The sequence below is a fragment of the Schistocerca piceifrons genome, chromosome 2 (genome assembly GCF_021461385.2).
Source record: "Schistocerca piceifrons isolate TAMUIC-IGC-003096 chromosome 2, iqSchPice1.1, whole genome shotgun sequence".
Lineage (NCBI taxonomy): Eukaryota > Metazoa > Arthropoda > Insecta > Orthoptera > Acrididae > Schistocerca > Schistocerca piceifrons.
In genome coordinates, this window is record NC_060139.1 from 742,352,673 (window position 1) to 742,598,533 (window position 245,861).

Here is a 245,861-nt window from a genome sequence, read left to right on the forward strand (position 1 = left end):
CAGGAACATAGACTGCACTGTGAAGCAGGGGTTATACATGACGGCTTCAGTAGTATCACATGTGGGCCATCATCGTCAGTTCTAGCTTTTTGTAAAATGCTTACAGCATTATCATTGGTGAGATGCATGTTTTTTCAATCTTACAAGTAAACAAGACTGTTGTGGTACTTATTTTGTAGTCTGGATGTTTGCCATAATTTTAACACAGAAAAAATATTAAAAGACACATGCTTTGTCAAAGATTTATTTATTGACAGATTAAGGATGCATAATGTATTCAGAAACCAATTATCAAGAGATTGTGGAAATATGTTGCCTTCATTGACATTAACATTGTAAGTGCAGATTGTGATCACTGTTTCTTACTGCAACTACCCAATAATTGAAAATGCATTATTCTAAATAACTCGTGTCATTTCCAGACATTCTGTTGAAGAGTCACATGTGATGTATTGACACTCTGATGATTGATATAAATAATAATTCCTCAAAGAATATTCTTTTTTCTCTCCAGTGAGTAATAATACGTCACTGCTAAATCACTCAACTGAAGATAGCCATTTAGTACTGGATAAATGGCAATAGACAATGCAAAGCAGCAGCCATGCAGTTAGTAAGCAGCATTCCAGGAGGTCCCAGTGGTAGCAGCAGTGACTGTTTGGCGCTGTCCTGGTCTGCAGGTGTTGGTATTGTTGGCAGCGCGTTGCTTGCGGTGGACTCGTAGATGCTTGGCCAAGTGGTCGGAGCGTGTAAATGCCTTTGCACAGGCAGGGCAACGGTATGGCTTGACACCTGCATGTGATCGCCGGTGGCGTGCCAGCTCGTCTGAGCGTGAGAAGCGCCACCCACAACCCGGCCATGAGCATGCAAATGGCTTCTCACCTGTGTGCCTGCAACAACCAACACACAGCATTTAGTAGCCTTAAGTCTTACTAGATAGCATACGTGACATACATATTAAGCGAATGTTGATGTCTTTTGTATAATCATAACTGATATTGATACTGCTGGAGATGTATTCAACATTTATGCTTATTACTAGAACTTAATTATCAGTGAAATGATGCACAGCGTCAAACAATGGCAACTACACAGCTACTGCACGCTTTATTCTGTACAACTGAGGTTGGCAGAGACCAATAACAAAAAAGTAGCTGCCTGAAGTCTTTCAACTTTTATCCATTCCGAAACAGGAAGCCCAGTTGCCAAGACAATGTGTGTGCATTGGCTTTTCTTTCACCAGGGGTGGTACCATGGTCTGAAACTGCAAAATGTGACGATAGATTCATAAGTATAGCAACTGACTGTGAAAAGACAACACTTTTTTATTTCACCATGCCAGTACTAGTAGTCACAAATCTTCTAATGCTACTGTTGTAAGTTTCAAGTAGCCACAGCATACAACAGTTAATATACAGCTAACTGAAGTGTTATATTACATATAATGTAGAAGACAAAGAAAAACAAGTTTCATGAATGATGGAATATTTTTGGGTTTCCAGTTAAAATGATTATTCAGTTGTGCAAACAATATTTTGACCTAGTCATCCTCTCACTTGCTTCTGCAAATGTTGAACTTATATGTGTTTACTGTATGGACCCCTATCAGACCAACATATTTTTTTGGTCTCTGTGAAAGCTGTGTGTTTTCATCTACATGTGTTGGTAATGTCCCCTACCCATAGTTAAGTTCCTATTGCTTGATATGCTCTTTCATTTATGTTCCTTTTTCTGTGACCATACAATTATTTTGCAAAATTCAAATCCCTCATTATGTTCAAACTCTGATGCATGAGATGGCTGTTGAGATCCAAGTAAATTCAGTGCTGAATCCTAAATCTCGCTTAAACTGAAATCTCGAGCCTTGGTCCTATTATGATTTCTTGGTTCACATCTGATATAAGTTTCATTTCTGTTGATCTTTCACTATATGTACTGGTTCTAACAGTGAAATATTCTCTGAGACAATTTTGCATATGTGAAGACACTCTGTTGCTCATATAATGATTATTAGTCAATAATGTGGCATAGAACTGAATACCTTTCAAATATCTAGGAATCTGTAAACTATCTTTTCATCAGCACATACAGTTTGCTCTAAGATCTTGCAACAGATAGGTATCAGTAATATTGGTCTGTAATTCTGTGCATCCCAACTTTTACCCTTTTTGTTAATGGGAGTGACCTGTGGTCTTTTCCAGTCATGGAAGACTATTCACTGTAGAAGAGATTCCCTACAAATATGAGGTTAAAATGGGTTATTCTGCATTGTATTCAATGTAAAATATAAATCAAATTCCATCAGTGCCTGGTGCCTTGTTCACTTTGCATAATCATAAACATTTGTCTCTGTGTGGCAGACAAAACTGAATATGGTAATATCCTCATGCATAAATACGTTTTTAATTTGTATTGTATTCACTTACGGACTTAACATATGACAGAGATTTTTTAGGATTTCCTGATAGATCTTTCACCAAGATTGGATTGTGGAAATAACTGTAGGCATCACATGTAGTCTTATTTATTGATGCAAGATTTGCTATTAAGTTTTCTATATCCATTTTCCTGTAGCCTCATTTGTGGTGAGAGAGTAGTTGTCCTTGTCTTTTCAGCATTCTTCAAATGGTACGATTAAATGAAGGTAGGTCTTTGCCAACTTTTATTACTTTACCTGGTTTATATTAATTTAGACCACAGTTTATAATGTCTTTTAACTTCAGCCATAGTTGTTCTGCATTTGTCAGATATGAACTAAATTATTTCATTTTAAAGAACTTAGTTCTTATTATAGGAAACAGCAATCTATAATTATTATAAATAAATTGGAAGCAGTCTTGATCGCATAAATTTTTTAATGTGGTGACCAATTTCGATCTTATTATAAGATCCTCTTCAGACCATAGATGTCTGCTGGAGGCGGTGGTGCATGGCTTGTCACGGAAGCTCAGCATTTGTTATGCACATGCATCTTGGAAGGATATGCGGTTCTCAGCGACAGTTAACTATACACAATTCACCGAATCGGTTTAAATGAGATGACAGTGGCTGCTATGACCAAGTTATTCTCCAGTGGTATGCTTCTCTTACATTCCAGTACAAAATCCATGGGTTGATGCATGGCATGACACTTGACAGTTACCTTCCTAGTGCTGACTGCTGGAATGATCACTTCATCCAGCACACATAGTCTCCACACACTCAGATGCGCATCTTCCTGTCCACAGTATCTCATCTAGTCTAGCATAATTCTCGAGTGACCACAATCTATAATTGCCTGAGAAGCTTTCAATAAGTCCCATCCGAGAATGACATCATGACTACACTCATGTAAGACAATGAATTCTAACGGCTCTGTATGGCCACTTATACTCACACGAATGGTACATCTTCCTGCAGGTTTTACATATTTCTCATTAACCACCTTCATCAGAAATGTTTTGTTGTCGACGAATACGGTTTTCTGCAACTGGCGATGGTACTTCTCCGAAATGACTGAATTTGATGCTCCAGAGTCCACAAGAGCTTGGGCTGGTTGGCCATCCATGAGGATATCGACGTAGTTTTGTATCATTTTTGTGGCAATCGACGGTGGAGGATTTTTCTCTTCAGCGGCCTCACCTCCAAGGAAGGTCGCACCCATTAGTTTTTCAGGTTGTGGTGGCTAGGTGATCGGCTGGAGCTTCTAAACGGCGATGGAGACCTTGATCGCCGTGTTGGGGAGCGTCCTCTCATGTGGCTAGCTTGCGGCCATGGTGATCTACATCATACTGCATCCACATCTTCTTGTTCATCTTCATCGTCTTGGAGTTGCCGTCGGCTAAGATCGGTCTGCTGCCTTCTGGTGTGGGCATCACCAAATATCTGCTGCCTTTCTCGACAATAGTGCACCACATGTCCTGGTCGTCCACAGGGGAAACATACTGGTTGGTTATCCTGGGTCACCCAGACGTCAGTCTTCCTTGGTGCCCAAACAGGTTTCTCATGCGGCATTGTAGGAATGTAACTCTGCCTGAGTCTCGACTTTTTTACCGTTGTAAAGGGAAATGAAGGACGAGAGATTTGGTTCAATGTCTGTTCTACTTCCTCCCTTATGACCTCTTGAAGTGTGTCTGTTTTTTGCTTGCTGTGCAATCCAAGTGCCTTCTGAACTTCCTTTCTCACTATCTGACGAAGAACACTTGTGAAATCAGTTGCTTCCTCCATCACAGACATCGATAAGACGCTTGGAAGCTGTACAAATTTCTTGCGTGTAATTCTTTTTTGATGCATTGTTTCGATATACTGGCACCATTTTATGAAGTCCTCTGCTGTCGAAACCTCCCTCAGCAACACCCTTCATGAGATCTGCAACCTTATCTTCCTCCTTCATTCTAGGATCCACTATTTTACACTGCTCCAACACGTCTTGAATGTAGGATGCTGTAGTTTCTCCTGGACGCTGTGCCCTTCACTTTAATTTATCTTCAGCCTTGCACTTCTGTCATTGCGTGTTGCCAAAATACTTGCGTAGTTCCACCTAGAATACTTCCCGGCTTGTGAACTTCTCCTCGTTGTTCTCAGCCAAACACACGGTGTCATCCCATTTGTTAAATTAGTCTATAGGCTCATATACCTTCAGTCACTTGTTTGGATCTATGCCATCGTCATCAGAGAACACGGAAGGATGTCTCATGTGGTGGCACACAGACGCTGTCATCGTAAAGTCCTCTTCTTCTTCTATCTCTGATAGATTGTGATCTGTGGAATATGGCTCAAACTCGGGTTTCTCGCCACGTAAACGGCGGCTCTGTCGTGGTCTGATGGGAGGCACTGTGTCATCGATAATGTGCGCTATCACAAGTTCCAATACTCCGCGCCTCCACCAAAATAATGTCACGTAGAAGAAGGTGTTATTACATGAATTACGAACACTAACTTCACTTAACGAAGGTTTATTCAGCACTTACACATACAAGAGCATGGAGCGAGCTGCCTCCGGCCAGAACACACACAGTATATACAGGGTAGTCCATTGATAGTGACCGGGCCAAATACCTCACGAAATAAGCATCAAACGAAAAAAACTACAAAGAACGAAACTCGTCTAGCTTGAAAGGGGAAACCAGATGGCGCTATGGTCGGCCCGCTAGATGGCGCTGCCATAGGTCAAACGGATATCAACTGCATTTATTTAAATGGGAACCCCCATTTTTTATTACATGTTCGTGTAGTACGTAAAGAAATATGAATGTTTTAGTTGGACCACTTTTTTTGCTTTGTGATAGATGGCGCTGTAATAGTCACAAACGTATAAGTACATGGTATCACGTAACATTCCGCCAGTACCGACGGTATTTGCTTCATGATACATTACCCGTATTAAAATGGGCTGTTTACCAATTGCGGAAAAGGTCGATATCGTGATGTATGGCTATTGTGACCAAAATGCCCAACGGGCGTGTGCTATGTATGCTGCTCGGTATCCTGGACGACATCATCCAAGTGTCCGGACCGTTCGCTGGATAGTTACGTTATTTAAGGAAACAGGAAGTGTTCAGCCACATGTGAAACGTCAACCACGACCTGTAACAATTGATGATGCCCAAGTAGGTGTTTTAGCTGCTGTCACGGCTAATCCGCACATCAGTAGCAGACAAATTGCGTGAGAATCAGGAATCTCAAAATGGTGTTGAGAATGCTACATGAACATTGATTGCGCCCGTACCATATTTCTATGCACCAGCAATTGCATGGCGACGACTTTGAACGTTGCGTACAGTTCTGCCACTGGGCACAAGAGAAATTACGGGACGATGGCAGATTTTTTGTACGCGTTCTATTTAGCGACGAAGCGTCATTCACCAACAGCGGTAACGTAAACCGGCATAATATGCACTATTGGGCAACGGAAAATCCACGATGGCTGCGACAAGTGGACCTTCAGCGACCTTGGCGGGTTAATGTATGGTGTGGTATTATGAGGGAAAGGATAACTGGCTCTCATTATATCGATGGCAATCTAAATGGTGCAATGTATGCTGATTTCCTACGTAATGTTCTACCGATGTTACTACAAGATGTTTCACTGCATGACAGAATGGCGATGTACTTCCAACATGATGGATGTCGGGGACATAGCTCGCGTGCAGTTGAAGCGGTATTGAACAGCATATTTCATGACAGGTGGATTGGTCGTCGAAGCACCGGATAGTTACGTTATTTAAGGAAACAGGTTAATGTATGGTCCGCACGTTCACGGGATCTGACGTCCCCAGATTTCTTTCTGTGGGGAAAGTTGAAGGATATTTGCTATCGTGATCCACCGAAAGCGCCTGACAACATGTATCAGCGCATTGTGAATGCATGTGCGAACATTACGGAAGGCAAACTACTCGCTGCTGTGAGGAATGTCGTTACACGTATTGCCAAATGCATTGAGGTTGACAGACATCATTTTGAGCATTTATTGCATTAATGTGGTATTTACAGGTATTCATGCTGTAATAGCATCCGTTCTCAGAAATGATACTTTCACAAAGGTACGTGTATCACATTGGAACACCCGAAATAAAATGTTCAAACATACCCACGTACTGTATTTTAATTTAAAAAACCTACCTGTTACCAACTGTTCGTCTAAAATTGTGAGCCATATGTTTATGAACATTACTGCGCCATCTATCACAAGGCAAAAACCGAGCGAGGTGGCGCAGTGGTTAGCACACTGGACTCACATTCGGGAGGACGACGGTTCAATCCCGTCTCCGGCAATCCTGATTTAGGTTTTCCGTGATTTCCGTAAATCGTTTCAGGCATATGCCGGGATGGTTCCTTTGAAAGGGCACGGTCGATTTCCTTCCCTCACCCGAGCTCTAATGACCTCGTTGTCGACGGGACGTTAAACACTGATCTCCTCCTCTTCCTCCTCCACAAAGCAAAAAAAGTGGTCCAACTAAAACATTCATATTTCTTTACATACTACACGAATATGTAATAAAAATGGGGCTTCCTATTTAAAAAAAAACAAAAAAAACGCAGTTGATATCCGTTTGAACTATGGCAACGCCATCTAGCGGGCCAACCATAGCGCCATCTGGTTTCCCCCTTCAAGCTAGACAATTTTCGTTCTTTGTAGTTTTTTCGTTTGACGCTTATTTCGTGAGATATTTGGACTGGTCATGATCAATGGACCACATTGTATACAGCTACAGAACATTCCAGTACAATGATTGTTGACAGTTGAGGATACTTCGAGAATGTACTTGAACCAAAAATAGAAATTATAATTGTACAGTCCAGGTGAGATTTGAACTCACGACCCTCCATGCAACAGTTTAGTATCATAACCACTGCACCATGGTGCTACTCAGCTTCTACCTCTAATATCATTCTGAAAACCAAATAAATAGGAGTGGAGTCCCGATTAGATACAGCAATCCCAACAATACCATTATTTCACACCTTGTAGTTTCCTTAAAGTTCCTTTCTCCGTAATATTGTACACATTCTTTCTTAGCTTAAATGTGTATTTTCGTGTACTTTACAATTTCATCAATCATTTCCAGGCTATGTATTGTCCATAAAGCCTCTGTTTCGGGTGACCCCTATGGCAACACGTGTAGGCCCAGGCAATATTTTCACAATATTCTTTCTTTTTGTTTCCGAAGTCACATTAGGACATATTTTATTCCATTTATATGTTTTGTCCCTCCTAATAAAAATACCAACAATGGAGAGTGGCTCTTCACGGTCATCATTTGAATCATGGACTTGATCAGAATCTGAATCGTGGTCACTTTGTGTGACCACTCTTCTTCCTCAGAGTCGTCATCGTTTTTGTTGTCTGGTAGAGAGTTGAAATCTGGACCCTCGTTGAGTAACCAATCAAGCTCTTTGTCTGCCAGCTTCCTCTCGCCCTGTACAGTGATATACCCGTTTGTTACGTGTTATCTTTTGATTCGTCTAAAAAGGAACTAAATAGAAGTGAAGGAAAAATTACTTACAGACTATGGTGTACTTTGTACACTAAGATGACACACTCGCAGTTTATTTTAAATTACTGTAGCTCACGTGAACCCATGACAACCCAACTTCTCACTGTGCTAGCTGAAACAATAATGCATGAATATGTAGGGGCTCGCTATTGTAAAACAACAATGCAACTTTGCACGACAATGCTATTTGCGGTTGGCGCACTTTATACACAGGCACGCCCGCTCAAGCACAGGAAAACGGATTGCTAAACATCTAAAACACTAGCAATGGTGCAGCTGATTTATTATATTCAAGTAGTAAAGGAAGAACTGGCAGTTATTTATGGTACCAAAAAAATCAATGTTTTCTTATACAGAACAAAATTCCACCTGGTCACATACCACAAGCCACTAATTTTGCTTTTACCTGAATGACCCATCCAGATAAAAAGCACAATAACTTCAGCAATGGTCTTTGTTATTGACAAAATTACCACTATTAGATCTGATGCTGTCAAACTGCTATATAGACCAATGCCCTTGTTCTGACGTGTCATATCTATTGACTAATTCTGCTCATGAGTTCAATAAGCTATGGGCACTTTATTTTTAGCTAGGTGAAAACATTAGGGACGTGCTGGATAAATAACCAGTGATGATCCAGGAGGTGACTACATAACAGAACGGGACCTCATTACTCCATAAAGTAGTATGTTATTAAGTTTGATTGGCTGGAGCATGTGCCAAAAGCTATGGAACTGGCACTGTGGATTTACTTTCATATGCACTATGGACTCAGTTTTCATGAGGAGGTAGTTCTGCTGGCGTCTAGAGTCTGAGCGACAGGCTGTGTTCCCAACTACATTTCAGCCTCATATCCTCAAGCTATTACATGTAGCACACTGAGTGATATACAGGCATTGAGAATGAAAGCATTGGCAATGAGTTAAGCATACTGGCTGAATTACTAATGGTACCATTGAATATATGGCCCCGGCTCAGCAAACTTGTGTGCAAAGCCATTCAGATTTGCCATGACAGTATTGTAACATCTGCTTCCAATCAGTCACAGAAGCATGTCAACATTCACTTTGGAGACTCATTTAACAACAACCTTCACTGTAGAGGGAATGCCACACATCAGCGTATATGCAATGGTCCATAGTTGCCATCAGCCAAATTCCATAGCTTTCACCACAGGAAGGCAATAACACATTGCTTGCCACTCCTTCGCATACTGTGTTATGTTTCAGAGCAGAATGGTTGGCCAGAACTTCCAAGATGATCTCTGAGGAAACCCTGACAAGCTTCCTTTTTTCATATAGATTCACCCAATATGTAGCCATGATGCAAGGGGTCATTGGTGATTATAAGAGACATAAAATGTTCAAAGTAGTGGCCAGACTTGAGTAACTCTTGTGACACTGTAGTTTGTTCCAGCTCTGTCAGCTAAATGATGTTACACCTCCGATATGACCACGTCAGCCGCTCGAGACTTCAGACTCCCACCGTTGCTGGCTGTGCTTTCCAGCCGGCCCAGATCCAGACTTCACACACTACCTGTCGAAGCTCCTCACCTCCACCTACACCATAGGCCTACCTTGCTGACACCATATGCAATGGACTATGGGGAATTTGTGGAGATTAGCCACTGCCCCAATTGTGAAAGTCCCATCTCTATTAGAAGAACAAGTCAAAGTGTTTCTGATTATGGCATCAGACTCCTATTTTCTTCCGTTTTGTTCGAATGAACTAAACTTGTATTCCTGCCGGAAATTTATTTAATAACTCTATTATTATCGCCAATTGCGAGTGCTAATATGACCTTATTATGAATGCTTTATTCTTTCGCTACAGATTTGAGCTAAGATTATTGTAATTTCCAAGTATTTCGCCGAAATACGGCTCAATTCTTTGTTATGTTCAAAACTGTAAGAATTATTCACAAAATGTTGGATTTCTGTACAAATTATTTACTTCGTTAAATAATAATTGCTTAATTTAGCATTTTCGCTTTCCTTTCGTAGCACCAGTCCCAAATTTCCAATTTATAAATGTTATAGATATTTCTTTACTACATTTTTTACAGTGCCAACGCGATACTCACGAGATTAAATCAAATTATTCTGAATTTCTCGCTAGGCGAGAAGACAATTAGAAATTTCCCTGAAATTACAAAAACATAAATTAACCGTTTTTCAGCATGCTGCTTGCCTACTGACCTTCACTTCAAGCAATAACGGTAAAAGAGTAAAATAAATTAAGAAGTGAAGGATAATATTGTGCGTTCAATAGTATTGTGTGCATTTTTTGATAAAAATAATTTTTATTGCAATGTCAAAAAACGTGGCGTGTGTGTGATACCTCTAATTATTCCACGTACTAATAGTTGTGTGTGAATATTTAAGTATTAAAGGTAACTAGTCTCATGCATATATTTAAATAATAGTAGAACAGAAAATCTAATTGGGATACATTAAGTTTGAAGAAATTTTGCTTACCAGTCATTCAATTACTGAACTATTGCCAATATACGTATATACCATACGCTTGTGTTACATCCATCGTAATTTACACTAGCAGAAGCGTAAATTTCCACAACTGTATAATAATATTCACCCATATTTATAAAATGTACTATAATCAAAAAGATTCAGTATACTTGACGCTCAAAACGAGTGGCTGCAACGTAAGAATAAGTGTGTATAAAAAAATTAAATTCCAATTCCTAATATAATATTTGTATTTCTATTTCTTATATCCATCCGATGTACTGTACCACGACGTGGAAGAAGGTCAACCAATCCTGTTTACGACAAACTGTACATCTCTACAGTAAAAACTCATTAAAAGGAATTTTTTTGCTCTGTCAAGATCGTAACTTTCTTCTATAGCATTTTTTCCTTTGATTCTCTACAAAAAGTAAAATCGTCGTTAGTTGTAGTTTAGCTCAGTGATTTTGGAAGGATGTATTAAGAAAAATCCAATTTGGCAAAAATCGACGTAAGATTGTTTTGCGTGTGAAGAGAACATAAAATGGCCGATTTGGGCGCACAATGATAAAAGAGCATCGTCAGGAAAATTATTTATTGTGTTAACATTATTTATTGTAATTTATGTATGTGTATTACTGTTAAATATTAACATTCGTGTGACGAATTTTTCCCAATTTTTCGAAATTTCATATTATGGTCAAAGCCGGTAAAAAAGAGAATTTACCAATTGAAACCATGGATTCACCATCAGATTTCGAAAATGAAGCGGTAAATCTAAATGATTCACTCATAGATATCACTGCAAATGAGTTAGAAAATCAAACCCCGGACTTGAACATGTCCACCGCGTATTCGGGTATTGCGCAAAATAACGAAATGGTCAATTTAATGGGACGACGGAAGACAGTACTGCGCTTGAACCGCTTACTGCTTTCTTGAAAAAGCAGCCGGAAAAAGAGAGGGAAGCTTTACGCGATCGCGAAAAGAAACAGGAACAATTAGACAAAAAATTAAAAAATGAAATAAAAACCGAATTAGCCAACATCAGGTCCGAGCTAATGAATATGAAGCAAGCGTATGCACCAATTTTGAGCCAAGTCAATAAACTGGACAGTGATATTGAAAACCTAAAAACTTCGCATTCCGCAATAAAGTCGGATGTGGAATCTCAAAATAAATAACCAAGAGATTTTGGATGAACTGCTAGAATCTCGCAAAAGGCAAATAAGTATTGGAATATCCAATTGGATAACCACTACAGAGACGGAAGTTGATGCAAAAATTAATGTTGCCGTCGACAACGCTGTGCAGCGCGTGCGGGAAGATGCATATGCGGAGGCGGGAAATGAACGCTCGCGTCCGAAATTTGGAGAAAACCGTATCGATGGACAGCAGAACGGAAATGAATTTTCCTATGCAACCGCCGAACGACGACAATGCACAAAAGACGACATTCGGGAATGAAATAATTTTCCAAACGCCCGACTTGTCGCCAGCAAAATGTAATTACGAAGACAAACGTATAATGAATTCAGCGAAAATTGAGCAAAGTCTACTCAGGCATCGCCATGTTCAAACATTTGCCGAGGACAAGAAGTCCATTCATCCAATTGTACTTATACGCGCATTCAGGAATGTCTTACCCAGATACTGGTCTGAATATCAAAAAATTCAGTGCGTTATGTCACACATCACTGGTGACGCGGCACTATGGGCCAGCGAAACCGCCGAACTATGTAATAAGCTCGCTGAATTCAAGAAATCTTTCCTTGCAAAATATTGGCCGACAGGACTCTAGGAACGTTTGCGCAAAGAAGTTTATACCCTGGAACTGCACAATCCGAAAAAAGGGAGCTTGCGCAAGTATTCTAAACGATACTGGCCTGAGCCTATCTCACATAAAGAAGTACTACGCATATTAAAGACAAAATTACCGATCAACCTTAGGGAGAAGTTAATAAATGTACCAGATGAAGATTTTGAGCATTTCCTTTCGGTGATCGACTCCTTAGATCTAATCCAAGAAGACACAAAGTCCTACCAAGCATTCACGAATAACTGCAACAATTGTCACAGCGTTGATAACCCGAGTAGTAATGAACAGAGTAAACTTAATCAGCACAGAAAAGGTCAGTACAACAAAACAAATGTGCCTGGTTACAATAATAATCCAAACCATGCTTCGAATGACGCGAACACCGGTTACATAGCCAGTAAATGGAATTATGGCGACAGTAACTCGGGAAACCGTACGAATCATAAGCGCAAGTTCAGAGATGGAAATAATTACCATGATAAAAGTCACCGTGGAAATCAATGGAGCAACAACAACAATCCTCCGATTCAGTCAAACACAAATGAACGGAACAAGAACCAATATCCGAATAGTAGTTACGGCAATCAATGGTCAAACCAGCAACCAATTTTGTGGTTCGGTAACCAGACGCCGAATATAATGCAAGCTGTGCCCGTCATTCCAAACACGAACAGTCAAAATCATATTGACAGTAGTCGTTCTACTGCGGCGCGAGTATGCGAAGTCGTAGAACAATCCGGCCAACAGCAACAATCAAACTAGAGCCGACCGTTCTGAACGGCCTACCGAGCACGGTCGGATCCAGAAGTGGAGGCAACCCCACAATCAACCTGAAAGCACTACGTTACAACGACGGTGCCGACATTAGGGACGAATTATTAGAAGCAGCTAGTGTCTGTAAACATGACGACGAATACATGGTGCAAGCTGCAATTATGGTCACTATTAATGGTGTTAGTGTGGAAGCAATCATTGATACTGGTGCCACTTCAAGTGTCATAAATCAGACCTTGTTCGACCAAATTAATCACACAAAGAGATTACCCATATTGCCCGTGCAAAATTGCCGAGTTTCTGGCGTATTAGGCGCTGCCACACAGATAGTTAAGCAACAGGTACAGGCCGATCTCTATGTAAAAGACGAGCAACTTAAGTGCCACTTCTTACTAATTAAAAATTTATCGGTTCCTTGCATCCTGGGATGGGATTTTCTAAGCGGTAGAAATGCAAAGATTGTTCTATCTGCAGGAAAACTGGTTACAAGCAAAGCCAAAAGAATTGCACTACGGTTAATTCGGACTCCAAATGCACATAACAGATACTGTCGTAATGTTATAGTTAAATTGGTAGGCCCAAGAATACTCCACATTTCTAAGGATTTCGAGACGTCCGAATTTCTGCACTCGGAAGATAATAACGCAGCAGTACTTAACAATTCGACATCAATTGCAGCAAAAGTATCAGAGTCGCCCTATCTGAACCAAACACAGAAGGTAGGACTCGCAAAACTCATTGAAAATTATATGCCAATGTTTGGTAATAAACCTGGCATCATAAAGGATTTTGTGTACGAGGGTAATCCCAAAAGTAAGGTCTCCTATTTTTTTATAAGGACATAGACCTGTTTATCTCTACAATGGTTTACATCAGTTTACAACTTGAACATTTAGCTATTTTTCGACATAATTACCATTTCTGTCGATGCATTTTTATAGACGCTGTGGCAGTTTTTGTGTGCCCATGTCGTACCAGCTCGCCGCCATGCTGTTCAGAAAGTTATGAACCTCTTCTTTCACCTCGCCGTCGGAGCTGAATCACTTTCCGGCCAAACGTTCTTCTAACCTTGGGAACAGGTGATAGTCACTGGGCGCCAAGTCAGGACTATAGGGTGGGTGAGTGATTATGTTTCACTGAAACTGTTGTAGGAGAGCAACGGTTTGCCGAGCGATGTGTGGGCGAGCGTTGTCATATACGCCCTTCCTCAACATTCCTCTTCTCCGGTTCTGAATTGCCCGTTTGAGTTTTCTCACGAGTCTCACAGTACCTGTCAGCGTTAATTGTGGTCAGCTCCGATGACGAGGTGAAAGAAGAGGTTCATAACTTTCTGAACAGCATGGCGGCGAGCTGGTATCACATGGGCATACAAAAACTGCCGCAGCGTCTACAAAAAAGCATCGACAGAAATGGTGATTATGTCGAAAAATAGCTAAATGCTCAAGCTGTAAACTGATGTAAACCTTTGTAGAAATAAACATGTCTATGTACTTATAAAAAAATAGGAGACCTTACTTTTGGTATTACCTTCGTATAATATGGAGGTTGCCCCACACGAAACTTTTTGTAGGACAACATATGCTGTGCCGTGGAGTAAAAAGAAAGCTGTAAAGACGGAAATACGTAAGATGTCAGACTGGGGAATAATCGAATCATCGGACTCCCCATATTCTAGTCCCCTTTTTGCAGGGGGGAGGGGGGGAGGGGCAAGATAAGGTTAGTGCTACTTACCCACTTGAAGTAATGACCTTTATTTAAGGAGTACAAGTATTTGTATGTAAACAACCTTACCATGTATGTGACCTGTATATAGATTCCACGATGTATGTAAAACAAGTGTGAATCTTTTTCTTTCAGTATTTATCTGATAAGTTATTCCTTCTGAATTAGTTAAGTAGATAACTTCATTCAATAATCAAGGATAATTTTTCAAACAGAACTTTTTCAAACGTTATTCATTGCTCCGATGGATATGAAGAACTAGTCATGTCATAAATAAAGTTGGAAAAAGCATAAGGACTTTCTTTACGAAGTCAACGAGTCAACTCAAATTTTGAATCGCTTGATGAATAGTAAATTCCATTTTTCCAATTATTTATGAAATAATATCGATTTTTGTGCTAATGTGTTATTTGCAGTGTATTTATATAAAACCCTAAGATAGACAGTCTCTAGAGGACCAAAGGTGTTACCCTGCTTAAACCATTAGATTATACATCCTTCCGATGTGTACATGGTAGCCTCTTGGCTAAATTTCGTTGCAATTTTAAATTCGTAAGTAGGACGCAGAATCGCGATATTTTTTCTACTTGGTCGAGCAACGAGTATCACTTGAATGAGAAACGAAGTTATGCTTTCTTTCCTGTGACTGTGTAAATGGTTACGAGTAACTCAATTTTGGGTCGCTTATACTTCTAATTTCATTGTAATTCTTTATGGACAGAAATGATGATCTTCTGGTCAGTGACCGTTACTGTGAAATTCAGTATATGGACCTCCAACGAGAGTATAAATAAATGTACACAGCAATGAACTTTCACAGAATTATGTTTCAAAGAATGCTTAGATATTGCAACTATAAAACTTGTCCACAGTGAATACGTTGATCGAGACTTTTAAAATAAAGCGTCATCGTATTTTTCACTAAACAGTGTTGTGATTTACTGGAACATATATAAAAAACGAAGGTTGTCACAACGAACTGTGTGTAAAATAATCTTATTTAAAGAACAGTGATCCCATGTCAGGTTTTGTGTGGCGATTTTTCTCCAAGATATGATAACTGGTGACGTTTTCCATACATCACTCCGTGTGAACTGTGTGAAGTGCTTCATTTAGTGACCATAAACTACGACCAGACAGAAAGTGATCTCTGAATTTTGTGCTTTACTGCAACCAAAACCGAAAACAAGTTTGATCAATAGGACAGAATCCGCCCGGGAATTGAAAATCTGATCGACTTGTTAAAGACTGTGTTTCGTATGTGTTGTTAGAACATTGAGTCAACCTTCTAGCATTTGCATGAACGTTTCCTCGCCAGCCGCCGCTAGCGTCGTCTGAACCATTGTTGAAAAAGTTTACGGAGCGCCGTTCGAAGCCAGCTAATGTTTGCCCAACCGCCTGTAGAGAGACTTCACACGCAACGGCTATTTAGCGGGCTCCGCGTTCAGTGAAATATTATGAAAGAACAGCAAGATTCAGTACTCAGCACCAGCCTAATAAATCAACTTACCTTACAGTGCGATAAGCTAGCATCTACAAATACAGCTATTACAACATGTACCTTTTTTTTTTCTTCCGTGACCACTTACACCAAGCTGCCATCCATCCATAACGGGTCGCAATCCAATTCTGCTCCTGCCCGAGAGGAAGGAAGAATGAAAGTCGCAGCCAGCAACCGTCGGTGAATCACAGCAGGTCCATCCGGACCTAATACTTACATACGGGGGGCGAGAAATGTACCTGACAGTCCCCGCCGGCCACCGTTCCATTCCGACGAAACTTTTTTTTTCGTCATCTCAACCAACGCTTCAATCAAGTCACTCGTCATTTCACCACATGAAGATTTAAATAGAAAGCTGTTATGAAAAATAAAATACCCACAATAATACACTACACACACAGTAACTTTTTAAAGTACACCGTTATTGTTGTTGTTGTTGTGGTCTTCAGTCCTGAGACTGGTTTGATGCAGCTCTCCATGCTACTCTATCCTGTGCAAGCTGCTTCATCTCCCAGTACCTACTGCAACCTACATCCTTCTGAATCTGCTTATTGTATTCATCTCTTTGTCTCCCTCTACGATTTTTACCCTCCACGCTGCCCTCCAATACTAAATTGGTGATCCCTTGATGCCTCTGAACATTTCCTACCAACCGATCCCTTCTTCTAGTCAAGCTGTACCACAAACTCCTCTTCTCCCCAATTGTATTCAATACCTCCTCATTAGTCATGTGATCTACCTAGCTAATCTTCAGCATTCTTCTGTAGCACCACATTTCGAAAGCTTCTATTCTCTTCTTGTCTAAACTATTTATCGTCCATGGCTACACTCCATACAAATACTTTCAGAAACGACTTCCTGACACTTAAATCAATACTCGATGTTAACAAATTTCTTTTCTTCAGAAACGCTTTCCTTGCCATTGCCAGTCTACATTTTATATCCTCTCTACTTCACCATCAGCAGTTATTTTGGTCCCCAAATAGCAAAACTCCTTTACTACTTTAAGTGTCTCATTTCCTAATCTAATTCCCTCAGCATCACCCAACTTAATTCGACTACATTCCATTATCCTCGTTTTGCTTTTGTTGATGTTCATCTTATATCCTCGTTTCAAGACACTGTCCATTCCGTTCAACTGCTCTTCCAAGTCCTTTGCTGTCTCTGAGAGAATTACAATGTCATCAGCGAACCTCAAAGTTTTTATTTCTTCTCCATGGATTTAATACCTACTCCGAACTTTTCTTTTGTTTCCTTTACTGCTTGCTCAATATACAGATTGAATAGCATCGGGGAGAGGCTACAACCCTGTCTCACTCCCTTCCCAACCACTGCTTCCCTTTCATGTCCCTCGACTCTTATAAACTGCCTTCTGGTTTCTGTACAAATTGTAAATAGCCTTTCGCTCTCTGTATTTTACCCCTGCCACCTTCAGAATTTGAAAGAGAGTATTCCAGTCAACATTGTCAAAAGCTTTCTCTAAGTCTACAAATGCTAGAAACATATGTTTGCCTTTCCTTAATCTTTCTTCTAAGATGAGTCGTAGGGTCAGTATTGCCTCACGTGTTCCAACATTTCTACAGAATCCAAACTGATCTTCCCCGAGGTCGGCTTCTATCAATATTTCCATTCGTCTGTAAAGAATTCGCGTTAGTATTTTGCATCTGTGACTTATTAAACTGATAGTTCGGTAATTTTCACATCTGTCAACACCTGCTTTCTTTGGGATTGGGATTATTATATTCTTCTTGAAGTCTGAGGGTATGTCGCCTGTCTCATACATCTTGCTCACCAGATGGTAGAGTTCTGTCAGGACTGGCTCTCCCAAGGTTGTCAGTAGTTCTAATGGAATGTTGTCTACTCCGGGGGCCTTGTTTCGACTCAGGTCTATCAGTGCACTGTCAAACTCTTCACGCAATATCATATCTCCCATTTCATCTTCATCTACATCCTCTTCCATTTCCATAATATTGTCCTCAAGTACATCGCCCTTGTATAGACCTTCTATACACTCCTTCCACCTTTCTGCTTTCCCTTCTTTGCTTAGAACTGGGTTTCCATCAAAGCGCTTGATATTCATGCAAGTGGTTCTCCTTTCTCCAAAGGTCTCTCTAATTTTCCTGTAGGCAGTATCTATCTTACCCCTAGTGAGATAAGCCTCTACATCCTTACATTTGTCCTCTAGCCATCCCTGCTTAGCCATTTTGCACTTCCTGTTGATCTCATTTTTGAGACGTTTGTATTTTTTTTGCCTGCTTCGTTTACTGCATTTTTATATTTTCTCCTTTCATCAATTAAATTCATTCTCTCTTCTGTTACCCAAGGATTTCTAGCAGCACTCGTCTTTTTACCGACTTTATCCTCTGCTGCCTTCACTACTTCATTCCTCAAAGCTACCCATTCTTCTTCTACTGTATTTCTTTCCCCCATTCCTGTCAATTGTTCCCTTATGCTCTCCTTGAAACTCTGTACAACCTCTGGTTCTTTCAGTTTATCCAGGTCCCATCTCCTTAAATTCCCACCTTTTTGCAGTTTCTTCAGTTTCAATCTACAGTTCATAACCAATAGATTGTGGTCAGAGTCCACATCTGCCCCTGGAAATGTCTTACAGTTTAAAACCTGGTTCCTAAATCTATGTCTTACCATTATATAATCTATCTGAAACCTGTCAGTATCTCCAGGCTTCTTCCATGTATACAACCTTCTTTTATGATTCTTGAACCAAGTGTTAGCTATGATTAAGTTGTGCTCTGAGCAAAATTCTACCAGGCGGCTTCCTCTTTCATTTCTTCCCCCCAATCCATATTCACCTACTATGTTTCCTTCTCTCCCTTTTCCTACTACCGAATTCCAGTCACCCGTGCCTATTAAATTTTCGTCTCCCTTCACTATCTGAATAATTTCTTTTATTTCATCATCCATTTCTTCAATTTGTTCGTCATCTGCAGAGCTAGTTGGCATATAAACTTGTACTACTGTAGTAGGCATGAGCTTCGTGTCTGTCTTGGCCACAATAATGCGTTCACTATGCTGTTTGTAGTAGCCTACCCGCACTCCTATTTTTTAATTCATTATTAAACCTACTCCTGCATTACCCCTATTTGATTTTGTATTTATAACCCTGTAATCGCTTGACCAAAAGTCTTGTTCCTCCTGCCACCGAACTTCACTAATTCCCACTATATCTAACTTTAACCTATGCATTTCCCTTTTTAAATTTTCTAACCTACCTGCCCGATTAAGGGATCTGACATTCCACGCTCCGATCCGTAGAATGCCAGTTTTCTTTCTCCTGATAACGACGTCCTCCTGAGTAGTCCCCGCCCGGAGATCCGAATGGGGGACTATTTTACATCCGGAATATTTTACCCAAGAGGACGCCATCATCATTTAATCATACAGTAAAGCTGCATGCCCTCGGGAAAAATTACGGCCGTAGTTTCCCCTTGCTTTCAGCCGTTCGCAGTACCAGCACAGCAAGGCCGTTTTGGTTATTGTTACAAGGCCAGATCAGTCAATCATCCAGACTGTTGCCCCTGCAACTACTGAAAAGGCTGCTGCCCCTCTTCAGGAACCACACGTTTGTCTCACCTCTCAACAGATACCCCTCCGTCGTGGTTGCACCTACGGTACGGCTACCTGTATCGCTGAGGCACGCAAGCCTCCCCACCGACGGCAAGTTCCAATGTTCATGGTGGGGTACACCGTTATTAAGACCTGGTTAATTCACAGTAACACAAATTTTTATGCAACCGAATTGTGAAATATTTAACATTTTTGCTTTTTTCAATTTATGATGTATTGTGTAATCATAATTCAGAGGAATATCCTTTTCTGTACTAATATGACGTTAATAACAAAATGTATATTTATTGTTCTATGATAATGTAATTAATTGAAATTTAAGTTGAAATATTTAAGGATTCATAAGGTATCAACATAGTCGAACACTAGTTCAATGAATTGACTTTAAATATTTACTACCTGGTAATATTCTACAAAAGCATAACTTCCAAATAGTGCAAACTAAAAGTTAGTGAATGCCGATGAAAAGGAATTTTATTGAAAACATCAATAATTATGCAATGTCTAACTACTATTTGAAAACATCATAAAGACCTGATTGTAAAATAACTATAATGCGTTCATCATAAGAATAAACCTGATTAAACATTCATTGCACTATGTATTCTTCCACGTTTGCTGGAACCTCATTGGATTCCCGTTTCACGTGGGACTGCCGCCAAGGTGTCTCGAGTACCGCCAAGCACGATAATAAGGGTACGTTTTGTTCAAAATGGTTCAAATGGCTCTGAGCACTATGGGACTTAACACTGAGGTCATCAGTCCCCTAGAACTTAGAACTACTTAAACCTAACTAACCTAAGGACATCACACACACCCATGCCCGAGGCAGGTTTCGAATCTGCGACCGTAGCGGTCACGTGGTTCCAGACTGAAGCGCCTAGCACCGCTCGGTCACAGCGGCCGGCTACGTTTTGTACTGCATGTTACGCGCATATCGACTTAACGATAATACAGGAGAACAGATTTACTGGCGCATTTAACTTGGACAGCACTGGCCGGTCAGCTGGTACAGCTAGCCTGCTGTGAGCTGCTGCTGTTAAGAAGTACCGTAAAAGAGGGGAGCAGAGGAGCAATACAGCTTCGAATGTCATTTAATTTTTAAGCAGAATGAAGTAATACACTGCAAATATACCATAATATGCTCCTTTGACGACTAGACGAAAACCGCAACACGTCATCGTTCTTAGCTAATGTACTGTTGTAATTAAAAACAAGAAGGATGAAAATTCCTGACTTAACCACAGGGTAATTCTTCTGCATAAGCTGCGTGTATCGTAAGAGAGTATTGAAGGATTTCACCGTATAGTTAAATATTGAGCCACTGAAGGTATTACTTATAGTCGGTCGTCTGGCAATCTCTTAGCTGCTTCCTTATCCGAATCGGAGAAATATATTTCAGTTCTGGAAGTCACCTACTACGTTGATAAAGAGCCTATCAACAACAGAATCCACGAAGCCGACCAGGCGCAGCATTTCTTCGTTTATGACGAGCCGTTCTATATCTCTCCAGCGTTCGGCAGTGACATGTGAAAAAGCAGCGTGCGTTAGTTCCAGTACGTCCGGCAGTTTAACAGTGTTGTTATTTCTCGGGCCAAATCCCTCAGCTTGGCTCGAGATCATTTCCGTTGGGTTCATATTGTAATGGTACAGTAGGAAATGTAAAAATGCAGCATTTGTATGATGTGCTCGATGCTGTGAAATGGTTGTTTTTCATGTCTCTACGATACTTAGCTATCTCTGTTGTATAAAACGATGGACATATCCAAATAAAGAGGATTTGGTTTTTAATTTTTGCCTTAAAAATTAAATTGTTATGTTTTCTTAATTTAAACAAGTTTCGTGAACAATCTTTCATAATACATCGATAATCAAGAAACTGTATTTGAAATGGAAACAGGAATTTCACGTCCAATATTTAATTAGAAACAAGAAGACGTGCATTAGTCATAAAAAATGATGACGAGTTTTATAACTACGAGATGTAGGTATTTCAAATTGGACGAGGAAAAAAAATGGTATGGAAAGATTTCAACCAACGCACCAATATGCGCATGAGACTCACGTTCCATTGCCCTACCGGCTACTCTACATGATCAACATAGTTTCGTGGAACAACTGGAAAAACTTCAAAGCCGATTATCTCCGTAAATTTATGAAAACATTAAGAACAGCTATTTCTCGGCACTTCTATACCGTGTTCCAAGCACACGCTTCACTACGGAACAGAAAGCAGCCTCAGCCATTTTCATATTGCGCCCTAACAGCGCGACAATCAGAGAACAACGCCGCAGAGGCTGTAACTGTACACGATTTTTGAAATAAAAACTACGTAGCTAAAGCGAGAAACGTTGATGGCTGTTAATGCATTTGAATATCTTAAAGTTTCATTTAACTTAACTTAGTAATAAGATATTTAATATATAAGTAGGATTTACTTCCAAGAGAGTAACAACACCGTTGTACGTGTGCTACGGCTTCTGACCGACAATCGCGTTTGTGTAAGTTTACACCAGGTTTATTCTTATGAGGAACAGATTATAGTAGACATACGCAATCATAACGGGGCCGATTTCTTTTTAAACGGTTTTGTTTTTCCCGGACCCTACCTACACTGCCGAAATTTAACTAAACAGTAGTCAAAATGTGCATGTCAGTGATAGAAAGCTAATTGTAAAGGGAATGTACACCCTATGATCAATTGGAATAACGGTACCTGTCTATGAATAATCAGAGAATCTATTATTACAAAAATGGACGGTAATTTCAAAAATATTGTAAATAGTTTTTTAATTCCCGTCCGGGGGGCGATATAATATTGTGCCCTGCCGACGACGTAATAACATACTATTTTATTTTTCTATCGGAATATTAAGGTTTAAATATATAATTTAACCAGTGAGTCAATGAACTGCTCTGCAAGTCAGCGAATATGTACGCCCAGAATAATGAGAACGGCGTATCATTATCATCTGTATTTTGTTCTGTATAAGAACGCGCGCCTGTCTTTTCTTTTTCTTCTTTAATCACGCGCCCTTCCGACAGCATCTTACGCTATCAGACACCTATTTTCTTTCGTTTTGTTCGAACGAACTAAACTTGTATTCCTGCTGGGAATTTATTTAATCATTCTATTATTATCGCCAATTGCGAGTACTAACATGACCTTATTATGAATGCTTTATTCTTTCGCTCTAGAGTTAAGCTAAGATTATTGTAATTTCCAAGTATTTCGCCGAAATACGGCACAATTTTTTGTTATGTTCAAAACTGTGAGAATTATTCACAAAATGTTAGCTTTCTGTACAAATTATTTACTTCGTTAAATAATAATTGTTTAATTTAACATTTTTGCTTTCCTTTCGTAATACCAGTCCCAAATTTCCAATTTATAAATGTTATAGATATATCTTTACTACATTTTTTCCTTACAGTGCCAACGCGATACTCACGAGATTAAATCAAATTATTCTGAATTACTCGCGAGGCGAGAAGACAATTAGAAATTTCCCTGAGATTACAAAAAACACAAATTAACCGTTTTTCAGCACGCTGCTTGCCTACTGATCTCCACTTCAAGCAAAAAAGTTAAAAAGAGTAAAATAAAGAAGTGATGTGGCAATATTGTGCGTTCAATAATATTGTGTGCATTTTTTGATAAAAATAATTTTTATTATGAAGCCAAAAAAGGTGGTGTGTGTGAAATATCTAATTCATTTACTTTTAATTAAGGATAAGAAGTGATACCTCTAATTATTCCACGTACTAATAGTTGTGTGTGAATATTTAAGTATTAAAGGTAACTAGTCTCATGCGTATATTTAAATAATAGAAGAGCAGAAAATTTAATTGGGATACATTAATATTCCACAAGATTTCGGGATTGCAGCCGGATCTCATCGACTTCTTTCCACGATATTTCGGCTGACAACCTTGCAGCCATCTTCAGGTGAGTGTTTGACACTGGAGATTGCTGGTGCAAGTCGCCCTATTTATACGTAAAAGTGCCGCAGGCGCGCATGCGCAAGTTACCGTAGCATGCGCGCCACCTGTCGATTCCAAGGCCCTCTACAATATAACTGCATCTATGGAGCGCCTACGAATGCGTGAAAAAAGTAAAATCAGACGTGTCCAAAACAATAAAATGCAAAATTTCAATATTAAAATTAAAATTACTTGTCGCTCGACATGTCAGAAGCCATAAAAAGTTTTCTTTTGGTTGAAATTAAAGAAATCAACGGGTCCCAGGCCTTATTCAATAAAAAGCCGCCATCACGATTAATGAGATTTTCCGCTAAACGTATTTCCACGGATTCCTTCACAACTGAATCCCAGAAGGATCTCGATGGGGCCAAGATTTTCGTGGCCGAATAATCCATAGTATGTCCTGTGGAAATACAATGTTCGGCTATGGCCGACTTACTGGGCTGTAAAAGGCGAGTGTGGCGTTCATGTTCAACGCAGCGGTCGTGTACTGTGCGTGAGGTTTGACCAATGTAGGCCTTCCCACACTCGCAAGGTATTTTATAAATTTCAGCCTTCCGTAACCCCAGATCATCCTTGGCTGAGCCCAGAAGAGCACGAGTCTTTGTAGGTGGCCGGAAGATTGCTTACACACGATTTTTTTTAAAATTCTGCCTACTTTCGATGAAATGTTCCCGACATATGGGAGAAATACTCTGGACTTAAACACCTCCTTATCCTCTTGATCTTGTGGGTGGTCACGTTTTTTCCTCCTTAAAGCAGTACTGACCTGATGTGCAGAATATCCATTATGTTGAAATACCGATTTCAAGTGCTCTAATTCGTCTGCACGGCTGTCTTTATCAGACACGACATGTGCCCTATGCACCAACGTTCGAAGAACACCCATAGTTTGTGACGGGTGATGACAGCTTGACGCCTGCAGGTACAGATCCGTATGTGTGGGTTTTCGATAGACAGAATGCCCCAATGACCCATCCACCCTGCGTTTAACCATGACGTCCAGAAATGGTAGGCAACCATCCTTTTCAACTTCCATCGTAAACTGAATGTTTGTGTGGATCGAATTCAGATGATGTAAAAACCGTGAAAGCTCTTCTTCACCGTGAGGCCACACTACAAAGGTATCGTCCACGTACCGCCAGAAAACTGTTGGTTTCAACATCGCCGAATCGAGAGCCCTCTCCTCAAAGTCTTCCATATAAAAGTTTGCTACCAGAGGGGACAGAGGACTGCCCATACTGTAGAGGGCCTTGGAATCGACAGGTGGCGCGCATGCTACGGTAACTTGCGCATGCGCGCCTGCGGCACTTTCACTTATAAATAGAGCGACTTGCACTAGCAATCTCCCTGGAGCCTATTGGTAGCGACCATCTCCCTGTCCTCCTCACCGTTTCAGACGGTCGTCGCCCTCGCCCCGACCCTCGTACTGATCCTCCCCCTAAGTATGTCCACGACTATTCCCGAGCCGACTGGAATGCCTACCGGGATACCCTTTCCACCCAGGTCGATAGCCACCCTTTCACCTACCACCACCCTGATGATGTCACCTATGCTGCCTCCTTTCTCCAGCAGACCTTGTCTGAGGCCGTGGAGGCCCACGTCCCTACTGTCGCCATCCACCCCCACCGTCCTACCTTACCCCCACAGGCCGTCCTCCTCCTCCGTGAATCCCGCCGTCTCTACCGTGCCTTCCTCCACACGCGTGACCCGGACACACTACGACGCCACCGGCAACTCCAGCGACACATTCGCAATTTGCTCGCGGCTAAGAAACGCCGGGACTGGCGACAGACATGCACCCGTTTAAATGCTACCCTACCAATCAACTCGTCCAAGTTCTGGTCAGCCTTCCGTCGCCTTACCGGAGCTAAACCCTCCCCCTACTATCCTCTCCTCCATGATGATCACCCCTTCCCTGACACCCTTAGTAAGGCCAACCACTTTGCCTCCTACCTCTCCGATGTATTTTCCATCCCCGATGATCCCCAGTTCGATTACTCCCTCTTCCCGGATATCCGCGATCGAACTGACACCTCTGTCCCTCCTCTCGCTCCTGGTTTCCAGTACTTGGACAACATTACGCACACGGAACTCAATGCCCCTATCACTACACAGGATCTCATTGCTACACTCCGCACGAAACGCAACACCGCTCCTGGTCACGATTGTGTCACCTACCGTCACCTTCGTGAAGCACCTGTCTCTTTCCTCTCCACCCTGGCCAGGCTCTACAATGTAGTCCTGTCCACCGGTTACTACCCCGACCTGTGGAAAACCTCCCGTATCCTCATGTTACTTAAACCTGGCAAACCGCCGTCCGCCGTCTCCTCCTACCGTCCCATCAGCCTTACCTCGGTCTTCAGCAAGGTCCTGGAATCTATCCTCACCCGCCACATCCACCAGCATCTCCGCCAGCACCGCCTCCTTCCCGTTACCCAGTGTGGCTTTCGGCCGTCCTTCTCTTCCGACGACCTTCTCCTTCACCTCACTCATCTCCTTTCCGAACAGCTTAATTCCCGTCGCTCTGCAATCTTCCTCTCCCTGGACCTCGAACGTGCCTATGACCGCGTATGGCATTCCGGTCTCCTCTTCAAGCTCCAAACCTTCGCCCTTCCCGTTAACTACGTCCGTCTGATCGGCTCCTTTCTCTCCCGCCGTCCTTCCTATGTCACCGTCCATAACACAGATTCCTACACCTTTTTCCCCTCTGCCGGTGTGCCCCAAGGTTCCGTCCTCTCCCCCCTTCTGCACCTTTTGTATACGGCGGACATGCCGCCGCCGTCAGCCCCCGTCCACCTTCTCCAGTTTGCCGATGACACCGCCTTCCTTGCCCTTGCCCCCACCCTACAGCGCTCCCAACACCTTCTCCAATCCCATCTTGACCGGTTCACCGCTTGGTGCAACCAGTGGTTGCTCAAGGTCAATCCCTCCAAAACCCAGGCGATCATTGTAGGCAAAACCACCCCTTCCTTCCGCCTCCTTGATTTCTACATCACCATCTATGGCCGTCCTATCGCCCTCACTCCCACCCTTAAGTACCTTGGCGTCACCCTCGACCGTCGCCTCTCCTGGACTCCCCACCTCCGGACAATCCAAGCCAAGGCACGCTCCCGACTCAGTCTCCTCAAGCTCCTCTCCGGCCGCACGTGGGGTCTGGACCCCTCCACCATCCTCCACACTTATAAATCCCTCATCCGCCCTATCCTTTGTTATGCCCATCCGGCTTGGATCTCCGCCCCCCCTTCCTTTTATAAATCCCTCCAAATCCTTGAACGCCATGCTCTCCGCCTCGCCTATCGCATCCGTCTCCCCTCCCCTATGCGGATCCTGTACGATCTCATCCCCTTCCCCCACCTCCTCCTTTTCCTTGAAAGGATACGGATCCTGTACACCTCCCGCAAACTCGATCCTCCTCACCCGCTCGTCTCCCCAATCCTCTCCCACCCCCGTCCGCTGCCGCGCCTGTATTCCCACGTCCCACCTGGTCTCCATCTCTCCACCCTCTTTATCCTCTCCCAAGGTGGCTTCCGCCAGCTCCCCCTCCATGATGATGTCCTCCTCCCCTCCATCTACCCCTCATATCAACTTTGACCCTGCCCCACCCCCCACTTCCGGTGTCCTTTCCTTTAGGCACCCTGCCTCCCTCCCTTCTCTTCCCTTCCCGTCCCTTCTCTTTCCTTTTCCCCCGTCCCCTCCCTCCACCCCTCTTCCCCCCGGGCTTCCCCTCCCACTTCCTCCCTCCCCTCTTTCTCCCCTGCCCGTGGCATCTCTGCTCTCCCCTCTCCCTCTCCCACTCCCCTTCCTCCTCCTCCTCTCTTGGCAGGTCCCCGGACTCGCACACGCATAGTGAACATTCGCGCGCCGGAGATAGTCGCCATCAGTGTTTAGTGTGTGTGCTTTGTTTTGTGTTTCGTGCCGTTTCAACTCAACTGTTCACATGTGCCGTCGCCGTTCTCCGTGTTTTGTGCGCCGTGTCACCAAGTGTTAGTGTTTTTATCGTCCAACGTGAACGGCTTCTTGTTTTTTGTTTTTTGTAACTACTTTCTTTGCTCGCCATTTTTTGTATTGTCTATGTCACCTATATCATATTATTGTACCCCATAAGGCTGAAGAACAGCGTATTAAGCTGCTGCCAGCCCGCCTGTATCAGGTGATGAAAATTACAATAAAGGAAAAAAAAAAACTAGCAATCTCCAGGACTCGCAGTCGAGCAGCCGACCCGAGCGGAACGCTGCTCTCTGCACCTGGCGTAGCTGCCCGCTGATAGCTCCTCGGAGTGGTCTCTAACAAGCTGCAACTGGCGTAGCTGCCAGTGACGCTCTACTGAGCGGCACGAACCCGCGCAAGCCGCTTAACGCTTTCGGGCGCTGAGTGGCAAGAGCTTCGGCTCAACTTCCTGCAACTTCGGTTGTAAATCTCCCCAGCGGGACTCTCCCGTTCTTTGGTAGGGTAATCTCAGTGTCAGGGGCCCGTTCACGTCGGATAACCCCGCGCACTGTAGGCCGCTCTCTTCAACCCGCGCTCTCTTGCGCCGCGCATTGCACTCCGCGCAGTTAGGTCGTAGGGACACCCCTCTTCTGTAGGAACACGATACACAGCGCTTTCGCTAAAAAGCAAATATTGTCGCTTCTTGAAAAAGAGCAAAATTGTCGTGCATCCATCCTTCCCTATCCAAATAAATAAATATCCCGAAACAGCAAAGATGTCCGATCTTTCCTGTGCTTCCCCACCACTCACCCGCAGCAAAGCTGCAGCACAAGAGGCGGTGATGCTGGCTACTCCCGCCATCATTTCCGTCCCACTGTCCACCTTCCAAGAGCAGGTCGCCTTGAAGGATAAACAGATCGCGGAACAGCTGGAGCTGATCGCAGAGCTGATGGGCAGCGAAAACACACAAACAGAAACACCCACACCACACACACAGACACCTGCTGAACAACAGAAGGACATGCCCCCTATCTCACCTCTGGCGGCCCAGGCACCGACGGAACCGGATCCAGAGCCGACAGAGGACACAACAAACACAGATGAAGACGGGCCGTGGCAGCAGGTCGGCCCAAGGCGCAAACAGCAGCTAAATACGCAAACAAGTGAGCCCACAAACTCACGAGGCAACGGCCGAGCGCTGCTGCCAACACCATCTACATCACGTACAAACAACAATAACAACACAGGGACCAACACAAACAACCCTGCGACTGCAGCAACCACAAATATACAAGCAGCTACGCAGAACACAAACAACACCGCGACTGGCTTCCCACCGGTCATCATCCACAACTACGGAGACCTAAGTCTCCTAAACAAGGAATTTAACAATCAGCACAGCCCCACAACATACTACTCCAAGCTCACCGGGGAACACGCCGCACTGTACGTGGCGAACAAAGCAGACTACACGAATCTACTGGACTTTCTCAAAAAAAGGAAGGTAGAACACTTCACCTACAGGACAGTCCTGGAAAAAACTCAGCAGTACGTGATAAAGGGGATAGACTCACGAACCCCGACCGACACAGTACACAATGAACTCTCTGCTCTCGGGTAGGAGTGCATTCGGGTAAACCGAATGTCAGAGTTCGGCACAGCGAGACCGTCTCACAACTACATGGCGGAGTTGGCCGACACGGCCAAATCCCGCGACCTGCTGAAGTTGAAGCTATTTCTTCACATGGTCGTTAATGTAGAGGTGTACAAGACGCCGCGCACCCCCCAACAATGCCACAACTGCCAGCGCTATGCGCACGCGGGTATCAGATGCGGTCTCGCACCCCGCTGCCGCATTTGCGCTGGCGGTCACACAACCCAACGCTGCAAACTCCCCCATACAGCACCTCGCAAGTGCGCCAACTGTGGTGCTGCCCATCCGGCAAACTACAGAGGGTGCATTGCTTACAAAGCAGCTCTGAGGCGCAAAATCGCGAAACTTGCGAAACCTACCGCCATCACAGTTCCAAAACCGCCCCCGCGCCCAGTAAGAAGTGGAATATCCTTCGCTGGAGTGGTCGCTGGCAGCCCCAGCAGCGCGGGACGGTCAGAGGAGCCCCAGAGCTCAAAACACGCTCAGCAAGCACCCCCAGCAACAGACACACAACAGACAAGCACAACGCCTGACACCACACCCGCACCGGGCACACCACACGAAACAAGCAACAACAACACCCTACCCCCTGAGATCGCGAACTGCAGCCCACCACAGGCTACAGAAAACGCACCTACACAGGGACAACCACAGCGCCAGAGGAGGAGGAGAAGGAGAAACAGCCGAAGCACGAGGAACACGACCACACCACAACAACCACACAGGCAACAGAACACCAACACCCACGAACACATCCCGGACACCAACTCAACAACTCACATTACACACCCACTCACCACAGAGAATACACAGGCGACCACAACTGCCACACGAACAACCGACTCGCAGGCCAGCCCTCACCAAACGCCAACACTGGAACAAGCGGCCGCTAACACGACCAATAACTCGCAGGCCGACATGACCAACATTACTAAAACATTCCAGAGAATAATGGAAACATTATTCCCCGGACGCACGACCACCGAAATAGTCTCGAAGATTATGGGGTGTGTCTCACAAATCTTCATGCAGTTCATGTCGGGTACGCTCAACTGGACTAGCTTCCAAGCCACTATCACACCGCTTTTCACACTACTACATGGATAATACACCACACCAGCCCCGAAACGCAGACTTAAACACAATCACACAGATCCTGTTTTGGAATGCCAACGGGATCGCAAGCAAAAAAGCCGAGATGGCCGCGTTCATGGAGCGAAAGGATATCCGAATCGCTCTTGTGAACGAAACACTGCTTACGCCTCGCAAACAACTAAACTTCCCAGGTTATTGCGTCTATCGTACCGACCGAGCGGATGGCAGGAGGGGAGGCGGCACGGCAATCATCATACACAGAGACATAGACCACACGAACATCGAGCTCCCAGCACTTGAAAGACTAGAGGCTACGGCCGTCAGGGTCAAGTTCAACGGAGCCAACACCACACTGGTATCGCTATACAATCCTCCTAATCACATAGTAAAACGCGATATCAGCACAGTACTCAACATAGCACCGCGGGTAATAGCCGCTGGAGACCTCAACGTAAAACACCCTGATTGGAACTCACGAATACGAACCTCCAACGGCAAGAAACTGTACGAACACGCGCTAGGCCGAAACTACATTATACTTGGACCGGACGTTCCCACGTTCGTGCCTACACAGGCCCGACATAGGCCAGACGTGTTAGACATAGCCCTCATAAAGGGCATTACATGTACACTCAACCTAACGGTTGAAAACGATCTGGACTCAGACCACATGCCTGTAATACTGCACATGGAAGAGACACTGCAGGACATCGAACCACGCAGGATGCTCAACTACAAGCGTGCGAATTGGACACTGTTCAAGGAAACGCTTGATAGTCGCATTCCTGACACACACGAAATTAACAACACACAGCAAATTGATGAGGCTGTGGAGGCTCTCACAACTGCCGTCCAAGACGCAATGACTGACGCCATTCCATTTACAACACCAAGACAACACTCGACGGCCCTGCCCCAGGAAATCCTGGGCCTTATCTCAATGAGGAACCGCCTCAGGAGATACTGGCAGCGTACCAGACGCCCGTTCTATAAACTGCACGTCAACAGACTCCAGGGCATAATACGGAATAAAGTTCAAACATTCAGAAACGAACAATGGGGACAGAAACTCGCTGGGCTGGATACCACACGTCCTGGCGTGTGGCAGCTGGCCAGACACTTCACCAGGGAGAAACATTACATTCCCACGTTACAAGGACCAGACGGCCCAGCCTACTCCGCGACGGAGAAGGCAGAGCTTATGGCCACAACACTTGCAGCGTCTTTCATGCCGAATCTGGTTCCTTCAGACCCAGCATTCACACTTGAAACGGACCAGGAGGTTACACGACTTGTAGCCCAGCCCTCGCGCAACGAAATAAGACGTGCTAGCACAAATGAAGTCACATGGGCTATCAAGCACACCAACGCTAGAAAAGCCCCTGGGCCTGATGGCATTCAAAACCGTGTCCTCCAGGAGTTCACGGATAAAGCCGTAGAATACCTCACACACCTAACGAATGCCATCCTGACACACCAACACTTCCCTGACTTTTGGAAGGCGGCCAAGGTCCTGATGTTCAGGAAGCCAGGGAAAGACCACTCCCTCCCACAAAATTACAGACCTATCAGTCTGCTGTGCTCGCTCAGCAAGATTGTTGAGAAGGTAATACTAAAACGTATCACTAGGCATTGCATCGCCAACGACACCCTAAGACCGGAGCAATTCGGCTTTAGGAATCACCACTCGACAACACAACAACTCCTCCGCGTAGTCGAACATATAACACACGGCTACAACATGAACAAAGCCACAGGGGCCGTGTTCCTAGACATCGAAAAGGCTTTCGATCGTCTCTGGCACAACGGACTCATACGCAAAATAAGCGAAGCTGGTTTCCCGAACAGATGTTTCAACACTAACGTGCAGGATAAACAATCAACACAACACGGTATCCAAGCTGGAGTACCCCAAGGAAGCATCCTAGGGCCCATCTTGTTTAACCTGAACATTAATGACTTCCCAGCGACACGAAACACGACGTTAGCCGTCTACGCGGATGACACAGCCATCCTCCCGCAAGACTGGAAACCGTCGAACACCAACTCACGAATACAGACAGCACTCAGAACAGCTGAGCCTTGGCTGGAGCGATGGCGTATTAAAGTAAACGTCGACAAGTGCGAAGCAGTTCTGTTCACACGCAGACCGAAACTACTGCGCAAACACCAACACTGTAGACCGATAACACTACATACACGCCCAATACGTTTCCGAGAGAAAGTCAGATACCTTGGTGTCTGGCTGGACCGGAAACTTACATGGGGGGACCACATCGAATACGTTGCCAACCGAGCGCACGCGAGGCTCAAACAGCTCTACCCAATGCTCAACAGGGCAAGCACACTGAATAGGAGGGTGTCGAGGTCCTTATACATGACACTGATTAGACCTCTGATGACGTACGCAGCTCCCGTCTGGGGATATGCAGCTCCCACACGACTGCGCCGCCTGCAGATCATACAGAACAAGGTGCTACGAATCATCAGCAATGCTCCACGCTACACACGCACCGTGGATCTTCACCATGAATACCGCCTTGATACCCTCAAGGAAGTATTCAAGAAACACGCCACACGACTATACAGGAACTCGAGACACTCGAACAATCCTTTCATCCTCACTCTGGGAAACTACGATCACAACCACAGGTGGAAACACAAGCGACCAAAGACACTGCTAGCTAGGGCATAACCACCTATGGTAAACTAACATACGCAAACAGCGACAAACGCCGGTAAGCCCCTGCATATCAGCAACACTGACTGGCAACTACCAGCTGCTATTAGAGCCAACCAACAGGCCACAGCAGGGACACCGACGAGCTCGCCCACAGACGCACGAACAATCTGCCAACACTCCCTCACACTGTGTCTCCGGTATATGACCTATCGGACACAAGACCGAAAACAAACCTAACTGTTGCAGGTTGCAGGACGCTGAACGAGGACTCTGTACCAGCACCCAGCGCCAGCCGCCGAGCAGCACAAACGCACAACGTCAAGGTATCGACATGCATGATACCCACTACTAACAAAGCCTATCCTTACACAACCTATCGCAGGCAGCAAGACAACCGCTACTGCTCTTGCCGCCCGACCTAACTTTCGCAGAGGTTTTTTTCCCTTGGGTCTTGCTTTGGCACTTTTTTTCCTCTGCCCTTCAAACCGCTACCCTTCGTCAGATTTCGACCAATCTATCTCCAGATGAGCGCGTATTAATGGTTAATCCTAACCAGACGTACGCAGACATCGCAGTACCCACATCCTGAGACACCTCACTTTAGTGAATACTAACCCTTATGCAGAGATGGCAATAGACCTTTTGTGTTGGCCATCATGCCGGTGTGGGCGTGGAGGGGCTCCACCTCTTATTAAAAAAAAAAAAAGTAGCAATCTCCAGTGTCAAACACTTACCTGAAGATGGCTGTAAGGTTGTCAGCCGAAATATCGTGGAAAGAAGTCGATGAGATCCGGCTGCAATCCCGAAATCTTGTGGAATATTCGATACGCCGGGAAAATTTCAAGAGTCACATGGGATACATTAAGTTTGAAGAAATTTTGCGTAACAGTCATTCAATTACTGAACTATTGCCAATATATGAATATACTATAAGCTTAGGTTACATCCATCGTAATTTACAATAACCGAAGCATAAATTTCCACAATTCCATAATAATATTCATCCATATTTATAAAATATACCATAATCAAAAAGATTCTGTATAGTTACCTCCTCTGTACGCTTGTGTCACTGTTCCAGATGTCCCTACAGGCATAACTGTCCTTATAGGCTGGTTAAAAAATTATGAAACTAATACAGAAACTAACTCAGAGAATTGTGGTCACAGAATCTTTGTAGCAGATAGTTTTGCTTTCGCTGGCTATAACCCAGGGTATTCAGCAAACATAACATAAGAGAATGGCCATTGGCATGCAACAAGAAAGAAACAAAACACCGCAGCTGTATCGGTAGTTCATATCTTGTTATTGAAGTCTATGTGAAAAAATTCCGAAATACAAGTTACCCCACTATCTGCTCGTGAACTATGATTTGGAATTATGATTGTGTGTGTTATTGCCTATGACAATCCTGGGTTTGATCTTCAGTACCAATTTGGGCTCATGCTTCTTGCAATCACAACAGTCACTCTCTACAGCATTTTTAGCCATTGACTGAGTATTGATTTTTGTTTCCATACAATGTGTCACTCATATCAGTGTTGTGCCTATATACTGTCAGGTTAAGGCAAAATTTCTAGTTTTGATGGCCTTACGATTTTAGTGGTTCATATCAGGGGATAAAGCTATCGAGAAAATGTTGACGGAGTGTCATTGATAAAGTATAGCTTGAGGTGTGCCTCATGGACATATGTTGTTTACATTTTATATTAATGATCTGGCAGACAATATTAATAGTAGCCGCAGACCATATTCAACTAATGCAGTTATCTATAATGAAGTACTGTCTCAAAAAATTACACAAATATTCAAGGGTGCAAAGATAGGTGACGCGCTGCAAATGTTGAGAAAAGTAAAATTTTTCTCTTCATACAATGCTGAAAGACAGTATCGTATGACTACAATATCAGTGAGTCACTACTGGCATCAGTCAACCTGCAAAAATACCTGTGGAGGATGAAAAATGGAATGGTCAAATAGGTGCAGTCACAACTAAAATCAAGAGCAGGCTTCAATTCATTGTTAAGATACTGAGAAAACGCAGTCAGTCTACAAGACACCTGTGGAGGCCAAATAGGCATTGGTAAAATATGTGAGGTCCATGCCAAAAATGAGTAACTATGGATACTGAATGTAGGAAGGGGATAGCCTGAGTATTGACAAATTTGTTTGACTCATGGCAGAGCATCACAGAAATGCTGAACAACATCAACCGACAGACACTTGAGGGTGGATGTTACATTGTTTTAGACCATGTAGTAGATACCAAAATACTGAATTACATAATATGTCGGATACTACAAAACTGTTTTTCACGTATTTTGGTACTACAACAGCAGTCTGCAGTCTCAGATCTCAATAAATAATACCCACGGACAAAGCAATACACGTTGTAATACTATCTTAGACATTTACATTTATATAATTTTATAATGTCCACTCTAGAGTCTCGCAAGTTAATAAAGAAAAGAAAATTTCTGACGAACAGTAATTACAACCATGTTTGCGACATCTACATAGTCAAAGAAGCATTGAATTGTGGCAGAAGCAATTTAATTGTGGCTAATGCTTGATTTACGGCAGCGCAGACTACATCTCATCTAAAAAAACTGAAAACTCAATCAGACTATTAAACAATACAAATCTGATGAAACACTTAGCTCTCAAAGTTACATATCTGAAAAAGTCAATACCTTCTGATAATGTATAACACTTTGGAAAGTTTACAGTGTGCAGTAAATGCAATGCATTTTAAATCACGTCGAAACTATTGATCTGAGATAAAATCCAAGTATTAAATTAGCAAATTGTGAATCAAATCAGGATTGTAAACACACATAAATGTAAAAATTACTGACACTGACATCATATTTAGATTTTTACAACACTGAAACAAAACTGTCACAGCGTAATCACACTCAAGTATGAATACGAAAGCATGGTAGTCAATGAAATGTAACACTTATCACTGAAAATATAAGTTGCTCTATGCTTCAAACTGATGTCTTCTATAAGGAACTTTGCAATCTCTGTAGATTCAGCAGTCAGCATAGCTTTGATGGCAGTATAGTGGATGAGGTAGTCAGTGCAGACTATTATTCTTCAGTTCTCGTTTGTCAACTTTGGGAACCTCCCCAAAATGTTGATTCCAGGTTGGTGGAATGGTGCTGCTGCTGTGGCATCGTACCACATGCCCATGCTTCCATCATTTGCATACTGTAGCGATTCGAGAATTTCTGTGTAAATTCTAGAACCACTCAGCCTTCTACCGTCCCGAACACATGATATTCTGGATATGAGTGTGGGATGGTAGAATCCTACCTACTGCACGTCACATGTTTGTGTGTGCAGGTTTAAAATCAGACGCGAGAAGAAAGTAGACGTGGCAGTCGGACGGCACCGACAAGTACCTGTCGGGCAGTCCATAGATGTTTTAGTGAGTGTATAAGGAAGAACCATGGAGTTTATATGCAGCTCTGTGCTTATTGCGTCAATGGCTATTGTTATTAAAACAAGAACCGTTGAAAAAGTACTCTTGTGGCGCAACCTCGTTAGAAGCAAGACTCATTTTATGATTCATGTTAAGAAAGGTCATGGTACATAAGCCAACCTTCGTTTAACTCTAACATCCGGCCAGGGTGGCCGAGCTGTTCTAGGCGCTACAGTCTGGAACCGCGCGACCGCTACGGTTGCAGGTTCGAATCCTGCCTCGGGCATGGATGTGTGTGATGTCCTTAGATTAGTTAGGTTTAAGTAGTTCTAAGTTCTAGGGGACTGATGACCTTAGAAATTCAGTCCCATAGTGCTCAGAGCCATTTGAGCCATTTTGAACTCTTAACTCAATTTGTTTCTAATGTCCGACTGCACGAGAGACTTACAGGAAGTTACATATCCATGTGGAAAGTGAGATTTTTATTGTGTATGCAGGGTAAATACATCGTTAGTTGACGAAAAGTAAAGTTTGTATGTCTACTTATTTCATAAGTAGAAAGAGTCTAAAAATTCCTGTACCTAGCGTTATTCGACAGGGAAGAAGCCAAGAGGGTTTCCAGCAGCCGGCTATTCAGTAACGAAGAGTGGCTGCAAATTCCAAGTGAGTCACCTCGTAAAGAAGTGGAAGGTGGTTTGGGGGAATAAGCCGATATAACCCACGTCCACACTCACACTTTAAGTCGTCAGAACGTTAGAATACCTTATGGTGGCTCACATAGTGTCCAACAGATCAGTAGAGACCTAGCCAGTGATAATTGGGTCTGATTCTGTCTGGGGTCTTCATGGATCCCAGGTGACCAGATGTTGGAGTATTACGAAAATACTTCTTGATATCTGGCTGTAGATGAGCTGGGATGATGAGCAACCATTTCCATGGTTCCTCTTACACATGTACTGTTTGTTAACCGGAATTCTCATGTGGTCAGTTCCTCCTTCTTCAATGCTTCTATGGTCTTCAGCAGTGCTTGATCTTCCCTCTGTTCAGTAACAGTGTCATTTAATGCAGCAGTGGCAGAGATTTAATCCACTTTGCTGAGATCCACCAAAGCATTCGTTGAACAGAAGTTGCCGTCTTCACTTTTGCGACAGCTTTTGTATACTACTGTGATGTCATACTTCTGAAGCCTGTAATCTTACCCTGCCACAAATCACCATTAAATTTCTCTATCTCTAAAATTTTGAAAGCTTCGAGAGGCGTAAGATATACAAAAGAAGAACTCTTTGACTTATCTTCATTTTCTGTTGTTGTTGGCTGCAGTTCTCACATCTAGGGGTATATTCTTGAGGCAGAAATTTTGACTTGGTAGGTTCCAGACGACGAAATAACTGATGATGGTTTGCCTGTATTGCTCTTGAATTTTATTCTTAGTCACATTTTTCAATATCACGCTATCTTTACAATTTCCACTTCTATCACACCGCAAATTAAATTGTTAGTGTCAATCATAAAAATACGTATGTCTCCATCAGCGGCATACCCATCACTACGTACATTCTGCAGTGCTCACAATAGTCCAAAGCGTTTACACAGCAAAAAGTTTACAAACGTTCTTGACAAAAGAAGAATCTTCACTAAAATATATCATTATTTTGTAAATGAGTCCAGACATAAATTTTATAGATAGTGTCAGATTGTGCAATTAATAATAGGAATTTTAAGTATGCCAGATATATCGTAATTTCAAATATTTCTAAAAGAAGAGTAATTTTAACTGTATGTACGTAGTATTAACAAATTAATTTCTTTTTACGCATTTTAGCCTGAAATGTAATACATAGTATACAAATTTATGTGAAATTCATTTAGTTATGCAGCTGAGATAATTTTCACCTATACAAGTTACTTGGAATCGACTATTTCTATAAAAAGAGGTAATGTTAGAGGAGGACGTCACATTACAAGCCTCAGTGCCCATCTTGCCAGTTGACCCGATGGATCCCCCAGGTTAGTCAGCCAGTATAGACAATGGTGTTCCATCACAATGGTAAATAATTTGTCAAAGAAATACAGCCAGAACTTCTTGATGGCTCAAACAACTGCGAGGCACTCTTCTCAGTTGTAGAGTGGTTCACTTCAGACTTGAAGAGTACTCTGAAGGTGTAAGCTGTCTCGTTTTCAGTACCTATCCTGTATCTGTACTAGAACTGCACCACTCCAATAACTACTAGCATTGGTGTGAAGGCACTTTGCGACTCATCATACATTGCCAGGACTGCAGAAGATGTTAGCGTATCCTTACGGATAAGGATAGATCTTTCTTGCACCTCATTCAGAAAAGCTTTAGTATCTCCCTGAAATACAGGGTGGTTATATTAAACTTCGCTACTTGAGAAGATTTCACTACAAACAAGTGATTTTACGACAATGAAACTTTGTGGAAACATTTGTGAATACTTATGGAAGAAAAATAACGAATAAACCATTGAAAGAGGCACATTTTAATTTCCACATAAGAGGGCAATCTTTGTTCATTGCATAAGATGTTTATGTTCCAGGTAACAAATCTTACTCAATGGGAAGTCCATCTGCACCCACGACAGCTTGGAACTGCACTAGGGAGCATTCACAGTACTTTTCAAATGGTGGATCATGAATGTTCAGCTATCATGTCACAGCTTGTGCACTGCTTAAAGATTACACACTGCACCTAGCATTCTCAGCAGTGGCAACAATAACTTCTTCAACAATCTGTGCTGCAAATGGCCATTGAGCTTTTCCTGAAGAAATCCCCAAATCACCAGTTAATTTGAACTGCTGAATCGTGTTCCTCAACTCTAGTGCAGAAAGAGGACCTCTCCAAATTCCTTCAATTTGCTAATACTCATGAAGAGCAGCATCACTATTGTGGTTGTTTTGATTAAACAGCTTTACAAGTAAAGCCCTTCTCACCTTGTCCATACCCATGTTCACTGTCTGCAACTGTAATGCAAACTGATGCTTGTCTTGCAACCCTACATCGCCGCACCAGTACTGGTGCCTAATGGCAAGTCATGACACTAACACTACTCACAATGCAAAGCCCACAGTGCACAGTCTGAACATCATTCCTAAACAGTTGGGTATCCATACGATAAATAGTTTTCCATCCACACTGGCTCTAGTGGGAAAGGTTTAATTATAATCACTCTGTACTTCCTGCAAGGGACATGTCTTGGTACAGAATTACTTTACGAATCATTGGTAGTGTAAGCACACTCTGAGTAAACTTCTCTTACCATGAATGTGCTGAGGAGTCAGATAAACTGTAACTGCTCTTATTTTCCCTGGATCAGGACAGACTCTATCACCATTCAGTATATGTCCCAACATCTTTATTTCTTAGGTTGCGAAGAGGAACTTTTTGGATTCAGACAGAGGCCAGCTGCCTGAACGCACTTCACTGTGGTTGACACGCGGCTAAGACGTTCCTCTAATGTCTTAAAAAAATCCATCCAAACAGCACAGGTACATCGTCCGCTTAAGGTGTTGAAGCATCGTATATTCGGTGGTGGCTGGAGTGTTAGACAATCAAAACTACATAACATTAAACTCATAGAGGTCATCAGGACTTGTGATGGCAATCTCTTCCTGGCCAGCCTAATCTCAATTTTCCAGCAGTCTGTCTGCATGCTTGTATTTGGGAAATACGTTGCTCCTTTCAAGCAGTCTAGGCTGTCACCAATGTGTCGCAATGGATAGGCATCTTTCTTCATGAGTTTGTTCAGTCATTGATAGGCAGTGCAGAAACGTCATGTGCCATGCTCTTTCTTTGCAAGGACTTTAAGACTTTCTGAAGGTTTAATGGTGTCATTTTGCAGCATCTTTTCCATTTCCTCCAAGATTATCTATCATTCAGCCAGTGACACTCTATAGGTTCATTGCCTAATTGGTGGATTATATCCAGTGTTGATGCAGTGTTTTATCATGGGCTACTTGCTCTGTCCTTTCCCCACTCCAGGTTTGAAAGCATCTGAAAATTAATGCAGAACACCTATCACTCACTAATTTTGTTCCTTGGTCTGGCTAGATCCTATTGGCAGTTCGATAGTAGCTTCCTCCCCTGCACTGTCTGTAGCAGTAATAGAGCTTGATCCTTCATCGATGACTTCACTGCCCTTCTTGGACTGGTTTGGCTGCTCCTATGCACACAGCTTTAGGGATGAATTGTGGCTGCTCATGACAATTAGTGATCCAAAGTTCTCCTTGAGTACCTACAGTGCTTCTGATCTTTGCCATAATGTAGATTTCATTTGTGAGCCTGAGTAACTTTTCATAGCCGTCAAAAGCCTCAAATTGTAACTGAGCATCTCAGTTGATGATTGGAAATTGTCTCGTTGGTAATGGTGGGATAACAGCTCGTTCAGTGGCAAACAACCACCCAGAACAATCTTTGTTATGTGTTGTTGGTATTGATTCGACAATCTGACAGCCTACGACTGATTGTGCTGCCTGCAATAAGTACCATCTAAGAATATCACAGGTACGTTCTCTTAAAATGACAAATTCAGATGTCTGTGTTCTGTCGCTGAGAATTATTCATGAAGCATCTTCCTGTCAGCTGGACGTATTCCCCAACTGAGACTTGCAGCACAAACACTTTTTTTTATATCACAGAACATAATCTTCTTTAGCTGACACTGATTAGCGTCCACATTACAAGAAAGGAAGTCCCTCAGTCAACTAGCGCCCAGATGAGTTGGCCCTTGATGATGACATCAATGATATTTCATGATGTTTTGGTGGCTCCTGTCCACTGATGATAAAGTGATGATGATATTTGGCTTGTGCGCTGCTCAACAGCATGGTTGTCAGTGCTCATACAAAGTCCCTATCTTTTCACTGTCCTGTCTCACCACATTCCCAAATGATGATGAAATGAAGAGCACAACATAAACACCCAATTCTGAGGCGGAGAAAATCTCCGACCTGGCCAGGAATTAAACCAGATACCTCATGATACAGAGGCAGCAATGCTAGCCACTAGACCATGAGCTGCAGACCTTGTCCATTTAGGATTTTCATCTGTGGCAGCCTAACATCCATAGATAGTCGCTTTGCTTAGTTTTCGTGAAGTTGGTGGCTAGGCAGTCATACGGTGAAAGGGAATGTCTATGCAGTTTTAGGGCGAACTCGTCTCGAGTATGGTGACGGACTTTGGCCAACAGATTGACTATGTTCATTTGCAGCTGACTGGCTTGAATAGAACTGTTGTGACTGTGGTGTTGTCAATTATTGAGAGCGGTGCAAGAAATATTGAGTGCCGCAGAGATACTGTACAGCAAAGCAGTATCACGAGGGGTCAATGAGATGCTAGGAAGAAGCCCTGCCTCCCATAGTACCAAGGCGCCACTACCACGTTACTGCCCTTAGATAGCAGTGCCACAGGCCAGTAGGACAGTTCTGTTCGACGTCAGGTCCACCCCACTTCTAGGAAGTTCCTGTTGGAGTGACATTACTGTGATGCGTACTCGCTATGATGTAACCTGTGGCCGTACTCGCTATGATGTAACCTGTGGCAATCATCAGAGAGTGAAGGGACTTCTGTCTCCTGTGAACTCTACCTACACGCCATCGCTATCACAACTATGTACTTGTGTTTTCTATTGACTGCAGTGAAGTAACAGAAGGGCCGTTTCCAGCTTGTATCAATTTGCCACTCAGTAATCACAGCTCATTTAGTGTTTTCTAAACCTCAAATCCAAGTGTGCAGTTTCATAGCTGCAGCAGAGCCAGTCAAGCAAAGATAATTTTTGTTGGAATTAATAAAGTATAACTTATTCAGAGTGCTCTAATCAACTGTTTTATTGCTAGTCACCTCAGTGTCAAAGACGTTGGACACAACAGTGACAGGTGACATCTGGTGGTGTAGTAGTCATCGAATATTAGCCTTCTTTCTCAGCAGTAGTGTAGAATTGTTCCAGGTTGTCCACAGTCAAAACATACCAGTGTGTCGTCATCTGTCCTCCAAATATCTATTCTTCCATAATGCTTTGTACATGGGATATGAGTTGGTTGTACATAGATTGGTTGGGTGCTCGGTTGTTGTTTGATGGCTTTGGTCTAGTAGTAAAGGTTAATGCTTAATATTGATACACCTCTTCTTCAACATACTCTATTGCTTTCTGATATACCGGGTGATGTTCATTGCTTCCATCTCCTGGTTACTCGGTCAGACAGATCTGGCTGCTATAAAATGCTCTACTTCTTGTCTCACTACGTGATGTACAAGAGAGATGAGGTCATGGTGGTCCTCCACATCTGCCACAGGGTCTACATTCGTTAGTTGGTCATACTTATTTCAACTATTTCTTTTCTGTTTCGTGATATGCCAGCACCACTAAATGAACTCGTTGGTTTTTGTGACATCCTTTAACAGAAGAGCCTGCAACTCCTTCACAATGTAACGTAGGGCTAAAACATTCTGTATGTAGGACTGTGTCATTACCTGTGTCATTACCCCATGATGTTGGGCCCTGTTCTTCAATTATTCTTCCACTGCATGTCACCAAGCATTTTCTTCAGTTTCACCTGAAATTTGTTGCAGCTATTGAGCTTCTCTCTGTTGTTCCTGAACCACTGCTCAGCTGTACTGTCCAAGTAAAAGTACACATTTCTCACCCACCTATTACATTTGGTGACTCGGTTGAATCCATTCAGTCTTTCTTCAGGTCTGAATGACACTGGCGTATGCCTGACATGCAGCTGACTTACTGCTGGCTGGGAATTGATTGGTTTCCTGAATATATGAACCAAGGAAAAGATGTACGGCTTATATTCTGGTTCTTGTCTGTATAGGCAATGGCTTTTACATAGCCTAATTGGAGCCACAGTGATGTAGATATTTTCAAATATCCGGCATCTCCATCAAGCAATGTTATGCCATAAACACACTCAAGTCCAAATCCGAATGCAGTGTTGTCAACACTGAAAGTATGGTTATTACGAACAACAAAGTGTAGCCAGAACAGAACTGATCTTCTGGATGAAGAGTGCAGCTATGGATACAATCATAGAATATTTTAGAATGCTTGTATTTATACAAAAATCGAATATTCCAGGCTCTACAAACTTTACAGACATAAGATATTTCAAGACCCTCCCAGAGATGCAAAAAACTAAGCAAGAAATAACTGCTGGTGATCAGGTTTGAACTGGTGACACGCAGCAGGCAAGCCAGTGAGATCAGATTAGATTAGATTCAGTTTTCGTTCCATAGACCCAAAAAATGAGATGATTCTCGTGGGTGTGGAACATGCCAGAAAGTATGACATAAAAAACATAAAACATTTGAATATAATACTTACTACCCTGATCATTTGTGAGGAGATAGTCGAAAATAAGCTAATACAATGCAATAAACTGGGACAGCTAATATTTACAGAATTAACACACTGTCAGAATGAAACACTGTTATCCACTATTAATGAATTTATCATACGCAAAATACCTAATCTTGACTGTTGTGACGAAGTGTTGTAAAAACTGAAATCTAACAGATATTTTTACTTAAGCTGACTTAAGAGTCTGTTAAGATATTCATCCATGGAGTAGAAGGAGTTGCCTATCAAAAAGTCTTTCAAACCCTGTTTAAACCACGCTTTATCTGAAACCAAGTTTTTAATGGTTGCTGGCAATTTATTAAAAATGTGTGTTCCTGAATATTGGACCCCATTTTGGACCAAGGTAAGTGATTTTAGGCCTTTATGTAGATTCTTCTTATACCTAATATTGACACTGTGTACTTAGCTATTGGTTGGAAGTAGAGATGTGTCATTTGCAACAAATTTCATTAAGGAATAAATATACTGAGAAGCAGTGGTTAGAATACAAAGTTCCTTGAAAAGGTTTCTACCAGATGTTCTTGAATTTACACCACAAATGATTCTTACCACACGCTATTGCACCCTAAAAACTTTTGCTCAGTTTGATGAGTTGCCCCAGAATATGATCCTATATGACATAATAGAATGAAAGTAAGCAAAGTATGCAAGTTTTTTTATATTTATATCTCCTACATTTGACATCATTCTCACGGCAAATACAGACTTGTTTAGGCGCTTAAGCAATTCTGTGGTATGCCCTTCACAACTGAATTTATTATCGAGTTGTAATCCTAGAAATTTAACACTGTCAATCTCTTCGAGCTGCATGTCTTCATACGTTATACTCATGATGGAAGGAAATCTCTTACATGTTCTGAACTGCAAATAGGTGGGTCTTCTCAAAGTTTAATGACGAAGAATTAGCTTTAAACCACTTATTAATGTCAGTGAAAATTTGATTAGCACCTATTTCAAATCTGTACTTGACTTGTTACTTATGGCAATGTTTGTATTACCTGCAAACAAAACAAATGCCATGAATGGTACAGGGTGCACCCATCTGCAGGTGGTCGCTCATGTCGGCACCAATGATGTGTGTCGCTATGGATTGGAGGAAATACTCTCTGGCTTCCGGGGGCTATCTGATTTGGTGAAGACTGCCAGTCTCGCCAGCGGGATGAAAGCAGAGCTCACCATCTGCAACATCCTCGACAGGACTGACTGCGGACTTTTGCAGGAGGGTCTGAATCAGAGGCTGAGACGGTTCTGCGACCGTGTGGGCTGCAGATTCCTCGACTTGCGCCATAGGGTGGTGGGGTTTCGGGTTCCGCTGGATAGGTCAGGAGTCCACTACACACAGCAGGCGGCTACACGGGTAGTAGGAGTTATGTGGCGTGGACTGGACGGTTTTTTAGGCTAGATGGCCTCGGGCAAGTACAGAAAGGGCAACAGCCTCAAAGGGTGCGGGGGAAAGTCAGGACATGCGGGGACCAAGCAGCAATCGGCATTGTAATTGCAAACTGTCGAAGCTGCATTGGTAAAGTACCGGAACTTCAAGCGCTGATAGAAAGCACCGAAGCTGAAATCGTTATAGGTACGGAAAGCTGGCTGAAGCCAGAGATAAATTCTGCTGAAATTTTTACAAAGGCACAGACGGTGTTTAGAAAGGATAGATTGCATGCAACCGGTGGTGGGGTGTTTGTCGCTGTTAGTAGTAGTTTATCCTGTAGTGAAGTAGAAGTGGATAGTTCCTGTGAATTATTATGGGTGGAGGTTACACTCAACAACCGAGCTAGGTTAATAATTGGCTCCTTTTACCGACCTCCCGACTCAGCAGCATTAGTGGCAGAACAACAGAGAGAAAATCTGGAATGCATTTCACGTAAATTTTCTCAGCATGTTGTAGTCTTAGGTGGAGATTTCAATTTACCAGATATAGACTGGGACACTCAGATGTTTAGGACGGGTGGTAGGGACAGAGCATCGAGTGACATTATACCGAGTGCACTCTCCGAAAATTACCTCGAGCAATTAAACAGAGAACCGACTTGTGGCGATAAGATCTTGGACCTACTGATAACAAACAGACCTGAACTGACGTCGGTATGTTGTGGAATTTTAGAACAAGGTTTTTGCTCGCATATAATGTAGTTTCTGGAAACCAAGAAACTACTCCGTAGGAATCAACATGGATTCAGGAAACAGCTATCGTTTGAGACCCAACTCGCTTTATTTGTTCATTAGACCCAGAAAATATTAGATACAGGCTCCCAGGCAGATGCCATTTTCCTTGACTTCCGGAAGGCGTTCGATACAGTTCCGCACCGTCGCCTGATAAACAAAGTAAGAGCCTACGGAATATCAAACCAGCTGTGTGGCTGGATTGATGAGTTTTTAGCAAACAGAACACAGCATGTTGTTCTCAATGGAGAGACGTCTACAGACGTTAAAGTAACCTCTGGCGTGCCACAGAGGAGTGTTATGGGACCATTGCTTTTCACAATATATATAAATGACCTAGTAAATAGTGTCGGAAGTTCCATGCGGCTTTTCGCGGATGATGCTGTAGTATACAGAGAAGTTGCAGCATTAGAAAATTGCAGCGAAATGCGGGAAGATCTGTAGCGGATAGGCACTTGGTGCAGGGAGTGGCCACTGACCCTTAACATAGACAAATGTAATGTATTGCGAATACATAGAAAGAAGGATCCTTTATTGTATGATTATATGATAGCGGAACAAACACTGGTAGCAGTTACTTCTGTAAAATATCTGGGAGTACGCGTGCGGAACGATTTGATGTGGAATGATCATATAAAATTAATCGTTGGTAAGGTGGGTGCCAGGTTGAGATTCATTGGGAGAGTCCTTAGAAAATGTAGTGCATCAACAAAGGAGGTGGCTTACAAAACACTCGTTCGACCTATACTTGAGTATTGCTCATCAGTGTGGGATCCGTCCGTACCAGGTCGGGTTGACAGAGGAGATAGAGAAGATCCAAAGAAGAGCGGCGCATTTCGTCACAGGGTTATTTGGTAAGCGTGATAGCGTTACGGAGATGTTTAGCAAACTCAAATGGCAGACTCTACAAGAGAGGTGCTCTGCATCTCGGTGTAGCTTGCTGTCCAGGTTTCGAGAGGGTGCGATTCTGGATGAGGTATCGAATATATTGCTTCCCCCTACTTATACCTCCAGAGGAGATCACGAATGTAAAATTAGAGAGATTCGAGAGCGCACGGAGGCTTTCCGGCAGTCATTCTTCCCCCGAACCATACGCGACTGGAGCAGGAAAGGAAGGTAATGACAGTGGCACGTAAAGTGCCCTCCGCCACACACCGTTGGGTGGCTTGCGGAGTATAAATGTAGATGCAGATGAAACTTAGCATCTGGCAATGTAACAGATGAGAGGTCATTAATATATACAAGAAAAAGCAATGGACTCAAAATGGAACCTTGAGGAACACCAAATGAAATTAATTCCCAGTCAGATGAAGACTGACTGCTTACTGCAGAGGTATTTCGCAACGACACCCTTTGTTTCCTGTTAGATAGATAAGACTCAAACCATTTCGCAGCATTGCTGGTGACACCATAAAACTCTAATTTACTATGAGAATGCTGTAGTTCACACAGTCAAAGGCTTTTGACAGGTCATAGAAAATGCCACTAGCCTTTAATTTATTATCTAATGAATTAAGTGCGTTCTCATTGTAAGTGTAAATAGCTTTCTTTGTATCAGAACCCTTCAGAAATCCAAACTGTGACTTGGACAATATATCATTTGCAGTCAGATGCTTAAGGAAACACTTGAACACAACCTTTTCAAATATTTTTGAGATTTTTGAGCAAGCCAGAAAAACTGAAATTGGTCAGTAGTTTGATGGTATCTCTTTATTCCCCCTCCTGTAAAGAGGCTTAACTTCAGCATATTTTAGCCAGTCTGGAAATGTTCCACTGATAAGAGATTGATTACACAAATAACTTAAGATAGACCTTAACTCGCATGAGAACTCTTTGATTAACTTTGTTGATATGTTATCATACCCAGATTTTAAGGATTTTATGATGGATGCTACTTCTTTGGGAGATGTGAGTGTCATTTCCATTTTACTGAAGTTATTTTTAAAGACTGGTCTCAGATACTCCAATGCACTGTTCACCGAACCTGATAACCCCAAGCTGTCAGTAACAGGAATGAAGTAGTTGTTTAAGAGGTTTGCAACACTAACTGTACTTGTTACCAAAGTTTCATTTATTTTTAGAGTTATTTGTTCCTCCTACTTTTTGGCCCCACCTGTCCCTGTCTTTGCAATATTCATACAGCTTTTGGTTTGTTACCTGATGTAATTATCTTTTTCTCATAACAAAGCTGCTTCGATTTCTGGATTACTTGCTTCATATTTTGCAGAATTCTTTGTAATGCTTCACAATTCTAATCTCAGAGCTGTTCCTAGCTAGTAGGTAGAGTCTCCTTTTTGTCCCACATGATATCTTTATGCCTTGTGTAATCCACAGTTTATTTTTTGACTTGTGTGTGAGTTGAGTTACCTTAGAGGAAAACAGTTCTCAAAAGTGGAGGCAATTTTATTAATGAATGCTTTGTGTTTTCCATTTGAGTCAGATGTATTGTAAACAACTATCCAGTCCATGTCTTTGAGCAATTTCCTGAATTTCTCAATTTTTTACTTATTTATTACCCTCCTGTACTCAGATTTAATAGATTTTTTATCCTGACAAGTTTCAACATTTAACACAAGATGCTGCATGTCATGATCAGATAGCCCATCTACTATTGGTATTGAGATATGACTTTTTTCCCTAGATTTATCTACAAAGATATTATCAATAACAGTCTAAGAGCATTTGCTTATCCTAGTAGCAAAGTTCACAGTAGGAACTAAATTGAATAATAGTGTTACTGACTTCAATAATTGTTCAGTGACAGAGGTTTTCAATAAATCCACATTAAAATCTCCAGCAACCACTGTTTCCTTGTTTTTTGCTATGAGGTGGGACAGCAGAGCTTCCAGATTCTTTTATGAAGAGGTTAAAATTTCCTGAAGGAGATCTGTGCCAGACTTGAGTGTTAATATTCGTAAATTATATCTCTGAACTTTGTTTACATTCTTATTACTTAGAAACTGTTATCATCTCTTATCTTGTTCACATCTACAATGTTTTGAGTGTTAATTAAACTATTAAATACATCAGTTCTTGTCTTTTATGGACGTTCTACCATAAACCATAAACCATATTGGTGACCCCAACATGATTAATAAGAAGTGGAACGCATTTTTGGTTAGTGAAGTGTAAAAATGATCGGCGACAGCAATGACGCAAATCCAGTACCCTCATCAGTACGGAACGAAGTGTATATTGCGCGTCTTTCAGTGAAGATCCCGCCCGTCTGTAAGAAAAACATAAAGGTATGCTTCTTCTAAGTTAAAGCACAATTTACCACGTTGGGTATCACAAATAAAACCACGAAATTCAATTATATTGTTGCGTCACTGGTAGCAGATGATGTAGAATTAATTTCTGACTTTTTAACTCGATCATTATCTACCACTCCATTCACAGAGCTTAAAATAAGACTAATTCAGGAATTTGAAGTCAGAAAATAGAAAAGTAACGAAATTATTAACAGAAGTGGAATTAGGTGATAAGAAGCCAACTCAGCTTTTACGTGAGATGCGAACTTTAGCTGGTATGCAAGTCAAGGACGATTTTTTGAAAACCATATTTATGCAGTGGTTTCCTGTCACCACATTTTCTGTACTAGCTAGAAGTAAAGATGATCTTGGCACCATAGCCACTATGGCTGACAAAATTGTTGGATTTTCATAAATGTGGTCGAATATATGTGCTCAATCCTCGCAGGCATCATCCACTATTGCAGTCAGTAAAGTAAATGATACCAGTAATGATAGAATTTCAAAACTAGAAACGCAAATGGCTGAATTAATGCTGACAATCAATGAATTGAAAACATTGTCACGTTCAAGAAGCAGCTCACGTTCATCTCACTCCTCACCAAGTAGATCACGAGACAGGTCACGAGCAGTCCAGCGTTTTCATCCTAATGGAGCACTATGTTGGTATCACTTTAAATATCGCCACAGGGCAAAGAAATGTCAGAGCCCATGCTCATTTTGACCATCTCCCATCCAAGATTCCAACAAACAGTCAAACTCAAACACTCCGCACTAGCGGCGGCATGTGATTGGAGCCATCTTTCATTTCGTCTATTTCCCACAAACAGAAGTAGCGGAAGTCGTTGCCTGACATTTCTGTGATTCCACCTTCGAATAGTGATTACCGAAAGAAAACGGATTGTAAACCTTATGCTGCAAATGGCACTGGTATTAATATTTATGGAGAGTGTCTATTATTACTCAGTTTGGGTTTACAGCGCAACTTCACATGGAATTTCGTAATTACAGATGTGGAGTCGCTGATTATCAGAGCCGACTTCATTCACCATTATAATCTTACAGTAGACTTCAAGAATATCACGATCTTTATTCACTCACAGCTGATGACAAGCAAGTTCATCTTCGTTCAACATGATACTGTCAGAACACCACTTCAGCCAAAATATGATGGGCCATATCTAGTCCTGTCTCGCGATAACAAGCATTGCAAGGTGGAGATTCCAACAGGAAAACAAACTAGTAGCATTGACTGATTGAAACAGGCCTTCCTTCTGACAGACTACTCATCGGACAACATGGAAGACACAGCAGGAGACATCACTTTGGATATTCCATCACATTCCATTCCAAAGACTGTCAACCTTCAGAAGACAAGAGACAGTAATCAAGCCAGTGCACCTTCACCATGGATTACCAGATCAGGGCGACAGGACACCTTCCCTCGAAAATACATGTACTCTGTCACTACAGAGGGAGTGTAAGGTGGACTCAAGTGTTAATATTTGTAAATTATATCTCTGAACTTTGTTTACATTCTTATTACTTAGAAACTGTTATCATCTCTGATCCTGTTCACAAAAAAATGGTTCAAATGGCTCTGAGCACTATGGGACTTAACATCTATAGTCATCAGTCCCCTAGAACTTAGAACTACTTAAACCTAACTAACCTAAGGACAGCACACAACACCCAGTCATCACGAGGCAGAGAAAATCACTGACCCCGCTGGGAATCGAACCCGGGAACCCGGGCGCGGGAAGCGAGATCGCTACCGCACGACCACGAGCTGTGGACACTCTTGTTCACATCTACAATGTTTTGAGTGTTCATTAAACGTATAAATACATCATTTCTTGCCTTTTATGGACCTTCTACCATAAACCACAATACTAACCATTATGCCACATTAGCTCAGTTTATGGCAATATACAAGACATGAAATGTCATGTTCAGCGAGAAAGTGTAATTTTGGTTTTATGAGTTTCTAGAACAAGTACCGAGATAAAGTTTCTGCAATAGTTGAGATCGGGAGCTACACTAATTTATATTTTTGCAGAATATGATCATTTCAAAGCAGTAGAAATGTTACATTAAAATTTAATATTTAACATAAATCTGAATGATTATTGGTGGCCTGTATTAAGAGGTTAAAATGTAAATATTGTGTTGACTTTGGACCATGAGAGACATTATGATCTTCCAGCATGCTGGAATAGCTGTAATTCAGCAACTTCTGTTAATCGATAGAACGAAAAGTTATTCAAAGTTGCAAATTCCACTTTTTTTAGTCATTCGATGACTAGTTTCAGGCAAGGACCCAGTTTCAAATCTTTGTAACATAATCAGAAACTGTATTTCTGAAAATGTGAAAACCATGTAAACAATATGCAAACTAACAGATACAGTTATCTGTATGCACTGTAACTGTTAGTTTGCACATTGTTACATGGTTTTTGCAAATACCTTTTTTTGACTATGGTATGATGATTTGAAAATGGGTCCTGATGCTGTAACTGTTCATTTGCACATTATTTACATGGTTTTTGCATTTATGGAAATACCAGTTTTGACTATATTATCATGATCTGAAAATCCTGGCCTGAACCTAGTCATTTAGAGACTAAAAAAGTGAAATTTGCAACTTTGACTGGTTTTTCATTGTACCAAGTGTGACACGTTACTTACAGAAACCAGAATGAAGAAGTTGCTACATGGATGTACTTTCGTAAAGTCTACATATATTGCAGAAACAATCCATGTGGGTCCAAGACATCTATCTGCCATTGATTCCTCCTCTCTCACAAAAGAGTCCTGTTGTATTGTATGTATAGGTAGTAGCTTTAAATCTCTGAAGGTACAAATAAATTTTGTATTCAGAATGAATTTTCACTCTGCAGCAGAGTGTTCGCATATGAAACTTCCTGTCAGATTAAAACTGTGTTCCGGACTGAGACTCAAACTTGGGATCCTTGCCTTTCGCAAGCACTCGCTCTACCAACTGAGCTATCCAAGCATGACTCACAACCCGTCCCCACAGCTTTACTTCCACCAGTACCTCGTCTCCTACCTTCCAAACTTCACAGAAGCTCTCCTGCAAACCTTGCAGAACTAGCATTCCTGAAAGAAAGGATATTGCGGAGACATGGCTTTCCCACAGCCTGGGGGATGATTCCAGAACGAAATTTTCACTCTGCAGTGGTGTGTGCGGTGATATGAAACTTCCTGATACATGAAAACTGTGTGCTGGACCGAGACTCGAACTCGGTCCGGCACACAGTTTTAATCTCCCAGGAAGTTTCAAATTTTGTATTTCCACTTCATTATAATCATTGGAATATTGGAATACTTTACGTTATTGCAAATGATGCTGTGTCAGTTTAATACTAATATTAGTGTCCCAACCCAGCTTCACATGGGTAGTGCTAAATTATCTAGTGCTGACAAAATACCTACAGTAGTTCCTAAGACAAGGCTTCACATACAGACAGACAAATGCAGCGGGGGACTTCAATTTTAATATGTGTAGATATTCACCACTGGCCATTAAAATTGCTACACAACGAAGATGACGTGCTACAGATGCGAAATTTAACCGACAGGAGGAAGATGCTGCGATATGCAAACGATTAGATTTCCAGAGCATTCACACAAGTTTGGCGCCGGTGGCGACACCTACAACGTGCTGACATCAGGAAAGTTTCCAACCGATTTCTCATACACAAACAGAAGTTGACCGGCGTTGCCTGGTGAAACGTTGTTGTGATGCCTCGTGTAAGGAGGAGAAATGCGTACCATCACGTTTCCGACTTTGGTAAAGGTCGGATTGTACCCTATCGCGATTGCGGTTTATCGTATCGCGACATTGCTGCTCGCGTTGGTCGAGATCCAATTACTGTTAGCAGAATATGGAATCGGTGGGTCCAGGAGGCTAATACAGTGCTGGATCCCAACGGCCACGTATCACAACCAGTCGAGACGACAGGCATCTCATCCGCATGGCTGTAACGGATAGTGCAGCCACGTCTCGATCCCTGAGTCAACAGATGGGGACGTTTGCAAGACAACCATCTGCACGAACCGTTCGACGACGTTTGCAGCAGCATGGACTATCAGCTCGGAGACCATGGCTGCGGTTACCCTTGACACTGCATCACAGACAGGAGCGCCTGCAATGGTGTACTCAACGACGAACCTGGTTGCACGAATGGCAAAACGTCATTTTTTTTTCGGATGAATCCAGGTTCTGCTTACAGCATCATGATGGTCGCATCCGTATTTGGCGACATCGCGGTGAACGCACATTGGAAGTGTGTATTCGTCATCACCATACTTGCGTATCACCTGGTGTGATGGTATGGGGTGCCATTGGTTACACGTCTCGATCACCTCTTGTTCGCATTGACGGCACTTTGAACAGTGGACATTACATTTCAGATGTGTTACGACCCGTGGCTCTACTCTTCATTCGATCCCTGCGAAACCCTACATTTCAGCAGGATAATGCACGACCGCATGTTGCAGGTCCTGTACGGGCCTTTCTGGATACAGAAAATGCTCGACTGCTGCCCTGGTCAGCACATTCTCCAGATATCTCACCAATTGAAAACGTGCGGGTGAATGGCGGCAGGGCAACTGGCTCGTCACAATACGCCAGTCACTACTCTTGATGAACTGTGGTATCGTGTTGAAGCTGCATGGGCAGCCATCTAAGTTCTGTTTGACTCAATGCCCAGGCGTATCAAGGCCGTTATTACGGCAAAAGGTGGTTGATCTGGGTACTGATTTCTCAGGATCTATGTACCCAAACTGCGTGAAAATGTAATCACATGTTAGTTCTAGTATAATATATTTGTCCAATGAATACCCGTTTATCATCTGCATTTCTTCTTGGTGTAGCAATTTTAATGGCCAGTAGTGTACACATCTCTCCCTCATGAATCAGTCTGCCTGTTGTGGAAATCGTACCAAAATCCCTAAATTAGTGCCTGATATTGGGCCTTCACATACAGACATAAAAATGTGGTGGGGTACTTCAATATGTATACAAGAAGACAGAGGAGGAGAAGAAGAAGAAGATGTAGAAAATGAGAGTAAAATGATCTTCTGAAGGCTAGAATGAGATTCCTATCAAGCGTGCAGATATTTAATAATTAACCAAGAGAGATACATGAGTTCCACCCTTCATGTTCCTACAATCTGCCTTTATGAAAAAGTCTTCCCCTTGGCCCACACCTGTAAACACACACTGTTGTCACGATGTCACTTCTGCAGAATCATTTTGTCCAAGTAGCATCATAAGCAAACAGCTACTACCCACCAGATGCCAACAGTGAATGTAGTTAGTGTGGCGACAGTGCATTCAGTTCACACAGCTGTCACTCACACAGCTCACTATTGTTCAACAGTGGAGTTCTTGTTGTTACTGCACTACCGTTATTGTAGGATTTCAGAATCAGCGAGTGTGTGCTGAAGTCGTTGACCGAAAGCTCCTGATTTTTTATGACTGAGGACTATTAATAATTTATTAGATGCAATTAAAATGTGTTCTTCATTATAGACAATAGTGAAACCAACGTACAGTAGCTACTGTAAACAATAGGATACAGATTTTGTTTTACTTTCAATTTTTTTAGAATGTTTGTTTATAGAATTTGTAATTTATTTACTACGATGATACATTTAATAGTTGCATGCAATATTCTTTATCAGCATAGTCCACTTAAGTAACATTTTTCAGTAACACACCATTTTTGTTATTCCTATTTACAAAATCTACTGGATCTGCACAGAAAAATTAGTTTCACGGGAGATTGTACGGAGGGGGACACAGCTTTGGCAGTTCTGCCAGGCAAACAGGATCACCTTAGTACAGGTCTAATTCCCTTCACTAGGTTTACAAACATTTTGCCACTTTATAAAGCATTTATTTAATTAGTTATAGACAAAGCTAACTATTCATATAATCAAACAAACAACTCAATAACTGTGCTATCGACGTAACAAAAGCAGAATGAGACCAGATCCACCTAGAGAGAGTTGCTGAAGCTCTTGGATGGAAGTAGAAGAAGATGTATGAGACAGTACGCGAAACGGCTTATATCCTTTCCTGATTATCATGGCAACTGGCATTACAGTGAGCTACTAGGGTGTTTTTGCAAACAATCTTGGTGGGCAGGTGCAATGGTGGAGGATCGATGTGCAAGTTTTCATTGCCTACAGAATATGTAGGATAATGGGAAGTATCGTCTGCCATGCCCTTCACAGTTGCTTGTAGAGAACGGATGTAGAATTCAGGCCAACATAGCAGCCTAACGAATCTCTCTCACCCGACTGCACACTTCCCCTTTACCACGCCATGCTATCTGGGCGGAAAGAGGGGGAAGGATGCGAAACTGCAAAAGCGCTGCATGCAGCTTTGTTTTATGTTTCTCAACAATGTAGATGACAAAAAAATTGGTATTATTTCATCATTTTTGGCGCTCTGAAGAAATAAAAAAAATATATCTGGCACAGACTGTCTGTACATGGACAGATACAGACAGAGCCACAGATTTTTGTCGCTCTGGTTGCCATGTAATCGTGATTTAGTTAGCTTCATTATTAAAAAAATCTTCTCATGTATATATCTGAATTGTAACCTTGATATTGATTTTGCAACTCCACTATGGAGATTTGGAAACTCCTGTCTTTTAAAAGAGAATTGCACTGCAGATCGACCAATTCAATCTGAAGATGCACAGGGGTGCTTTCAACTGAAATGGCAAACAGTCTCGAAAACAGCTTAAAATCATATGGAAGATTCGCAGTGTCCTCAAATGTTTTAAAAAACTATTTCTGTAATTCTTTAAATGCCACAATGGATTGTTCGAAATTCGCATTTTCTTTGACGTCGCTTAGATTTAGGAAATGGATGACGTTCCTTGTTAGAAATTGTCACTTCCACAAGGCAATTTTCTTTTTAAATCCATCGACTCATCGCTGTAAAATCATAAATAAGTTGCTTCTCACCCTGCAGTCTTTAGTCCTGTTTAAAATTCGAGATCCGCAATGTATTCCAGATCTAATTTTCGTTCTTGCTTTCCTTTTTCCTTCAGAAATCCAACAATTCTGGGGCTTAATTTGAAACTCTTTCCAGGCATGTCCTCTGATTTAATCAACATGCTTTGCAGTACTAATTATAAGGGTGTTTGGGGAGGAAAGTCAATATTTCACACAGTGATAGTATAAGTAATTCTGAAAAAATTGTTATATGAACATAGGTCCGCAAATGCTTCGTTACGGAGGTATATACGCAATACAACTGGACCGTAATGTGGTTTTCTTGTTGCAGAGAAGTACATTTATGTTACACATTTTTACATAATGTTTATCTACTTTGCATTTAGTACATAATGCATTACAACATGCATGTTACATGTATTCAGTTGAAAAAGACATACCACGACTTTTACAAACGGTTTAACACTTATCGTACATATGTTGTACAGTTCACAGTACAGGTTCGAATATCCCACCATGAACGTCAATGCACTTTTGCGCTCAAGCGATAACATGTTGTGTTGCTTGTTCAATTGCCTGTGGTTGGTTCCTAATCAATTCAGCAGCGTCCATGATGCGACAAAGCAGCTCATCTCATGTGTTTACCTTCGCTTTGTGCACTTCTGATTTCATCCAACCCCATAAACAGAACTCTGAAGTTGTAAGGAGGCCAGTTAATAGAACCGCCATGGCCAATCCAGCGATTAAGGTAGGTGCGGTTGAGATGGTCCCTCACACGTAAGGTAACATGTGGAGGGGCACTGTCATGTTGAAAGTACGTTCTAGTTTGCTTCGCTAAAGGAACGTCTTCCAATAGTCCCACAAATGAATTTTCCAAAGAATGCAGGTACCTCTCTCCGGTCCATCACAAGTTGATAATAAATGGACCCATCAAAAGGTTACCGATCGTGCCGCACCAAACATTTATGGCAAAATGAACTTGGAAATTGCTATCCACTGAAACGTGTGTATTTTTCCGTGACCATCGATGATTATTGCGTGTGTTGTTTATTCTATGTCTTTAAAACCGGGCTTCGTCACTGAACAGTACGTACGGAAGCAAGTGACTATTCTCAGTTACCCAGTGACGGAATTGAAGTCGTTGGGCGTTGTCGCAAACGTGGAGATTTTGGACATGCTGTATGTAAAATGGATACAGGTTCTCCGCATGTAATATTTCCCATACAGCTGTCTGTGGGACAGTCATATGCAGGGACGTTCTTCATATGCTCGTACCGGGACTTCACTCAACACTTGTGATAATTTCTTTCTGTTCTTGCAGAGTTTTTTGACGTGCACTCTCAGACGAAAAATGTCTGCTTGGAAGAGAGCCTGTTGCACGCAAAGTGATAAACACTTTGGTAAACTCCCCGCGATCAGGCACTCGTCGAGTCGGAAAGCGCCTGTGGCATTCTTCTCTTGCACTGGTAGCACTACCGTCGCAGAAGCCATAAACATACACCATATCTGCGTATTCCTCATTACTGTAGACGCGTGTCATTGTTAGCAGCACTTGTTCGAACACAGGTAACACCTTACACTACAAGCTAACCGAACCTTCGTCGGTACACTACACAATGCCGCTTACACGGCACAACTGCGCAAACAACGGGTGATTGTACTACGTACGTCACATGACCATAATACATGGTAGGTTGCATAGCTTAAACATGACATGTGTCATTGTTTGCAAGTCACATTACGGTGCAGTTGTATTGCATATACGTTAACGTTATGCACATCAATTTTGCAGAATTAAAGTTCCTTTCAATACCCATACCTCCCTAATGAAGCACTTGCGGACCAATGTTCATGTAACAATTTTTTGTTCAGAATTACTTATACTATCACTGTTTAAAATATTGATCTTTCCTACCCAAACACCCGGTATAGTGTCTTCATACTCTTTGTTGAATTCTATCAAAAGCTGTTGCAATTGACAATGTAATAATGTGTGCGACTTCAGAAAATTTACTATTCCGACCAACAATTTCATCACATCTTCCATGCCTGCATATTTAACATAAAGTGCTTCTTGATGTACAGAGTAATGAATTCTACAGGGTGGTCCACTGATCGTGACCGGGCCAAATATCTCACGAAATAAGTGTCAAACGAAAAAACTACATAGAACGAAACTTGTCTAGCTTGAAGGGGGAAACTAGATGGCACTATGGTTGGCCCGCTAGATGGCGCTGCCATAGGTCAAACGGATATCAACAGCGTTTTTTTGTTTTTTTTTTTAATAGGAACCCCCATTTTTTATTACATATTCGTGTAGTACGTAAAGAAATATTGATGTTTTAGTTGGAACACTTTTTCGCTTTGCGATAGATGGCGCTATAATAGTCACAAACATATGGCGCACAATTTTAGACGAACAGTTGGTAACAGGTAGGTTTTTAAATTAAAATACAGAACGTAGGTACGTTTGAACATTTTATTCGGTTGTTCCAATGTGATACATGTACCTTTGTGAACTTATCATTTCTGAGAACGCATGCTGTTACAGCGCGATTATCTGTAAGTACCACATTAATGCAATAAATGCTCAAAATGATGTCCGTCAACCTCAATGCATTTGGCAATGCACGTAACGACATTCTTCTCGACAGCGAGTAGTTCGTCTTCCGTAACGTTCGCACATGCATTGACAATGCGCTGACGCATGTTGTCAGGCGCTGTCGGTGGATCACGATAGCAAATATCCTTCAACTTTCCCGGCAGAAAGAAATACGGGGACGTCAGATCCGGTGAACGTGCAGGCCATGGTATGGTGCTTCGACGACCAATCCACCTGTCATGAAATATGCTATTCAATACCGCTTCAACCGCACGCGAGCTATGTCCCGGACATCCATCATGTTGGAAGTACATCGCCATTCTCTCATGCAGTGAAACATCTTGTGGTAACATGCGTAGAACATTACGTAGGAAATCAGCATGCATTGCACCATTTAGACTGCCATCGATAAAATGGGAGTCATTTATCCTTCCTCTCATAATGCCACACCATACATTAACCCGCCAAGGTCGCTGAAGGTCCACTTGTCGCAGCCATCGTGGATTTTCCGTTGGCCAATAGTGCATATAATGCCGCTTTACGTTACCGCTGTTGGTGAATGACGCTTCGTCGCTAAATAGAACGCGTACAAAAAATCTGCCATCGTCCCGTAATTTCTCTTGTGCCCAGTGGCAGAACTGTACGCGACGTTCAAAGTCGTCGCGATGCAATTACTGGTGCACAGAAATATGGTACGGGCGCAATCAATGTTGATGTAGCATTCTCAACACCGACATTTTTGAGATTCCCGATTCTCGCGCAATTTGTCTGCTACTGATGTGCGGATTAGCCGCGACAGCAGCTGAAACACCTACATGGGCATCATCATTTGTTGCAGGTCGTGGTTGACTTTTCACATGTGTTGAACACTTCCTGTTTCCTTAAATAACGTAACTATCTGGCGAACGGTCCGGACATTTGGATGATGTCGTCCAGGATACCGAGCAGCATACATAGCACACGTCGATTGGGCATTTTGATCACAATAGCCATACATCAACACGATATCGACCTTTTCCGCAACTGGTAAACGGTCCATTTTAACACGGGTAATGTATCACGAAGCAAATACCGTCGGCACTGGCGGAATGTTACGTAATTCCACGTACTTACACGTTTGTGACTATTACAGCGCCATCTATCACAAAGCGAAAACAGTGGTCCAACTAAAACATTCATATTTCTTTACGTACTACACGACTATGTAATAAAAAATGGGGGTTCCTATTTTTTAAAAAACACAGTTCCGTTTGACCTATGGCAGCGCCATCTAGCGGGCCAACCATAGCGCCATCTGGTTTCCCCCTTCAAACTAGGCAAGTTTCGTTCTTTGTAGTTTTTTAGTTTGACGCTTATTTCGTGAGATATTTGGCCCGGTCACTATCAATGGACCACCCTGTATACAAATCATCTATCGATCAGTATAATTTTTAGCTCTTCCATCGTCAACTAAATCTGTAAACTGTTTCTGCATGGTGTTGTAATGCCACTTCATAGCAAATTTATGGTACCCATCGATTCTGCGAGTACGTGATAGATATTGAGATTTCTCATCCTTCTCTTCTGTGATTTCCATTCATTTTTAAAGAATTGTGATGACAGATCAGAATATTTGAACCTTTTGCACAAACAGGCAGTGGACTATGAACAAATAGCGAAGGATAAACAGCGCTTACCCACAATGACTCTACCAAACTGAAGAAAGTCGTGTTGACCAAAATAAGCCATGCCAAGTGCTTGAAGAAAGAGTCATGTCGCGCTGCTAAATGAACGCCGAGACGTACCGAGTACTGCCAAAACAGGCTGAGTCTCTGACTCACGTGGGCAGCACATTGAACACGTTTGAAGTTCTGCACGTTGTGGTCATCCCTGATTTAAATAATATGCTTCGTTTCTCCCTACCGCTCTTGTGTTACCTACAGCTTCTGAGTAGCCGGTGTCCAGTGGGGCTAGCTGTGGAGTGTGTGTGAGGGCGTACTTGCCTGCGCATGTGTGCCCGCAGGTGTGACGACTTGGCGTAGGCCTTGCAGCAGCCGGGGTATTGACAGGGGAAGGCCCGCCCTGGGGGCGAGCTGCACGCCGCGATGCTGCGGCTGTAGTCGTGGTCCCGCGACGCCAGCACCGTCGCTTCCTGGCCGTGAGCAAGAGAGAGCGCCTTCAAACACATTACTTCATAATTATACCATTACTTAGTTCTTATTACAAAATGACATGTGAATAATCTTGCCTTAGAGAATCGTTATCCATAAGCCACGAATGGAATATACTGGCAAAAACTATGTACAAAATAACACAATGACTGGTTGAAGATGTCTTTGGGGAAAGTCAGTTTGGGTTCTGGAGGAATAAAGGAGTCCATGAGGCAGTACTGAACCTACGACTTATCTTAGAGCATGGACGAAAGAAAGGTTAATCCACATTAACAGCACTGGCAGATTTTAGCGACACTTGTTCACAATATTGAATGGATGCCACTGATTGAAATTTTAGAGGTAGCAATGATAAAGTACAGAGAGTGCAAAGTTATCAAAACCTGTGGAGACCGTACTGCATTTATAAGAGTCGAAGACATGAAACGGAATGAGTACTGTAGTTGGGAAGGGAGTGGACAGGGTACCAACCTACCCCTGATACTATTAAATCTTTACAATTATCAAACAGCGAAAGAAACCAACTAGAAATTTGGACAAAGGATTCTAGGAAAAGAAAGAGATGACAAACACCTGTAGTCATGTACCGAAAGAAATTGACGGAGATCCGAAACGTGAAATAATTTGGGTGAAGGTCACGGTTTTAGCAGGCTCAGACATGGTAACTGGATGTCTCTATAGGCCCCCTGGCTCAGCAGCTGTTGTGGCTGAGCACCTGAAGGATAATTTGGAAAATATTTCGAGTAGATTTCCCCACCGTGTTATAGTTCTGGGTGGAGATTTTAATTTCCCGGATACAGACTGGGAGACTCAAACGTTCACAACGGGTGGCAGGGACAAAGAATCCAGTGAATTTTTTTAAGTGCTTTATCTGAAAACTACCTTGAGCAGTTAAACAGAGAACCGACTCGTGGCGATAACATATTAGACCTTCTGGTGACAAACAGACCCGAACTATTTGAAACAGTTAACGCAGAACAGGGAATCAGCGATCATAAAGCGGTTACTGCATCGATGATTTCAGCCGTAAATAGAAATATTAAAAAAGGTAGGAAGATTTTTCTGTTTAGCAAAAGTGACAAAAAGCAGATTCCAGAGTACCTGACGGCTCGACACAAAAGTTTTGTCTCAAGTACAGATAGTGTTGAGGATCGGTGGACAAAGTTCAAAACCATCGTACAATATGTGTTAGATGAGTATGTGCCAAGCAAGGTCGTAAGAGATGGAAAAGAGCCACCGTGGTACAACAACCGAGTTAGAAAACTGCTGCGGAAGCAAAGGGAACTTCACAGCAAACATAAACATAGCCAACGCCTTGCAGACAAACAAAAATTACGCGAAGCGAAATGTAATGTGAGGAGGGCCATGCGAGAGGCGTTCAATGAATTCGAAAGTAAAGTCCTATGTACTGATTTGGCAGAAAATCCTAAGAAATTTTGGTCTTATGTCAAAACGGTAGGTGTATCAAAACAAAATGTCCAGACACTCTGTGACCAAAACGGTACTGAAACAGAGGATGACAGACTAAAGGCCGAAATACTAAATGTCTTTTTCCAAAGCTGTTTCACAGAGGAAGACTGCACTGTAGTTCCTTCTCTAGATTGTCGCACAGATAACAAAATGGTAGATATCGAAATAGACGACAGAGGGATAGAGAAACAATTAAAATCGCTCAAAAGAGGAAAGGCCGCTGGACCTGATGGGATACCAGTTCGATTTTACACAGAGTACGCGAAGGAGCTTGCCCCCCCTCCCCCCCCCCCCCCCACCCTTCTTGCAGCGGTGTACCGTAGGTCTCTAGAAGAGCGTAGCGTTCCAAAGGATTGGAAAAGGGCACAGGTCATCCCCGTTTTCAAAAAGGGACGTCGAACAGATGTGCAGAACTATACACCTATATCTCTATCGTCGATCAGTTGTAGAATTTTGGAACACGTATTATGTTCGAGTATAATGACTTTTCTGGAGACTAGAAATCCACTCTGTAGGAATCAGCATGGGTTTTGAAAAAGACGGTCGTGTGAAACCCAGCTGGCGCTATTCGTCCACGAGACTCAGAGGGCCATAGACACGGGTTCACAGGTAGATGCCGTGTTTCTTGACTTCCGCAAGGCGTTCGATACAGTTCCCCACAGTCGTTTAATGAACAAAGTAAGAGCATGTGGACTATCAGACCAATTGTGATTGGATTGAAGAGTTCCTAGATAACAGAACGCAGCATGTGATTCTCAATGGAGAGAAGTCTTCCGAAGTTCAAAATGGTTCAAATGGCTCTGAGCACTATGGGACTTAACAGCTATGGTCATCAGTCCCCTAGAACTTAGAACTACTTAAACCTAACTAACCTAAGGACAGCACACAACACCCAGTCATCACGAGGCAGAGAAAATCCCTGACCCCGCCGGGAATCGAACCCGGAAAACCGGGCGTGGGAAGCGAGAACGCTACCGCACAACCACAGTGTCGTAGGACCGTTGCTATTCACAATATACATAAATGACCTTGTGGATGACATCGGAAGTTCACTGACGCTTTTTACGGATGATGCTATGGTATATCGAGAGGTTGTAACAATGGAAAATTGTACTGAAATGCAGGAGGATCTGCAGCGAATTGACGCATGGTGCAGGAAATGGCAATTGAATCTCAATGTAGACAAGTGTAATGTGCTGCGAATACATAGAAAGAAAGATCCCTTACCATTTAGCTACAATATAGCAGGTCAGCAACTGGAAGCAGTTAATTACATAAATTATCTGGGAGTACACATTAGGAGTGATTTAAAATAGAATTATCATACAAAGTTGATAGTCGGTAAAGCAGATGCCAGACTGAGATTTATTGGAAGAATTCTAAGGAAATGCAATCCGAAAACAAAGGAAGTAGGTTACAGTACGCTTGTTCGCCCACTGCTTGAATACTGCTCAGCGGTGTGGGATCCGTACCACACAGGGTTGGTAGAAGAGATAGAGAAGATCCAACGGAGAGCATCGTGCTTCGTTACAGGATCATTTAGTAATCGCGAAAGCGTTACGGAGATGATAGATAAACTCCAGTGGAAGACTCTGCAGGAGAGACGATCAGTAGCTCGGTACGGGCTTTTGTTGAAGTTTCGAGAACATATCTTCACCGAGGAGTCAAGCAGTATATTGCTCCCTCCTACGTATATCTCGCGAAGAGACCATGAGGATAAAATCAGAGAGATTAGAGCCCACATAGAGGCATACCGACAATCCTTCTTTCCACAAACAATACGAGACTGGAATAGAAGGGAGAACCGATAGAGGTACTTAAGGTACCCTCCGCCACACACCGTCAGGTGGCTTGCGGAGTAGGGATGTAGATGTAAATGTAGGAGAGTAGTTGAACATAATGGATTGTACTTGAGTAATGATAATTGAAACCAACAGCTGTATAGTAATATCGTTTACTCACAACATGCTACCAGTTTCTATGTCAAAACGTATCTTCAGGCCCTAAGTACAACCTGCCATCAACGTACAAACCACACTGACAAAGACCAAAGGAGTCTTCAAATGGAAACAGTACAACTTACTAAGCATGTTAGGGTAGCATGTGCACTCAAGGTAACATGCCTAAATCAAGCGGATCCCTTATCTTTGAAGCAGTAACAAACCCACCAATGGTCAGAAGATAAGGAATCCAGTTGATTTTGGCCCTGCTGACTCGACTGGACATGCTGGCATAACACGCTTAATAAATTGTACTGAATCCTGTAGCTTCATAGCAGTAACAAGCCCACCACAACTCATCGTCGTCTGGTAGCCTTGTTACTTACTGCCTCATAGTGGTTTATTACGCCCACTAATGTCTGCTACCCAGAAGTTATGGCTTGTAGGTACATAGAGGATATGTGAAACAACTGCGCGCCACCTTTTGAGAGACAAATTGGACCCAGACAGCATGTAACCATATCTTAACAGTCAATTTGGTCTCTATATGTGTACTAGGAACAACAGATTATGGGGGTTGTGGCAGTGAATATTGATAAATGATCTCATACTCGAAAATAATAGATTTCAGCTATCAGTCGTCCTTTGGAATTTTTATTGGCAGATCTAGACTTCAGCTAGAAACTAGCCATTCTCAATGCACTATCCTTTTTTGGTCAATGCATGTAAAGCCTGTTGGTCTGGCTTTGTACACAGTTCATTGAATACTCATACATATTATTTTCGAATCAAAATAACGGTCGCTGCGTGCAACAGCCTCTGAATAGAGGGTAACCTGATGATCTCATACTGCCAAATTATTTGTTATGTTTGACTGTATTTTGTAATTACTGAAATAACATCACATATCCTTTCAGCCTGCAAGTTTCATTTTGTTTCCTTCTCCCCTTCACCTTTTTTGTCAGGCAGTGTGTTTTCTGATAGACACCTAGTCAGTGCTCGGTTTCTAACACTTAGTTACATGTTCCATAAATCACCTGAATGATTCTTTTATCAAAATGATGAGGAATGAGTTAGCTTGCGGGATATGTGTCCATGATTAGTCAATGAACACATTACTATCTTTACTCCCACTTTTGCAACTACACTTAATTTTAATTTTTTTAAATATTTATAGTGGCTACCACTTTTTAAGTAGGAATTTGTGAGTGGAGTAGAACGAGTTGCGGAGGAGAAATCAATTTAAATTAGATTTAAAACTTGCTTCGCTTACCTGGCTGACATTTTATGTTATTGAGTAAATGGTCAAAAATTTCTGTTACTACGTATTGAACTCCTTTGTGAGCCACTGACAGCTTTAACACTGAATAATAAAGGTCATATTTCCCTCTGCTGTTGCAGGTATGAACATCACTGTTCTTCTCAAATTATGATGGATTACTGCAGTTAAAATGCCTACTTCCTTGAAGACTACCTACATGACATCCGTGGGTGAACACCACATATTACTCATACTGCTCGCTTTTGTTCAATCACTACTTTCTTTCTAAGTGTTGAGTTACCCCAGGAAATTACTCCATAAGACATTATGTAGTGGAAATATGCAAAGTATGACAAGACACTAATACCTTTGTTTCCAAGATTAGCAATTATACGAAGAGCAAACACAGCTGAGCGTAATTGTTTGAGAAGCTCAGAAATAAGCTTCTTCCAGTTAAGGTATTCACTGATATGTACACCCAAAAATTTGGAGCATTCTACTCTGTTTTCTGACTCCTGCTCATGGGCTACAGCAATTACTGGTATGACTCTATTTATTGTACGGAACTGAATGTAGTGTTTCTTTTTTTTTTGTCAAAATTTAGGGAGAATCCATTTTCAGAGAACTACTTAAGAATTCTTTAGAAAATATCGTTTACCAACTCTTCTGTTGCTTTCCCTTCCATAGGATTTGTTATAACACTAGTATCGTCTGCAGAACTACCAATTTTGCTTGAATTTTAAGTCGAAGGTCATTCACATTTATAAGGAATAGGAGTAGACCCAAAGTTGAACCCTGTAGGATTCCCTTTGTGATATTTTTCCCCCACTTACTAAAATTTTCTACTCTTCCTAAACTGTATGAATAATTCAGCACAACCTATTGCATCCTGTTTGTTAAGTATGATTCAAACCAGCTGTGCATAAAGCCATCAACTTCACAAAACTTGAGTTTTTCTAAGATACTAACATGATCTTGGAAAGACAACAAAAAATACCAATTGGCGATATATTATTGTTTAAGGCCTGTATTGTTTGATGAGTGAATCTATAAATAGCATTCTCAGTCGAGCAGCCATTCTGGAATCCAGACTGTGATACACTAAGTAAATAGTTTCCGCTTAAGCGTGCAACTTCTCTTTTGTACACTACTTTTTCGAATATTTTGGATGAAGATGTCAGAAAGGAAATTAGATGATAATTGTGAATGTGAAAGCTGTACACATGTGCTTACAGTTTCATCACTTCGTCGTCTTTGGCAGATATGAACTGAAAGATAAATGGTGGTGTACGTAACGGTACCTCAGTCAACTTAACGTGGCTCTGCAGACCACGACACGTGCTCCGATGCAAAAGGCATTGTTGTTGTTGTGGTCTTCAGTCCTGAGACTGGTTTGATGCAGCTCTCCATGCATACAGTAAAGCTGCATGCCCTCGGGAAAAATTACGGCTGTAGTTTCCCCTTGCTTTCAGCCGTTCGCAGTACCAGCACAGCAAGGCCGTTTTGATTATTGTTACAAGGCCAGATCAGTCAATCATCCAGACTGTTGCCCTTGCAACTACTGAAAAGGCTGCTGCCCCTCTTCAGGAACCACACGTTTGTCTGGCCTCTCAACAGATACCCCTCCGTTGTGGTTGCACCTACGGTACGGCTATCTGTATCGCTGAGGCACGCAAGCCTCCCCACCAACGGCAAGGTCCATGGTTCATGGGGGGGGGCATAGCCTTTTCAATTTCTGTATGCAACTGCCTCTGTTTCTTTATCGTTGTGCGCTATACCGAAGTCACGGTTTTAGTAGATTGTGGACATGCCTGATGCTCACTGTTATGCTGAAACACTAGTGGCTCCTGCGCATAACATAGGCGTCCGCAAGAGGGAGCAAGTGGGAGCACTTACTGGACAGACTTTTTATCGTAATAGAGTCCTCTCGAATTTGTAGTATTAATTGTCTGCGTCTTCACTAAACTGCTTATTTACCGTTGCAGACTGTGACAAGAAACATTGTAGCTTTGACAGTTACTGTATTTCTTGTGTTTTGTGGTTCTCTTTGCCCTTTGGTCAGTTGGCTCAAGGTCATTCGTTTGCATTCCGCACCCCACTTCCTCCACATTGGTTTTTCCCCTCTCTCCCAGTGCAATATCCATTCCTTTTGCAGTTCTGTAACAAAAGTGTGGGAGTGACTCCATTCATTTACAATTAAATTGTGTATAGTGTCGATTTTTAGGCAGTGTTAATTATCGTCAAGAGTGAATAATGTAGTGTTTCGGGAATGTTTATCAATCTCCTTTGAAGCCTGGAAGAAGAATGTGTGATAGTCATGTACAGTGCAAGTTAACATTCCATGCTTAACGAGAAAATTCCCTACACAAATTCAAAGAAATCTTACATATTATAATGGCTGCAAATCATACCTCATGACCCCACACAACAGCAGAATTGCCTTGCATTATTAGGCAACACAGCAGTTATAGGCGATATGAGCTTGATGATCAGGCTGCAGAAATGGGATATGAAGTAATCCTCCGCATCACTGCCAGTATAATCCCACTGACTTGACATATTCTCAATGCGTTGCTCGTGCGGGGCGACTGCAGGAAAAATACTTCATGAGGATGTACTTCGAGATTCAATCAGAAGATTGTAATAAAGCTGCTTGAGACAGTGCTGAGGCAGATAGTGAAGATAATATCTGCTCGCTATAATTTCTGTCTGGTTGGTTAACTTTAAACTAATCCTTCTCTTTGCCTCTATTTATATAATTATTTTTGTATAATAATCTATAGGGTCATGTATGAACAACTGTAACATGTGAAACAGAGTTCATTAAATTGTACTAAATTAATTCTAAAAACTGACAATGCTCATTGTTGTTGTCACTTTGTTCAAGAGGCAATAACTGTTGACTGTGCAGTGTGCTTGCGAGGAAGTAGTGGGAGCGTGTAGTATAGGAATAAAGCGACATGACCTCAGGCCGCATGGCCAGCAGAGTGAAAAAAGTATAGTAGTTACGCTGACCACAAGAAAATATGCTGATTCCTTGGTAGGCTGCAGTTTCGGCGCCGATGGTAAGTTCCAGTGGATACTAATCGTGCCAAAACAATGTCTTCAGTCTTTCTTTGTCGCTTGCTCGTTCAGCATTTACAGAGATGCAGCTATTCCGACTCATAGACACACGAATTCCGTGGCAATTCCCAACACATTTAACCGTTACCAATTCCCATAAATCCGTCCCTTTATCTAAGAACAAATGATAGATGCTGATTCTGCATTGAGTTTTACACAACAGAGACACTGTACTACACTCAGAAGAACACAGCCACGCTGTGTGGTAGGTGTGTAAATCTCTCTTTACTCGCAAGAACATCAGTAGAAAAAAGAATACACAATTTTTTGCTCTGTAGCAGAGGGAAAAAGTGTGAAATTTCAATGTTGAAAAAATGTGCTCTGCAGAACTGGGACTTTCTCTAAGTCGATGGGTGCAACAGAGTGCCACATGCTGCCACAGAGCTAAGAATTATGTATTCCAGTTGGCATGTTGTACAATAATACAACAAACTGGAGAGAGAAGATTACCTTGGTTCAGCCCTAAACTGCATAAAGTTGATTCTACAGGATAATTCGAGGGTGGGTTTAGGAAGCTACAAACATTCATCTAGTCCTGGGCTACACTTTACCAAACCACCTCAACAAAATGTAGCTTCTAAACCTCATTTCGCTGAACTTCAGTTATGATAGTCAACAATAAAACATAGAAACCATGAAAGAAATGCAATAAATTTGTTAATGGGAACAGAGGCAAAGTTTTATAAACAAAATGCCACAATTGGCATCAAAGGTGAATAAGCATTTTCTAAATTTTGTTCCCTGTTTCTCCACTTCGAGGGGTATTAATGCGTCATGTTTCTTGATATACAGCACTCTGGTCGCGTATTGGGCCTAAGCTCTGTATAGAGAGGTTTAGTTGAGCCAGCATGTATGTAGGGGCAGTTGCCTCGTGACTGACCGACACTGCGGGAAATATCTAATGTTGCGAGGACTATACACGGTGAATGTGCTGATGCTGTCTGTCTTCGCAGTATATGTTCGAGTGTCTGGTGGTCGATAGCTATATGCAGGATGCAGAAGTGATGATTTTGTATGGTGCAGGATACGAACTGTGTACTACATCAATATGACATGTGGCGATATAGCCCAGTTGGAGATTGGTTTCACGCTGAAAAATTCAAGCTTTCCATGATGATAGTAGAGCAGTGTAATTGAAGAAGTGTCTTTCTGTATTTCATGATCTGTAGCCCACTTTTGCAGGGTTTAACAGTCATTGCAATATGGCGATCTGTACAAAATAGTTTTTCCACCGAAAGTCTCGTCTACAGAAAAAAATGGCAGACAAAGCTCACACACTGGCAGCAGCAGCAGTCTGGCAGGTAAATTCACTAAGAGCCATCCTTTGTACACGGCATAGGAGCCTCTACAGACTGGTTCGAACAAGACAGGGACAAGGTATCTACGGAAGATTCTGCGAGTAACGTGATGTCTTGTTTCTTCGAATGTTCAGAAACAAGTTCAAGCAGACCACCCTCCTCTGGTAAGATGGTGTCCCTCATCTGCCATTGTGGCTTTAGAGCAGCTCCAGACCAGCAGCTGTAGGACACCAAAAATTCACCGAAAATTCAAGCCATTTTTCTCGTCTGTAGGACAGTGCTTCGAATTCTGTTTGCATAATTGTTGTGATTTTCAAATCTGTGCTTAGGCACCAGTGTGTGCTTCAAGAAGTGACTCCAACAGCAGCAAATATAAGCAAAGCCTACTCACCATTTCAGAAAAGTGATGAACTCCACAGCAACTGTAGGACTTAGAAATTTTTGTCTCTCTGAAAGCGCCTTCAAACAAGCAGCTAAAACTCGAAAAGTGGTGAACGTCCTATTTTTAGAGTTACATAGATATTTATTTCGACTTCCAAATACCGTCGTTTTGGTGTGTAAAATCAGGCAGTGCAGCTGATATCGGTTTCGGAATATGTTTCCCACAAAAGCGTGTGAAGTGTTTCAAGGAGGTTTTACAAGTATACAGCGATCTGTTTTTAGAGTCCATGTTCGAGTGTGGTGGTATACATCACAAAATTGAATCGAAATACAGTGCATCGATCTTTTTGAAAGAGACATGTTCAATTGGATTTAGTAGCTCCTGAAGCAGCTCGTGTTCAATGACAATGGCTATCTGAACGCCGGGGATGGGACAGGAGGGAGGCCGTGGGTATTTCCAATGTGAGGAAGTGTCCAGTGGCTACCGTGTGACCGTGACGTAAGCTGGCTCACTTCCTGGCCGTCGCGTGACCCAGCGCAGAGACTTGAGGCTGTGAGCCCGGTCTGGGCCCATTGAAAGAGGCTGAGAGAGGGTGAACATCTTGCCTCGTGCACATCGGCTGGACTTTTACCAAATGATCTACATTTACAGCACACACATTTATCAGAATGAGTTGCATATACATCTCCACCATATATGATTTGCTATCGACACAGTCATCAGATGCTAATATATTCCCCCTTCTCCACGAGAGACATCTCGCCCATTGAACACAGTAAACAATTACGTCTTTCCTCCAATCCAGCAAATAGACACAGACTGTCCTTTTCCCGCCATTTTTCCCAGGACCGCCATCTTGGATAATGTCATGGGTGGGGAGAGGGGGAGGGAAGACAGCGCCCTCTGGTGGTGGTGCTGTGAACTAGGCCAGTTGGACTCCAGACCTCATAGTGAGCACATTGGACTGAGCTCACTGCCTGCGATAACTCAAATTGTTTAAATAAACAGTGCGAGTCCTCTTCCCACCAAACAGATGGGGAAGGGGAGCAATGCATACAAAGTAAAGACTTACGTCCATTCTATTCGGCAGCTCAGCACAGAATCAGTCCTTTTCCCACCAATTTCCAGATGGGTGAGTGTAGGGAGGAAGGGAGGAGGTTAGGATATTGGAGGTAGCCCAACTGATCTATTTTCCTGCAAAAATTTGAACTTCCCGTCATGACGTCACCGCGACGTTGCCACGTCTATGGCCGCCATCTTGGATCCACCATCCTGAATAAATGTGGCTGCAATGAAACATAGGGCAAAACGAACTTTGAACTACTAGCAATTAGCAGTTTTATTTTGCGCTCTGTGACGACTGTTCCAGGTAAGTACTGGATGTGGTGTGATCGTTACAAAATAAACAATTCTGTCGCTCATTACACCTTCAAACCACAGTTAACGCGATAGGATGTGAGTTCCTCCACAAACTGCAACAAGTGCCCGCACGCATTGGTGTTCATCGTCCAGAAGACTTTCTCTAAGCGCATGATGCGTACAGGGTTTTATAATTAAAACATAGTTACTTTCTGGGATACATTTCGCCAATAATGAAACTTGTACTTGCTCGTAGCGCAGTGGCTGTGGTCATCGTTCTGTTTGTTCACGATAAGTTGCGGTGGCTGTCGGAAAGGCTGTGCCGCCGCACTACGGCTCTCGAGGGGAGAGGAGCGGTAAGGGGGAGGCAGTGTCAGCCGCTTTCAGCAGTGCTGGCACCACTGCCCGCATTTTGTTCTTACCACGAAATCGGAGAAGGCACACGCGGAAAGTTTGCCCACTGAAATGACACGTCCGTCGAATCCGAAATCACCTAATTTGTTAACATATTCATGCTAGAGAGTTTTGCCTACAACTTATGTATTATTTATGTATCGAAAACAATGAAAAATGAAAGTAAAAAACTGATTCTTGGATTCTGTTTGAACCTTGTATTTATTAAACGCAGCACAGATGTAATGTTTACAAAGTGTAATTAATTGTGCCCGAAAGAACTGTCAAAATGATGTTCTGAAAAGATCACTGTCATTTGTGTTTGATTTAAGATCATCAACATCACTTGAGGGAGTGGTATTGATGATAACTTCATCAATCGTCATTTCCATTACTCCGTCTCCAATGCTGTTGCTCCAACTGCTGCATATTCCTGCGGTAAGGTCCTGTGCAGTAACCGAAAGCAAAGCAACAGTAACAAAATTCTGCAATCTTTCCTTCGATATGTCACCAGTGACACTGTTCTCCCTGAAAATGTGTTTTATTTTGGCCTGTGCCAATTGTATCAAATTTAGATCGCGATTGTAAAGAGGTAACGCACAGCTTTGTGGCCCCTGCTGTCAGCGATTTCATCCACGACATACACTTCCACGGCTGGTTTGTTTTCCTTTATAGGTAACAGTTCAGCTTTCCTCACTGAGTTGTTGCAGTTTATTTGTCCGCCTTGCAGCCACTCTAACATAGCAATCCTGAAATCATATTTATCAGGTATTCTGCCGAATTTCCTGCTGTGGTGTGGCGCATTAGCCATACAATCACAGAATTGGGTGGAATATTACGAACCATAATATCTGCAACACTCACCCCTCCCTCCACCCCAACCCGTTGATGTCCGCTAGTTTCGTCAATTTCAACAAGTTCGCAAGTTAGTGGAAACAGTGGCTTGCAACAGACTTCGTGACAAATTAAAACTGTCTGTTCATGCTGTTCATGTGCACAATCTTTGTAAACATATAGCGTCGTAAGAGTGGAACTGTCAAACTAGTGTCACATCGTAATTAACATTTTATTTTCGACATATTGACATCATTTACTATCTTATTAAAACAATGACAGTTATAAAACTTTCCACTTACGACCTAATACGGACGTCACATCAATCTAGACGTACTTGAAAATGGCTACAAAGCGGAAACAGTCTGTCGTAAATAAAGATTAGCTATTATAAGCAGCTGTTTACTGTATCTACTCTAATAATCATGTCGTTATCAGACATATATTACGTTGCTGGTACTAAAGAAGAAATAATAATAATAATAATAACACGCATTACTTGTCTGACTAAAGAAAGAATTGTTTCTGTGGAATTTTGTTGTTTTGTGCATAATTAAAAACAGCTTAACGCAAGAACGAAACAATGTGTAACCTTTTCGTTTTTGTGTGAATGGAAATTTTTGTGCTTTTTTATTTTTTCAGACAAATGTACAAAATCCATAAGACCTGTATTAGTCCACAAATTAACTACCAAGCTAAAAATCTGACATTCTTCGTTACACCCACACAACAGTTACGCTTATTGCACCCTTCATCGTTAAACGTTCGCTTGTAGTCACGCTTATTTGATTTCAGCACTTTCTCAATCAACGGATCTGATCTCGGAGGTCTTAGTTCCTTTGCGGTTAACTTTTCTTCATAATTTACTTTTCTGTTAGCACTTAAAATAGATTCAACGGAGTTCATGTTGACACTACACACGAAAGTCGATTCCCGCACAGTAAACAACCAACTTCAAAAACAAACTGCCATTTGTGACAAAGATTAAATTCAAGTAATAACGTCTACCAACTTGGTCGCTTGACTAGAATGCAAATGAGGCTTCTGAAAACCACTAGGATCCAAATTTAATCGTGTCGTTCCTGCGTTTAAGTGAATATCAAAGAAACTGAGACAAGTTTTCGTGAATAATCATGCTCATACATACGAGAGTAGTTCCGAAAGTAGTGCCTCCTTTTTTTTATTCATGGAAACTATAGGAGATCCAAAAAAACACAAAGCACAGCTAAAGAGAGCAATATTTGAGCTACAGACTGTCATTTTTCCACATAGTCACCACCATTCGTTATGCACTTTTGCCAACGATGAACCAGAGCCTGCGTGCAGCGGTTGTAAGAATCGGAACCAGGTGAGGCTAACCACTTCCTTACAGCTTTGACAACAGCATCCGAGTCTTGAAAATGTTCGTCACGTAGTCCATATTTCAGAGGCCCAAAGAGATGGAAGTCTGAAGGCGCTAAATCGGGACTGTGCGGTGGATGTGGCAAGACGCTCCAGCCGAATTTTTCAATGAGTTGCCTGGTTGCAAAACTGGTGTGAGGTATGGCATTATCGCGTTGCAGCTGAAAGTTGGGCTTCTTCTCTGGCCTTATCCTGGAAATTCAGGCTTTCCCCTTAGTCAGTGTCGTCTTTTAGCGCACTGAATTAACAGTTTCTCCAGGTTCCCGGGCATCCAAGGGAACCACACCCTGGCTATCCCAGTAGACTGTGTACATCACTTTGCCTGCAGACGGCTGTATCTTGAATTTCTCTTTGACGGAGAATTCACACGTCCCCATTCCATGTACTGTCTTTTGGATTCTGGCTCGTAGTAGTGACACCACACCTCATCTCCGGTGGCAGTGCTGCTCAGAAAATTGTCACCTTCAGCTTCAATTGGTCCAGCAGATCGCGATAAATTTCCATTTGATGAGTTTTTTGTTCTTCCCAGGACCAATCTCGCACAGACTTTGCAATAACCAAGATTTTCCAACATTGTTTCCAAGCCATTACATCCTAAATTCAGTTTTGGACACAATTCTCCAGTCATTATCTGCCGATCAGCGTGGATGAATTAATCAAGACGCTCTTCATAGCGATGGATGACAGCTGTGCAGGGTCGACTGGGCCATGGCTTGTCATACACACCCTTTTCAATACCTTGAAAATGCTATACTCATCACGCCACTTTGATCACGTCTATGGTGTCGTCTTCATATGACTTTAGCAAGCGTCGATGGATTTCAATCGGCGCAATTTCTTCGGCAGTGTGGAATCTAATCACACATCGATGTTTATACACGCATCCATATCAGACTCCATTTTGGAACACTCCTCTGCTGGCGTCAACTACCGCAGAACAACGGAGCCCCTGCAAATGAAAGAGGAAGGGTCAACCATTAGCACTACGTCAACGGCATCTGGCGCGGACATCTCAAGTCACTACAAAAAAATAGGAGGCCTTAGTTTTAAAACGACCCTCTTACTTTGTGAGCCTACAGCGCAAATAAACCTGACTCAGCATGAGAGCAGCACATGTCAGAGGCATTAATAAATTCTATAACTTACAATTGACGGTGTTGTTTTAGACCGTACTGGTTCTCAGCGCCTCAAATGGATTACTGTATGATAAAATCCAAAACTCAATATGCAATAAGGCATTCACAAACCCACAAAGTAGGCTTTGCTACCATTATAACTATAACATAAATAGTAAGGTACTGGGGCTCCCAGGACACTTTGGATATCAAAATGATATGCAAATTAATTAAATTGATCAAGTAATTACCACCATCCCCCGGATGACGTCATGTGTTTTCCTCAACCGGCACGTGAGTCCCCTCACCCCCTTCCCCCCTCCTACATACCCTATTGGAGATTGGAGGAAATTTCGAATTTGGGTGGGAATTTCTTTTTTCCAGGGCTGTGATGATATCCAATCCCAACCCCACCCGGGAACTGGTGGGAAATTAAAAATGTCGGTGCTCTTTCTGGGACTCGAACCCAGGTCGTTCTAGGTGGAAAGCCAAAGTGCACCCCCAACACATGGAAACTGCCCAGATACAGGAGAGGAAGCTTAGGTTAGTGTACTTTATTTATTTTGATTGGGAAACTGAACTAAAGAGCAGTCCTAATTACGTAATTAATCATAAAGATTGGTCCAAATTACACAACTATACTCATAACGCTACACGAGGAGCGCCTAAAATCGCAATATAGCTGAAAAATTGACAATGCCGTACAACTGGTGTTATTCTGATGGGAAAAAAATTCATAGCACCCCGAAACTAATGGTAGATGTACTCAAACCCTACCCTCACCTACAGGCTGGCAGGAAAAAGGATGGAGTGGAAGGTACTATATTTATTTTTTTGGCGGGAATTGTGTTCAATTGACGAGATGGTGGTGTCGGTCAGAAAGGAGTGTAATAAGTATGTTACCTGTAAGTATACAGCTGAGGACTGCATCCATTGCTGTTTGACGTCAGAGTTCGCTACAGACGTCCCCCCTGCATTGCTCAACAATCATCCTGTGGCCCAGATAGTCGAAGCCAATACACTCCACCACAACTGGTGGAAAATGCTTCACTGTTCTAACTACACATGAAATTGTCACGAAAGAAAAACCATCACTCATAATCAATAGGTCATAAAGAAAGACATGTACTAGGGCAAATTGTCGTCCCAAAAGACTGCGAATGCCATCTATGTGCTTACATTTGACATTTTTGCTTCGCAACTCCCCTCTACCGACCTGCCTGTAAAATTTCTGTCATCCAACAGGCAATCATTCACAATAGCAGCAGATCTCTGCCTTCTAGTTTTGTAAGTAATTTGAGTATCAGAGCCTGTTTCACGCAGTCTACTCACATGTTGGGAAAAACACAATCAGTTCTATGTTTGACAACGAGCTATAATCCAAGTGAGGTCTACTTTATAATTAGAGGTTATGGAGTATGAAATAACATAGCTTTGTTGTAACACCTATTTTTAAACACTCAGTCGTGACGAGAATAATAAAAACAGTCATGTTTGCATAAGAATAGATACAGCTGATTTCTATTAGTTTTATGGGCAAAATCGGTGTAGTTTTGAGAGGACTATCTGCATCCAAACTTTAACCTGTCATACCATTCCTTGTAATAGAACTGCCAATAACATTTTACCACATCTCTCTCTTCCGATATATCGAAAAACAAATACCATCTGCACGTTGACATCGAGCATATTACATGTACACATATTGCTCCACTGGACCAGGTGGCCAGTGGTCAAAGTTGCTTGAACAGACCTGTGTAAAGTTTTGTTGACTGTACTGGAGGAAGACCACATCATTTTGTGGTAAGGTACTATGGGACCAAACTGCTGAGGTCATCAGTCTTTAGGCCTACACACTATTTAACCTAACATAAACTAACTTATGCTAAGGACAACACACACACTCATGCCCAAGTGAGGACCCGAACCTCATACGGGGGCAGCTGCGCGAACCGTTGCAAGGCGCCTCAGACCGCACGGCTAGATTAGATTAGAGATTAGATTAGATTAGTACTTGTTCCATAGATCATGAATACGACACTTCGTGATGATGTGGAACGTGTCAGGTTAATAAAAGGTGTCTATACAAGATATTACATTAGACAAAATACTACATGACACTCAATATTTTTAAGTTTTTTTGTGGGGTTGGGAAATTACCCACTTACTATATCCAAAAATTCATCTAATGAGTAGAAGGAGTTGCCATTAAGAAATTCTTTTAATTTCCTTTTAAATGCTATGTGGCTATCTGTCAGACTTTTGATGCTATTAGGTAAGTGACCAAAGACTTTTGTGGCAGCATAATTTACCCCCTTCTGAGCCAAAGTTAGATTTAACCTTGAGTAGTGAAGATCATCCTTTCTCCTAGTGTTGTAGCCATGTACACTGCTATTACCTTTGAATTAGTTCGGATTGTTAATAACAAATTTCGTAAGTGAATATATATATTGTGGGGCTACAGTGAAGATTTCTAGCTCTTTAAATAAGTGTCTGTAGGATGATCTTGGATGAGCTCCAGCAATTATTCTGATTACACGCTTTTGTGCAATGAACACTCTTTTACTCAATGATGAGTTACCCCAGAATATGATGCCATACGAAAGCAGAGAATGAAAATAGGCGTGGTAAGCTAATTTCTCAGATGTATATCGCCAAAATTTGCAATGACCCTAATAGCATAAGTAGCTGAACTCAAACGTTTCAGCAGATCCTCAGTGTGTTTTTTCCAGTTCAACCCCTCATCAATGCATACACCTAGAAATTTAGAATATTCTACCTTAGCTACCGATTTCTGATCGAAGTCTATATTTATTAACGGGGTAATTCTATTTACTGTGCGGCCAGATCCTATCTAACAGACAATCAATCACAAGACAGGGATCCAATGTTGTTTTTTCTCAAGCAGTTTAATACATTATTTTTCTGCTATAACATACCTAAGCAGCGTATGACTACAGCTTTGTACACTACCTTTACTTCAAGGTCTGTGTCAGATGCTAAAGCAACATTAACACTTTTTGATCAATTGGATCTCACAGAAAGCTGAAGATCGCATGGTGCCATGCTGTTGCCACAACACACAGGATGGTAGAAATAAAACGTAGAGGCAATGTTTCTTATTGACAAAAACGTAGAAGACATCACAACGTATGAAAACTGGAAGAGTTTGCGGAATTGTAACAGATGTCCCAAGGTGATGACCTATGCAGTGACAAGTAGCAGATATCCAGTGTTTCATCAAGACTCTCTCCATCTAAACCAACTGATGTCAGTCAGTCGCTATGTGGTAATCAACAGTGTACCAGTGGACGGATGGGAAGGGAAAGACATTGTTGATATGGGACGATATGCTGTAATATGCACTGCAGTTGATTGCATGATCAATTTTAGCAATTTTACCGGTTGTTTCGTAATTTCAACACCAGCCAGTGATACAGCAGAATGCTTCCCTATTTCTGTATTTTTATTAAATCACCCCTCCACTACAGAAAATACAGCAAGTGTAATGCATCTGTGGAATATTCGGTTGTGAGTAGTGGGTGCATTCAAATACAGTTCTGTAGTATACTATACTGTCCAATTAATGTGCTGTTCTATCTTGCACATAGCAATCACATTTACTAAGGACTGTCTCCATCCTTCCAATGGACATCTAACACACAAAACAGCGGAACTGTGTCATCATCATGGATCTTTAAGAGTATAAAAGGAGGCATGATAGGTGCAGCAGGCGGCCTAGGTTTGTTGTTATTACTGGAGAATCAAGAGAATAATGTTTTGAAATATCGGTAATATAAGTTGCATTGTAGATGTTATGCTCTCTAAGTGGATGAATTTAAATGTGCTCACATCCCCTGCAGTATCCTTTTGAGAAGACCTTTTCGCTATTTGCGTGTCTGTAGCACTGTAGAAAATAACATACAAGTAGTTGAAATCGAGACTTTGCAATTGTTAATATGCATGCATAGTCTCTATATATATGTGTGTGTAGAGCTGCTAGTGGCGGATGGTTGCGATTCGAATGAATAACTTGCTAACTGTTCCTCTATAAATTACATTGCCGGAGATGTGCACTTTGTAGGTACAGAGAAGGGAAACTCTCACATTCCAGGATGCTAAGTGCAGTCGACACACTGCCAGGTAACGAATAACTTACTACTAGGATAAAAAAATATCCGAAATCTACAGTTCGTGGGTGTCTTGACACGGTTGTGGGGAGGTATTAGATTTGGAAAGAATAAACAAAAGCAATAATGCTCCTCTGGTAAGCAACGAGAGCATATACTTATGGGAAAAAATATCAGAGCAGCAACCCAAATGAACTCTGTACAGCCGGCCGGGGTGGACGAGCGGTTCTAGGCGCTACAGTCTGGAACCGCGCGACTACTACGGTCGCAGGTTCTAATCCTGCCTCGGACATGGATGTGTGTGATGTTCTTAGGTTAGTTAGGTTTAAGTAGTTCTAAGTTCTAGGGGACTGATGACCTCAGAAGTTGACACCCATAGTGCTCAGAGCCACTTTTTTGAATTCTGTACACACGTCAACTCCCTGTTGCAGATTCATAAACTGTAGAGTGGAAGTCAACTGAACATGTGGAACAGTGCCAGACTTTGAGTTTCCATCAAGTGCACCACTACATGAGTCTGCAGACAAGCTCTCTGATCGGTAGTAGCAGTACAGGGATTTGTTTACAGGTTACGAATTTTCAGGCTGCACTACTCGCTGAGCCTCATCTAGTTTATCAGGCCAATTTTCTATGTTTTTCATGATCTTCCTGTCCAAAACGCATGCAAATGTATCATCGAGAAGAGGGGAATTCTTACGATATTTTAGTTTGCTGGCGTATAGGACACTCAAATATCCTCATATAAAATCAAACAAGGCATCGCAGCAAGATGAACATATTCGTACGGAAAACTATCGAAAAAATATGAAAAATGGCATAAAATGGTAGAAATCGAGGAAAACCTGATATAATTACGACAGATTGATGGGAAATACGTAAAATCGAGGGAAATAAGATGAAATACGTAAAACCGCGAAGAAACTTGAACAATTACGTAAATTGACTTAGAATGCATAAAATTATCATGAAATATGTGGAATTGGGCTGTGTTGGCGGTACCCGGAAATTCAAGACCGAGAGAAGCTTAAAAATTATGCTCTGTCTGCGTCTAGTTTTAACCCTCGTCCTCCCCTGTAAATTACGTGGGTTTTCGTAACACATACTCCAACAAAGGCGACATAAGTATTACACAGGGGAGTTACATTAAAGCAGGAGAAACATATTATCCCAAGCCAGAACTGTGTTCTCACACGTGCAGCTGAATATAGATATTACTGAATTACAGTTGGTTCTCACAAGCAATGTTATTCCTTAAGTATTAAGGAGAAAAATCAATGCGTTTATCAGACTTAAGCTATTCTCTAAAGCGTTCTGTAGGAGAGTGGACTGTTGCCACTTATACCACCTATAATGGTGTGAGGAGGGTGTACTCGAGAGACATCGTGTTAGGACGAAATTACTATATTGTCCTACACATGAGCAAACTACCTAACAATAGACCAAGAGTTCTTTGTGCAAGAGGAATGCTACCAGAACCTTGGTGATGGTGCTGTAAACGGCAATAAGACTGCTACGTCTCCCTTGGCTACTGATCGTGGTACTTACTCCCTCGAAAGAAGTTGTTACTACTTCGTGTGTATTTTCGTGCAGCAAGGCGTAGGTGGTAACTCAGTGTATCAGCTATCGAAAATATTCGTGTCGTTTTTTCTTCGCTCTATTTCCTAGTGAGGCATAGCTGCATCTGTCCAAACCACTACTACTGCCAATAATAAGCACGACCGATGCGGGGAGTTTAATTGAGGGTACGTAGGCTTCCGAATTAAAAACACGTACAAAATCCATTAACTTCCTAAGAGACAGAACAGCAGACTTCAATCTAGTTGGTTCATAAGCAGCTCGAGTGGCGGATAGACACTGACGATGCCTACCTAGGAGACCAGAGTAGTGCAGAAGGAAGTAGTCTTATAAAAGTTTATCACCACAGTGATTGGGGTACGGAACTTGCATGGTGGTTGTATATCTGATGTTGGACAAATATATCCTGCATTAGAGTATTAAGAGCGTTGCATTCCACACGACTAATATGTCAGAAACCATATTGTAGCATTTTTAGGTGCAGAACCGTGTAGCCATCGGAGTATGTGTCTATGCTCTACGATCATTTATCTCATGCCGGTACCTTCCTGGTACTGACTCCAGACAATGGAGTAATACCTCAGAATTGACAGCACAGTTGATTTAGGTGAAATGTTTCAAACTCCATCCATCTGGATTTCCATCGTGTATAAACCACACGTTTTTTCTTAACCATCTGTTATATCACTGCAACACTGTCAAGTCTACTATACATCGATAAGGGGTGATACCCTCCCCAACATGCACGCATCTGTAGAGATCTTGTGCACGTGGATGTCTGCTGTGCGCAAGATCGGTGCGGAACAGTGTTCACTGAACAGCAGTTACAGACACAGCTCGCTCTGTTCCTTCACGAGACATGGATTGCAGTGGGTATGGGACCCTCATACTTCTGGTCAGCTGCGGGTTAAATTGACGACCATGTGGCAGGGAGGATTGGTCAACGACAATGTGTGGGGGGATCTGTCAATCTCCGACTTATAAATGCAAGAATACCCTGTGACGCCCGTCCACACAGGGAAAGATGGTCGGTCGTAATCGTAAATTCCGTACTATGATCAATGTGCCGGAAATATGAGGCTAACTTAACTCCATCTGGATAGGACGCTACTGGTATACTTTGGTGTAAATGACTGAGTGGACGTACTGCACATTCTTTTGTCTCCATTAACAATCTAGTATATGGTACTTGCAAAGTAGTGGAGGGGTGATTTAGCAATGATACAGAAATAGGAAAGCATTGTGCTGTGCTTTGGTTGGCGCTGAAATTACAGAATAACTGGTATATTTTGGAGTATATTACTGGATAGACGCACAGGACAGTCATATATCTGCATTCGCAATTTAGTATATGGTAGCTCAAAAGTAGTAGAGGGTTGGTTTAGCAATGACACAAAAACAGGGAAGTAGTCTGCCGTGTCAATGGACAGCATTGAAATTATGGAACAATTGCTAAAATTGATCACGCTATCAACTGTGGTGGCTATTACAGTACATGAACCCATATCGACAGTGTCTTCCTTAATTCATCCGTCCACTGGTACACTGGTACACTGTTGATTACCACGTAATGATTGACTAACATGCACGCATCTGTAGAGATCTTGTGCACTTGGATGTCTGCTGTGGGCAAGATTGGTGCGGAACACTCTTCACTGAACAGCAGTTACAGACACAGGTCGCTCTGTTCCTTCACGAGATTGACTAACGTCACTTGGTTGGAATGGAGAGAGCCTTGGCCGAACACTGGACATCTGCTACTTGTCATTGTGGAGCATGGGATTAACTGAACAAGTCAACACCTTCGGACAGCTGTTCGGAGGCACTGTACAATGTCGCAGACTCGTCCCACTTCCATATGCTATGGTGCCCTCTGCATTTTTTCATCAATATGATAACAGTAAACAATACCTATTTTTATTACTACTACACACACGCCTTGTGAACAGAAGCTTCCGGCGATGGTCAACAGTAATCATGTGCATGTCTGCCAAATGAGAAAACAATTCTCTTCGACATGGAGCACCGAGACATCTGCTACCTCATCAATGTAGAGGATGAAGGTTACAGGCAGATCGGTAGAGGAGAGTTATGGAGCGAAAATGTCAAATGTAAGCAGGTGGACCGTATTTCTTTTCAGTGTACCGGAAGAGAGAGATATGGTAAAATCTTATAGTAGGTTCTATTACAAGACAGGCTCTCGTGATTTGTTTCGCAAACGCCAGTGTGATATAGCATCACACTGGTAAAACGAAACCTTCTATAATGTATAAAACAGCAACACCTTATTTAATTATAGATTTTTGTTTCGAATGTAAAAGGATTGTGTTTTTTCCGACTGTTGAGCAATTGGCATGAAACGCTGTACTCTCTAATGTTATTTCATGTGTCTGAAATGTTTGTGATACACACGTGCATGACAGCTTATTTACAGACACTCATTTGAACGTGATTGACCCTGTCAGGTCGTGTAATTTGTCCATCAAGCTGAAAGAAACTGCTTAATATAGATTTTTTTTCAGACTTTAAATTCTCCCTTTTTCTTTACTCTGATGACGGTTTCGAAATAATGAGGACATTCTGCAGTGATCGGTAGTTTTCACAGCAAAATAGTGGAAGCTTTTTTTCGATTTTATGCAGGATGGACATATATAGCAGCTGCGTACCCCGATCTCTGCAGTTTGGTCACCTGTAACCGGTGGTGGTGCTGTGGTCTTTTTCCATTGCATTGGATGTCGCAAACTAACGGGTGACTGGGGGCGGGGAAGGGCGGGGGAGAGGGTGGGGGAGGGAGAGAGAGAGAGAGAGAGAGAGAGAGAGAGAGAGAGAGAGAGATGCGAATTCTATCCTGCATTTGAACTATACCGATTTTGCTCATAAAATTAAAAGAATATGGGCTGCGCCTATTTTCGTGCAAAGGGGACATATACTATCATGCAATTGTGTTTTCTCTTTTTAGATGCTCGTTTATAGAAGTGCATTGACAAGTGCTGTACATGGCACAATGACGGGCTGCAGGAGGCATTGGGGGTGGGCCCACTGTGTATGTGTGGTCGCCAGACGCAGCTGTGCTCTGACTGGGATGCGGCTACATTTTAGCATCATTTATCTCGCAGTGTTTAGTGGGAGTTACAGCCTTTTGTGCTGGCGTTCACCGTTGCAAGGATCTCCATCTAAGGCAAATATTATAAATGGATACAACCCCACTTACCACTTTTGCCTTGGTTCCACAAAATAGTCTGTACACAGAAGAGCGACCTCTACAATTACGAGAATGAGATTCAATCACGGAAGCTTTCCTGCTCACTTATTCCGTCTTCATCTTAGGACTTCGGATGTCTGTGATAAGCCGTGCGGTCTGCGGCGCCTTGCCATGGTTCGCCCCGTCAGAGGTTCGAGTCCTCCCTTGGGCATGGGTGTGTGTCTTGTCCTTAGCGTACGTTAGTTTAAGTAAGATTAAGCAGTGTGTAAGACTAGGGACCGATGGTCTCAGCAGTTTGGTCGTATAGAATTTACCAAAAATTTCCAATTTACGTCTGTGATTCAATTACTAATATATGGGAGACGTTAATCATCTGATCTTTGCTTGTCAGAAGTATAATCAATATACAGAAAAATTCCTCTCTGAGGTGGGACATCTTGAGATTCCATTCCCTTCAAACATTATGAGCCTACTAACAAGCAAAGACCGTGCAGTACTTCGATGTCTCACAGGGTTCATTCTAAGGAATGATATGATAATTTGACCAACGATAAATAAAAATCGTGTAATGACCATTTTTCCTATACAGTCGATTACAAGTGAAGTGCATTTTCTAAAGTGTCTTTGTTTACTAAAATGCTATGCAGAATATAGACTTGTATTACAGTTATTGCAGCTGTCCGCGGCTTAATAGTGTTATACTGCTGAAGGCCAAATAAAAAGATAATAAATAAATAAACGTGCACTTTACAGCTGACGCAGGTAAATGGGTGGAATATTATGCTATGGGCTTCCGTAGGACCCACGCTGGTAATCAAAGGCACCACGGCAGCTGTGAACTATGTAAACATGTGAACACTAGTGCGGATCTCTGGCATCATTTCATGCTTGATGTCGTCCCGACCGCAACGGCACCTTCTAGCAGGACAACTGCCCGTCTCACTGAGGAAGAACCGTGATACAGTGTTTTGATGAACTCACGTTGATGTCTGGACTATCAAATTCGCCTTATCTCAACTCAGTGGAACATTTTGTTATATTAGTAAAGTAGAAATTTACATGTGCAGTACAGCTGTTTTTCAGAGCGGCAGCCGCGAAGGGAACCGCATAGACAAGTAAGCGCTGTGCGTAGACATCCAGTGCGTACAGATTAGGGCCGTGGGCATAGCTGGCAACAGCCCGTTTGTCGCTTTCATGGGAATTTTACAATCGAACAAGAGATGCTGTCTCAATGTTGGATTAAGTAGAGGCAAGTCTATCTTAGGCCCCACGAATTCATACATAGCCCATAAGTGTAGCTGAAAAATCACTTGGGTTGGGTGACGATGCACTCGCACCCAGTAACCAACGCTGAGTCATCTGCCGGAGACGGTTGGCAGCAGTCCAGTCTATCAGCCTGCTTCACTCGCAGCGCATAAAGCGAACCTCACCTCCGATCAGCAGTTGCAACTTGCCAATTATATTGCAGTAAACAAGAGAGTTAACGTAAAGGAAAAACAGATTTCGAACAATATTTACGACCTTTCTGAAGTGTTTAAAGAACCACTAGCAGAAGAAATATTTAATGCAAATTCACAGGAACACAAAATTAAAATAGTCAGTGAAAAAGGCATAATAAATAATTAAAATAGGCAATAAAAGGTAATAAAGAAAATCTTAAATGATGACTATTTATTTGCCAGACTCTGTTATTCGGAGAATCACCCTGTCAGTATATTTATGTTAACATCGTGCTATATTATATTTTTAAAGTAACTCTAAAGATTTAATTGTACTTGAAAGAAAAATGGTTCAAATGGCTCTAAGCACTATGGGACTTAGCATCTGAGGTCATCAGTCCCCTAGACTTAGAACTACTTAAACCTAACTAAGCTAAGGACGTCACACACATCCATGCCCGAGGCAGTATTCGAACCTGCGACCATGGCAGCAGCGCGGTTCCGGACTGAAGCGCCTAGAATCGCTCGGCCACAGCGGCCGGCGAAAGAAAAATGAAAATGTTTGTTGAAAGCCTATGCAATACAATGCCTTATTGACTTTATCGGTTGCACATGACAACTAAATCTTTTTATAAATGTTCCGAAGTCACATCGAGTGCGCTGTGAGATAATAAGTTTTTCATCTGAGAAAATGACCACTCAACATCTACGGAGGTAACTGAAGCAAATGTAAAACACTGAACTATTGTACAGTCCATCTCTGCTGCACTTGGAGAATTTGTGAAATGTTTCTAAGTTTGTAGCCGGCCGATGTGGCCGAGCGGTTCTAGGCGCTTCAGTCTGGAACCACGCGACCGCTACTGTCGCAGGCTCGAATCCTGTCTCGGGCATGGATGTGTGTGATGTCCTTAGGATAGTTAGATTTAAGTAGTTCTAAGCTCTAAGGGACTGATGACCTCAGATGTTAAGTCCCATAGTGCTCAGAGCCATTTGAACAATTTTTTTCCCTAAGTTTGTGAAGATGAGGGTTTTTCCAAAACATTATATACTTTGTCGTATCTAATGAATCCCATTTCCCTGCCTCACTCTCTAATTCTTTGCACTGCATCGTTCACAATTTTCAATGACCGTCAATGGCTGCCTTGTTTCCTGAAGCTGGCAGATCACATGTGGCAGGAAACCGAACTCGCCCACAATGAAAGTTAAGTCATTTTTCACTTCCGAAGATTCGACAAGTTTCTTTGGTGCTAACTGACGACGTTTCATCCTCCAGAGCGAGGACTACCTTAGTTGTGTTGGGAAAATCTGCAGCGTAGTTCCAAATGGGTCAAATGGCTCTGAGCACTATGGGATTTAACATCTGAGGTCATCAGTCCCCTAGAACTTAGAACTACGTAAACCTAACTAACCTAAGGACATCACACACATCCATGCCCGAGGCAGGATTCGAACCTGCGACCGTAGCGGTCGCGCGGTTACAGACTGTAGCGCCTAGAACCGCTCGGCCACACTGGCCGGCTGCAGCGTAGTAAACGGCTTCTGAAATTCATGTCTCCCATCCAGTTGCTATATTTTGAGGGAGCACAAGTACATCAAGTGCAGTGTCCTTAAACGTCTGAATCTTTGATGGGGTTTTCGTAAAGATCTTCTCACCACTGGAAATCAATTTGTTGACGCCTCGAAAGAAGCTTCGTATCTCTTCCAACACCCTGTGAAAACCATGTCCTACACAGGTCATGTGAACCACTTTTAAAGTTTTCCCAGCCAGTTTTTATGTATGTTGCAGCATCTGAGAAGAAAAATAACACATTGTTGTACTGAATTTCTTCAGGCCACAGAAACTCGAATGAACTTGTAAATAACTGTATAACAGGCAGTAGATATTTAAAGGGCATTCTGGCGTGATTTCCTGGCACCTTGATGTCATCGATGACGTAATGGGATCTCCCAACTCCCACCCCTCTTTTGTTGTTCCATCTGCATATAGAGCAATGGAGAAACGAATATGTGTCTCTACAAGTAACTTCAAATATTCGCGTGTTGAACGTGTGCGACGTGTACTCTGCAATATGGATCGCAGTGGAGAGACTCAGTCTGTGGTGGAAGTAACTTTAAATACTCTTCTATTATGTTGTCAAGTATGTCTTGGAATATAAAGCTAGCGTTTCCGACTTCTGGTCGGTGTTAATTACATGGTGTGCCGTGATCTGATGTCTGACACTGGTGACTGTTTTTCGTGCTGAAATGAGCTGTGCCATGGCGTCTGGCACTGGTGACTGTTTTTCGTGTTGAAATGTCACGCATGAAAAGGGAACCCCTTCAAAAACATGCCGTGCCATCAAACAAAAGTTCCATCTCCCGTCAAACGATTATGCTCAGGGAAACCTTTCATAGTTAACCTGCAAAATACTTGAGTTTCTAAGTACAGCTCTTACTGTAAAATAATACAAATTACGGAATGGATTCTATGTTTTCGTGACAAATTCAAAATGTATCAGTACCATCAGCAACATCATCTTCTTGTGTAACACACCATCGGTGCTATAATGAATAATCATATGTAAAATACGACCGGCTGTGGTGAGTGGATGTACACTATGCGATCAAAAGTATCCGGACACCCCCAAAAACATACGTTTTTCATATTAGGTGCATTGTGCTGCCACCTACTGCCAGGTACTCCATATCAGCGATCTCAGTAGTCATTAGACATCGTGGGAGGGCAGAACGGGGCGCTCCACACGACTCACGGACTTCGCGGTCAGGTGCTTGGGTGTCACTTGTGTCATACGTCTGTACACGAGATTTCCACACTCTTAAACATACCTAGGTCCACTATTTCCTATCTCATAGTAAGTGGAAACGCGAAGGGATACGTACAGCACAAAAGCGTACAGGCCGACCTCGTCTGTTGACTGACAAAGACCACCGATAGTTGACGAGGGTCCTAATGTGTAATAGGCAGACATCTATCCAGACCATCACTCAGGAATTCCAAACTGCATCAGGATCCACTGCAAGTACTGTGACAGGCGGGAGGTGAGGAAACTTGGATTTCATGGTCGAGCGGCTGCTCTATAGCCACACATCACGCCGGTAAGTTCCAAACGACGCCTCACTTGGTGTAAGGAGCGTAAACATTGGACAATTGAACAGTGGAAAAACGTTGTGTGGAGCGACGAATCATGGTACACAATGTGGCGATCCGATGGCAGGGTGTGGGTGTGGCGAATGCCCGGTGAACGTCGTCTGCCAGCGTGTGTAGTGTCAACAGCAAAATTCGGAGGCGGTGGTGTTACGGTGTGGTCGTGTTTTTCATGGAGGGGCTTGCACCCGTTGTTGTTTTGCTTGGCACTGTCACAGCACAGGCCTACATTGATGTTTTAAGGACCTTCTTGCTTCCCACTGTTGAAGAGCAATTCGGGGATGGCGACTACATCTTTCAACACGATGGAACACTTGTTCATAATGCACGGCTTGCGGCTGAGTGGTTACACGGCAATAACATCCCTGTAATGGACTGGCCTGCACATAATCCTGACCTGAATCCTACAGAACACCTTTGAGGTGCTTTGGAACGCCGACTTTGTGCCAGGCCTTACCGACCGACATCGATACCTCTCCTCAGTGCAGCATCCGTGAAGAATGGGCTGCCATTCTCCAAGAAACCTTCCAGCACCTGATTGAACGTATGCCTGCGAGAGTGGAAGCTGTCATCAAGGTTAAGGGTGGGCCAACACCATACTGAGCATCCGTGAAGAATGGGCTGCCATTCCCCAAGAAACCTTCCAGCACCTGATTGAACGTATGCCTGCGAGAGTGGAAGCTGTCATCAAGGTTAAGGGTGGGCCAACACCATACTGAATTCCAGCATTACCGATGGAGGGCGCCACGAACTTGTAGGTCATTTTCAGCCAGTTGTCCGGATACTTTTGATCACATAGTGTGCGTGACAGGCTTGCGTAAAGGGATGACTCCAGGCGCTGGTCGCCATTCGCTGTGTGCCGAACCGTGTGTGAATCACTTAACTGTCGTCTATTTACAGAAACCCAACGCGTTTCCACCTCGCACTAAGAGACTGTGCTGGAGGCTACTGACTGCATATTACATTCACTATACGGCCAAAAATCTCACTCTGCTTCCTGGATACGCTTCGCTTAACGCGCGCCTCTCTTCAGGAATTGCTGAGACGATGCATCTAGAGGTTATGCAGGGCCGGACAAATAAAAGTGGTCCGGAGAACAGAGTTCCAGGGTACAAAGAAACACAGCAGAGGAAAGGAAATACAGAACTAGTTTGACTATAACAGATGTCAAAAGTGACAAGCATTCATCTCTTGGCACTTTTGGGCCCTGATGAGCAAGTTGCTGGAGGCAGATCGAAGCTGGACTGCTGGAATTGCTGCAGTCTCACCCGAAATGTTCTGCTGCAGTTCTGGAAGACTATGAGGGTGTTACGACACACCTTAGACTTGAGGGCACCCCACTCAAAGTAATCGGACTCTGACGCATCAGGTGACCTGGGTGGCCAGTTAGGGTCGCGATCAGACCGACCTCTGCTATCAACTCCGTCAGGCGTGACAATTGTGTAAATGTGCTCCAAGGTTCGACCGGCTGTATAGGCAGCTGCTCCATCCTGTTGGAAGTAACTGTAGGTATTTTCCTCCTCCGTTAATGCTGCCATAAGTGGATTCCACTAGTCTGAGCCACTTTTATTTGTCCCTTCCTATAAATATCACCAGAGCCGCATATCCCGATGATGCAAAGTTTCACTTCGATGGAAAGACTCAACGAAACCACATAACCCGGCGTAACGGCATTCTCCAGTAAACTAACAGGCACCGCCGAAATGGATGCAGAGTGTGAGCACGCGGTGAATGCTTGAGAGCACATTAATACCGATGTATTACATCATGTATATGTATGTATATTTATATGATGTATATACATCATGTATACGTCTTCAAGAAGTTCCTGAGCGTATGCCTGAGCACATTCTCTCTGGATCCTTTCCTCTACTTCACCGCGCCTGGACTTTCGAGGGACACAATGTTAAGGAAGACGAATTGTTGAGCGATGTCGACATGCTGCTCTTCTTCGAACGCGGTATTCGCCGGGGACTTTCCCAGTGTGTGCACAGGTACACCACGGTCAATAACCCGTGAACGAGTGGGGAGGATGTGATTGTGCAGAGAGCGAAACGCTGACTCAGGACTTGAATAAAATGGAGAAATCAATGACTAAATTATTCTTATAGATGGCAGCAAATGGATTAAACATATCAGATAGCAAAACTTCGAGTACTTATATTTTCCAGGCAGCGGTTAACAGACTCTTTACTATCATTCGACTTTCAGACTGTGATCATTACTCAGATTCTGAACTGCGATTAGCATGTGCCGTCACTTTTGGCTTGAGTTCAGCACTACGATCAAGGTAACGGACAAGCACAAAATTCTTACCTTCGCTGTTGATGATCTCGTAGGAGTTGAAATTTGTATTTCTTGAGGGTATTTTTGTTCTGTCGTTGCAACTACAAAAATGCGTGATTCACCAGACGCGTTTCTCTTTATTTTGATTTCTTTTAGATCGGAAAACAGTTCGTTAAGAATAAGTTGATTTGTACTTACGGTGATTTTTGGTTGATTTCTCGCTTACATTGGGAAATGCTGTCTGCTAGCACATCGTTGTTTTTCTGCGTTAGACACAGATAATTTTGGTCTAATTTTTAGTTGTTCTGCAGTACTATGCATGTCTTATGTTTTCCACAACACACTTTTATGCACACCACTGTATTCTGTTTGTTTTGTGTTTCTAAGTATGTGTTGTGGTTTGTTTTTTGAAGTGTTGCCAACGTAACCTTTCCACTACTTTGTCTTTGACCTACAACCTTTCTTTTAGTTAGATTATTGTATGTGTTTAATTCTTCAATAATCTTCATGATTTATTTAGCCATCTTGCTTCACACACATCTCAGGATAATTAATGTTTCAATATTAGCGCTAGCACTGCGCAACGCTACAACATATGTATACTTCGCAAAATACATCCGTCTTCTAACACATCTACCCAACGACTCTCCTTTCAGATTTCCAGTGGCAAACAAGTCGGCTTAGTCCAGAGTCAATACAATTTTTGCGTTTTAATTTGTTTACGTAAGTCGCTACGACTGTTTTGATTTATGACAAATATTAAGCAGATCTTGATAATTTTAAAGTAATATTTCTACTTCTTCACAATGAGTAAAACCTATAAAAACATAGTTTAGAGTGCTTGTTTTAAACAGTTCGTGGAACTAGATCTCGGTGGTTGTTGTTGATACAAAACCAAAATTACACTTCAATGTTGTCTTTTCTATGAACAAAGCTTTTCAGGTTCCACATATTGTTCTGTGTTCCAGAGACTTATGAATGTTTTATACTTTCGCTCTGAAATGCAATTTACGTATTTCTTACTTGGATTTTATCCCAGTTCAACAGTTCTGACATAATATAAAATACATTGTGTTCACTCGGTCCTCTAAACTTCCAAGTAAAATAGAAATTTAACAAATACAATAAATCTTTATAAATATCTAATTTTTGAACCTAAGTGTTTCTTCAGATAGCGTTTTAATTTGTATTCTTTCCTAGTTTGGTGAGTTTTCGATTTCTGATACACCACGTGGTCATTGTCTAAGGAAATCAAGTATTAGCCACTACTTCTCAAGGTATTATATTTCGATATGAATACGACATAAACATGGTTGTAATTACCTTTCGTTAGAAACTTTGTTATTATTTACTGAAAGAAGACTGAAAGTTACAAAATTGTACACTATTTAATCAAAAGTATCCAGACACGTGTTGTGGACATTAATATGGTGTGTGTCCACTCATCGCCTTAGTAACAGTCCAAACTCTGCAGGGGACACTTCCAATAAAGTGTCTGAATATTTGCAGAGGAATGGCAGCCCATTCTCCCTCAAGAGTCGAAACCAGAAAAGGTAGAGATGTTGGACGCTAGGGTCAGGAGAGAAGTCAACATTCTAATTCATCTCAAAGGAATTCCATTGGGTTCAGGTTGAAACTCTGGGCAGGTCAGTTCAGGTCGAAACTCTGGAAGGCCAATTCAAGAATGTTATCGTCCACAAACCATTGGCTCACAAATGCTGCTCCATGAGAGGGTGCATTGTCATGCTGATACAAGCAATCCGAACTGTTCCACTACGCTCCACAGTACATAGTGCAGTAAAATGTGTTCAAATCCTTCACATTTAGCGCTTTCTTAAGCCCAATGTGAGTACCACATCCTAGCCACGAAAAATACCCCCATACTGTAACACCGCCTTTTCCGTACTTCAGTGATGGTGCAAAACTTGATGTCTCCAGACATTCGCCATGTCTAAACTCTTCCATCGGCTTGCCACAGAGTATAGCGTAATTCATTAATCCATGTCACTCGCTTCCAAACATCCACTGTCCACTTGCGTCGCTCATTACACCACGTTAACAATGACTGCAGAAATATGTGGCTTAAGAGGAGCTGCTTGATCGCTGTAGCCCGTTCTTTTTAACTCTGCACGCGCAGTCATTGTGCCAGCATTTTTAAACTCACGGGTGATACATCCTCCTGATTTTGTGCGAATGTTTACAACCAACCTTCACAATTCTTGACGGTCCCAGTCTGTCAGTACATAAGGTATTGGTTTAGCTGTGGTATTTTCTTCACGTTTCCGCTTCACAGTCACATCAACGCTGTCAATTTGGGCAGCTTTAGAAAGGTTGAAATGTCCCTGATGGAACTGTTACTCAGGTGACGCCCAATGATTAGTCCACTGAGCTCCCCTGACCGACCCATTCAACTTTTACTGTTTCTCTGCTCACGACACAGCACTCCCCCCTCCTTTTAAACTGGTGGATCTGCATCTTTTGATATTTAGTAGTCAGTTTCGTGTCTGCATATTTTTGGTGTAGCGGTTGGTTGATAGTGTATAAGAATAAATATCGAAGGTAGTGTTCCGATGTGTATTTCTTCGTCTACAGTTATTTTTTGTCGTCATTTAAGCGCACAAACTTCTATGGTAATACCAGACACACGGTATTGTACCATCCGATAAACTATGTATTTCAGTACTGTAGTATCTGATATTCGGTTTAAGTGGTGAAGTATGGTGGTATTTTCACTGACAACTATCTCCGACTGTGGAACGCTGTTATCTCTCAGGAAATTTACGAAGTTTGGTAACTGATTTCAACGCGAGAATAGACCAGATGGATAGACTAACGATATGCTGTGCTTTAGTACAGCACAGTTTCGATTACATGTGCTAGCTTTGGTTTATGGTTCAAATTCAATATTACGCAGCCTTGTTGAACACCAAAAATGCGTTGGTGCCATGATATTCAAGTCAACAATTCCCTGCTTCATGCACGTCACCAGCATCTCGGCATGACATTCTTACTGGAATGAGCCTAGTTTACAGAAGATAATTTGTTAGTAAATTTTCAGGTGCCAACAGGCCTGTTGTGTTTTACTTCAAAATATTTGTTTGGTTTTGTTTTGCTTTAGGGCGCAAAAACAACTGGGGTCATACGCGCCCAAGTCAAAACCTTAGAACACGAAGACAGAGAGGAGTTAAAAAACGACTATACGTCAGTCCCAATTGACAAAATAGAAGACAAGTAAAAACAGGCACGTGGGAAAAGAGCTAAAAAAGACACTATACAGAAACGGAGGTCCAAAACTAAAAATTAAATGGCCTTCACCACATTGCTTTGGAGGATAAAAAGTAAGAAGTGGTCAACAGCCCACACGTCAGTTGCTAAAACGGCCGATAACTCAGACGGCAAACCCAGACGGGAACGTAAAAGGTTAAAAAATGCTCATTCCATCAGGAAGTGGCGGACAGTTAAAACCTGAGTGCAATATGTACAAAGTGGTGGGGTAGCGCCACTTAACAAATGACGATGGCTAAAAAGGCAGTGCCCAATACGCAGCCGAGTTAAAATAACCTCCTCCTGGCGGGAGGGCCGAGAGGAGATCGTCCAAGCCGCTGGGAGAGGCTTAATGAACCGGAGCTTACTCCTGTGAAGGGAGGACCATTGGCGATGCCAAAAGGACACCACCTCCTGACAGACTGCAACGCAGAGATCATCGGAGGGAATACAGATACTTGCGGGCTGAGGTACGTGGACTGCAGCTTTGGCAGCAGTGTCAGCAGACTCGTTTCCTGGCAGACCGACATGACTAGGAACCCACAGAAACATTACACTAGTTCCACCAAGGGATGGGCAGTGAACAGCGCACATAGACTTTGAAGGGCTCTGAGTGAGTCTGAGCAGAGGACACAATTGAAAAGGCTGTGCCGCCGGATGTGCTCCTTGGCCTGATACAAGGCGAAGAGTTCGGCTGTAAATACTGAGGAGTGTGCCGGAAGCCGATAGCAAAAGACACAGGTGCCAATGACGAAGGCACACCCGACCCCGCGGTCAGTCTGAGAGCCATCTTTGTATACAAAGGTATCATCGCGAAGTTCCATGCGAAGGTCGTTAAACTGCAGGCGATAGACCGAGGCTGGAATAGTGTCCTTAGGAAGAGAATGAAGGCCAAGGTTAACACTGGCCGCTTCACGAAGCCAAGGTGGTGAAGGCTTCACACCCACCAAAAAAGGTGCAGGTACTGTGAAGTTAAGCCGCTGTAGCAAGTGTCAAAAGCGGACTCCATGAGGTAACAGAGAAGAAGGACAAGCCCCATACTGACGATCAAAGGAATCATCAAAGAAGGAGACATAGGATGGGTGGCCAAGCACGGCAGACATACAGCATACATACTTGCTGAGGAGACAGTGGTAGCTCAGCAGCTTCAGCGTACAGACTCAACCGGGCTGGAGTAAAATGCGCCCGTGACCAAACGGATGCCACGATGGTGGGTAGTGTTGAGACGGCGTAAGAGGGGTGGGTTTGCAGACGCATAAACAAACCACCCATAGTCGAGTTTCGAACGGACAAGGGACCGGTACAAACGGAGGAGGGTGGTTCGATCGGCACCCCAGCAAGTGCCATTGAGGACACGTAGGACATTGAGGAGCCCCGTACAGCGGGCTACCAGGTAAGATACATGGGAGGACCAAGAGAATTTCCTATCGAGCATGAACGAGCCCCAGGAGTTTCATATTTTCAATGAACGGAAGGGCAACAGGCCCAAGATGTAAAGTTGGTGGGAGTAACCACTTGCGTCGCCAGAAATTCATACAGACGGTTTTGTCAGTGGAAAAGCGAAAGCCATTTTCGATGCTCCAGGAATAAGGACAATCAAGACACCGCTGAAGAAGCCGCTCAGTGAGACAGGTGCGTGGAGAACTGCAATAGATGGCAAAATCGTCAACAAAAAGGGAGCCGGAGGTGCTCGGGGAGACAGGTTATTATAGGGTTAATGGCGATGGCAAAGAGGACACACAGGACGGAACCTTGAGGCACACCGTTTTCCTGGATAAAGGTGTGCGACAAGTTAGAACCCCCACGCACCTTGAAAACTCGATCTTGTAAAAATGCCTGAAGGAAACAGGGCAGGCGGCCACGGAAGCCCCACGTGTAAAGAGTACAGACGATACCAGTTCTCCAGCAGGTGTCGTAGGCCATCTCCAAATCGAAAAACGCGGCCACCGTCTGGGATTTCCGCAGAAAACCATTTCCCACATGGATGGACAAAGTAACGAGATGGTCAACTGCAGAACGCTGTGCTCGAAATCCACACTGTGCATTCGTCAGTAAATTGCGAGACAAGAGACACCATACCAGCCGGACATGAATCATACGTTCCATCAGCTTGCGAACGCAATTGGTAAGAGAGATAGGGCGGTAGCCAGAAGGAAGGTTTTTGTCCTTACCGGGCTTAGGTATGGGTATGACGGTGGCTTCGACCCAGCGTCCGGGAAACGTGCTCTCTGCCCAGATGCGGTTGTACGTGTTACGCACAAAGTGCTTGCCCGCAAGAGAAAGGCTTTGGTGTGACGTCACATGTACTGGACTACTGTTGAAATTGCTCGTCAATATTTTATAAAGTTTTAGTCTTCAGTTACTTTTTTAGGTTTATTTGTGTTAATATTTGCTGCAAAAGTAACTTATTAGTGAATTTTCATTAATCTCAGTCTTTCTTCCTGTGTTATCGACTCGAGTGGTCTGCTATTCGTGAGTGTGCTTACGTCGTCTGTCCAAGTCTCACGTCTCAGTACTGTGTTTACATTCTGCGGCGTGCAGTTGCTGCTGTAGCGGCTATAAAGCTAAGTACTGACAAAGTTATTTGTGCACTGTTATACAGTTATTAAATTTAATAGTTTTAAGCGATGTTTCGCGCTGCTTGTGGCGGAAAACGATTTAATAAACTTTTGGAAACGTTTGCTCGCTGTATTTTTTTTTTTTTTTTAGTTTTCTGTGCGTTGAAGTCATTTAGTAAATTTCGTGCTTTAGTTTTCAGCTGACGTTTCTCACTGTTTCTAGTGAAATATGTGAGCCAAATTTTCATTCAGTGTTTTAACGTCGCTGAGTGTTCCAGTGGCCGCTTGAATTTTTTGTTTTAGCTAATAATTTTGTCAAGTTTTGTTGGTATTGGTATTAGCTGTGGTGTAGTAGTATTAATACCAGTAGTTGCTTTCTCAATAGACAGAGAATTTCGAGACCGCTATTGTTAGTTCTATAAATAGTTCTACTGGTGTAACAGAACTTAGGTAAGGTAGACTTATAGTTTTTTTTCAGTAACTGTAAAAGTTGACAATGAGTGAGAAGTGTGGGCTCTGTCGTAGGTTTGTGAGTAGTGGATTATGGTGTGGGATTTGTTCAAAGTGTTTTCATCGGGGGGGGGGGGGGGGTGGATGCAGTGGGGAAGCCAGTGGACATTCCAGCGAGAACCCCTCCTGGGAACGCAGAATCTGTAGTAGAAATAAGTTGATAGAGGAGCAGGAGCGTAAGATCTATGCCCTTCAGGTGCAGTTACAACACACAAAGGAGGAACCAGATAGGTTGAGGAAGGTGAAAGGTGGTGGGGAATGGGAACTGGCAGTTGGCAAGAAGGCAGCTAGAAGGAGGAGGTATTCAGACAGTTATACTTTGGGTATCTGCAATAGATTTGACCAACTGTCAGAGACGAGTGGAGAGGAGCCTCTTGTAGCTGTAGATGTAGGGAACATGCAGCAGTCCTCAGCAGTTAGGAGGCTTAGGTCAGATGCAAAGTCTAACAGAAAGAAGAAGGTTCTGCTGCTAAGTAGTTCACACAGTGGAGGTGTGGGCTAGCAGTTGCAGGAAGTGTTGGGGAGTAAGTATCAGGTCACCAGCATTGTGAAGCCTAGTTCAGATAAGGCTCAGGTGACTGACAGCATGGGGGAATTATGTATGAATTTTACGGAGGAGGGTCAGGTAGTGATAGTGGGTGGAGCAAGTAATAGTCTTGTTAGGGATGGGGAATATGATGTAGGTGGTGACCTGGTAAAGATAGCTACTCAAACTGGTGGCACTAATGTGCATTTCATGCACCTGTTTCAGCGTCATGATCGGCCTCATCTTAATGTGGCTGTTAGGCGTGTTAACTTGGGGCTGGAGAGGGCGCTGATGGCAGAGGGCATGGGTCACATTTCATGGTGCCAGTTGAGTCTGTCAGTAGATCGGGTTTCGCTAGGCATGGCCTGCACCTCAATAGGCATGGGCAGGGGAGGCTGGCAAAGCTTATAGGTGACAATGTAGTAGGTGGTGGTGGGATCACTCATGGAAGAATTCCTGTAGTAGTTGGTGTTAGAGCTGCAGCTTTTTTAGACTGAAGCCAGCTGATTGGTACACCAGCTTAAAGGAAATCTCTCTAACTAAGGGCTCACCTTCAGAGGATGTCATGTTTCCCAGGAGAGAAGGAATTGGCATACTTCATCAAAATATAAGAAGTATTAGAGATAAAGTTAGTGAACTGCTCATAGATGTTGACTCCGAAATTATTGGTATATCGGAGCACTGCTAAATAATTTGACAATTCAGAGGCTTCCTTTACCAGGATACGGATTAGCTGGCTGTTTTTCAAGGAGTTCCTTGCGGAGTGGGGTAGTGGCTATGTACGTAAAAAACAGTATTCCATTTGAGTTCATAGACTTATCATGGCACTGCACTGAACAGATATTTGACTGTTATGCAGGGGCAGTTGAATTTAGTGAAACTAAACTTCTAATTGTTGTTGTTTATAGGTCCCCTAACTCTGACTTCGGAGATAGAGAGTTTCTTGATTCATTTTGTAGGAAGTACTAGAAACTAGTTAGAGGTGGTGACTTCGAAATAAATTTTGTATATGATGCTGCAAGAAAAATGTTGGTAGATCTCCTAAATTCATACGAACTGATGCAGATTGTATTTTTTCCAACTAGGGTGCAGGGGGACAGTAGCAGCCATAGACAATATTTTTATTCATTCTTCATTACTAGATGGGCATTCTGTTAGTAAAAGGATGAATGGCCTTTCAGACATTGATGCAGAAATTTTAACACTAAAAGGTTTTTGTACTCAAATAAATGTCACATATAATTACAAACTATGTATGAAAGTTAATGTTGTGGATTGGCCAGAGCGCCAACCCACAATGAAAGGAAGCCGAAAGGCACGCGTTTAAGCTCACGCAGGCTGGCGTGAGGTCTGGAAAATGACAAGGAATTGAGACTAGCAAAAAAGGTACGTAGCTTCTGGAATACTTAACTTTAATCCATAATTGGTGAACATCGCTCTTGACGGTACATGCATCACAAGATAAATAGCAAATGATAATGGCGCCTTGCTAGGTCGTAGCAATTGACGTAGCTGAAGGCTAAGCTAACTATCGTCTCGGCAAATGAGAGCGTAATTTGTCAGTGAACCATCGCTAGCAAAGTCGGCTGTACAACTGGGGCGAGTGCTAGGAAGTCTCTCTAGACCTGCCGTGTGGCGGCGCTCGGTCTGCAATCACTGATAGTGGCGACACGCGGGTCCGACGTATACTAGCGGACCGCGGCCGATTTAAAGGCTACCACCTAGCAAGTGTGGTGTCTGGCGGTGACACCACAGTTAATCCAACAGCAATAGAGATTTTTTTAAACCTTGTCAAGGAACAAGAGTGGTTGAATGTTTATAGTGCCGATAACATAGATGATAAATATAATGCTTTACTTAACACATTTCTCATGCCCTTTGAGAGTTGCTTTCCATTAGAACGTTCTAAACAGGGGCGTCTGACTAGTGGGATAAGGATATCATGTAGAACAAAGCGGGAATTATATCAAACGCCGCTGTTCTCGGTCGTTAAGTAAAGGCCGTCGGCCACTGCGTTGTCTATGATGAGTGGTATAGCCTGAAATTAGGTATTCTCGGCACAGTCTTGACACTGTGGATCTCGGAATACTGAATTCTCTAATGATTACCCAATTAGAATTGCCCATGCGTCTTGTTCAAACTACCATTCTACGTTTAAAGTCTATTAATTTCCCGTCGTGCGGTCACAATCACGTCGGAAGCCTTTTCACATGAATCATCTGAGTCCAAATGATAGCTCCGCCAATGCACTGCCCTTTTATACCTTGTGTGCGTGATAATATCGCCATATGTATAATTGCATATCGCTGTTGTACGACCTTTGTCATCTCAGTGTAATCGCGAAATTTTTTGGCGCAATAAAATTACATTTGTAGAAAACTATAGATGACAAGCAACATAACAATGTAAAAAAGGTTCTACGGAACCTAACAGTCCAGAAAATAAGGTATTAAACGCAACGGACATTCTTTTTTTTATGTCGATCCGCATTAGTGATGGTTTGCGGGGCTTCGGCCATTCACTTACATTATGTAACCAAACACCTACATATGTCGTTTTGATGTTATGTTATTATGTTGTGGCCAGACCTTAAATGACGCTGAGGGGGTGAATTACAGTCGTACACACTATCCCATCAGTGGCCAACATCTATGAACTGGCTTCTGTAGAATATTGTTGGACAAAAAGGTTAAGGCTCTGGTGGCCATTTGTTGAGAAACTGTCTGTTGGCTGACGACTGGGTGTTGTGTGGTGTCTTTAGGTTAGTTAGGTTTAAGTAGTTCTAAGTTTTAGGGGACTGATGACCATAGATGTTAAGTCCCATAGCGCTCAGAGTCATTTGAACCATATCTTTTTTGGTCTGTTGGCTTCTGTCTCGGGTTCTTCGGCCGATCTTCGTCAGATGATTTTTCTGGCGTTTCGCCAGCACGAGTGGCTGCCATTGTCAAAATTCCACCCTCCATTGCTGGTGGTGGACTGCAGCCGAGCTCGCGTCCGCAGACTGTGTGTACGTGGCCCGCCAACGTCCGAGGGCTTCTCCGCAGTCATTTCCGGCGCGGTTCTCTTCTTGGTATGTGCAACGAATGCTCGCTGCAGCACGGGAAGCCAGGATCCGTTTACCTTGAGTCTTTCTTCTTTCTTATTGAAGCTATTCTCGTGTATTTCTATAGCTTCTCAGAATAAGCGGGTGTGATAGGTCTTCTCTACAGCCAGAACTTTCGTGTCGGCGAATTTATTACGTGGTCGGTCTCACACAGCGCGTGCTCTGCCACGGTTGATTTCTCCACCTGCCCCAAACTGCGATGTCGCTTATGTTCTGTGATCCTGGTGTTGATTGATCGTGCAGTCATTCCAACTAACTTTTCCCGACATTGCAAGTGGGTCCCTTTTTTCCTTTGCCGATCTGAGACACTATTTGATCTTCTCCCTATTGCGGTGCCGATATGAAGGTGCTACACCGAAGTTCTTGAATGTAAACGCCTTTTCACCACCTCCCTAGCACATCATACCTACGACAGAATGGAACGAGCTTTTCTTCGTGAGCGATTTCACACAACACGGAGATGCTTGGCAAGGACGGATGAGGAATTTTTTGACACTTTTTTTATCAACTAAGTGCAAAAAAAAAAAAAAAAATGGTTCAAATGGCTCTGAGCACTATGGGACTTAACATCTTAGGTCATCAGTCCCCTAGAACTTAGAACTACTTAAACCTAACTAACCTAAGGACATCACACACATCCATGCCTGAGGCAGGATTCGAACCTGCAACCGTAGCAGCCCCGCGGGTCCGGACTGCAGCGTCTAGAACCGCACGGCCACCGAGGCCGGCATCAACTAAGTAGCAGAATGCATCGAGACGACTGGGGCAAGATCGACTCGAGCGCTGCACTGAGTGACACAAGAAAATGTTTGCAAGATGCCAGAAGCAGACTGACAAGTCACGCACTCTGGTCAACCTCACTGAACGACAGTTGACCGAAGAGGAAGAGTCTGTCCTTCAAAAAGGAGTGAATTTTGCTATCATCCCAAGAATTATACCTATGGAGGAGTTGCTAATACCGAAGCGGCCATTCGGACTCTTCCTTGTGAAAGAGCCAAGATATTGTGCCGAGAAAACCACCACCTTTCAAGCTGAAGAAAGAAGAGACAGAAGCTATTAAGGATCTTAACGCCGACAAGAGTACGTTGGTACTGCCTGCCGATAAGGGGAATGCGACCGTCGTAATGAAGATCGAGGCTTATGAGCAGAAGATCCTGGACCTATTAGATCCGACGACGTAATAAAAACTAAGCACAGATCCGACGCAGCGTATCACACGCAATACGAATCGGTTAATCAAGGCGTCTTCTCGGCCGGCGGACACGCAGAGGAACCTGCGCAACACAGAAGCCCTACCACCTCGGCTGTATGGATTACCCAAGAACCACAAGAAGCACGTTCCACTAAGACCGATTGTAATTGCTCCTGGTTCAGCGCCGTATAAACTGCCAAAACACTTGACATCTCTGCTCCAGCCGCACGTGGGGAAGATTGCCGCGTACATAAAGGAATCAGGACACTTTATTGAACAGCTGAAGAAAATAAAACTTGCACCAAACGGCATCCCGGTCAGCTTTGATGTTGTTTCTTTGTTTACGAAAGTGCCACTCAGTGACTCTCTGGAGCACATCGGTTCCATTTTCCCGCTAGACATCACAAAGCCCTTTCATGCACGTCTCACCACGAGCTGTTTCACGTGGAATAGCAACTTCTACGAACAGCTGGAAGGCGTCGCCATGGATAGTCTTCTTAGTCCAGTGGTGGCCAACTTCTTCATGGAACATTTCGAAGTACAGGCACTGGACTTGAAGTTGTAAATCTAAGTTGTGGTACAAATACGTCGATGATACCTTTGTTGTGTGGAACCATGGTGAAGAACAGCTCGGTGACTTCCTAAGAACCGAGCGAGGTGGCGCAGTGGTTAGCACACTGGACTCGCATTCGGGACGACGACTGTTCAATCCCGCGTCCGGCCATCCTGATTTAGGTTTTCCGTGATTTCCCTAAATCGCTCCAGGGAAATGCCGGGATGGTTGCTTTGAAAGGGCACGGCCGACTTCCTTCCCCGTCCTTCCCTAATCCGATGAGACCGATGACCTCGCTGTCTGATCTCCTCCCCCAAAAAACAACCCAACCCAAATTCGTGAGACACTTGAACAGCCTCCATGCCAACATGAAATTTACCATGGAAGAAGAAAAGGATAAAAAACTACCATTTCTAGATGTGCTGGTCACAAGGGATGGTGAAAACCTGGGACACAGTGTGCATCGAAAATCGACACACACGGACCACACCTGGACAAACTATCAAATCACAACGCGAGTCAGAAAAGAGGCATGATTAGTACGATCATAACACGAGCAAGACGAATATGCGAGCCTCAGCACCTCAGGCGTGAAATGCGCCACCTGGAAAGTGTTCTGAGGAACAATGGGTACTCCACAAGTAATATTAGAAGTATAACAGAGTCAAACACTCGGAAAAGTGGCAAATCAGAAAAACAAATGTCGGGTGCGGCCTTTCTGCCGCACTCTCCCAAAGTGACGGACAGAATCGACCGTATATTCAGCAAACACGGCGTAAAGACTATTTACAAACAGACGGAGAAGATCAAAGAGGGTCTCACATCGGCAAAGGATAAATGGGACCTACTTGCAATGTCGGGAATGTACCGCATACCATGCACAAGCGAAAAGTTTATGTTGGAATGACTGGACGATCAATCAACACCAGGATCAAAGAACATAAGCGACATTGCAGGTTGCGGCAGATGGAGAAATCGGCTGTGACGGAGCACGCGCTGTGTGAGGCCGACCACATAGTAAAATTCGCCGATACTGAAGTTCTGGTTGTAGAGACATGACATTGCCAGTAATCAACAGTAAAATTAATACAAGAAATGTACGCTAATTTATTCTATTTAATAAAAATAGTAAATAACATAGTAATATCATTTGTACTTAGAGCTAAGCAAATTACTGCTCCATCTGAGACTGGCTCGAAGGTGTTCCGACGCCTTCCTGGAACAGGGAGGGAAACTTACTTTCACTAAAACCTCTCCTATAATCTATTAGCTTCTTCTTAAATTTTTAAATTGTTTGTGTTTTCCTTTCCTCAATTTATTTTCATTTTACTCCAGTACCAACGTATTACTGTTACTCTTGTTTTATAGCTCAAGAAAAAAAAGTTAGAAATGTGGAACAGTATATTGTAATATGCAAAACTGTAACATGTACGGCCTGCTTTTTAAAATAGGCAGCGGGTCGTTTAACATGCAATAAATCAAATGAAATGAAACGAAATATAGAGAAAAGCTATCACACCCTCTTATTCAGAGAAGCTATAGAAATACACGAAAACGAGAATAGCTTCAACAAGAAAGAAGAAAGACTCAAGGTGAACGGATCCTGGTTTCCAGTGCTGCAGCGAACGACCGTTGCAGCTAGCAAGAGGAGAACCGCACCGGAAATGACCGCAGAGAAAAATGGTTCAAGTGGCTCTGAGCACTATGGGACTTAACATCTGAGCTCATCAGTCTCCTAGAACTTAGAACTACTTAAACCTAACTAACCTAAGCACATCACACACATCCATGCCCGAGGCAGGATTCGAGCGTGAGACCGTAGCGGTCGCGCGGTTCCGGACTGAAGCGCCTAGAAGCGCTCGGCCACAACGACCGGCTGACTGCAGAGAAGCCCTTGGATGTTGGCGCGCCAAGTACATATAGTGTGCGGTCGCGAGCTCGGCTCCAGCCTACCACCGGCAATGGTGGGTGAAACTTTGACAATGGCAGCCACTCGTGCTGGCGAAACGTCAGAAAAATCATCAGACCAACGTCGGCCGAAGAACCCGAAACAAAAGCCAACCGGCAGTTGTCAATGTTGTTGGAGTTGGTAGCTGATGGCTGCAGATAGCATATCACTTTTACAGTATTCTACGGAAGCCAGTTCGTAGATGTTACCAATGATGGGATCGCGTATACGATTGGAGTTCACCCCCTCAGCGTCAGTTAAGACCTGAAGATGGTGTGCTAAGTCAACAAAACCGTTTGTGGTATAATAACATCAAAACGACGGCTGTAGGTGTTTCATTCTATTACGTACAGACACAAAATGTTTCAGACCTAATTTTCGTTTCGAATATTTGTTACTTAAAACGTGTTCGAATTGTACATATTTGAGTCAAAGTACCCACTGAAGAAGGAATAAAAGAGCTGAAACATGTTTACGCATTAAAATGAACGGTTGTTAGCATAACAAGGGGACTTGGAATAAAGTACGAGGATCATTCAATAATTAAAGACACAAATTGGTCTGGGGAAAAAACTGTTTGTAGGGCAAGTTTGGCACTTTTATGGCTTTAAGTTGGCATCACTGGGATGAGCCCTGATTAGCTGATGTATCAACATTGTTTTGTTTATAACCTCAAAAATACATTTCAAGATGGCGAGTCCGCTTGAAACGTCGTCATTAGTTGAACAACGTTCTGTTATTCGATTTTACATGCTAAAGTCGAGAAACCAGTGAATATATACTGTAGACTTTCTTAAGTTTATGGTGAAGATTGTATGAATCGTGCAAATTTTTACAAGTGGGTAGAGCAGTTCAAAAATGGTCGCGACTCAGTGACTGACGAACAGCGTTCTGGCCGACCGGTTGCAGTTTCTACTCCATCAGTTGTAAGTCGAATTGTTCTACTCCCTCAGTTGTAAGTCGAATTGATGTCATTATTCGTGCCGATCCGGTTCTAGGCGCTTCAGCGTGGAACCGTGTGACCGCTACGGTCGCAGGTTCGAATCCTGTCTCGGGCATGGATGTGTGTGATGTCCTTAGGTTAGTTAGGTTTAAGTAGTTCTAAGTTCTAGGGGACTGATGACCTAAGATGTTAAGTCCCGTAGTGCTCGGAGCCATTTGAACCATTTCGTGCCGACCACCGTGTGACTGTGGAAATGATAGCTAATAAGTTTCAAGTTAGTACTGGTACAGTTCATAACATTATCTGTAACAAGCTGAAGTACAGAAAAACATGTGCAAGATGGGTCCCAAAGGAGTTGACGAGGCTAAACGAGGAAACAAGGTTAAGAGCGTGCACAGAGCTAAAGGAACATTATGAAAGAGAAGGCGAGTACTTCCTTAACAAAATTTTAACTTATGATGAAACTTGGGTTCACTATTATGAGTCAGAATCAAAAAGACAAAGAATGGAGTGGAAGCACACCAACTCACCTGTGAAGAAAAAATTCAAAACCCAAGCATCAGCAGGAAATGTCATGTTGATGGTGTTTTGGAATGCTGAAGGTCCAATTTTTTGTGATTATCGCGAAGAGAAGCGTACGATGAACAGCCAATACTACTCGGATTTGCTTTTAAACAAGGTGAAGTCAGCCGTGAGAGAGAGACGTGGTGGATCTCAGAGGAGAGGTGTGATTCTCCAGCAAGACAACGCACGTCCTCATATTGCTCAACTAACCCGTGAAACCATCGACAAAATGGGCTGGGAAGTACTGCCTCATCCATCTTACAGTCCTGATTTAGCGCCTAGTGATTTCCATTACTTTAGTGGACTGAAGGAGGCACTATGTGGGAAGAGGTTCGAGGACAACCGAGGACGTGAAAAAGTTTGTGGGAAATTGGTTCAAACATCAAGATAAAGAGTTCTTTGGAGCCGGAATAAAAAAAAAAAAAAACTTGTAGCCTGTTGGAACAAGTGCATAAATGTTCAAGGGGATTATGTTGAAAAGTAGAAAAAGTATTGCGAGGTGCTGGGGTGGAGAAGAGTTTGTACCTCTTTAATTCTGACGAATTTTGCATGAGATCGAGACGTGCACTCGACCCTCTATTTACCTACCACCTAGCTAATTATGCGCACAGTTGTAACGAAGGGAAATGATGGTGGACCGTGCTAGTTGGTAAAATAAGTAGTGCACTCACACAATAATTTAATAAAAATCGTAATCTACTCAGAAAGGAAGAGAACTTTATCATAATAAACAACAGGAAATGGGATTTTGCATATATCTACGAAATGATATGCTGATTAAGTATTACAACGAGATTTATTATACATCAGAACATAAATGCACATGACTGTCGACACAAACAGTAGGTTAAAGGGTAGGGTACACTGAACTATTATGAGAACAAGAGTTGGCTCGAGAACAAGGGGCTCCTACTCTCTGTGATGCAACAGATTGACGATAATGACTGGAGATCCTAATGAATCAAATATTAATCTTCTGATTATATAGCAGTATCGCAATTACTAGTGAGAGCTCAAATGGGATCACATGGAGAAAGAAGCAAGGTGGACTTGTAGCAAAGCGAGCGCTCGTGCTGCTGAGGGATTCAGAATAAAATTGATAAGGTACTACAATGCCAGAGCCGCAAAATACTGCACATATACTGAAATCTGCAGCACGTCGTTGGTAGGCAGCGTCCTGGTGATGTAGGCGCCGACTTCTGCCGTGCAGAAACTCTGTGTCAACCCCTGGCCTCGAAGGCTGTCCGAAGAATTCTAAGTTCTTCCGAAAAAGAGCGTCCAAGTCGCAAGACCATCTAACTCTGACGAAGATCAGATCCAGAATCCACTGCCCGCGCAACGCAAGGGTGAAGCCAACATTGCTCGCTACTCTCCTCGAAAAACGCGAATCAGCATTCAGTTCTGATTCCAAAATTCCCCCACACTGTCTCAGAACATCAGTCGCGCCAATAGCGACCGTTCCCTCCATTTTCGAGGAGGGCTTTATGACGTCAACTAGCCTCAGTTTAAGTTGACCAATCAAGCCTCTGCTATTCATCTGAGGGCACTGAACTTGCCGTTTGACCGGCTACGAAAACAACCTGCCTAGACCACCAGCCATCTGGTGCCAGTCACACCCAGCAGGGCACAGTTGACAAGTATTCTTAGAATCAAGAGTACAATGCAATCAGTCGGTGTCAGGAGTCTTCTTTCCGGACGCGCCAGAACGGTAAACACATAAACTGCGGCAACACGCAGACGTCTCGCAGGTCGTTTCGCCCTGCATACAATAGGCGAAACTCGACCGACGTCAGTCGTTCCGCCAGGCGCTCAAGCCTATTGTACGAACCTCTCAGAATTCAGAGAAGTGCAGCCCCCAGCCGAAAATGCAGTGTGCCGCGTCCTCCGATGCTCGCCTCGCACAGGCCACCCAGGGAAGTAACCCAACATATATAGGAATCAATTGAAAGGTATTTTTTGAGCTCTCAGTACAAATACTCTCATTACACTAACCTTATTCGGTCTGTTACCACCGTGCAATGACATAGAACATCAATAAAATTGATGAAAATGAGAGGAGACATGCAAAAGAGGGCATGGAACCTCTCAGTATTGTTTTGTAAAAATAAACGCTTTTTCCTCCAGAACAATTTGTCTCTTTAATTATTGAGTGACCCTCGTAGTTTAGTTAATGAGGCAACAAGATTGAGAATCGTGTGAGCTGAGCACGAATAGTGTAGTAAGAGGAGCGGAGCGTACAGGCCGGTTCCCACTAGAGCGCGGCAGCGCGGCGTGCGGCATCGGCAGCGGCAAGCGTTTTCCGCTTTGACGCGGCGGCTCGCGGAATCAGCGTTCCCACCTGGAAGCGGCAGACGCCAGCGGTAGCCAATGACGGACAGCCACTGAGGTACGGGGCGAGACCCACCGAAACGCCCGGTGCGTTTGATTAACTACACTCCTGGAAATGGAAAAAAGAACACATTGACACCGGTGTGTCAGACCCACCATACTTGCTCTGGACACTGCGAGAGGGCTGTACAAGCAATGATCACACGCACGGCACAGCGGACACACCAGGAACCGCGGTGTTGGCCGTCGAATGGCGCTAACTGCGCAGCATTTGTGCACCGCCGCCGTCAGTGTCAGCCAGTTTGCCGTGGCGTATGGAGCTCCATCGCAGTCTTTAACACTGGTAGCATGCCGCGACAGCGTGGATGTGAACCGTATGTGCAGCTGACGGACTTTGAGCGAGGGCGTATAGTGGGCATGCGGGAGGCCGGGTGGACGTACCGCCGAATTGCTCAACACGTGGGGCGTGAGGTCTCCACAGTACATCGATGTTGTCGCCAGTGGTCGGTGGAAGGTGCACGTGCCCGTCGACCTGGGACCGGACCGCAGCGACGCACGGATGCACGCCAAGACCGTAGGATCCTACGCAGTGCCGTAGGGGACCGCACCGCCACTTCCCAGCAAATTAGGGACACTGTTGCTCCTGGGGTATCGGCGAGGACCATTCGCAACCATCTCCATGAAGCTGGGCTACGGTCCCGCACACCGTTAGGCCATCTTCCGCTCACGCCCCAACATCGTGCAGCCCGCCTCCAGTGGTGTCGCGACAGGCGTGAATGGAGGGACGAATGGAGACGTGTCGTCTTCAGCGATGAGAGTCGCTTCTGCCTTGGTGTCAATGATGGTCGTATGCGTGTTTGGCGCCGTGCAGGTGAGCGCCACAATCAGGACTGCATACGACCGAGGCACACAGGGCCAACACCCGGCATCATGGTGTGGGGTGCGATCTCCTACACTGGCCGTACACCACTGGTGATCGTCGAGGGGACACTGAATAGTGCACGGTACATCCAAACCGTCATCGAACCCATCGTTCTACCATTCCTAGACCGGCAAGGGAACTTGCTGTTCCAACAGGACAATGCGCGTCCGCATGTATCCCGTGCCACCCAACGTGCTCTAGAAGGTGTAAGTCAACTACCCTGGCCAGCAAGATCTCCGGATCTGTCCCCCATTGAGCATGTTTGGGACTGGATGAAGCGTCGTCTCACGCGGTCTGCACGTCCAGCACGAACGCTGGTCCAACTGAGGCGCCAGGTGGAAATGGCATGGCAAGCCGTTCCACAGGACTACATCCAGCATCTGTACGATCGTCTCCATGGGAGAATAGCAGCCTGCATTGCTGCGAAAGGTGGATATACACTGTACTAGTGCCGACATTGTGCATGCTCTGTTGCCTGTGTCTATGTGCCTGTGGTTCTGTCAGTGTGATCATGTGATGTATCTGACCCCAGGAATGTGTCAATAAAGTTTCCCCTTCCTGGGACAATGAATTCACGGTGTTCTTATTTCAATTTCCTGGAGTGTATATCCTACACCTTCATGAAGGAAAGACGAAGTTGTGTGAAGACATACCATGATTTGACTTTCTGTACAATGTGCTCTTTCACACATTTCATTATTCATGTTTTCTCATTTCACCATAAACAGATTTGATGACTACCGTTCATGATTGTTCACTATCTCCTAACACATTGAAACAATGTACGACAAAAGATACTATTCAGATAGTTAAGCGAGACAAAAATTTAAAATGTGGTACGGTAGCTGGTACAGGAAAACAGTAAGAACACAAAGGCTTGGGGGGAAGGGATGAAAGTGGAAGCCACCAGATAGAATTTCGCACAGAGCATAATGTAATCATCGCCAGCACCTTGCTTTCATGAAAGAATAACACATACTTGGAACAAAGTTTTCGAAACCAGATTTTAAATTATAAGACATTTCCTGGTGCAGACGCAAACCTACAATAATTTATTGGTTACGAGCTGTGGTTTACAACTAAAGAGGCAGTAAACGGTGGCAAATTAAGGAAATGTAACTTGAATAAGTCACCGTAATGCAACGACTGACTGAAACAGAGGAAGGAATCCGCTAGAATACCAATGGATATCTTTGAGAGAAGAAGTGGTCAGTCCAGTAGAGTATGTGAACGGGAAGAAGGTACAGTAGAAATCGCTAGATAAAACGTGATATATTAAATTTGACACGAGGGAAAAATATAAAAATGCAGCAAATAAAATAGGCCATACGAAATAGAAATGTCTAAACATGACGTTGACAGAAAGTCCAAAATTGCAACGCGATTTTGCACTTGGAAAACATAAGGGAATGAAAATGAGAAAGAACAAAGAAAACTGTGCTCAAAGGAGAAGCAACTGTCAAGAACTCATTTGGCAAGCCAGAACTAAGCAAATAAGAGAAGGCTAGAAAGTAGAAGGAATATGTAGAGAGGAGAGGGGGAGGGGTTGTACAAACTAACATAAGCACAATGTCAGATTCCTGAGAGATGTTTGAACATGCAAGGCAATACTGATCCTGTCACTTAGCTAAGTAGACACACTGAAGAACTGCGAAACTGTGTTTACAGCATTTGCATGTTAAGAGAGAGATTTTGACAATCTTCATTAAAACATTCTTTGAAGCTCTGGAGATGTCATCGATAAAACACAGGGCCACAAGATTATCTACAACTTGTACCGAAACCAAACTGCATTTCTAAGACTTTCAATGACTTGAAAGGGAAGCAGTAATTGAGAAGGTAGAAGTAGAGAGGATATAAAATGAAGTCAGTGAATAGCAAGAAAAGCGTTCTGAAAAAGAAAATTTGTTCACATCGAATATAAATTCTAATGATTGGGTACTACTTTACAAAGGTATGTGTATGGAGTGCAGCCTTGTATGTAAGTGAAATGTGGGCGATGAACAGTTCTGTCAAGAAGACAATGGACACTTTCAAAACGTGGTGATCAATAAGAATGCTGAAGATTAGATATGAAAATCGTGTAACTAAAGAAGAGGAACGGAATTAAATAGAGGAGGAAGAGGAAATTACGGCACAACTTTGACTACAAGAGGGGTAAGTTGACAGGACATATTATGAGGCGTCAACGAATGGGGACAAAGGGGTTGGGTGATAGTATTCTGATAATAATTATCTGTTGAAATGCTATTCTACTATTTTATCTATTAATGTAAGCAGTGAATATACTCTTCCATGCACTCCTCCACAAAACATTTAAACCAAAACTGAAATCAGCTGAACACCAAATCTTTCAACCACTGTCTGACAACTACTGCATTCACTTTCAACTTTCTATAACTATCACTGGCTAGCCACACACACATACAGATATAAGGAGAACAGAAATAAACAAACATTAGTTTTCAGCATATAATTCTTTAGGTTGGCAACATGTACATAAACAAACCAAACAGTAAGGGACATAAGGTGAACACACTAGTTATGACTTCAATTCAGTGTTTTCGGTAAAATGTCTACAGCTAGTGACAGAAGAAAAAAGAGCGAACATGAAAATGTGCTTATGTTCCACAAACTAAGTTTTAGTTCAACCTCCAGCATGTGACCAGGTGAGGAGAAACGCAGATGTCCGCCAAAAACTCTATTCACTGTAAGTAATCAGTTATTCATGTTAAAAAAAAAAAAAATGTGAACTGTTTTATAATCTGCAAGCATCACATATCAAAACAAAACTGAATCATTCTAGATTCCACCGAAGATGCCTTAAAGTAAAAGGCGAAAAGCGTCTTGAACCAATAAAGTACACTGGATATAGAAAAAAACGTTTGCTACTTCCAAAGGAAATAATCAATAGCTGTGGATACTTAGCAAATTACATCTTATGACATACCAGCAAATTAGTCTCGGTTTAACTTCTCATTCCACATGCTATTAAATGGCGTTTAAAAAAATTCATCTATCCCTTCCAAAAAACTGTAGTTTCTTTCATATCTCGGTAGATAAACAGATTTTGGATATTTATCATGCGACGAAATACATGACTTTTTACAAGTTATCGTTTGCAAAAAAACACGTTTCGATTTCTTGAACCGTTTACGAAATTTGCGGTTGATACAACCACATGGTTTACGACGAGCAGGACGAAAGTATCGGTCACGTAGCGAGCGACCCGCGAGCAGTCACCGCACAGCCCGTCCGCCGACATATCATTCAATATCTCGAGAACGGTGATAGCTATCGATCTGCTCTCAGCTTTAAAAACAATTTCGATATGTTGACTAAATTTCATACGCAATAATGTATTACCTAAAATGAACTGTACGCAAAGTCCACGCAATGCGTTTTTACCTCTGCACACTCATTAAAATTTCGTATAAAGGTTTACGTAAATCCGATACAGCAAGTAACCACGACGAATAACGAAAAGAAATTCGGTCCTTTATCGAGAGAAGATATCAGTCTGTAACATGCCCAAGAATCAAATTTTTCTACCGAATAGTTTCCTTGGAATCGGATGATAAGTATTTCATAGCTGCCGCCGCGTTCATAGCTGCCGCCGCGTCCGCGCCAGCGGTTCGGCGAAAGTTCGTGTGGCCCGGGATTCCGCACCTGACGTCACGCTCAGCGCGTTCTGTGATTGGCGGCGCGCACCTGGTGCGCGGCACGCGGCAGCGGAAGCGGTTCGACATGGTCAAACCGCGACGCAGAGCCCGCCGCGCCTTGCCGCTGACGCCGTTTCCATGGCAACCGCGCCGCTGACGCGCGGTTTTGACGCGCGGCAGCCCTAGTGGGAACCGGCCTTACCTCGGGCAGCGGCAGCGGCAGGGAGAGCGGCGGGAAGTGCAGCAGGGCGCTCGTCTCGTCGGCGTAGTCGCGGCACTCGGCGCTGCAGAACTGCGTCCACGCGGGCAGCGCCGGCGCCGGCGACGGCAAAGTGGTCGGCCCGGCCACGCTCTCCGCCCACCACTCCTCACCTGCACCACAACAGATCAGTTACGTCTCACATAAACAGCTGCATGCAGTGTTGGTCTATCGGCTCCCTAGACCTGAATCGGCGGATCCCGGAAGGCTTTGGCCGGTAGCTATTTGTTTTTGATCGCAAACGAAGTTGCCAAGCTAACAATTCTGTGTCGCGCAGCCATCCTTTGTTGTCTGCTGTGTCCCTGTTTTCACTTTGTTCCGCAGTGTTTCCTTTCTGTGTGATTAGTGTTTGTTGTTTGCTGTGTTACTATTTTGTACTTCGCTTGGTTTCGCGATGTTTCCTTTCTGTGTGACTAGTGTACATACACTAACTGATCAAAATATCCGGAAACCTGTTAGTGGACATTAACACTGCCGTCCGGCGACACCACAGTGGTGCCGTGCGCGAAATAGCGGTCAACGGCCGGCGACACCACAGTGGGGTCGTGAGCATAGTATAGTGGCCGGCGACAGTACTTTAGTATCTTTTGCATTCTGTTGGTGTTTTGTTTAGGTAACAATGAGCTACACACGTCAACAAGTTTTTGTTTTTAAAAGTACTTATGCCCTTTCATCATGGCAGACGAAAGAGACGATGCGATTATTTACGATGAATGCGCGGACGTCTTGTCTGATATTCTGGGCGACTTGGCCGACTGGGAGGAAGACATTGGATATCAAAAAAATTAAAGTGAAGCGGAACCGTCGGAAGATAGTGAAATACGTCCAAGAAGAATTCGGCGAACGCTACGGTTGCCAACGGATTCGGATGAATCAGACAAAGAAAACAGTGCACAGCGGTCAGACTTTGATTTACCGAGACCAATAATTAATTTGAAGGATCTCCGGGTCCAAACATATTTCCCAAAGATACACAGAGCGCAGAGGATATCGTAGAATTATGTATTGGGAATGATCTCAAAAAATGGCTCTGAGCACTATGGGACTCAACTGCTGAGGTCATTAGTCCCCTAGAACTTAGAACTAGTTAAACCTAACTAACCTAAGGACATCACAAACATCCATGCCCGAGACAGGATTCGAACCTGCGACCGTAGTGGTCTTGCGGTTCCAGACTGCAGCGCCTTTAACCGCACGGCCACTTCGGCCGGCATGGGAATGATCTATTTGAATATATTAGCAACGAAACCAACTAGTACTGCAGTCAAAATTGCAATAGAAAGAAACTGGATTAAAAAATGCCAAATTTGTCGACGTTACGGGACCCGAATTTAGAAAATGGTTTGGGCTTACTATCCTTATGGGAATTGTAAACAAGGATCCATGATTATTGGTCAACGAATCCGATATTTCGCAAAACAATGTCCCGCAATCGGTTCAGACAACAACAATAAACCGGATAATGCCGACCGGCTTTTCAAAGTGCAATTCGTAATTGATTATTTTTCCAAAAAGTTTAAAGAAACTTTTAATCTAAGTCAAAATATCTCAGTTGATGAATGAATGATGCCGTGGCGTGAACGGTTAAATTTTAAGGTTTGCAATCCGTCGGAAATTACGAAATATGGCATACTCATGCGGATGCTGTGTGATTCGAGTACGCGATACATTTCCTCATTCAAGATATATTCCGGCCCTGGACAACCAATAGCACAAAAACTGATGGAACTATTGACATCTTCTTATGGAAAGTGGCATCACCTCTACATGGATACTTATTATAACAATGTAGAACATACAGAGAAGTTACTTGAAATGAAAATTCGAGTTTGTGGAACGATGCGGCAAAATAGACGATTTCGGGAAAAATTAAAGCGCGCAAAAGCCAGTGTGTTTGGAGCTTGTCATCGACGGAAAGGTGAAATAATCGCACAGGTATGGAGAGCTTCGGAAACTAAAACGACACGAATGATCTCTACAATACATAATGCCACATTGACTAACACTCAAAGAAAATGTAGGAAAACCAATTACACAATAAAAAAACCTGAAAGTGTATTAGACTACGACAAATACATGAAATGAGTGGATCGGGCAGACCAATATTTGAGTTATTTCCCTATATACAGAAAAACTACAAAATGGTCATACAAGGTTTGCATGTACCTCTTTAATTGCGCATTATTTAATGCATTCCTTACAAGTTCAAAAATGTTCAAATGTGTGTGAAATCTTATGGGACTTAACTGCTGAGGTCATTAGCTTACACACTACTTAACCTAAATTATCCTAAGGACAAACACACACACCCATGGCCGAGGGAGGACTCGAACCTTCGCCGGGACCAGCCGCACAGTCCATCATTGTAGCGCCTCAGACCGCTCGGCTAATCCCGCGTGGCTTCCTTACAAGTCAATATTTCAATACAGAACATAAGAGTCTCGGATTTCACGATTTTTTATTGAAAGTGTCTGATTCGTGGATAAAAGACCACGTACCTGCTGCTGAACAAAACTTGGAGGTTGCCACTACATCGTGTACGTTTCACCATGATCCAGTTGACAGACTTTCCGGCCACATGAGGCAACACCAAGTAATACTTATTTCCGAAACGAATAAACGAAAACGAAGAAACTGCTATGTATGTTAAAAAAAAGAACACCAAACTTAATGTACAAGTCTTGTCTAGTTGCGTTACATCTTGGAGACTGTTTCGCAGCGTATCATATGAAAGGCAAATACTAAGTACCAAAGACAATGCAAATAATCAAATTTTGTATTTATTTACGTATGTATATCTTCAAAATTTCATGAAATTAGGGGAACAGGGTTGGGAAGTGATGAGAACTAACGATGAGATAAGTAAAACTTGACAATTTATAATCTCCCGATACTGTCAAGAACGGTCGGTGGCAGGCCAAATAATCCGACTTAGCGCTGCCGGTGCCAAGCGAATAGATCTGTTCGCTACGTGCGGACGCCAAAGCGTTAAGATGGCGTGTATTCAGCCTCCGCCTTTATGACTGCCTGCACTCTGCTGAAGACACTTTCAATTAGGCGTCTGAATGTCTGTGGAGGAATGGCAGCCCATTCTTCCTCAGCAGCTGAAACCAGAGATAGAAGTGATGTAGGACGCAGCGGTCTGGAATGAAGCTGACGTTCCAGCTCATCCCACAGGTGCCCCATTGGGTTCAGGTCGGGACTGTGGGTAGCCCAACCCATTTCGGGTATGTTATTGTCCACGAACGATTGCCTCACAGATGCTGTTTCATGAAAAGATGCATGGTGATCCTGACACGATCAACATCTCCGAAATACTCAACTATTCGCAATACGCAGTATTCTAACGTATCATTCCACATTTATATTTTTCTCTAAGCCCAATAAGGGAACCATAGCACAACCACGAAAATACCCCATTACCGTAACACCACTACACGTCACCGCTACACATCACTATAGGTAACGTTCTCTTGGCATTTGCTATACCCAAGCCCTTCCGTTATTTTACGAGTCTTTTCGCGCGTAAGTAGTTCCACCGACGCCGTGGCACAGAGCCTAGTGTCGCCGCTTCACACTTTCACGCCTTGTGTTCGAAACCCAGTTGTTATTTTAATTTTAATTTTTTTCATTTACCTACCCATACACGTAGACCTGAATTACTACAAGATTTTTTCCAGTGTATAATGTAATAAGATTGTCCTTATTGTTCTGATATTTGTATGTCCGGTAAATGAATTTTAAAAAATCAATAAATGAATGAGAAAATTATTTGAAATTGTTTTCGGTGAAATTCTTGCAGTGTATCTTGATTCAGGATTAATTGCAAAAATTAGTGCCAACGCTTGAAGTTTTCAACAAAGTTAACGACTTTTCTTTCCCGAGTGAGATTCGTACGAAGAAATATCCCTGTGGCAAAAGTGCCTTTCCGCGATGTTCATTGTGTTCGGAATTTTTATGTATCGATTGTTTCTGCGATCGGTATCAACCAAGGGAATGCACCAAATCTTCCTGAAGAATGATCATAACAATAAAGCATAAGAATTAACATAAGAAGTGATGTAAGAATGAAATACTAGAAAATGAGAAATTAAAAAGATTGCAACACCTGAAAATAGCATACAAACATAAAATTATATATTAAATGTGTGATACCTTTTGTGAAATTCAGTTGTAATTTTACAGTTAATATAATGCCCTTGTATCCCATAACTTGATCAGAAACGTTCGTTTAGTAGCCTTCTACGGACATGGAGAGATAAATGACAAATGAAAATAAAATAAAATAAATAAAAACAAAGGGAGTTTCGAACACGGGGCTGAAAAAGTGAGAAGCCGTGACGCTGGCCACTATGCCACCGCTTCTGTTGAACTACCTACGCATTAAAAGACATATAAAGTAACTCGAAAAATTTGACCGTCGTTTTCTAAAAAACTGTCGAGTATCCAGTGACAAGCCGAGAGACGTGTCCGTTTATTTTGACCCCTCTTGGAAGTTTCTGGGAAATTGGGTTATGATAATTGCCGTGTTTTCTTCGTTAGTTATAACTACAGAAATGTGTAGCTTATGAGGGGCTGCTCGACCACTGTACCCTTTTCTTTTCAACCCCGTAGGCCCAAACATGGGGTTAAGTGGACTGCTGGTACCACATTTGAACACACTAGGGATTACGCCTGCTGATTTTACGCGTTTTTTATAACCACCCTCCGCAATGCTCGATAATTCCTGTCCATCAGTAGGACTGTGTGAGGTCTGCCAGTTCTTGGTTTAGGTGCGGTTGTTCCTTCACGTTTCCGCCTCACAATTTTATCACCAACAGTCCACTTAGGCAGTCACAAGGACTCAAATGTTCCTGATCGATTTGCTAATCAGGTGGCATTGAATGACTAACCCAAGTTCGAAGTCACTGAGCCGTGCTGACTGATCTGTTCTTTTGTTACTGCTTCTCCAATGGTAATGCAACACTCCCCACTCCTTTTATACTGTTGGATTGACTATTTTGACGTCTAGTGGCGAATTCCGCATTACGTAGGCGTCTCTCGATACTTTTGATCAGATAATACACTTGTTGCAGTTAGAAACTTCATTAACCGTGCCAACACATAAGACGATTTCAGTTTCGATTACGAACAACATTTAAGCGACTTTTACCTCCGTGCATCTCTTCTGATTTCGCAGAAGCACGAAACGCAGAGTAAGGCGCCTCCAATGTGGGAGGCAGGCGGGGCTTGTTCCCTGCACAGTTCGTCACCCCATCGACGGCGTGTGGGCTGCGCTTGACTCCCTCATGCGCCACAATCCAGAAGGCCAACATGTATTAACACACTGTAGGGAGAGTATGGCCAGCTTGCCGGCGTCAGCCAGTTTGGGTCTATCGCGCTGCTGTTTTTTATTGTTAGCCACAGTGTATTTTGCCGTTTCTATTGAAACATCCTTCGCGATGAGAATAAAGCTCAGTTTTGGTGCTGCTTTCATTCTTTAATAGCGATAGCGCTAGATTTCCCAGTACCTGTTACGGCAGCCCTCTCAAGCTCTAGCTCTAAACTGATCATCTCAACTCAGCAAAGGCAGAAGAAGGAAGTAACCAATATTCGATCAGAAAACATCGTTTTCAGAGGTAAAAATCAAATCTGCTGGACCAACGACAGACTACTAGAGCAGTTTTCGTTGACGAAATTTGAAAGAAAGTAGCCGAAACTAATCAATTACTAGCATTGAAACCACGCTCCTCCGGCAGCAAGATTTCTTCAAAATACGAAACTAAAAGTTTTTCTCCTGCAAGGTTTCTTATTGCGATGCTGTAGTAGACTCTCATTTTGGTACCGAGGTAGAATCACAAAATATTATAGTGTCCCAGAAATGCTGCGACAAACTTCAATTGGCTGTAGAGGATGTTTTGAGGAACAAATCGAGGATAGAAAGTCGTTTCCGGAAACGTCATCCAGCGATACTACAGAGCGTCGAAGTTATTGGGGACGGCGCCCGTCACTAGGTCACGCCTTCGGCAACAAACTTAACTTTGTATAATGATGGACCTCAGACGGAAAGTCTCGCAATGTTGTTTGTTATTCAGTGATCGCGACTGATTGCCACGATCGCTAGTGGAGAAGATGGAGGTAGCCGCTGCGTAGACAGGCCTTGTCTCCTATCAATGCAGTGCTCTGTTGCCATGGTGGATGACGGCTTCGGACAAGGGTTTCTCGTGGAACCGTATAAAATTTCTTTTTTTCAGTAAACAGGAGAAAAATAAACTGCAGATAGAAAACCTTGTCTGAAACCAAGACAACAGAACATCGCATTCATTCTGGATCACAGGGTCCCCGGTTCGATTCCCGGCTGGGTTGGGGATTTTCTCTGTCCAGGGACTGGGCGCTTGTGTTGTCCTGATCATTTCATCATCATTCATGAAAGTGGCGAGATCGGACAGTGTAAAGACTGGGAATTTGCACGGGCGCTGATAACCGCGCAGTTGAGCACCCCACAAACCAATCATCATCATCATCGCATTCATAGGAGACAAGGCGTATTTACGCAGCAGCTAACTTCTTCTTCTCCATTCTCGGTCATGGCGTTCAGTTGTAATCACTGAATAACAAATAACATCGCGAGACGTTCCATCTATAGTTCGTCAGCGTACAGAGTCCCAATTGCCGCCGAAGGGGTTGCGTGGCGGCAGAAGCCAGCGCCTGTAACTTCGACACTCAGTGGTATCGTCAGATGGCGTTTACAGGCATGGGTTCCTATCCTTGATTTGTTCCTCGAGACACCCTCTACAACCCCTCGAAATTTGTCGCAACATTTCTGGGACACTCTATATACTGTGTGCAGTAATAATGTGTTTTTCTCAGGAAATTTTTATTGAAACGACGTATTGCGTAAAACCTAATGCCTTAGGGGTAGGGTGTATGAAATGGACAGTATCCTCTCTACATATTTATCACCCACGCAAAAAGCATTTACCATATCCTTGCTTGGTATCCAGCAGCCGACACATGCAAATCTCAGTTACAATAAGCTAACAGCTAGATCAGTGATGTACCGATCATACTACCTGCAAAAACATGCAACAAACATTATTTCGCATACATATTGTAACTGGTATTTGAGTTTTAAATAATTCGGTATTGTATAGAAACAGTTATAAAATACAAAGGATTGAGAGAAGTAGCTTTACTGTTCCAAGTATATTTATATGCCTTTCATGCTTTTTATCTAATTTTATTCTTTTGTGTGCTATAACGATTCAATAAGCACAGTAAACCAATGAGAAAAACTTGCAGCAGTCTTTAAGTATTTAACATTAACTGCAAAACGCAATTAATCAATGATCAGGCGTGTTGACTGTATTATGCGTCATCTTCGCATGAGTGTTTTATCCGTTTGCAGAGGAATAAAAAGAATTAAGAATTTAAGTTTGTATCATTATGCTGTAATCTCTATCACGAAGTATCTGCGGTACTTGGCTTCGCTCAGAGAGTTGATATCAGATTGTGTGGTAGTTTGAACTATAGGGTAAACTTTAAAGTATAAGAGGTAAAAAATGGTTGAAAACATATTCTAAATATTTACATTACTTTCTTATAAAAATATTTTTCATTTTGTTATCTGGGAAATATATGTACAAATTTTTAGAATTTTTCTATTCATGAGCAAGCTATGCATAGTTGACCGTGAGAGAAGCAGGAGTCTTCAAGGCGATACGGCTATATTTTAAAGTTTGTACTTGCGCTTTGTTAATTGTAAAACTGTAGGCTAATTTGATTGGAAATTGCAGTCTCTTAAATTGGAATGCCAGTTCAGTAGAGATCAGTGGTATTCTGGGGATAAATAATGTGTGTCATTTGTATTTCCCAGTCGTACGTTCGGCTTCGACGATGTTATTCTGTAGCTGTTTGACGATCGTCCTTATTTCATTACGTAGTTTTCTGAGGAGTATGGTCGGAGATCCCGTTTTACGTCGAAGTCAGTGTAATGGCTTTCCCGGTACTTGCAAAGAGTTTAGAAATTCTGTGGGATATTTCACACTTTCTTCAACGTTTACCTTCGTGTCGATCGATTTGTATATCCTCTCTTCACCGGGAATTTTCTTTTGAATATTAAAGTTGATATCGGTGACAATGTTATTTTTAGTTGCTAAAGTTATCCTCTCAAATAGCCAGTCCGAATTGATATAATTGTGAACAATGTTTGGGTAAGTTTGGTTGATGAGTTCGTTTTGAGCAGTGACTATGTTGCAGAAATCATTGTTGAGTTTAATGAGACCGGTCGTCTGGTCAGTAGAATATGTGCCTTCGCCTATTTGTAAAAGTCGTTGAGCAGAATTTGCTGTTGTTTCGTCTTTCGATAGTTCAACTCCCACATTTTTTGTTAGTCTCAGTATCTGTATGTGTGGCCCGAGATGTGATTTTTTTAAAAACATTCATTGATCCTATCTGCTGGAGTTCAGATGGGGAGAACTGGACGTGTTTGTTGAAAATCTCCTGAGAGTATGAGTAGAGGTCCTCCTACCACTTCAGAGTTTCCTCGCAGCTCTTGTAATGTTGTGTCCACGGCTTCGAGTTCTTTTTTATGTGCCATTGTGCATTTGCCCCAGAAGATAATTTTAGTTTGCTTAAGAAGTTCAGCCCCTCCAGATACTTCTGAGATTTTATGCATCGGGAATTGTTCTCCAGCTATATTCAACGGTAGTTGTAGGGCGAAATGGGCAGCTCGTCCTCCTTCGTGGCTGCAGCACCAGATGATTCTTGTGCAAATGCAATACGCTGTTTAGCACGTATTTCCACCAGCAATAGATTTATTATAAATGTTTCCCCGGTGACGCCTGGTGCGTCCAAGTGAATAATTCCGCCAATGTTGTTCTCGATCCGGTCCATGATAACGCTGTAAATTTCCTTTTGATTGTCACTGAGGAGTGTTTTGTTGTGAGCAATGTATCGAGGTAGTTCGTTGATGTTGTAGCTTTTCTCCTTCGTAATTATGAAGTTTAGCACACTGATAGCATCTTTTTGTGATGCTTGCATCCCAAGTTGTACTAAGGTCTGGGTGTTTATTTCTAAACACGAATAAGTGTTTTATTGAAGATGGCGTCGTTGAATTCGATGGTCAGTTCAGGCTGAGCTTGTCGGGTTTCGTACAGTATGTCGTCACTCATACTCTCTTTGAAGGAGTCCCATACCTGTTTTGGATTCGATGGGTTCCATGTTGTTAAAATTATGGCGCAAAATCTCTCATTTTTTCAGCTGTGGGTTCTTGTAGTGTTAATTCCCAATGGTTGTCGTTTTCCAGCGTAATAACCGTCAACAGTTTTGAGATCTGTGAAACATGTTGGTCCCTGCATTACGTGCAACAACATCCGTAGATAGAAACATTCAGCGTTGTTCGGATGTACGAGTGTATTCGGCCTAGTGCGCCAGTTTTCATAATTTATGCATGATCGTCTATTGGAATTTCTTATTTTCGTCGTTGAAAGATTTTCTTATTGTGTTCCACGTATAATAGGTAGGGATCTCGACATACAGTAATGTTTTCGGGTATGGATCCGTTTGACATAGTCGGTAAAAAGCTGTTAATGTTGTGTCCTGAGATGCTTCGCTTGCAATTTTTCTGGCGGTGTTTTTTGTGAGGTAAACTCTCTGTACCTTCTCTAAATGTATTGCTAGATGTTGCACGGCTGGTTCGCGTTCTTGTATGGGATAAACGAAAATCAGCCAGGCTGCTTCATTACTGTTGATGTATCTTCCCATACATGAGGACCTCGTTTTTGTTTTGTTGTTCACAGCTAACAAATTTAAATAGTACCATGTCACAGTCTTTGTTCACATACTTATAGACATGTTTGATGGATTTCACTGAATTGAAGTATCGTACATTGTGTGTGCTTGAAACATTTTGGAAAGTAGTGTGTTATATGGTGCTACCCATTGATTATTTCTAGTTCGTCGCTGACTCGTATTCGTATTTTTGCTTTGAAAAGAACGGTTTGGGTGATCATCTTCTGTATTTGTTATAGCTGTCAATTCCAGTTTGCGTGTCGTCCAAGTATGGGTATTTTTCTGTACCTTTTCAGTCACTCATACATGACGGATTGGGGCTTAATGGCCCAGATGGTCATTCAATCATTTTTTTCACTACTATGTTGTACTGTTCCGAATCTTCTTGTGGATAGGGAAATTCAGCTTGGATGTTTTTGTCGGTATCCGTGGGATGAACTGTGTCGTGTAGCCATGTGAGATTATGTGGGTGCGGAAGTCCTTGCTTTTGCCATTCTATTGTGTCCATCCAGCATCCAACGGTTCCGAAGATGTGGTATTTTGTGATGCATTCAGTAAATCTCACTTGATTTCGTGTCGATGCATGGGGGCTTGTCCGTATCGTAGTTGTTCTTTGATTTCTGGCCACGACTTATATGTGAATGCTATGAAGAAGTCAGGTCGTCCATATTTTCTTATGTAGGCCATGGCATCTTGAGTGTATTCCAGCATATGTCTGGGACTCCCTATGTAAGATGAGGGTAAGATTACTATTGTTCCATTGTCGTTAATGTTTCCGTCATTTATGATTCATCTAGAAGGTGGATGTATTCTTCCGTGCGCAGTTTCCTCTGATTCTTTCTTATTTAAAATATCCGTTTCGATTCTATTTTTGCGTACATAACGACCGGGAATCGTTGGAACAAACGGCGAACGTTGAGAACGTGCCTGTACATTTCATTGTCTCCGATTATTAAGCGATAAGCACAGAACTCCTTGGAAACGACTTTTTTGTTTGTGTCTGCGTCTGTTTCAGGTTGGAATTGTTCCAGATTAAAATGATAACCATCCTCTCCGTGCCGAAATATTAATGGATATTGGAGGGCATCATATGAACGGTGTCTGTGAAATACGCCGTAGTATTCCTCTTCTTCATTGTACAGTTCTGTCACGTCTTGTGTTTTCGTTGTCCACAATTCGACGATGACTTCGTCTATCTGGTCTTTTGTCTGCTCGAACTATAACTTTACAGTCATCAGAAATCATTCGGTCTAGTGCTGTTTTGAATAAATGACTCAATTGATTGAATTTGTGTAAGATCCTCTGTATTCTTGGACTACTTCTTGTCTCAATCCACTGATATTTGACAATCGTTGATCAATTACTATTTCTTCATTTCCGATGAAATATACTTGCAGAAATTCGTGGTCTTCCTTTGGTAGTGGTAGTAATGATCCCATGTTGGGATATATTTGTTCTTCGAGTGAAAAAACATAGCCGATTTAATCTCTGTTAGTGTTTATCGAAGTGACATCGAAAGAAGTCATTTGGAAGCTGGCGTTGAACACTTTTATATTTTGAAGAAAGCGTTTCGATTCTGGAGTTTTCCCCGTCATGTAATGTAAAAATTCCTGCGGAGTTACTTCCAAAGGTGGTAATCGAATGTTTACATTCATGCAACAGATGCCTGGTGTTTCTCTACTGAATTTTTTCGCGTTGCAAAATTGGCAGATATCAATTTTTCCGATTAAGACGTGTTTATGTTTGTTATATTTTTTCGTCGGGTCGTAGTGGAATGCTTCATTTGTTAGGTTGTACTATTTACTTGTCCTCGTCCGCGCTTCTCATAGGGAGATATTTTCATGGCTGGCTTGAGTTAAGAGTCTTTTATTATAACATTGTGTCACAATTCTTGATTCTTCAGTCCATTCATTTCATCGTTCTTCGGTTTCTCTGCTTCTCACAGTGCTCATTGTCGTTCGTTAGGAACATTAATGTGCTACGCGTTCTTCGTCTGTTTCGTTTTTTCGCTGTTCTTTTTGTTTTCGCCGTTTTGCTTCAGAACTGGGGAGATCTCCTCTTGCATTTGGGCATTGTCTAAAATATATATCAAATCAACGTTTTATTAACAAATACACTAAGTACGTCTTATACAGTTTTCACATTTATTTTCGATTTATATTCAGTCACTGTATCGCGTTGACTGCTCACTTTTCACTGTTTGTTTTCATTCACGCACTTCACTACTTTTTCGGTTCGTCCCGTCGTCACTGATGAGAAACTGACTTTCGAACCCACGACGGATCTTTCTTTATATATCCCTATTTAGCGGGTTGCCCCACCAGTGGCGAATTGCAGAACATACCAAAAAGGACAACATTCCACAATATTCGAGAGTGTTCTGGAATGTTGCACAATGGTCTCGAATGTTCCGTGATATTCCCGAACATTCTGGAATCTACCCGAATGTTTCAGACTATTTCCGAACATTCCAGAACATCCCGGATCATTGTGGAACATCCTGAAACATTCTGAAATGTTGCAGATTGCTCTCGATAAATCTCGAATATTCTGGAATGTTCTCGGATACTCTGGAATGTTTTAGAAATTTATAGAAGGTGAAATTTCCCAGCCCTTGTATCTTCAAAAGCATGCCCGTTAGGTAAAAACGTGAACCTTCCTCATGGGTAGGTGACAGCGGGCTACCACATCATACAACTCCCTTGATCATATGGGGACTGGTTTCTGAGCGGCACGCACATTGGACACTCACTTTTATACTATATATATACTGATTTGTTCAAGTTAAAGTACTGCAGCTCTTTGTTACGCGATTGTAAATCTGAAGATGATTTACAATAATGCCTAAAAATTCTTGATGCTGTATCTTTCCCTCAAGCAGAAATCCTATAAAATGTCCTCCCACCTGGCCCGGAAAAGTGCAACCGAAAGCACATCACTGAGTCAGTAATTCACAGGAGACTTGTGACAATTGCCATGCCGCTGTATACGTAACAAGGGGGCCCGAAATGGCCGTAAGTGTGGTGTTGCGCGACTTAGCTACTCAAGAAGTGCAGGCAGTGGCAAGCACAGGAAAAAAGGGTGGCCATTCTTTCCCTACCCTCAGATTTAGTCTCACACAATAATCTAGTTTTATCCACACAAACCGCTTGTCAGCAGGCACTCATAGTTTCAAGACCTGAGCAGATAGAATGGAGTCTATCTGCGCGGTTCGGGCCATAGTATTCTGTGTCCAAGATGCTACTCCAGGCGGGTGTAAAATGAATGTGCGCAACGGAAAATAATAAATGCTAAAATGAAGATTTGGCCCTGTCTGACTACCCCCTGAAGCAGATCTTAGGATCTCTTAATTCTATAAATTACGACCAAAACATTAATGAATGATGAAGGCAACTAATCCTACTAAATTATAAACGTTATTCCTGCTTATATATTTATTGTAGATTAAAAAACCTTAATAGTACAAAGTTTACGTTTCCTAAGTTAAATTACTAATCAATTGCCCAAGTCTGCCCCTCATTATGACTGCGCGATCAATAACGCGAAATGACTGACATGATCTACGTACCAAACACTAGAAGACACTACTTTCAAAGATGATCTACGGTGGTGTGGAACCTCAGTAGAAATAAACTAACGTGATCACAGCTGTTTAGCTTTCATAGCCTTAATAAGCCGAAGAAATTTTCGATATCACCGTATGCTGCGTCCGGTGCGACGAAGTGATGGTTCTCGTACTCGTCTGCGACGATGGAAGAATTCCAGCCACAAATAAACTCTTTAAAACACTAGGACGGCAGAAGCCGGTCTCTGACTAATATACTGTAATACTGTCTTCTCCTCTCTGAATTCTACAGACTTCAAACGCGAACTTCCAGCCACAAGGACGGAATTCAGATAACGTCTCAACGTAAGTATAGGCAGAGGAAGTGCTCTCAATTACTGAACGCTGCATACTCTACGACGACTTCCAACCCGGAGGTGAAGTCCAGAATCGTATAGGTTCGCAACAGTACAGTGCCTAACTGTTCTAACTATAAACGCTCCTGAGAGCAAATACAACAAGTCCGTTCGTACCAACAAAGCTGATTTTGAGCGATTTCGGGAGCTCACAACGGAAGGCCTCGTCTCTCCACCGCTGGCCTCCCAGCAAGGCTTGGCTCCCCACCATCGTAATTCCGAAAACGAATCATATTCCTGAAACCACGGTATATTATCCCTCACTACAGATTCTTCTGAAGGCGACCAGCTCGGAAAGTTTGCGAGGAAAAACCTATACGAGTACAATGGTATGCTTCTGAGTAAAAATCCTTGGAAATAACCCAGTCTGCGTGGTTTCCGAGGTGACGCTTCCTCGTTACTCTCAGCTACATCCAAGATTTTCGTAGTTTCCGAAGTATCATCCTTCCCGTCCAGCTACATCATCGGCCGGTCGCGACTCTATTGTGCCCCAGCGCTCAGGTGTCCCAACGTCCATCTTGCTACTTCCAGTGTTTAAGCAGGACCAACACACCTGTGTGGGCCTTCCACCCAGGGAAGTTCCGCCTGCCATTTCTTTTGCACTGTTGCTCCAACCTCTACTAGTATGATAATAGAGACACTCCATCACCTTTCATGGAATAAGCGTTAACAATTATTTACAAGGCGTACGTGACAATGTCAGTCTCCTGTATATACTCATATATATGATGTACAACCTATCACATGATACCTAATTGTGTTTGTACCTCACGGCAAAGTATGTGGATGGGTGCTTGTAAGGTGCAAAATTATAGCCACCTTACAAGTATCGAAGTTAAGCCAGACGAGACAAGAGCGGCTGCAGTTGCTGCATGAGCTGTCACGCTGTGGGGGCGGTCCATCATTAGCATTAGAGCTTGAAACTAAGACCAAAGACTGGGGAACTGCGGGGCAGTAGTGCGACCAGTACGACGGATCTACTCCTGAGGCTCACTGGTACCTTCCGTACTATATCTCTCGATAGTTCACTCGTGTTTCTCGGGAAACGTCTTATAGATATCGCTGTGAGTTGCTGGGAAGCGTTGTATTTGTTGGAGCGAGAACAAATGCTCGACTGTACGAGATCACAGGAGCTCAAGTTTCTAACAAGAGGTTAGAAGAATGATAGTCCGAATAGAATTGCAACGCGGGTATACATCACATTCGCAAGCATTAAGAACAGGCTGAGTATGCGTGACGTTGATACTACTTGAGACGTGGTCCACCTGTTAACAGGTCATGGTGAATGTCCCAAACATCTACGTTGAATGGGATGTAGGGAAACACCAACTGTGAAGGTTCCGCTGATCACAACGTTTTCAGTTTCCCCCGTTTTCAGATAGAGAGGGAATGTAAACAATTAGACAGCGATCTGCAAACAATTGCAAATTACAACTTTTGGGCTATAATTAATATGCTTGCGCATAAAATATCTAAAAAAAACTGCTCATCTTTCTGTCTTTAAGGTTACGTGGACACTCTGAATATCAAAATAACAACAGCAGATCAGAAGAACGAAGTAGAAGACAAAGAAGAAGTGGTTCCTCCATAATAGAGGTCGATGGACACGAATAAAATACAGTATAATTAAAATTGAGGATTGCTGCAGTGGGAGCAATGTAGAACGTTGTTGCAACAATAAGTCTAAGAGCAAGTATAATTGCAGTTAGTCGGCAAATCTCGAGCTCTTCCGATGCTGCCAGTAACAAATGTAGCAATACAAGCTTAAATTAAATTCCTTTTATTTTATTTTATTTTTATTTGACTAAGTTTTCGACGCTTTCTTTTTGTTTTGTTTCATTTCACTTTAATATTAACAATTCTTGCTGTTAACGTATTTTATAATGGCAGTACATACGTAATATAAGACATTGTAAGTTGTCATGAGTATTGAATACATACGACTTGTTTGGACTTTTAAGATAAGAGGTCTAAAATTTATAGAAATAAATTGAACTGAAATTGGTTTGAAATCTGGTATGTATAGCAGTGACGTGTTAGTTGATATACAGTACTGGAAGAAAGTTTCATCTAAGAGCAAAACAAGATGCCAGCTCCAGTATCTGACGGACTTCACATTAGCTCCTAAATAAAATTCTTAGGCAAAACCTGAGCAACATTTTTCCAAGCATCTGAGTTACTCTAAGAATATTTTGTTCGCTACCGGTATGTGTGGCACAGACTTAAAAAGATCGTTTAACACACTGGCAATAATAAAGAATGTTCTATAATCCGCAGTATCTAAAGTGAGATGAAAATCTAATAATCATGGGTGATTGGAACACTGTATTACAAGAAAGAATACGTGACAGAGTTACGGGCGAATTTGGGCTCGATACAGTGAATGGGAGAGAAGAAAGACTAATTGAGTTTTTGTACTTTCAACATTGCAGCCCAGTCAGCAATCGTGATAATCTAATATATAAGAAACTATCAGCGTCGATTGCGGTCATGAAACCAACCTTTACCTAGGTTTCAGCCCAAATAATTGAGCCTTCTTCAGAAGATATAGCTGAATCTATAATTTGTCTAAGAGGGCATGGTCTAGAAATAAAACTATGGTCTAGAAATAAAACTATTCAGGCTGTTTTAGTTTTATTTCTAGACCATGCCCTCTTAGACAAATTATAGATTCAGGTATATCTTCTGCAGAAGGCTCAATTATTTGGGCTGAAACCTAGGTAAAGGTTGGTTTCATTACCGCAGTCGAGGCTGATAGTTTCTTATATACTAATTGAGTTCCCCTATTAGTTTTTGCTACTAATAGTGTATACCTTTTTTCAAAATAACCAGCTGAGGAAGTATACTTGGAAAAGGCCTGGAAACACGGAAAGATTTCAGCTAGATTACGTTACGGTCAGACAGAGATTGCGAAATCATATACTGGAGTGTAAGGTGTGCCCAGGCGTTCGTATAAATGGGGCTAACAATTTAGTAGTGTTTAAGAGCATACTTAAATTAAGAGAATCGTGTGGAAGAAGCTATATGGAAATAAGTGGGTACTTAAGTACTGAGGAATGATGAGGTTCATTTGAAGCTCTCTAAGACTAAAGATACTGCGATAACGAAAATCACAATAGTCAGCTTAGATGAAGAGCAATGGACATCTCAAAAAGAAGTACACAGAAGTTGTACAAGGAAGGCAGCTGTGAAGAAACCTTGGGTATCAGAAGATACACTTCAACTGATTGGCGAAAAATGTAAATCTGATGAAATGAAATAGTAGATGAAATGGGAGATAACGTGCGAAACGTAGGGAATCCAGTATTACAGTCAGAGTTTGACAGAACTTTGGTAGACTGTGATCAAATAACGCGGAAGGCATAGAATTCCATCTGAATTTCTAAAACCATTGGAGGAAGTGGCAGCCAAATCACTGTTCCAGCTGATGTATAGAACAATTCACAGTCAACTAAACAGCTCATGCACTGAAGTTGCTGAAAATGATAATATACAGCAGAATGGAAAAGATAACTGGAGATCTTTTAGACTGCGATCAGTTTGGCTGTAGGAAAGATTAAGGTACCAGAGAGGCAGTTCTGGCTTTGCGCTTAGTAATGGAAACAAGATTTAATAAAAATCAGGACAAATTCATAAGACATATCGACCTAGAAAAAGCTTTCGAGACTGCAAAATAGTGCAAGATGTTCGAAATTGTCAGGAAAATAGATGGAAGGTATAAGAAGAGGCCGTAATATACAATATTTAGAAGGACCATGAGGGAAAACTCAGAATGGAAGACCATGAACGAAGTTCTCGGACTAGAGAAGGTGTAAGACAAAGTACAGTATTTCGTCACTACTGACCAATCCATACATCAAAGGACTCATGACGAAAATAAAAGGAAGGTTCAACAGCGTTATTAAAATTCAAGTTGAAAGGATGTGAATGATATGATTCGTTGATGACATTGCTTTCTTCAGTGAAAGTGAAGAAGAATTACAGAATCTGTTGAATGGAACATACTGTCTAATGAGCACACATTGTGGTTTGAGTACAAACCTAAGAAAGACGAAAGTAATGAAGAGTAGCAGAAATGGGATAAGTGATAAATTTAACACCAAAATTGGGAACTCCGAAGTAGTCGAAGTTACGGGTTTCTGCTAGCTTGGAAAAAAAACATACAACAGACGAAACAAGGAGGATATCAAAAGTGGAATAGCAGAGATGTAGAGGGTATTCCCGGCCAAAAGAAGTCTGCTAGTGTCAAACATCGGCTTTAAATTGGGGAAAAAAAATTCAAATGTGTGTGAAATCTTATGGGACTTAACTGCTAAGGTCATCAGTCCCTAAGCTTACGCACTGCTTAACCTAAGGACAAAAACATACACCCATGCCCGAGGGAAGACTCGAACCTCCGCCGGGACCAGCCGCACAGTCCATGACTGCAGCGCCTTACACCGCTCGGCTAATCCCGCGCGGCGGGGAAAAATTCTTGAGAATTTATGTTTGGAGCACAGAACTGAATGGTAATGAAACGTAGACTCTGGAAAAAATTCGAAGGAAGAGAATCGAAGGTTTGAAGTGGGTTGCTGTAGAAGGATGTTAAAAATTAGTTAGAGTATGAGGAGATATTCCATAGAAGTATCAAGTACAGGAACATGGCAGAAACATTGACAAGAAGAAGGGACAAGATAATAGGACATGTGTTAAGGTATCAAGGAATAACTTCCATGATACTTGAGGGGGCTGTAGAGGGTTAAAACTGTAGGGGAAGACAGAGATAGGACTATATCCTACAAATAACTGGGGATGTTGAGTGCATGGGATTCTCTGAGATGAAGAAGTTGACACAGTAGGGGAATTCCCGGCGGGCAGCGTGAAACAGTCAGAAGAGTGACGATAAAATAAATATGCAAATAATGCCAGAACTTGAAGGAGTCACAGCGTATGAAAGCTAGAACCCTTTCGTTTTCCTTTGATATGTAACACGCGTAGTTTTATGTTTGATTTATTCATAATTTGATTATTAATTATGCTAATGTTTAGTAAAGAGATAAGCCATTTGAATTGAGAGCCTCTACTGTAAAATCTGACAGTACCACCAAAGTTCGCAGAAATTAACACGCCACTCTTAACGTATCATATGTGTTTCAGGTATGTTTCTGCATATTTATTGATGAGCACATAATGACATGTTTTGTAGTGTAATTATTAATGCGCTGTTTAACATACATTGACTTGTGGGCTCTAAAAAGGACCAATCGCGAAAGGCACTCCGCTTAGTAACTGTAACTATGCCACAATTTTGTATAAATTTGACTAGTGGTCCATTTTACTAAATTGGAGGTTTAATTGGAAGAGTGGAGGGAGGTGGGAGGGGGCAGAGAGTATAAAGAGCGCGTAAGCCAAGCGGGTGGAATTTTATGTGGTTCGTTGCCAAATGGGGAAGAATCTGAGTCAGTCGGCAGTATGAATTTTCAGGTGACCGATTATGGACGGCGTATCAGCCGTGCGTGTATGGAATACTTTCACTTTCGTTCGGTCTTGTGCAATGTTGGCGAGTTCACTGCAGAATTTGGCTGACGGCTAAGGCACTAACTTTTACGTGGGAGCTTTGAACTAAGAAATTTATTCAGTAGTTCTGAGTTATTAGTTTTACAAGGCAGAAGAGACTTGAAGGTATACTTTACTGCAATTTAGTCAGTAAGGTCACTACCACAGTACGTATTCCAATTGGTTTAAATAAACCTGATTCATTTCTATGTTTTGTTTTGGGCTACTTCATTAATGCTCTAGAATTTGTACCATTCAGCCTTTAATAACGATTTCATTTCATAGACGTTTAAATGTTCTGTCATAATTCGATGTTTGACTTTAAGATCATTTGAAAATCTATGACTTTCTGCTGGTGTTGCTGCAGGGCACGAATGATAGTGGCGTGTATGATACTTATTTGTTTATTATTCAACTAAACGAAAGGGGAGGAAGCTTTCAATCGAGAGAATTTTCCAGAGCGGGAGGGTTTGCGCCATTTTCTCCGGCTTACTGGACAGGAGGCACAAATTAGAGGACCGAGTTTATTGCTTTCTGTTACGTTAAAGGTTTTTGTACATTTACATCAAAAATCTTCATAAATGATTGTATTTGAATAGAAAAGAAGAAAATTGTTTAAAAGCTACTGATATCTTTTGAAAGCATGGGAATAAAGATCGAAATTCATGATGATGAGTTACGTATAAAACTGGTTTTCTGTTCAGTAAGGTGCACGCAGATTTTGTTTTCTAAGAGGATAAAACTCTGAGAAGCTTAAGAATGGCATGAAGATCCCGACTGAATTTAGGGTAACAGGAAGAGTCTTAGTTTTTGACACGAAATCCAGGAAAAATAAAGAAAGAAGATTCAAGATATAAAATCTGCTACGCCATTTTTTCAAACTATTTCTATACATCTGCTCTCCGTTTCAACAAACGTGCGGACTTCAATGCGAGATGCTTGTAACAGTTTCCACAGCGAAACTTTGTCTCGGAACCTGGCAGAAAATCCAAAGCGATTCTGGTCGTATATGAAGTATGTTAGCGCCAAGAAACAATCAATATCTTCTCTGCACGATAGCAATGGAGATACCATCGAAGACAGTGGTGCCAAAGCAGAGTTACTAAACACTGCCTTCCGAAATGCCTTCACAAAAGAAGACGAAGTAAATATTCCAGAATTTGAATCAAGAACAGCTGCCCACTTAGTAAAGTAGAAGTACATCACTGGCCAATAAAATTGCTGCACCACGAAGATGACGTGCTACAGTCGCGAAATTTAACCGACAGGAAGAAGGTGCTGTGATATGCAAATGATTAGCTTTTCAAGGCATTCACACAAAGTCGGCGCCGGTGGCGACACCTACAACGTCTGTCATGAGGAAGGTTTACAACCGATTTCTCATACACAAACAGCAGTTGACCGGTGTTGCCTGGTGAAACGTTGTTGTGATGCCTCGTGTAAGGAGGAGAAATGCGTACCATCACGTTTCCGACTTTGATAAAGGTCGGATTGTAGCCTATCGTGATTGCGGTTTATCGTATCCCGACATTGCTGCTCGCGTTGGTCGAGATCCAATGGCTGTTAGCAGAATATGGAATCGGTGGGTTCAGGAGGGTAATACGGAACGCCGTGCTGGATCCCAACGGCCTCGAATCACTAGCAGTCGAGATGACAGGCATCTTATCCGCATGCCTGTAACGGATCGTGCAGCCACGTCTCAAAAATGGCTCTGAGCACTATGGGACTTAACATCTGAGGTCATCAGTCCCCTAGAACTTAGAACTACTTAAACCTAACTAACCTAAGGACATCACACACATCCATGCCCGAGGCAGGATTCGAACCTGCGACCGTAGCGGTCGCGCGGTTCCAGACTGAAGCGCCCAGAACCGCTCGGTCACACCGGCCGGCGCAGCCACGTCTCGATCCCTGAGTCAACAGATGGGGACGTTTGCAAGACAACAACCAACTGCACCAACAGTTCGACGACGTTTGCAGCAGCATGGACTATCAGCTCGGAGACCATGGCTGCGGTTACCCTTGACGCTGCATCACAGACAGGAGCGCCTGCGATGGTGTACTCAACAACGAACCTGTTTGCACGAATGGCAAAACGTCATATTTTCGGATGAATCCAGGTTCTGTTTACAGCATCATGATGGTCGCATCCGTCACCTCTTGTTCGCATTGACGGCACTTTGAACAGTGGACGTTACATTTCAGATGTGTTACGACCCGTGGCTCTACCCTTCATTCGATCCCTGCCAAACCCTACATTTCAGCAGGATAATGCACGACCGCATGTTGTAGGTCTTGTACGGGCCTTTCTGCATACAGGAAATGTTCGACTTCTGCCCTGGCCAGCACATTCTCCACATCTCTCATCAACTGAAAACGTCTGGTCAATGGTGGCCGAGCAACTAGCTCGTCACAATACGCCAGTCACTACTCTTGATGAACTGTGGTATCGTGTTGAAGCTGCATGGGCATCTGTACCTGTACACGCCATCCAAGCTCTGTTCGACTCAATGCCCAGGAGTATCAAGGCCACTTTTACGGCCAGAGGTGGTTGTTCTGGGTGCTGATTTCTCAGGATCTATGCACCCAAATTCAGTAAAAATTTAATCACATGTCAGTTCTAGTATAATATATTTGTCCAATGAGTACCCGTTTGTCATCTGCATTTCTTCTTGGTGTAGCAATTTTAATGGCCAGTGGTATAAATATTCTCGGAGTAATGAAGCAACTTCAGTCACGTAATAAATGCAAGTCTTCTGGTCCATGCTGTATACCAATTAGGTTCCTTTCAGAGTATGCCGATTAATTAGCTCCATACTTAACAACCATATACAACCGTTCGCTCGACAAAAGACCCTTACCCAAAGATTGGAAAGTTGCATAGGTCACACCAATATTCAAGAAAGATAGTAGGAGGAATCCACTTAATTACAAGCCCATATCGTTAATGTCAATATGCAACAGTATTTTGGAACATATATAGTGTTCGAACATTACCAATTAACTCAAAGAAAACGGTCTATTAACACACAGTCAACATGGGTTTAGAAAACATCGTTCTTGTGAAACGCAACTACTCTTTATTCCCATGAAGTATTGAGTGCTATTGACAAGGGATATCAGATCGATTCCGTATTTCTGGATTTACGGAAGGCTACGGAAATCTAAAAGCCGTAAATTCAACTGAATACCTAGGTATTACAATTACGAACAATTTAAATTGGAAGGAACACACAGAAAATGTTGTGGGGAAGGCTAACCAAAGACTGCGTTTTATTGGCAGGACACTTAGAAAATGTAACAGACCTACTAAGGAGACTGCCTACACTACGCTTGTCCGTCCACTTTAAGAATACTGTTGCGTGGTGTGGGATCCTTACCAGATAGGACTGACAGTACATCGAAAAAGTTCAAAGAAAGGCATGTTTTGTATTATCGCGAAATATGGGAGAGAGTGTCACAGAAGTAATACAGGATTTGGGATGGGCATCATTAAAAGAAAGGCGTTTTTCGTTGCGACGGAATCTTCTCACGAAATTACATTCACCAACTTTCTCCTCCGAATGAGAAAATATTTTGTTGACTCCGACTTACATAGGGAGGAACGATCACCAAGATAAAATAAGGGAAATCAGAGCTCGTACGGAAAGATATAGGTGTTCATTCTTCCCGCGCGCTATATGAGATTGGAATAATAGAGAATTGTGAAGGTGGTTCGATGAACCCTCTGCCAGGCACTTAAATGTGATTTGCAGAGTATCCATGTAGATGTAGATGTAGATGTAGATGTAGAAGTACAGCTGTCTCCATCCTGAAGGGTTTTTGCAGGACTTGGATTAGCTCGGGATTTGCAATAATTTCGCTCTTTTTCGTGTATGTTTCTCGCACGATTTATAAACTTAAATATTTTTCGTTTGGATTCCAAGTTAAGTTAAATAGACATTTAAATGTATTTTTTCGATATAGCTATAGGATTAATGTGAAGTCGTGCCATTGCTGGACCTTACAAAATGGCTCTGAGCACTATGGGACTTAACTACTGAGGTCATCAGTCCCCTAGAACTTAGAACTACTTAAACCTAACTAACCTCAGGACATCACACACATCCATGCCCGAGACAGGATTCGAACCTGCGACCGTAGCGGTCACGCGGTTCCAAACTGAAGCACTTAGAACCGCACGGCCACAGCGGCCGGCGGACCTTACGTTTTTGCACCTTTTAAATGAGGAGATGCATGTGGGAACCTGTGAGCACGTGCTCAGCAAATATGCAAGCTTAACTGCAGAAATAAGTTTCATTTCTTTCTCCATTATTTTGGAAGGAGAAATCTATTTGTGGATCTATAGCTTGACTGTATACGAGAATGAGCGCTCGAGAAGGGGGCTGCGACTTATAAACTATTCACAAAATATGAGATATAAATTAATAGAAAAGCTACTATATTCTAAACAAACGTAAAAATCATGTTTCATTGATTTAAATAAAACTCCATTTATTTCCAGAAATTTCTTTTTAAGACCACTATTTACTATCTTTTGATAAGGATATACAGTGAATCACTGATTTGGTTCAAACACACATCCACGGAGACGACTACCATTATTAATCCTTCAGGAATACATCATTCAACAATTGAATATGTCGCAAACTTGTCTAACACAGATCTCGTCTACCACATGATCATTTGGAGTATCTTTTCCATTTGAGCTGTTTATGTACATAACGATGTGCAGTCCACCACTACGATGGAAGAAACGAGTTACAATCACTCATACGTTAATCTGACCTGCCTGTAACAATAACAGGTTCTGCTTGTTTATCTGACTCTGAGGCAGCCGGGTAGAAATACGATAAGTTGTGATCTTCTTTGAAGAAGCAATTTCTAGAGAAATAATTTAAAATTCCTACCTACATTTTATTACCTCTTGGTTCGGCACCATTGTGATTAATGAGCAAGTGGATAAACAACTATGTTGCACTTATTCCATCTTCTTCCTACTTTTTCCTATTCTTTACCCCCTTTTCTTCACGGGGTTGACGTGCTATTGTATTTGGCAATGTTAGAGGTACAAGGTGGCCGGATGCCCTTCCTGTATCTACTCCTGCCTCCCCCGTTCATCACCCCTTCCTCCCAGAAAGGAATCAGTACACCCTAACTGTCTCCATCTAGTGCATCGGTTTCCAACCTTCCTGAGACCATTACCCCTTAGTGCAATCAAATATTAGCTACAAACACCCCCCCCCCTTTCCCCACACCCAATCATCATATTAGCGATTGACTAAACTTTAGAACACAAAATGATTTTCTTTGAACACTTTTATTTTAAAAATTATAAAAGACTAATGGTATTTTATTAATCCACGAAGTAAGGAGTCAATGACAATTGGTACTGCTTGCTTCTAACAGCTTTTATTTATACACACATCAAAAAAAGTTTTGCATCATCCCTGTTCGCAGAACTCCTGAAGACAGACGTTGTCTGTGGATGTTTTATCACAGACACAGTTCCTTTGACTGTTCAGAGATGTCACTAAACCCGCCCAAAGATGTAAACAACCGTGCATGAGCAGCGCCTATTACACGGAGGGGGTCCGACAGCCGCTCAGTTCCAGTCATTCCACCAGGAAGGAGGTACAGGGCTGGTGTTGCCTGTACTTCACCCATACCTAGACGGTCAATCCCGCGGTTCGATCGCGTCTGCGTTGTTACTTTGTGCCAGGAAGGGCTCTCAACAAGGGAAATCCCCAGGCGTCTCGGAGTGAACCAAAGCGATGTTGTTAGGACATGCCTCGCTCAGGCCGCCTAAGGGCTACTACTGCAATGGATGAACGTTACTTACGAGTTATGGCTCGGAGGAACCATGACAGCAACGCCACCATGTTGAATAATGCTTTTCGTGCAGCCGCAGGACGTCTGGTTACGACTCAAACTGTGCGCAATAGGCTGCATGATGCGCAACTTCATTCCCGACGTCCAAGCCGATGCGCATCTTTGCAACCACGACACCATTCAGCGAGCTACAGATGGGCCCAACAACATGTCGAATGCTCAGGATTGGCATCACATTCTCTTCACCGATGAGTGTCGCATATGCCGCTAAGGCAACCCGGTCAGACTGAACTCCTTAGACACACTATCCAGCGACTGCAGCAAGGTGGAGGTTCCCAGATGTTTTGGGGTGGCATTATGTGGGGTCGACGTACGCCGCTGGTGGTCACGGAAGGCGCCGTAACGGCTGTACGATACGTGATAGATATCGGCAGCATATTGGCGAGGCATTCGTCTTCGTGGAAGACAATTCGCGGCCCCATCGTGCACATCTTGTGAGTGAACTTCCTTCAGGATAACGACATCGCTAGACTAGAGTGGGCAGAATTTTCTCCAGGCATGAACCCTATCGAACATGCCTGGGATAGGTTGAAAAGGGCTGTATATGGACGTCGTGACCCACCAACCACTCTGAGGGTTCTACGCCGAATCGCCGTTGAGAAGTGGGACAATCTGGACCAACAGTGCCTTGATGAAATTGTGGGTAGTATGCTACGACGAATACAGTTATGCATCAATGCAAGAGGACGTGATACTGGGTATTAGAGGTACTATTGTGTATAGCAGTCTGGACCACCACCTCTGAAGGTCTCGCTGTATCGGAGTACAACATGCAATGTGTGATTTTCAAAATGGTTCAAATGGCTCTGAGCACTATGGGACTTAACATCTGTGGTCATCAGTCCCCTAGAACTTAGAACTACTTAAACCTAACTAACCTAAGGACATCACACACATCCATGCCCGAGGCAGGATTCGAACCTGCGACCGTAGCAGCCGCGCGGTTCCGGACTGAACACCTAGAACCGCTTGACCACCGCGGCCGGCAATGTGTGATTTTCATGAGCAATAAAAAGGGCGGAAATGATGTTTATGTTGATCTCTATTCCAATTTTTGTACAGGTTCCGAACTCTCAGAAACGAGGTGATGCAAAAGTTTTTTTGGTGTGTGTATTATGTCACCTCCACTACACAGTATCGCGCGTTAATTTTTTAATTTTTTTAAAAAAGAAAACGTTATAGGTTATTTAGTTATTCAAAATTACAGTCTTACGACATAGTGATAACAGTAATGTCCTTTAAAAATCACTAAGTTTCGTGACCGAAACACAACTGAACCCTTTTGTTTTTCTCCCTCAGAAAACTTAATTTTACCCCTCAGGGGGTAACTACCCTCAGGTTGGGAACCACTACTCCAGTGCTATCTCACCTGAACGTGTGCGAAATTTTTCCTGCATATTTGCGAATTGTGTAGCCATGGCAGGATGTGAGTACCAGCTCGGTATCCACGTACACGAATATGGGAAACCACCTAAAAGTGGCATCCAGACTGGCTGGCACACGGGCCGTCGTCGTTAGTCCTCCGGGAGTATTCCACTCGGCGCCGTCGTGACTCATCGAATCCAGGCAGGAGCGTGCTAACGCGCGTGGCTGTCTGGACGCGTGGATGCGACGTTCACTGATTTTAGACAAACTTTATTACGGGTTTTGACAACTCGGTGGATAAAATCCCGCTTTATAATTCACTGATATAGCGGTTTTTTAGGCTTTTTAACTTTGTTCGACTTTTGTCAATTAGAAAGAAATCGGTTTCCTTCAACCTTCCATACAGCTCTATCTTTTGTAGTAACTTTCTACTATTGCTATTGAATCATGGTAAGTTCGTCCCATCTCACACTATCTCCTACGCGAAGAACGTATCCTTCGTCTGCAAATATACGTGTATATTCATATTCTGCAAATCACTTTGAAGTGCATGGCCGATGATATTTCACTTTTTAGAGCATATTAGGGTTTCTTTTTGTTTCAGAAGAATGAATACTTAAATGTCTCCGTATGCTCGATAATTACTATAATCTGTTCTTAAGGAGATCTGATAAATACCTAGATTCCTCAGTTTGGATCTGCAATATTTTGTAGCTTATATTATTTCTAAATTTGTGACACGGATCTCCCACATTTTTCTCTCTAGAGATGAATGTTCGCTATTGTTTAATCCATCGATCTTTACTCATTTGCTTGCTGCTGGCATTTAGCAAATATATCTTGCTGCGTTTCAAAACTTCTTGTTCGACACTAACCAGACTGCACATGTTGATCGTCTAAACATCAGCTGAACTGCATCAACATTAAAGTCTGCCTCGACTTTCTCATTTCCTATATTTTTGAGGTCTTCCATAGTTATATAACAAAACATCTGGTACCCTCTTTACGACGGGCAGATATGGAAGCTACGAATAAGTCAGGAGAGTTTTGAAAACCAACAATAAAAATAATTATTACTATACAATAGCACCTCAAATGTTGTAGTAAATGACTTCTTATTAGGACTAATCATACTGAATGGGTAACTCACCAAAACTGCAGTTAAAGTAGTCGAATTCCAAATCCGGAGGTTCGAGGGGAAAGATCGGGTCGTCCAGGTCAAGACTTGAGAAGAAGTCGTCCATCTGAAAAGAAAAATATCGCGATTTGTTTATCCATCTGATGCATCTATTGCAAGATTTCATTTCTACTTCATCAAAATTTCACGGTAATTACAAGGCCCGGATGTGACAGAAGGTAAGTAAGAAGGTAGGTATGTACTTCAGATAGGAAAGCAAGTAATTTAGCAATCAGCCACCCATCATAAAGTGCGATCAGAGCTAACGAGTAACCAGCAGAGTAATGTGCTGCTTTTGTCACTGTGCATTAGATGTTTGGAGGATCAGAAAGAAGTGTGACACGGCTGCTCATATACCTCTACACAAAAAAAGAACTGCATGTAAGTACGAGCTGTACTCTGAGGTTATCATTGTCTGTACAAAAGTATCTACGCAAATTAACAGCGAGATATGTGTCTTAAGTGTGTTCGCAGAGTAAGAGCGAGGATATGTGTCGAAAACCAGGAGGCCTAAAATGTTAAATGAACTGCATTAACCGGTGAGAAGTTTCCATAGCACTCGCTTACGGGAACAAGGATCAACTTTGTGTCCCAGTAGTACCCTGTCAAAAGCGAAACCACACGAAATAGAGCGAGTGCAATAATCAGTTGCGGCAAGAGCAAACTGAAACCTTCGATATTAGGAGAGTATTAGAAAAATGCAGAGCAAACAAATCTCTGTCACGATCTACCATCAATACTATTCGTGTGATGACTTCATCGCCACATGGTTTCGAAAGAAACAGTCAACCAGATCCATTGAAATGTCTCTGGGATTGCAACTGTTCGGCCTAGTCCACACAAGTGTTAGTGACATGGTAATGACGAAAACTTGACCCTGTCCACGCACGAGGGGTGGTTAGGAGGTGGCCAGTTGTAGCACAGACAGATGTCCCCTGTGCTAATACGAGGTGTTCAAAAAGTCCCTCCGCAGTGCCGTATGACTGTTAGCCGCGCGTGCCGTATGATTGTTCGCCTGCCTGGGTTACTACTTATCTTCAAGTGGACTCTCCCAACATTCCACTGTTTCGTTTATCTCAGCCAGCGTCAGTAGTATCGTTGGTGTGTGTCGTTACGTGTTGACGTGAACGTTTAAGTTTAGTTTCTTTGTTCGTTTGTTTCGTTTTTGTCACTGTTAAAATGCTAACCATTGAAGATCGTGTGTTTTTAGTCGAACAAGTGTTCAAATCTGGTGGTAAATACGCAGTTTCAGTTCGTCAAACATTTAATTCAGTTTTCCCGGAGACAACACTCTCACATCGCGATACTGTGCGAGATTTGATTAACAGATTTCGAAGTACGGGTTCAGTGACAGATGCGCCATGAAGTGGTCGTGCTAGCGTTTTGTCTGAGGATAAACTACTCGATATTTCCGATAAAATGTCCATGAGTCCGAACACGTTAGTAAGAAAACTCGCCCAGGAAATCGATGTTAGTGTCGGAACGGCCCACACAGCTGTAAGGAAAAATTTAGAACTTTTCCCATACAAAGTGACAGTTGTGCAAGAGACTATTATTGTCAATGGTTAAAAAATTTCGTTCAACAAAATGGAGGGGATGTTCTTAATGAAACGTTTTTCACTGATGAGACGTGGTTTCATTTATCCAGGTACATGAACTCGCAAAATTCTCGTATGTGGCTTACTGCAAATCCAGTGTGTATTCATGAGGAACCAATTCATTCTGTGAAAATACGAGTTTAGATGGCAATTTCTAGACGTCGGATTGTGGGTCCCATATTTTTCAACAAAAAAATAAACGCACAACGATACTGCAGTAATATTCTGTACCCATTCATAGGAGAACTTGTGTTAAGTGAAATACTGAACTGTTATTTTCAACAAGATGGTGCAACCGCGCATACAGCTCGCGATTCAATGTCACTGCTTGCTGATGTTTTTGGTGATCGCAAGATTTCACAGGGACTTTGGCCTTCACAATCGCCTGACCTAACACCAGCTGACGTTTTCTTCTGGGGTGTAGCGAAAGCAACTGTCTATAAAAACCGTCCAAAATCAGTCGATGAATTGAAAACAGCAATATCCACTTTCACTGCTTCTGTTACAGAAGAAATGTTACCGCTTGTGTTTGGAAACATGATTAGACGAATTGAATTGTATAGTCAACAACAGGGGGGACACTTTCAACATTTAATGTGAAAATTTGTAAGTAAAAATGAATATTTAAGAAATTAATAACTTGTATTTCACAGAGTTTCATTTCGGTATATTCACTGCGGCATACGGCACGCGCGGCCAACAATCATACGGCACTGCGGAGAGACTTTTTGAACACCCCATATTAATTCTTTATACATTTTTTCCATCGGATGCGTCGTTTTTGATGCAATTGCTGTCTCAGGTTAAGACAAACACCCTGTATATGTAGACACGTTCTCTAAATAGAAATACTAAGGCAAAAAAATAAAGCATAATAACTTTCATCACGCTAGTTTGTTTAAGAATTTGAGGTAACCGAGATTAAATTAACTAATTTAGAAAAAGATTATACAACCATAGACGAAAAAGTAATGATTCAACAAATGTACTTATGTAAAGATCAAAAGATGTTGAAGGTACGGAGAATCAAAAGAAAGGGAAATCTGGAACGGAGCAAGACAACTATTTAAAGATACCGCGAGAATTTCAAGCAAACGCTAATTGTAGAATATGGTGTACAATACAAAACTGTTCGGAAATCTCTACGACTTGAAGAGAAAAGGTGAAGTGAAAGTTTGATATGAGAGACAAAAGAATACAACGAAAGTATCGAGAAGATAAAACACAAGACTATGCTGAGTAGAGGTTACATTCCATTAGTTAACATTACAGATGGCACAGAACCTGATTACTGAGATAAAGTTATGGAAAAATTCTGATTTCTTAAAATATTTGTCTCGTTCAAGAAACAAACCAGAAACACACGTTGTTAATAATGAAAATAATGACAATGTGAAAATATTATCAGATCAGATGTAACCACACTGGAGAAAGAATTACGCGCATCCAAGAGAGGACACGCTAATACCGTGTAACACCGTATCCAATCTTGAAAACTGCCTCAATACTACGAGGAAGGGAAAAGTTTATTTCACGACTGCCTCATCCACCTGATGTCACCCTTTGATGATCAGATCCTATAGTGCTACCAAATTGATGGAATGTTGATCGCCTTGTTTCACCCGCTGTTACAAATAGTCCCAGAAAACTTCTGTCGGACGGTCGTGTACCTAGGAACAGATATTCAACTGAAATTTAAGAGAGTTTTAATCGAGAAAATCTTGTCAGTACTGTATTTAATCGTCTATCAGTTACATTGTTACTAAATAAACACCAATAATCAGTAAGTGTACTCAAATTATGCAGAAGAATTATAAAAAACCTGTTACAAGTCAAATACATTTTGAAATAGAAGCTACAGTTAACTAACCCGAATTTCCACTTTAAAGACAACTCAAATTGTTTAGAAATTAAAGACACTTAGTTCATCTGCATGTGTCACTTGTTCTACGTAAAAGACCTTTTTTGAGGTATGAGATGGTGCACGACCGACGAAGTGTGGTTAAGTGTGCACATGTGCTATACATAGCTCTAAAAATAGATAGGTTTTTGCTCACCATAAAATTTTCTACTTTAAGAATTAACGATATATTTCAAATATCTTTAATATCTTCTACAGTGCTTAGATGTGTAGAATGCGACATATTTATAAATGCTGCACAAAACACTAATCTCATGTATAATAACAATATAAACTGTAGAAAATGGCGGAAATCACTTATGGTGGTCTCTAATGTGCATTCCTTTATGTCATTTTACAACCAGTCACTAGACCGAAGTAGCTACTAAAAAACATTATGAGTTCGTACGTAACACAACACTCTCCCCACTAGAGAAGTTCGCATTTAATTAACATCAAACAGTTCGGCATCGCCGGCCGTGGTGGTCGTGCAGTTTTAGGCGCTTCAGTTCGGAACCGCGGGACTGTTACGGTCGCAGGTTCGAATCCTGCCTCTGGCATGGACGTGTGTGATGTCCTTAGGTTAGTTAGGTTTAAGTAGATCTAAGTTCTAGGGGACTGATGACCTAAGATGTTGAGTCCCATAGCGCTCAGAGCCATTTGAACCTTTTTTTTTTTTTTTTTTTTTTTTTTCCAGCCCCAGCCAGGATCTGAATTCCTCGTATCAACACGACCAAACTGTGTGCTGAGTGTAAGAGGGACATGGGGATGCTAGTACACTTTCGATATCAGATTGATTCGGAAATTCATTAAATTGATCGCTTATTTAGCCCCCAACCCCTGCCGCCACCCACATCCACCCCTACAGCCATTGCCAACCCCATCCGCACCCCCAGATGATATCATGCGTTTTCCTCAGCCTGAATGTGTGTATCCCTTCTCCCAACTCCCCCCTCCCCACCCCTCCCCATTCACCACCTACCCTATTGGCAGTAATTTCTAATTTTGGCTGGGATTTCGAATTTTGGTGGAAATTTCTTTGTCCCAGGGCTGTGCTAACATCCCATCCAACCCCCCACCCCACCCCACCCCTTCTCGGGAATGGGGGGAAATTAAAAACGGGGCGCCCTTTCTGGGACTCGAACCATGGTCTTTCTAGACAGAAAGCACAAGTGCACCCCTTCCCCCCCCCCCCCCCCCCAACACATGGAAATTATCGAGATGCAGGAGAGGAAGGTTAGGTTAGTGTACTTTATTTATTTTGGTTGAGGAACTGATTAGAGATCGGTCCTAATTAGGTAATTAACCATAAAGATCGGTCCTCATTACACAACCATATGCATAGTGCTACACAACGAGTGTCAAAAATCGCAATTCAGCTCAAAAATGGATGATGACATACAACTGGTGTTATCCTACTGGGAAAAGTTTCACAATAGAACTCGAAACTAGTAGCAGATGTACACAAACTCTACCCTTCACCTACAAGCTGGCAGGCAAAAGGCTAGGGTGGGAGGTACCATCTTTATTTTGTTAATGGGAATTACGTTCAACTGATGAGATGGTGGTATTGGACAGAGTGGAGTTTAATAAGTGTGTTACCTGTAAGCATAGAGCTGAGGACTGTATTCATCGCTGTTTGATGTCAGAGTTTGCTTCAGAAGCCTAGCTCTGCATTGCTTGACAATCACGCTGCAACCCAGGTAATCGAAGCCAATACATGATACCACAAAAGATGGAAAATGCTTCATTGTTCTAATTACACATCTAGATTATTGTGAAAAAAACGGCACTCATAATCAGTGGGTCATAATGCAACACATGTACTGGGGAAAATCATTGTCCCAAAAAATTGCAGAGGGGGTGGCAGTTGCAACTGTGTCCTCCTCAATGGGCGCACATGAAGTAACCAAATTGGTGGCAGTCTTAACCTCCCGCCCTACCACACCTCATACCTCCCTCTCCTCACCATAGTTAGGCATAGAGGGCTGTTCTGTATTGATGCTGATGGTCCACAAAGAGATCCTTCTAATGGTATTGATATACTGTCTCCAAACTGCGAAAACCCCCCTCCCCTCGGAAAAACAACAAAGTTTCGGAGAACTCTCCAGCATGCTAATTTAAACGTCTGCTGCTTGGAAAACAGGCCGCTTATCGCCTAAATCGACTACAGACCCTGGAGTAGCCTCCCGCGAATCTGGATATGGAGTCATCAGTACAATGCGTCCCTGATGAGCAGATGGTTAGGCTGTCAGCGCTATCGACACCGAAAAAAGCTACACATACAATACACTGCGACACCAGCTTCCCCAAGAACAAAAGCGAGATAAATGATGGCCAACCTGTCCATGGGCTGTTTGTCTAAAACAGCAGCTGCGACCTGCTACGTAACATGCCCACCATGCCTCTAACAGTTCTGTCAGCAAGCGCACGCCATCCTCAGTAGGAAAACAATTCACTGTAACAGTTGTATTTAATGTCAATGCCCCTCTTATAAGCGAGCATCTGTTAAAAGAAAACACCGTCCCAACGAAAATAAATTTCATCTTTCCACGAAAATAGGCACAGGCCATTTATTTTTAACTTTATGAACCAAAATTGGTATAGTGTTTACATTTGACTACACGATACAATCCGCATCTCATTATTTTGTGACATCCAATGAAATGAAAAGAACTACAGCACCGCCGCTTATTACAGGTGACCAGACTAGAGAGACATATCCACCTTGCATACAATCGCAAAAAAAATATTCCACTATTTTGCTGCAAAAACTACTGATCACTGCAAATGTCCTTGTTTCGAAACTGACATTGAAGTCAAGAGGAAGCGGAGAATTTAAACTCCAAAGAAAAAAACATCTATGTCAAATAATTTTTCTCAGCTTGATGGACAAATCATACGACCTGAGAGCAACTCATGCATTCAAATACTGTCTGTGAATAAACTTTCATGCACATGTGAATTACAAACATTTCAGACAGGTGAAATAACATTACAGAATACAACCTTTCACACCATTTGTTCACATTTCGGAAAAACAACACAATCATTTTATGTTCGACAACAAGAAGTTATAATTCACGAGGACCTTGCTGTTTTGTACACTATGGCACGTCCCATTTTACAAATGTGATGCTATATCACATTGGCGTTTATGAAACAAATTGCGAGAGCCTATCTTGTAATAGAACCTCCTATAAGATTTTACCATATCTCTCTCTTCCGATACATCGAAACCAGCAGATTCTTGCAATTTAGTTTTGTAGGCAATTTGATCATCACAGGCCTGTTTCACTCTGCTCACATACCGGGAAAAACACTACCATTTCGAAATTCCACAATTAGCTATAATTCAAGTGGTGCCTACTTTATTATTAGACGTTGTGAAGTATGAAATGACGTAGGAATTGTGGTAACACCTATTTTTAAACACGCAATCCTTACATGTTCCATGAGAATAGATACAGTTGGTTTCTTTTAGCTTTATGAGCAAAATCGGCGTAGTTTTGATAGAACTGTATGCATCCAAACTTAAACCAGTGATACCACTCCTTGTAATAGAACCTCCTGTAAGATTCTACTGCTTCTCTCTCTTCCGATATATCGAAAAACAAATATCATCTGCCTGTTGACATTGAGCATATTACATATACATGTATCACTTCATTGGTGCTAGGGGCCAGTTTTCGAAATCGCTTGCACAGATCTATGCAAAGTTTTGTCGACTGTGCTGGAAGGAGACCATATCCAACAGACTATCAATCACAAGAGAGAGTTCCTGTATACTTCCTTCATAAGCAGTTTCATACATTGTTTCTCTACCTGTAACACATCCCAGAAGTGTAAGACTACAGCTTAATACACTTTGTTTTTCTACCATAATTTCAAGGTCTGTGTCAGGTGCTAAACAAACACTAACACATTTTGATCCACTGTGTCTCACAGAAAGCTGAACGTTGCATAGCTTAAACTATGCAGCTCTCACAAAACACAGTTTGGTAGAAATAAATCACAGAGGCGGTATTTCTCATTGACAAAAATGTGGAATACTTTGCAACGTATGGAAACAGGAAGAGTTTGCCTCAAATGTAGAGCATTTGCAACAGCTATCCGAAAGTGATGACGTACACAGTTAATCTCATCATCCACAGCAATGGGGTAGTGGATGTCTCGGTGTTCCATTTTGAAGAGCATTGTGTCCTCATTTTGCAGTCATGTATGATTACTGTTTCGGTGTCGACCATCGCCGGGTGAAAAGAAGACATGTGGAGGACATCACAGCATGTGGAAATAGGACAATTCCGCAGCATTGAGGAAGGCTTCCAAGCAACTGTCTGAAGGTGATGACCTTTACCTGTAACCCTGTGCCTCGCTCCAACAAGTAGCAGATATCCAGAGTTCCACCAAGTTTCTCTCCATCTCACTCAAGTGGTGTCAGTCAATTACTAATATGGTAATAAATAGTGTGCCTGTGGTCAGATGGGATGGGAAAGACACTGTTGACATCGGATGATGTACCGTAATATGCACCGCGGTTGATGGTGTAGTCAATTTTAGCAACGTTTACCGTTGTTCCCTAATTTCAACGCCATCCAATGACACAGCAGATTGCTTCGAAATTTCTGTATCATCGTGAAATCACCTCTCCACTACTTTGTAAGTACCATATACTAGACTGCGAGTGCAGATAGATGACTGTGCACTACATACATTCAGTCATATACATCTAAATATACCAGTTGTTCCGTAATTTCAACGCTAGCCAGTGACACGGCAGAATGCTTACCAATTTATGTGTGATCGCTAAATCACCCCTCCACTGCTTTTCAAGTGCCATATATTAGACTGCAAATGCAGATGACTGTGCAGTATGTCCATTCGGCCCTATGCACCAAAGTGTACCAGATGGCGTCCTACACCGATGCAATTATGTTACCTACATATTCCTAGCACATCAGTCATAGTGCAGAATTTACGATTACGACTGGCCATCTTTCCCTGTGCAGATTAACATCACAGAGTATTTTTTCATTCGTACCGTAAAGTCCAAGACTGACAGATCCCTCCCACATTGTCCTTGACCAACCCTCCCTACAATACGCTCGTCAATTTAATCTGCAACTGACCAGGAGTGTGAGGGTCCTATATCCACTATGTTTCACGTCACGTGAAGGAACAGGGCGAGTTGTGCCTGTAATTGCTGTTCAGCGAAGACTGTTCCACACCAGTCTTATCCACGGCATTAATCCAAATGCACAAGATCTCTCCATATGTCGAGGAGAGTAGCACTTCTTATCGGTGCATAGCAGCCATAAGAGCGTTGTGTTGTTATATAACAGACGGCTAAGAAGAAACTTGTGGTTTATACATGATGGAACTCCAGACGGATGGAGTTTGAAACATTTCACGTAAATCAATTCCCAAGTATTATTCTACTGTCTAAAAATGCTATATCATTAAAGCCATATGGTTTCCGAAGTATTAGTCGTGCGGAATGGAACGCTTTTAATACTCTAATTCAGGATATATTTGTCCAAAATCAGTCATGCAACTACCCTGCAAGTTTCCTACCCTAGTCACTATCGTGTCAAAGTTTATAATGATAAAACTACTTCCTTCTACACTACTCTGGTGTCCTAGTAAGGCATCATCAGCGTATATCTGCCGCTCGAGCTGCTTACAAACCAACTAGAACGAAATCAGGGTACTGCCTTTCTATCTCTTATTAAATTAATGGATTTTATATGTGTTTTTAACTCAGAAACGTAGGTACACTCAATCACATTTCCTGCATCAGTTCGTGCTTACTATTAGTTGTAGTATCGGTTTTCTCAGATGTGGCTATGACTCACTAGGAAATATGGCGAGGAAAAACCAACATTAATATTTTTGATAGCTAATACATTCAGATACCACTCACGCCCTGTTGCACGAAAATGAAAATGAAGAAGCAACAACTTCTTACGAGGGAGTAAACACCTTGATCAGTAGCCAAAAGAGACGTAACAGTCTTATTGCTGTTTACAGTAGCGTCACCACGGCTCTGGCAGCATTCCTCTTGCACAAAGGTCTGATATTAGGTACTTTTGCTCATGTGCAGGATAATACAGCTATTTCATCCTAATTCCGTCTCTGGAGAACACCATCCCTCACACTATTACAGGTGGGATATGTAGCATCGGTCCAGTCTCCTTCAGAACACTTTAGGGAATGGCTTAAGCTGATTAACGCATTGATTCTTCTCCTTACTACTTAAGGAATAACAATGCTTGTGAGAAATAACTGTAATTCAGTAATATCTATATCCGACTGCATGTGTGAGAACACAGTTATAGATTGGGATACATATGTCCCGTCTGCTTTAAAATAGCGCCTCTGTGTAATACTTATGTCACCTCTAATGAAGTATGCGTTTCGAAAACTACGTAGTTTGCAGGGGAAGGGGGAGGGTTAAAACAGAATACAGCCAGAGCATTATTTGTAAGCTTTTCTCGGTATTGAGCGTCATTCGCCGCATTTCATGGTATTTTTCAACTAGTTTCATGTATTCTCAGTTAATTAAAGTAATTTTGCAAGTTTTTTCGGTGATATTACATATTTCGTCGCATTTCCCTCAATTTTACGTATTTCACATCAATTTATTGTAATTATACCAGTTTTCCTCGATTTTTATCGATTTTATGTCATTTTTTCATATTTTTCCCGTATGAATATGGTCATATTGCTGGCATACTCATTCTTTGTTTGATTTTATATGAGGATATTTGCGTGTCCTGTACACCAGTCTACTAAAAAAATCAAAAGAATTTCCTTAATCTCGATGATCTACATGCTTGCATTTTGGATAGGAAGATCACGAAAAGTATAGTAACACTCGCCTCTTACCTAGATGAGACTCAACGAGTGATGCAAATCGGAAACTCGCAGTCTGGAAACCTCCACCCTGCATAAAATCAGGAAAAAATATTCCACTATTTTGCTGCGAAAACTACTGATCACCACAGAATGTCCTTGTTTTGAAACCGTCATTGGAGTAAAGATAAAACGAGAATGTAAACTCCAAAGAAAACGTCGTAACTGCCGTCTGCGTCGCTTCTGCTGTGCAGCGAGCTACGTTAATTTAAGTATTAACTGTATTTTTCTTACTTGTCACTTCTTCTTCCGTGTGTTTTTGCTTTTAGGAAGCTTTAATTGTCAAGTGCTAGTAACAGTGTTCCATAGATTTCGTGTTTGTTTTGAATACAGTCAGAGAGAGTCCCTTTAGTCAACCATAGTGCCAGTAGTGCTAGTGTTTGTTTTCAATACAGTCCAGAGACAGGTAGTGCTATTTTCATTGTTTTCTACAAGAAGTGTCTAGTAACCACAGTTTAGTCAACTATCAGCCGCCTTTAGTGAATTAGCAGTTGACTAACTCTCTACAGTAAATTGATTTCTTAGGATGGATGGGACGTGTGACTGCTGTGTAAGGACGCAGGAGTAGCTGGCCACTGTTCGCGAACAGCTGAACGTGTTGACGGCCGCGGTCAGCCGTCTACAGGCTGCTGCCTCGGAGTGTAGCGGCAGTGGGGAGTCTGGTCCGTCGCATGGTACACCCCAGGTGTTACATGCTTCAACCACTGTCCCTGCTGTCGAGACACCTTCGCGGGTACCGGGCGCGGTTGGGCCACCCTCTCCCCAAGGGGAGTGGCGGGTTCAGCGGCGTTCGCGGCGCACGAGGCGGAGGGTCAATGTGGAGAATGGCCGTGTGGCATCGCCCGCTCTGCCTGTCAGTGGACATGTGGCCATTCCTTCAGCAAGGTCCGAGCAGGCACACGGGGGGAGGGGTTTATTAGTTATTGGGAGCTCCAGCGTTAGGCGGGTGATGGAGCCCCTTAGGGAAATAGCGGAAAGGTCGGGGAAGAAGGCCAGTGTTCACTCTGTCTGCTTGCCGGGGGGTCTCATCCGAGATGTGGAGGAGGCCCTGCCGGCGGCGATAGAGAGCACTGGGTGCACCCGACTGCAAATTTTTGCTCATATCGGCACCAATGACTCCTGCCGTCTGGGTTCTGACGTCATCCTCAGTTCGTACAGGCGGTTGGCGGAGTTGGCGAAGGAGGAAAGCCTCGCTCGCGGGGTGGAATCTGAGCTAACTATTTGTAGTATCGTTCCCAGAACCGATCGCGGTCCTCTGGTTTGGAGTCGAGTAGAAGGCTTAAACCAGAGGCTCAGACGATTCTGCGGAGATCTGGGGTGCAAATTTCTATACCTCCGCTATCGGGTGAAGAAATGTAGGGTCCCCCTGAATAGGTCAGGCGTGCACTACACGCAGGAAGCGGCTACAAGGGTAGCGGAGTACATGTGGAGTGCACATGTGGGTTTTATAGGTTACAGAATTCCCTCCATAGGCCCGACAAGATGCCTCCTGAGACGCGGCAAGGTAGGAGTAGGCAAAATGCAACAGGGAACAACAATATCAATGTGCTAATAGTAAACCGCAGGAGTGTCTATAGAAAGGTCCCAGAACTGCTCTCATTAATAAACGGTCACAATGCCCACATAGTACTAGGGACAGAAAGTTGGCTGAAACCAGACGTAAACAGTAATGAAATCCTAAACTCAGATTGGAATGTATACCGCAGAGACAGGCTGGACAGTGAAGGGGGAGGCGTGTTTATAGCGATAAGAAGTGCAATAGTATCGAAGGAAATTGACGGAGATCCGAAATGTGAAATAATTTGGGTGAAGGTCATGGTTAAAGCAGGCTTAGACATGGTAATTGGATGTATCTATAGGCCCCCTGGCTCAGCAGCTGTTGTGGCTGAGCACCTGAAGGATAATTTGGAAAATATTTCGAGTAGATTTCCCCACCATGTTATAGTTCTGGGTGGAGATTTTAATTTGCCGGATATAGACTGGGAGACTCAAACGTTCATAAAAGGTGGCAGGGACAAAGAATCCAGTGAAACTTTTTTAAGTGCTTTATCTGAAAACTACCTTGAGCAGTTAAACAGAGAACCGACTCGTGGCGATAACATATTAGACCTTCTGGTGACAAACAGACCTGAACTATTTGAAACAGTTATCACAGAACAGGGAATCAGCGATCATGAAGCGGTTAATGCATCGACGATTTCAGCCGAAAATAGAAATACTAAAAAAGGTGGGAAGATTTTTCTGTTTAGCAAAAGTGACAAAAAGCAGATTTCAGAGTATCTGACGGCTCAACACAAAAGTTTTGTCTCAAGTACAGATAGTGTTGAGCATCAGTGGACAAAGTTCAAAAACATCGTACAATATGCATTGGATGAGAATGTGCCAAGCAAGATCGTAAGAGATGGAAAAGAGCCACCGTGGTACAACAACCGAGTTAGAAAACTGCTGCGGAAGCAAAGGGAACTTCACAGCAAACATAAACATAGCCAACGCCTTGCAGACAAACAAAAATTACGCGAAGCGAAATGCAGTGTGAGGAGGGTTATGCGAGAGGCGTTCAATGAATCCGAAAGTAAAGTTCTATGTACTGTCTTGGCAGAAAATCATAAGAAATTTTGGTCTTATGCCAAAGCGGTAGGTGGATCAAAAAAAAATGTTCAGACACTGTGATCAAAATGATACCGAAACAGAGGATGACAGACAAAAGGCCGAAATACTAAATGTCTTTTTCCAAAGCTGTTTCACAGAGGAAGACTGCACTGTAGTTCCTTCTCTAGATTGTCGCACAGATGACAAAATGGTAGATATCGAAACAGACGACAGAGGGGTAGAGAAACAATTAAAATCGCTCAAAAGAGGAAAGGCCGCTGGACTTGATGGGATACCAGTTCGATTTTACACAGAGTACGCGAAGGAACTTGCCCCCCTTCTTGCAGCGGTGTACCGTAGTTCTCTAGAAGAACATAACGTTCCAAAGAATTGGAAAAGGGCACAGGTCATCCCCGTTTTCAAGAAGGGACGTGGAACAGATGTGCAGAACTATGGACCTATATCTCTAACGTCGATCAGTTGTAGAATTTTGGAACACGTATTATGTTCGAGTATAATGACTTTTCTGGAGACTAGAAATCTACTCTGTAGGAATCAGCATGGGTTTTGAAAAAGACGCTCGTGTGAAACCCAGCTGGCGCTATTCGTCCACGAGACTCAGATGGCCATAGACACGGGTTCACAGGTAGATGCCGTGTTTCTTGACTTCCGCAAGGCGTTCGATACAGTTCCCCACAGTCGTTTAATGAACAAAGTAAGAGCATATGGACTACCAGACCAATTGTGTGATTGGATTGAAGAGTTCCTAGATAACAGAACGCAGCATGTCATCCTCAATGGAAAGAAGTCTTCCGAGGTAAGAGTGATTTCAGGTGTGCCGCAGGGGAGTGTCGTAGGACCGTTGCTATTCACAATATACATAAATGACCTTGTGGATGACATCGGAAGTTCACTGAGGCTTTTTGCAGATGATGCTGTGGTATATCGAGAGGTTGTAACAATGGAAAATTGTACTGAAATGCAGGATGATCTGCAGCGAATTGACGCATGGTGCAGGAAATGGCAATTGAATCTCAATGTAGACAAGTGTAATGTGCTGCGAATACATAGAAAGAAAGATCCCTTATCATTTAGCTACAATATAGCAGGTCAGCAACTGGAAGCAGTTAATTCCATAAATTATCTGGGAGTACGCATTAGGAGTGATTTAAAATGGAATGACCATATAAAGTTGATCGTCGGTAAAGCAGATGCCAGACTGGGATTCATTGGAAGAATCCTAATGAAATGCAATCCGAAAACAAGGGAAGTAGGTTACAGTACACTTGTTCGCCCGCTGCTTGAATACTGCTCAGCAGTGTGGGATCCGTACCAGATAGGGTTGATAGAAGAGATAGAGAAGATCCAACGGAGAGCAGCACGCTTCGTTACAGGATCATTTAGTAATCGCGAAAGCGTTACGGAGATGATAAACTCCAGTGGAAGTCTCTGCAGGAGAGACGCTTTTGTTGAAGTTTTGAGAACATACCTTCACCGAGGAGTCAAGCAGTATATTGCTCCCTCCTACGTATATGTCGCGAAGAGACTATGAGGATAAAATCAGAGAGATTAGAGCCCACACAGAAGCATACCGACAATCCTTCTTTTCACGAACAGTACGAGACTAGAATAGAACGGAGAATCGATAGAGGTACTGAAGGTACCCTCCGCCACACACCGTCATGTGGCTTGAGGAGTATGGACGTAGATGTAGATGTAGAAGTTTTTTCCTGTAAATAAGGGTTGCAGTCATATCGCTGACTATTGACCTTTTCTCCTGGGACACCCCGCATCCACCGTTAAGCCGAAACATTGGGACAACCTGGTTAATAGCGGTATCACCTCTACATCTACATCTACATCCATACTCCGCAAGCCACATGACGGTGTGTGGCGGAGGGTACCCTGAGTACCTCTATCGGTTCTCCCTTCTATTCCAGTCTCGTATTGTTCGTGGAAAGAGGGATTGTCGGTATGCTTCTGTGTGGGCTCTAATCTCTCTGATTTTATCCTCATGGTCTCTTCGCGAGATATACGTAGGAGGGAGCAATATACTGCTTGACTCTTCGGTGAAGGTATGTTCTCGAAACTTCAACAAAAGCCCGTACCGAGCTACTGAGCGTCTCTCCTGCAGTCTTCCACTGGAGTTTATCATCTCCGTAACGCTTTCGCGATTACTAAACGATCCTGTAACGAAGCGCGCTGCTCTCCGTTGGATCTTCTCTATCTCTTCTATCAACCCTATCTGGTACGGATCCCACACTGCTGAGCAGTATTCAAGCAGTGGGCGAACAAGCGTACTGTAACCTACTTCCTTTGTTTTCGGATTGCATTTCCTTAGGATTCTTCCAATGAATCTCAGTCTGGCACCTGGTTTACCGACGATCAACTTTATATGGTCATTCCATTTTAAATCACTCCTAATGCGTACTCCCAGATAATTTATGGAATTAACTGCTTCCAGTGGCTGACCTGCTATTTTGTAGCTAAATGATAAGGGATCTATCTTTCTATGTATTCGTAGCACATTACACTTGTCTACATTGAGATTGAATTGCCATTCCCTGCACCATGCGTCAATTCGCTGCAGATCCTCCTGCATTTCAGAACAATTTTCCATTGTTACAACATCTCGATACACCACAGCATCATCTGCAAAAAGCGTCAGTGAACTTCCGATGTCATCCACAAGGTCATTTATGTATATTGTGAATAGCAACGGTCCTACGACACTCCCCTGCGGCACACCTGAAATCACTCTTACTTCGGAAGACTTCTCTCCATTGAGAATGACATGCTGCGCTCTGTTATCTAGGAACTCTTCAATCCAATCACACAATTGGTCTGATAGTCCATATGCTCTTACTTTGTTCATTAAACGTCTGTGGGGAACTGTATCGAACGCCTTGCGGAAGTCAAGAAACACGGCATCTACCTGTGAACCCGTGTCTATGGCCATCTGAGTCTCGTGGACGAATAGCGCCAGCTGGGTTTCACACGACCGTCTTTTTCAAAACCCATGCTGATTCCTACAGAGTAGATTTCTAGTCTCCAGAAAAGTCATTATACTCGAACATAATACGTGTTCCAAAATTCTACAACTGATCGACGATAGAGATATAGGTGTATAGTTCTGCACATCTGTTCGACGTCCCTTCTTGAAAAAGGGGGATGACCTGTGCCCTTTTCCAATCCTTTGGAACGCTACGCTCTTCTAGAGACCTACGGTACACCGCTGCAAGAAGAGGGGCAAGTTCCTTCGCGTACTCTGTGTAAAATCGAACTGGTATCCCATCAGGTCCAGCGGCCTTTCAGGTGGCTTGCGGAGTGTGGATGTAGATATGTTAAGCATTTTGTCTCAGCTTGACGGACAAATTACATGACCTGAGAGCAACTCCTGTGTTCAAATACTGCCTGTAAATAAACTTTCATGCACATGTGAATTACAAACATTTCAGACACTTGAAGTAACATTACAGAATACAACCTTTCACACCATTTGTTCACATGTCGGAAAAACAACACAATCATTTTATGTTAGACAACAACAAGCTATAATTCACGAGGACCTTGCTGTTTTGTACACTATGGCAGGTCCCATTTTACAAATGCGATGCTATACCACACTGGCGTTTATGAAACACATCGCGATAGCCATCCTGTAATAGAACCTCCTATAAGATTTTACCACATCTCTCTCTTCCGATACATCAAAGCCAGCAGATTCTTGCATTTTAGTTTTGTGAGCAATCTGATCATGACACACTTTCTGTTATGGGCTGATAATTCTGTTACATGAAGTTGTTTGCAAATGTAGTGTATGTATGGGCTTTCACTTTTGATTGTCTTTCACACATATACTGAATGACAGTTATTGAACGTTAATTGACGTATTCTTGCACAACGTTAAATAAATTCAGCAAAACATATTTCGAATAGGCCCCTATTTGTCGAGGTGTGACTCGAGATCTATTAAAAAAGCCGATACTCACATTAAAGAAGCAGTTCTAGTTCAAGTAAAACTAGAAGTGACACTGATATTTGACACATGTCGATTACATCTTTCTAATAATTAAGCCTATACCACGTTCTGGAGTGTACAGTTTAAAAATTTTTGTGTGATTTGTTCGATGTTATTTACGAAGTTCTAAATACTAATTTAAAATCTAATATTTTCACTCTAGCACCTAAAATACCTGTACTACGAAATTTTTAATTTATTCTATACCGAATTTTGGAGCTGTGTTAGTGCACTAAAAGACACTGTAATGCTATTGATCTTCTTTATTAAAAGCAACACTCTATCTGAAGTAATACTGACCGCGAAGAATATTGTTACAGAGACATCGTGAAATCCTTGGAGGTTAAAATGTAACCTACTTTATGCATAAAACAGATTCCAACCTAACCTCCTCGATCCCGTCATGACCAAGCTGTCGGCCAATGCTATTGGGTAAGCTTTGGCGACGGCGTCTGACGAACGTCGTCGGTGCCATTGTAAACGCAGCCGTAGGATTCTGAAAAACTGCAGAGAAAATAGAAGGGAGTAAACTGGCGTTACCGAGGGATCCGCCTGCATAGTTAGGCCGCCCGTAGGACGTAAAATTGCGTCCTGGTCGTAATGACATGTTATCACTTTTCAGATGATCCGTCCAGTTCTCCTACTCTGCCGCCCTTGAAGATGCCTAGCCCTTGCATTGTCACCCTAAGAGCGTAGTACAACCACGATCCGACGAATATCGCAAGATCTCTCGAACCCACACAGCAACTGACTGTAGTAACAAATTAATTCCTTATCCGTGAAAATATGTTGATATGGGCGAGTCTCTGCAAAACGCCACAGACAGACACATACAACACAGAAACATATAAAAGGATGCAACGGTACGATATGTATCTGTTACGTTGTTGAATATGTCAGGGAGTAGCTCAGTGGTTCCTGTATATGTTCCTATAGTTGTTTGCAGGTAATAATATTTTCCTCTCGTTTACGTCCCTACGGCACAATTTTTTGGACGACGCCAATAATTAGCAAATAAATGCTAAACAGTTAGAGATACATTGTATGAAGTGGGGAAATTCAGGCAACAAATAACTCGGTAAAGGACCATAATGAAAGGACTGGACTCCAAGGGTTTTCTTTCCAACTACATTCACCATTGTACCTAAAATACAAATACAACTTTATTACACCAACAAGCAAATTGTGGAAATAAATATCACAGACCAAAAAACTGAAATAATTTAAAAGGGCCTTAATAACAATTAGCTGGGCTGCCAATCCTCCAAAGCTTTCAAGGGCCAAGGCTCAATTAAAAACAAAAAAAATACAATTAACATGGACACACAGATTAGGCAGTTAGTCAAGATTTCAAATTTAATGAAACGTACTTCTTTGTAGGAGCCTTCACTTAGGAGCATTAGGAATTAATTACAGAATGGAGACCCCTTGCGACCGTTATCCACACTGGCTCACAGCTCCAATGTGTGGGTTGTCTGTCCGGATATCAGGGCGCCGGGGTAACCGACCGATCACTCTGGAAGGCAGTCTTACTCTCTCAGTCGGCTGCGAGGCCCGGCCCGTTCAAACACGCGGCCGACCAAACTTTACCAAGTTCTTTGGGTAGCAAATATGGCAAACGCACCTGAAGTACACATAGACTTATTAGTTGAGATACAAATACCATTTGCCCACTTGAGGCACTCAGTAGCCTATATGCAAATTTTGATTACGAACAATTACCCATATAAGCCGCAAGGAGCGATAATACAGATTTTACGGTTAGGGTCTTTTTACGGTGACGCTGAACAACATTTAGTGCATAATGCTTACGGCTGAGCTAACAAGGATACCAAACAAATCGGCCTAAGTACATATGCGTCTTCAGTTTAGGGATTTTAGTGGCATGTATCGACTAACTAACAAAAAATATCATAATCTCTTAAATATTTTTGGCACGAACGGCACAGCAAAACATGAATGGCAATTCCAAATAATTGCCTTTTTTAGTAATTAAGAATTAAAAGTAACTCCATAAAACCTTAAAACTACAAACAGGGGGGCCATATCATACATTGAAATTGAGTAGGGTATAAATACTGGGAAGAGTAGCAAATTTGCCCCTGACTTTAAGTTCGTTCCGCTCTCGCCAGCATACACAGGCAAAATAACACGTCCAGAACGTCAACTGGCACAAGAGCAGGGCTACACAGCACATACTTAGTCTAAACGGAGCTCCACACGCAACACTAAAACACTAAAATGCATCAGGCGAGCCACAGCGTGAAATTTACATTCAATATGACAAGGAGCTGTTTCTTACGCAATGTAACAGTCCTTTAAGAGGTCACTCAAGGTGCTCACTGTTGTTGTAGTTGTGGTCTTCATTCCAGAGACTGGTCTGATGCAGCTCTCCATTCTACCCTATCCTGTGCAAGCTTCTTCTTCTCGAAGTGCCTACTGCAACCTACATCCTTCTGAATCTGCTTAGTGTATTCATCTCTTGGTCTCCTACGATTTTTACCCTCCACGCTGCCCTCCAATACTAAATTGGTGATCCCTTGCTCCTCAGAACATGTCCCGCCAACCGATTCCTTCTTATAGTAAAGTTGTGCAAGAAAGTCCTCTTCTCCCCAATTCTAGTCAGTACCTCCTCATTAGTTAAGTGATCTGTCCATCTAATCTTCAGCATTCTTCTGTAGCACCCCAGTTCGAAAGCCTCTATCCTCTTCTTGCCTAAACTATTTATCGTCCATGTTTCACTTCCATACATGGCAACACTCCATACAAATACTTTCAGAAAAGACTTCCTAACACTTAAATCTATACTCGATGTTAAAAAATTTCTCTTCTTCAGAAATGCTTTCCTTGCCATTGTCAGTCTACATTTTATATCCTCTCTACTTTGACCATCATCAGTTATTTTGCTTCCCAAAGAGCAAAACTCATCCACTGCTTTAAATATGTCATTTCCTCATGTAATTCCCTCAGCATCACCTGATTTAATTCGACTACATTCTATTGTCCTCGTTTTGATTTTGTTGATGTTCATCTTATATGCTCCTTTCGAGACACTGTCCATTCCGTTCAACTGCTCTTCCAGGTTCTTTGCTGTCTCTGCCAGAATTATAATGTCATCAGGAAACCTCAAAATTTTTATTTCTTCTATATGGATTTCAATTCTTACTTAAAACTTTTTTTTGTTTCCTTTACTGCTTGCTCAATATACAGATTGAATAACATCAGGGATATGCTACAACCCTGTCTCACTCCCTTCCCAACCACTGCTTCCCTTTCATGCCCCTCGACTCTTATAACTGCCATCTGTTTTGTGTACAAATTGTGTATAGGTAAATAGCCGTTTGTTCCCTGTATTTGACCCCTGCCACCTTCAGAATTTGAAAGGAAGTATTCCAGTCAACACTGTCAAAAGCTTTCTCTAAGTCTACAAATGCTAGAAACGTACGTTTGCCTTTCCTTAATCTATTTTCTAAGATAAGTTGTAGGGTCAATATTGCCTCACGTGTTCTAACGTTTCTACGGAATCCAAACTGATCTTCCCTGAGGTCAGTTTCTGTCAGTCTTTCCAATCGTCTGTAAATAATCCGTGTTAGTCACTACGAAGAGTAATAAGCAATACTACACAAAACATTTATTTATAAATATATATGGGTGCAAACGCCTCACAACAATACAGTAATCACTTTCTTTCTCACAAAACCGGCAAGACACCAACGAGGGAGAAGCGACCTCGAAGCACGGATTAAGAGTATACCAATGTATAATACCCGGTTTCCGAAAAGTAGAAATCTTTATCTTCAAGTGTGCCCAAAAACAACCATGGGGAAAGGCGAAAAAAAACTAAGACAACTGCGGGTAAAGCAACGCGCGACAAAGCCGAGGCAGCAAGATAAAGACAACCACCAATCCAATCCACTGCCTACTCCACAGCAAAACACGGCTGCAACCGCCGTACTGTGCGGCCCAGCGCGCGCCTTCCCAACCTGCCTTGTGTGAGAGGACTCCACTCCACCGACCGTCGACCACCTTTCTGGGACCCATCTCACTCGCTTCGGCCGAGCGTCACCCAGCTCCCTCGTTCGACAGCCGATCCTATACGCGGAAATCGACTCTGAGCGAGCCGCCACGGGAAGTTGGAAAACAGTCAGAGAGTTCATACAAGTTTCCATTCCTTCTTAAGAGAAAGTCAAGCTCATTTGTTTGACTGTTTAGCCTTCTGGGACGAGTTTTACGATGAAAGAACTAGTCAGCCACCACAGCTACGTGATGCGCGCCCGTTCATTACACTGCTCATGTGAGAGACTCGTTCGCTCACTGCGGCGTCTCCGAGACTCCAAAATACCTGCCTGCCATGAATACAGGTGCGGGCTGTCCATGTAAGAGCACACTGTGCAGATACAGAGTTTCCCCAGAGGGTTTGAACAGGTTGACATCACCGGTCAAAATACATAACACAAGTTGCCACTAGGAGTGTCAAGAATAACAGAGAACGCAACAACTTTTTTCGACCATCTACCATCCATTAGCGTGGGTAGATCCGACGATTTCAATTAGTTTACATTACGGTCGTAATTACATCTTCCAATCCAGCATGTTACATGATTAATTTATTTGTTTTTCTGCCTCTGCTAGTAATACCCAATACGCTTATCTCCATTGCTTCCTGCACAGCCCGCAGTTTTTCAATGGTTTTCGCCTCAAAAAAGTTCAAATCTAACTTTCATAAATCAAGACTAGGAACACACATTGTTAGTAAATTTCCATTTTCAGACACGTCGGAAGCTTAGTTTCGCAAACCTTATTTAGTTTAACAAAAACATTGAGGCCATTTTTACTTGGCTGTTTATTCCTTTTCCTGTTTCATCAACTGCCCCAAATACAAAATGTCACACATCAATTCTGTGACTTCGTTGTTACGAGGAAGCTTCGGAAAGCGCATCATAGTGTGTGAGAGGAATGGCGCTGCAATTGGAAACGTATTCCAAAGTTGGAGAACACTGTATGGTAAGATCCTTGGGAGTAAAACATGTAAGTTTCACATACATTCACCGTGAAATTTCAATCACACCCAACCGTAGTAAAATTATACCAACATTTTGACCGCGATGCTGATCACATTGGAAGGCCGTCGTCGTGGATCGTGCATGACAGTGTCCAGTCAATCAGGGTACTGACTCGCGGCAGTCGCAGACTTTGCTACGATGAGTAACGTTCACACAGCGGTTCTCGAATGGCTCCGTAACCAAGGAGAAGACTCTGAACGACTGGTAGAATTCCTCCATAGCTGTTTACGGAGACTTGACGATTATGTTGAAAAATAGTGTCATGTATCCGCATCACTCTGAGGTGTAGTACAGCATTCAATTAAAGTTACTTGGCCTTCCATAATAATGTGTAACTTAATTTTTCAAGACTACTCGTTGTTTCTACTATTTTTGTTTCGATATGTTGGGTGTACATTAATTTACTTTCATCATAACTGATTTTGAAGCATAATTACTAACTTATTCATCGTCAGCACCAAAACTCAGATAGATGTCTTCCATTTAAAAATGTGTTCCTTCTTCGGTTGAACCACTACCTAAGTCTTAGAGTGCCGTTGGAATAAATTTTGTTGAAACTAAATCAAAACATTTCTCAAGACCAATGAATCCCAGACATAGCGGTAATCCATACATCTTGTTGTTCCGTTCAGGACTTGCAAAGTGGTCCGTTGCGCTTTATCCACTTCTAAAGTGAGCGTGTTTCTTCTGTTTTGTGTTTTGTTTTAGAGCACACAGCCAGCTTTCATACTAATTTCCACTGAGCTTTGTTCGTTGTATACTTTATTTGCAACTGTTTTCAAAGCCCACTGCAGCTTCATTTTCAGGCACGTACGACTATTAACGAAAGGAAATATACCCGCAAGTTGTTGCTTTACCAGTTCGTCATGGTTCTATCAAGGAAATGCTGAAAAATCTTAAATTTCATGACATGATATTAACAGAAACAAACTTAGAGAACTGGAGGAACCAATTTTCAAAGCGGAATCTACGAATAGTAACCAGTACCTTTATACCGCTCCCTCTCAGGCTGCGAAGGTAAAAAAGAAAATATTTACAATAGCTGGAGCAGACACGTAAGGAGTCATTCTGCCCACGATCCAGACGTGGATGGAGCGGAAGTAAATCTCGTTGTATCGTGATACTGGTGTGGTACAACGTCGACCGTCCGCGCATTGTGTTGATGTTTCTCTGCTTCGTAGCACTGCGTGCAGAACTCAAACGTCCGATAGAGTAGCGCGGACATGTGGGAAGCACGTGGTTGTGTGATAGTACGGGCCAACCGTCGCCAAGCAATCTTGCGTGTCACTGATATACGTACAGACAGATGCGATAGCTGCACACGACGAAATGAACCTACTGTTCCTAATGTCCTAAAGCTAATAAACGCGTCTTTTTGAAAATCAAGTGCCGCGTTTGCTACATATAGTTAGCGTCTCTTTTCAGTGGCGAGGCTTAAATCGATTCAGTTTCGTTTGCTCAGATGAAATTAGGAGTAATGCAGAGAACTTAAATTTATATCCTTTATTGTGCTAAGATTTTTGGCATATGCTTGACGGACGCCTGTGGAACACTTTTCAGAGGATCCGAGTGTGTGCTTAGATATTTTGCTTTTACTCGGCTACAGCCGATGATGACTTCTCTTGAGATCTGGAAATGAAGCATCGGCTTCAGTGGTAATGCTACGCTCGTAGTGGTTAAAGACTACGCTTGGTTAGTCTCGAAACGTTCAGCGTACTCGGAACTTCAGTGTTCAGAATTTCTTTGCTTGGTGGATAGCTTTTTGAAAAGTGTTCACTGATCTTAACCGACCTGACAGATTAGAATCGTGAGACCAGGAAACGAACTCATACCTTTACTTTCACTGTATCACTTGAGCTGTTAGAACAGGTTTCACCAACGACTCTCAGCTTCAAAATCATCGATTTCTTCCCAGTAATTCTTCGTTTTTGTTTCAGTTTGATGTAATGCCATTCGGCATTTTTGTATCGCTGAGACCTCTGCTTGTAGTACACACATTAAAGGATGACGCTATGACGCCGATGAAATATCTTTATTAATTCATAACTTTGTCATTGGCAGTTCCTAAAATTTGCTTTAGCGATATACAAGTACACTTGCTCCGTAAGAAAGAGAGAAGAGGCCAATAAGCAATTATATTCTTAAACTACCCGCGTATATTTCACTATTTTTTCTTAATGATAATTGCACCATATAATAATGATTAAATTATGACGACAGAAAAGAAAGTTCGCAATTTTTGTGAACCGGTAAACATTAATCCGTAGGAATATCAGACCAGAGAGAAATTCTGGCGGTTAAGAAGAAGCAGTGTTAAAAATCTAACAGGTCTAGTCGCATTTTCTGTTTTCCGTTGAACGTCACCGATTTATCAGTCAAACTACTCAAATTGGCACAAGAGTAACAGTGATCGGATTGTACATGTAAGGTTTCTCGACAACCTGTGATTATTTTCAGAGCTCAGCATCTGGAAGAATCAAAGTTTGTCCAGATTTCTAGATGCCACTACGTCACACTTCGGTAGTCCAGCTGGTCGTGAACCGCTTAAGAAAGACTTCGTGATAGACCTTGATAGAACTCGTCTTGGCTTGAGTTCCGGAGAGTTGGAAATTCATCATCAGTACTCTTAGATTTAATTGGATAGCATATTGTTATAATGTATTCGTGTGACGCGATCGATCTGAGTTAATCTTGCATGCTTAAAATTTACGCAACTTAGTACCTCGACAATAGAAGCAGCTAACACGTCAGTCCTGTTCAATAATGCAACCCTACACTCTCTTTCTCTCTCTCTGTCTCTTAGCTCCATGAATAACTGAACTGTTGAAGAAGATTACTGTTTTTGTAAAAATTCTCATAGTTTATCGCGTACTTCGCTATTGGGTCTGCTTTTGTAAGTGGTGAATTAACGTTTATCTACCACTGCTGCGTTCTGTTAAAAAAATAAATACGTAATTAGGACTCAAAAGGAGTACAACTATTCCCTTTTGTTTTTAGCTAAACTCCTGTTTCCTGTTCTCAGTTTCAAGATAACCCCGCTGAGCAACGGGGTTTAACTGCCAAGAAAATCCTGACAGCACAAGACCGACACGGTGCCTACCGCTATGCAACGTAAGAGTACATTTAATTCTATGCTGATGTCAGAAGAAGAAACCTTTTTCAGTCATTTACTCGTTAATGGATTGTCTTTATCCAATATCTACATCCTTAGTTTCTGTTACTTATTCCTCTCCAATCATGGACTCCATAAAACTTAAAACGAATACCAGACGATTGTCAGTTACTTTAAACATCCTCAACACAAAATTTTGTCTTCACTTTTCAAAGAAAAAATAATAAAGTTTAAGTGTTTGTGTTATTTTGAGTGACACTATGTAATGAATCAAGAAGAAAGCGATGTATCGGAAACTCGCTGCAAACGCATCAAACAATTTTGTAGTAAATAAACTTGTTTAAAAAAAACGGTAGTTGGCTACATAGCTGTGCAGTTACGGATAATTAAAAAACGAGTAAAGAAACAAATAAGAAAGGAACATCTTCGGGGACGCATTTATAGAAAACTTGAACAACTGAGTGCTAATGTTCCACACAGCGCCTAGCAGAGCTCTATGGCGGAGCAGCACCTGCCTTAACGCAAGTCGTTGACGAGCTCATTGCAGGAACACACTATCGTACTACAGAAATATGGAGAAAAAAATGGAATGTCCCCTATTGAAAGGTATCGCGCGACTTAACTGACTGAATACGATGGCAAAAAAACTAATGCTGGATTGCAGACTCAGGATTTGATTTCCCAAAGTGAACAGAAGAGAGTTTTCCTTGTTTGTTTCCAAAATATTAGGAATTTCAAGTAGTCTATTCGAGTCATCATTGTCAAACACATCCCCTAAAGCTTCAAATTTAGGTCTTCTTTACTTTAACCTCGCAGATCCAGGTTGAAATAGCAGGGCCAGTACTGCCTCGCGCGTTCCTACATTTCTCCAGAGCCCATACTGACGTACTCCGAGGTCGCATTCTACCAGTCTTTCCGTTCTTCTGTAAATAATTGTTGTCAGTATTTTTCAGCTCTGCCTTATTAAACTGATACTTCTGTAATATTCTGAAGGATAAACACACACTTTTTTGGAACGAAAATTGTTACGGTCCTCTTGAAGTCTGAATATTTCGCCTGACTCATATGCCTTGCAAAAAAGTCGGGATAGTTGCTCCCCCAAGAATTTCAGTAATTCTGAGGGAATGTCGTGTACTCCAGGGGCGTTGTTTTCACTTATGTCTTTCAGTGCTTTGTCAAATCCTGCTCGCATTACGCATTATCATATCTCCCATCTCATCTTCATTCACTTCTTCTTCATGAGGAAGATAACTGCGGTTCTCGTTTGACAATATGTAGAAGCCAAAACAGTCTATGCTCGCAAATATTTGTAGTATTTAATGACCGGTTTCGATCGTTATGATCATCATCAGATTAATCTGTCTTCTTGACGCTAATAAAGAGGCAAATAAAATTTATAGCCACGACTGGCTTCCTCATATAACATACTTTTATATTATGTGGCGAACCCAAAAATTGCTATAAATTTTGTGTGTTTCTTTTTTTAACATCGAGAGATCGCTCTGCTGATGGCCATAACGCTCGAAAACGGTCATTAAGTAATACAAGTATTTGTAGTCATGGACTGTTTTGATTTCTACAAACTTCATCTTCGTTTTCTACAATGTTATCTTCAAGTCCATTTCCCTTGTATAGTCCATCTGTATATTTCTTCCATCTTTGAGTAGTTCTGGCTTACTATGTGAGCTTCTGATATTCAGACATTTGCTTCTCCTTTCCCCAAACGTCTCTTCAATTTTCCTACAAGCGACATCAATCTTCCCCCTAATTACACATACTTCTTGTAATATAAAAAAAGATTTTTTAATAAATTATAATTTTATATAATTGAATATGATTGCGTTGTTAAAATGTTCTGCGCTTATTGGTATTCTTTTGGGCATCGGACTTCCTTACATTTTTGTTGAAGCTGCAGGCGGCGGAGGACTCCAGGGACACCGGCGTTTGTCGTGATCACGAAAATCCTCCTCCTGTAATTTTCCTCTTCACTTACTTCAATAAATAAAATGCTTGATACAGTTCTTTAACAGTATATTATTCACTCACGCATATAATACATCGAGATCGCAATACATGATTTGTAAAATCGCACATCCTGATCGTCCTTCTACATACGAGAGTCAGACTGTGTCTGCCTAAAACAATAATCAGTAGAACAAATTCAATGAGAAAACGTTTTCGTTTGTCTCCGCCTTACCGCGCATTCATAATTAACTTCTTTGCCAACCCTCTGGTTACTCGGTGTTTCAGTTTTTGTTTTTTTAATGAATCTTAATTTTACGGCATCTTGGGAGCCTTTCATCATATACTTATACATTCTACAGCCTTGTACTTGCCCTCTGATCCCATCTGCTTAATCATTTTTCACTCTCTGTCGCTCTCATTTTTTTAAGTGTTTGTATTCCTTTCTTTCTGCTTCTTTTACGCCACTTTTATATTTTAGCCTTCGGTTAAACTCAGTATACATCAACCAATTTCTGTTTGCCTACATGACCCTCTACGATCTTCCCTATGTCACCTCTCAAAGCTAACTATCCATCTCCTATTACCTACGTTTCTTTCCCCTACTTCAATTTAACATTACCTAAAGCTCCCTTTGAAATTCTCAACAACGTCTGATTCTTTCAATTGATTCAGGTTCCATTTCCTTAATTTCCTACCTTTCTGCAATTTCTTCAGTTTTAATCTGCAGTTTACAACCAATAAATTACGGTCGGAGTCCACATCTCCACCTGCAAACGTTTTACGTTTGACAATCTAGTTTCAAAATCTATGTCTGAAACCTTTAGTTATCTCCAGGATTCTTCAGCGTACAAGCCAATGATTAATTATGCTCTGTCCAAAATGTACCAAGCGGGTTCTCGTTTCATTTCTTTCCCCTATCCATGTTCTCCTGCTACTTTTCCTTCTCTTACTTGCTCTACCATTGAAATCCAGTCCCGCATTACAATTAAATTTTAATCTTCCTTAACTGTCCAAATAATTTCTTTGATTAACATTAACATTAACTTGTACCCCTGTGGTAGGTGTTGGTTTCGTTTCTATCTTGACTACGATAATGCGTTCGCTTTGATGTTCTTTGCAGCTTACCGGTATTCCTATGTTCTTAGTCCCTCTGATTATTCAAGAACTCGAGTGGGCAATATCAGTAGCTAAAGTGGTAAAGCTGCTGGCTTAGACGATATGAGAGTCCAACAAATAAATCATTTTGGTCTAGAAAGGCATGACTGTCTCCTACGTTTCTTCAACAATTGTCTCAGCAATTGTCAGGTCTCAGAGTTACGGAGGGAGGCTCCTGTAGTTACCATTCTGAAACCAGGCAAGCAAGTTAACGGCTCAAGAAGTTACAGACCAACCTCGCTTATATGTCATCTCTACAAGATCTTTGAACGAGCGGTCCAAAATAGACTCTTAGAAGCAGTTAAAACCACTTTTAATTGGGCAGCAAGCTGGATTTAGACAGGGTAAGAACTGTACAGCTCTGCTGTTAAATGTAACCCAGTATACTGAAGACGGCTTTGAGGCGAGAATGCTCACTGGGATAGCATTTATCGAACAACAGCTTACGACACAATTAACCATAAAATCTTACTCCACAGAATATACGGAAGAACTAAAGATTACCAGTTTGCACGAATAATTAAGATCTCCTTCAATATAAAGATTTTTCCTAGAATTTTAAGGTCGGTACTGACGACGGAGGCTCCAAAAGAACGTGTTGCCACAGGACGGTGTTTTGGCTCCTCTGTTATTTAATATTTATACGAACGATCAGCGACTGCCTAACACCACACGAAGTTTCACGTATGCTGATAGTCTCGTCCTCTATTCCAAAAGTGAGGCCTTTGAACAGGTGGGCCTAAATCTTAACGCTACTTTGGAGGAATCAGATAAATACTACTGTAAGAGTCATTTAAAACCAAACCTCGGCAGAACACAAGTGTGCATATTCCATCTGAGGAACAGACTGGCTCTCAGGAAAGTTCGAGTGACTTGGAGAGGAGTGCAGCTGAAGCACAGTTTCCAGCCCGAATATCTCGGTGGCACTCTTGACCGAACATTGACTTCCAGGCAGCACTGTCTGAATGTAAAACAAGCCGTATCTGCAAGAAACATCATATTGTGCAAAACTACGGGAACATCCTGGTGTGTAGCAACAAAAATGTTAAAAGTACAGCTTTAAATTTAATTTATGCTGCAGGTTATTTATGTTTGGTATAATTCTGCTCACGCTAAACAAGTGGATATCGCTCTTAATGAGTCATGTAGAATAATTACAGGCTGGCTGAAACGTACTCCACAGGATAAATTCTACCATTTAGCTGGAACTGCTCCTCCAGATAGCTGCATGTAGAGAAAGGTATAAGGTATCTACCTCCGATAAACATCCATTATAGGGTCAACATCCTCCTCCTTCACGTCAGATGTCTAGGAAAAGTTTCATAACGACAGTAGGTAACATTTTCCAACAGACTTGTTCCAGTCTACGTTGAAAATAAGGTCTGAATACCACTGGATAACACAATCGGAAAATCTAGCTGCTGGTTTCACTTAAGAATGGTCTGTGTGGGAAACTTTGAACATTCTCGGAACAAGGTTTGCAAGGTCAAAAGACAATGTGCAGAAATGGAGTTATCCGACATCATCAGCCCTTTGTGAGTGTGGAGTTCCACAAACTACGGAGAATTTATACAAACGTAGAATATATGCTGCAAGATGTACCATCGATGTCCTGATGCCCTCGAGGACTTAAGCTGCTGTGATTGTCGAATACTGAGCTAATATTGCTTAAATCTTCATCTTTTGTCTTTATTTCTTTTGTTTAACATTCCTTTATTGTATACCAATGCAGTATACCAATGCAGCTTATGATCTGTAAGGTGTAACATTGTCTTCAATACTTTTTTTGAATTAGCAATTAGGACATAAATGTTGTTATTATGAATATGTATGTATCTTGCATGCTGAAGTTTGATGCTTTGCCACGAAAAAATAAGTAATAAAAAATTCTTTATTGGATCTAATCCGACTTTGCTCCTGTTTGATTTTGTATTTATAACCGTGTACTGATGACCAGGAATCCTGTTCTTCCTGCCATCATACTTCACTAATTCTCTGACTTCAACCTATCCATCTCCCTTTTTAAATTCTCTAGTCTACCCGGTCGACTAAGGGTTATAACATTCTACCCTCGACACGTAAAAAGCCAGTTTAGTTTTTCGTGACGACGACATCTCATAGAGTTGTCCGCTTACGAAGATCTGAATGGGGAACTGTTTTACGTCCGGAATATTTTACTCACACCAAAATTACTGACTATGGCTAAAGCACAGAGAATATGGAATGAAGACTGGCAATCAGGAAGAAAGCATTGTTTAGAAAGATAATTTTTTAACGTCAAGTATAAAATATGTTAGAAAGGATTTTCTGGAGAAATTGGTATGGAAAGTAGTCCCGCATGCAAGTGAAATTTGGACGAGAAGCTACTGAAATGTGGTGCTACAGGAGAAGTCTTCTCGTTCAACGATTTTCTTCCTCACATTGATCGTCTTACGAATAAGAAATTGTAGTTCAGGAGGACCACATCCAACGCCATGCAGGATCTCGGCGGCGCCATGCGACTAGCGCGCAAGAGGACTGAGTTCTTGTTCGCTCGGCTTTGAAGGATTATACAGCCATTTCACGTACCTTGAGACACAAAATCTACTTGTGTGCAGCAGGACAAGATCCACACTTATGGTGTGACGACGTCTGGAACGTCACGGACTGTTAACACGGCGACCAATGTAGCTTTCCTTGACGTGTTAGTAGAGAGTAGTGTAGCGACAGTAGTGCCCCCAGTGACAACATTGGACACTGGAGAAGCACCGGACTATCTCTGTCTTTTCAGGCGAGTTCCACTTCTAGGTAGAGCATAACGATGGACGTATCCTTGTGTAGAGGTTCCGAGGCGAATAAATGTTGCCAGACTGCGTTCGACGCTGTCATATGGTTCCAGCACCCGGCGTGATGTCGTGGGGTGCCACTGGACACACAACACGATCACCTCTGACTCACATAACCACTTATCTGGACAGCAAGCGTTAGATTACTGGAATATTAGGGCCGGTGGCTGCATCCTTCCTTTAAGGTCTCTGTGACATTTCCTGTCAACAACATAGCGCAAGGTCGTGCGTTGCCTGTGCTGTCCTGACCTACATCGATTGACTGTTGGCCAGCGCTAGACGGTCTCCAGATCTCTCATCCACTGAAAACATCTGATCACGAATTCCTAAGATACTGGTACACCACCACTCGTCAGCCACTGCGACTGGTAAACTCTGGCTTAGTGTGGAAGCAGCGTGGAATAGTGTATCGATGCTGCCGTCCGAGTTCATTTCGACTCAGTGCATAACCTGCGTTTGGAGCCGTTTTTATTAGTAGCTTCGGCACCTCTTGTGTGCCAGATTTAGCACTGTGTCCGGCCCAAATCGTCTAGCAATTTAATCACGTGTTCTTTTTTCCATACTCTACAACACAAAGAGTAAAATTGCGATGTACATATGCAGACTGAAGCGGCGAATGAAAGTTTGCACGAAGGCCAGGATTCGGTCCTGGGTCTCCTGCTCGCTAGGCAGATGCGGTAACCCCTAAGTGACCCTGGTCTAGTGGCTTTGCACTACTGCGCTGACTACCCTAGCACGCCTCTATCTTCAGTCCAAATTCCCATTCTGGTGTCAGCCCTCTTTTCCCATCGGGGCGGGCTGGCAGCAGCATATGCGCTGCTCATCAGCCGAAAGACATAGAACATAAAATAGAAGATGGTTAAAAATAACATAAAGGAGAAAACATGGTGTACATAGATATAAAAAAGGGGAACATTATGGAGGACAATAGACAAAAAGCGGCGACTGTAAAATGGAGATAAAAACTGTAAAAAAGTAGTGCACACAAAAAAAACCACACACTGGGACAATTAAAAGAACACAAGGCGCAGTATGACTGGAGCATAAAAGTATCGACAGACGGCGTAGCACATAACAATCACTGACAATAACACTAAGTACAAGGCAAGCACACAATTAAAATCACACCTCTCAACGCACAGGAGAACAGCACCAAACACAAAACTGACGTGGCACACTGATGATGATCAAAATGGAGGATCTTCCAGGTGCAAAGAGATGAGGAAGAAGGGAAGAAGGGTGGTGTGGGAAGAGAGGGGGGAGATAGGAGGGGGGGGGCGCGTCGAAGAGGGCCAGGGAGGGAGGGACGTGGGAGGGAGAGAGGCGAGGATGGGGTTCAGGGTCTCAGGGGGGGGGGGGGAAGGAGGAAATTCCGCTCTGGAAGAAGGAGGGGAGAGGAAGGAGGAAACCAGGGGGTGGGGGGATCAAGCCTGCAGACAGTGTAAAGGATGCAGAGATGTTGGAGGAAAAGGAGGAGGTGGGGGAAGGGAATGAGTTCATACAGGAGCCATGTGGGGGAAGGAAGGTGGATACGGAAGGCAAGGCTGAGCACATGGCGTTCGAGGATTTGGAGGGCCTTGTAAAAGCGGGTGGGTGCGGGGACCCAGGCAACTCTGGCATAACAGAGGATAGAACGGATCAGGGATTTCTAGGTGTGGAGGATGGTGAAAGGACGCAATCCCCATCTCCGGCCAGAGGCGGAGATGGGAATCGGCTTTCTGCTGGATGGTCTGGAGGTGAGGGGTCCAGGTGAGGTGATGGTCGAGGGTGAAGCCAACGTATCTCAGGGTGGGGGTGAGCTGGATGGGATGACCATAAAGGGTGAGGTAGAAATCATGGAGGCAGAAGGAGCGGGTGGTGCAGCCTATGATGATTGCCTGGGTTTTTGGAGAGGTTGAGACAGAGGAATCATTGGTTAGACCAAGTAGTGAACTGGTCAAGGTAGGTTTGGAGGGTGCGTTGGGACCCTGTTGAAGGGTAGGATAGAGAGCCAGGAAGGCGGTGTCATCAGCATACTGGAGAAGGTGGACAGGTGGGGGTTGCTTGGGCGTATCAGGCTCTGCTTTCCTTCCTGCTGTTGTAATTTTAATGACCAGCCTCTTTCGACCACATCCAAGAGGATCTTGCGCAGAAGAGCAAAGCGGTATTCTTACCGACCCCGGGGTTAACAACAGATATACCTGTCTTACTGAGTACTTAAAAGATACAGAGACGGGCGCACGAGAGCTTGGAGCGAACTGAAAGACACTTGTCAAAATGTAAACGAAATTGTGGCGTCCTGCTGGAGTGGAGAAATTTCTTTTTGTGACCGGCCGACAGCTGGCGCCTGGCACGGGCCGCTCCGTCGCCACCGGACACCGCAGGACGATAGCAGCGCCGGCACGCGACCGCCGCACATGTGGGGCCGGCTCTGCTCAGCAGCTTATCTCTCTGGTCCCTACTTGCGTCGCCGAGGGAGCGTCGGGGGACTGTCGGGTGCGAAAGGCGAGCCCGAGGGCAGATGCGGCCGCTGGAAAAGCACGGGGACAGAATCACAAGCGGGCTCACGCGGACAACAAACCCCGGTGACTGATACTCGAAGGGAGTTTCTGGAAGAAACGACAATACGTTAGCGAGGGATAATACACTGAAGCGCCAAAGAAACTGGTATACACATGCGTATTCAAATACAGAGACGCCGGCCGGTGTGGCCGTGCGGTTCTAAGCGCTTCAGTTTGGAACCGCGTGGCCGCTAATGTCGCAGGTTCGAATCCTGCCTCGGGCATGGATGTGTGTGATGTCCTTAGGTTAGTTAGGTTTAAGTAGTTCTAAGTTCTAGGGGACTGATGACCTCAGCAGTTAAGTCCCATAGTGCTCAGAGCCATTTGAACCATTTTTGAAATACAGAGATATGTAAACAGGCAGAATACGGAGCTGCGGTCGGCAACGCCTATATAAGACAAGTGTCTGGCATAGTTGTTATATCGGTTACTGCTGCTACAACAACGGCACATTATCAAGATTTAAGTAAGTTTGAATGTGGTGTTACAGTCGGCGCACGAGCGATGGGACACAGCATCTCCGAGGTAGCGATGAAGTGGGAACTTTCTCGTACGACCATTACATAAGTGTACCATGAATATCAGGAATCCGGTAAAACATCACCGAGCAAGGTGGCGCAGTGGTTAGACACTGGACTCGCATTCGGGAGGACGACGGTTCAATCCCGCGTCCGGCCATCCTGATTTAGGTTTTCCGTGATTTCCCTAAATCACTCCAAGCAAATGCCGGAATGGTTCCTATGAAAGGGCACGGCCGACTTCCTCCTCTAATGCGATAAGACCGATGACCGCACTGTCTGGTCTCCTTCCCCAAACAACCCAACCCAACCCCCGGTAAAACATCAAATCTCCGACATCGTTGCGGCCGGAAAAAGATCCTGAAAGAACGGGACCAACAACGACTGAAGAGAATCGTTCAACGTAACAGAAGTGCCACCCTTCCGCCAATTGCTGCAGATTTCAATGCTGGGCATCAACAAGTGTCAGCGTGCGAACCATTCAACGAAATATCATCGATATGGGCTTTCCGAGCCGAAGGCCCACTCGTGTACCTTTGTATTCGTGCACGACACAAAGCTTTACGCCTCGCCTGGGTCCGTCAACACCGACATTGGGCTATTGATGGCTGGAGGCTCTGTAATGGTGTGGGGCGTGTGCATTTGGAATGATGTTGGACCCCTGATGCGTCTAGATACTCTGACAGGTGACACGTACATAAGCTTCCTGTCTGATCACCTGCATCCATGCTCATTCCGACGGGCTTGGGCAATCCAGCAGGACAATGCGATACCCCAAACGTCCAGAATTGCTACAGAGTCGCTTCAGGAACGCTCTTCTAAGTTTAAACACTTCTGCTGGCCACCAAACTCCCTAGACATGAACATCATTGAGCATATCTGGGGCGCCATGCAATGTGCTGTTCAAAGAGATCTCCACCCCCTCGTACTCTTACGGATTTGTGGACAGCCCTGCAGGATTCATGGTGTCAGTTCCCTCCAGCACTACTTCAGACATTAGTCGAGTCCATGCCACGTCGTGTTTCGGTACTTTTACATTCTCGCGAGGGCCCTTCACCATATTAGGCAGGTACAATACTTTCTTTGGCTCTTCAGTGTATGAAAACGTTCTGAAAGGAGAGAGCCCCTCAAACATATTACCTGCTCTCTGCTCTCAGCGTTCGACGATAATCAGACACAGTAAATAACATTACCTATAATACGTTTTATTAACATGTTCCAAAATATCACTTCTGATTTCAGCACATTTTTCGGCTCATGCAGACAGCAAACAGGATGTGTACGAGCAACCAGAACTCCTCAAAAAGGCCACAACCAATTTCCTTTCACTTCTTTGTCCAATTGAGCTGCAGCTTTGTCGGTATAGAGATATTTAATTCTAATCTAACGTCATATTTACTAACGACTTACACAGTAAAGCTGGTGCCAGAACTTTTGAGCACGAGTTCCGAAAGCACATTGTCAGTATAATGCAATTAACGATTTGTTAATTCGCTACCACTTGCACCATCCCCATTAGCGACAGTTTTAATTTTGTGTCTTGGATACCATTGGGAATACAGAGCATGTTTAATCTGATATTTCCCGTTTTCAATGGTTTGCATTATTACCTCTTTGACACATATTCATTTCCACATGAGAAACGTTGTATATGCGGTGAGTCTTTATCTTATTCCGTGACCAGACGTGTCTTCACGTGAGCATTCAGTACACTATTATATAGGGTGTCTACTTTCCAGTTCTGGAGATAAAGAACAGACATGGCAGGAACAGAACAATAAAGTCGCACCTTCATTTTGTTTAACATTACTTTAAGATTCATATTGCGGCAGCTGAAGATGAAGGCGTGTGAACACACGAGTAGTCTTACATTTAATTCAGCTCATTCGAAGTCTCAAACTCTTCCGCTGCTACTGGTCGCAAAACGACGCATATCTACGACAACAATTGCGTTAACACGCACAGAAATACGAATGAATCTTACAACGTAGGAGCCGGTAATTGTGGCTATTCAACGAGTCCAGTTATTTGGTAAGTCGGAGTTTTTGCCTAGTGTGCTTCCTCGGTGCTAAGTGCCGTACGCCCGAAAAATACGAGGGCATACTGAAAAGTAATGCCTCCGAATTTTTTGTGCGAAAAAAATACTTTATCTTTATTCTTCGTGTCTGCATATTTATTTATCACATAGTCACCCTGGCGACGAACACATTTCACCCAATGAGATACGGTCTGTTGAGACCATCACTGTAGAACGTTTGCCTTTATTGACGGAGCCACAACGTCACCTCTGCTTGCATCGCTTCTTCACTATCAAAGTGAACACCTCTAGCCGGCCGCTGTGGCCGAGAGGTTCTAGGCGCTTCAGTCTGGAACCGCGCGACCGCTACGGTCGCAGGTTCGAATCCTGCTTCGGGCATGGCTGTGTTTGATGTCCTTAGGTTAGTTAGGTTTAAGTAGTTCTAAGTTCTAGGGGACTGATGACCTCAAATGTTAAGTCCCATAGTGCTCAGAGCCATTTGAACCATTTTTTGAACTCCTCTGCAGTGTTATTTAAGTTTTGGAAACAGATGAAAATCGAATGGGGCCAAATCGGGACAGTATGAAGGTTGATCGCTGTCAGAGAACCCAAGGAGTCGGACCGCTGCAGATGTCGCAGCGCTCGTGTGTGGTCTAGCAGCGTCGTGTTGAAGGAGAGGGTGCGCCATGTGCGGACGAACTCTTTGAATTCGTACTTTCAGCTTATGAGGATCCATTTCTCACGCATAGACATAGTTACATCACACACCGCCACATTACACGCTATAATTCGGAGCCTTCTTGCGGCAGAGGGTTATAGCTTGCGTCAGCGAAGCGGGAAAGTCGACTGAGTAATATACAAGACGCGTAATACCTCAGCCTGTATTGAGAGCAGAATAAAAAAACAAAAAACAAAAACCGGAGGCATTGCTTTTCAGCACGACCTCGTAGTCAGTTACCTCCAGGAGACGTCACGCTAATAACGTCTAACACTGCCTCTAGCTTTGATAATGGCATCAGTTCGGTGAGGAAGAGAGTCCACAACTCGCTTCAGGTTGCAATAGCCAACGGAAGCCACTGATCGATGATTAGGCCCCACAGAGCTACTGAACTGAAACGATGTTGATCGCTATATTTCAGCTGTTGTTCCAGATAGTTCCAAACACTTTCTGTGGTACCACAGGAGTGGTTTATAAGTCTGGTAAACTTCCATCAGTAACGGGACTTTTTTTTGCATCGTCATGGTTGGTAAGCTTAATTGCTCCAAGGATCGTATAAATGATTTCAACAATGTCCAGCATACAGTTCATTGTTTACAGTCGTCCGAATTGGTCCGAGTGTTGACTGCGACTGAAAATGGAGAAAACCGAGTTTCGAGCTGTTGTTAAACATTGTCATTTGAAGGGTTGGACTGCCGCACAAATCAAAACAGAACTGGGTGAAGTCCACGCGGACTCTGCACCACCACTGAAGACCATTTACTTTTGGATTAATGAATTCAATCGTGGTCGGATAAGCACCGAAGACGAAGCGAACAACTGCCGTCCAGTTGTGGTTATTGACAAATCAATGATGTGGCAATGCAACGCTACCGAATAAAGATTCGTGAAATTGCTGAGATTGCAGGCATCTCAACCGAGCGAGTGCATAATGTCCAGCACAGAAAATTGGTTATGAAGGTGGTGTGCAAAGTGCGTTTAGCGATTGCTCACAATAGATCAAAAGCGCATCCGGCACAACATTTCAACAAAAGTCTGGCAATGTTTCATCGCAATCCACAAAACTTTTTGTGCCGATTTGTGACTGATGACCTGGATTCATCAATACGCAAGAGAGTGAAAACGGCACTCAAAACAATGGAAAAAGGCTGGTGAAAGTGCACCGAAGAATGCAAAGATCGCTTATTAGCTGGTAAGGTGATGGCCACTGTTTTTTGGGATTCCCAAGGAATAATCCTCATAGACTACTACTATGCAGAACCATAATTGGACCCATTTATACTTCATTGCTAGATCGTTTGAACTTGCGTTGGCTGGAAAAAGACCAAGGTTGGCACTCAAATGCTCCTTCATGAGGACACTGCACCATCTCAAACATCAGCAATGACAATGGAGAAAGTGCATGAACTGGCTTTGAACAGGTTCCTCATCCACCCTAGTCGAATGAATTAGTCCGAAGTGACTTCTTCCTGTTGCCCAATTTGAAACTCTCGCTTTCTGGGAAGAAATTTTCATCAAATGAGGAAGTGATAGTTGCAGTCAATAAGTATTTTGCAGAGCTTCACAGAACCTATTTTTCCGATGGTATAAAAAAAGCTGGAGGATCGCTGGCCAAGTGTGTGTCCCTCAGGTGAGTATGTCGAGAAGTAAGGTAAGCTGTTTACGAATCAATTTTTTTTTTGTTTTGTTTTGCTTATTGCCACGTTTTGTATTATCTTGAAATATGGGAGAAAGTGGCTCTGAAATGATACAGGATTTGGGCTGGACATAATTAAAAGGCGTTTTTCGTTGCGACGGAATCTTCTCACGAAATTCCAAACACCAACTTTCCCCTCCGAATGCGAAAATATTTTGTTGACACCGACCTACATAGGGAGAAACGATCACCACGATAAAATAAGGAAAGGGAAAGATCGTACGGAAGTATATAGGTGTTCAGTCTTTCCGCGCGCTATACGAGATTGGAATAATAGAGAATTGTGAAGGTGGCTCGATGAAACATCTGCCAGGCACTTAAACGCGATTTGCAGAGTATCCACGTAGATGTAGATGTAGATGTAGATGTACCAGAGTCATCAAACCACCTTCGTAAGTTCGGTGATTTAGCGGGCCAGCCATTGTGCGATAGAGTGTCTGAATCTTCGTAGAACTGGGAACGTACTTACGCAACCCTGCCACGACAGCTGTTGTCATCTTTAAATCCTGCAGTGTTCACAACATACTCACCATGAAGGTGTATAGAAAGAACAATAGTTAGTCATCGAAAATGTTGAAGTAAACACCAAGTTTCACGTTCACGATAGCCTGAATGTTGGCCCAAGTTATGGTACGAGAGAATCACCTCCAGTTGGCTGGCTCTGAGCACTATGGGACTTAACATCTATGGTCATCAGTCCCCTAGAACTTAGAACTACTTAAACCTAACTAACCTAAGGACATCACGCAACACCCAGTCATCACGAGGCAGAGAAAATCCCTGATCCCGCCGGGAATCGAACCCGGGAACCCGGGCGCGGGAAGCGAGAACGCTACCGCACGACCACGAGGTGCGGACTCACCTCCAGTTCCCACACAGGACAGGTTAAACGCATCATTGGGCTGTCGGTGCAACAAACGCCTTGCATCATTTGAAAAGAGACCAAATTTCGACTCATCGAATTTCAGTATACGCCTGCAATCAGCTGCTGTGTAGACTCCGTATCGATCGAGCCATTCAAGACGTGTAATTTTATGTGTCGCTGTGAGAAATGGCCTTTTGCCAGGTACCAGACTCCAAATGTCCACCGATGGTATTTCCTTTCGCAGTGTTCGCTCGGAAAGTAGTTAAGATGGAACTGCATTTACTAGGGGCAGCAATTTTTATCGGGTCTGGAACTCATTAAAAAGGCATAAATATAGTTTCCTCTTTATTAATTGGCGGAGACTGTAGATGAAGATGAAATAGGAGATATGATACTGCGTGAAGAGTTTGACAGAGCACTGAAGAAAGATCTAAGTCGAAACAAGGCCCCAGGAGTAGGCAACATCCCATTAGAACTACTGACAGACTTGGGAGAGCCAGGCCTAACTAGTTAGCAAGATGTATGAGACAGGCGAAGTACCCTCAGACCAGAAGAAGAATATAATAATTCCAATCCCAAGGAAAGCAGGTGTTGACAGATGTGAAAATTACCGAACTATCAGTTTAATAAACAAAAGCTACAAAATACTAACACGAATTCTTTACAGACGAATGGAAAAACTGGTAGAAGCCGACCTCGGGGAAGATTAGTTTGGATTCTGTAGAAATGTTGGAACACGTGAGGTAACACTGACCCTGCGACTCATCTTAGAAAATAGATTAAGGAAAGGTAAACCTACGTTTCTAGCATTTGTAGACTCAGAGAAAGCTTTTGACAGTGTTGACTGAAATACTCTCTTTCAAATTCTGAAGATCGCAGGAGTAAAATACAGGGAGTGAAAGGCTATTTACAATTTGTACAGAAACCAGATGGCAGTTATAATAGTTGAGGGGCATGAAAGGGAAGCAGTGGTTGGTAAGGGAGTGAGACAGGGTTGCAACCTCTCCCCGATGTTATTCAAAAATGGTTCAAATGGCTCTGAGCACTATGGGACTTAACTACTGAGGTCATCAGTCCACTAGAACTTAGAACTACTTAAACCTAATCAACCCAAGGACATCACACACATCCATGCCCGAGGTAGGACTCGAACCTGCGACCGTAGCGGTCACGGGGTTCGAAACTGACGCGCTTAGAACCGCACGGCCACACCGGCCAGCCGATGTTATTCAATCTGTATATTGAGCAAGCAGTAAAGGAAACAAAAGAAAAATACGGAGTAGGTATTAAAATCCATGGAGAAGAAATAAAAACTTTGAGGTTCGCCGATGACATTGTAATTCTGTCAGAGACAGCAAAGGACCTGGAAGAGCAGTTGAATGGAACGGACAGTGTCTTGAAACGAGGATATAAGATGAACATCAACAAAAGCAAAACGAGGATAATGGAATGTAGTCGAAGTAAATCAGGTGATGCTGCCGGAATTAGATTAGGAAATGAGACATTTGAAGTAGTAAAGGAGTTTTGCTATTTGGGGAGCAAAATAACTGATGATGATCGAAGTAGAGAGGATATAAAATGTAGACTGGGAATGGCAAGGGCAAGGAAAGCGTTTCTCAAGACGAGAAATTTGTTGACATCGAGTATAGATTTAAGTGTCAGGAAGTCATTTCTGAAAGTATTTGCATGGAGTGTAGCCATGTATGGAAGTGAAACATGGACAATAAATAGTTTGGACAAGAAGAGAATAGAAGCTTTCGAAATGTGGTGCTACAGAAGAATGCTGAAGATTAGATGGACGGATCACTTAACTAATGAGGAGGTATTGAATAGAAGAGGAGTTTGTGGCACAACTTGACTAGAAGAAGGGATCGGTTGGTAGGGCATATTCTGAGGCATCAAGGGATCACCAATTTAGTATTGGAGGGCAGCGTGGAGGGTAAAAATCGTAGAGGGAGACCAAGAGATGAATACACTAAACAGATTCAGAAGGATGTAGGTTGCAGTAGGTACTGGGAGATGAGGAAGCTTGCACAGTATAGAGTAGCATGGTGAGCTGCATCAAAACAGTCTCTGGACTGAAGACCACAACATTTATTAATTATCCAACAATGCAGGAACTTTCCCTGCATGGTCTATTTTTTTGCTAAACAGTCTAACAGCATGCTCTCAAATGATGCAAACGTATAACTAAGAAGGGAAAAAAAACAAAGAACACGAAATAACAAAGAAGCTGCAATTGGAAGGTGGCTATAATTTCGCACCTTACTTCGCCGTGAACTACAACCACAATTAGGTATTATTTAATAGGTTGTACATTGTATATATGAATATTTAAAGGAGAGTGACATTGTCACGTACGCCTTGTAAAAAATTGTTAACGCTTATTGCACGAAAGGTGACGGATTGTCTTTATTATCACAACGGCGTAATGAATGATTGCCTATACTAGTAGAGGTTGGAACATCAGTGGAGATGAAACGGCAGGCAGAACTCAAGCTCTGGGTGGAAGGCCCGCTCAGGTGTTGGTCTTGCTTAAGAACAGGAAGTAGCTAGACGGACGTCGTGGCACCTGAGCTCTGGAGCACAACAGGGTGATGGCCGGCCGCTATTGTAGCAGGACCGCAGGGATAACCGGGAACTCTGCAAATATTGGACGCAGGTGAGAGGAACGAAGAAGCGGCACCTTGGAAACCACGTTGGCTGGGTTATTTCCAAGGATTTTTACTCAGAAGCGTACCATTGTACGAGTATAGGTTTCTACTCGCAAACTTTCCGCGCTGGACGACAAAATACTAAAATATGGTTGGTCGGCGTTCGTAAGAATCTGTAGAGAGGGAGAATATTCCGTGGTTTCGGGAATATGATTCGTTTTCGGAATTACGAGGGTGGGGAGCCGAACCTTGCTGGGAAGTCAGCGGTGGAGAGACGAGTCTTCCGTTGTGAGCGGACGTGTGTGACGGTTGCTCGGTATCAGCTATGTTGGTACAGACGGACTTGCTGTCTTGGCTCTCAGGAGAGTTTATAGTTAGAAGAGTTAGGCACTGTACTGTTGCGAACCTATACGATTCTGGATTTCACCTCTGGGTTGGAAGTTGTCGTTGAGTACGCAGCTTTCAGTAATTGAGCTGCCTTTACTTATTTTGAGACGTTATCTGAACTCCGTCCTTGTGGCTGGGAGTTCGCGTTTCTCGTCTGTAGAACACAGAGAGGAGAAGACAGTATTAGAGTATATTAGTCAGAGGACCGTCTTCTGCCATCCTAGTGTTTGAAAGCGTTTATTTGTGGCTGGAGTTCTTCCATTGTCACAGACGAGTACGAGAACCAACTCTTCGACGCACCGGACGCAGTACATACGGTGATATCGCAAACTGCTTCGGCTTATTAGGGCTTTAAAGCTAAACAGCAGTGATCACGTTAGTTATTTCCACTGAGGTTCTACACCACCGTAGACCATCTTTGAAAGTAGTGTCTTCAGGTGTTTGGTACGTAGATGAAGTCAGTCATTTCCCGTTTATGATATTAGACCGCGAAGTAATAATAAGGGGCAGAGTTGGGTAATTTATTAATAATTTTAGTTAGGAAATATAGACAATTATACTTAAAGGGTTGATTTTAATCTGTAATAGATATATACTGAGCAACAACGTTTATCATTTAGTAGTATTGGTTGCCTTCATCATTCATTTACGTTTAGATTAATTTGTATGTAAAAAAGAGCATTAAGAGATCGTAAGATCTGCTTCAGGGGGTAGTCAGACAGGACCAAATCATCATTTTAGCGTTTATTATTTTCCGTTGCGCACATTCATTTTTACACCCGCCTGGAGTAGCATCATTGACATTGAAAACAAAATAAGAACCAGACAGCGGTGTAAATGAGTAAAGTTAAACATGAAAATACACTCTAAGATAAAAACGGAAAAAAATGCACCACCAAGGAAAGGAACGGAAATCGATAGCTGTGATATAGATGTGCAGACAAACAAATGGGTAGAATTTCAGAAAAATTGGATGATTTATTCAAGAGAAAGAGCTTCACGAATTGAGCAAGTTAATAAGGTTTTGGTCCACCTCTGGTCCATATGCAAGCAGATATTCGGCTTGGTACTGATTGACAGAGTTGTTGGATATGCTCCTGACGAAAATAATGCCAAATTCTGTCCAATAGACGAGCTGGTTCGAGTGTTCTGCACATAATGCTCACAAACGTTCTCAACTGGGGAAAGGTCCGGCGACCTTGCTGGTCAAGGTAGGGTTCGGCAAGCACGGAGACAAGCAGTAGAAGCTTTCACTGTGTGCGGCCGGGAATTATCTTGCTGAAATATTGCCATGAAAGGTAACAAAACGGGGCGTAGAATATCGCCAACTTACCGCTCTGCTGTTCGGGTGCTGCTGATGACAACTAAAAGAATCCTGCTATCTAAGTAAATGGCACCCCAGACTATCACTTTGGATTGCCTGGCCATATGGTGGATGACAGTCAGGTTGGTATCCTGCTGCTGTTTGGGGCGTCTCTAGACACGTATTCGACACGTCCGTAGTTGGACGGAGCGAGAAAATGGTCGAATGTTGATTATCAGTCTCACCGATTCACAATATATGAGTCTAATGAAAAAAGTACTTTATGAACTTGATGTTAACGCAGCTGACATTGTGAGCACAGAAACAAAACGTGGCTAGCCGAGGCTTCCAGACCATAGAACACAAGTTCATCCACACCTATACGGTGTATGGTGAAGGGTACTTAGTGTACAACTATCATATCCCTGTATTCTTACTCCATTCGCTGGTGGTACGTGTGAATAAACGTTGTCGATGGAACTTATGAAAGCAGGTGACCAAACCCAAACAGTGGCTTTTATGTCTACACGCCCAGCCTCAGAAACACGGGCATGAGGAGTTAGCTGAAACGTAAAGTACCTCTCCGCCATTTTGTTACCGAACTACACCTTTCAACCTAACCTAGATGTCAGGTTACGCTACAGACCAGTGTGTCACCACAATTAAAAATTTCGTATTCACGTTTGTTGGCTTCACCAACTCACAACCAAACTATTACCTTCAGACTTAACATAGACTTCAGACTACGCTACAGTTCGTTCTGCCACTACAACCTACATTCCAAAAATTGCTAGAGGTGCAGAAGAAATATTATCATTATTATGTTCTCTATTTGCTAGCACACTTGTGACGTCACACATCATATCATCATTATGTTACAGGCAGTTTCGGCAGGCTGAGTTGACCCACAGAAAGGAGCAGGTAATCTTAGCCACGACGGAGAATATAGCGGCAGTCAAGGCCTGAAGGTTCGGGCCTATATGAGAACAGGTTACGTAAAAATCTTATACACATTATTAATAATGTTATTATTAAGGATGTAATGTAAAATAGCGATGGATAACTGGGAAGAGGGGCAATTCCATAAATCCAAACTGCCTTCAATGCAGCTAAGTTTGCAATCGCAACCCTGAACACAACATTTTTCAGATAGCCCCACAGTCAGAAGTCACACGGATTAGGATCAAGTGATCGGGACGGCCAGGCTGAAGGAAAAATGGCAGCTGATAATTCTAGCATTTCCGAAATGGTGCTTCAGCAGCTACTTAACTGGATTTGCAGTGTGCAGAGGTGCGCCATCTTGCATAGAAATGATCCCATCCACGCTGTTGGAGAGCTGGAATGACGTGGTTGCGGAAAAGACACTCATAGCGCTTACCAGTGACGGTAAAGCTAACAAGACTGGAAGCACCTGTTTCTTCGAAAAAAATATGGCCCTATGAGAAATGATGCCGTAAACCCGCACCACACAGTGACCTTTTCAGGATGAAGTGGTACTGGTTGATTTTCGTGTGGATTTTCCGTTGCCCATATTCGACAATTCTGTTTGTTGCCATATCCTGTGAGATGGAAGTGGGCTTCGTCCGTCCACAAAATCTTCCACAGCCAATCATTGTCCACTTCCATGCGAGCAAGAAATTCTAAAGCAAAGGTCTCTCTTGCCGACTGGTCAACAACAAGTCGTGCACATGGGTAATTTTGAATGGATAACAGAGAAGGATGTTTCGTAGGATTTTACGCACCGTGCTCACGGGTATGTCCAATGTTCGGGCAGTTCTCCGTGCACTACACGTTTGCACACCACCACTCGTCTCCTCCTGCATTGCTGTGGCCACTGCTTCCACTGACGTCGAATCAATTTGTTTCCTCCCTCTACCATGTTGCACATCAAAAGAACCGTCTTTTCGAATTTCCGAACCATTTTCTTCAGACCCACGGCAGTCGTCATCGGACCAACGCCATTTTTCGAATCCTTCAGTGTCCGGAACTTCTGCAGAGCGATGTGTGCACAGTCATCATTCTTGTGGTACAGCTTTACAAGCAGAGCGCGATCCTGCGTTGAGAGTCATGGCGAACGTCGCAGGCGCGAAAGGAGGAAATGCCATGTACCCGGCGTGTTTATACCAACTTCAATGGATCGTGCACATACAGCGCCATCTATTGATCAAGTTTCACACTTTTTTTTTCTTTTGCCATACATTCTTCCCATTCTCCGATAATATTCCGTTGCAATCTGACGTCATTCTGACAAGTGGTGTAATTTATGCAGCGATTTGAAAGTTTAACTTTAATTATAATCACCCTGTATATTAATGATCTAGTATAAAGCGTCGAGTGCTCTTTATGACTGTTCGCGAATGGTGCAGTTGTCTATAACAGATTAGCAATGTCAGAAGACAGTTTCGATTTGCAGAATGACCGGAAGAGAATTGATGAATGGTGCATGTTCTCGCAGTTGACCCTGAAGTAAATAAATGTAACATATTGCGCATCTACACTATTGATGAAAAACTGCTGGAAACAGTACCTGCAGTAAAATATCTATGAGTGACTGTCGAGAGCGACCTTAAGAGAATTATCACATAAAACAATGGTAGCAAAACCAGATGCCACACCGAGATTCAGAGGAAGAATATTAAGGAAATGTAACTCTAAGGCACTTGTACGACCAATTATTGAGTGCTGTTCATCAATGTGGGGTCTATACCAGGTAGGACTGACAGACGAGATAGAGAAGCTCCAAAATAAGAGCGGCGCGTTTCGTCACGGGATCGTTTAGTCGGTTCGAGAGCGTTACCGACATCTCAACAAACTCTATTGGCAGTCATTACAAGAGAGGCGTCGTGCATCACGGAGAGGTTTCCTATTTAAATTCGACGCACATTCCAGGGAGAGTCGGACAGTATATTACTTCCTCCCACATGCAGCTCGCGTAATGACTACGACGAGAAAATTTTAGAAATTAGAGCCAGTACAGAGGCTTACCGACAATCGTTCTTCCCACGCGCCATTCGTGAATGGAACAGGGTAGGGGGAATCAGTTAATAGTACCAGAACTGCCCTCTGCCGCACACCATTAGATGGCTTGAGGAGTGTGATGTAGATGCCATAGTTATACGAACTCCAAAATTTGTGGCCTGAATGAAACACCGTTGGTATTGTTAGTTTTCCTATTCGTATTTGAGAACGGAAAATATGAGTTTAATAAGGTTAAGCAGTCTCTGGTATCCACTCTTACGTTATAGTTACGCGTGTTGCCATAAATGCAGGCATAAAGCTAAGTATATGTTGTTACTAACGAGAATAGCAGTGTGGCTGCAGCTTCTTCGACAGAAACACTGCAACTTTGTCCGCGTGCTTAGCTGAGTGGTAACGTGTTTATCTACCATCAGCGGGTCCTGGTTCGATTCCCGGCCGGGTTGGAGATTTTTCTCCACTCGTGGACTGGGTGTTGTGTGTGCGCATCATCACCTCATTATCACCCACGCACAAGTCGCCCAATGTGGCGTCACCTGAAATAAGACTTGCAACCCGGTGGCCGAACTTCCCCGATTGGGGCCTCCCGGCCATCATTGCCACACGATCATTTCATTTTTACTGCAGCTACCTTACCACAAATTAAAATCGAGAAATGGCGACGTCTGATATTCGTTCAGATGTTTATAATGATTTTTACGAATACAACTTAATCGAGTTCTTTATGTTCCAAGCTAAAAGAATTTTTAGCTTTAAGAGCTTCTAACGTTTAGCCACCTCGTCCGCAGATGAGCTACCACGATGTGTTATGTCGTTACTAATTTAATGAGAAATGCTGAAGTTATAACTCGCTACTACACACATTGTGTTGACAAAAGTAATCTTCGAATCAGAGGTAAACAACATTTCAGGATATGCCAAAAAAAGGAAGGAACACAGATACACTTAATGCCAGACATAGCTAATAACAGTGGTCCCTTCCAGCCATCTTGCTTCCTCAGGTATCTTGACACATTTTTAATCTATCCGCATGGTTCTGAACCGTTGCAGCAGTTCTTGATCATTTGAATGTCATACATCCCAACGCAAGCTTGTCAGTGGTGGTGGAGAAGGATGGGAAGTTACCTTTCTTAGATATGTTGATCGAACGGAAATCAGACAGATGATCCAACCGTTTTGTGTACAGAAAACCGAAGATTACCGATCTGTATCTCAACTGGTGTAGCTTTCACCACCCAGAACCAGAACTATTTCGGAGGGGGATCACCTCAGCTCGGAGATTAAGCATTTAAAGACGAGGCTGTTGAGAAAATCAAGACACGATGCCGTTCAAACAGGCCAAGAGGACCAACACATGCCGCGGCTTCGATTCTGCGGTGTAACATCTAGCAAGATGGGCAGAGTTATAAACAGGCTGTCAATCAGATCAGTCTTCCGCCCACCCAGAAACTAAAAGAAATGTTGCGACCCGTTAAAGATGATCTTGGCCTGAAAGCGCCAGGAATTTATAACATTCCTTGCAAGCTTAAACCCACCTGAACCACTTGTCCCGACCACCTCTTCTTTCCCCAACTCATGGCGCAACAGTAATATAATATCCTATTCCAGGATATCCGCTCCTTCTCAGCCAACAAACACCTCTCCATCTGCACCCTCTTCCAAGACCATACTGATGCTTTCATCCTGAATGAAACCTTCCTCTAACGCCATGATATTATCACTTTGCCATACATCCTCCACTGAACAATCTGCTCCCAGTGGTCCAAGGTGGAGTTGCTATTGACCACCACAAGCACCACGAGAACCTCCTTGTTCAGCCAAAACCCCTCTACAACACTCCTGTTGAAAACCTTATTCTCACTCTCTTCCTGAAAACTATAACTGTTACCTGTGCCACTATCTGTATCCAACCACATCATCCCATTCCATACGACTTCCTCACTCATGTAGACCATACCGTTTCAACCTACATTATTGCCTCTGTCCTTGACATCCATAGCCAGTCTCATGCTGAACTTAGTTTAGTGGCTCCCTCTATGGTGATATAGTCCGCCTCCCACTGCATACCTATCTTGAAAGCAATTCCACTCCTGATGTTACCTTCACCTCTCCTAACATCCTTGAGTGCATTACTGCAGCAATTCTCAACCCCATTGGTAACAACCATCTTCCTGTCCTACTCACCATCCCCTACACCACACAACCTACCCATACACCCACTCCTCTTTCCTCCTCCAAACAGGGAGAGGAAAGGGACTCACTGCTACTGGACTTGGAAGCCATCCCTTATACTTCCAAGACCCCCGTGACATCAACCATGCTGCCACCTACCCTCCTTCTCAAATGCCATAACTCATCACATTTCGATGAAACCCATCTATCCCCACCATCCCACACTCCCTCCACGTGCTCTGCTACTCCTCCACGAATCCTGCCACCCTTACCAATCCTTCATGCAGATCCGTGACTGAGACATGCTTACACACCGCCGACAATTACATTGACACATCTTAAATCCGCTGAATGCAAAGAAATGCCACATCTGGCACTAGACATGTACACACCTCAATGCCACACAGCCCATAGACTCTTCCAAGTACTGGAAGGCATTTCATCACCTTACTGGTAACAACCCTGCTCCGTCCTGCACGATAATCATCTTCTCCCTGACAACCTATACAAAGCCAACCACTTTGAGTCCTACCTCTCTGACACCTTCACCACCTCAAATGACTCCTACTTCGATTAGTCCTTATTCACGACAGTCCACGAGCATAACGATACCTCCCTCTCATCTCTCGCTCCTACCTTCCAGTATCTCAAGAATATCCCATGGACAGAACTCAGTACTCCAAAGGCAACATAAGAATTCAACAGATACTCCATCACAAACGCAATACAGCTCCTGGTCACAACAGCATCACCTACAGACTCCCAAAAGAATGCCCATTCTCCTACCTGGATATCCTAGCCATCCTTTACAAAGTAACCCTACATAAAAGTTTCTATCCTGAGCCATGGAAAACCTCTTGAAACCTCCTCTTCCTTAATCCTAATAAACCTGCCACTGACACCTCCTCCGACCATCCTATGAGCCTCACCTCTTTGTTTAGCAAAGTCTTGGAGTCCAACCTATCCCAGCGTATCCATAAACACCTACAACATCACCTACCCACTCCTGTCCGTCAATGTGGCTTCCAACCCAATTTTCCCTCTGATGGCCAATTCCTGTACCTTACTCATCTCCTATACCATCAAATCAATAACCACAAATCCACCATTTTTGTCTCCCTCGATCTTGAAAAGCTTATGACCATGTATCGCATTCTGGGCTCCTCTTTAAGCTCCAGACCTATGCACTTCCCATAAATTATGTCACCCTCAACGCCTCCTTTCTCTCTAACCGCCCATTTTATGTGACCATCAACAACACCAACTCTCATATCCCCCGCCTCACTGCACGTGGGCCCCAAGTTTCTGTCCTCTTACCCTTCCTGTCTGTCCAATATGGCAAACCCCTCCTCCTGTTCCTCCCCTCCAGTATACCGATGGCACCACCCTCCTTGCTCTCTATCCTATCCTGAAGATATTCCAGCGATCCCTTCAGCTCCATCTCAATCAGTTCAACTCCTGGTGCAACCGGTGGCTCCACAAAATCAACCCTACCAAAATGCAGGCCATAGTTATAGGCCAAACCACCAGCAGCTTCTGTCCCTATGACTTTTACCTTACCATTTACAACCTTCCTATACAGATAACTAACACACTAAAATACCTTGGATTAACACTTGATTACTGACTAACATGGAAGCCCCATATACTAACCATTCGACAGAAAGCTCACAATAGATTAAAATTACTAAAACTACCAAACAGCCAAACATGGGGATTGCACCCTTCCACAATCCTTCACATTACAAAGCCCTGATCCAACCAATCCTCTGCTATGCCAATGTCGCATGGGCTCTTGCTCCTCCCTCCTTTTATCACACTCTTCAGATCCTCAAATACCATGCATTCTGCCCAGCTTTTTGGATCCATTTACCCTCCTCCATCTGCGTCCTCTACCAACTTACCAACTTAGAAAATTCTCCAGCCTGCTCTTTCAACTTGAACACCTCCATATATCCTACGTTACCAACCCCCCAGTTTCCCTCCTTCTCACTGCTCCTGGTACTCTGCCACACTTCTACCAACACATTCTACCAACAGTACACCTCCGCACCCTCCACATCCTCTCCCAACGAAACTTTTATCACCTTCCCTTACCCAACTATGAAAACTGCCCTGATGTATACCCGCCCTACCAGATCTAGGAGATCCCTACCACACACCACATGACAGGGCTCTCTTCCCCTCCAATCCTCTCCACCCAGTTTCTAAGTCTTGGTTCGGAACTGCATTCCTCTCCATTCTTCCCCAATCCCTCCTCCAAACATCCACCCACACAAACCCCCTCCCATGCACTAACTATAAATGCTACGTTCGCATGAAACTCTTTTCCCTGGCGGTCTACATCCACTCATCTCTTCACTCAACTATGTATCTCTTCTAATTAGTAACACATCGGCCTTTCCATTTTACTTTGTGTAACTGTCTATCAGTTTTAATATCTTTGCCTGCGACACTCATTTTCCATTCATCTGTGTCTATAATTTAATTAATTGCCGAATCAACCTTCTATATTTTACCTTATGCAGGCTGAAGATCTGTCTTTTTATTGTGCAAAACGTCTCTTTTGTCGACTGCCTTGTCCAACTTTAATATATTTTTTTTATTTTTCTCTCATGTGGCTGAAGAGAGGTAAATTGTATCTGCTGACAGCCCACCCCGTGCCCATATGGGGCGAGGGGGATGAAATGACAATAAATAAATAAAAACAGTTCGCGACAGCCAGTTTTAGTCACTGAAGAAGATGATGGTGGGTATCATCGAAATCTTGGAATTTTATCCGAATTTGACACGGCGAGTGAACCGAGAAATTTTTGTGCGTTTAATATTACATGTTTTGTTCCGATAAGTAAGCAACCGTAGTCCAGAAGTTTTTGTCATTTTTACAGCTATTACTAGGAGAAAAAAAAAAAAAACTAAGATCGACAGACCTTCCTAGTCATCAATGTCATACTGTTACAGTTACATTGCGTCAGCTCTTCTGCCTGTAACTGTCTCGGATACTGCATTACAAAACATTGCGAACCGCAGATGTAACATATACCTGTAACCGTCGTCTTTCAGCTCTGAAAATGTCGATGTAGTTCAATAAAATTTGATCGACAGCGAGTGAGTGAGTTGCCTTGACTAAGACCGCTCTGTGTTTGAACCTGTAGAGAATCTAATATTTGCTACGTTGTCAACGTCGATAGTGTTTGCTCCTGCTGTTCCTATTTACATATTTCCAAACAAACACAGTGACATCTCGTCTTGGTTGTCTACAGTCAGTTGGACTAAATCTGATGGAACGATGTAGCATAATGGATTCAAGAACATTTGGGTTCCGATCGTATTCCAACCATCCTGATTTTGGCTTTCGGAGGTTTCTCAAATCTCCACAGCGACCACCATTGTCTGGCTATTAGATAGTATACAACTGCATCTAAACACGTTATCTATGCTATAAGAGAGAAAGAAGAGTGGGCATTAAAATTAGAATGCTCGCCTACAGCGGACATTCAACGTACAAAAGTACGTCGGACTCTGAGATAAAAACCAGAGAGAAAGAAAAGGTAAAATGTTATTATCCGGACTTTTCTGTACTCTGCAGGAAAGCTTTATAATCATTTATTTACTGTTCATATGTGTAGAATTTGAGAAAATGTGCTTTATTGATATCGTGGGGAAGTAGATGGAACACGTGCGACCTTGTTAGCAGATACCGAATGCTTTTTGAATTTATAGGCGTGCTGTACTAAGGTGTGTGGTACAATATAATGCTGTGATGGATTAATATAATTATTATGCTATAAATGTTTCTGAGCAGTGACAACCGTAATTCTACGGATCTCCTCGCTCTGTCTGCCATCACCAGCAGCCATAATGGCGGTGATAAGCCTGGAGATTGTCTGAGGAAAGGGCCGAAACTGGTTGCTAATAAATAAGAGATCTGAAAACACGATCGAGAGTGTTTTAAATGACGTTTAGCATTTTATACTGATCACCGTGCTCCAGTCAAGAATGCTTCATAAAATTTTATAGTAGCAATCGTTTAACATTTTTAACAGCTCATGTGTGTCATCGAATCGCTGCGAACCTCGCAGCAGATGTATCCAGTTTCGATAAAAGCTGAAAACTTTATTACTTCTCTAAGCCTGAATAGGCTCGTGTAAAGTGAGTAGCCAAATATCGCAGAAACGGTTGTTCCATTCGAAGATACGCGGCGTGTGTCGCCCGAATACCGCGTCCAGGGGCTACGGAGACAGGAGACGCGTACACGCAACTGTTCACCCTTTTCCTCATCTCTCGCACAACTGTAGTACATCTTGTTCGACCCTCATAATTTTCCCTTTTTTCCATAATTTTCCATCAAATATATGCATCGATACAACGAGTCGCGTATATTCGGAAAGGAACAATAATAAACACATCAAAGAAGGTTTTGTATCACCCCCGTTCCCTGAACTCCGGAATATAGACGTTGACTGTGAATATTGTATCATAGACACAGTCCCTTTGACTGTTCAGAGGTGTCACTAAAACCACTACCTACGGATTATGGCTCGGAAGAACCCTGACAGCAACATGTTGAATAACACTTTTCGTGCAGCCACAGGACGTCTTGTTACGACTCAAACTGTGCGCAATAGGCTGCATGATGCGCAACTTCACTCCCGACGTCCATGGCGATGTCCATCTTTGCAACCACGAAACCATGCAGTGCAGTACAGATGGGCCCAACAACATGCCGAATGGACCGCTCAGGATTGGCATCACGTTCTCTTCAACGATGAGTGTCGCATATGCCTTCAACCAGACACTCGTCGGAGACGTGTTTGGAGGCAACCCGGTCAGAGTGAACGCCTTAGGCACACTGTCCAGCGAGTGCAGCAAGGTGGAGGTTCCCTGCAGTTTTGGCGTGACGTTATGTGGGGCTGACGTACGCCGCTGATGGTCATGGAAGGCGCCGTAACGGCTGTACGATACTTGAATGCCATTCTCCGACCGATAGTGCAACCATATCGGCAGCATATTGGCGAGGCATTCGTCGTAATGGACGACAATTCGCGCCCCTATCGTGCACATCTTGTGAATGACTTCCTTCAGAATAACGACATCGCTCGACTAGAGTGGCGAGCATGTTGTCCAGACATGAACCCTATAGAACATGCCTGGGCTAGATTGAAAAGGGGTGTTTATGGACGACGTTACCCACCAACCACTCTGAGGGATCTACGCCGAATCGCCGTTGAGGAGAGGGACAATCTGGACCAACAGTGCCTTGATGAACTTATGGATAGTATGCCACGACGAATATAGTTATGCATCAATGCAAGAGGACGTGTATGGTGGTACAACATGCAATGTGTGATTTTCATGAGCAATAAAAAGGGCGGAAATGATGTTGATTTTGATCTCTATTCCAATTTTTGTACAGGTTCCGGAACTCTCGGAACCGAGGTGATGCAATAATTTTTTTGATGTGTGTGTAAGGGCGATCAAAACTTACCGTTTGAGGGCGTTGCTGGAGCATATATGCAACATAGCGCAACTCTGACGCGTGTATGTAAGCACCGATATGTAGGCAAGGGATTAGTGTTGTGCTAGGCGTCTTCCCGACGTGCGTGCGGTAAATGCGTTAATGTAAACTATGGCGACGTTATTACCAAATGCGTTCAAACAGGAGCAAAGCGCTGTTATTCTTCTCCAGGCTGCCGAAGGTCAAACCCAGTAATCCATCGGTGAATGAAGAATGTGTATGGGGCAGCATGTCTGTCGAAAATCACGGATGTGGAATGGTGCGACTAGTGGTGCTGCTGCTTCACGATAACGCACGTTCCCATATCGCAAGTGTCGTAACGCAGAACTTAACGCCAATTCAAGTAGGAGACATCGAGCACCCGCCCCATGGTCTTGATCTCTACCCATGTGATTATCACCCCTTCAGTCCCTTAGAAAAGGCCCTAAAGCATCAACGATTCCTGTCGGACTGGGACGCGCAGCAGGCAGTTACAGACTTCCTCACACAGCAGGACACAAAGTTCTACCAGACGGGTATTTTCAAGCTAGCGCGTCGGTGGGATGAGTGTTTCAATGCTCAGGCGATTTTGCATCATTGGCACGCTGATCCTGGATTGTACGGCCTTCGAACGGTAACTTTTGGATCGCCCCTTGTAACAAAGATAATTTTGTAAAGGAAATCATGGTTCGTAGTAGGCTGTAATATTGTTTATTAATTATGCGGCCGGCCGATTTCGACGCTTGAGTTACTTTCAAGCACTGTATTCTGCATGTATTTCTTATTAAATCGAATGCCCTCATTTAGTTTGAGAGTTTAAATCCAGGTCCGCTGGTATTTCAAAACCCTACCAGGCAAATTTTGGAGGTTGTGGCCCCACGTAAAAATAAAATTATACACATATAAAAAAAGAAAAAGGATGGCCGTGCGGGGTAACCGCGTGGTCTGGGGCGCCTTGTCACGGTCCGTGCGGTTTCCCCCGTCGGAGGTTCGAGTGCTGCCTGGGGAATGGGTGTGTGTGTTGTCCTTAGCGTAAGGCAGTTTGTGTTAAATTAAGTAGTGTGTAAGCTTAGGGACCGATGATCTCAGCCGTCTGGTCCGATAAGATCTTACCACAAACTTCCAGATTTCCAAAAACAGTTTTTCATCACCTCGGTTCAGAGAGTTCCGAAACCTGTACAGAAAATTGGAATAGAGATCAACATAAACATCATTTACGCTCTTTTTATTGCTCATAAAATCCACACATTGCAGGTTGTACCACCATACAGTGAGACCTTCAAATGAGGTGGTCCAGATTGCTGTACACACCAGTACCTCTAATACCCAGAAGCACATCCTCTTGCATTGATGCATAACTGTAGTCGTCGTGGCATACTATCCACAAGTTCATCAAGCCACTGTTGGTCTAGATTGTCCTACTCCTCAACGGCGATTCGGCGTAGATCCCTCAGAGTGGTTGGTAGGTCACGTCGTCCATAAACAGCCCTTTTCAAACTATCCCAGGCATGTTCGATAGGGTGATGTCTGGAGAACATGCTGGCCACTCTAGTCGAGCGATGTCGCTATGCTGAAGGAAGTCATTCACAAGATGTGCACAATGGGACCGCGAACTGTCGTCCATGAAGACGAATGCCTCGCCAATATGTTGCCAATATGGTTGCACTATCGGTAGGAGGATTGCATTCATTTATCGTACAGCCGTTACGGCGCCTTCCATGACCAGCAGCGGCGTACGTCGGCCCCACATAATGCCACCCTAAAACAGCAGGAAACCTCCACCTTGCTGCACTCGCTGGACAGTGTGTCTAAGGGGTTCAGCCTGACCGGATTGCCTCCAAACACGTCTCCGACGATTGTCCGTTTGAAAGCATATGCGACACTCATCGGTGAAGAGAATGTAATGCCAATCCTGAACAGTCCATTCGGCAGGTTGTTGGGCCCATCTCTACCGCTCTGTATGGTGTCGTGGTTGCAAAGATGGACATCGCCATGGGCGTCGGGAGTGAAATTGCGCTATAGCGTACAGTTTGAGTAGTAACCGACGTCCTGTGGCTGCACGAAAAGCAATATTCAACATGGTGGCGTTGCTGTCAGGATTCCTCCGAGCCATAATCCGTAGGTAGCGGTCATCCACTGCAGTAGTAGGCTTTGGGCGGCATGAGCGAGGCATGTCATCGACAGTTCCTGTCTCTCTGTATCTCCTCCATGTCAGAACAACATCGCTTTGGTTCACTCCGAGACGCCTGGACACTTCCCTTGTTGAGAGCCCTTCCTGGCACAAAGTAACAATGCGGATGCGATCGAACTGCGGTACTGACCGTCTAGGCATGGTTGAACTACAGACAGTACGAGCCGTGTGCCTGCTTCCTGGTGAAATGACTGGAATTTATCGGCTGTCCGATCCCGTCCGTGTAACAGGCGCTGCTCATGCATGGTTGTTTACATCTTTGGGCGGTTTTCGTGACATCTCTGAAAAGTCAAAGGGACTGTGTCTGTGATACAATATCCACAGTCAATGTCTATCATAAGGAGTTCTGGGAATCGGGGTGATGAAAAACATTTTTTTTGGTGCGTGTAGTAAAGATAGTCATAGCGGTGCATTCGTGGCAAGGTATCATTGAGGTAATAAGGAAATGCGATGAAGTGAACATTTATTTATTTGATATCTCGATACGCTTATTGAATAGTTATCGCAGTTAAATCACTACACTTATAATTCTTTGACCTCATGTGTAGACCAACGGCATTCGGTTTGGTACTTATCAGAAGAGCATAAAAAATTTGTACAGGCAAGCATTCTATGGATGTCACATTTGTTAAGCGTATTTTAATTGCAGTAATGGCTCATTAATATTTAAGAGTAATGGCCGTTCAGAAAATTTTCGACACAAACCAAGCGTATGTCAGCATAGGTACGAATAAAGGAGGTGTCAGCTGATGCAATGCGAGGGAGTGACGAGTAATGCAATGTTTTCGAGTTGATATTTGTGTATAGCCCTGCAACAATGCAGAAACATTCTGCAATTGTTTCAGGGAAGTTTTTGACTTAGCTACAAAATCATACGTCAGAAGGCAGACACAAATGTGTCACGATGCGTTATTGTATCTCGAATGTAACGCTGTTTTTATTAGTATTGATCCTTTCTGAAGAAACATGTTTCGTTATAGCGATACAGATATTCGTTGGAAGATTAAAAAAAAAATTGGTCAGATGTGAGTAGGACGCGCGCACTGAGGTTCCATTCAAACACAGTTATGTATATAGACGCTTCATCCATTAAGGAAATCGAGAATCTGGACCATTTTTGCCTGTTATCGACATTGATACTGACAAGATATCGATCCCAGCTATTCCAAGAGTTTCAGGAAAGTTTTAAGTTCAATAATATAAACGAGACATAAAGTCATGCAGGTGGCAGGCGATTTTTTTTTTATTATAATGATCGGTAGTTCTGCATTCAGGCTGATTGAGTCGCAGTGGTAGAAGTCAGAGATCATGCAAGGAATGACTTTATTGCTCATATGACGCGTTACGGAATTTATTCATCATCAGATATCCAGGAGCGATTACTGCACGTAGATATAACGAATGTTTGTTTCACGTACAAGTTGAAGCGATATACCTATGTGCCAATAATAGCTCCTGGATATCTGATGTCTGTCTAGCCTGCGAATGTTTCTTTCACATACAAGTTGAAGCGCCACATGCACATGCAGTAATCGCTGCTAGATACTGACGATGGATAATTTCCGGAACGCGCCACATGAACAATAAAGTCATTCCTTGCCTGATGTTTTACTTTTACCATTGCGACCCAGTCAACCTGAATGCAGGACTATTGATTGTTTCAATTTCAAGTTTGACGTCGGATGACAAACGACAAAAGAAATATTTTTGTTGTTCAAATGTGTGTGAAATCTTATGGGACTTAACCGCTAAGCTTACACACTACTTAACCTAAATTATCCTAAGGACAAACATACACACCCATGCCCGAGGGGTGATATAACTACAAATTAAAAATATTAGAATTTTTCCCTTTATTTGTGCTGTGAAACCTACCTACTTGCCAAATTTCATAATTGTAGATCAACGAGAAGTACCCTATAGGTTTTGAGAAGTGCGTTTGCATCAAAATATATGACATAAATGGCCGTACCTTTTGACTGAGTTGACTTGGAAGCTAAGGTTAATTATAGCGCCAGGGGAGGATAGGTCTCGGTATGCGACATATATTTCAGCTTGATACGTCTACACGTTTCTGAGAAGAAGGGGTCTTAATAGACGGACGAACAACAGGGGTCAGATAAGAAATAACAAAAAAAAATTGTGTGATTTAATTACAGAATTACAATTTTCGGATTGTTTCCTTTGGTTGTGCTGTGAAACCTTCCTTTTTGCCAAATTTAATTCAATGGGAAGTACCCTAAAGGTTTTGATCAGCGAGTTTGCTAGTATTAAAATATATGAGATGAATAACCTATTTTTTGGGTGCACTGACTTAGAAATTTCAATTTTCGACACCACCAAGAGACCTTATAGTTCAGTTTGCGACACAATTTCAAATTGATACGTACAGCCGTTCCTGAGAAAAATCGTTTGTAACAGTCGGACAGACAGAAACAGAGACGAACGGTCGGTCGGACGGACGAACGGACAACAGAGCGATGCTATAAGTGTTCCGTTTATACCAGTTGAGGCACGGAACCCTAAAAAGCAAAATAACGAGGCTCGAACATAGTGCAGGTTGATTGTAGTACTCCGTTCATCATAAGAATAAACCTCATGTAAACATTACACTATGTATTCTTCCGCGATTGCTGGAACCTCATTGGATTTAGTTTCCCGTGGAGCAGAAGACAAGATGTCTCAAGTACAGTCAAGTATGATAACGAGGATACGTTTTATGCTGTGCGTTACGTATACATCGGCACAGCGATGATACGTGGCAACAGCTTTATTGGCGCATTTAATCTGGACAGCACTGGCCAGGCAAGTGATCCAGCTAACCTTCAGGGATGTGAACAGTTGCAGTAAAGACGTAAAAAGAGACGACCAGAGGAACAATATAGCTCTTGAATGTCATTTAATTTTTAAACAGAAGGAAATAATATATGGCAAAACTCAGGCGATACGCTTCTTTGATGACTGGACGGAAAACATAACATGCTCTCGACCTTAGCTAAAAACAAGAGTGATGAAAATTCCTGACATTAACAAGGTTAATTTTTCTGCATGAGCTACGTGTGGCGTAAAAACACACTGTTGATTGCCCATATAGTTAAATATTGAAGCCACTGAAGGTGTTACAGTCAGTTGTCTGGTAATCACTGAACTGCTTCCATATCGGACTCCGAGAAATACGGTACATTTCAGTACTGCTACGTTGATAACGAGGCCATCAGCAACAGATACCCAAGCCACCAAAAAATCGACATCTCCTCCTCCTCTTTTATGACGTGCTGTTCTGCATTTCGCAATCGTTCGGCAGAGACGTGTCACAAGGCTTCGTGCGTTAGTTCCAGTATGTATGGCAGCTTAAACGTCATGTTATTTTTCGCGACAAATTCCTTAATTTGGCTCCAGATAAATTCTGTTAGGTTCAGATTGCAGTGTTACGATGACAACTATAAAAACGAAGCATTTGTACAGTGTGCTCGACGCCGCAAAATTTGTATTCATTGTTTCTACGACGCTTATCACTTGGTTCGTGTGAAACCATCTCTCTCCTACAAAACGATGGACATATTCAAGTAAAGAGCATTTGATTTTTCATTTTTCTCCAAAAAATTTAATCCTATAATGTTTTCTTAATTTCAACAATCTTTAACCATTTTTAATAAAATATCGATAATTAAGAACATACATTTGCAGTGACAACCAGAATTTTGTGTGCGATACGCAATTAGAAGCTAGAAGATGGTTTTTTTCTTGAAAAATGATGTTAAATATCAGTTAATTAACATATATTTGATGAATTTCGTTTTTAAGTGATTTAGGTATTCAAACCGAAAAAACCTGTTAATTACAACGAATTTAGAACCGCCGTCCACTAGCATACATGTTCATGATTCCTAGACGCTACCGTTAACGCCATGCATTTAACAAATATAAATTTTCGTAAGTTTAGTACATAGTGTTTCTCGAAAAAGTGAAAATTGATTTTTCTCTGTAATCTTATGAAAAACATTAAGAAAAACTTGTTTCTTGTCAATAACGGTGTTCCGTGCGCGTTTCACTACGAAGCCGGAAGCTATGTCATCTATTTTCATAGTACGTGTGAACGGCGAGAAAATCACAGCACAAGTAGCGTTTACATAGATTGTGACTGTAAACGATTTTTGAAATAAGAATTAGGTAGCTCAAGTATGGTTAAGCAAAACGTTGATGGTTGTTAATATGTCAGAATATCTTAAAGGTTCTTTTACAGCGACATAGTAATAAGATATCTAATACGTAATTTGGAACTACTTTCAAGAGCGGAACAACAGCAGTGTACGACAGCTGCGGCTGCTGACCAATCATTGTGATTGTGTTTGTTTACATCAGGTTTATTCTTATTATGAACAAAGTATGGTGATGCTTGGTTTGTGGGGCGCTCAACTGCGCGGTCGTCAGCACCCGTACACATTCCCAATCTGTACACAGTTCAGTCTAGCTACTCTCATGAATGACGACGGAATGATAAGGGCAACACAAATATCCAGTCTCCGGGGAGAGAAAATCCTCAACCGGGCCGGGAATCGAACCCGGGACTCCGTGATCCACAGGTAGCAACGCTAGCCACCTTTTTTTATCTCATTTTGTTCGTTTTTTCGTTCGTTGCATCTGCTCGGGGCGGACATCGCAAGACACCCGTTTCAGTTCGTCGTTGACCCATTAACTCAGTTTTTTTTATTACAGATGGCAGCTAACCCTCTGACCGAACACGCTGAGTTACCGTGCTGGCATTATTAGGCGACGAGCTGTAGACATTATGAACGAAGTACAGTAGTCTGCCGTCTTAGCCAGTTGCGGTCGTATGGCATTACTGTGGCTCGTAGAAGTATCAACCCCGAATTATCGGAAACTGTAGAGACGGCTATCTTACTATAGCATCTGTTGCTGTTAAGTATGTACTAAGACGAGGAAAGTCGGTGAGCAGTCTGTTACAGACAGTTGTGTAACGAACACACGGATATCAAGCGTGGAGCCTAGGGATCCGCAAGACAGAAGTTTAAAAGAAAATAAAATATTTATCTGATGATTAGCGCGGCTGCCTCTGCAACGCAGGGTCCCGGTTTCAATTTCCGGCCGGGTCGGAGATTTTCTTCGCACGGGAACTGAGTGTTTTTGTTGACCTAAACATTTCATCTTCATCGACGCGCCATGATGCCGAAGTGGCGTCAAATAGGAAGACTTCACCAGACGGCCGAGAGCCCCAGACGGAGTCTGCTGGCCAATAACGCCATACCGTCACTTTCATCTCATTTCCATTTATTTTGTAAGGGCTTATTCGGCTGAATTTTTCAGCTGCTAACATAACACTACCCAAACCGCGCGCTCCCTCGCGTCAGATTCCCAGTAGCGCCCGTCAAACGCCAACTTCAGTTGGCAAAATTACTAAGACATTTAAAAGAATGGCTAACGAAATTTTCGCAGTTTGAAGGGTCGTCACTTTCTTCCATTCCTCATTTCATAAATATGCCTCAAACCATAATTATTTTTACTTTCTGTCACCATACACATATTACTGAGCTGCTGAAGCTGGAGGAAACCATTTTCAGATAATTTTCATCGTTAGTGAGGTATTGCTGGAAACGTACAAGGTGTGTATGGATTCGTAGGCACGTACTCGCGGCGTCATAGCAAGGTCGCGTGACCACCGTAAGAACTGAAGATAGAAATCCAAAACGAATTTTAAAAAAAAATTTTTCAGATGCAAATGTATAACAATATTTTTTTGTTCTCAATAGTTATACCTCTACCAACGGCCTACAGTCACAATTTCTGTAAATGAAAATACAAGCGTCCACTCTCTATTCGTTTTTTAACGTAATTCTTCATAGCATTGTTAATGAATCGTATTTAACGCCTTAATGAGGTCAGTTGCTGTTATTTTAATAATTTTTTAAAACCATACGACTGTGCAGTAAATTTTTATACAGCTTAAATCTTGATGTTAAGCGCTGTGTTGCAGTATTTTGAACCGAAAATTGGTGTAAAGTGCATTCCTCTGGTAGGACTCACACCAGAGTGTCTGCCTAGGGGTCTCCAGGTTCTAGATAAGGCACTTGGATATCGGATGTGACACAAGAATTTCGGTTTCCTGCGTCAGTAGTGTCTACGGCGCATCTTAAATATCGGAGGGACTATGTTTCCGCAAGTAAAAACGCTGCCCACGACGACATGACGTCACTTTGCCTTGACATGGATATGGGGATAGATCGACGTTTTATTGCGGGTCAGATCGACACAGAAGGGATTGTAGGGTGTCAGGAAACGTTTTTATCAAGGCTATACGCAGACAAATGCACGGGACAGTCTTCGGCAGCCGGTCGCCGATTCGCGTTTCATCACTTTTTGAGGCGGTACGTTTCTACACGTAAGAGCTCAGCGAGGAGGCCAGACAGGCTGCAGAAGTACGGCGTGGAGTGCGGACTCACCTCTGACAGCTGGCGACTCCCCTGGTGCGGTCCGACGGGCGAGAGGCGAATGAGCGGGAAAAACGGTCCGGTGCGCTTTGGCTATCACCAGCTGGCGCGCAGATAGCGTCCAGGGCCCACCAGCACCAACCACTGGGCAGGCGGTCGCCGCTGCGGCCGTCCACGAGCCTCGTCCCCACCAACTGCCTCTGTCAGCATCTCCTCCTCCTGGAGGGACGTATCGAAATTTTGGTCAAACCAATCACAATGAATTTACTTAACTAGTAAACTAGAAGTCAGATTATTTCGAAATCCCCTCCCCCCCTAAAAATAGGAAAAATGTGGCTGTCTGTTATCTGTCATCACTTCATATTACATACCACACAGGCTGAATCCGAACTGCACCGACACAATTTCGGAGGGTGTTCAGGTATATCTTTTGCGAATGCCAGCGATCCCTTGTGTTCTATACGATACAGGCGCTGCACAAAAATATGGAAACACCACAAACACAACAGGTTACCACGTCTAATATGGAGTAGGAAAACCATCGGCAGGCAAAACAGCTTCCAGTCTTCTCGGAATTAATAAATACCGGTCTTTTGTGGTTTTTGAGGGAAACTTATATCATTCTTCCTGCAAAATACGCTACTGGCCATTACAATTGCTACACCACGAAGATGACGTGCTATAGATGCGAAATTTAACCGACAGGAAGAAGATGCTGTGATAAGCAAATGATTAGCTTTCCAGAGCATTCACACAAGGTTGGCGCCGGTGGCGACACCTACAACGTGCTGACATGAGGAAAGTTTCCAACCGATTTCTCCTACACAAACAACAGTTCACCGGCGTTGCCTGGTGAAACGTTGTTGTGATGCCTCGTGTAAGGAGGAGAAATGCGTACAATCACGTTTCCGACTTTGATAAAGGTCGGATTGTAGCTTATCGCGATTGCGGTTTATTGTATCGCGACATTCCTGCTCGCGTTGGTTGAGATCCAATGTCTGTTAGCAGAATATGGAATCGCTGGGTTCAGGAGAGTAATACGGAACGCCGTGCTGGATCCCAACGGCCTCGTATCACTAGCAGTCGAGATGACAGGCATCTTATCCGCATGGCTGTAACGGATCGTGCAGCCACGTCTCGATCCCTGAGTCAACAGATGGAGACGTTTGCAAGACAACAACCATCTGCACGAACAATTCGACGACGTTTGCAGCAGCATGGACTATCAGCTCGGAGACCGTGGCTGTGGTTACCCTTGACGCTGCATCACAGACAGGAGCGACTGCGATGGTGTACTCAACGACGAACTTGGGTGCACGAATGGCAAAACGTCATTTTTTCGGATGAATCCAGGTTCTGTTTACAGCATCATGATTGTCGCATCCGTGTTTGGCGAAATCGCGGTGAACGTACATTGGAGGCGTGTATTCGTCATCGCCATACTGGCGTATCGCCCGGCGTGATTGTATGGGGTGCCATTGGTTACACGTCTCGGTCACCTCTTGTACGCATTGACGGTACTTTGAACAGTGGACGTTACATTTCAGATGTGTTACGACCCGTGGCTCTATCCTTCATTCGATCCCTGCGAAACCCTACATTTCAGCAGGATAATGCACGACCGCATGTTGCAGGTCCTGTATGGGCCTTTCTGGATACAGGAAATGTTCGACTGCTGCCCTGGCCATTACATTCTCCAGATCTCTCACCAATCGAAAACGTCTGGTCAATGGTGGCCGAGCAACTGGCTCGTCACAATACGCCAGTCACTACTCTTGATGAACTGTGGTATCGTGTTGAAGCTGCATGGGCAGCTGTACCTGTACACGCCATCCAAGCTCTGTTTGACGCAATGCCCAGGCGTATCAAGGCCGTTATTACGGCCAGAGGTGGTTGTTCTGGGTACTGATTTCTCTGGGTACTGATTTGCACCCAAATTGAGTGAAAATCTAATCACATGTCATTTCTAGTATGATGTATTTGTCCAATGAAAACCCGTTTGTCATCTGCATTTCTTCTTGGTGTAGCAATTTTAGTGGCCAGTAGTGTAGTACCAAGTCCATTCCCTGTACTTTACATTAAAAGACATTTGCGAACAAAGTCCGCTGTATTTCGTACGAACGTATCCTATATCATATTGGATTCGATCTGTATAAGATATTTGCGGTTTTCTGAATAGCTGCCGATCAGGAGCAATCAGCAACAATTTATTTCTCAGTATTCGAGCATACATTCACGAAAAGACGTCGCTGTTATTGATTGGAACGATCACATAGATAATATTGTGGGTAGAGCAAACCAAAGACTGCGATTCGTTGGCAAATCACTTAGAAGGTGCAACAGGTCTATTAGAAGGACCGCTTACACCACGCTTGTCGCCCTATTCTGGAGTATTGCTGTGCGGTTTGAAATCCGCATCAGGTGGGACTGACGGATGACACTGAAAAAGTACAAAGAAGGGCACCTCGTTTTGTATTATCGCGAAATAGGGGAGATAGTGTCACAGGCATGATACGTGAATTGGAGTGGCAATCATTAAAACAAAGGCGTTTTTTTTTGCGACGGGATCTTCTCATAAAATTTCAGTCACCAGTTTTCTCCTCCGATTGCGAAAGCATTCTGTTGGCATTCACCTACATAGGGAGAAATGATCATCACGATAAAATAAGAGAAATCAGGGCTCGCACAGAAAAATTTAAGTGCTCGTTTTTCACGCTCGCCATTCGAGAGTGGAACGGTAGAGAGACAGCTTGAAGGTGGTTCAAATGGTTCAAATGGCTCTGAGCACTATGGGACTCAACTGCTGAGGTCATTAGTCCCCTAGAACTTAGAACTAGTTAAACCTAACTAACCTAAGGACATCACAAACATCCATGCCCGAGGCAGGATTCGAACCTGCGACCGTAGCGGTCTTGCGGTTCCAGACTGCAGCGCCTTTAACCGCACGGCCACTTCGGCCGGCTTGAAGGTGGTTCATTGAACCCTCTGCCAGGCACTTTATTATGAATAGGAGAGTAATCACGTAGATGTAGATGTAGATTTAGCTTTCTCCTCTTCGAAAACAATGACTATAGATGGATAACAGTTCCCGAATTCAAATTATACCAAAGAAAACGAGGGGAACGTGTATCTTACTGAGTCATTAAATTATCTCAGGTTTATCATCATTCATATGTTAGGTATTTGTGCATTGCACATCCTGTTTGTCCACGATAGATTGACGATTGGTGCGGTGGCTGTCGGGAATGGCTGTGGCCCGCATTACGACTGCCGAAGGGAGTGGAACGGTGAGGGGAAGGCAGTGTCCGCTGCTTGCAGCAGTGCTTCCACCATTACCCCTGTTTAGCGCTAAATACGGAATCACAGGCGGCACTTGTGGAACTATTACCCGCTGAAATGACTCTGATCTCGAATCGGAAATCACCTAATTAGTTGATATATACATGTTCGAGAGCTTAACGTATAACTTACGTATCATTTATCTATCGAAAACAATGAAAAATTAATATAGATGAGTGTACGACTTACGACACTATGAATCGAAAAAAAACCTTACTTTTGGAATCTGGTTGCACATCCCATTTATTAAATGCAGGCTGCAGTAATGTTTTTACAAAGTGTTACTAACTGAACCTGAAAGAACTGTCAGAATGCTATTCACTAAAGGTCGCTGTCATTTGTGTTTGTTTCAAGATCATCATCATCGCTTGAGAGCATTCTGATTATGATCAATTCATCTATGGCCATTTCCATTATTCCATCTTGTGTCCTGCACTCTTGCTCTAGCTGCTGCACATTCCTGCAGTAACCTTGCCAGTCCTGTGCAGTAACTGAAAGGAAAGTAACATTAAGAAAATTCTGCAATCTTTCGTTCTATGTGTCACCAGGCACATTGCTCTCTCTGAAATTGTCCTTTATTTTGGCCTAAGCCAGCTTTTTCTGCTTTAAATGGCAGTTGTGGAGCAGTAAACGCACCACTTTGTTGGCTTTTCTCCCAGTGAATTTATCCACAACGTGCACTTTCACAGCTCGATTGCTTTCCTTTATTTTAGGTACAAGTTTCACCTTCCTCGCTGAGTCATTGCAGTTTATTTGTCTGACTCACAACCACTCTAACATCATAATTCCGAAATGATATTTATCAGGCATACTGTCGAAGTTCCTACTGTGGTATGGCTCATTAGTAATGGAACAAAGTTCTTATGGCCCCACTCTCCATTATTGCCAGATTTATTCAAGATGGCGGATCCAAGATGGCGGCGATAGGTATGGCAACATTGCAATGATGTCATGGTGGGAAGTTCAAATTTTGGCAGGTAAATAGGTCAATTAGGCTACCTCCACTAAACTAACCCACTCCCCTCCCACCCCTCTCCCTTCCCCTCACCCAGAAAATGGCGGGAAGTTCAAATTTCAGCAGGACACTGCAACACTCCAAGGATATTTCCACTAACCTACGAAAATGGCGGGAAAATAGGTCACTTGGGCTACCTCCACTAACATAAGTCATCCGACCACCACCTCTTCTTAGGAATTGGTGGGAGAAGGACTCAGCCTTTGATGGACAGGGTGGACGTAAGTTTTTATTCTGCATGTAGTGTTTATTTAAACAATTTGAGCAAGTAGCTCCATCCAGTGTGTCCACCATGAGGTCTGGAGTACAACTGACCTAGTACACATTACTGCCACCAGAGCGTGCTGTCATCCCTTCTGTGACATAATCCAAGATGGCGGTCTGGGGATGAAAATGGGAGAAGGATTCAGCCTGTGCTGGGCTGCTGGATAGGATGGACATAAGTCTCCATTTTGCAGGCAGTCTTTATTTAAACAAATTGAGGCAGTAGCTCCATCCAGTGTGTCCACCATGAGGTCCAGAGTCCAGCTGACCTTGTACACAGTACTGCCACCAGAGAGCGCTTTCATCCCATGGTTGTCTGGGAGAAAAATGGCGGGAAAATGATAGCCTGTGCTGGGCTGCTGGAAAGAGGAAGGAGTGTACTTCATTTATTTGGAACATTTTATTTAGGGACGGATTGCATGTAGTTTATTTATTACACTGATACAAAGCACACACTCTGACATGCTTGGGGTCACAATACACACCCTACAGACCTACAAATTACTCGCAAATCACCGAAATAATGCAGCACACTGATGTACAGGTATGCTCACTAATTATAAAATGTCAAAATAAGCATACAATTTATTTAGGGGCGGATTTCACGTAGTTTATTTATTATACTGATACAAACACTCATCCTGGAATGCTTGAGGTCGCAGTAAATAGTCTACAGACCTGCAAACTACTCGTAAATCACCGAAATAATGCTGTAGACTGATGTGCAGACACGCAAACAACTCCTAAATTGTCAAAATAATGCCTGTAAAAGGCTCTGCTAACACTCTTGCTAATTGTTAACTGTCAAAATCATGCATTGCACACCTGTTCACAAAATAATGCAACAGACACGAAAACAGCTCGTAAATTGTCAAAAGATAATGCATGTGTAACACTATGCAAACACGTTCACAACGCTTATTCAGCAGAAAATAATACAAAGTCCTCTGATTTTAGTTAATTGAGTAGTGTTTTGTGGTAACATCATATGTACTCCTCAAATATTTTTTCTTTTTTTATATTTTTGTGTTTCGTCACGATTTTTATTCATTAATAATAATGAAAAAACACTGGCGGCTGCTCTGGTTAATAAGAATAACTGCACTTCTGAAACAAGTACTTTAGGTGTGTTCCTCAAATAAACTTGTCCTAGTGACCTGAAGAAGTAAACTTGAGTAAGTTTTTGTTCTAATGTAAACACCTCAGCAAGGGCTTACAGAAGTTATTTGCTAGTGGACGCAAGCCTTTTGTAATACTTCGCATCTAGCAACTCGTTGGCATCTAGCGACAGTTTGACTTTGGCAGTGCTTGGAGACAAATGAATATCTTTCAAGCAGTGCCGATTTTCTCCGCTTCTAGCAGCACTAGCGAAATCCTCAAGTTATTGTGGCCAAAGAGTATGAATGAATAACGAGCACCTGATACCATTTTATTCTATTTATTCGTTGTTTCAAAAGTATGTTCCTTTTTTTGGATGCGGACATGTCTGATACTGTCCGTACAATTCAACCATTGCCAATGCAAATTAAAAAGGAAAACGCCATTATTATGGACAGGGTACCTGCTTTAGAAATTATATTGCTTTTGCATGAAGTATATGACACCATTAACTGTGATACAGATAACAATGATTTCATAGTCTGTGTCAGAATTATTAAGGTACCTATTGCATGCAGTGTAATTTCTGAAGCAGATGTGAGATGCCCCGAAAATAAGGTTTTCTGCACCTTACTTCAGGTAGAAATATGTTTCACAAAGTTTCATAGTTCATAAAACAATACGATTTAATATTTTTGTTGAACATTTGGAACATAAAATTTGTTTGTTAACAATTTTATCTCAACAAATAGTAATAAAGAGACAACAATCAACAACACTGTGCTATTTGTAGATCGAAGAGAAGTTTGTCTTGTCGTAAAGTAGGGTAACATTTATTCTTTTATCCGTTTATGATTTTGACTCTGCTAAAGAGTATACTATATACGGTCTTTGACAATGAGTAAGAAGACAAAAATAAAACTATTTGTCAACACACACTCTAATACAAAAAAAATCATGAAAGAGTTATGCAACCTGGTCACAAATTGATGTTCAAACAGGTATGGACAGACAATGCAAAACTGTAAACTTCAGCAGCTGATGGATAAATGTGTAACGGTGCAATGCAGTCTCACCACGAAGGTGGCAAGGATTGTAAACAGGGACATTTTGATACCAGTGCATAAAGTCATTGTAAATTTCATTCCCGTGTACTCAGTTGGACAGTAACTATGCCTCTCATACGGGCGCGAGGACAATATACACAGATGTCAGCATTTGAGACAGGACATGTAGTTTGGCTCAAAGAAGCCGGTTGGACTAATCAGCAGTCGTTCGTCATTTCAACAGGAGCGCTGCCACTATTCGACGATTTTGGCAGGAATGTGTGAATCATGATCGAACACAGTGTCCAGAAAGAAGTGGCCGACCTAGAGAGACGACAGAACGTGAGGGCCGAGCAATCGTCACAGAGGCACTCACAGTCCTGCATTCATCATTATCATCGATCCGACGTGCAACTGGTGCTTCAGTGATCACAAGGACCATTCACAGAAAGGGCGCTGAGCTCACAGCGCCCCTTGCGCCGATTGCCATTGACCTCTGTACATCAACATGCCCGTTTCAGTGGTGGCGGGCACATTCGGCCTGGAAGCTCATTGACTGGCGTGGAATGGTCTTCACTGATGAGCCCCGCTTCAAACTGAGCCTCAGTGACCAGCGAAGACGTGTCCGGAGACACCCCGGACAGCAGTACGATACCAACCTGACTGTCGCCCACTGTACGGCCTGTCAACGAGGAGTGATGGTCTGGGGTGCCATTTCATTCCATAGCAGGGCTCCTTCGGTTGTCACCTCCGGCACCCTTAAAGCAAGATATTCTACACCCCATTTTGTTCCCTTTCATGCAAGCCATCCTGGATTACGTTTCAGAAATTTTCTACTGATTGTTTACTTGCTTAACAGACTCTACCTTGGCCAGAATGATCGCCGGATCTCGCCCCAACTGAAAACGTTGAGAGCATTATAGGTGGGGCCATCCAACCAGCTCGGGATTTTGACGATCCAATCCGCCAACTGCACGGAATTTGGAATCATATCCGTCAGGAGGACATCCAACAATTATATCAAAGCCAAGCCGAATAAATAACTGCTTGCATAAGGACCAGAAGTGGTCCAAGGCGTTATTTACTTCCTCAATTTGTGAAGTTTTTCTCTTGAGTAAATCATTCAATTTTCTTTATCATTTGTTTGTGTGCACACGTACGTGATCTACGGATTTCTGTCCCATTCGGATAATTCCTTGATGGTCGCCGTTTTTTTTAAATTTTTTTTATTACAGTTTATCACAGGGGCCAACCAACAAGCCAAAAGTTGTATGCTTAAATTTGCGATACAAATTTGGCTTCAGGTCTCTAGAGGTTAGGTGGCATCCATTAATTACGTGAGGCGATTTTGGCTTTTTTAGACCCCCACGCTGCCTCCTTCGTGAGATGTCGTGAGATTTGCCTCGACCCCCCGCCCCTCAAACTCGCATGAGATTTATTAAAATGCTTATGCTTATTTTTAGTGTAAATACGTTAATCTGTGATTATTGCGTTGGACTTATTTCAAAAATGTAATTATTTTTATTTCAGACTAGTTAAGACCAGTATTTAAGACCCAAAGTCGGCTAGATTCACAGTGAGAAAATAGAACAATAAAATACTTAAAGAAAGGGAGCTACTAAAATTTGTAGAGGAATATTCATTCTAATTCAGTATGTGGGGACTCTTGTGTGGGCTCAAGAGTGACTACTAGAACCAACATGTCCATGTGATTTTCAATAAACTCATCTGCTCCTTCAACCTCATTCCGTTGCGAGCGATGTGGAAGGCATAGTATACCGTTAGCAGAGCCTGTTCTTTTGATAGTGCGAATAGAACGGTCTACTGCCTGTCGAATCTCTGGAACAGTTCTGAAGTGAAGGCCACGGAGTGGTACCTTCATCTTCGGAGTCAAATGCACAGTATTACTGTTCGTTTCTGGAGCATCACCTGTGACCAGATTTGCGAAAGAAGCGGTGATACTTTCTCCGCAACCCACCCATCATTTTGCACGACAATGCGCGGGCGCATACAGCGCAAACTGTGGCTGCTCTGTTCGGTCGATGGAACTGGGAAGTACTGTACCATCGACGACACTCCCCGGACTTAAGTCCTTGTAACTTTGATTTGATTCCGAAGATGAAGGAACTACTTCGTGGCACTCGCTTCAGAACTGTTCCAGAGATTCGACAGGCAGGAGACCGTTCCATTCGCACCATCAACAGAACAGGCTCTGCTAACGATATATTACGCCTTCCATATCGCTGGCAACGGGTTCTACACAACGATGGTGACTACTTTGAAGGTGCAAACATGTAACTCTTTTGTATCGGTTGTGAATAAATAGTTGCCACTATTTAAGTTCCAATCCTTGTATATGGAAATACTTATAAATTTTACACACAATGTTTTCTACATCGATTGGTAACTTTCCTACTGCGGTTTCTACTCTGATGTGAATTATATGTGCCAAGCAACCAATCCCTACAAGAGACGTTTTCAGATTTACTTCTGATTTGCTGAAAACGTTTTCTTTACCTCCTCTCTTAACCCCACCAAACTTACTATTCATATTATCAGCTGAGAAACACACAAATTATGACTCCAAATTAGAGGCCTGTAGAACATACTGTACACGTTGTGATAAGACAGCTGGTGTTTCATTTTCTGCAGAAAAAAATCAAACAACTTTACATGTACTCCACTTTCAGGTCTGAAATATCTGACAATGAGGAGAAGTAATTTAGTAGATATATGATTACTGGTATCAATAGAAATGCTTACAAAATTCAATTCATTAAGGTGTTCAGTAAGAAGCTCTTTGCACCATGGAACCAATACATTATTAACAATATATTCTGTTTCTGTCCTTGCACACCTAAACTTGATATCATACAGTTTCTTAATAATTTTTTATGTGCAGTCCATGGAACTATAGCTGCGACTGTGACACACAGTGGTAGGCAAATGTGCCTTTTGCCACAGACAATTTTGAATCTTCATTGCTTCAGACACAAAGAATTTGTAAAAATTACTAATAAAATAAAAAATTGCAGTAATTAATAAAAAAGTATAAGGTTTCAATATTACAATATTCTGTTAACATACTTAATGTTGTATTGGGGAAGAAAGTGCTCATTGTCGATGATGCTGCAGCAGCTGTTGAACCCAATTAATGTTTCTTAGATTTCTCGTGCTGTAAAATGTTTGAACTTCCACCATGTGCAATGGAATATCTGTTGTGGCAAGTTGTGCAATAAAACTCACAATTTATTTTGGTACTTTCCAGAAAAGGATACTTTTGCTTGAGTTTAGATGAAAACATGTACGTACTTGGCGTTTAGGCATAGTTTCAAGAAACATTGTATCGTAATAGGAAAGAGAAAGATTCTCTGAATACTGAATGTGAATACAATACTAAAACGGTTCACAAAACTGAACAGGAGCACTCGCACTTCTTAAAGCCTTCAGCCCTCAACAGTCACCACTGAGCTGAGGTCCGCACAAGAATGCACAAAAAATAAATTAGAATTATCGTCATTCAAATAAAGAAACAAAACATGTGGTTAAATTCAAACCTTCGCTAAGCAACAGTTTTTTTTGCTGTTTGAAAGTAAATATTAGTATGGTTTAGTGCAATCGAGATATAGGAGGCGTGGAAAAAGTGGAGGTGATTGTTGACCATTGTAGCGGTGTGTGTTAAAGCATACAGGTACTTCAACAGAAACGTAACAAAACTAAATAAAGTGACCACCAAGAAAATTTGGTAATTTCACGACGTATTTTCAAAATTATGGATCAACATTTTCAAACAATTGTATGCAACAAATATAAATCACCATTATTAATTTAGGGCATAAAATGTATTTGCGAAATTTTAATATAGGAGACATTTGTGCGTCCCGGCGAAAATTACGGGACACCGGACACCTATGCCAGAAAGGGGAACTGTCCCGTTTTTTACGAGACATATGGTAGGTTTATGGAGAGTTGAAAGTATTATCACTGAATTACATTTATGTAGAAGGAAATCTGTGAAAGAAGATTCCAGAGCCTCATCTGACGTATAAGAACTGCAATTACGTAACGAAGACCTGTATTCAAACACCAACAGCCTTCTAAAGATGTTGACCGCACTTCCTGTAACTACAGCCACAGCAGAGAGGTCGTTCCCCACTTCAGAGAAACAAGACACACCTGCGAAATCCAACAGAGAAGGCAGGTCTGAAGTTTATCTCACATTACATCATATAACAGTTATTATATCAGCATTTATTAATCTATGTATGATCTCAAAATAAATAATGTACGTTGCTGTAGCAGTTGAATTAAGTTGATTATTGTGTCTTATCCTTTCAGAGAAGGTAGACAGATTAGCCCTCTTGTCCATTCATCGTTCAGTACCTACTACACCACTGGAGGTGACAGACAACCTAGCAAAGAGAACGAAGAAATTAGATATGTGATTATAGGAAGGATTTATTATTTCCTGGGACCTTGGTTTTGACTTCTGTAAGCCATAATTTGTTTATTTATCCCTCTATAGAACTTGATACGGATGTCGTCAATACTTCTCACAGCGCTTCTTATAAAGAGTAGTTTAAAAAGAGTGCCAGTTCTAAAACGGCTGGTAAATTTTTGTTTGCCGGTTGGTGACGTATTAGTTTTGATTCGTTTCTATTTCCAGAACATTCCGATTGTTGACTCAGTTTGAATTTCTCGCATTCGGAAGTCGACCTGTGTGCAACATGTGTTAATCATGAAAACGTTTTATAAGAATGGATAAAGTCATGCAGCAACTGTCAGACGACTCCACAGGATTCTAGGGCGTAATGAGGCAACGAATAAACAACAGTTTACAGACTTAATTAAGTTCTTTGAGATGGATTACGGTGGGCTGTTAGCCCAATGAAATCAATTCGTCACCGTTCCCGACAATTGCGCTTAAGCTGTTCTTCAGTACGTAGAATTCTCCGGTATGATCTCCATTACCACTCCTATAAAATTCAGTTGACGCAGCAGCTGTAATGTTCTGCTCACTTCGGCCAGAAAGACGAAGCCAAGTACTTTTACTATTCAATCCATCTCAAAGAACTTCATTAAGTCCGCAAACTGTTGTTTATTCGTTGCTGAAAGCAGAAGAGACGAAAGTTTGTTGAGTGGGCTCTGAGAGGACGACAGCTTCATAAACGAAATCATCTGCAGTAATGAAGCACATTTCCACTTGCGTCATTACGCCCTAGAATCGTGTGGAGTCGTCTGACAGTTGCTGCATGACTTTATCCATTCTTATGAAACGTTTTCATGATTAACAAATGTTGCGCACAGGTCGAGATGGATTGAACAGTAAAAGTACTTGGCTTCGTCGTGAGCAGAACATTACGGTGGGCTGTTAGCCCAATGAAATCAATTCGTCACCGTTCCCGACAATTGCGCTTAAGCTGTTCTTCAGCTGCGGTATGATCTCCATTACCACTCCTATAAAATTCAATTGACGCAGCAGCTGAAAGCAGAAGAGACGAAAGTTTGTTGAGTGGACTCTGAGAGGACGACAGCTTCGTAAACGAAATCATCTGCAGTAATGAAGCACATTTCCACTTAAATGATTTTGTGAATAAGCAGAACTGACGTGTCTGGGGGTCACAAAATCCTTGCATGATCCAGAAAAGGCAAACGGATCCACAGTGAGTGACAGTTTGGTGCGGCTTTTGGTCGGGCGGCGTCGTCGGCCCTTATTTTACTTCTTATTTATTTATTTATTACTTTAAGATGAGGTGGGACAGGCGGCGACAGTTAATGGAGACCAATAGCGTAGAAGAAGAGAGTTTTTGTGTCCTCATTTGGATGGAACGGTCATTGAAGAGTTGTGATTTCAGCGTCGGAATTTTCTACTATAGTGCTTTCATCTCAATTGACTTGTATCTGTGACAGTTCAATTTTGCCACGCATCACCGAGCCGTTTTGAATAGCCGCCGAAAGGCCCTGGCGCGTCACCGCCGAAGAACCACACACTACATGCTCTCCGCAACTGCTGAGAGTGTGTTCCCAGGGCCCGCTTCGGCAGCACAGCTTTCCAAACGTGCTTTTCCCTGTCGAGCAATCAGCAAGGAAACATCGTTTATCATCATACCGGCGCACGCAGGGGTATTTCATGCAAAAAGTTGGCAAAAATTAGTGTTTGGTATTTCCTATACTAAGAGACCCTAGAGAAAATATTTGTAGGTTAATAATATATTTACATGCTTTACAACACAAAATTATGATATTTTTGCTAGATTATTTATTTCTTAGCTACAATACTGTGTATTATTCAGCTGATGCTTCCCAGTCTTTGTTCATCTGAGCAGTCTGTTTCTATTGGGGACTCCTCTTCATCAACATTTCAGGTTGAGGGACCTGCCTAATCCATCCTTTGCTCGAGAGCAGTGAATGTGATGTTTCTTTTAGGAAGGGTTTGGTGGTTTTCTTTGACTTCGGTCTCATACCTGTTATTAATGGATCAGATGTCAGTAGTAGCCTGTTTATTATGACTAGATTGCATTACCTTGAGAATTTCCTGACAAACGTTTGTCTGTACAGACAAAAGTGCTTGTTACGGTCCTCGACTGCTTCTTTGATAAACTGCCTATGGCTAAGAGGGTATTTTCAATGACAGTTGGATCCTGCTCTAACGTTCTGACGACTTAAAGTGTGAGTGTGGATCTGAGTTTTATCGACTTATTCCCCCAAACTACCTTCCAATTCTTTAGGAGATGACTTACTTGGAACTTGCAGCTGCTCTTCTTTACGGGATAGCCGGCTGCTGGAAACCCTTTTGACTTCTTCTCCGTCGAATAACGCTAGGTACAGGAATTTTTAGACTCTTTCTACGTATGAAATAAGTAGACATACAAACATTACTTTTCGTGAACTAGCGATGTATTTGGCCTGCATACGTAATAAAAATTTCACTTTCCACATGAATATGTAACTTCCTGCAAGTCTCTCGTAGACTCGGACGTTAGAAACAAATTAGGTTACTGTTAAAAGAAAGCTGGCTTGGAAACCATGACCTTTTTTAACATGAATCATAAAACGAGTCTTGCCTCTAACGAAGTTGCGTCAAGCGTCCACAAGAGCACTTTTCAACTGCTCTTGTTTTAATAACAATAGTCAATGACACAATAAGCACAGAGCTGCATACAAACTCCATAGTTCTTCCTTACACACTCACTAAAACATCTATGGACTGCCCGACAGGTACTTGCCGCGTTTACTTTCTTCCCGTGGCTGATTTTAAACCTGCACACACAAACATGTGACAAGCAGTAGGTAGGATTCTACCATACCACACTCATATCCAGAATATCGTGTTTTCGAGACGGTAGAAGGCTGAGTGGTTTTAGAATTTACACAGAAATTCTCGAATCACTACAATGCACCGCAGTCATGTGTACAGTGGAGGACATAGGATGCCATGGGTATAGATCAACATATGGTCTTTCTGCTGGAACAGTCCACGGATATACTGCCGGTCCATAGTGTCCAACGGGCGCAATATTTCGGCGATCAGACATGTCGCCAGGTGCGCTGACCAACTGAGCTCCTGAGGGCAGGCGGCCGATTTAAATCCCCTCCCCCCGCGGGCCGCTCTCTTCGCCATTCGCGCCCGCGCCCGCTCGCCGGCGGTCGCGAAGACGTGGGCGTCGGAATCTGTCGTAGCGTCAATGTGCTTCCTACGTCCGCCCTGGTCGCCAGTTCGTACTTCTTGCCACTCTCAGCAAGAAGTACGAACTGGCGACCAGGGTGGACGTAGCAAGCACTCTGAAACGATATATGAGTTGCATTTTTATTATCCTCTTACTTCTACTGATGTTTCAGGGTCTGCAAAAAACCTTCTGCTGGTATTTCCATCATTGCTATTTCCATAGCCTTGCTTGGGAACATCTACAACTAATTGCAGTTGATTTATAAACATTTTTTGCCTGATAGCCGGCCCCGGTGGCCGAGCAGTTCTAGGCGCTTCAGTCCGGAACCGCGCGACTGCTACGGTCACAGGTTCGAATCTTGCCTCGGGCATGGATGTGTGTGATGTCCTTAGGTTTAAGTAGTTCTAAATTCTAGGGGACCGATGACCTCAGATGTTAAGTCCCATAGTGCTCAGAGCCATTTGAACCATTTTTGTCTGACTTTTTTCCTCTCTTGAACAAGTTTCTTTTCCTCTTTTGAATGGATCTGCCACTTCTTGATGGTTATTTTATAGGACATGTGCAACAAAAATTTTATGCATCTTATTTGGGCATGGAGTATGGATAGAACAAACTGAAGAGCTTCTGTATTATACTACTTTGGTTTTTGACAAGTCATTGAAGTTTTCGAAGGTAGCCTTGCAAATCTAGCATCTCATTGTCGATACTATCTCTGTTGCTGCATTGCAGACTTTTGCAAATATCCTAGTCATCAGCTATATGTGCTTCATGGATAAATCACCCTCTGTTCTTGAAATTTTTGTTTCTTGTAATGTTTCAATTTGCCTGTTGATATGACCAGCTTCTTCATTAGTAAGAGCAGCTGTGTCATGAACAAATCTAATTCATGTTGGTCTGCAATAGCGAGGAGATGATGGTATGGGATTTTCCCAAACAATTAGGTTTGTACGACTAATATTTAGAAGAGGCACTGAAGATGACTGAAATACGTTCCCATCAGAATCGTGGTTGTTTTCAACTATTTGTTTAAACTGAATTTACTGCGGCCCATCACAACTCCGTTTAGACATAAGTTTCAATGCACTTAAGCCGTCATTTGGAAGATGATTTACAACTTCTTCCAATTACAATATTAATTGCTCGCATGTGTGATTAAGCAAGGCTTGAAGTTGAATATCCGCACATGTGGCAGTCACCTAATAAGAATCAGTCATAGGGTGGCACTGCTTTTTAGCATCTTGAAGGATACAAATGAGACCACCTTATCAGCTGTTCGAATTATTTCGTACTGCTTCCTTGTCAGCAAGTCTTCCTCAAAGATTGACAAGGCTTGTATAAGTTAAAGTCGTTTCCTTGCTTGTAAATGTCAGCGATTCCGTTATAACGCTTGTCTGTACCTTACCTCCTCATGTAGAACGTGAAGTAATATGTTTAACCATTTTGGAATCCTCAACATTTACAGACTGGTGAACGTTAGTTCTGTGGCTCCATGATTGCTTCTCAATAGCTGTGTATTATGCATTTTACTGCGTTCGCTTAAGTCGAGTTTTGCAACATGGGATTTTAATGGTATTTTGCAGCCAATTATGGTTATTTTTTAAGAAAGTACTTTAAACTTTGTGTGAAGCAATCCATCATTCCTTTAATTGTGACTTCGTATAAGGCAGTTTATGTTTAAAACCTTTCATTTCTTCACCAGGGAAGTTAGGACCTAATAACAGATAATTTTCCATAAATTCCTATCTTTTTACAAACTGTTTTTCAGAATATCTCTTCATAAGATCACAGATGCCTCTTATTATCATAATTTTGACCTTCAAAGCACTTATGATAAAAACAAAATGCTTTCAGAATTCATTTTGGAGATGACATTTTTTATAGCTTAATGTAAAACAACGGTACAAAATCAAACTACGGTATTCAGCGGCTATTTTTATAAATTTCCAGTAGAGGAATGATTTTTGTACTGTATTAATAAATATGCAGGGAGACACCCTAAACTATAACAAAAAATGATTACTAATACAGATAGCAAATAATTTGTAACAAAATAATTTTTTATAACAGTACATACCCGGATCTTCACAACCCATGTTGCTTTTGAGCATACTTCACGTAGAAACACATGTTAACACATTCACAAACCCAGTGTGATTTTAGAACAGTAGAGAAACTTCAGATCCATTGCAGGCGAGATGTAAATACAGACTAGCTCTACTGCGTATCAGTGTACACTAAGCAAATACACTCTGCCTCAGCAAGCCCCATCTATCAGACTATAGCAGGAAGTCGTGCATTCCGTGAATTACTCGCACCTAAAAAGTGGACTTTTGGCCAGCTTTTAGGGCAAAATATCTTTAAGTGCGCCGTGTGGACTGTTCCATTTCATTACGGACAACAGGAAACTTTGCATTTTTTGTGGATGTTCAGTTTTTTGTCGTCTAAATTAGACGTTAAGTAAATATCTTTTGCAAAATCGCAGCTGTGATTAACAACTGCTTCTGGTTGTTTTTAAAGGATCAATGTTACAGTAATTTGATACGAGGGTTGTTTTTTAAGTAAGGGCCGTTTTTATTTTTAAAAAAAGATACAAATACTTCCGTAAAAAAACTTTTATTTTCCGATTCTACACACTTTTACCTATTTTTCTACATAGTACCTTGTTTATTTAAGCACTTGTCATACCGTACAACTAAGTTTTTAATGCCCTCTTCAAAGAATTCGGCTGCCTGCTCCGACAGCCAAGAGTTCACGGCCACTTTCACTTCATCATCGTCACTGAAGCGCTGCCCGCCAAGATGGTGTTTCAGGTACTGGAAAAGGTAAAAATCACTAGGAGCAAGGTCGGGGCTGTATGGTGCATGGTCCAAAACTTCCCAGCCAAAAGAATCAATCAAATCCCGAGTCTTTTGAGAGGTGTGAGGCCTAGCGTTATTGTGCAGGAGCAAAACTCCTTTTGTCAGCATGCCGCGCCTTTTGTTTTGAATTGCTCTGCAGAGCTTCTTTAGAGTTGCACAGTAGGCATCTGAGTTGATTGTCGTTCTTTGTGGCATAAAGTCCACTAGCAAAACACCGCACCGGTCCCAGGACACAGTTGCCATAATCTTGCGCTTTGACAGCGTCTGTTTGGCTTTGACCTTGACAGGTGAGGTCGTGTGTCACCATTCCATCGATTGTCGCTTGCTTTCGGGAGTGATATGGTATACCCATGTTTCATCTCCAGTGAAAATTTGACTCAACATGTCATCCCCTTCTTCCTCGTAACAAATCAAAGAGTCCAATGAAGTGGCAAATCTCTTCCCTTTGTAGTCCTCTGTGAGGAGTCTGGGTACCCACCGAGAATACAGTTTCTTAAAGTTTAGGTTTTCAGACACAATTTTGTACAAAACCGATCTTGAAACTTGTGGAAATTCCAAAGAAAGAGTGGAAATTGTGAATCTTCTGTCCTCACGAATCTTTGTTTCGACTGCAGCCACCAAATCATCAGTGATGACAGAGGGCCGGCCTGAGCGTTCTTCGTCATGGACGTTTTGACGGCCATTTTTAAACTCTCTAACCCATTGACGCACTTTACCTTCACTCATTGCTTTCAAGCCATAAACTTCTGTTAACTGACGATGAATTTCTGCAGCTGATAGGCTTCTCGCGTTCAAAAAACGTGTCACTTACCGTATCTCACACGCGGCGGGCGATTCAATAATCGTAAACATTATAAAGTAGCACAGCGATGCGTACACGTCAGCTACAGAGCTGCATCTTGCATCAGTGTGAACGGGAAGGATGACGGCAAGTGGCGCGGTGGCTTGTTGCGGCGTCCGTGCGAACTACGGGACTATACGCGCGAACGGTCCTTACTTAAAAAACAACCCTCGTAAAAACAGGCGATTGTGAGACTCGTAGCTAAGGAACTATTCAATGTAAAATTCTCAAATAGAATTCAAAAGGAATGTAATACTGTACAGCTTGAGGCTATATTCATGCGGTATTTTTCGAACTTAGGTACTTTTCATTCTGTTTTACTTTTTTTCTGAAAAAAAATTTAAATGGAATAATTTGTGCCATATCGTTCAACATTTGATTTAAAAACAATATTAGTAAATATTTTTATGGTAAGTTCAGTGGAAATCTTTCGAAAAAGCCTGCTGGTTGCGCTATGTCACATGATTCAACACAACACTGCGGCCTCTTCCTTTGTTGAGTGGCAGACGGGAGCCGATTGCAACGGAAGCGCAGCGCGAGTGTAAATATTTAGTTTGTTTATTCCGTGTCTCGGGCTCCGTAAAACTTAAAACTTAAATCAATGTGTAATAAAAAGAGACTCAAGCCTATGTAAGTTTGATCCTTACGAAAATTGTCTTCATGCTTAATAATACCATAAAGGTTTTTAAAATCTGTATTAATTTTGTGATGTTATTGGTAATACCTCTATCAACAACAGGCATTCAGCTTCAGAATGAATCCTGGTTTACTGAAATCCAATATAAGGTTATTGAGTTACAAGAGACACAAATTCTCTCATTCGGCAAATACTGGTAACGCAAACTTCACCGTTTTACCTCGAACACTAGGAACATTTACGAGGTAATTTAATGAAAATTGCTTTCTTTTACTGTAATTGACTCATGTAGAAATTATTAGTGATCTTAGAAAATGTGGGGTCAATTTTCACGTATTTCAACTTATTTGGAATGGAATAGCCCACGTGCCTTGGCCTGCTGGCGAGTTGCACTTACCAACATTATTTGCGCCGGCTTATTACTCGTACCTTGGGTTGGGTGTTGGCTTAATTTAACTTGTATCAAATGGAGTTCAAGTACATTGTATTTTTGGCTTGCTAGGAACATATTGGGTGTCAGATGCACTCGCTTATGGACGTCCACCGACTTTGCTATTGACTGCTTGAAACGTGATTGCGTTTCCTATTTGGGCAAATGTTTTCTACTTGCTACTGACATTATAACAGTTCAGTGTTAACTTATGCTGCCATCTGAACGGCAGAAATTGTGTTTTTTCCTTAAATTCTCTGGTGCGCATTGATGTTGAAATTTTTTTCTTTTCTTTCTTTTTTTTTTTGGAATCATCCATCTGGATTTGAAACAATAAAGCAAATTATGTAGTTGTTTTACAAAGGCAAATGTAAATGGTGTCATATATCTGAAATTTTTCGAGTTTTTATATAGGGTGAACATTAATAAAAGCAAAAAAGTGTAGAGACGGATTCCTGACTGGAAATGGAGGAAAAAATGTCCTATGAACATGTGTCCGGAAATGTACAGAGTGTGTGCAATGACAACAAATCGTCCCAGAACACAGTAAAGAGCTGCATCGCATCCACTTCACAACAAATGTTGATAGTGGCCTCCATGGGATTGCAGGTATAGTAGGGATAACACAATCGTAATTTGGCTTACACCATGTTGATGCGCCACTCACCTGGAGTTCGTACTAGCGTTCATCTCAACATCCTGTAGAACCTGGTCCAGATCTGGTGTACACACAGTCCACCACCATCCTGCATGTTCATCTATCTGATAGGACACATGATCACACAAACGTCCAGAAAGAGCTTGACATATTGTGTGATTTGATTAGTGTCTGTGAAGTTACTTGTTTTGGTGTAGCCATGCTGCCCCTCGACCATTTCCATTTGCTTGGCCTTACACAAACACCATCTTGGCTTGTTCCCAACATGAATACTGGACCATTCTGCTGCTTACAGTATGCTACGTCGGTCCCATAGCCTGCAACACACAAGGCACATATGGCATCTGGTCAAAGGAACTGTCATTCGTCAGCACTACCTACCATGGAAACAATGTACTTCTGGACACTTGTCAATAGGATCTTTTTTCCTCCATTTCCAATCAGGAATCCATCCCTGCACTTTCTTGGTTTTATTAATGTTCACCCTGTATTCTGCTGGAGAAAATTGGTACACCTGGAAAAATGATGTTGATTTTGATCCGATGACAGCACATGCCACCTGGGGGATAGGAGATGTACTGAATATGGTTTCAGCATCATCCGCCAACAAATAGCATAGTGGTATAGCTACCAGAATGCTATCTGTGTCTACCCTTTAACAGGGAATGCTCACAGCCAGAAGGCTCAGTGTGGTGCAAATGTGTGAAGCAACCAGGAAACCATGCCATGGAGATGCACTCATGCTTCCTGACTGACCAAGTTTGAAAGAGGTCAAATTGTGGTCTTCCGAGTGGCAGGATGGTTCTATCAGAGAATTGTCACACAAGTTCAATATGCTGCATCAGTTGTGCAACAATGGTGGTATCAGTGGTCACATGAACATTCTCACACCTGCAGATGAGGTTCTGGACATCCATGTAGCACAGATGGGCACCAGGATTGTTGTACTGTAAGGGCAGCAGTGGCAGATCATGCAGCTACCACAGTGCAGATAAGAGGCCTTGTGAGCCCAGACATGTCAACACAAACTGTTGTGAACCAGTTATTAGCGGTGGGACTACACATACGCACACCTATAGCCTGTCTTGCACTCATGCCACAGCTTCAATGTTCACGATTCAACTGGTGGCATCAGAGGACCGCTTGGAAGATAGAATGGCACGTTGTAGTCTTCAGCGATGAAAGCAGATTCTGGCTGAATGCAAGTTATGATTGCTCATGTATAAAATAGACCTGGTGAGTTCTGGCTCATAGTGTGAGTTTGTCCAAGATGTACTGGCTCCACCCAGGACATATGTTTTGGGGTGCGATAAGCTACAACTCTTGCTCACCTTCTGTGTTCCTGGAAGGGGTGCCAACTAGCACTCAGTTCGTGCAGAATGTTGTCAGACCAGTTCTTTTGGCGTTCATGCAACAGGAAGGTGACATGTTGTTCAAACAGGATAATGCTCACTCATACACTGCCCACGATATTCAATGAGCTCTATGTGAACAGTCGAGCAGGCATGGAATAATGTATCCTGAGACAGTAATCGCCATCTGTACAATCGACTGGTTGCAAGAGTCAGTGCCTGCATAGCCATCCACTGAAAGTACACCATATACTAATGTTGGTGTCCAAGGGCGTACCCAGGATCTGAACTGGGGGGAGGGGGGGGGGCAGGTCATACTAGTCTCAGGAAACAAGGACTTGAGACAACATACAGCACTTCTTATTAAATAAAACAGTAAACCAGTGAAAAACTGCTTTTAATAAACATTTTAAATACAATAATGCACTTGCACAATCCGAGAAAACATGCAGCATATCTTATTAAATAAAACAGTAAACTAGTGAAAAACTGCGAATATCTTCTGGGAGGGGGGGGGGGGGGGGCAGCTGCCCCCCCCCCCCCCCCTGCCCCTCGCTGGGTACGCCCATCTTGGTGTCTCAGCATGGGTCTGTACATAGTATTTCATAACTGTGTGTGCTATTGACCTGCAAATATAATCTTTTCATGAAACTTTGTGGCAGATTAAAACTGTGTTCTGGACCAAGACTTGAACTCAATCCTGTGCCTTTGCAGCTGGAGGAGGGCATCGTAGATATTTTGGGCTACTTTATTTGCTGAGTTTTGTAGAGGGCGAAGTTCTGCATGAGGATGCACAGTCCTGGGTCAACATAAGTGCATGGTGCAAGTTCTTCTGGGAAAAAGTCGATAAACCATGATTTGAGACTCAGTTATGAGTATGTATTTTCTGTATGGCACTCTGGAGTTGGTGCACTATGGTGCACACTGATGTGGAGCTGTAATATACGCAAAGGTTGTCCGCATACGATGATGGTTGGTGAGACTGTGGATCCCACTGGAGTAAGTTGGAGAACTTTATAGTTGAGTGAGTAATGGGGGCTCATTCATGAGAAAATCCTGTAGTAACTGATCTCAGAGCTGCACAATTTTAGATTGAAGTCAGCTATTTCAGGGAAAATCTTTCCAACAAAGGAAACACCATCAATAAGAGTCAGGTATCAAAGCAATGAAGGAATTAGCATGTTTCACCAAAAAAAGAGGTATTAGAGATAAAGTTAGTGAGCTGTTTGCAGCTAATTGTTGTTATTTATAGGTCTCCTAACTCAGACGTCAGAGCATCTCTGCTCAAGCTAGAGAGAGTTCTTGATTCACTTTGTATGAAGTATCAGAAACTAGTTATATGTGGTGACTTCAATATAAATTTTGTATATGATGGTGCAAGAAAAATAATGTTGGTAAATCTCCTAAATTCGTATGATCTGATGCAGACTGTGTTTTTTCCAACTAGGGTGCAGGGGAACAGTAGTACAGCCATAGACAATATTTTTATTCATTCTTCATTATTAGATGGGCATTTTGTTAGTAAAAGCGTGAATGGCCTTTCAGACCATGATGCACAAATTTTAATACTAAAAGGCTTTTATACTCAAAACAATCTCATATTTCATTACAAACTATGTAGGAAAGTTAATCCAACAGCAATAGAGTGTTTTTTAAACCTTGTCAAGGAACAAGAGTGACAGGATGTTTATAGTGCCAATAACATATATGATAAATACAATACGGAAAAACACATTTCTCATGCTCATTGAGAGTTGCTTTCCATTAGAACATTCTAAATGGGGTACTAGCAGTAATAGGCAGCCTGTGTGGCTGACTAGTGGGATGAGGACATCTTGTAGAACAAAGCAGGAATTATTATTATTATATCAAAATGTTAGAAGTAGTCACAATCAAGGTACAGTAGCCCATTACAAACAGTATTGTAAGGTGCTTAGAAATGTTATTAGGAAGGCAAAGACTATGTGGTACCCAAATAGAGCAGCTAATTCACAGTTGGAAGGAAGTGTCTGGTCAGCAGCACAAGTTCTATGATATAAAGTCAGTTCATAGTAAAAATATTTCTGTTACTGATAAATCAGATATATGTACAGTATTTAACAATCATGTTCTGAGAATTGTTGGTGAATTAAATAAAAATTTAGTTTCTACAGGAAATCATATAACTTTCTTGGCAAATGCCTTTCCGAGATGGATGTCTGGAATACTCCTCTGTGAACAGACAAGAGGGAGATTGAGTCAGTAATTAAATCACTGAAGACTAAGGACTCTCATGGTTATGATGGAGTGTCTATCAGAATATTAAAGTACTGTGCTGCACATGTTAACCCTGTATTTAGCCATATTTGTAATTTTTCCTTTAGGAATAGTCAGTTTCCTGAGCAATTAAAGTATTCAGTAGTAAAGCTGCTTTATAAAAAGGGAGATAGGGATAATGTAGATAATTTTAGACCTATTTCTATGTCATCAGTGTTTGCAAAAGTTATTGAAAAAGCTCTGTATGTAAGGATAATTGATCATTTTATATCACACGATTTGCTATCAAATGTACAGTTCAGCTTTAGAAGTCGTTTAAACTGAAAATGCTATATTGTCTTTTCTTTGTGAGATACTGGATGGGCTAAACAAAATGTTTCGAACGCTTGGCATATTTTTTGTTTTAAGTAAGGCACTTGATTGTGTTGATGACAAAATATTGCTCCAGAAGTTGGACCATTACGGAATACAGGGTTCACAATTGGTTCTCCTCTTACTTTAGCAACAGGCAGCAAAAGATCATTATTCACAATGTTGATAATTGCTGTGATGTGGGGTCTGTGTGGACTACTGTCAAGTGTGGGGGGGGGGGGGGGGGGTGCCCCAGGGATCAGTGTTGGGGCCACTCCTGTTCCATATTTATATAAATGATATGCCCTCTAGTATTACGGGTAACTCAAAAATATTTCTGTTTGCTGATGAACTAGCTTGGTAGTAAAGGATGCTGTGTGCAACATTGGCTCGGTTTCAAATAGTGCAGCTCATGACAGAAGTTCACGGCTTGTAGAAAATAAACTAATGCTAAATCACAGTAGGACTCAATTTTTACAGTTTCTAACCCACAATTAAACGAAACCTGATGTTTTAATTTCACAGAATGGGCATACGATTAGTGAAACCAAACAGTTCATATTTCTAGGCCTTCAGATAGATAGTAAACTGTCTTGGAAAGACCACGTTCAGGATCTTGTGCAAAGACTTAATACTGCCGTTTTTACTATCCGAACAGTATCAGAAGTGAGTGATTGTTCAACATGAAAATTAGTCTACTTTTCTTATTTTCATTTGTTTATGTTGTATGGTATTATATTTTGGGGTAACTCTTCCCATTCTAAAATGTTAATTATGCCTCAGAAACAGGCGGTTGGGGCAATAAGTGGTGTAAGTTCACAAACCTTTTGTTGACCCCTGTTCACAAGTCTGGGTATTTTGACATTGGCCTCTCAATATATATATTCCTTACTGTCATTTATTGTTAACAATATTAGCTTATTCCCAAGAATAAGCAGCTTTCACTCGGTTAATACTCGGCAGAAATCAAACCTGCATTTGGAACGGACTTCCTTAACTCTTGGGCAAAAAGGTGTGCAGTAGTCTGTTGCATCCATTTTCAATAAGTTACCACTCGAATTCAAAACTCTTAGCAGTAATCCATGTGCTTTAAAATCAAAACTTAAGAGTTTCCTCATGGGTCACTCCTTCTATTCTGTCGAGGAGCTCCTTGAAAAATTAAGCTGATTCTTGTTGTATTGTTGATTGTGTTTTCTTAAACTTATGGACTGACTTTTTTTGGGTTCATGAACATTTTTTTATCTGTTATTACTTTTATGTTGTAATTTCATGTACTGACACATTCCATGACCCTGTAGATATGCTCCTCAATTTGGTCCTACAGAACTTGACATGTAAATAAATAAATAAATGTTGAATCTGCCATTATTGGTACACTACCACTCATTAATTTCAATACACCCAATAAATGACATGTAGTTCTTTGCAGATAAGGTCTAATACCGTGGGTACTGTTGACGAAGTGAAGGAGTAGTACAGCAGTTGTACATGTCATGATTTTTGTTTGTGGTCATCGAGACACAATAGTATCCAACAAACAATGTCGTGTACATAAACATTATGTACCTATTTGATATGTTTGTTCACATATTTCCTGACAGACAATGCACTTGGGGCATCTGTGTTGTTCCTTATAGTGATGTGATGTCCACAGTGAATGGCAAGCATTGCTGCGATACATAACATGTGGTTCCTGCACGTCAGTTCCTTCATGACGAAGTGTGCACATTGCTAGTATGGCTCCACGAGTGGAGATATCTGTAGAAAAATTCACCGCCAGAAGACAACAAGTAGCAATAAGAACATACCACAATCAGGACAACCTCATAAAACAAATAAAAGTGATGATAAACATATCAGAATTACCAGTAAGAGAAATAGATTCAAAACAGCACCCCAAATTCATGCAGAATTGGTATAAATGAACACAACAACAGTATCTACTGTAACAGTAAAAAGAAGACTGACTGAAGCCGGCTTCAAAGGATGTGTTACAGCAAGAAAACCCTTCTAAGGCCCATAAATAAACAGAAGAGACTTGAATGGGCTAGAAAATATCATAATTGGACATTGGAAGAGTGGACAAATGTGTTATTCACCGATGAATCGAAGTTTGAGATTTTTGGAACCAGAAGGAGAATAAATTGTTTGCCGATTTGTAGGGTAAAGGGTAGCTGAGCAGTGTGTTCTACCTACAGTTAAACGTGGTGGAGTTTCTATTATGGTTTGGGGATGTTTTGCCAGAGATAGAGCTGGCGACATTGTGAAAATACAAGGATGTATGGATCAGAAGCATTGCCACTGCATACTTCAGTATCATGCAATATGAAGTGTATTGCACTTAATAGGAAAAGGGTTCACCTTACAACAGGATAATTACCCAAAACATTGGTCGGCATACTGTACGAACTACATTGCAACAAAGGAAAAACAGAAAGCACTGAATGATACGGTATGGCCGTCCCAAAGCCCCCAATTGTAATCCCATTGAAATGGTCTGGGACGAAGTGGACATATGTATCAGGGAAGTTAATATATCCAGCAAGGAACATCTCTGGAATATTGTTAAGGATGTGTAGAATCGTATAGATTCGCTATACCTACAAAAACTGATTGACCGCATACCTCAAGTTTGTGAGGCAGTCATTAAATCCAAAGGAGGGTACTTTGATGAAAGCAAAATATATTGATTGGGATTGTATTACATATGCGGAAATTAATATAATTATATTTTGTGAGAAATAACGTTTGATTTGTGTTGTAAATCTGAAATACCTGGCTGTATTTAACTTAATGAGCGGTAGTGTATATCAGAGCACCACTAAAATAATGTGACAGTTAAAGGGCTTTGCATACCATGATACAGATTAACTGGCTACTTTTTAAGGAGCTCTTTGCAGAATGGAGGTACTGAACATAATATAAACAATCCAGAACAGGAGGAAATTCAAAGTGACAAACTAAAAGTACCATTAAGGCTCATGCACTTAAATATACAATATCTTAGAAATGAGCTCAATGTTTTGCAGACTTTTGTAAATGATCATTCACCTCATGTACTTTTATTAACTGAGCATGGACTGAAATCTGAGGAAATTATTTACTTTAAACTAGATGGCTATTTCCTAGGAAATAGCTACTGTAGACAGCAGCTTAAAGGTGGAGGTGTAGCAGTATTTGTTAGAGAGCAGCTCAAAGTAAATAAATTAAACCATCTAGATCTGTATAATAATGAAGGCTTCACTGAAGTGACTGTCATTGAATTCCATATCAAAGGTTGCGGAGAGGACACGATGAAACAGAAAATTATTGGGATTTATCGTCCACCTAAATCAGAGGTAGGGTGTTTCATAGATATTTTTAGTAGAATAGTGGGACACTGTGACCCAGACGAGGTAACAATACTTGGTGACTTGAATATAGAGGCAACATCTTGCAATAACCATAACAGCAGGCTAGTAGATACCCTTAACTCCTATAATCTTGTGAATGCAGTAAATTCAGATACAAGTGTAACTCAGTCTACTTCTAGTAGAATAGACTACATAATAATAAGTAAAAAGGTAAAAGATAGTATTAGATGCTGGAATATGGACTTACACTACTCAGACCACAAATGTCAATTTGTAGACTATGAACACACAAGCGTCCAAGAAAGGACTCGGGTTGTAGAATATAAAAGAATGCTTAAAGAGAAAAACATTAATGCTTTTAAAAGTAAACTAGAATCTGAGGAATGGCAACTAGTTCTTCAGCAAAAAGGGTCTGAATGCAAATGGGCAAAATTTTATGATATTATTTTATGATATCTTAATTTTTGCTGTCCAGTGAAAGGGATTAAGCAAGTAGTAACTCACAACCAAAATGTAAAAAACACCAGACTGACTCTTCCAGCTTACATGATTAAACTCAGGCAAAATATCGAGGATCTAAGTGTGCTTCATAAGTCAACTAAATTGCAAATATTTAAAGATAAGTAAAATCAACCTAAAAAACAATTTCAGGAACAGCTCTCAAATTTAAGAAAACAGGTCCTAGATAAGGAAATAGCTCAGTCATCAAATCTAGGGAAGACTTCATGGAATATAATAAACAGATATCGGAAAGCCACCCCTAAGTTAGATGCTCAGATTGACAGAATCCAACATGAAGGAAGCCATATTAATGATCCAGATAAGATCTGCAATATATTTAATGAATATTTTATATCTTCAGCTGAGAATTCAGTTAATAACACTGGTCTGACTCAGATGGTAAAGCCTTACCATAGGCTGGAAACTGCTTTTGAATTTAAGGAAGTGAATGTGGAGGAAATAGGAAAAATAATAAATAACTTAAAGAATAAGGCCTCATCTGGCTGGGATGGACTGAGTAGTACTATAATTAAAAAATGCAATAAGGAATTAGTTGGAATAATTACCCATATGATCAGCAGTAGTATTAGGGAGCACACATTTCCAAATATACTGAAGAAAAGTACAGTTAAACCTGTGCACAAAAAAGGATCGAAAGAAGAGCTATCAAACTTCAGGCCCATATCACTAATATCAATTTTCAGTAAAATATTTGATATTGTTTTGTTGACACAACTTATTGATTATTTCACAAAGAATAATTTACTAGCAGAAACACAGCATGGCTTCAGAAAGCATCACAATACCATTACAGCAGTTACCGAATTTATCCACAAGGTGTATGATGTTCTGGATGAGGGAATGCAGACAGCAGGGATATTTCTAGACCTTACTAAAGCATCTGACTCAGTGAACCATGAGCTACTACTAAGCAAACTGGAAACTTACAATATAAACGTCACATCCATACAACTACTGATCACTTATCTAACAAATCGTAAGCAGTATACAAAGCTGAGTTATGAAATTAATGTTCAGATCAAACATTTCCAATCCAGCTATGAAACAGTAAAACAAGGTGTACCTCAGGGCTCCATATTGGGCCCTTTCCTTTTCCTGGTCTACATTAATGATTTAGAGGCACCTCTGTACTCCCAACTAGTAAGTTATGCAGATGATACCTAACTTTTGTTCTTTTGCAAACAAACTAATAACTTGACATTGGCTGCAACTGATGGCTTAAGTCAAATAACTACACTCCTGGAAATTGAAATAAGAACACCGTGAATTCATTGTCCCAGGAAGGGGAAACTTTATTGACACATTCCTGGGGTCAGATACATCACATGATCACACTGACAGAACCACAGGCACATAGACACAGGCAACAGAGCATGCACAATGTCGGCACTAGTACAGTGTATATCCACCTTTCGCAGCAATGCAGGCTGCTATTCTCCCATGGAGACGATCGTAGAGATGCTGGATGTAGTCCTGTGGAACGGCTTGCCATGCCATTTCCACCTGGCGTTCGTGATGGACGTGCAGACCGCGTGAGATGACGCTTCATCCAGTCCCAAACATGCTCAATGGGGGACAGATCCGGAGATCTTGCTGGCCAGGGTAGTTGACTTACACCTTCTAGAGCACGTTGGGTGGCACGGGATGCATGCGGACGTGCATTGTCCTGTTGGAACAGCAAGTTCCCTTGCCGGTCTAGGAATGGTAGAACGATGGGTTCGATGACGGTTTGGATGTACCGTGCACTATTCAGTGTCCCCTCGACGATCACCAGTGGTGTACGGCCAGTGTAGGAGATCGCTCCCCACACCATGATGCCGGGTGTTGGCCCTGTGTGCCTCGGTCGTATGCAGTCCTGATTGTGGCGCTCACCTGCACGGCGCCAAACACGCATACGACCATCATTGGCACCAAGGCAGAAGCGACTCTCATCGCTGAAGACGACACGTCTCCATTCGTCCCTCCATTCACGCCTGTCGCGACACCACTGGAGGCGGGCTGCACGATGTTGGGGCGTGAGCGGAAGACGGCCTAACGGTGTGCGGGACCGTAGCCCAGCTTCATGGAGACGGTTGCGAATGGTCCTCGCCGATACCCCAGGAGCAACAGTGTCCCTAATTTGCTGGGAAGTGGCGGTGCGGTCCCCTATGGCACTGCGTAGGATCCTACGGTCTTGGCGTGCATCCGTGCGTCGCTGCGGTCCGGTCCCAGGTCGACGGGCACGTGCACCTTCCGCCGACCACTGGCGACAACATCGATGTACTGTGGAGACCTCACGCCCCACGTGTTGAGCAATTCGGCGGTACGTCCACCCGGCCTGCCGCATGCCCACTGTACGCCCTCGCTCAAAGTCCGTCAACTGCACATACGGTTCACGTCCATGCTGTCGCGGCATGCTACCAGTGTTAAAGTCTGCGATGGAACTCCGTATGCCATGGAAAACTGGCTGACACTGACGGCGGCGGTGCACAAATGCTGCGCAGCTAGCGCCATTCGACGGCCAACACCGCGGTTCCTGGTGTGTCCGCTGTGCCGTGCGTGTGATCATTGCTTGTACAGCCCTCTCGCAGTGTCCGGAGCAAGTATGGTGGGTCTGACACGCCGGTGTCAATGTGTTCTTTTTTCCATTTCCAGGAGTGTACTTACTTCCATGATCAAGGTCTAAAAGTCAGTATTAGCAAATCCCAGCTATTACCATTTAAACTTGGTAATTCATACCAAACCTGTTTTGATAATATAAGTGGCATCAAAAAATCAGACACTGACAAATGTAAATTTTTGGGGATATACCTAGACAAAAATCTTAGATTGGTAGAACATATCAATGTTGTATGCAATAAAATCAGTACTCACTGCACTTAATTAGCAAACTATCAAAATTAGTCTCTGAACAAACATTAAACACTGCTTATTATGGGACTATATTTGTATATAATAATTACGGAATATAGGTATGGGGATGTGCTGCTGACAGACACATGAACAGAATCCTAACACTGCAGAAAAGAGCAATCAGGACCATGCATCAACTAGGATACATAGATTCATGTAGGGAAGCCTTTGTGCAACATAAATATCTAACAGTACACTCCTTGTATCTATACAAATTAATAACATTTTTTGTGGACCATAAAAATAATGAATCTAAGTGCTCTGATGTGCATACCAATAAAACAAGACAAAAAGATTGCTTCTTCAGAAACAGAACTAAACTAAAGACAACAGATTGAACAAATGGCCAGATATGGTTTAACAAACTGCCAAGTGCTATAAGATGCCACAGAAGTAAAGTATTCAAAAGGGAATTAAAATCATTCTTAACTCTCAAATGTTTGTACTCACTGAATGAATACTGATATTAAAATGTAGCTATTCTTAAATGTAGGCCTAACTCTTTTATCTATATGATGTACTATTCTAAGGTGATTGTAATATATATTATTTTTGTAACAACATGCTGTAAATTCAGATACCTATACTATGTAACAACTGTATGTTGCATTATGAAGTACTGTACCATACATTGCCAATTGTGTCACCCTTAAGTGGCTTCGTGTAAATGTGAATTGCAGATTCCTGCTGTTTGTACAAAATTGTATAAAAATGCTATGACGTTTGCAAAAGTCACCAGCTGGTGACTATATGCAAAAAAAAAGACAATAAATAAGTAAATAAAAAATAAATCATTGAATGTTGGGCAGGGCAGGTGAATTTAGTGAAACAAAACCTTTAATTGTAGTTATCTGTGGGTCCCATAATTCTAATTTTAGGACATTTCTGTCCAAGCTAAAGGAAGTTCTTGGTTCACTTTGTACAAAAGTACCAAAAATTAGTTGTACTTGGTGACTTTAATAGTAATTTTATGTTACTGTGCAAGGAAAGGAATGTTGGAAGATCTCCTAAACTCAAATCATTTGATGCAGATTGTATTCTTTGCATCTAGAGTGTAGGGGAACAGTAACACAACTATAGACAACGCTGAACTGTGGTCAGTTTACTTTCAGCTTCAGAATCACCTAACGTTGTGCTTTGATTACATTACTCTTCTCAAATTACTTCTTTACTTAAATTAATCCCAAGCATAACAAAATTAATTAATGCAAACAGCAAACACCTAAACAGAAACACAGAATTAATCAGAAAGGGACCACAGAAATAAACACTCAGACAGACCACCCAGAGGAAGAGAATATTGATTTCACAAATTTATTACATAAAAGATTTACAAAATAAATTAAAAAAGGAATCTCATGAAATTACATTGTTACAACACTGCATTCAACAAATGAATATAATTGTGGAAGCAGACAACTACAGACCCTCATTGAACACCAACATTGACCACCTGAGATCAGCTATACATGACAGTTTACAATGGTATAGACAAAAATTTCACTTTTAAAATGCAGCACTGTGATCTCCACAAATAGGTTCCACGAGCCACCTATCCATCCATTGTGAGTGCTCAACAACCATCAAAACAGGATTTAGCACACACCTACATTTATGCAAACTTAATTCATCAAATTACTTTGGACTGCAAATGCCATTGCACATTGTGGTTATACTGGTTGGCCCTATCTAAAGTTCAGTGTGACGATGGATGCATAGTACACCATGCATACAGGCCTCACACCACAACGGACCTGGTACGACTTCATCAACTCAAAATGAAATTGCTGAAGACTGGCTAACACTCTGGCCAAGGCACAAGGCAGAGTACGCTGATAGACTCTCTCAGAGTCAACAAGCATATCAACTTTAACTATCAATAGCATGATTTGCCCACCTCCTAGCGGGCAGCAATACCAGGCATCCACTAGGTGGAGTCAGATCTTTGGGGCTGCCTCAAATATATTTATGCCATTAGTAAAATGATAAATGGCCTTTTGGATACACAAATTTTAACTCTAAAAGGAATTAATGCACACACACACATTAAATATAACTACAAATCACTTGGAAGTGTTAATCCAGTGTCAGCAGAGACTTTTTTCAAATTCGTCAAAGAACAAAGAGTGGCAGGATGTTTATAGTGCTGGTAACATAGGTAATGAATATAATGCTTTCCTCAACATAAGTAGTGCTTCAAGAATTGTGGAGTAAATTCTAGAAACACTTGGCTCTCCACCATCTCAAACACCAGATATTTTAATGACAAGGGTGAGAGACCCTTTTTACTGCGCCACACATGTCTGTGTGTGTAGGAAGGACAGCTGTCACGAGGAGCCAGGAGCTGTGTCAGATGAGTGGCCCTGACAAGTGGTTACAAGCAGTGCCCTAGAAGTTATATCAAAAAGTCAAAGAGTATTTCGGTAATGTTCCATGGTGTGCTGTGTCATGAGGATTGTTACATAGACAGATGAAGAGTGTGTTGTATAGAGACTTTTACTTTGGCTCTGCATGAGGCAGAACATATGTAACTGTATGAATGTTTAGTAGATTCTGACATTTATCTTGGAACCAGTTGTCTTGCTGGAGTTTGTACAGAATAATTATTACTTTGGGATGAGAGCCAAAAATATATTGTTGTTGAACTGACAAGAGCGTATGAGTACATAATTTATTTCAAGAATATAGAGCTGGTTAATAATATTCCCCTTTTACCTGATACAGTCTTTGGAGATGAATTAAATGGTGAGAGTGACATAGCTGATAGCCCAAAGAAGAGGGTCATGTGCACGCACAATGTGAAAAGTCAACTGGAAGAGGCGGATGAGTCGTGCAACCCAACACCGCACTGCCTCTTGTCGTCCAAGAAAGTGTTAGACACATTTCTCATGCTCTTTGAAAGTTGCTTTCCATTAGGTAGACTAAAAGAGAGTAGTACAACCTACAAGGAACCTTGGTGACTGACGAAGGGGATAAAGATGTAATGTAGAAAAAGTGGGAATTACATCAAAACATTAGAAACAGTCACAATCAAGCTGCAGTAGCCCATTGCAAATAGTACTGCAAGGTACTTAAAAATGTCATTAGAATGGCAAAAAGCATGTGGCATGTGGTTCTCATGATAAAATTAAAACAATGTTGTGAGTTGTGAAAGGACTGTCTGGGCAACTGCACCATGTTGAGGATATAAAGTCAATTCATAGTAAAAATATATTTTTGTTACTGATAAATCAGATATACATACAGTATTTAGCAATCACTTTCTGAATATAGCATGTGCATTAAATAAAAATTTAGTTTCTATAGGGAATCATATAACTCTCTTAGCAAATGGCAAACTGACATTCTGAGAGGAAGGCTGAATCAGTAATAAAACTGCTGAAGAATAAGGACTCTCATGGATATGACAGGGTATCTAGCAGGATACTAAAGCACTGCGCTACATTCATTAGCTGAGTAATTACCCACATTTGACTTTTTCCTTTAGGAATCATCAGTTTCCTGAAAAATTATAGTACACAAGAGTGAAACCGCTTTATACAAAAGTAAAAAAGGGATAATGTACACAATTTTAGACCTACTTCTATGCCATCAGTTTTTCCTAAAGTTACTGTAAAGGCCATATGTGTAAGGGTAGTTGATTATTTCGGTTCACGTAATTTGCTGGGTTTGGTTTCTGAAGTAGTTTAACAACTGAAAACTCTGTATTCTCTTTTCTCTGTGAGGCACTGGATGGATTAAACAAAAAGTTACTATCACCAGGCATCTTCTTTGATTTAACTAAGGCATTTGATTGCATTGATCTTAAAACATTACTGCAGAACTTGGTCCATTATGGATTAAAAGGACTGGCTCACAGTTGGTCTCTCTCATACTTTAAAACCAGATAGTGAAATACCATTCTTCATAGTAATGAGAACAACTATTATGTGGAGTCTGACTGGGCATGGTTAAGTGGGAGATGCCCCCGGGGTCAGCACTGGGACCACTACTGTTTCTTATTCTAATATGACATGTGCTTCCAAAATATTTCTGTTTGCTGATGACACTTGCTTGGTAGTGAAGGATGTTGAGTGCAAAATATGCAAAGTATCAAATAGTGCAGTTCAAGACATAAATTCATGGCTTCTGGAAAATGAATTGATTCTCAATCGCAATAAGACACAGTTTTTACAGTTTCTGTAACACAGTTCCACTAAAACTGACATTCTGAGTACAAAGAAAGAGCATATGATTAGCAAGTATGAACAATGAAAATTCCTATATGTTCAGTCAGCTGTGATGGATAACCCTTGTTCAGGATCTTGTTCATAAACTGAATGCTGCTATATTTACCATTAGAACAATATCTTCAATAAGCGATAGTCCAACATCAAAACTAGTTCTTTCCCTTTTTTATTTGCTTGTGGCATCTGGCATTATATTCTGGTGTAAGTCTTCCCATACACAAAAGGTATTTCTGGCTCTGAAACGAGCAATTTGAGCAAGATGTAGTATAAGTTTGCAAACATCTGTTCAAGAGTCTGGGAATTCTGACATAGGTCTCTCAATATATATTTTCTTCGGCGCAGTTTCTTGTTAAAAATCTGAGCTTATTCCCAAGAACTTGCAGGTTCACTCAGTTACTATAGGTACAAATTCAATCTGCATTTTGATCACAGCTCCTTGAGTCTTGTGCAGAATGGTGTACAGTTCTCTGCTGCATCCATTTTCAATAAGCTATCACAAGAATTAAAAAACCTTAGTAGTAATCCTAGCATTTTCAAATCTAAACTCATGAGCTTCCTCATGGCTCACACCTTCTGTTCTGTCAGTGAGTTCCTGGAAAAAGTTAGGCAAATTCTTCTTTTATATTATTGATTATGCTAATAAAACAATGGAAAATCCAAGATGTAATAACAACACTACAGAAAGGATAGATCGCTACTCACCATACAGAGTAGGTGTTGGGTCACAGACAGTACAATGAAGGAGACTGCTAAAATATCTAAGCTTTTGGACAAAGTCCTTTTTCTGTCATCGAAAACACACATACATTCCCACAAGCACAACTCAAACATGGATGGCCACTGTCTCAGGGCACTAGAGCCTGACTGTGACTGCATCTGACAGAGCAGCAATCAGGGATGCGTGGTGGGGGTAAGGAGGTGGCATGAGCCAAGGAACAGAAGGGATAGCACGCTACGGGTGGGTGAAGATGCTAATGCTGCCTGGAGGAACAGGATAAGGCTGTTATGCGCAGTGTTGAAAGCTGTGGTGGGAAGAGAGAAGAGGGGGGGGGGGGTTGAAGGTACTGGAGTGAGAGCAGAGAAATGGACAGGTAAGTGAGAGACAGGAACTAGCAAAAGATTTAGATCCGGAGGTTACAGGAACAGAGGATATGTGCTCTCACAGCGTGCACAGTATGTGGTCAAAGGGAGAATGGATACTTCACCACACTAGGAAAATGCACGTTTGTCAATGTGCCAAATGTCGATGGCCAGGGATAACAGGGTCCAAATCAGTAACCAGGAAATAGCTAAGTTTCACAAGGTCATTGTAAAGAACTCCACCAGGGAGCATCAGTGAGACAAGACAAGTGAGGCTTAGAAAGTCCACAAAAACAATTAAACATGCCACTGTTGTTTACCCATGTGACCTGGTGCCAGCTGATTTATCACTCCGTGCAGCAGTTAGTGACCTCATCAGATAAATGTTTAACTATATTGACTGATGCCTGGAAACATCCAGTGGGACTAACAGAACTCCAGTTGAAGACTGATAATTTCCTAGGTAAGAAAATATTGCTTTCACATTGTCTGTATTAGTTTAGATTTCCAGACAATAGGAAGACCACAATGGAATAACAATATTACAAAAAGGATACAGTGCTACTCAGATTATAAAGGGGACATATTAGCTTTCGGCCAAAAGGCCTTCTTCCAACGTAGGAAACATGCACACAGGACCACTGTCTCTGCTTGCTGAGGCTGGACAGCAGAGACAAACTGTGTCTGATGTGAGCAGCAATCTGGTGTGGGTGATGGGGATAAGGAGACAGCATAGGGTAGGGAGGAGGAGGGATAGCAGAGTGGGGAGGGGGAAAGTGAAGCACTACTTGTACAAGAGTGCAGGGATGTTGTGGGGATAAGGTGGGGCTAGAGGCAGACAGGAGTTTAGGTTGGGTGGGGGGTGGAGAAGGAACTTGAGAGGAAAAGGAGAGAGGTAGGACAGGGGTAACAGACTAGTAGGTATATTAGTGGAATATGTTGTGTAGCGCTGCTGTGGGGGTAGGGAAGGGGATAGGCAGGTGAAGAAGAGGAACTAGTGAAGGTTGAGGCCAGAGACAGTTACAGAAATGCAGGATATTGCAGGGAAAGGTCTCACCTGCATATCATACCCCTCCCTGTCCTCCCGACTGCAGCTAGCAACCCTACCCTATCCCCACCACATTCCTCCACACTACAAGAAGCAGCACTTCATCTTCTCCAACATTACCCAGCTAGCCCTCCACATCCACACCCCATACCACCTCCTTAACCCCAACACCATGACAGACTGCTGTTCCCATCAGGCGCAGTTGCTGTCAGCAGTCCAGACTCAGCTGCGAGAGACAGTAGTCATGTGTGTGTGTGTGTGTGTGTGTTTTGTATATCTGAAGTAGATCTTTATAAGACTTGTCAGAATCAAACTATACTGTTTGTTGTCCTGAATGTCAGATTTTACCGTAGTCTTTCCACCGTTTGCCCAATCACACTTTTAAACATTTTCTATTGATAAACAACCTTCAATCCCCAATAAAGAAACCCCTAGTTCATTGGTTTAAGGTTTGTCCCTTTTAATATTTTATACACCTTCTGAGATTATCTTGTTGTTGGTTTTTTCCATCAATCATGTTGTTGTTGTTGTGGTCTTCAGTCCAGAGACTGGTTTGATGCAGCTCTCCGTGCTACTCTATCCTGTGCAAGCTTCTTCATCTCCCAGTACCTACTTCAACCTACATCCTTCTGAATCTGCTTAGTGTATTCATCTCTTGGTCTCCCTTTAAGATTTTTACTCTCCACACTGCCCTCCAATACTAAACTGGTGATCCCTTGGTGCCTCAGAACATGTCCTACCAACCAATCCTTTCTTCTAGTCAAGTTGTGCCACAAATTTCTCTTCTCCCCAATTCTATTCAATACCTCATCATTAGTCATGTGATCTACCCACCTAATCTTCAGCATTCTTCTGTAGCACCACATTTCGAAAGCTTCTATTCTCTTCTTGTCCAAACTATTTATCATCCATGTGTCACTTCTATACATGGCTACACTCCGTACAAATACTTTCAGAAAAGACTTCCTGACACTGAAATCTATACTCGATGTTAACAATTTTCTCTTCTTCAGTAATGCTTTCCTTGCCATTGCATTTTATATCCTCTCTACTTCGACCATCGTCAGTTATTTTGCTCCCCAAATAGCAAAACTCCTTTACTACTTTAAGTGTCTCATTTCCTAATCTAATTCCCTCAGCATCTCCTGATTTAAATCGACTACATTCCATTATCCTCGTTTTGCTTTTGTTGATGTTCATCTTATATCCTCCTTTCAAGACACTGTCCATTCCGTTCAAGTGCTCTTCCAAGTCCTTTGCTGTCTCTGACAGTATTACAATGTCATCGGTGAACCTCAAAGTTTTTATTTCTTCTCCGTGAATTTTAATTCCTACTTCGAATTTTTCTTTTGTTTCCTTTACTGCTTGCTCAATATACAGATTGAATAACATTGGGGATAGGCTACAACTCTGTCTCACTCCCTTCTCAACCACTGCTTCCCTTTCATGCCCCTCAACTATTATAACTGCCATCTGGTTTCTGTACAAATTGTAAATAGCCTTTCACTCCCTGGTACTGCTACAGCAAGCAGGAGAACCAGTTGAAGATGAACAGCAGGATGATTCTGTTATTCCAGAGGAGTTTGGACTTGAACTAGAGATGAGTGGTAATGATCCAACAGCCCCAGATTCGTTGGTGACACAGACTTCTTTTGTAACTGGAATGAATGCAATGCCGTCCCACGAGGAGGGAAGTACAGATGGTCTCGACATCAGTGACTTTGATTTGTCAGCACCACCATCACAGCATGGAACTAACGGTGGTGATCTGCGCACAAAACAAGAACTAGAAATTGAACATTCAGACACAGATGAGGATGACATTGGAGAAATTCATTTTCAGAGTTCACACTTCAATGGTGACAGCTCTGAAGAAGAAGAAGAGAAGGACTTCGTGCAGGGTCTTAGCTTTGATGCTGCCGAAGCAGACAAGACTGCAGGTCATCCAAGCAAGGCCACTGTGAGTGGAGGCCTGAGTGATATCTTGACATCAACTGCTGTGCAGGCTGTGGCGAGAAACATTGCAGATATTACTGCGATGGGACAGAGCTTAATTTCTACTGTGATAGGCACAGGTGCAGCTTCAGCTCAAGAAGCCAGTGCCCAAACTCCTCGGCAGCAGTCTAATGTTTCTTCTGTGAAACTCTCTGATCAGTGTTCCTCCTCATCTTCAGACAGTGATGACTTCGAGATGATTTCACAGGATGATCTCTCATAACACATACTGCTCTATTTCATGGGTATGTTGTGTCCTTTTAATAGCTGATCTTTATTTCGTAATATTTGCCCACTAATTGTATAAGTGGGGACAATTAATTTACAAAACTAGAAATATTTATACCAAAATAATTATTTTTTATTTCAGGACTTTTTGACAAAATTCAGTATTCTGAATACAAATTGTATTACATGATGATTTTTGTAACTTGCAGCAGTTGTAATCTAGAACCCAATAAAGTACTTAAAAATTTGTTGTGCCGTATATGCTGCAACAAATTATGCTTAAGTAAGAAATAAACCTTTTCCTTTTCAGTGAAATTTGGACAATATGAATAATAAACTGAATGTGATGTGTTGCAAAAAAAAAGATAGAAATTAGTATTTTTCCAATTTCTATAAGATTGAATGTTTTAGTAGATTGAATATTAAAAAAGATTGTAAATATGTAAATACTCGTGGAAAAATACTTGATAGTTATTGCTGCTGTGCTTAGTGTTATGGTTTTTGAGTGTTCCTTATGAATGTGAGATATTTTCCTGAATTGCTTGTGTCATTGTGATACTTTTAACATATCTTTTTATCAGATGAATTTATACAGCAGCACTCCAAAAGTCTGTCTGTAATTTATATTATGACAGTCTGTTTTGGGTAGCAGTATTTCTGTTATTTTTTTAAAACTTTTAGATCTGTTGAGTGTACATGTTGCTGCAGTATTGTTGTTTCCACTTTTTTTATCAATAGTTACAGAGTAATTGACTGGTCCTATGGTATATCAATTTTTCTTAAGTGGAAGAAAATCTTTATATATTGCAGAGAATTTTATTAGTGTTCCAGCATAGAAAGTAAAATGAATCACTCTCTCTGAAAAAAAAAAAAAAAAAGTGGCACGTAAAGTGCCCTCCGCCACACACCGTTGGGTGGCTTGCGGAGTATCAATGTAGATGTAGATGTAGATGTATTTTACCCCTGCGATCTTCAGAATTTGAAAGAGAGTATTTCAGTCAACATTGTCAAAAGCTTTCTCTCAGTCTACAAATGCTAGAAATGTACGTTTGCCTTTCCTTAATCTAGCTTTGAAGATAAGTTGTAGGGTCAGTATTGCCTCATGTGTTCCAGTATTTCTATGGAATCCAAACTGATCTTCCCTGAGGTTGGCTTCTACCAGTTTTTCCATTCACCTATAAAGAATTAACGTTAGTATTTTGCAACCATGATTTATTAAACTGATAGTTCGGTAATTTTCACATCTGTCAACACCTGCTTTCTTTGGGATTGGAATTATTATATTGTTCTAGAAGTCTGAGGGTATTTCACCTATCTCATACATCTTGCTCACCAGGTGGTAGAGTTTTGTCAGGGTCTGGAAATGTGGTGCTACAGAAGAATGCTGAAGATTAGATGGGTAGAACACATGACTAATGATGAGGTTGAATAGAATTGGGGAGAAGAGAAATTTGTGGCACAACTTGACTAGAAGAAAGGATTGGTTGGTAGGACATGTTCTGAGGCATCAAGGGATCACCAGTTTAGTATTGGAGGGCAGTGTGGAGGGTAAAAATCTTAGAGGGAGACCAAGAGATGAATACACTAAGCAGATTCAGAAGGATGTAGGTTGAAGTAGGTACTGGGCTTGCACAGGATAGAGTAGCATGGAGAGCTGCATCAAACCAGTCTCTGGACTGAAGACCACAACAACAACAACCAAGTGTTAGCTATGATTAAGTTATGCTCTGTGTAAAATTCTACCAGGCGGCTTCCTCTTCATTTCTTACCCCTAATCCATATTCACCTCCTACATTTTCTTCTCTTCCTTTTCCTACTATCGAATTCCAGTCACCCATGACTATTAAATTGTTGCCTCCCTTCACTATCTAAATAACTTCTTTTATCTCATCATACATTTCATCAATCTCTTCGTCATCTGCGGAGCTAGTTGGCATGTAAATTTGTACTACTGGCTTCGTAACTATCTCGGCCGCAATAATGCATTCACTATGCTGTTTGTAGTAGCTTACCCGCACTC

At 42.4% G+C, this 245,861-nt stretch overlaps 1 protein-coding gene across 1 annotated transcript; it reads right to left on the reverse strand.

Moving 5' to 3' along the window:
- Window positions 1-258: 258 nt before the first annotated feature.
- On the reverse strand, window positions 259-164,725 carry LOC124777652 (Krueppel-like factor 16). Its single transcript, XM_047253132.1, has 5 exons — window positions 164,633-164,725; window positions 141,533-141,626; window positions 113,803-113,972; window positions 61,007-61,155; window positions 259-890 (listed from the first exon to the last, which is right to left on the reverse strand). The coding sequence occupies exons 2-5, from the start codon at window positions 141,624-141,626 to the stop codon at window positions 611-613; spliced, it is 693 nt and encodes a 230-aa protein (XP_047109088.1). The 5' UTR covers window positions 164,633-164,725; the 3' UTR covers window positions 259-610.
- Window positions 164,726-245,861: the final 81,136 nt, after the last annotated feature.

What these genes read in the sequence shown, in the direction of transcription:
- LOC124777652 (XM_047253132.1), bottom strand. Translation starts at nt 141,626, where the DNA reads ATGGACGACTTCTTCTCAAGTCTTGACCTGGACGACCCGATCTTTCCC. An exon ending in CTACTTTAACTGCAGTTTTG is followed by an intron (nt 113,973 to 141,532) that starts GTGAGTTACCCA and finishes GTTGTGGTGCAG; the next exon opens with GTGAGGAGTGGTGGGCGGAG. An exon ending in TGCCGCTGCCGCTGCCCGAG is followed by an intron (nt 61,156 to 113,802) that starts GTAAGGCCGGTT and finishes GCTCACGGCCAG; the next exon opens with GAAGCGACGGTGCTGGCGTC.